The sequence below is a fragment of the Hippopotamus amphibius genome, chromosome 3 (genome assembly GCF_030028045.1).
Source record: "Hippopotamus amphibius kiboko isolate mHipAmp2 chromosome 3, mHipAmp2.hap2, whole genome shotgun sequence".
Classification (NCBI taxonomy): Eukaryota; Metazoa; Chordata; class Mammalia; order Artiodactyla; family Hippopotamidae; genus Hippopotamus; species Hippopotamus amphibius.
Genome location: NC_080188.1, coordinates 19,228,232 through 19,464,960, shown reverse-complemented (window position 1 = coordinate 19,464,960; position 236,729 = coordinate 19,228,232). Strand labels below are relative to the sequence as shown.

Genomic DNA, 236,729 nt, shown 5'->3' with positions numbered 1-236,729 from the left:
TTTTGTTAGCTGCAGTTACAATTTCCCCATTCTGCAATCACAACGTCCCTCACATTACTTCTAATAATAGTGTGCCCTTAAATTAGATGGGGATGGGGCTGGAGTGGGGAGGAAGAAATACTCTGGCAAAATTTTTCCACAACTATTGTTTTCCTTCAGTTCTATCCACGGAATTAAGAATACTGCATGCTAAAAATTTGAATCTTATCATGGAGGTCAAAGGGAGCCAGGCAAATATTTGGGGCAGTGTAATGACAATTAAATTTGTTTTAGAAACAGTATAAAAAAAAAAGAATACTGCATGCTTTTCTCCAAGGCTTATAATTAGGGGGAAATTAATTATTATTAGTTAGTTCTGTGTAAAACAAATCATATTCTTTTTTTAAATATTTATTTATTTATTAAATAGACTGAGCCGGATCTTACCTGTGGCATATGGGATCTTTAGTTGTGGTATGCGAACTCTTAGATGCGGCATGCATGCAGGATCTAGTTCCCCCACCAGGGATTGAACCTGGGCCCCCTGCATTGGGAGCACTGACTCTTACCCACTCGACCACCAGGAAAGTCCCACAGACCATATTCTTTACAACAAATCATCCACAGGAAATTTTCATTTGGTCTTAACTACCTCCATGGCCAGACAAGATGTCATCTTGGATCAAGATAAAGAAGAAATGGCAACACAACAAAGTTTATAATGGAATATGTCAATAATTATATTCTTTCATTAAACATGTATTAAGAGCCAATAATGTGGCAGTCAGTATGTGCCTAACATAATTGGAGGCTGCAAAGCATTATGTATCTGTGTGCCAAAGAAGAAAAGGAAACAGATTTTGGTGAATATATATTAGTTTCTGACGCAATGACTGGGATTATTATCCCCATATTCACAGGAAATAGAGGCACAGAGAGTAAGTAACTTTCCTAAGGTCATACCTAGAAATCGTGATATAATCATGATGCAATCACACTGAAACCCAAGCCTGTCTAGTTCATTAAACATTTATTGAGGCAGGCCCTGTTATGGGCATTGAGGCTGCAGCCATGGTCTTCCCTTGAAGAACTCCATCAACTTCTTGCCAGCTGACCAGTAAACCTACCTACATGGCCACTCATGCTTTCTGCCAGCCTTCTTCATTCCATGGAAACAGCATAGCTTCTCCTCCTAATAACTAAGACTACTTTCTCCCTGTGCTCTGGATCCCACCCCTCCTCTTTATTTGTTTCTTTGTTTTATAAATTTATTTATTTATTTTCGGCTGTGTTGGGTCTCTGTTGCTGCTCTCGGACTTTCTCTAGTTGTGGCGAGCAGGGGGCTACTCTCGTTGTGGTAAGCAGGCTTCTTCTCATTGTTGTGGCTTCTCTTGTTGCAGAGCACGGCGGGCTCTAGGTGCGTGGGCTTCAGTAGTCGTGGTACACAGGCTTTGTTGCTCCATGGCATGTGGGATCTTCCCAGCCCAGGGATCGAACCTGTGTCCCCTGCATCGGCAGGCAGATTCTTAACCACTGCGCCACCAGGGAAGTCCCGTTTGTTTGTCTATAATTTTTATTTATTTTTTTTTTCTTTTGGCCGAATTGCAAGGCTTGCAGGATCTTAGTTCCCAGGGATCGAACGTGAGCCCCCTGCAGTGGAAGCTCAGAATCCTAACCACTGGCCCAGGAGACATTTTTTGCTAATAATATATCTGATTAGGGACTTGTAGCTAGAATAAACAAAGAACGATTTCAACTCAATAATAAAAAGGCAACCCAATTTAAAAATGGGCAAAAGATCTGAGGAGACAGTTCTCCAAATAGCCAATAATCACATGAAAAGGTACTCAATAATATCAACTATCAGGGGAATTGTACTGGCCCTATGTTTCTGATGCTTTGACATTTGGGGGCCTTGATGACCCTGAAACACCCACCGCTCCCAGAGTTAGCCAGCTTTTATAGACAGTAAAATGACTTGCCTGCAGGCATGCCTTTCACATACAAACGAACCAGTCTACAGCCCACATCCTCAATCACATCCTTTATCAGAGTCTTACACTCCAGGCTACTGTTTCCCTATCCTAATCCCCCAGGGCCAGGTACCAGACAACTAGGCGCAGCCCCTTTGCCCCCGGGTTCATGGAAATTATTCAACCTAGCCAATCCTAAACCTGCTTACCCCACCTCACCTGTTCCTTACCACAGAAATCACAATAAAATTTCTTGCCCACATTTCCCTTCCCTCCTGACTGAACTTGGCGGCTCCCTCTGCCATGGCCTGGCGTGCCCCCTCCTCTTGGGATCTCTGAGCATAATAGCTATCTTTTCAATGGCAGTCTGGTCTGTTGACCTTGTCATAAGTGAATAATAAAAAGCCTACTTTTTTTTTTTTTGGCTGCACCTTGCAGCATGCAGGATCTTAGTTCCCCAACTAGGGATGGAACCCGTGCCCCCTGCAGTGGAAGCACAGAGTCTTAATCAGGGAACCTCCAGGGAAGTCCCGAAGTCTACATTTTAAAACAAAAATGCAAATTAAAAACAAAATGAAATGCCTTGTCACACCCACTAGGATGACTGCTGTCAAAAAGATGGACAACAGCATGTATTGGCAAAGATGTGAAGAAATTGGAACCCTCATACATTGCTAGTAGGAATGTAAAATGGTGCAGCTGAATGGAAAACAGCCTGGAAGTTCCTCAAAAATTTAAACATATAGTTATCACATGACCCAGAAACTCCACTCCTAGGTATATAGCCAAGAGAAATGAAAACATGTCCACAGAAAATCTTGTACATGAATGTTTACAGCAACATTATTCACAGTCGCCAAAAAGTAGAAACAGCCCAAATGTCTATCAGCTGATAGAAAAAATGTGTATATCCATGCAATGGAATGTTATTCATCCATAAAAAGGAATGAAGTATTGGGAGTTCCCTGGTTGCCTAGTGGTTAGGACTGGGTGCTTTCACTGTCATGTCTCAGGTTCAATCTCTGGTCAGGGAACTGAGATCCTGCAAGCTGCACAGTGTGAAAGAAAGAAAGAGAGGGGGAGAGAGAGAGCGTGAGAGAGAGAGAGAGAGAGAGAGAGAGAGAGAGAGAGAAAGAAAAAAAGAAAGAGAGAGAGAGAGGAAGGAAGGAAGGAAGGAAGGAAGGAAGGAAGGAAGAAGAGAGAGGAAGGAAGGAAGGAGGAGAAGGAAAAGAAATGATGTATTGATACATACTGCAACATAGATGAAACTTGAAAACATAAATTCAAGAAACCAGTCACAAAGTCCCAGAATAGCTAAACCTATAGAGAGAAAATTAGATTAGTGGTTACCTAGGGGCAGGGAAGATAAGGAATAACAACTAAGGATTTCTTTTTGGGGTAATGAAAATGTTCTAAAACTGACTGTAGAGATAAATGCACAATTATGTGAGTATACTAAAAGCCATTGAGTTGAACACTTTAAATGGGTGATTTGTATGGTTTATGAGTTATATTTCAATAAAGCTTTAAAAAAGAAAATTTGGGGGAATTCCCTGGCTGTCCAGTGGTTAAGGCTCCCTGCTTCCACTGCAGGGGGCATGGGTTTGATCCCTGGTTGGGGAACTAAGATCCTGCAAGCTGAGCAGCACTGCCAAAAAATAAAAAAATAAAAGTGAATTTAAATTTAAAAATAAATAAAAAAGAAAGCTTTTCAATGGCTTGCCACTGCCCTTAAGATAAAAACTAGATCACTAAGATTAATAGGGAAATAAGCAATCTGACTCGAGCTAATTTTTCCATTGTCATCAGTCACCAGTCCTCTCTTCATCAGTCATTACCCTCCTTTTTTACTCTAATTCTAGCCATGCTGAATTTTTTTTTTGTCTTTTCCTTGAATATGCTTGATGGTTTTAAAATATGTCTCCAAGATCTTTGACACTCTTCCTTTCAAAAAGTTGAAGCGTAATTCTCCTCCCCTTAAATATGGGATAGAGTTAGTGACTCATTTCTTTCTTTCTTTCTTTCTTTTTTTTTTTTTTTGATGACTTTTTTTTTTATTGTGATTAGGACCAAGGTAAAGGTTACAGAATATTTTGAACTTCTCCATTGGCACTATGGAAGGGAGCACTTGGGGGTTTTTATGGCTTGCCGAGATGTGAAAAAAGAGAGAGAGGAAGAGAGGCATGGCTTGAAGGTTATCTGTGGTCAAACATCAAAAATGGAGTTAGAAGCTTTATTACACTTGCCATATAACCCAGCAGTTCCACTCCTAGATATTTACCCAAGAGAAATGATAACATATTTCTACAAAAACCTGTATGCAAATGTTTATCACTCAAAACTATAAACAACCCCGAAAGTGCATCAACTGGTGAATCAGTAAACAAATTGTGGTACATGGATATAAATGGAATACTACTCTAGAACAAAAAGGAACAATTTATAGGTACATGCAACAGCATGAAGGACTCTCTAAGCACTGTGCTGACAAAAGCCAGATACAAATGGCTACATACTCGTGGTTACATTTATATGGCAATCTGAAGAGGACAAAACTATAAAGACAGAAATCAGACAAGTGGTTGCCGGGGGCTGGAGGTTGGTAGAGGGAACTGATTTCTCAATAAACTATACTTACGGAAAGTGAAATTTTTGGTATGAAAATTATACAACCATAAAATTGAGATAAAAATAAACCTTTAGGGGCTTCCCTGGTGGCGCAATGGTTAAGAATCTGCCTGCCAATGCAGGGGACACTGGTTCAATCCCTGGGATGGGAAGATCCCACATGCTGCAAAGCAACTAAGCCCATGAACCACAACTAATGAAGCCCACGCACCTAGAGCCCAGTGCTCTGAAACAAGAGAAGCCACCGCAATAAGAAGCCCACACTCTACAATGAAGAGTAGCCCCTGCTAACCGCAACTAGAGAAAGCCCGAGTGCAGCAACAAAGACCCAATACAGCCAATAAATTTTTAAAAAATTGTTTTTAATTTTTAACAATAAATAAATAAATAAATAAATAAACCTTTAGAAGATAGAGATAATATTTCTAGATAAGTAAACTGAGGCTAAAATAGTTAAATAATCCGCTAAAAACCACACAGGGGGAAAGCGGCAGAGGCAGGGCTTAAATCCACTGAACCCCATCTCAAGCTTTTTCATCATATTAATTTTTTTTTAACCTAATACAAGCACTTTTATGACCTTTTCTCATCAACAATGTAACATAAAGAGGATTTAGATTTGTATTGTGTCATTCCAAGGGGTCATATTAGGTCCATTAGGCCAACAGATAAAAGTTATTGCAAATCAGATTTTTAGCTCAACATTTAAAAAACAAAACAAACAAAAAACCTATTTGAACAATGAGGACTTCCTGAAAATGGGTTGCTTGTGGGGGCTTTTTTCTTTCTTTTCTTTTTTAATTGAGGTATAGTCGTTTTACAATATTGTGTTAGTTTCTACTGTACAGCAAAGTGGAGTTCCCTGTGCTGTACAGCAGGTTCTTATTAGTTGTCTATTTTTTTAAGCTCTTTATTGGAATATAATTGCTTTACACTCTTGTGCCAGTTTTTGAGGTACACCAAAGTGAATCAGCTGTATTTATACATATATCCCCATATCCCCTCCCTCCCTCGACTCCCTAGTTATCTGTTTTATACCTATTAGTGTATATATGTCAATCCCAATCTCTCAATTCATCCCCACCCCCACCACGTGCTTTCTCCTCCTAGTGACTCACTTCTAATGAATAGAATGTGGTAGAAGTGATGTTGCTTGACTTCTAAGACTAGGTCATTAGGCACTGTGGCCTCCTTGCTCTCTCTTGGCGAAGTTTCCATATTTCAAAGATACTCAAGCAGCCCTTGGGAGAGACTCATGTGGCAGGGAGCTGAGGCCTCCTACCAACAACCATGTGAGTGAGCCGTTTTGGAAGCAGATCCTCCAGTCAAACTTTATCAAGCATCCAGATGACTGCAGCCCCAGCCAATATCTTGGTGGTAACCTCATGAGAGACCCTGAGCCACAACTAACCAAGTAAGTCACTTCCAAATTCCTGATCACAAGGACTTCCCTGGTGGTCCAGTGGTTAAGAACCTGCTTGCCAATGCAAGGGACCCGGGTTTGAGCCGTGCTCCGGGATCACCGCAGAGCAACTAAGCCTGTGCACCACAACTACTTAACCTGTGCTCTAGAGCCCGTGTGCCACAACTACTGGAGCCCATGCTCTACAACAAGAGAAGCCATGGCAACGAACCATGCACCACAATGAAGAGTAGCTCCCACTTGCCGCAACTAGAGAAAGCCCACGTGCAGCAACAAAGACCCAACGCAGCCAATAAAGTAAATAAATAAATTTATATTAAAAAGGATACAGAAGCTTAATTCGTGCTAAAAAACCATTTTGGTCACAGTACAAACTGCCCCAAGTCCCTCGTTTCTGCTTCTTAACAGTTTCCAAAGTGACAATTCTTTCCTTTTTTCCAATCTATGTGGCACCTTGTACAACCCATAATTCCTGGTCCATCAAAAGGAAAGGGAACAGAATCATCTGATTCTGACCTCATACTATGTGTCTTTGTCAATACTTCCCTTGTGAAATTCATTGGGTTCAAAGCAAAATTCTAAGACAAAACTCATAGGCTGGCCTGCATCTAAGGACTTCACTTTAATATCTTTCAAATACTTCAGAACAGATTTATCATGTTCCTGAAACATATCACTGAGCAAGTCAACATTCTTAAAAAAACAGTCAACCAACTTTCAGGAATTCCCTTGGGGTCCTCTTTTTCTTTATCTTTTTTTCTCATCTTCAATCTTGGCCTTTTATTTCAGTTCCTCCAAACTTTCATCTTCCTCACCTGGTTTCCATTCACATTCTTCTTATGCAGGTTCATAAATGATCTCAAATCACTTATCAAACTGAGGCTGATAGAGAACTGCATACTTTCCTTCAAGATCACGAACTTCCTCATAGAATTTGGCTTCTATCTGTGCACATTTAACTTGAAGGATTTTCAGAGTATCGACTCCTCTTTCAACTACCCTAGGTAAGCTTTCAATGCATCCTGTTGGTGTTTCTGTCAGACCATCAGATCTTTCTGGAAGGGCTGCAAGAATCTGAGGATTTTGCAACATCTGAACAGTCAGCTGATGGGCTTTGATTTCTGTTTCTTCACCAGTTTCTTCTACTTCTTCAAAACCTTGATCAAGTTCAGACTGTTTTTTCTTGTCAATGTCTGCATTATTTTAAGAACTCCAAATATTGGTGGCTAGCACAGGGAGCCAGGTGGCCAGAGCTGTACAGGTTGTGACTTGGGGTGGCAGCTGGGGGTGGGGGGGAGGGGAGCAGAAGGCAGATAATGCTAAAAAAGTAAATATTTCTTTCTCTTTTTTAAGTATTTATTTATTTATTTGGTTGTGCTGGGTCTTAGTTGCAGCAGGTGGGCTCCTTAATTGTGGTATGCATATGGGATCTAGTTCCTTGACCAGGGATTGAACCCCGGGCCTCCGGGCCTCTGCACTGGGAGCGTGGAGTCTTAACCACTGCACTACCAGGGAAGTCCCAAATATTTGTTTCTTTTTTTTAAAATTATTTATTTATTTATTTTTGGCTTCATTGGGTCTTCATTACCGTGCTCGCGCTTTCTCTCTAGTTGTGGCAAGCAGGGGCTACTCTTCATTGCAGTGCATGGGCCCTAGAGCTCGCAGGCTTCAGTAGTTGTGGTTCATGGGCTTAGTTGCTCCATGGCATGTGGGATCTTCCTGGACCAGGGATTGAACCTGTGTCCCCTGCATTGGCAGGCGGATTCTTTTTTTTTTTTTTTTTTTAATTTTTTTTTTTTTAAATTAACATTTATTTATTTATTTATTGGCTGTGCTGGGTCTTCAATGCTGCACACGGGCTTTCTCTAGTTGCTGCGAGTGGGGGCTACTCTTCATTGTGGTGCGCAGGCTCCTCATTGTAGTGGCTTCTCTTGCTGTGGAGCACGGGCCCCAGGCGCGTGGGCTTCAACAGTTGCGGGACACGGGCTCAGCAGTTGTGGCTCACGGGCTCTAGAGCACAGGCTCAAAAGCTGTGGCGCATGGGCTCAGTTGCTCCGTTGCATGTGGAATCTTCCCAGGGCAGGGCTCGAACCTGTGTCCCCTGCATTGGCAGGCAGATTCTTTACCACTGCGCCACCTAGGAAGTCCGGCAGGCGGATTCTTAACCACTTCGCCATCAGGGAAGGCCTGCAAATATTTGTTTCTTAAGCCACTAAATTTGGGGGCTTGAAAAAGAGGTAACTAATACAGTTTGCTACCTGTCACCTCCAAGCCAAATATCTTAAGATGTTTACCTCATTAATCCCCAGTCATCCTTATCCTTTTCAGTTTCAAAATCATTTCTTCCATGCTTCTTTAACTACTGTTTAGGTCCCTCTGCTACTTGCTACCATAGCATATATCCATTAGTTGAATCATTGTACACCCCTATAGACTCTTAAGTTCAATGAGGTCCCATATAGGATCTGTCTTGTCAGCTTCGTGTCCCTAGCACCTGCCACAGTGCCTGACATATGTAAACTATAAATATCTGAGAAATGAATAGTTAAATGAATGAATGATTGAATGAGGAGATATAAGGAGATAATGTGAATGTAATGAGATAAAGAACCCATGAGTGGAGAGGCTGCTATGAGAGCACAGAGGAATGGCATTTAATTCAATCTGCGCCACTCCCTTACCGCGTGACTTTTTGGCAAGTTACTAATATCTCTCTCTCTCACTCTCTCAAAGGGACAGTTTCTTTATGCATAAAATTCGGATGAGAGTTCCTGCCTCATAGGGTGGTTGTATTCATAAGCTAATACCTAGTAGAAAAAATGATAATAACACCTGGGGATTTAGAGAAGAGCTCCGTGAGAAATGAGTGCTTGGGTAGAGTCTTCAAGTCTTAAAGTGTGTGTAAAAATTAGGAAAAGAGGTGGGGGTGGAGAGGTAGAGGGTAGTGGGGAGTCTACGCAGAGAGAAGAGCAGAAACAAAGTTTCAGAGGTTAGAGGTAGCAAAGTGCATGCAGAAAATTTCATGCAATTCAGCATCACTAGAGTATAAAGTACAGGGAAGGGAAGTGGCAGACTGTGAGTCTAGAGATAGGGAGGTAGGGATAATAACATGCAAAGCTGCATGTTGTATTACATTTTTGGAATTTATTCTGAAAAAAAATTAGGGAGTGAGTTGAATGGGAGTGAACTCACTGAACTCATTGAATAGGTGTGAGTTGGTCATATTTGCATTTTGAACATTATTCTGATTAACTTAAAAATCAGTAATCACACCCATTGAAATGGCTATAATAAAAATGATATTGGCAATAACAAGTATTGGCAAGGATGCAGAGAAATTGGAACCATCATACATTGCCATTGCAAATGTACAATAGTGCAGCTATTTGGAATTCCTACCTTCTGGTTTTTTGATAGTGGCCATCCTAACGGATGTGGGGTGATATCTCATTGCGGTTTTGATTTGTATTCTCCTGATGATTAGAGATGCTGAGAATCTTTTCATATGTGTGCTGCATATTTGTATATCACCTTTGAAGACATGTCTATTCAAATCCTTTGCCCATTTTTTTAAGCTCTTTATTGGAATATAATTGCTTTACACTCTTGTGCCAGATTTTGAGGTACACCAAACTGAATCATCTGTATTTATACGTATATCCTCATATCCCCTCCCTCCCGCAACTCCCTCCCCCCCTCCCTATCCTGGCCCTTTAAGTCATCACCCATCATGGAGTTTATCTCCCTAAGTTATGCAGCAACTTCCCACGAGCTTTCTATTTTACAGTTGGTAGTGTATATATGTCAATGCTACTCTCTCACTTCATCCCAGCTTCCCCTTCGCCCCTTCCCAACCCCATGTCCTCAAGTCCATTCTCTACATCTGCATCTTTATTCTTGCCCTGTCACTGGGTTCATCAGTACCATTTTTTTAGATTCCATATATATGAGTTAGCACACAGTATTTGTTTTTCTCTTTCTGGCTTACTTCGCTCTGTATGACAGTCTCTAGGTCTGTCCACCTCATTACAAATAACTCAATTTCATTCCTTTTTTATGGCTGAGTAATATTCCATTGTATATATGTGTCATATCTTCTTTATCCATTTATCTGTTGATGTTTTGCCCATTTTTTAATCGAGTTATTTGACTTTTTTTATTGTTGAGATGTATGAATTCTTTATATATTCTGGATATTAACTTCTTGTCAGATATATGACTTACAAATAGTATCTCCCATTTACAAGACTGTATTTTTACTCCACTGACTGTGTCCTTTGATGCACAAAAGTTTTAGTTTGAAGTAGTCCCATTTGTCTATTTTTGCTTTTGTTGCCTGTGCTTTTGATGTTATATCCAAGAGACCACTCATTGTCAAGTCCAATGTCATGAAAACTTGGACCCTTTCTTAAATCCCAAGAATGCTCTCCAGGGAATTCCCTGGTGGTCCAGTGGTTAGGACTCCACACTTTCACTGCAGTGGCCCAGGTTCAGTCTCTGGTCAGGGAAATAAGATCCTGCAAGCTATGTGGCATGGCCAAATAAAAAAAAAAGCTCTCCAGATCCACATTTTTCAATTTACCTGTACTAAAAGCCAAGTTTTTTCTTTCCAATCCATCACCAACTAATACTTCTGTAAAATACAATAAAAATTAATTACTAGAAAGTGAATTTTAAAAGAACAAAGAAATAATAAATGCAAGCTGACATTTTTATTATTAAATGCAACAAACATAAATTTTTCTGTCAAACTGCTATGAAAGTTTCTAAATGCTTGTTCTCAATTTCCATGACTACCTGGACACAGACAGGTAATACTAGTTCAAGAGCTAACTCTAGTCCATGGTGCACACTCTGAGACTTTGAGTAGCGCCCCTCCAGATCTTCCTCAAGGGTGTGATATGGCAAGTAGGGTGAGGTAACCACTGTGTCTCTATGTAGCCACGGTGACTCTATGGCTTATAGACAGAGCATCCCAAAATAAAGATTTCCTGTAAACACACAAGGACTAAGAATGCCTTCAACATGACTGCTCTTCACTGTGACAATACACAGTGGTCTAAAAGACTCCTCTACATCACCACAGTTAGTTAAAACAAGAACTCAAAAGAGGGGACTTCCCTGGCAGACCAGCAGTTGAGATTTTGACTTCCAATTCAGGGGGTGCGGGTTCCATCTCTGGTCAGGGAATTGGGATCCCATGTGCCTCACAGCCAAAAAAACAAAATATAAAACAGAAGCAATATTGTAACAAACTCAATAAAGACTTTTTTAAAATGGTCCACATCAAAAAAAAAAAAAAAAAAAACCTCAAAAGAATAAAAATAATATTCACTCTCACTGTGTCATAGTTCCCCATAGCAGCCCAAACACTTTCCTCCTCCATCCCCCACTTAGCCAACCCCAAATCCTGCAATTAGCAAGGCAGGATCATTTTCTGACACTGCCTGTACGTAAAAGTGGGTGTAGAAATACTTGAAGAATTTTTACTTCTTTTATTTTATCTTAAGATTTTTAGGAGAAAAATCGACACTGGAAGAATTTAGAGGAAATGCTTCTGATTCTGTTGATGTCATATCATTTTAATGAGAAAAGCTGTGGAACTCATTATGGCAGTGCCACACTGGTCCTTTTTGCAACATATATCAATAGAGCTCTGGTATCTCAAATATACTGGGAGAAAGTCACTTTGACCCAATTCTGTATTTCTAGAAAGAGACCAACTCTTGCTATGAACAGAGGAGAGGACTCAGGAATACCTACAACGTGCTCTTAAAAAGGCAAACTGGGACTTCCTTGGTGATGCAGTGGTTAGGAGTCCATCTGCCAGTGCAAGGGACATGAGTTCGAGCCCTGGACAAGGAGGATCCCACATGCCGTGGAGCAAATGAGCCTGTGCACCACAATTACTGAGCCTGTGCTCTAGAGCCCACGAGCCACAACTGCTGAAGCACGCAGGCTTAGAAACCCATGCTCCACAACAAGAGAGGCCACCACAATGAGAAGCCCGCACACCGCAACTGGAGAAGGCTCGTTCGCAGCAACGAAGACCCAATGCAGCCGATAAATAAATAAATATATTTTTTAAAAGGTTAAGTACAAAAAAAAGTTGTCTGAGGACTTCCCTGGTGGTGCAGTGGTTAAGAATTCACCTGCCAATGCAGGGCATACTGGTTCGGGCCCTGGTCAGGGAAGATCCCACATGCTAAATAGCAACTAAGTCCGTGCAACACAACTACTCAGCCTGCGCTCTGTAGCCCGTGAGCCACAACTGCTGAACCCATGTGCCACAACTACTGAAGCCCTGCACCTAGAGCCTGTGCTCCTCAGCAAGAGAAGCCACCGCAATGAGGAGCCCGCACACCACAATGAAGAGTAGCCCCCACTCACCGCAACTAGAGAAAGCCCGCACGCCAGCAGTAAAGACCCAACAGAGCCAATAAATAAAATAAATAAAAACAAATTTATAAAAAAATTGTCTGACAAATACTGTTTAAAAAAAAAAAAGGCAAACTGATAGGAAAGGTGACTGTGGAATTTGTCCTGAAGCTGAAAGTTTGCACAGCGAGTAGGCTACTTTTACTTAGATTGTACAAATAGTAGTGGCTTGTGGGGGTGAGGGTAGCTGATGAAGAATGTGATACCCCTCCAGGGGCAGGATTAAGGTGGAGCAAGTAAGTCACTCAACTAGGGGGTAAAATTTAAGGAATGCCCCAAAAGCTCAGTAATCAAGATAAATAATATTTAATACAATATTTTTTTAAATAAAATAAAAATTGGTGCAAACCCCCCCCATAAAAAAAAAAATCAAAATTTTAAAGAAAGGATCAGTATTTCTAATTTTCTCTTTTGTCTCAGGCTCCAGTACAGAAAGGCATATCACTGCTTGGCACTGCCACTGAACAAAGAATATGTGCAGAAAACTATTGGTTTTTGTTTTTTAGTTTATCTTCAACAAAGTCTGGATAGTCATGATCAAAGCAAATGCCTGGAAGTCACCTCCACAGTTCCCAGGATTAAGATGGCTGATCACTGACCTTTCTAACCTCTTCTCTTGAAAATCTCCTCCAGGGAATTCTCTGGCGGACCAGTGGTTAGGACTCCGTGCTTTCACTGCCAAGGGCCCGGGGTTCAGTCCTTGGTGGGGGAACTAAGATCCCCCAAGCCCCACGGTGTGGCCCCCCAAAAAAATCATAATGAGAAACAGAAACACAAAACCCATCTTCAATAAAACTGGGAAATAAACCGGTTTGCAAGGCAAAAATAGAAACACAGATGTAGAGAACAAACATATGGATACCAAGTGGGGAAAGCAGGGACGGTTGGGGGGGAATGAATTGGGAGATTGGCATACCAAATTGTACACTCTAAATATATGCAGTTTATTGTATGTTAACTGTATCTCAATAAAAGTTCTTAAAAATTTTTTTTAAATTTTTAAAAATTAAAAAATAAAACTAGGAAATATTTGTACCCCCAAACTCCAACATATGAAGACAAAAAGCAGGTGAAGGAATGGTTAGAACTTTGTTGGAGAATACCCTCAAGAAGCAAGACTAGCAAGAAAGGACTGAAGACTGTAGTAGCCTGGAAGGCAGCGTAGGAATAGGGCATTGAAAGTAACGGGCGAGGTCTGAAAAGACTGAAAAAGCAGTTATAGCTACCAGCCCCACTCGCATCAGTCAGGCAACCACCCCTCCCCCACTCCCACAGTACTTTATCTTGGGGGAGGCTTTCTGGGGAGCAGCAGGCAGGAAGACGGCAGGAGTGAGGATTTAAGGAAAACGAAAGTCTGCGTACTGCACTGATTCCTCAGTCCCCTTACCTCACGCTGTGCTACAGTGGCAACAGCCAAGCTTATCCTTCCCGGCAGATTAGAGGCTCTTTCTCTTGATAAACTAAACTGCTACAGAGAAAATACCTACACACACTGACATTTGGGGAACCACACCCACACCCACACCCACAAGCTGGCTGACTACCTCTTTAATCTAAAAATAAGCCCACAAGCTGACAAGACCTTCCCACTCACACAGAGCTTCCAATCAGCTTTGCAGCCATTCATTTGAAAATCTGGACAAACATCCAAGGACCACCAGATCTTTGAAGAAAATTTCCAACATTAAAGACAGAGATCAAAACAAATAAACCCGGAGGGGGAAAAGAAGAATTCAGAGAAAACAGATAATGCAGACAGTAAAAGAACATTTCAAAAAATAAATTAACATTCTCAGGGAGATAAGATTTTATATCCCTGAAATAAGACTGAAATTCTCTCAGGAAAGAAGGAAAGAAAAGGAGAAAGGGAAGGAAGTGAAAGGGAGGAGGAAGAAACATTAGAGAACAAAATGTGCTTTTGAACACTAAAAATGAGGGTGAACTAAAAAAGATAAGAAAATTAAAAGAATAAGCCAGGAAGTTCAACATCTAACTAAAAGAATTCCCAAAAGAAAGAACACGGAGAACAAAATTATCAACGAAATAGCACAAGAACACTTCCCAGAAATAAAGGCCAAGTATATTGAGTACACAAGTATGGAATCATTATGTTGTACACCTGATATAATTAATATAATGTTATGTGTCAATTACATCTCATATTTATTTTTAAAAAAGAGCATATTGAGTGCCCAATATAAGATTTTAAAATAGCAACTCAAAGACATATCAACTTGAAATTTCAGAATAACACAAGAGAGATGATTCTAGAAGCTTAGAAAGAAAGACCATATAGAAAAGATTGGGAGTTTAAAATAGTATTAAATTTCTCAACAACATTGGATGCTACAAGACAATGGATGATTGTCCTCAAAATTCAGAATTAGAAAATAATTTTTAACTTAGATATATTTAGATATGCATAGTATCAAAATGTTTATCTTCTTTCTACCCTTTGTCAGCTTTCTATTGGGGGATGCACTCCAGCAAAATAAGAGAGTAAACCAAGAAGGAGTAGGTCAGGACTTTCCTGGCTGCGCAGTGGTTAAGAATCTACCTGCCAAAGCAGGAGACACAGGTTTAGTCCCTGGTCCAGGAAGATCCCACATGCCGAGGAGCAACTAAGCCTGTTTGCCACAACTACTGAGCCTACACTCTAGAGCCCACGAGACACAACTACTGAAGCCCATGCACCTAGAGCCCATGCTCAGCAACAAGAGAAGCCACCACACTGAGCACCCCGTGCACCACAATGAAGAGTAGTCCCCGCTAACCACAACTAAAGAAAGAATGGGCGCAGCAATGAAGACCCAATGCAGCCAATAAATAAATTTATAAAGTAATAAAAAAAAAGAGGAAGAAGGAGTAGGTCATCAGATCCAGGACATTGGATAGTCCAAGGATGACTGCTGTGTGATAGGTCTAGAAGGAAATCAGTACAGATCTGAGTCTGAGGACAGACATCTCTAAGAGGGAGGTCTATGTGGGGAGGAAATGGCAATGAAAGTGTGAAAAATGGAATTTACAGGCATTTTACAGAGGGAGGAAGTGGGAGAAAGTTCTTTGAAACTAGTCAGAAGTTCAAAGAAAACTAAGAAGAAGAAAAAAACAGGGCAGGGTGGGGGCAGTTGATGTCATTATTATACACTTTTAGGTTAGGTAATAAACAGCATAAATATGCAAAACATATTTACATGCTAGTGATATTGAAAACTCTAGAAAATTAAGGAGGAATCCCATATTTTACTAAATGCAGAAAAACTTTTAGGCATAAAGATATGCTTTACAGTAATTAATTATAAAATAAAATATTGAAAGCAATCTAAATGTCCAACAAGTGGGGAGTGGTTAAATAAATTGTGACATATCAGTTGATGGAATTTAAATTAATAATATCACAGTCATTTCTGCACACCAAGGACTCATTATAGAACCTGCTGTGAGAGCAGCTTGTTAAATTGAAAGGTAGATTGAGAAGAGAATGAGAGTTGCTTGTATGTTACTGTTGTGGGAAACTAAAACTAAATGCCTGCAGAAAGATCACTCAATCAAGGAAATCCCCAAACAGGCAGCCACAGAGCCCCCATGTTGTCAATAGGAAGTAGGAAACAGAAGGTAGATGTTTTGGTAAACCTGTATCTGATGGCTTCGGGAAAGAAGACAGAAGGGTTAGTAATACCATGATCTCAAAGTGGTACCACCTGGAAAGAGATGGATGACAGGGGCAACGTCAACCTACCTCAAGAGTGACCTGATTGACTGTGCAGTAGGAAACCAGTGGGGAAAGATCTTGGATACAGTCAAGAACGGAAGACTCACATTCCCCTTTTCCTAGGACCAGATCCTCAGCCGATCAAAAAAGTCACCCTTCTACCCCAGCAACACCAGGCATGAAGTCCTGGCTGCTTCTGAACAGTGTCAGTGAAGCAAGGAGGCAGGGAGAACCTGCTGGTGACTCCAAGGCCTAGAGGCTCCAAAGTCATCTGCCAGAACCCTGAGCCTGAAGCAACAGGGCTGTTAGATGGCTTCAACAGAAGTGCCCTCTAGGGCTTGGAAAACTGATTAACTTTGGCTCTACATTACCCACCTCCAACCCCAACCCCAAAAACGAGACCAACAAAAACACACTCTGAGAAGTACAAGAGCCTATATTTACGTTTTCTTGTCTTAATTAAGACTATTTTGAAACAGAAACTTCAGCCAAAAAAGAAAATTCACTGTAAGGATACAGGGGAATCTCTTGAACCCATGGGTTTGAAACATAGCCAGGGAACTAAGAATGGAAAACTACCACGGACAGAATCAAATGCCCTCTTAGCCTCTGGTCTGTCCTCTGTCTGCTGTCTCCTACTCTCTCTACCTCTTGGTCCCTTTCTCCTTCCCTACCTTCCCCCATCTCTCCCTCTCCCTCCCTGTCTTTCTTCTCTCTATATCCCTTCCCCCCTTCCCCTCAAGGACTCTCCCTCTGTTCTCTCCTCTGGTGTCCCACCCACTGGTAAACCTTGGGACATAGTTTTGTCTCCTGCTCAGACTGCTTTTACTTAAGAGCAGTGTACCCCTTCCACACTTCCTCCCACATTTTACTGAATAAAATTCTCTGTGGTTAATAACATCAACTACTTTTTCAATATTTTGAACTCACTGGCTCCATTATCGTTCTCTGGCACCAGTCTGACAAAAATCCCAGCCCTCAATCAACCCAGTGGTTTGTATTATCCGTGTATGCACCTGTGCTGCTGTGAACACTTGGGAAAAAACATAATGTGCAGATGGGTATAATTGGCACCACAATGAATTCATGGTCTCCAGTCTCCACTGGGCTCTTATAACACTGTCCAGGAATTCTTTGGCTCCCCTATCCTGTTTACGCAACCATTCTTCATAGGTCTCCAATCCTACTGCCTCTCCCTCACTAGCACCAAATTTCCTTATCTCTTACTGTAGAAAGAAAAAGGCACTGGTAATTATAGTAGAAGATTATTAGAAATAATAATAGAAGAGAACTCTGTTAACTCTTATCAGCTAAGCATTCTTTGATCTTTTTTTCCTGTTAACAGGACAGGCATCTCTTCCCTTACCCGAAGCTAATCCCTTTACAGTGCTCCTTCAACCTCCTCAGGGATCTCACCCCACTGATTTTTTTCTCTCTTATGTATTACTTGCTGAAGACTCACCCTCAGCCCTTCCACCCCTCGTAGCTAACACCCTTTAAAATTTTTAATTTTAATTTTTTAAAAGTATGTTTTAAACACAAACTGTTGTAGACTGTGTGCTGGAGCATATTTTTATTTATTTATTTATTTTTTTGGGCACACGGGCTTAGTTGCTCCATGGCATGTGGGATCTTCCTGGAGCAGGGATTGAAGTCATGTTCTCTGCATTGGCAGGGGGATTCCCAACCACTGCGCCACCTAGGAAGCCCCCTGGAGGATATTGTGATGGACTAGACAGGTGTGATTCCTGTGAACTTTCCAGCCCAGAATTCAGACTTCAGTGTAAAGAATTACAATCTCATCTGTTACTTAACAGAAAGTATAGGGTGATGTAGAAATACATAGCAAAGAAATTTAACCTTATCTGGGAAGTCAGGTAAGACCTTCTCAAGAAATGTAAAATTTAGAGCTGCTACTTAAGGGATGTATAAAAAGAATTCAATAAGAAGGAAAAGGTTTACATTCTATGCAGTCCCAACCAAAATGCCATCAGAGATTTCCATGAAACTTGACAAACTCATTATAAAATTGATTTGGAAAAGAATAAGATTAAGAAGAGCCAAAACAACTTGAAGAGGAGTAAGATGGGGAAACTTGTCTTATCAAGACCTATTATAAAACTATAATAATTAAAATAGTATGATTTGGGTACAGAAATAACATTAGATCAATGAAACCCTCTCCATGCTTGTGCTTTCCTACTCATCCTCAAGACACAGCCTGACTACAACTGCTTCTAGAGAACCTCTGATTGCCTCTCCCTCAAAATCTTGTGGTGTATGCATAGCACTCTTACTTCTCCAATACAGAACTTAACACATTCCCCCTCATATCTTCCTCCCCACTATTAGGATGGAGACAGTTACTCTTTCACTGTCGACCCTCAACCTCCTGGAATTCCTTTAAGGGAACACTTAAAGCGCTACCTTAAAGTAGTATAAAGACAACACTATCCCCATCCTACCCCTGCCAATGTCTTCCTACAGTTGACTTCCCAGCCCTCATTTACTGAAGACGTTAACGCTTTCGACCACAGTCATTTTCTCCTAAAGCCAGCCAATTTTCTGAGTTTTAACATGTACAAAGACAATTCATCCAAAATTTGTCTTTGCAGTTTCCTGACATCCTCATCTTTGAACAGACTTCTTCACGCCACCTCAGTCTCTCACGCCGAGGATCATAAGTATACTGTCAAAATCATGAATTCAAACTTTCTGCTGCAGAAATAAATGAACATTACTGAAAGGAACACAAACAGAAGCTATTTAGTCAGAGCTTGCAATGGCAAAAGAGTTAGCCACCATCATTTGCTTTTGGCAAGCAGGAAAGCTTTTTTTTTTTTTTAATATTCTTTTCCATTATACTTTATTACAAGATATTGAATATATTTCCCCATGCTATATAGTAAGATCTAGTTGTTTATTCTATATATAGTAGTTTGTATCTGCTAATCCCAAACTCTTAATTTATCCTTACCCCCCTTCCCTTTTCCCTTTGGTAACCACAAGTTTGTTTTCTGTGTCTGGGCGTCTGTTTCTGTTTTGTAAATAAGGTTATTTGTATCAATTTTTACATTCTACATATGTGATATTATATGATATTTGCTTTCTCTAGCTGACTCACTTCACTTAGTATGATAATCTCTAGGTCCATCCATGTTGCTGCAAATGACATTATTTCATTCTTTTTTTTACAGCTAAGTAGTATTTCATTGTATATATGTACCACATTTCCTTTATCCATTCATCTGTCAATGGACATTTAGGTTGTTTCCATGTCTTGGCTACTGTAAATAATGATGCTATGAACATAAGGGTGCACCTATCTTTTTGAATTATAGTTTTTTTCAGATATATGCCCAGGGCTTCCTAGGTGGCGCAGTGGTTAAGAATCCACCTGCCAATGCAGGGGACACAAGTTCGATCCCTGCTCCAGGAAGATCCCACATGCCACGGAGCAACTAAGCCCATGTGCCAAAAAAAACCAAAACAAAATAGATATATGCCCAGGAGTGGGATTGCTGGATCATATGACAACTCTATTTTTAGTTTTTTGAGAAACTTTGTACTCTTCTCCACAGTGGCTGCACCAATTTACAATAATGTGGGAGGGTTCCCTTTTTTCCACACCCTCTCCAGCATTTATTTTATTTATTTTTAGAGTTTTTCTGTTTTTTGGGTTTGTTTGTTTTTTGGCTGAGTTGGGTTTTTGTTGCTGCATGAGGGTTTCCTCTAGTTGCAGCAAGCAGGGGTTACTCTGTTGCCATGTGCTGGCTTCTCATTGCAATAGCTTCTCTTGTTGTGGAGCACAGGCTCTAGGCGCGTGGGCTTCAGTCGTTGTGGCTTGCAGGCTCTAGAGTGCAGGCTCAGTAGTTGTGGTGCATGGGCTTAGTTGCTCCACAGCATGTGGGATCTTCCTGGGGCAGGGATCAAACCCATGTCCCCTGCATTGGCAGGTGGATTCTCAACCACTGCACCACCAGGGAAGCCCTGCATTTATTGTTTGTAGACTTTTTAATGATGGTCATTCTGACTCATGTGGGATGGTACCTCATTGTAGTTTTGATTTGCATTTCTCTAATAATTACCGATGTTGAGCATCAAGCAGGAAAGCTTTATAGTTAAAAAAAAAAAAGAGGTCTTCAGGCATGCTCTAATTGGTGGCTGTTGGCTTGGGGAAGTTGGAAGTGAGCTGACTAGAAATGAGGCATCTTATATGATTAGTTTAGGTAGCACATTTGGCTTTGCCTTGTTCTGAATTAGAAAAGATGGCTGAAAGGGGGACAGAGGGAGGTGATTGGGGAACTGGCCATCATTGACCAAGTCCTGATCATTTCACACCCATTGCCGCAGAGGTTGTGGTCAGTGTTCTGTTGTCATATATGGTTTGGCCATTGCCCATTTGTATATTCAGTTATTCGCTACTCATTATCCGTAATCTTCAAACTTTCCAGCTTACCTTGTTCAATTATTCGCACTTTGATGATTCTTACCTTTGACTAGTTGCCATCTCTCTTACTGGATTTTCAACTTCTCTCTAGTGGATAGTTTCCTTCAGTATTCAAATAAGTTGTAGTCTTTCTCAACATAAATCGCAAAAGCAAAGAAACAACAAAAACCCCATCTGGAATAATTGCTGCATTTCCCAAATCAAGTCTCATTTCTCTACTAAACTTTGCAAGCAAAGTTTTCAATTTTTCTATGCATGCTGTCTGTTGTGGATACGCCAAAAGCCCTATCCCCATCTCTTCTCTCTCCTTTCCCGGTGGCAGTCATTATTCTAAAATTGATGTGTATCATTATCATCCTTGCATGTATTTGAACTTTACCATTAGGTTTGACAATATAAAGTTTTAATATTTGATCTTTTTGAGCTATGAAATAAATAATTTTATTTCATTCAAGCTACTATAAATTTGTGTAGCCCTAAACAATATATACTATGGGTTTTTGTGTTAAAATTTTACATGAATATGTACATATATATGCATATATATGCATGCAACTTGCTTCTAATGCATTGTTTCTTTAACTTTTAATTTTGAAATAATTATGGAGTCACAGGAAATTGCAAAGATAGTACAGAGAGGTCCTGTGTACCCTTCATCCAGTTTCCCCCAACAGCTACATTTCACATAACTATAGCACAATATCAAAACCAGGAAAATGACATTGGTATAATGTGCTGTATAGTTCTGTGACATTTTACCACATGTGTAGATTTGTGTGACTATCACTGCAATTGACACACAGAACTATTCCATTACCGCAAAGGTTTCCCTTGTGCCACCCCTTTTTTTGTCACACATACACACCCTACAAACCCTGACAACCATTAATTTATTTTCCATCTCTATAATTTTGTCCTTTCTAGACGGCTGTATAAATGTAGTCATGCACTATGAATCCTTTTGAGGTTGGCTTTTTCACTCAGCATAATGCGCTTGAGATCCTTATAAGCTGTTACATGTATCAATATGTATCAATTTTATTGCCAAGTATTTCATGGTATGGATGTACCACAGTTTGTTTAACCATTCACCTATTGAGGGACATTTCACTGACTTCTACATTAAGGCTATTACAGATTAAACTGCTATGAACCTTCATGTGCAGTTTATATGTGGACATAAATTTTCATTTTCCTAGTATAAATGCCCAGATGTGCAAGTACTGGGTTGTGTGATTAATGTATGCTTTATTTTTTAAGGAACTGCCAAATTTGTTTCCAGTGTGGCTGTACCATTGTACTTTCCCACAAGCAGTGTATAAGAAATCTAGTTGCTCAGCATTCTCAACAGCATTTGCTATTGTCACTATTTTTTGTTTGTTTGATCTTTTCTAATAGGTGTGTAGTGATATCTTATTATGGCCTTAATTTGCATTTCACTAATGGCTAGTGAAATTAAACATCTCATTTGCATCAGTATACTATATCTTCTTTGGTGAAAAGTCTCATGTCTTTTACCAATTTTCTTTTTTTTTTTTTTAATATTTATTTTATTTATTTGGTTGTGCCAGGTCTTAGTGGTGTCATGTGGGCTCCTTAGTTGCTGCATGCATGTGGGAACAATTTTCTAATTGGATTATTTTTATTGTCAGGGTTCTTTGTGTATTCTAGATATGAGTCCTTTATCAGATATGTGGTTTGCAAATCAGAACAAAATTTTAAATTTTGACAAAATTCAATTTATCAAAAGATTTTAAATGGATTATGCTCTTGATGTCATATCTAACAATTATTCACCAAAGCAGCATAGGTTCCAAAAACTTTGTGTTTCATGTAGAAGTCTGTAGTTTTACATTTTACATCTAAGTCTGTGGTATGTTTTGAGTTAATTTTTACTTTTATCTGTATTGATACCCGTAGCATTAGTCCATTTATTTTGACTGCATTTTAGGATTCCATTGTATGACTAAGTCACAGGGCATCTGTCCTTTTTTTTTTTGTAATTAACAATGGTTTAATTTTATAAGATTACAAACTTGTTCTTATAAATATTTCACATGGAATAAATTGTCCAAACATATGCCCCAATTTTTGTTCAAAAAAATAACTTAAAATGTTTGTACGAAGAATATATATTTTAAGTGAATATTTAAGTAACTGAATGAATAAACATTTGAATGAAGCACATCAAGAATCAAAAATATTTGTGTCATTAATTCACTAATCACTCTTCTGGGACTCATTCTATATAAACAATACTGAATAAGGCAAAGCTTTATATATAACCATCTTTTTTATTTATTTATTTATTTTAATTTTTCTTTATTTTTTGGTTGCGTGAGCAATGCAGGGAGTGGGGGGCTACCCTTTGTTGTGGTGTGCAGGCTTCTCAGTGCAGTGGCACTCTTGTTGCGGAGCACGGGCTTGCGGCACGTGGGCTCTAGAGTGCAGGCTCAGTAGTTGTGGCACACGGGCTTTGTTGCTCCACGGCATGTGGGATCTTCCCAGACCAGGGCTCGAACCTGTGTCCCCTGCATTGGCAGGCAGATTCTTAACCACTGCGCCACCAGGGAAGTCCTATGACCATCTTTTTTAAAAAATAAACTTATTCATTTATTTATTTATTTGCTGTGTTGAGTCTTCGTTGCTGTGCACGGGCTTTTTTCTAGTTGTGACGAGCAGGGGGCTACTCTTCTTTGTGGTGCTCGGGCTTCTCATTGCTGTGGCTTCTCTTGTTACGAAGCATGGGCTCTAGGCACGTGGGCTTCAATAGTTGTGACCCGTGGGCTCAGTAATTGTGGCTCACAGGCTCTAGAGCACAGGTTCAGTAGTTGTGGTGCACGGACATTGTTGCTCTGTGGCATGTGGGATCTTCCCTGGCCAGGGATTGAACCTGTGTCCCCTGTGTTGGCAGGCGGACTCCTAACCACTGCACCACCAGGCAAGTCCCTATAACCATCTTTATTGCAATCTTATTTATAACAACAAAGTATACAGATGATCCAAATATCCAACAAAAGGGAACATAAAAGCATATTAAAATGAGGTAATTTCTTCCCAAATCTGATCATCAGAATCCCCTGAGCAACTTTTATAAAAATAGAGGTTTCTGGGTCTCACTCTGGATCTACCAAATTAAGCTCTCTTTGAGTGGACACAGGAAAAAAATATTCCTTGGATCCCTCTGATGATCAGCCAAGTTTCAGAACCACTGGGTTTAATGGGAAGAATAGATATTCTGAAGGAAGTCTAACCTTGCTGCTTATCAGCTCTGTAACCAAAGGCAAGTAAATTTTCAGACTTCCCTGAGGCTCAGTTTCCTCATCTGTAAAATACCAATCCCTGGGCTTGGTGAGGAATAAATAAAATTGGTGTCTGTAAAGTACTTGACAGATTATTAATTGCTATTATTGTTAAGGTACATTGACGCTATAGAATATTACACAGCTACTAAAATAATCTCTCTGAAAAAATTCTTGTTCTTCTATGTGTTAGTCAAAGTCCTGGAAGAAAGGACATGGTACACTGAAACTGGGTAATGTGAAGGGATTTAACGAAGGGGTTATTTATAAAAGTTTTAGGGAAACCAGTAAGGATTATTGCAGAGCATTGGGTCTATCAACAGCTGTTACCAGTCCTAGGCCTGAAGGGAAGGTCCCAGACAGGGTAGCTGTATGAGAGAGACAGCCTCTGATAGCAGAAGGAACCTTCCATAAAGGGACACAGCCAACCCATAGCAATCCCGCAGAAAGGGAGGGGAAAATAAATACTCTTAGGTGGTATTGGGTTAATCCATGCCGAAGAACCTGATAGAACCTATTGATGGAGTCCTTACTGGTCAACTTCTGGCAACACAAAGCATAATGGAGAAGGGAAGAGGAGTCGATGTGGACCAAAGCAGGATACGAATCATATACACAAGTATTTCAACTGTGTAAAAACATCCATAGCAATTAGATTGTAAGTAAATACATCAACATTTTAATATTGGTTTTTTGGGGGGAAGTGGGACAATAGATTACCTTTCCTGCTCTTTCTAATTGAATCTTCTAAAATTTCAACCATAAGGAGTAATGGTTAAGATCTATTGAGCACTTCCTGTTGTATATACTATATGTTTTAATACATTTCATCTTTGTAGCAACCCTGTAAAGTAGGTACTACTACTATCTCCATTTGACAGATGAAGAAATTTCAGCTAGAGAGGCTAAGTGATTTATGCAAAGTTACATAGCCACAGGAAGAAAACTATGGAGCCATGATTTAAATATAGGCATTCTCCTCTGGAGTCCATGCATTAAAAGCTCTGCTATGTTATATTCATAGTAGGTAACAAGAAAGACTTTAACAAAGGAAAAAAAATGAATAAGCTTGAATTTGTTTTGAAGAAAAACATTTTTACAGTCCATTTTCCTGGTATTCAATTAATATTAAATATACATATATACATAATATACATAATATTATGTATATTAAGCATAGTAATGTATAAAAATATTTATACCTTTGATTCACTAATCTCACTTCTTCTTCTTTAGTGATAAAATCCCTGATTTTCATCCTGGATGAGGCCACCCAGAATAAAGACTACATTTTCCAAATCCCCATGTAACTAGGTGTGGTCATGGCTAAACTCTGGGCAATGAAAAGTAACCAGAAGTTATGTGTGCAACATCCAGAAAGTGTCTTTGAAGGGAGAGGGTAAGCACTTCTCTAATTTATCCTTTCTGTTGGCTGGAATGAGGACATGATGACTGGCAGTTAAGCAACCATCCTGGATCATGAGGCAAAAACCTCATCTTAAGTCTAAGTAGCAAGATAAGAAGAATTTGTGAAGCCCTCACCAGCCATGGAATACTCACCTCCAGACTTTTTTTACATAAGAGAAAAATGAACTTCTCTTTTCTATAGGCCATTGTTTATTTGGATTTTCTGTCAGTCACAGCTGAACCTAATCCTAATTAATACTTTTACTGCCCTTCCTTTAATCTTCTTTCTGTACATTTGTTTCCATTCTTCCCTCTCATGTGCCAGACACATCTACTTTACTCTTCCTGTCCACCACTTTTCTTGTTCTTATTCCAACAAATGTTTATTGAGCAATACTATCTACTAGATTAGAGAAACAAAAATGTAGATGATTCTAACTCTACCACTTAGGCATTCACAGTCTAATTAGGGGCTACTTGTAAGCAGGTGCAATACAGTGCAAAAAATACCATAAGGAGGTATATACAAAAGACATGGAGAGAATTTTAAGACTCAACTCTTGTGTGAGCTTCCCTGTTTATCAGTAAATCTGTGTATCTTAAACAAGAATCTTTTATCTTTTCTTCCTTCTTTCTTTATGCCAACTGTCTTTCTCCTTCTCTAATATGTTAAATGTTACAGTGGTGACATAACAAGACTGTCATGAGATGGGTATTACTGGGCCCTTGGGCCTACTCTATTCCTTTCGGACCCAAAAATCTTAAAAAAGAGGTGAATGTGAAATTGATGTTTGTAGATGTCAAGAGGCCTTAAAATATTGCAGGATGATAGAAAACCTGCAAATGTGAAATGTTAAAATGTGGATCAATTGGTAGGTTTAAAATCTTCTATTTTTTTTAGAACTTTTATTGAGATATAATTGACATACAATAAACTGCATGTATTTAAAGTGTACAATTTGATATTTTTTTGCTTATTAGTAATATATATATGGCAATGTCAATCTCCCAATTCATCCCCCTCCACCAGCTTTTCCCACTTGGTGTCCATATGTTTGTTCTCTACATCTGTGTCTCTGTTTCTGCCTTGCAAACTGGTTGATCTGTACCATTTTTCTAGATTCCACATATATGCATTACTATACGATATTTGTTTTTCTCTTTCTGACTTACTTTACTCTGTATGACAGTCTCTAGGTCCATCCATGTCTCTACAAATGTCCCGATTTTGCTCCTTTCTACAGCAGAATCTTCCATTTTTTTAATTGTTTTTTGTCTGTGTGCCATGCATATGGCATTAGGTACTCAGGGGACTGAAAGATTAGATAGAACACTACCTGTGCTCTCATGGAGTGTATGTGCTTAATGGGTTACAGTAGACCATAGGCTAAGGACCAAAAGAGAGTTTAAAAATGCTCCTTGAACAGATGATGACACAATTAATTCTGGTTTTTGGAATTTTTACTTATATAATTATAAAAATTTTGAGATTTCTTAGTGTCTAGAGATAATAAGGGCATGTGCATTAAGATCTGCTGTGAAGTTTTAATTATTTTATTATGAAATATTACAGATATAAAGAAAGTTACAAATATAGAGAGCACCCCTGTCCCCCCTACTCAGCTTAAGAAATAAAATATTAAAACCCTCTGAGCACTCTTCCCTATTCTTAGTCCTTCTCACTCTACCAAAGGCAGCTTCTGTCCTGAAGTGAATGATTATCATTGCCATGTACCTCTTTATATTTTTATCACATGCATATACCTCTCTAAAGAATAATTGTCATTGTTTTAAGTTGTAAATGATTTATATAAATAATTTTCTTGTATTTTTCTACAACTTGATTTTTTGCTTATTACTATGTTTTTGAGATTTATTAAAAGTTAGTTGATGTAGCTATACTTCACTCCACTTACCTGTATTTTTTAAAATCCTAGTGTCCCCAAACTAAGTTATGGTGATAGAAATCAGAAGAATGGCTGCCTCTGATAGGCTGAAGAAGATTGGATTGGACACAAGAGAATATGAGGGTGATGGAAATGTCCTATATCTTGTTTCAGGTGGTAGTTACTGAGATTACATAGTTGTCACATTGATCGAACTGAACACTTTAATATCTGCGCGTTTCATTGTAAGCAAATTTTATCACCACAAAAAGATTAAAATCAATTGAGCAAAAACAATTTAAAAAAAACCTCTAGTTTCAGGGATTCTAATTCTGTAGGTCTGTAGTGGGGACAATCATCTGTATTTTCTTTATAAAGTTCTAGGTGTAATTCTGAGGGGCACCCCCAATTGCGGACAACTGCCATAGAATGACACAAGATTGGGGCAGGAATGAGGAAAAAAGAGTCAACCTGTCAAAGACCTAAACCTCTCATGGTATTTTTATGTCTTTCCTAGACCCCTTATAGTAAAGATGAAGTTGCACATTTTACAAGAGTAGAGGTAGCAGTGTTTGACTCCAGATCAAGCATTGATGTCTGCTAGGCCTGACTGCAATAAAGCTAATATGTTTACAACTTAGTAATGGACGCCTTAATTGGATTTAATTCTTTCTCACATATTGGTGGAGGCACAACCAGGAATATATCTATGTCTTGCACATCTAGGAGGTATGCCTCCCCAAACAACCTAGTGTCCCTCCCACCACTTTCTCCTTCTTTTATCTTTGTTCTCCTATATCTTCAGTTCTTTTCACAGTCACGTCAAGGAAAGGATCTCTCAGTTCACTCTCTGCATACAATTTGATTTTTAAAAAATCTAATTTAAAGACATTTTGAGAAGCTGTTGTGTGCAGAGCACCTTTTTAAAGATGATGGGCCTGTCTCCAATAAGTTCAGGGAGAGGTACCTGCCTAATGATGCCTATTGGAGGATTTTTTTACTTCAACCTAAGTTGGATGTACTCTCTTTCTGGAGAGGACCCTAGTGTGGCATTCCTTGCATGCATTTTGCCACAGTGTCCTGGCCAGAGGTCTTGTGCCTCCCACCTCTCATGTTCTCACTTCATTATTGAAAACCCTCGTCAAATTTCAGCTCTTGAATACTAGGTGAATGTGAAGATTCTCACTTTCCTCAAAAACAGCTGCCAAAGAATAATTGATTAAATTGGAGTCTATTTATATTTCTATTGTAGAAAACAACTTTTTTTCTCATTACGAAGCAAGGCATGCTTGGATCAATTAGGAATATATAATTGCCAGCAACACAACACAAATTTGGCTAACTTAATAAAAAAAGAATTTATCAGAAATGTATCAGAGTTGTTCACAGAATCAAAGGAAGAACTGAAGGCATGGGTATCTGAAAAGATAGCAGCAAGGGCAGCCCCCAGAACCTGGAACTAAAAGACCAATCTTTTCAGGGGTTGCCTTTCAACAAATATTCAGTGAACTCCAACTACATGCCTGGCACCACCCTGGGTCCGGTACAATCAAACACGATGTTTGTCCTTCAGGAGAGGAAAAGGAGGAGAGTCAAGCAAGGCTTTAACAAGAAGAGATGCTCGAAACAGGCCTTAAATTAGAGTTTGCTGGGTGGACGAGAGAGAAAACAGCATGTATAAATATGCAAAGATGCCAAAAATGATGGATGGGGGAGGGACAGTAGTTAGGGAGGCAGGGAAGGATACTGGAGGACTTTATGTCCAGTCCCCAAAACTGAAGGGGGATTCTGGGAGTGTGGAGGTTGGGGGCCAGGAGAAGGGAGAGGAACTCAGTCTTGATTATACCTGGACAGTGATGATTGATGGAAATGCCTCTATCTGAAGCTTCAGCTACACCAAAATCACATAAGAATGTAAATATAAAATCAAATAAAGTTGGCCTGAGGCTAGCTGGGTGATGAAATGATTACAAACAGGTCAAAAGACTCAGAAGTCTGATATAAATTTGGTGAACAAGAATCAAAGAATCAAAACACCTGGACAACAAGAATAAGAATGTTCTGGACTTCCCTGGTGGCACAGTGGTTAAGAACCTGCCTGCCAATGCAGGGGACACAGGTTTGATCCCTGGTCCGGGAAGATTCCACATGCCAAGGAGCAACTAAGCCTGTGAGCCACAATTACTGAGCCCACACACCACAACTACTGAAGCCCACGTGCTTAGAGCCAGTGCTCCACAGCAAGAGACGCCCCCACAAGGAGAAGTCTGAGCACTGCAATGAAGAGTAGCCCCTGCTCACCACAACTAGAGAAACCCCCCCGCATGCAGCAATGAAGATCCAATACAGCCAAATATATAAATAAATGTAAAAAACAAACAAAAAACAAAAAGAACAAGAATGTTCTGAGTGAACACCGGAGACAGGAGCTTAATGCTCACAGATATACTATGTGTGAGTGAGACGGCTCCATTTTAGAGCTAGGGATGTTGCAGACATCATTTATGTTATGAAACAGATTTAATCATAGGTGATTAGGAAGAAGAGAGGGGAAGCAGAGACACTCACCCTTATTCTGAGTATTTACTAATGCCAGGCGTTATGCTAGGAATTTGGCACACGTTATATAAGTCAATCTTTGAAATAATCTTATGAGACAGATACTATTATTTATGTCTCTTTTGTAGGGGAGGAAATGACAAGACAGAAATGCTAAGTAGCTAGTAAGCTGTGGAACCAGGGTTTGCTGGCTCTTTCTAAATTACCATGATGTGACTTTAGTCAGGAGAAGAACATAATCAGTTTGGAAATTTAGGAAGATTGGTCTGGTGAAGCATGGAAGGAATGCAGGAGAGTAAGAGTATGGCAGTGCCAAGGAGGTAAGCAGAGTGGTGTGAATGATGAGTGAAGGCAGGGAGACTAATTAGGAGACTATTGTGATGTTCTAGAAAAGAGATGTTTAGGATCTAAACCAGGGTGATTACAGAAGGGATTAAAAAATAGACTACAAGTTAGAAGAAGGAGAAAAAAAGGGAATAGCATTATCAAGATTTAGTGACCTCAATCCTGGCCCTGGGGACATGCCATGGAAGGGGGACTGGCTCTGTGCTCCGTTGTGTGTAAGGAACCAAGTGTTGAGAATCTGAGTCTGTGGAAATTTGGGCCAACTATTATGAGTGAAAGAGACGTGTCATTTTGTTGCCAACCTTCATACATACAGAGTTATACAGGAAATGCACACAGAGGTTGTGGAGATCAGCTACTGAGGTTGTGGATGGAGAACTAGGGGTGACATGTCCTTGGGCACAGGTCCAGATAAACACTATGCTGAGCCTCCAGTGTCTTCCTGCTTACCCAGGAAGAGGTTACAGAGGCAGTTACGGCCACCTTAGCAGATCCTCAGCTTCAAGAGTGGGTATGTGAACTTTAGCCCCCCAGTTTCCTCTGGAAATTCAGTGGTCAGGATCCCTTCATGGTTGACCAGGCAACCCATAAAGAGCAAACGCAACAGGCTCTCTGGTTTCTTTGAGGCCATTGTTCTCAGGCCTGAGTAAACCCCTGGGGATGTTGGATGTACAGTGAGTAAAGAAACTGTTGGAAGAAAATAAACTGTCTCTTAACCACAAAATGGAAGCTCCAGTACTTAATTAAAATACTGAAAAACACATGTGACCAGTGTAGTGGAACATCAAGAAAAGGTTATATTTTAGGCAGAGAGAACAGCATCCACAAAATTCAGGGTTCAGGATTCAGCATGCACTGACTTGAAACTAATTAAACTAATGATACCTTGCTACTTCCACAAGCAAGTTGCTCCTCCTCTTGTAGTGTTTATCCTAGTCAATGAATGAAGTGTAAAACTGGAGGAGTGATGACAGAAAAAAACTTAAAACCTTAAGAGGGGTTATCTTTTGAGGTCTTGTAAAACGTTAAAATGTCTTTGTTCACTGTCATCCATTGATTCTGGAAAATTCTGAGTCATTAGCTGTTCGAATATTCTATTTCATTCTATTCTCTGCTTCTGAACCACTGTTAGAAATAGATTAGCTCTTCTTGTTCTATTCGTTATGTCTCAACTTTTCATGTTTTTTATTTCTTTAGCTCTCCACACTATAGTCTATGTATTTTCCCTAGATCAATTTTCCAATTCCTTAACTTTCTCTTTAGCTGGTTTAATCAGCTGTTAGGCCTCTCCAGGATTTTTAAAATTTCAAAAACGACATTTTTCTTTTCTAGAAATTCTACTTGTGAACTTTCTTTCCCTTCTTCTTCTCCTTCTACTTCTCCTTCTTCTCCTCCTCCTCCTTCTTCTTCCATAAAAGGTTAAGTGTTATTTTCAAAGATTTTCGTCTTTTCCTGATAATGTCTTGTTTTTATTCTGATTTCAATTCCTTATTATATGCCTTTATTATTTTAATATATACTTAATTTATACTGTCTACTGAATGGCCTAGTTATCTGTGATCCTTGGGGATCTCATTTTGCTGCTTATTGTTTCTCTGTTTATCAGTGGAGGGTAGTAGTTTCCCTGTATGTTTCGAAATTTTTGTGTGGTAACCTCATGTTCAGTCGGGCCTTATCTCTGAGAACACTATGAAGCCTGAGTTAAGAGTATGTACCCCCAGAGAAGTTTTTGTGTTTTCTAGGAACCTACTAAGAGGAGGCCACTTTTTCTCCATCTGCTTTATTGAGGTATAATTTACCTACAATAAGATTCAGTAACGTAAAGTATATCACTCAATGAGTTTTGATAAGTGTAAACAGTCATGTAACAACCACCATAATTAAGGAATGGAATATTTCCATAACCTCAAAAAGTTCCTTTGTGCCTCCTTGCAATCAATCTTCTTCATCACCCCATGCCCCAGGAAACCACTGATTTGCTTTATGTTACTATACTTTTTGCTTCTTCTAGAATTTCATATAAATGGAATCATACAATATGTAGTCTTTTGTTCCTGATTGTTTCATTTAGCATAATCCTTTTTATGTTCTTCTATGTTGATAAGCGTATCCGTAACTTATTCATTTCATTGATATACCAAAATTAGTTTAACTCTTCACCAATTGATGAATATTTAGGTTCTTTCTGGTTTTTTACTATTATAGATAAAAACAGCTATGAAGATCTGTATATAAGTCTTTATGTAAACATATGTTGTCATTTCTCTTGGGTAGATACCTAGCAGTGGGATTCCCGAGTTGCATAATAGATGTGTGTTTATCTTTATAAGAAACTGCCACACTTTTCCAAAATGGCAATTTGGAAACTGCCAAGCTTTTCTGAAATGAACATTCTGCACACCCACCAGCAATATATGAGAGTTAATTTGGTCCACCTTCTTACTTACACTTGAAATTACCAACCTTCAATTTTAGCCATTCTAGTGTAATGGTATTTCATTGTTATTTTTATTTGCTTTTCTTTAATGACTAGTCATGTTAAGCATATTTTCATTTGCTTTTTGTTCACTCATATACCTTCTTTTGTTAACTGACAGTTCAAACCTTTTGTCTATCTTTTAAATCATACTTCTGTCTTCGTTTCATTGAGTTCTGATTTTTTAAAAAATATATTCTAAATACAAGTTCTCTACCAAATAAATTGTTTTCCAAATATTTTCTCTCAGTGTGGCTTGTCTTTCATTTTCTTAACAGTGTTTTTCAAAGAGCAATCTTTTTAATTTTTATTCATTTCAATTTTATAATTTTTTTTTTCTTTTAGAGGTTGTGCTTTTTGTGTCCTATGTAAGAAATCTTTTCCCAATCCAATTTTTCTTTTGCAAAAACTTAGATTTAGGTCTATGCTCCATTTAAAGTTAATTTTTTTGTTTGTTTTTTTGTGTTATAAAGTAAGGATGAAGCTTTATTTTTTGCTTATGGATACCCAACAGTTCCAACACCAATTGTTGAAAACACTGTCATTTTTTATTGAATAACCATGGAACATTGACCATATATGTATTGGTCTGTTCCTGAACTCCTGAGTCTGTCCTATTGTTCTGTACATCTATTCTTATGGCAACATCACACTCTCTTAATTACTGTAGCTTTATAGTAAATCTCAAAATCAGGTCTCATGAGTTCTTCCAACTTTGTTCTTTTACAAGATTGTTTTGGCTATTCTGGATCCTTTGCATTTCTATATAAATTGTAGAACTTTCTTATCAGTTGCTACAAAAAATCTGCTGAGATTTTGTTTGGTATAACATTTTGTTTGGTATAACTCTAGAGATCAATTTAGAGAGAATTAAATCTTAACAATGTTGCCTTTTCTAATTCATGAGCACAGCATATCTCTCTATTTACTTATATAATCTTCAACTTCTCTTAGAACAGTTTTATAGTTTTCAGTGTACAGATCTTGCACCTATTTTGTTAAATTTATCCCTGTTTCATGATTTTTTATTCCATTGTAAATGATATTTAAATTTTCTAATTTCCAATTGTTCATTCATAATTAGAAATACAACTGATTTTTGTGTATTAAACTGATATTCTGAAAGTCTGTTGAAATCACTTATAGAACTAGTACTTTTCTGTGCTAGAAAATTCCTTAGAATTTTCTGTATGGATGATTATGTCACAGATAACTTTTTATGTTAAATTCTAACTGGGAGTTCCCAGATGGACACTAAAACACTAGTGGTATACATTCAAACTTCAAATCTAAGTGAGGTCAGGTCAAGCTAGTAGCTATACATTCAAAAAAAAATACTTCCTTTTTACTTTCCAGATCCCAGGGCAAGAGAGAAAAGCTTTCTTATCCTTTTCCTATGCCAGAGGAGTTTTTCTTACTTTACCTGTCATTTAGAGTAGACTTCGGAAGTCTCAACTTTATTAATGGGACTTAATTTCAGCTCCCTACCTCATGAGATGTCAAATCCTTGTTTAAAACCTAAGCCCCATTGTTATCAAGATGGAAAAACCACCTCTAACCTTAGGATAGCGCTGAGAGCTTACTCACTTATGGCTCTCGTTTTACCTTTGTTTTTGGCTCCCAACTATCAGTTATCCATTGCTACATAACAAACAACACTAAAACTTAGTAGCTTCATACAGTAATGACTTATATCTCACACTTCTGTGAGTTGAATGAGGGACCCCCATGCTCATTTTTTTTTTTTTTTTTTGGCTGCTTTGGGTCTTCGTTGCTGCGCACAGGCTTTCTCTAGCTGCGGAGAGCGGCGGTTACTCTTTGTTGTGGTGCGTGGGCTTCTCATTGCAGTGACTTCTCTTGTTGTGGAGCATGGGCTCTAGGCCCTCGGGCTTCAGTAGTTGCTGCAAGCGGGCTCAGTAGTTGCAGCTCACAGGCTCTAGAGCACAAGCCCAGTAGCTGTGGCACATGGGCTTAGTTGCTCCACGGCATGTGGGGTCTTCCTGGACCAGGGCTCAAACCCATGTCCCCTGCATTGGCAGGCAGATTCTTAACCATTGTACCACTAGGGAAGTACCCCCCTTACTCATTTTGACTGGGGTCATTGACAAAGCTGCACTCAGCTGGAGGGTCCAAAATGGCCTCACTCATATGATTAACAGTCAGTGCTGGCTGTTGGGGGGATGCATCTCAATTTTTCTCTACATGACCTCTCATTCTCCATTAGGCTAGACCAACTTTTTTACATGGCCGTCTTGGGTCAGTGTTACAAATGTACAAAGTGCAAAACTGTAGGGTTTCTTTCTTTCTTTCTTTTTTAATAAATTTGTTTGTTTGTTTTTGGCTGCATTGGGTTTATTTTTGCTGTGAAAGGGGTTTCTCTAGTTGTGGTGAGCGAGGGCTACTCTTCGTTGCAGTGCGTATGCTTCTCATTGTGGTGGCTTCTCTTGTTGCGGAGCCCAGGATCTAGGCAGGCCGGCTTCAGTAGTTGTGGCTTTCAGGCTCTAGAGCTCAGGCTCAGTAGTTGTGGTGCACGGGCTTAGTTGCTCTGCAGCATGTGGGATCTTCCCAGACCAGGGCTTGAACCCATGTCCCCTGCATTGGCAGGCGGATTCTTAACCACTGCACCACCAGTGAAGTCCCTGTAAGGTTTCTTGAGACCTAGCCTTGGAAGTCGTATAACACATTTTCACTATATTCTATTCGTTATATGACATTATATATACAGAATTTGACCAATCTTTGTCCCTGGTTCCTGGGAGTGAGGTTGTAAATCCTTGGCACTTCCTAAGTATTAAGGATGTCTTTGTTATTCATGACCCCCCTTGGATACCACCTTAGTTTATGCTATGAGGTAAAAAGACTCAGGAGAGTGCTGGTCATCAGAAAGACCAACTATATGATTAAAAGGTTGGGGCTTTGAGCCAGCGCAGTCTCCAGCAAGAGGAGAGGAGCTGGACGTTGAGTTTAATCATGAGGCCAATGATTCTGTCCATCACGCCTACAAAATGAAACCCCAGTGAAAACTCTAGAAACCAAATCCCAGTTGATCGTCCTGGTTGGTGAATACATTAATGTGTCAAGAGGGTGATACACCCTGATTCTACAAGGAGAGGGCGTGGAAGTTCTGTTTTCAGAATCCTCCTAGACTTTGTCCTGTAGGTCTCTTCATTTGGCTGGTTCTGACTTGTATCCTGCATAACAAACTATTATTGTAAGTATAGTGCTTTCTTGAATTTTAAGAGTCATACTAATGAATTACCATATCTGAGGGGGTTCATGGGAACCCTCCATATTTGTAACGAGTTGGTCAGAAGTGCAGGTGGCTGGAGGACCCCACTTGTGGCTGGCATCTGAAGCCAAGAGCAGTCTCGTTGGAGATCATGACCTTTAACCTGTGGATTCTGAAAATAATGCCAAATAATTAGCATTAGAATTGAATTGTATTGAAGCACACCAGTTGGGGTCAGAATACAAGAGCAGTCCAGGTATAAAGGGTGAGGGACTAGACCATCTCTTGAACAAGCAGCAGCAAAGTTGCACTGCAAAGGGAAGTAAGTATTGGGATGAGAGGAATTTATGGCCATTAAACATCAGCTCGTTACTTAAAATAATGTTTTATTTTATTCAGCACTTCTAGGTGTTTTATAGGAATATTTTTCCAGTTATCAACTCACAATATTACCAAAGAAAGAATCTATCTTTATTAATTACTGTACGTGCTCAAGTGTGGTAGTTAGAGGCTAAAAAGGGCTGAAAGCAAGAATCCTGCCAGTAGCACAGAAAGATTCATTTGAGAGAAATCTAGAGAATAGTCAGAGAAGATAATGGGTTAATAAGTACTAGTTAAAAGTGTGTGAAAAGAATGAATTATATAGGAGGCTGGAATGAAGTGTTGACTTTGAGCTAAAAAAAAGAAAAAAGTATATAATGAAGAAATATAGCAAAAACAAAAAGAATGTAAAATATTAAAGAGCCATAGAAATACTCTCTGGAAAGAAAATTCTTGCAAGAAAGCTAAGTCTCGGGCTTCCCTGGTGGTGCAGTGGTTAAGAATCTGCCTGCCAGTGCAGGGGACATGGGTTTGAGCCCTGGGCCGGGAAGATCCCACATGCCATGGAGCAACTAAGCCCGTGCACCACAACTACTGAGCCTGAGCTCTAGAGCCTGAAAGCCACAACTACTGAAGCCTGCATGCCTAGAGCCCGTGCTCCGCAGCAAGAGAAGCCACGGCAGTGAGAAGCCCACACACCGCAGTGAAGAGTAGCCCCGCTCACCACAACTAGAGAAAGTCCACCTGCAGCAACAAAGACCCAACTCAGCCAATGAATAATAAATAAATAAATAAGTTTATATATATAAAAAAAAGCTAAGTCTCTATTCAGGGGGAAAAATGGTTCAAAATACTGTCTTTTTTACCTACAGAAATAAAAATTCACTGAAGACTTATATTCTTCATACCATCACATTTGTACAGTGTTGTTTTTCAGTTTAAAGTCATAGACACATGGTCAGTTACTTTACAACAGAGGAAGCAAGAATATGCAATGGAGAAAGCAGTCTCTTCAATGAGTGGTGCTGGGAAAACTGAACAGCTACATGTAAAAGAATGAGATTAGAGCATTTCCTCACACCATATACAAAAATAAACCTAAAATGGATTAAAGACCTAAATGTAAAACCTGAAACCATAAAACTCCTAGAGGAAAATACAGGCAGAATTTCTCTTTGGGAGAAAATATTTGCAAATGATATATCCAACAAGGGGTTAATATCCAAAATGTATAAACAGTTCATATAACTGAATATAAAAAAAATTTTTAAATGGGCAGAAGACCTGAATAGACATTTTTCAAAGAAGACATACAAATGGCTAACAGGCACATGAGAAGATGCTCAACTTTGCTAATTATTAAAGGAATGCAAATCAAAACAACCAGGTATCACCTCACACCTGTCAGAGTGGCTATCATCAAAATGTCTACAAATAATAAATGTTGGCAAGGATGTGGAGAAAAGGGAACCCTCCTACAATGTTGGTGGGAATGTAAATTGATGCAGCCACTATGGAAAACGGTACGGAGTCTCCTCATAAAACTAAAATAGAACTAGCATATGATCCAGCAATTCTACTCCTAGGTGTGTGTGTGTGTGTGTGTGTATATATACATATATGTATATATGTACATATACATATGGAAAAAAATATATATGGAGAAAAATGAAAATACTAATTTGAAAAGATAGATGCACCCCAATGTTCATAGCAGTGCTATTTGCAGTAGCCAAGATATGGAAGCAACCAAGTGTCCTTCAACAGACAAATGGATAAAAAAAAGATGTGCCTTATATATATAATGGAACATTAGCCATAAAAAAGAACGAAATTCTGCCACTGGCAGCAATGTGGATGGACCTAGAGAACATTACTCTTAGTGAAATAAGTCAGAGAAAAACAAATACTGTATGATGTCACTTATATGTGGAACCTAAAAAATAAAGCAAACAAATGTATATTGCAGAACAGAAACAGACTCAGAGACATAGAAAGCAAACTAGTGGTTACCAGTGGGAAGGGGAAAGGGGGAGGGGCATGATAGGGGCATGGGATTGAGAGAAACAAACTACTATGTATAAAATAGATAAGCAACAAGGATATATTGTATAGCACAGGGAATTATAGCCATTATCTTGTAATAACTTTATAATCTGTAAAAATACTGAATCATTATGCTGTATACCTGAAACTAATATATTGAAAATCGACAGTAATTCAATTTAAAAAAAATTAAATCACAGATACAGTGACTGAAATTGGAGTAATCAGACAGTGATAAACGTGGCAGTAGCAGTTGACTTCCCATAGCAGGCCTGACCCCAGGAGCTGTTTTTAGGCTGGGACTGCTTCTGTTTAATATGCAGATACACTAAAAGTACCATGGGGTTACACAGTAAAGCTAGAGTTACAGATCACTGCTATGGGGTCAGTCCTTTGGGGGAAGTAGGATTAAGACCATTTGGCAGGGAATAAAGAGTCATTTGAGTAGTTATGGATTCCTCTTTAGACTAGAGGGTATAGACAAGATTGGCTCTCCACCTTCAAGCATCAGCAAGAACCCTTTCCTACCTGAACATCCTCCATCTCAAAGTATGGTTCATGTATCAGATGTTGGTGATGTGGAACTCAGGCCAGGCTGCTGCTGTGTCCGTGTTGAATTACCTGACCTAGTTCTTTTCATCTAGATGCTAGAATACAGGTGCCTTACGAAGTCAACAGAAAGACCAGGTAGATATTGAACTGTTCTTTGCTCTTTTATTTAAACTTCTGTGCAACACAGAGCATATTCTTGCTTCTGCACTGCAGTGAGGTGGGAGAAACAGTGAAGTAAAAATCTCACATCTCTTATACAAGAATGCTCACAGCAGCTCTATTCATAATGGCCAAAACCTGGCAACAACCCAAACGTCCATCAGCAAGTGAATGGATAAATACATTGTGGTATATCCTTACAATGGAATAATGTTCAGCAACAAACACCTGCAGATACATGCAACAGCATGGATTAAATTCAAGTTAGAGAAGCCTTATACAAATATATAGATATACATATATACTCTAAATTTCACTTATATGATGTTTTAGAACAGGCAAAGTAGTCTGTTGGACTCATTTACAATGTTCCCACAGCTTATGACCAGCTAGCTACACTGTCATTCTTTTGTTTTGTTTTTTTAAATCAAAGAGTACCTTCCCACCTCAGAGCCCTTGGTTCTACTCTTTCCTCTGAGCAGGTTATTCTTCATTCCCCCTTTAATCTAGATACTCCTCTGGTTTGCATATTCTTTTTTTCCAATGAAACTTTCCCTAAAATTCAGACTTAGGTAATCTCTCAGAGCATCTTGCACTTCTTTTTTTTTTTTATCACATATATACTCATTATAAATAAATAATTATTGACATGATTACTTGCTAAGGGCTTGCCCCTCCTTAGACTATGAATATCTCAATGTCAGGGACTATTTACGTCTATTCACTGTTCTATTCTTAGCCAATAGCAGCATTCTTGAAAATGTAGAAGGCAAATAATAAATATTTGTAGATGAAATAGCTAAATTTTTAGGATCATTGTCAAATTCGGGAAGGCCCCTATCAAGTTTCTTTCATGTATGAGGTGCAAGATTACAAGGTATCTGAGGATGTCTTTATTCGGTGACAAAGCTTAAAAACTCTGCATTGTCAACATTCATTAAGAGTTTGCAAGGGGAGAATTCCTGGAAGCCATTCCTACGCTGAGACAACTGGCAATAACTTAACTATACATAAAAGTGATTGCAAATCACATAAATATATTTTGCTAAATCCAAATTATTTTTTTCGGGTTTTTGTTTGTTTGTTTTGGTCCTACCTCGCGACTTGGGGGATCTTAGTTCCCCAACCAGGGGTAGAACCTGGGCCCTGGGCAATGAAAGCATGGAGTCCTAACCACTGGACCAGCATTTCCATTGCTAAATCCAAATTAAATGTACCAAATTCAACTCCCCCCTGAGCTGGATCCCAAAAAATGCCTAAGGACACTCCAATGTCTCTCAAAATGAGAGAATTGCTAAGGAAGGGTAGTCACAACTGGATAGAAACTATAGTCTAAGTCTATTGTGGTTAAAAACTTTGCAAATTTTACAAACTCTTATGATTGTATGGCTCTGCTAAGGTCCTTCCCAGGGGGCTCTGAAACTTAAACTTCATTAGCTTCGTAGTAAATGCATCTCTGCCTACCTCTCTCGATCGTTGGTAGCATTAAAACAAGCTATTGGATGTGTAAGTACTTTTTAAACTATAAAGAACTACACAGAGATAAAATGATGGTGATGATGGGCTCCCAGCCTTGGTCCAAGCTTTGTCCACTATGTTTATGTCTGGAGATACCTAGTAACATGGTGGGAAGAGCTAAAAGAATCCTATTTGCCAGAAAGCAGAAAGAGTTCCTGGTGAGAAAATTTATCCTAAGAGAAGAGCCAGGGTTGATATTTTTGACTCAGTAACAAAGCCCTTGGTGCCTACAGTAAGAGGTGATTATTGTCTAGCCAAGCCCTCTTGTGTACCGTGTTTCATCCCTTTGTGGGAATCAATTGAGGGGGTGCATCGTGAATAAATACTAAAATATCTATTTCGTTGAAATAACCTTGTAAGTCATTGGACCAAGGAAATTTTGTTAGAGAACTTTCTAAAACTCCACTCCAGAACTTCTTAAAATTTCAAAAATCAGATCAATATCCTCAAATCTTAAACAGTTCACTTAGGCTTCCCTGGTGGTGCAGTGGTTAAGAATCCACCTGCCAATGTAGGGGGCATGGGTTCAATCCCTGAGCTGGGATGATCCCACATGCCACGGAGCAACTAAGCCTGTGAGCCACAACTACTGAGCCCACGTGACTAGAGCCCATGCTCTGCAAGAAGAGAAGCCACCGCAGTGAGAAGCCTAAACACTGCAAAAAGAGTAGGCCTCACTCGCCACAACCAGAGAAAGCCCGTGAGCAGCAACGAAGACCCAATGCAGCCAAAAAAAAAATTAATAAATTAAAAAAAAAAGAATGTAGCTATTTAAAATAAATAAATAAATAATAAATAAATAAATAAAACAGTTCACTTGACTGGATAATAATATACCCTTGATTCTGCCTATGCAGTTTCATGTTCAGATATAAAAAGAAGCTATTTATTTACATTTTTAAAATATTGTTATGTACCATTAAAGCAATGATACCTTTTTTTTTTTTTGGTCAGTGTGTAGCACTCTCCCATTTCTCCTGGGTCTTAAGTCAAGCCAATCCACTTCAGAGATGACATGGTTGGATAAATACTGGGAAAAGGAAGAAGAGAGAGGTAGATTTTATTTTATTTTATTTTTTGGCTGCATTTGGGTCTTCATTGCTGTGAGCAGGCTTTCTCTAGTTGTGGCAAGAAGGGGCTACTCTTCGTTGCAGTGCTCCGGCTTCTCACTGCAGTGGCTTCTCTTGCTGCGGAGCACAGGCTCTAGGCATGCAGGCTTCAGTAGTGGCAGCACGTGTGCTCAGTAGCTGTGGCTTGCGAACTCTAGAGCTCAGGCTCAGTAGTTGTGGCATGCGGGCTTAGTTGCTCCGAGGCACGTGGGATCTTCCTGGACCAGAGATGGAATCGTGTCCCTTGCATTGGCAGGCAGATTCTCAACCACTGCACCACCAGGGAAGTCCCAGATTCTATATTTTTAAAAATTTTAATAATATTGGAAAAATATAATTCTACTCCATTGTTGGCCCTACATTTCCCTAATTTCTCTATATGTGGGATGGTGTCAGAGATAATAGCAGTAGAAGTCTAATACTTTGTTGTGTCCCATGAAGTATCTCCTTCTCCTCCTCCTCTATTTATGTACATCACTTGACAAATGTACTGGTTCATTTCTGGTGAAAGAGCAGAACCATGTCTGGAATAGGGAAAGCAGCAGCGGCACAGCACAATATTAAACATCCACATTGTTAGTCAAGCATAGACACATAGTCCAGAATTTTTGATCAATTGAACCAATATTTATTGAGTGCCTGCAGGTGCCAGGCACTGTTCGAGGCATTTGTGATACACCATGAATAATAAAAACAAAGATCCCTGCCCTCACATGGCTTGTAATCTAGCAGAGTGTACACAATAGCACCTTGCTTCAAGTTAGGGTCAGATCTCCCCAGACTCACAACAGAGTAAGGGTTTGGAAAGGGTTTCTCTATTCTTTTCATTTCAGCTTCCCCAACCCTCACTGAACAGGGGTTCTTCCATCTAAGTCCATAGAGTCACCCTACCTGGCTATCCCCCTCTTTGCCAACAAAGGAAAAACATCCTCCCCTTTGGCCTTATCCTTTCTTTTCTTCTCCTTCCATGACACCTGTACCCTTTCCCCATGATCTTATGTCTTCTTCCCTACCTCTGGCATAGGCTGTGGGCCATTCAGTTATGTTCCACTTTAGATGAGACCTGAGGTATGTCAAATCCTATCAGTGGAGTGTATACAATCAGACTTTTCACGTTGCAAAGACTGAACTCCCTCATGTATTAATGCTCTGAAGGGGTCTCTGTCTCTTCCCCTGCATTCAGTAACATTGCCAAATTCTTCTTCTGTTCCCCATGGTATGTGCTCTGCCTCAGGAAGGGAACAGCATACAGGTAGGAAAAGAATGTCTGTCTTGTCATACTAACAGTGAGAGAATCAGGGATGCAGATCCAGGTACAGAAATGGAGTTTCTTGGAGATAATAGTTTTCTGGTTTATTATATGGAAAAAAGATGTGTTATAAATTATGAACTTATTAATATATATTAAATATTATTTATTAAAATGTGAAAAAAATTGATTTCTAAGATTAAAAAGTCAAAACTCTGAAAACTACATTTAAATAATTGATGCTAATGGAGACTTTTTTTTTTTACGAGTTGGTGGGTACATTGGGAACTTTGTGTGTGTATGTGTGTGTGTGTGTGTGTAAATATAAAGAACACTGCTTTGGTACTACTTTCAACAGGATAAACCTTTGGTGGAGATTTTTTGGAAGATGTCCTTGGTCTATGACCGCAAAATCTTTCCTTTCTTTGGAGATTGCTGTCTCCCAATTCATTAGTGGTGGCTCATCTAGAGATATGTTTTAGACATGACCCTGACCACCTGACCCCAGTTGATTAGACCAGTTATGGGCACTTGGAGAGACAAACCAGAAACAATAAATACAATAAGTAATAAATTATTTAGTATGCTAGATGACAAGTGCTATGGAGAAAAAAAAAGAATTAAATTTATTATGCTTAGCATTTGCAATTTGGACTAAGAAATTCCAGTTTAGTCTGGGCTGATCTAAGATGAAGGAGTTGTAAGCTTAGAAGATGGATGGTTCTCTTCCGTATGTCTTCCCTTCTGCATGTCACGTGAACTGAAAAGCAAAGAAAGGAGCCTCTTCAAAGAGCAAAGAATGAAGCAGGTATTCAGAGGGAAGTAGACAGCATCTTGATAACTTTTCAGTTCTTCCATTTCTTTCTTGAGATCTAGCTGTAGCTTTGCTCTTGGGGTCCCTGAGATAACATCATGTTTATCTATCTCTCTCTCTGCCTTAAGTTAGTTTCAGTTAGTTTCCTTTGTTCCTTGCAACCAAAGAGAACTAACTTACAGCAATAATGATAATATTAACAATGGTAGGACTTCCCTGGTGGTGCAGTGATTAAGAATCTGCATGCCAATGCAGGAGACATGGGTCTGATCCCTGGTCTGGGAATATCCCGCAAACCATGGAGCAACTAAGCCAAAGAGATACAACTACTGAGCCTACTCGCTGCCGCTGCTGAAGCCTGCACGCCTAGAGCTCATGCTCCACAGCAAGAGAAGCCACCTCAGTGAGAAGCCCCTGCACCGCAATGAAGAGCAGCCCCCGCTCACCACAGCTAGGGAAAGCCCTAGTGCAGCAAGGAAGATCCAACGCAGCCAAAAATAATGTAAAAAATAAGTTCTTTTTTAAAAATTAAAAAAAAAAACAATAGTAGCCAGCATTTATGAAGCACATACCATATGCCAGGCACTGTGCTAAGCACTTCAGGTACTTTATCTCATTAGATGTGGATTTTATCTGTTATGTTTTAAAAGTAAATTTATTTTCCAATTTTAAGCATTTTTAAATGTTTTTTTCCTGAATAAACTTTCAGAAATTTCAGCAAGTACATGAAACTATGAAGAAAGAAAAAGCCATATCCCATAATCCCACTAACAAGAGACAGCAATGGTTAATAATTTCTCCTTGCTTATACCTAAGAAAATTCTACATTCCCCACCACCTCCCCAATTTCATTGTCTTCTATCCAGACTTCTGCTTTCCAAATTAGTAAGTTAAGATAACACAAATGTATGACTCTGTAGTAATAACATAGTAATAACACAAGAAAACTTCAAATTGCCTGTTGAAGTCAGGGACATTACCTTTTCCACCTCTGCATTCTCAACATTTAGTACAGAACCTGCAGACAGTATGTGCTAAGTGGATCAAGTTATCAAAACGCAATCTGACAGAGATTTCTAACTGGCCTCCCCTGTTATATTCAAAACAAACAAAAAAACAAAACGAAAACCTCAATACCCACAGAGATGGAACTAACGTCCACAGAAAGTTCTAGTCTCATTACGTGTTTGGTTCAGTCAGTCTCTGATTCTACACTTACAATTTTGCAAATTCAAGTGGCTTTCAGATTGACAACCTTGAGGCACCTGGGCATGTTCAAACACCAACGATTCCCTTTATATTCACTATCCTGTGCTTCCTAAAGAATGAAAAGAAAACGGATATATTCTAGTAATATTTTCATTTGAGTGGAAAGGAGTTTTCTTATGAAGTTTCAATTTGTCAAAAATTCAATTAACAAGAAACATCCTATCTCCTGAAAATCATTATAAATCTGTTATGATTAGAAGGTGAAAGAACTCTTGTTAAATTTCCTGCAGGCTCACACGTTTAATTTTCTGTAGTCTCTGGACAAGTCTATGCATAATTGAACTCTGAAGAGTTTTTCCAAAATAGCATTTACCGATTCAGTTTCTGGAATTACTTGGAAAAATTCAGAAGGCAAAAGTTACACAAATTCTTGGCACATTCCTTGGACGAGTCAAATGGTGCTGGCTACCAGTTCTGACGTGGTTATATTTTCAGTTAAACCAGAAATTTGAAGTTCAGCTACTTATTCTTATAATCTGCCACAGTTACTATGGTAATGACATTTGATGATTGTAAATCATAGAAAATATTGCATTTATAAAAATTTTTAGTAAATAAAATGAACATGATGAAAATAATTAATTGGTTATTAAACAAGCAGATGTTGACTTTAATCCATTCACTTTTCTACAACCTCATTTATTACATTATATAGTCTCATTCCTACGCTGCTTTTAAAATTCCACTTTTGGACTTTTCCATATCAGCTGACAAACGAATACTTTGAGCCAAAGCTTGGTGGAGCTGTCTGCCAAGCAACAGTTCCATTTCTGTAGTTTCTCTTAGTTGTACAATTATTTAAATATTTGCTTCAATATTGTTCTTATTCCCTAAGAATGTGAAAAAATGGAAAAATGAAAATGCAGATTCCAGAGATAAATTGAGACTCACGAACTTAATGCAATTGAGAAAAATGTAGAAATCAGGTAGGCTGTCACTCACGGCTTTATAAATGTTCAATAGCCCTCTTTCAAAGAAAAACAAAAAAAAAAATTAGGTCCAAAAATAAGAGTGATGAAATTTGTCTCTCAGAAGGTAAAATGCTTTTGCTTCTTTACAGCTGCTAACTAATTCACTTTAAGACAAATTTTATGTATGGTTGGTGTATTAGTTTCCTAGAGCTGTTGTAAAAAAGTACCATGAACACAGTGGCTTACAACAACAGAAATTCATTCTTACTGTCCCGGAAATCAAGGTGTCAGCAGGGTAATACTCCCTCTGAAGGCTCAAGGGAAGAATCCTCTCTTGCCTCTCCTTAGTTCTGATGCTTGCTGGTAATCCTTGGCATTCCTTGGCTTGCAGCTGCCTCACTCAAATCTTTGCCTCTGTCATCCACTGGACTTCTTTCCTACATGTCTCTCCCCGCCCCCCCACACCTATTTTTTTGGCCACACTCTGGGACATAGGGATCTTAGCTCCTCAACCAGGGATCGAACCTGTCCCCCTGCAGTGGAAGCTTGGCATCTTAACCACTGGATCACCAGGGGAGTCCCTCTGCATATCTTCTTATAAGAACACCAGCCATGGCACTTTCTAGGTGGCTCAGTGGTTAAGAATCCACCTGCCAATGCAGGGGACACGGGTTCCATCCCCGCTCCAAGAAGATCCCACAAGCTGAGGAGTGACTAAGCCCTTGTGCCACAACTATTGAGCCCATGTGCTGCAACTACTGAAGCCCATGCACCTAGAGTGTGTGCTCCGCAACAAGAGAAGCCACTGCAATGAGGAGCCGGTGCACCACAGTGAAGAGTAGCCCCCTCTCAAGAACTAGAAAAAGCCAGTGTGCAGCAACGAAAACCGAATAAGTAAGTAAGTAAGTAAATAAATAAATAAAAACAAAAAAAACACCAGCCACCCTAATCCAGTATGACTTCATTTTAACTCATTACATCTGCAAAATCCCTACTTCCAAATAAGGCCACGATTTGAGGTTCCAAGTAGACATTAATTTGGAGGGCAATGTTAATTCTAAATTAGGTCATATTTGGTGGTTAAAGTTCAGAAATTTACTCAAATTAGTTTCAGTGAAAGGGATTTTACTGTAAGGAAACAATGCTTATGTGGAGTCCAAGAAAAAAGGAATAATCAGGAAAAAAATTAGGGCAGCTGAGCTTTCAATTGATATAATTCAGCTAAATTGTTTTACATTGATATAATTCAGCTAAAAGTTCCATCTGTTGCTGCCTTTTAGTTCACAGCAACTCTCATATTTTGTTTGGCTCAGCTCAGCCGGTGGACTGCATTTTCTTGGTTCAGGTGTCACTGTGTGTGTGTGTGTGTGTGTGTGTGTGTGTGTGTGTGTGTGTGTGTGTGTGTGTGTGTGTGTGTGTGTGAGAGAGAGAGAGTGAGAGAGAGAGAGGGAGGACAGAGAGAGAGAGAGAGTAAATCTATAGGGCTGGGACAGGAACAACTGTCTTAAAAAAGTTTGCAGGAGGGAAGGCAATGATTGTCCTCTCTAAAACATTTCCATAAATGAGTATCTTCTGCCTTTACTGTAATGAAGTATTTGCCATAAGTTTACTTTCTTATTTGTTTATGTATTCATGTATTTATGTATTAATTAATTAATTTATTTATTTATTTATTTATTTATTTTGGCTGATCCCGGTCTTAGTTGTGGCCTGTGGGATCTTCTTTGCGGCACGTGGGATCTTTTGTTGTGGGCGTGTGGGACCTTTAGTCGAGACACACAAGCTTCTTAGTTGGAGCATGCAGACTCTTAGTTGCAGCATGCATGTGGGGGTCTAGTTCCCCAACCAGGGATCAAACTTGGGCCCCCCGCATTGGGAGCTCAGAGTCTTATCCACTGGACCACCAGGGAAGTCCACTTTCTTATTTAGTTTGATCATATAAAACAATAGGAGGCTGGGACTTCCCTGGTGGCACAGTGGTTAAGAACCTGCCTGCCAATGTAGGGGACACGGGTTCAATCCCTGGTCTGGGATGATCCCACATGCTGCAGAGCAACTAAGCCTGTGTGCCACAACTACTGAGCCTGCATGCTGCAACTACTGAAGCCTGCGTGCCTAGGGCGCATGCTCCACGACAAGAGAAGCCACCACACTGAGAAGCCTGCACAACACAATGAAGAGTAGCCCCCACTCATCACAACAAGAGATAAAGCCCTCGTGCAGCAACAAAGACCCAATACAGCCCAATAAATAAATAAATAGAGACAAGATATTAAAAAGAATAAATAGGAGGCTGACATCCCAAGTTTCATAATAAAAATACACTTTAATGTGATTGTTGAAAGTTTAATTACTCTGATAATTCTTTTAGTTTTATGATCATTTATCATCCAAATACTAGCAATTTAAGGAAGGACTGCAAAGAGGCATTCATATAAAATATAACTCCAAATAATTTCTCATTTTACTACCACCATTAGAAAAAAATTATCATGGGGGCAGAAGTTCTTTGACATTAGGGGGATACACTTTTTTAAAATATTAAATTATCATATAAAATTTTTTTGAAATTTCTGTCCTTTTTTTTCTTCTAGACCTCAGGTGCCCTGAATTGGCTTAATCATAATCCTTGGGCTACAAACACATCCCTCGTTGATCCATGGATTGCTCACATTCATTCATCCATTCATTCACTTATCATATAAGGAACATATGTGAAGCCACCACTACACCCAAGAGTAAAGCTTTAACAAGAATATATTTACCTGTGTATTCATTCTCCCATGTTGTCCCCCTGTGTTCCCTGCTTTCTCTTGTACTCCAGGGGAACCAACATTCTGAAACTTGCTTTTGAACTTTATAAGTACGTTATCATAGTATGTCACTGAAATTTACTCATGTTGTTTATATTTGTAGTTTCTTTCATATTTGAAAACATTTAGTTTTAGTTTGCTGTCCTTGCTCGTTAAGTAATACTTAATTTTGTTAAAACAATTTTAAGAACGCTAATATAATTAATGATGCGGGTCAGCCTTCACTATTTATTTATTTATTCATTCATTCGTTTATTGGCTGTGTTGGGTCTTCGTTGCTGCACTCGGGCTTTCCCTAATTGCGGCGAGCAGGGGCTACTCTTCGTTGAGGTGAATGGGCTTCTCATTTCGGTGGCTTCTCTTACTGCCGAGCACAGGCTCTAGCCACGCGGGCTTCAGTAATTGTGGCTCATAGGCTCACAGCATAGGTTCAGTAGTTACGGAGCACGGGCTTAGCTGTTCCGCAGCATGTGAGATCTTCCCAGACCACGGATGGAACCCGTGTCTCCTGCATTGACAAGCGGATTCTTAACCACGGCGCCACCAGGGAAGTCCAGCCTTCACTCTAAATTGAAGAGAGATGTGCATGGAGTCTAAGATATTAAACAGGATTCAAATTAAATCTTTAAATTACCATAACAAACAAGTTAATCATTAACATCTTGGTCATACTAAGCCAAAATGATTCAGACTTCATATTGTTAGTCATCAGTCATCACTGAAATATGTCAAATTCATTTCATTCACTATAGATAGATATGTTATTATCCTATGCCTAGATATATTTAAATTTTAACCAAACTGTCAGTGATATCGGGAAAGACACTAAAATAAAGTACCTTTTTTTAAAATAAATTTATTTCATTCATTTTTTATTTTTGGCTGCGTTGGGTCTCCGTTGCTGTGCCCAGGCTTTCTCTAGTTGTGGCAAGCGGGGGCCGCTCTTTGTTGCAGTGAGTGAGCTTCTCATTGCTGTGGCTTCTCTTGTGGATCACGGGCTCTAGGTGCTCGGGCTTCAATAGTTGCGGCACTCAGGCTCAGTAGTTGTGGCTCGTGAGCTCCAGAGCACAGGCTCAGTATTTGTGGTGCACAGGCTTAGTTGCTCCTCGGCATGTGGGATCTTCCTGGCCCAGGGCTCGAACCTGTGTCCCCTGCATTGGCAGGCGGATTCCCAACCACTGCGCCACCAGGGAAGCCCCAAAAGTACCATTTTTTTAAGTTTCACACTAATTATGATGTATTGTTAAAATTTCTCTGTGACCAGGTACATGGAAGATTTTAATGTTTAATTTGTGAAATTACTCAGGATAAATTTAGCTAGTTACATTTTAAACTGAAAAGCAAATAAAGAATTTGGGGTAAATAGAAAACACATATTTTTAAAACAGCTTTAAATATCTTAAATATTTTTGCATTTTTATCTGTTTGGTTGTATTTTTACCTAGTTCACTTTCGTTATAAACATCTTTAGTCTCTTATTACCCCAGTTCATCCTTTGAAACTACCACTGTGTTCAACATCTGCAGCATTCAGTGTGAACAGTTTATCCTCTACCCTCATCTGTCAGTCACTCCTACCAACTCTGTACTCCAGAACTCCACTGTGCAATATAGTAGCCACTTAGCCACATATGGCTGCTTAGATTTTTTTAATTAAATTAAATTAAGGGACTTCCCTGGTGGCGCAGTGGTTAAGAATCCACCTGTCAATGCAGGGGACACGGGTTCAATCTCTAGTCCGGGAAGATCCTACATGCTGTGGAGCAACTAAGCCTGTGCCCCACAACTACTGTGCCCACATGCTGCAACTACTGAAGCCTGTGTGCCTAGAGCCCGTGCTCTGCAACAAGAGAAGCCACTGCACTGAGAAGCCCACACACCGCAACGAAGAGTAGCCCCCACTCGCCACAACTAGAGAAAGGCCGAGTGCAGCAATGAAGACCCAATGCAGCCAAAAAATAAATAAATAAAATTTAAACAATAAATTAAAAATTTAGTTCCTCCGTTGCAGTAGCCACCTTTCAGGTGTTTTATAGTCACATGTAGCTAGTAACTATGATATTGGAAAATGCAAGTGTAAAACATTTCCATTGTTGCAGTGACCGAGAGTTTGGATCTAGAATTTCTATCTAGGAAGAATTCATGGTTGGTGTATGATTGAAATAGGGGTTAGGGGTTTGTCCTGAAGCTGCACTAGATGCCATTTTGTACATAGATTGTATGCTTGTACATTTGTATATGGGAGAGGGGTTGATGGAAATTAGGTGGGCATAGAATAAGGCTCCCAAAGCCAAGCCACTCTTTTATGCAATTATTGTTCTAATCACACCAAAGCTTTCTCCTCAAAAAGAGATTGCACTTAATTGCCTTTTTTCACCTTGTGGTTGTCTCTATTAGCTACTGCTCTCCCCACAACTACTCACCACAATAACTCACCCGCCAACACCCAGCCTCAAATGCCCCTTCCTTAGGGAAGTTCCCATAGCACCTCTTTCCTAGGCTCCCAGGGAATATAATTTAAATCCCTATTATAGAATAAATCACAGCCTTGCCATGATTATGGTTTGTTGTATGTCTGTGATTCCTCCATTAGACTCTGATTCTGTCAAGAGCAGGGACTTTGTCTTCTTGTTTTCTAAATATTTCCCCAGTGCCTAGTATAATGCCTTACCCATTGCAGGAGCTCAGTACCTGTTCAATTAACTTTTACATAGCTTAGATTCTGAAAGACATTCTGACTTTAAGTCTGTTCCAAGCACAGTCCTCCCCATCCCAGTTAGTGGTAACTTCATCCTTCTAGTTACACAGTTCACAACCTTTGGAGACATCCTTGCTTTCTTGACTCCTCTCTTTTTCGTGTACCATTTTTCATCACTTTCACTGTTACTACCCAGTTCTTTTCACCATCTCTCCTTAGGATTTTTGCAATTGTCTTATACTTGGTTACCCTACTTCTACATTTGCATCTCTACATTATTTTCAACCCAGCAGCTAGAGTAATTCTTTCCTTTTATACATATTTAAAAATTATGTAGAGCTTAGTACGTACCAGTTACTATTCTAGGCACTTTATAAATGTTAACATTTATCCCTCATGATAACTCTCTGAAATAGAAACTATTATGCCTGTTTTACAGATGAGGAAAATGAGGCACAGAAAGATTAAGTAATTTGTCAAAGGTTGCTGAGCTCACAGAACATAAATCATATCATATCACTTCCCTTTTTAAAACACTCCCATCTCAGAGTACACGCCAAAGTCTTTCCAAAGGCCAAAGGCCGAAAAGGTTATATGTGGTCGGTATCCCCCCACCCCCTCCTCTACTTTATTTTCTCCCATAGCAATTCATTTATTTTTTTGTCTATCTCTCCCCAAAGCTCTACCACAATAGGCACAGATTTTTGTCCCCTTCCTCACTAGATTTTTTTTTCTCAGTGCCCAAATCAATGCCTTGTATAACAGCCCTCTTTAAATAATTGCTGCACAAATGAGTGTATCTCTTCTCATTTACCCTGAGTGGAAATGTTTTTTAAAAAAGGAAGTTAAAAACAGGAATTTCAGAAGTCCTGAATTTTAGGATTATATAAATTCAACATATTTACGTGTTAGAATCCTTAGGGCTTACTATCTTATGAGTGTTTATAAAATCAAGCAATATTAACAAAGTAATGAGTTGTATTAAATTAAAATTTATGGGTATATACAAAACTCCATTTAACAATGGGTAAATTCCTTAGAGCAAAAATGAAGACAAAAAGCATCACTCTTTACTTATTTAAATCGAACAGACTTAAAAATCATAAGTAGAAGAAGAGCCTAAAAAGAGGGTAGGTATTGGTCAATTTAACAGTTTGGATGAAGATCACCTTAAATGGATTCTGCCTGCTACTCTAAATGCCCCAGAACAAAGCTCTGACTTTCAGGCAGAGTTGTAGTAAATCAGCAACTGTGGGATGTCAGATCCCAAGATGACTGCTCCCTTGTGTGATATCTGAAAAACAATTCAGTGAGGGCAGCACCTATAATATTGTTAAGATCAAGCCAAGGATGTGGAAAAGGCCAATGGATAGCCATCAAAAATAATTTAAATAAATAATCGAATATCATTTTAAACTATGATAGTGGTCAGTTTCAAGAGCTGCATGCTATTTCATATTATTGTGTTCTTTTTTCAACTTCATTTTCGGAAATTATGTATGTGCTCCTGAGGTTCATTTGCTTCAGTTTTTTTTACCTTAAACTGCTCAAACACCACTGCACTGGGTTTTCCTTTGGATGAAAGAAAAAGTTAACACTTACAAAAAAATGAGTTATTTCATATTCACAAGAGCCATCTATCTAATTTGTACACATGCTTATTTCTGGAGTCCAGTCTCAGAGACCCTCATTCTCCAGGTTTGGGAGTGGAGCCCAGGAACCTACGTTTCAGACCATTCTTTGAGAACTACTCGACTCAACGCTAATTTCACATTTTGCAGCTTTCAAAGTATTAATTTTAGACATCTAAAGAGGGGAGGGCAAACACTGGTGGCTGTCAGAAGGAACAAGAATGAGCAGCCCACGTTGTGCCATGTTGCAAAACTTTTCCCTGGTCTGCAGATCTTCTGTCCCGGGGAGGGGGTGGGGATCAGTTCATTTTCACCGAGTAATTACCCGTTTTTCAACCATTTCCGTCCACGTCTCTCAGGATGAACCCCAAAAGTCATAAACGTATTTCCGCGGCATAAGATAATGCTCTGTTCGTCCCGCTTGTCCTCACAGGACCGCGGGGACCGGGTCGCTTCCCGCCAGCAGGGCTCCTCCTCTGCTAGTCTTTTGGGTCCAGTCCTCCCGGAGGCGCTCAGCACGGCAGGTCTTGGCGCCAACCGGGTGGCGGCGCTGTCTGCCCCGCGCGCCGCCGCCTCAGGCCCGGGGGAGGCGGAGGCACGGCCGGCGGAGGAAGGGGCGGGAGCGAGGCGCGCGCCCTGCTCTCGCGTGCTCTCGCACCGCTCGCGTGACCGGCCGGTGTGTGCGGGAGGCGCCGGCTGCGCTGGGCACGGAGGGTCGGGCGCGCGCCGCTGCGAGGGGCGTCCGGGTCCGGCTTGGCGGACCCGGCCGGCGCGAGGTGCTGGCGGGCGGGCCGCGGGGGTCCGGGGCGAACACACGCGCACACGCTCCCGGAGGATCCTTTTCCGAGGCTGCTCTTCCTCGGCCAGACGGAGAGCGGCAGTGTCTCCCCGCCCAGCGCTCACTCGCCCCGCGTCTCCCCCCGCGGCGACTGCTCCTCCTCGGCACCGCCAGCCCCAGCGCCGCTCCGGGGCGGGCGGCGGCGGCGGCGGCGGCGGCGGGACCCGCGGAGCCGCTTTGTGTGCAGCCCGGAGAGGGGCGGCGGCGCAACCACCTGACAGAGGCCCGGCTTTCGATGCACCTTCCGCCCGCATGAGGAGGAGGTAAAGGCGGCGGCGGCGGCTCGGCTCCCGCCCTCGGCTGGCGGAGGGAGGGGACGGAAGGGGAGACCGGAGCGGGGGGGGCGGGGGCGGGGGCGCGGGACCGAGGCCCCGCGGGGCTGCCTGGAGGTGCCGGTAAGGCCTCGGCGGCGCCGGAGGGCGCCGAGTGGCTGGGGGCGAGAGAAGCCGCCGGGGTGCCTCAGCCGAAGTTGAAGGAACAAAATGTGAAGTGCAGAGCCGCGTCAGCCGCTTCCTGGCTTGGGGTTTGGGGTGGAGGGCGGCTTGCTTTCTCCTCCCGCGGGGGTGGGGGAGCGGGACACGGGAGGGGCGGGAGCGTGTCGGGGACGCCGGGGGCCCAGGAGCTCTGCCCGGCAAGGGCGTTCGTTCCCGGGAGACGCCGCTGCGCGTGGGTCCGATTGAGTCCCTAGTTTTGCGGCCTAAACCGAGCCCTATAGGCCTCGCGTCTCCTTCCCCGGAGGGGACCAGCCGGGCGGGGACTCGAGGCTTCTCTCTGACCGAGCGGGGGCCTTGGGGGCCTCGCCGGGCTCTCGAGGCCGCCAAACTTCGGACCTCGATGGTTGGGGGGTGGATTTCATTGTGAAAGGAGGAATGGGAAACTCCTGGCGCTGCTCGGCGCTTCCCGCGGCCGCCAGTGCCAGAGAGCCCCGTGGGCCCCGGGTTGGAGGGGCCCGCGTGGGTGGGGGCGGCGCGGCGGCCGCCAGGGTCCAAGCCCCGGGAAGGAGCGGCCGGTGGGGCCGCCGCCGAGTCCCCGGCCTCCCGGGAGAAAGGGCCCTTTGCAGATTAGAGATTTTTGAAATGAAAAAAGAGGTTACAAAGTCGCCCCTTTCCCGCTGAACTTTTGTTTTCTGACCGATAGAGGCCGGTAGAGGACTGTGAAAGAAAAGTTGTCCCCCAGGATGGACTTCTCCACCGCGCAGCCCAAGCCTGCCACTGCCCTCTGTGGCGTCGTGAGTGCCGACGGGAAGATCGCTTACCCTCCGGGGGTAAAGGAGATCACCGACAAGATCACCACCGACGAAATGATCAAACGACTGAAGGTAAGCTTCTCGGGACAGAATGTTAACACGTCAGACGCTTGTGGTAGGAGGTGCTCTGTCCTGTGGTATTACAGCTCTGCTGGGCCTGGTCTTTTTAAGAGATTCACCTACCAGGGGTTTTTAAAAGATATTTTACGTCTTCTCTTTTACCCCCTAGGAAAGGTATTGTTCCATCGTAGCTATATCTTTGAATCGTAATTTCTGTTAGGGCATAACCGTTATGGGACATTGAAAGGGTGCGTGTGATCTTTTTTATCTTTTTTTTTTTTTAAGTATAAGAATTAGAGTATTTTTTAAGTTTTTTTTCTTCTAGAAATATTTATTACAGTACTATTCAGAGTAGCTTGCAGCCTTAAAGGTAGACAGTAATTTGCCTAGGAAGGGTTTCATCAACATCTGAGGAGACTGATATAAGCACAAAAGGCATTTTAAAAATTATGAAAATTTTCTAATATCCAGAAACTTAAATATGTATATAGTGTGGTTAAATTTTGACAGAAGATACTGACTTTTCAAGATTCAGGCTTAAAGTAAGGTGATGATTTATGTCCACATGTTCAAAGGGATTTTTTTTTTCGTTTACATATTTATTTGTTTATTTGGCTGTGCTGTCTCTTAGTTGAGGCATTTGGGATCTAGTTCCCTGACCAGGGATCAAATACGGCCCTCCTGCATTGGGTGCACAGAGTCTTAACCACTGGGCCACAAGGGAAGTCCCCAAAGGGATTTTAAGAGAGATTATGGCTTTATAATAAGGAGTCAGCTTATTTTTAAACATAGTGGTCCTGATGTTAAGGTTGTAAGTTTCAGCCTTAGGTCAGTTAATTTTTTGCTTTCTGTTGCATGGACCTTAGATTGTGGGCACAGCCTTACAAAGTAAGTGCTATTCTTGTTAAGGGATCAGCTTGTTGCAGTGGTTCTCAACCAGGGCATCTTTGACCCCCAGCAGACATTTGGCAATGCTGAGGACATTTTGGTTGTCATCATTGGGGCTGAATAGGAACAGGGCAAGACTGGTGACAGGAAGCCCAGCTAGGAAACTGTTAACAGTAGTCTAGGTCACAGGTGTTGAAATCGGGAAGTAGGACTATGATAGTGGGAGTAGAGAGATAGGTAACAATACAAGACACATTTCAGAGTTGGAATCAGTTAGAGTTGGTGGGAGGTAAGGGAAGAAACAGTGTTGACACCTTGCCAGTCCTAACCTTGGGCAACTTGGTGAAATGTATTTTAGGGAATAATCTTGCCCCTTTGCTTTTAGAACTTACTGTGCCTAGTAAATGTTTACAGTGTTGTGAGTAATTAATATTTAAAGTATTCCTGTAGTTTGTTTTTAAAAATCTTAATTGGATTCTGCAGTTTGTTGCCCCTTTGGAAGGAATAGGACACAAATGTCTTCCGTTAAAATAAATCTTGATACTGAAGACTGTACATGGAGCAGGATGCTTAACTGATGCTTCCTAAGGTTATATCATTATTGCTCTTAAGTATTTTGAGATGCTGAAACATGAATTATGAAATATAAAGCTGTTAAGAAAAAATTTATGGATCTTTTAATTTTTATTGTTTTCATATTAAGTATAGAAACATTGAGTTCTAGTGATGGATAATCTGGTTTAAAAAAGAAAAATTTTGACTATATATACACCTTCAATTTGAAAATAGATTAAACATCAGAGATATATTGACACCAAGTCTAGAATGAGCATACGGTTAGAATATTCATTTTATCATGGATTCTTTTGTAAGTTAAATTTGACATTGCATATTAACCAGTTTGAATGTCTTGTTGCTAAAATTTTGCTTTTCTCAAGAGTTCTTATAATTTTGTCTTCCTCCTGCCTTTCTAAGTCGATTTTGACTTTGTACTTTTTAGGGATCCATGTTTAGTTAAAGTATTACTGTCTCATTGCAAGTATAGGTTTCAAACAATATTTAACTGTATTTTTGATTATTTTCGTGTTACTTGTGGGTAAATATTATAAATTAAGTAGTTTATTATTATAACAACAGTGTTTAGATGCTGTATAAATACAGAGAGCTTAAAGGCAAGTAAAATCTTGGTCAGTGGAATTCACAGTTGTTTGGTCCATTTTCTTCAGTTTTCTAGGATGGAACAAGATTTTTACAGTGGAACCATACTTTGAGAGTTAGAAGGATTGTAAAAGAGATTCTGGAACTCCCTTTATTTCACAGGTAACAAAAGTTAGACCCAAAGTGGCCAAGTAACATTTACCAAGATCAGCCATAGGACAGGTTAGTGGCAGAACCAGGGCAATAGCACCATGTATCTTTTTATTCTTGTAGATGTTTTCTTACAAGGAATCTAAATGAAGTTGAACAAAAAAGTGATTTTTATTATGCAGTTGAAAACAGTAAAGTGAAAAGAGAAGGGAATCAATGAGAGTTCACTTGGTTTTTTGCAGGGAGATACAGGACAGCAAGTTTTTTTTTTAACATTAGAAACTATTGTGATGCTTTGAAGCTTATTTGAAAATAATTCTTAGAGTATGTCTTTGGAAGAACTAAGACATACTTTTGTATTTTAGAAGTTTTAACTTCTGTTTCCAAGGAAGTACTTTAAATATTTTTATGTCCAATCACACTGGCCTTCTGTCAGTTCCTTGAACATGCCATGTTCATTTCTGCCTAGACAGATTTTGAATTATGTAGCCCATATACATTCTCTTCCTCCCAGTTCATTAAGGGAAGTCTCTTAGATTCCCTGTTATATACTCTTTTAATTCCTCATATCACTTATTACAGATGTGATATTACATTTATGCATATGTTTATTTGGTTTGTCTCTGTAGCTTCTCTGTAAGCTTCATGAGTACAGGTACCACATCTGTTTGTTTACTTTTTTATCCTCCCAGTGCTAAGTTTAATACCTCACACATAGTTAAGTGCTCAACATATATTTGTTAAATGAGCGAATGAATACTTTGTGTTAATGTTGGCTTAGAGAAATATTTTTATTTTTGAAAATGAAGGATAATTTGAACATATTTTCAATTGCAACTAAGTACTTTATCTGAGATTGCATACTAGAGATGCTGACATAGATATTTAGAATTTTAGAACTAGAAGGTAGCTTAGAAGGTATTTGGTTCTAATTTTCTAGATGAAAAAACTGAGTCTGAGAGGTTGTGACCAACCCTAGTCACATAAAGCTGAACACCATCACTAATGGTTTTGTTAGATAAATTACAAATATATATTAATTGATAGGAATATTAAAAGCCATACAAAAGTTAGTTAGCTGTTTGGAAGGATATCAGACATTTTAATACCAGTGTTACATTAAGCATCAAGATCTATAGTTCATTAATATCATTCCTCCTATTTCATTAAGTATTCTGAAACTAATGCAACAGTCATGTCTGATAAGTTTTATAACACACTCAGGATACACCTATAAACAATGTTGTACAAAGTTCCATTAAGTGCTTCTGCCTACAGTTTGCTATATACACTCTCTGGTTGTGTATTACAAAGCTATGTGCCACACATTTTTTTTCTTCCTTTCTTACTAATTTGGAAGTGGGAAGGCCTTGATAAGCCTTGATACTTGATAAGTATTTTGGTTAGTTTGTTTTAAAGATTTATTTATTATTTTATTTATTTATTTTTGCTGCGTTGGGTCTTTGTTGCTTTGCACGGGCTTTCTCTACTTGTGGCAAGCGGGGGCTACTCTTCCGTTGCGGTACATGGACTTCTCAGCGTGGTGGCTTCTCTTGTTGCGGAGCACGGGCTCTAGGCATTCAGGCTTCAGTAGTTGCAGCATGCAGGCTCAGTAGTTGTGGCACACGGGCTTAGTTGCTCCGCAGCATGTGGGATCTTCCCAGACCAGGGCTCAAACCCATGTCCCCTGCATTGGCAGGTGGGTTCTTAACCACTGCGCCACCAGGGAAATCCCTAAGCCTTGGTTTTTAAAGGGAGAGTTTAGGATGAAGTTTGTTACTTACATCCATTTCTTATTACCTGCTCTCAGAGTTCAGTGCTTCAGACAGTTTTCTAGCCACAGCTCCCTACCCAAACCTGTCGTATTCATTCTGTCACAGAATCAAATCACGATACTTATTACCTTGGTGCTAAGAATTAGGAAAGATTAAATAATAGGGTTTTATTGTTCTGAAAATGTCCCCCACTTTTCTCCCACTAGGTGTTACTTCTGTGTTTTCTTTGTATTTTTCTGTAATCTTTCTCTTTCCGTCAGCCATTCATCCTCTTCCCCATGCTCTCACTTCTTTCTATAGTCTGGCCTGTTGGATAGTTAGTAGGAATTAGAATATGGCAAGCTTGATTTAGGAAGGACATCTCCCTTTTCTCATCAAACCTAGGTTGGAAGCGGGGAGGAATAGATTAGGTGCAGGAAGGCCATGAAGTCTTTCCTTTTCCTTCCTCTCAGGTGGACCTCAAAATACTTGATTTGTCATAATTATTTTCACTTGCATAAATGATTTTTATTTATCCCTAATTGCCACACAGTATGCTAATTTTACACATAATTCAGTATGTAATTTCAAGTCTGAATTTTGTTCATATATTTTATTTTAATATTTATATTAATGCAGAAGATTCTGTTAAATTAAGAAATTAAATGGAGAGACAAGATTTCTTAAAATAAAGTTCTAAGATATAACCAGTATACACGTGTAATGCTTCATGCAGCACAGCTTTTATTTTAAATTTATTTTATTTTCTTTTTATTTATTTTCATTGTCTGTGTTGGGTCTTCGTTGCTGCGCATGGGCTTTCTCTAGTTGTGGCGAGTGGGGGCTACTCTTTGTTGTGGTGCACGGGGTCCTCCTTGCCATGGCTTCTCTTGTTGCGGAGCGTGGGCTCTAGGCACGTGGGCTTCAGTAATTGCGGCACATGGGCTCAATAGTTGTGGCTCACGGGCTTAGTTGCTCTGCGACATGTGGGATCTTCCTGGAGCAGGGATTGAACCCGTGTCCCGTGCATTGGCAGGCGGATTCTTAACTGCTGCGCCACCGAGGAAGCCCACAGCTTTTATTTTAAACTTCTGTTTGTGTAGAGGAATTGTTCTGGTTGTCAGCTGCTGTGTAGCAAACTACCCCTAAACCTAGTAGTTTAAAACAGCAACTTTTAAAAAACTTATTGTGGTAAAATACATGTAACATAAAATTTACCATTTTAATCATTTTTAAGTGTACAGTTCAGTGCCGTGAGTACATTCACATTGCTGTGAAACCTCATCAACATCCGTCTCTAGAATTTTCCATCATCCTTAACTGAACTCTGTACCCATTAAACTATAACTCTATTCTCCCCTTCCCCCAGCCCAGGCAACCACATTTCTGCTTTCTGTCTCTGAATTTGACTACTCTAGGAGCTTCGTTTAAGTGGGATCATACAATATTGCTGCTTTTGAGACTGGCTTATTTCACTTGGCATAATGTCTTCAAGGTTTATCTGTATTGTAGTGTGTGTCAGAATTCACATATATAACATCTTTTGTTTAATCCTTTCATCCTTTGGTGGACATTTGGGTGGCTTCTACCTTTTCTCTACTGTCAGCAGCTTTTCTTACTATCTCACAGTTTTGTGGATTAGAAATTTGGGCAGGGCGTGGCTTGATTATTCTGCTCCACATTACATAGCAGGCTCACTCAAGTGGTATTCAGCTGGTGATTAGACTGGTTTAATATATACACATTGCCTTCTCTGAAATACTTGGTGCCTCCGTAGGAACAGCTGAAAGGCTGGACTCAACTGGGCCCTTTTTCCTGTCTATGATGTAGTGTTAAGGCTTTTCAGGGTTCCAAGACACTATGGAGGAAGTTGCTAATACTTGTAAAGACTTTATTCAGAATTGGCAGTGGCACTTCTACCTTACTCTACTGTTTAAAGTATTCATAGTCCAGGGCTTCCCTGGTGGCGCAGTGGTTAAGAATCCGCCTGCCAATGCGGGAGACATGGGTCTGGGAAAGATCCCACGTGCCACAGAGCTACTGAGCCCATGTGCCACAACTATAGAGCCTGCGCTCTAGAGCCCGAGAGCCACAACTGTTGAGACCATGTGCCACAACTACTGAAGCCCGAGCACCTAGAGCCTGTGCTCTGCAACAAGAGAAGCCACTGCAGTGAGAAGCCTGTGCACCACAACAAAGAGTAGCCGCTGCTCTCCGCAGCTAGAGAAAGCCTGTGTGCAGCAATGAAGACCCAACACAGCCAATAAATTAATTATAAAAAAAAGTTTAAAGTAGTCATCTCCCAGTTCACTTTCAAGGGGAGAAAAATCGACCCTATTATCTCAATGGAAGAAGTAGGAAAGAATTTTTAGCCGTCTTTAATCTACCACAGGAGCTCTCATGACAAGTCAAAGTGTACTACACTTTGTAGTTATATTTCATACATTTGAAAAACATTTAGTCTCAAAAACAACGGTATATATTTGCAGTCAATTTGCTAGACTTGTAAAATTTATTTTAAATACCCTAAGAAAAAGATTGTAGGAATTTTTTTATGTGCTAGTTCGGGAAAAATTGTGGGGGAGGCTCATTATTTGATTCGAGAACCTGTTTCTTATATTTTTTGAATGTTTACTAGGAAGTATCCCTCGCCGATCATAATGATGATCCCCCCTGCTCTTATTTTGTAAAAAAAAATCTATTTTAACTTCTTATTTTGAGACATTTTATCCCTCTAGAAAAGTTGGAAAAGTTGTACCTTCAACACTCATCCCTTCAGTTAGATTCACCAGTTATTAACATTTTGTCACTTTTGCTTGCTTAAATATTTTTCCAAATACATGCGCGCGTGCGCGCGCACACACACACACACACACACAGGAGACAGATGTAACACACTTTTTTGTTTGAGAGTTACTTGCATACATCATGACATCTCACCTCTGAATGCTTCAGCAGTCTTCTTAGAACAGGGATATTCTCCTACTTTGTAACAGTTATCACTGTCATACTCAAGGAATTAGACATTGATACAATGATATCTATTATACTATCCATAGTAAAATTTCCTCAGTTACCCTAAAAATGACTTTTTAAAAATTGAATTTTTCTTCCTCTATCCAAGTTCCAGTATAAGAGCATATGCATTTATCATGTCTCTTTTGTCTCCTTTAATCTAGAAAGTCCTCTCATTTGGGGCGGGGGGGGGCGGGGAGTGTTGTTCATGAAATTTTTTGGAGTGTTTGTCTTATAGGAGTTCACAATCTGTTTTGTCTCGTTTCCTCATGCTTAGATTCAAGTTGAACCTTTTTTGGCAAGTATACTACACAATTGTTGTTGTGTAGTTCCCTTTGCATCATATCAGAAGGCACATAATGTCATTATGTCCTGTTGATTATGCTAAGTTTGGTCACTTGTGTACAGTTGGCCACCTCTCTGCATTGTAAAGGTACTCCCCCCTCCTTGCAATTAATAAGTAATATTTAAGGTAATAAATAGTTTGTAAGAATAATTTGTTTTCCAGCAATTCTTACTCAACTGTTTTAGCATCCACTTTTTTAAAAAAATTTTATTTATTTATTTATTATTTTTGGGGGGGTACACCAAGTTCAATCAACTGTTTTTATACACATATCCCCATATTCCCTCCCTTCCTTGACTCCCCCCCACCCCGAGTCCCCCCCACCTTCCCCGCCCCAGTCCTCTAAGGCATCTTCCATCCTCGAGTTGGACTCCCTTGGTTATACAACAACTTCCCACTGACTATTTTACAGTTGGTAGTATATATATGTCTGTGCTACTCTCTTGCTTCGTCTCAGCTTCCCCTTCACCCCCCGCCCCCTCCCAAACCTCGAGTTCTCCGGTCCATTCTCTGTATCTGCTTCCTTGTTCTTGTCACTGAGTTCATCAGTACCATTTTTAGATTCCGTATATGTGAGTTAGCATACAATATTTGTCTTTCTCTTTCTGACTTACTTCACTCTGTATGACAGACTGTAGTTCTATCCACCTCATTACGTATAGCTCCATCTCATCCCTTTTTATAGCTGAGTAATATTCCATTGTATATATATAGCATCCACTTTGATGGTTATAAAATGTTGCCCTTTTTGATTCTATTATTCCTTTCATATGTATTAGCTCATATTCCTCTGCCCTTGCCCCCATTTAAAAAACAAAATCACTCATGGCTTCTTTATTTAATGCCTTATAATCCGTTACTGTCTTTATTTCTTTTGAGAGTCAGCTTGTCCCAGATGAGCAAGCTGGTTTTCATGTCCTTTTGAAATGTCTAGTGTCTTTTTGACATGTCTCTCTATGAATCTTTGAGCACTTCTTTGTTTTCTGGTACAAGATGTTCACCTTGCGCTTCCCTGCTCAGATTTGGATAGGTCATTTTTTCCAAAGAGCCCTATGTCCATTTTTGTGGAGAGTTGTGTTTATAAACCAAGACCTGGGCATGGGGATTGTGTTCACATTGCTGTTAGGATATAATTTTCCTCAGGTGCTTTCAGTTTGTAGAGCTATGATATATACATATATACTTTAAATCATGAGTTCATCTGCTACTTTCAGTTGAAATCCAGCACCAGAGTTTTTTCTAAACTTCCTCCATTCCATATTTGTATCATTCTTCTCTAACAGTGTAAACCCTGTTTTCTCTTAACTTTTATAAATTTATTTTTACTACCCTACTATAAGCACAAAAAAATTTAGAACTACTCTTCCAGTATCCCTTGCAAGATTTCTTTACAATTCTTTCATCAACTCATTAAGGTTGTTTAGAGAACCATGCTCGTTAGTTATGTGAATCTGAATTTTTTTGTCTGAGTGGTTATGTTATCAAGTTTTCTATACAATTGGTTTATTTCTTTGTGTGCAATTTTATGTGTATATATACACATACATACATACACTTCATTTCATTTCTACTGATGAGTATAATCCTTGCTTGATTTTTTTTTTATTATGGTAAAAAACGTAAAATCTACCATCTTAACCATTTTTAAATGTACATAGAACAGTAGTGTTAACTATATGTATATTGTCAATACAACAGATCTCTAGAACATTTTCCTCTTGTAAAACTGAAGCTCTATACCCACTGAACAACTCCCCTTTCCCTCATCCCCCTCAGCCCTTAGTAACCACTTTCTGTTTCTAAGAGTTTGACTACTTTAGATACCTCACATATAAATGTGGAATCATATGATATTTGGTTTTTTTGTGACTGGCTTGTTTCACTTAGCATGAAGTCTTCAAGATTTATCCATGTTGTAGCATATGACAGGATTTCCTTTTTTAAGGCTGTGTAGTATTCCATTGTATATATCTACCACATTTTCTTTATCCATTAATGGAAGTTTAAATTGCTTCCACCTTCCAGCTATCATGAATAATGCTTCAGTGAACATGGGTGTGCATATATCTCTTTGAGAGCCTGTTTTCAATTCTTTGGGGTATATATTGCTGGGGTTGCTTGGTCATATGATAGTTCTATTTAAACATTTTTAAAATATATCATGCACTCCCTTCTGGCTTGTAGAGTTTCTGCTGAGAAATCAGCTGTTAACCTGATGGGAGTTCCCTTGTATGTTATTTGTCATTTTTCCCTTGTTGCTTTTAATAACTTATCTGTCTTAAATTTTTGTCAATTTGACTACTATATTGTCTTGGCGTGTTTCTCCTTGGGTTTATCCTGCCTGGGACTCTCTGTGCCTCCTGGACTTGGGTAACTATTTCCTTTCCCATGTTAGGGAAGTTTTCAACTATAATCTCTTCCAGTATTTTCTCAGGTCCTTTCTCTCTCTCTTCTCCTTCTGGGACCCCTATAATGCGAATGTTGGTGTGTTTAATGTTGTCCCAGAGGTCTCTTAGGCTGTCTTCAGTTCTTTTCATTCTTTTTTCTTTATTCTTTTCTGCATCAGTGATTATTACCATTCTGTCTTCCAGCTCACTTATTCGCTCTTCTGCCTCAGTTAATCTGCTCTTGGTTCCTTCTAATGTATTTTTCATTTCAGTTATTGTGTTACATATCTCTGTTTGTTTGTTCTTTAATTCTTCTAGGTCTTTGGTAAACTTTTCTTGCACCTTTTCGATCTTTGCATCCAATCTTTTTTCAAAGTCCTGGATCATCTTCACCATCATTATTCTGAATTCTTTTTCTGGAAGAGTGCCTGTCTCCTCTTCATTTAGTTGTTCTTCTGGTGTTTTATCTTGTCCCTTCATCTGGTACAAAGTCTTTTGCCTTTTCATTTTCTGTGTCTTTCTGTGGCTGTGATTTTCAGTTCTGCAAGATGAAATACTGCTGATACTGCTTGATTCTGCTGTCTGCCCTCTTGCAGGAGGAAGCTGTCTAGGAGGCTTGTGGGTGCTTCCTGATGAGAGGGACTGATGGTGGGTTGGGCTGGGTGGGTGGAGCTCAGTGACACTTTAATCTGCTTGTCTGCCAATGGGTGGGACTGTGTTCCCACCCTGGTGGTCGTTTGGCCTGAGGTGACCCAGCACTGGAGCTTACAGGCTCTTTGGTGGAGCTAATGGTGGACTCTGGAAGGGCTCACACCAATGAGCACTTCTCAGAACCCCTGCCGCCAGTGCCGCTGTCTCCTCAGTGAGCCACAGCTGCCCCCCACCTCTGCAGGCAACCCTCCAACAGCAGCAGGTAGGTCTGCTTCAGTCTCCTATGGGGTCACTGCTCGTTCCCCCGGGCCCTGGTGAGCACACTTTTTTGTGTGCCCTCCAAGAGTGGAGTCTCCGTTTCCCCCAGTCCTGTGGAGGTCCTGCAGTCAAATCCCACTGGCTTTCAAAGTCTAATTCTCAGCAACCGGGGATTCCTCCTCCGGTTGCTGGACCCCCAGGTTAGGAAGCCTGATGTGGGGCTCAGAACCCTCAGGACTTCTGCAGTATAATTGTTCTCCAGCTTGTGAGTCACCCACCCAGCATTTACGGAATTTGATTTTAACGTGATTGCACCCCTCCTACTGTCTCATTGCGGCTTCTCCTTTGTCTCTGGATGTGGGGTAGTTTTTTTTGGTGAGTTCCAGTGTCTTTCTGTCAATGGTTGTTCAGCAGTTAGTTGTAATTCTGGTGCTCTTGCAAGAGGGAGTGAGCGCACGTCCTCCTACTCCGCCATCTTGATTCTCTCCCTCTATTTAAACATTTTTGAGGAGCCCCTTCATACTGTTTTCCATAGTGGCTGCTTCATTTTACATTCCCACCAGTAGTACCCAAGGATTTCAATTTCTCTACATCAGTGCTTATTTTCTGTGTTTTTGGTAGTGGCCATCCAAACAGGTATGAGGTAATGTCTCATTGTGGTTTTAATTTGTAGTTCCCTGATGATTGGTGATGTTCAGCATTTTTTCATACTTATTGGCCATTTGTGTATCTTATTTAGAAAAATGTCTATTCAAGTCCTTTGCCCATTTTTTAATCAGGTTATTTCTTTTATTGTTGTTCAGTTGTAGGAGTGTTTGCATTCAGTTTTAGAAATTACCTTGTTCATTCTTTTTATTTAATTTTACATGGTTCAAGTCAGAACTGTAGAAAAATTTATACTTCTCAGAAGTGTTACTCCCATCGTTATCCCTTCCACTTCATTTCCACACACCTCCCCTCCATGGATAATCATTTTCATTAGTTTCTGGTTTTTCCTTTCTGTGTTACTGCCCTTGTTCTCAAAAGATAGACTAATATATATACTCTGTTGTACTTTAGAACATCTTGGAAAGCAAACCATATCTGGAAGTCTTTTTAAATTCATTTTCATGGTGTTACAGTATTCTTTGTGTAGATGTGCCTTAGTTTATTCATCTAGTCTCTCATTGTTGATGTGAGCTTTCTTGTAATATTTTCCTATTGCAAGTAATGCTAAAGGAAATAGCCTTGTTACACATTGCTTTGAATTTGTGAAAGTGTATCTTTAGGGCAGATTCCCTAGGAGTAGAATTGTTGGGCCAAAGGTTACGTTTATGAGTGGTTTTTGTTAGAGGTGGTCAAATTCTCTTCCATGTGGGTTGTACCATTTTGTACTTTCACCAGCAAATGTAAGAGTGCCCAGCCTGTCAGTAATGTATTGTCAAGTAATGCCTACTTTAAAATTAGCAAATTGGCAAATTAACATCTTGCATAAAAAAGTGATTTTGTTGCCTCCTGGCAATGAGAAGTTCTTCCTGAGAATGATTAAATATAAGTGCTGCATTGAGGTTCAAAAGTATAAGAACCATATTTAGATTTCCTTAAAAACTCAAATTGAGTGACATTTTTAGTTTAAAGAAATGAGGGTGGGGTGGAGATGGAGACAAAATTTTAGTAACAAAGGTGATGTTGAAATCATCAAGCCTTGTTTAGGTCTTCATTCAAGACCTTGAGTTAAATAGAAATTAGGTAAAGGTTTATTGAAAATCATAAATAAAATAAATAACATTGGCATGTAGAATGCTGGTGCCATGATTCATTTTCCCAATATCAGAAATCTGTAGATGTCCAGGGGAAAAACTGATTTGTGCTCACTTTGCTCCTATTAGCTTCTATTTTCAGAGTTAATTATTTAAATACTGCTTTGGATGAGGTTGTTGGCATGTGGAAGTATGTCCAGTTGAATTCCCTGGTCAGAAAAGTAAAAATAAGTGGAGTTTATACATGATATAAAAGCCTAACAAGTTTTTATTTGCTGAAGACAACAAATTGAGGTTTCTAGATAATGGTTGCAATAGAAAACTAAACACAAACATAATGGAGAAGTTTACTAAATTTCTTTCCTTTGCTGTTGGCATTTGGTCTTTTTACATTAATATAGATCTTCCCAACTAGTACACTTATACACAGTTACAGATATGCCTAAATATAGAGTTCCTCAACCTTTGGAGATTACAAATATTACATCATTTTTTGTATATTATGTGATATTTTTAAAGTTGGGAACTGCCATAATATATGTGCTGTTTTTCATGTTATACTATGAAAGTATTATTAAGATCAAACACTTAAGACTTCCTACCAAAGTAGGGGCACTGTGATGAGTGCTAATGAAGCTAGCCTTTAAATAGCATGAGTCCATTAGGGGAAACTGGATTTATACTAGGAATAACACTGGAATGGGTTTCCGTTTACATGAAAGGATATTTGAAATTATCATATAACTTATAAGTTAAATGCCAGTTATGTGCTAGGATTGGATCTGTTTCTTGGATAAAGAGGTACTAAGAATTTTGGTGATCGAGAAGTTCCATGGAAAAGGTGACAGCTGGACTGGGATTTAACGGCTTAGACTCTGGTGAGCAAGTAGGTGGTAAAACATTTCAATCAGATGAATTGGGGACAAAGACTGAGAGGCAGAAGCATGCTTGGTGTGTTTGAAGAAAATGGGTAGAATAGTTTTGCTAGAGCTAAAGCATCCTAAAAGAGAGTAGTTGGGAGAAAAAGAGGAAGGTATTAATGAAATTGGTAAAATCCTTAAATGCCAAAGAGAGGAATTTGAACTTAAAAAAAAATAGAGGTGAAGAGTGATGTGTCTTCATTGTGGTTTTGCATGATTAGCAAAGCTAAGTGACTGAGGAGCTTTTTAAGCACATGAATACCACCCTTTCTTTGAGGCCAGTTTGTGGAGGTTTTTATCCTTGTGTCCAGACTAGATAGTATCTTCGGTTGAACAGTAATCCATTTCTAATTGATACTGTCTGAATGAATCTGTTAGTTGCTGAGAGTTTAGTGTGAAGGCTGTGGATGAGTAAAATTTTAAAAGAGTGATTAGTAGAATTTTATGTACTAGATTATTATAATATGAATTGGATTTTCATCACATACATTCAGTGCATGTTTTTCCAACATTTCCTGTAATTCTGTGGAAGGAATCAAATAAACTTTAATTGTAATTTGATGCCAAATTATTTTAATACTTGAAAATTAAGTTCAGTGGCAGTGTATAATTTCTTATAATTTCAGATGTTTGTTGAATTGAATAGCCTTCATCTAGCCACTGTAAAATTAGTATAGGTGAATTTCTCATCTGTAAAAAGAAAATCATTGAATAAAAGTGTTTAACTTAAGATTTATAAGAGTTAAGTCAGTATATATATAAGGAGACTGCTTTGTTTCTGGCAGAAGTTTAGAAATGATTTTCATCTTGAAGGATATACCTAAAGAGCTTTGAAGAAAGTGATAAAAACTATCAGGCAATAATAAAATGAAAATAGTTTTAGGTCTCTTGAAAGTAATGCTATATAATTTTGTCTACTGTCTTCAGTTCTCATCCTTTAATTGATACTTTATCAGTTTTTTTGGGTTATAATTGCACTGCTGCTGTCTCAATTGTTTTTTATATTGTTCTATACTTTTTTGTTTGTTCGATTGTTAATGCTTTCTTTTTAATGAACGTTATTTTTTTATAGCTGTTTTAGTTCACAGAAAAATTAAGTGGACAGTAAAGTTCCCAGCAACTCCCTGCCTCCCCTCCACCCCCACCTTCCCCTCATCACATTCAGCACCAGAGTAGTATGTGTGTTTCAATCGGTGGACCAACATCCACACATCATTATCACCCAAAATCCACGTTCCTGTTTTTTAAATAAAATTTAAATTATACTATGAATGTATTTTTATATTTTTCTGTAAACAATATAGCATGAGTATATCCATGTCATTAATTCTTTAAAACATGATATTCTTAAGAATTTATTTTTTAGAGCAGTTTTAGTTTCACAACAAAATTGAGAGGAAGGTACAGAGATTTCTCATATACCCCTTCCCTCACACAAGTATAGCACCCCCCCCACCCCCCAGTTATCAGTATCGCTGGTCGGAGTGATACATTTGTTACCAGCAGTGAACCTGCATTGGCATATCATAATGACCCTTTTTAAAGTCCATAATTTAAAGTAGGATTTACTCTTGATGTTGTGCATTCTGTGGGTTTGGACAAACGTGTAATGACATAAATTCATCTTTATAATAACATAGTTTCACTGCCGTAAAAATCCTCTGTGTTCTGCCTATTTATCCCTCCCACTTTCCTATATATATATTTTTAGCATGGAAAAATTCCAAATGTTTGTTGTTCGTGTTCAGGCATAACCCAGAGATGTTGTGGGTTTGGTTCCAGACCACCACAAGAAAGTGAATATCACAATAAAGCAGTCACACGAATTTTTTGGTTTCCCACTGCATATAATAGTTATGTTTACACTGTACTATAGCCTGTTGTGTGCAATACTGTAGCCTGTTGTGTGTTACTGTGTGCAGTAGTGTTATGTCTAAAAAGAAACAGTGTATTGATACATACCTTAATTAAAAAATACCTTATCGCTAAAAGATGCTAACCTTCATCTCAGCTTTCAGCAAGTCATGATCTTTTTGCTGGCGAAGGGTCTTGCCTTGATGTTTAGGGCTGCTGACTGATCAGGGTGGTGATTGCTAAAGGTTTGAGTGGCTGTGAAAATTTCTTAAAATAAGACAACAATGAAGTTTGCCACATCTATTGACTCTTCCTTTCATGAGTAATTTCTCTGTAGCATGCAAGGCCATTTGGTAGCATTTTACTCACAGTAGAACTTCTTTCAAAATTTTGAGTCAGTCCTCTCAAACCCTGCCAGTGCTTTATCAACTATTTATGTAATATTCTAAATCCTTTGTTGTCATTTCAACAAGCTTCACAGCATCTTTGCTAGTACACAAGGAGTAGATTCCATTTTAAGAAACCACTTTCTTTGGTCATCCATAAGAAGCAACTCCTCATCCTTTAAAGTTTTACCATGAGATTGCACAATTTAGTCACATATTCTAGTTCTCTTGCTGTTACTACCACATCTGCAGTTATTTCCTGCATTGAAGTTTTGAACCATTCAAAGTCATCCATGAGGGTTTGGAATCAACTTTTTCCAAACTCCTGTTAATGTTGATATTTTGAACTCTTCCCATGAATAACCAGTGTTCTTAACAGAATCCAAAATGATGAGTCTTTTCCAGAAGATTTTCAATCTACTATGCGCAGATCAATCAGAGAAATCATGGCAGCTATAGCCTATGAGATGTTAAGTCTTAAATAATAAGGCTTGAAAGTCAAAATTACTCTTTGATCTGTGGGCTTCAGAATGGATGTTGTGTTAGCAGGCATAAAAACAACATTAATTTCATTGTACATTTCCATTAGAGCTCTTTGGGTGACCAGGTGCATTGTTAATGAGCAACAATGTTTTGAAAGAAATTTTTTTTTCCTGAGCAGTAGGTCTGAACAGTGGGCTTAAAATAAGTAGTAAACCATGTTGTAAACAGATATGCTGCCATCTAGGCTTTGTTGTTGTATGTACAGAGCACAGACAGAGTAGATTTAACATACATCTCAAGGGCCCTAGGATTTTTGGAATAGTAAATGAGCATTGGCTTCAACTTAAAGTTTCTACCTGTTACTAGTCCCTAACAAGAGAATCAGCCTGTCTTTTGAAGCTTTGGAGCCAGGCATTGACTTCTCTCTAGCTATAAAAGTTCTAGATGGCGTCCTCCTCCAATTGAAAAATCTGTTGTTTAGTGTAGCCACTTTCATTAATTATCTTAGCTAGATCTTCTGGATAACTTGCTTCAGCTTCTAAGTCAGCACTTGCTGCTTCACCTTTCACTTTTACGTTGTGGAGATATCTTCTTTCCTTAAACCTCATCAACCAGCCTGTGCTAGTTTTAGACTTCTCTTCTGCAGCTTCCTCACCTCTCTCAGCCTTCATAGAATTGAATAGAATTAGAGCCTTGCTCTGGATTAAGCTTTGACTTAAGGAAATGTTGTAGGTGGTTTGACCTTCTATTTAGACCACTAAACTTTCTCCATGTCAGCAGTAAGACTGTCTTGCTTCCTTATTATTCATGTGTTCACTGGGGTAGCACTTTTAATTACCCTCAGGAACTTTTCCTTTACATTCACAACCTGGCTAGCTGGCGCAAGAGGCCTAGTTTATCATGGCCTATCTTTCCACATGTCTGCCTCACTAAGCTTCATCATTTCTAATTTTTGATTTAAAGTGAGAGATGTACAACTCCTCCTTTTACTTGAATGCTTAGAGGCCATTGTAGGATTATTAATTAGCCTAATTTCGATATTGTTGTGTCTCAGGGAATAGGGAAGTCCCAGGAAAGGGAGAGGTGGGGGGAACAGCTGGTGGGTGGAGTAGTCAGAACACACATTTATTCATTAGGTTTGCTGTTCTATGTAAATGCAGTTTGTGGCACCCCAAAACAGTTACGATAGCAACATACCATCGTAACAAATATAATAATAATGAAGCAGGTTGAAATACTAGAATTAACAAAATGTGACAGAGAGACATGAAGTGAGCAAATGCTGTTGGAAGAATGGCACCAATAGACTTGCTCAACACAGGGTGGCCACAAACCTTCAGTTTGTAAAAAACAAGTATCTGTGAAGCACAGTAAAATGAGGAATGCCTGTATTGTTTATGTTATTTATAGAAGTTAGGTTTATAGTCCTCTTAATAGTCCTAATTTTGACTTTTCTTGTTTGGCCAAAGTAGAGCTCTAGGTAGGAAATTTATTCATTTTAAGTGGATGCAGAAGATTTTTAATCTTGAAGATAATCAGCATGCTCTGACCTAGATTAGCAGTTCTCAGATTTTTAAAATTCTTAAATACCATCTGGTGTTTTTGTTAACAATCAGATATCTGGTAATTTCCCCCTCCCTCAAGCCAATTTAGTAATTTAGGGGTGTGCTCAATTTTCTGCATTTTTTTTCCTTGCATTTAAATAAGCCCTTCAGATGATCTTCATACAGAGAACGGGCACTGAGAATCCCAGAAAAATATTTTACTTTCCTTATTGCTAAGTTTCACGTGAAGTACTCTCAAAAACTTCACCTAAAAGTGATTTTTAAAATTAGTAATAGGATGTTTTAAAGTTTAAATTCTGCCCAGAAACAGCTTTATTCCGTAGTTATTTTAAACTTAGCTCTGTCCTAAAAACATTTGAATTTATTTGGAAAGCATGCATCTATGTATACCATGACCTTTGTGGCAGTCTATTATTTACAACTGTATCAGTCTTCATTTCTGTTGCAGAGTTTTACTCCTAGTTAGAAAACTGTAATTTAACAAAAGTAGTGTCTAAAGGTAATAGCTTACAAGCTTATTTATGGGGTTATTTACTTACGAAAGCAGATATTCTGAGTTCCAAATGAGGACTCATTCCATCCTAGTCTTCCTAATTTGAGCTGACTGCTACAAATATAGCATGTTGGAATTTTTTAAAAATTGAAGTTGAATTGGAAGTACTTATAAATTTTACTAACAAGAGTCTTACTTTCTCCGAAACAGAAGGGTCAGTAAACATGGATCTGTTCTGCATTTTCAGTACTGTGTGGCATTCCAAAGCTGATCATTTTTGCTTACTTATGTGCTGTGATTCCTGTAAGACTTCTGAATCGTTAAAAATGTAATGTTTATGTGGCTTTATTGCTTATGACTTCCCTTTAATTATTTGTATGTTGGCATGCTTGAAATATAATTAGACATTTCAAATATTAAATTGCCCTGTCTCCTAGTAATAGAGATTATTTTGTTCTCTAGCTGCCCTCAGAATTTCCCCTTTTTGACTACAATGTGTCTTTTGTGTTATTCTTTGCATTTATTTCATTTGTGGTTCTCCAGGTTTTTTGGATCTATAGTTATCTTTGATTATTACTGAAAAATACTCAACCATTATGTCTTTAAATACTTCTTTTCCATTTTTTCTCTCTTCTACTGTGCTTCTAGCCTGTTTGATAATGTTCAACAGTTTGATATAATTTTCATTTCTGTGCTGAAATTCCCTGTTGTTAATGCATGTTGTCCTTTCCTGCTGTATCTTTTAACATTAATTATAGTTAAAGTACCTGTCTGATAGCTTTAGCACTGGGTCATCTTCTGTTGACTTATTTATCTCTTGACAGTGGATCTTTTGCCTACCCAGTTCCTGTTTTTGGTTGAATGCTGGTCATTATGTGTAAAAAAAAAAAAACAGTCAAGAAATTAAGGAAACTCTCCTGTTTACCATTGCAACAAAAAAGAATAAAATACCTAGGAATAAACCTGCCTAAGGAGGCAAAAGACCTGTATGCAGAAAACTAGAAGACACTGATGAAAGAAATCAAAGACGATACAAACAGATGGAGGGAAATACCATGTTCTTGGATTGGAAGAATCAACATTGTGAAAATGACCGTACTACCCAAAACAATTTACAGATTCAACGCAATCCCTATCAAATTACCAACGGCATTTTTCACAGAACTAGAACAAGAAATCCTACAATTTGTATGGAAATGCAAAAGACCCCGAATAGCCAAAGCAATCTTGAGAAGGAAAGATGGAATTGGTGGAATTAGGCTTCCTGACTTCAGACTATACTACAAGGCCATGGTGATCAAGACAGTATGGTACTGGCACAAAAATAGAAAGGAAGATCAGTGGAACAGAATAGAGAACTCAGAGGTAAACCCAAGCATATATGGGCACCTTATCTTTGACAAAGGAGGCAAGAATATACAGTGGAGAAAAGACAGCCTCTTCAATAAGTGGTGCTAGGAAAATTGGACAGCAACATGTAAAAGAATGAAATTAGAACACTTCCTTAACACCATACACAAAAATAAACTCCAAATGGATTAAAGACCTACATGTAAGGCCAGACACTATAAAACTCCTAGAGGAAAACAGGCAGAACACTCTATGACATACATGAAAGCAAGATCCTTTTTGACCCACCTCCCAGAATAATGGAAATAAAATCCAGAATAAACAGATGGGACCTCATGAAACTTAAACGCTTTTGCACAGCAAAAGAAACCATAAACAAGATGAAAAGACAACCCTCAGAATGGGAGAAAATAATTGCCAACGAAGCAACGGACAAAGGATTAATCTCCAAAATATACAAGCAGCTCATGAAGCTTAATACCAAAAAACCAAATAACCCAATCCACAAATGGACGGAAGAGCTAAATAGACATTTCTCCAAAGAAGACATACAGATGGCCAACAAACACATGTAAAGATGCTCAACATCACTCATCATCAGAGAAATGCAAATCAAAACTACAATGAGGTATCACCTCACACCAATCAGAATGGCCATCATCACAAAATCTGGAAACAACAAATGTTGGAGAGGGTGTGGAGAAAAGGGAACTCTCCTGCACTGTTAGTGGGAATGTAAGTTGGTACAGCCACTATGGAAAACAGTTTGGAGGTTCCTTAAAAAACTACAAATAGAACTACCATATGATCCAGTAACCCCACTCCTGGGCATATACCCAGAGAAAACCATAATCCCAAAAGAAACGTGTACCATAATGTTTATTGCAGCAGTATTTACAATAGCCAGGACATGGAAGCAACCTAAATGCCCATCAACAAATGAATGGATAAAGAAGATGTGGCATGTATACACAATGGAATATTACTCAGCTATAAAAAGGAATGAAGATGGAGCTATATGTAGTGAGGTAGATAGACCTAGAGTCTGTCCTACAGAGTGAAATAAGAAAAAGACAAATATTGTATGCTAACTCACATATACGGAATCTAAAAATGGTACTGATGAACTCAGTGACAAGAACAAGGACGCAGATGCAGAGAATGGACTGGAGAACTCGAGGTTTGGGAGGGGGCGGGGGGTGAAGGGGAAGCTGAGACAAAGCGAGAGAGTAGCACAGACATATATATACTACCAACTGTAAAATAGATAGCCAGTGGGAAGTTGTTGTATAACCAAGGGAGTCCAACTCGAGGATGGAAGATGCCTTAGAGGACTGGGATGGGGAGGATGGGGGGGACTCGAAGGAGGGTGGGGGGAGTTGAGGGAGGGAGGAAATACAAGGATATGTGTATAAAAACAGATGATTGGATTTGGTGTACCCCCAAAAAAATAATAAATAAATTTAATAATAAAAAAAAAAGATGGCACTGTAGCAGGCTGCCTTATGTTCCCTTCCCCAGAGATAGATACCATTCTGATCTTTATCAACATACATTATTCTTGCCATCAAACTTCATATAAATGAAATCACGTAGTATGCACTCTTTTATGTCTGACTTTTTTCCTAAATATTATGTCTGAGATTTATCCATGTTGCTTTGGGTTGTAGTGATTCTTTTTCGTTGTATGAGTATAGCAAAATTTATTTATCCATACTTTTTTTTTGTTTTTTTCCCCAGATTTTTTTTAGAGTATAATTGCTTTGCAATGTTGTGCCTGTTTTCTGCTGTACAGCAAGGTGAATCAACTGTATTTATATTTATATCCCCATATCCCCTCCCTCTTAAGCCTCCCTACCACCCTCCCTATCCCACCCCTCTAGGTCATCAGCAAGCATTGGAGTTGACCTCCTTGTGCTATGCAGCGGCTTCCCACTAGCCATCTATTTTACATTTGTTAGCGTATATATGTCAGTGTTACTCTCTCACTTCATCCCAGCCTCCCCTTCCCCGCTGTGTCCTCAAGTCCCTTCTATACATCTGCGTCTTTATTCTTGTCCTGCCACTAGGTTCATCAATACCGTTTTTTGGGGGGGTTCCATACATATGTGTTAGCATATGGTGTTTGTTTTTCTCTTTCTGACATCGCTCTGTATGACAGACCCTAGGTCCATCCACCTCACTGCAAATAACTCAGTTTTGTTTCTTTTTAATCCATACTATTATTGATAGATATTTGGGTTAGCAGTTTTTTTGCTTTTATGAAAAACACTTCCATGAATAATGTACATGGTTTTTGGTAGTGGTAAGGACTCATTTATCTTGGGTATATACCTGGGATTGGTGAATTTTTTCCGTGAAGGACCAGATAGTAAATATTTTGGTTTGAGGGTTAAGAAAATACTGTATAAGTACCTACACAAAAAGAACTTTTCTTTTTTACAAAATTCAAAACATAACAGTGATTCTGTTTTTTTTATTTGGTTTTGTTTTTTTTTTTTGCTAATGAGAAGAATGGACTTCTTTGGGGGAGGAGGTGTGGAACTAACATTTTACTTAATTGGGGCTCACAGTTAGTGTTTTCTCTCACCAAAATTGATTTCAAATGTTTACCTATTAATGCTGATTTGTAATGACATGTATTTCATTTGAAATGTTTTTTCACACATTGATATTGATATCAGTTCATGAACATATGAGTTTTTTTAATATGAATTTGTGTATTTATTGGCTGTGTTGGGTCTTTGTTGCTGCACACGGGCTTTCTCTAGTTGCAGTGAGCAGGGGCTACTCTTCACTGTGCTGTGCGGGCTCCTCATTGTGGTCACTTCTCTTGTTGCAGAACACAGGCTCTAGGCACGTGGGCTTCAGTAGTTGCGGCACATGGGCTCAATAGTTGTGGCTCATGGCCTCTAGAGCGCAGGCTCAATAGTTGTGGCTCATGGGCTTAGTTGCTCTGTGGCATGTGGTATCTTCCTGGGGCAGGGATCGAACCCGTGTCCCCTGTATTGGCAGGTGAATTCTTAACCACTGCTCCACCTGGGACGTTCTTGAACATATGATTTTAATTAAGCATATTCATTGTTTGGAAGGCATTTATAGAATTATTTTATCTTTTTCTCTAGATAACTGCCTTTTAGCGTTTCATTACATTTGCATGTTAATAGCTTCCAGTGGAAGGGTTAGGTGGAAGTTCTTCAACTGCAGTTTGAAATGGACTTTGAAATGTGGAAATTTCCTGTGCATATGTGTTGAGGTCCTTAAAAATCCTGCTGGAATTGCAGTTTGAGCTTGGACATGGAAATCTCAGTTTTTGTTATTTTTAGCAGCACAGGAAGGAGCTTGACATTTCTTGTGATTCTGTGGATGTTAGTTGTTGAAATACGTTAAGTTTTCACACAGATGTGCTTAACAGCCTTTTGGTTACAGCTTGAATTCATTGAGAAGCAGCCCCACACATGTAGTAGCCAAAGCTGCTTTCTAAAGCCATTCAGTGTTTAAAAAATACTAACAACAAATACAGTCAATTAAGAGGTGTTGAGTGCTGAAAGAAGCCGAAGGCTCCTGGGGTGACATACGCAGGAATAGCAAAAAAAACAAGAAGGAAGTCTCTTTTTTACTTTTCCTGCCTTCTAATCACTCTGCTTCTTGTCAAAGAAGTCTAGGCAATGCATTTTCCAGAATCCCAGTCTCAATATCAGAGAACAGAGTATAGAGGAAGGTGGATTTGGAGTTGAGAGACACTGGGTAAATAATTAGCATACTATTATGATATGTGAACTTCCGTAGAACAAGAATAATTGTCTCATGTTTTCATCTAACAAGACACAGTTATCCTTCTTTTAAAAACGAGGATGTTCTCATCTCTTTCCAGATAGTCTCAATAGTTACAGTATCCAATCCCTAGGTGACAAATACCCAGTTCTGGGTGGTGTTATTGGTTTTTTAGTTAAAACACTACTCCATCTGAATAGTCTGACTTAAGGGTTGGCAAATTTAGATTTCATATTTTTACATATGTAAAGGGAAACAAAATTGAAATAACTTGGCTGTTAGTCCTAAAAATCTTCACATTCAGTTTGACCCTTCTAAATCTTATTTTTGACTAGATGTTGATGTTTGTGTTTTCCCATGCAGTGTAATTGTTGTCAGAAGTATTAGTGATACAGAATATCTTTTAAAAGTGCCCCAATGTTGTTTCTGAGATGTTCTTCGAAGTCATTAAACACTTAATGCTGCAGGATTTGGTGCTAGTACTTTTCTAGATCTTGTCAGGCGTTGTTAGCACAAGGTTTTCAAACTGAAGTTTGTACAGGTGCTAGCAACAGCACTTCTTACAGTTACTTCTGACTGTGACTTTTTGTAAGATCACTGATTTTAAGACACATCTGAGTATCAGACATGTTAAAATTTGGGTCTTAGATGAATAAATATGGTAATTTTAGTTTATCACAGATCCATGTATGCCAGATACTAGGCTGGGAACTTCATGTCTGTTATCTCTAAGTATCATAATCTTTTTAAGATTATGTTATTATCTTTGTTTTATAGGCAAAGAAAGACTTAAGTTATTTATTCAGGTCACATATCCATCGAGAGGCAGAACAGAATTCACACACATCCTCTGAATAAATCCAAAATTTAAATTTGTATTCTTTTTGTGCTCTAAGGAGGAGATCGGTTTCAGAGATTAGGGTAGAATGAGTGTGTATACTCATTAGTCCTTAGCATTGTTGTCCCAGTGGACTCAGCCAATAGAAACCACTCTGGATTGGAGATTGACAATCAAAAAATTGCCGAAATCTGGGGTGGGTGTAGGTGCGCTACTGTTAAAGTTGATTGAAATGGCCACACTTGGGTGTAGGCAGACAGGGAGGTAAGTAAGGCAGGAGGGGCCCATAAAGTTGAAGGTTTAGAATTCTTATTGAAGGCAACGAGTAGATTTAATGAGAATAAAAACTGAAGGAGTTAGGGTGTAGAATGTTCTAAAAAGGGATTCCTCCTCCCACCCCCATGGCATGTGGGAATTCTCCAACCAGGGATCAAACCTGTGTCCCCTACAGTGGAAGTACAGTCTTAACCACTGGACCACCAGGGAGGTCCCTAAAAAGGAAATTTTTAAAGAGGTAAAACAGTTTGTAATGAGGTTCAAGATGCAACGCAAGCAGGATGAAGATGAAAAACATTGATAAGTTAGTAAGAGATGCTTTTAGTAATTCTGAGACAACAGATATGAACTATTTGGGGCAAATTGGGGCATGTTGTCACTCTGAATAAGGAACTGTAATGCTGGGATATTAATTGGGTCTTTGATCTAGAGTGAATTGTAAATTTAAATTCTTAGTCTGGGAATTCTGAATTGAGAATCTGAAGATTTATGTCTAAATCCTGGATCATCTTCTTACCGACAATGTAACCTATGTAAAATCTTTGAAGCCTTTTCCTCTATTGAAAATAGACATATTTAGTCTCTATCCCTCCCTCCACCACAGTTATAGTTAAGGATTATATACTGCATACACTACAGGCTAATGTGTTCCCTCTTCCCGCCCCCGGCCTAAGCTTTAGTTTTGTGGTCTAACAATTCCCTGGGTCTTTTTCACTTTATAAAAGGAATGCATTTTGCCTTGGAGAAGATTGTCCTGTCTTTGAACCTTTGCATTCTCCCTTAGTTTCTCTGGGTGACTCTGTTTTGCTCCTCTCTGTTTGCTTAGAACTTATTGGAGGAAGAGAAATATATGCTATAAATGTCAGTTCCCATTGATTATACAGAAAAAGCCATGGATAGCTTAATTGGCTTACATGGTCTAGGGCAATTATGTGTCTTCCCTTTCAGTTATTCTCTTTCCTGATATTGGAAGGTGGCTTATGAATCACAGCTTTCTCAGTTGAACCTTTTTTCATTGCCTTAAAGGGGCCTTAACATTTAAAAGAATATTTTTTTGGAAAGATGTATGGATTTTCTCTCCAGTTCATTTTTATTCATCTGTATTTTCTTTTTAAAAAACTGTTTTGGGGCTTCCCTGGTAGCACAGTGGTTAAGAATCTGCCTGCCAATGGAGGGAACACGGGTTTGATCCCTGGTCCGGAAAGATCCCACATGCCGCGGAGCAACTAAGCCCGTGTGCCACAACTACTGAGCCTGCACTCTAGAGCCCGTGAGCCACAACTATTGAGCCCTTGTGCCACAACTACTGAAGCCCACGCACCTAGAGCCCATGCTCCACAACAAAAGAAGCCACTGCAGTAAGAAGCCCACGCATCGCAACAAAGAGTAGTCCCTGCTCCCCACAACTGGACCTAGAGACTGTCATACGGAGTGAAGTGAGTCAGAAGAGAAAAACAAATATCATATATTAACACATATATGCGTACTATAGAAAAATGGTACAAATCATCCGGTTTGCAAGGCAGAAATAGAGACACAGATGTAGAGAACAAACATATGGACACCAGGTGGGGAAAGCGGGGAGGGTTGGGGGGGAATGAATTGGGAGATTGGGATACCAAATTGTATACTCTAAATATATGCAGTTTATTGTCTGTTAACTGTATCTCACTAAAATTTCCAAAGAAAAAAAAAAGACTAAAAACTAACTAAATAAATAAAATTTAAAAGAAAAGTTTTTAAAAACAGTTTCATTGAGAGATAATTCATATACCATACAATTCACCTATTTAAAGTGTATAATCACTGGTTTTAGTATTGGATTGGCCAAAAAGTTCATTCGGGTTTTTCTGTGAGCTCTTTTGGCCAACCCAGTATGTTCACAGATATGTACAGCCTGTGCTGCATGGCTTTCAGGGATCTTAGTTCCCCAACGAGGGATTGAACCCACACCCTCGGCAGTGAAAGTGTGGAGTCCTAACCATTGGACCACCAGGGAATTCCCTAGAGCAATTGTATCTCCTCAGAAAGAAACCGCATGCCCTTTAGCTGTCACTCCCATATGCCCCTCCAGCCCTAAGCAATCACTTACTTTCTGTCTCTACATTTCCCTGACCTACACATATCATATAATTGGAATTATATAACATGTTGGTCTTTCATAACTGGTTTCTTTAACTTAGGATAATGGTTTCAAGTTTTATCCATTTTGTAGCATTAGTACTTCATTTCTTTTTATAGCCAAATAATATTCCATTGTATGGACATATGAAATTTTGCTTATCCATTCATCAGTTGATGGACATTGGGTTGATTCCACTTTTTGGCTGTTAGGAATAATGCTGCTATAAATATTCATGTACAAATTTTTGTGTAGACATTTTTACTTTTGCCTGCAAGAGTGGAATTGTTAGGTCATATGTAACTGATTTGAGGAACTGACTAACTTTTCCAAAGTGTTTGCACCAGTTTATATTCTCATCAGTAGTGTATGAAGGTTCTAGTTTCTCCACATCCTCATCAGCTTATAATTATCTGTGTAATTGACTTTTTGATTCTAGCCAGCCTATTGGATGTGTAGTGGTATCTTATTGTAGTTTTGAATTGCATTTTCCTGATAACTAATGATGTCAAAAATCTTTTCATGTGATTATTAGCCATTTGTGTATCTTTTTTGAAGAAATATCTATCCTTCTTCCATTTTTAAATTGGGTTATTTGTCTTTATTATTGAATTGTAAGAGTTTCTTATGTATATTCTGGATATGAGTTCCTTATCAGTTATATGATTTGCAAGAATTTAATTCTGTTCTGTGAGTTCTTTTCACTTTCTTGGTGCTGTCCTTTGAAGTACAAATGTTTTTTATCTTAATGAAGTCCAGTTTATCTATTCTGGTTTTTCTTTCTGTCACTTACTCTTTTGGTGTCATATCTAAGAAATCATTGCCTAAATTAAGCTCACAAAGATTTATGACTGTTTTCTTCTAAGAGTTTTATAGTGTTATCTCTTAAATTTAGGTCCTTAATCTGTTTTGGTCAAATTGTTCAAAAATTTAAATTGGTCAAAATTTGTTTTGTATATAGTTTGAGGTAAGGGTCCAAGTTCATTCTTTTGCATGTGGTTGTCCAGTTCTCCCAGCACCATTTATTGAAAAGACTATTCTTTCCCCATTGGATGACTTTGGCACCTTTGTTGAAAATTATTTGACCATTGCTGTATGGGTTTCTTTCTGGACTCTTAATTCTGTTCCACTGATTTGTAAGTCTGTTCTTGTGCCCAGTACCACACTCCCTCCCCCCCCCCAGATTTACTGAGATATAATTGACATACAGCGTTGTATAATATAGTTTGATATACCACATGACTTTACATATATTGTGAAATGGTTACCACTATAAGTTTAGTTAACATCCATCATCTTGTATAGATTTTTTAAATGCTTTTTTTCCTCGTGATGAGCACTTTGTTTCCCCCAGTCGTGTGGAAGTCCTGCAATCAAATCCTGCTGGCCTTCAAAGTCAGATTCCCTGGGGATTCCTAGTCTTGTTGTCAGACCCCTAGGCTGAGAAGCCTGATGTGGGGCTCAGAACCTTCACTCCAGTGGGAGAACTTCTGTGGTATAATTGTTCTCCAGTTTGGGGTCCCGTTCCCCCCCCCCCCGTGGGTATGGGATTTGATTATATCATGATTGTGCCCCTCCTACCGTCTCATTGCAGCTTCTCCTTTGTCTTTGGATGTGGGGTATCTTTTTTGGTGGGTTCCAGCATCTTCCTGTTGATGGTTGTTCATCAGTTAGTTGTGATTTTGGTGCTCTTGCAAGAGGAGGTAAGCGCACATCCTTCTGCTCTGCCATCCTCCACAGGGATCTATGATGAAAACTTTATATATTGTATTAATTACTGTTGCTTTGCAGTAAGTTTTGAAATTGGAAAATGTGAATCCTCCTACTTTGTTCTTTCTCAGGATTAACTATTCTACATGAAGCTTAGAATCAGCATGTCAGCTTCTACAAAGAAGTCGGCTTGGATTCTGATGAAGATTGCATTGAACCTATGTATTAGTTTGGGGACTACTGCCATGTTAACAATGCTGAGTCTTCCGATCCATGAACATGGGCTATTTCTTCATTTATTTAGATCTTCTTTAATTTCTTTCAATAGTGTTTGTAGCTTTCAGAGTATATGTGTTGCACTTCTTCTGTTAAATTTATTCCTAATATAATTTATTCTTTTAATGCTGTTATAAATGGAATTGTTTTCTTAATTTCATTTTCAGAATTTTCATTCGAAGTATTTAGAAATTTAATTGATTTTTGTATATTGATCTTATGCAATCTTGTTAAGCTTATTAGTTCTAATTGGTTTTAATGAATTCCTTAGGAGGAGTTTTTATGTGCAAAATCATGTAATCTGTTAATAGAGGTAACTTTACTTCTTTTCTAATATAGATGCCTTTCTTTTGTCCAACTGCCCTGGCTAGAACCTTCAGTCTAATGTTAAATAGGAGTGGTGAAAGTAGACATCCTCGTCTTGTTCCTAATCTTAAGCATCCAGTTTTCCACCTTGAAGTATGATATTGACTGTGAATTTTTCATGAATGCCCTTTATTTTGTTGAGGAATTTCCCTTCTATTCCTAGTTTTTTGAGTATTTTTATCATCCGAGTGTCAGATTTTGTGAAATGCTTTTTTGCATCTATTAAGCATCATGTGAGTGTTTTTTATTCTACTGATATGTATTATATTAATTGATTTTCAGATGTTAAACCAACACGGCATTCTTGGCGCAAATCTCACTTAGTTATAATAGAACTCTTTTTATCTGTTGAGGATTTGGTTTGCTAGTATGCTTTTGAAGATTTTTGCACCCATAGTCATAAGAGATACTGGTCTTTAGTTTTCTTGTGATATCTTTGTCTAGTTTTGGAATCAGGTTAATACTGACTTCATAAAATGAGTTGGAAGTATTTTACCATCTTTCATTTTTTGAAGATTTTTGGGGAAATTGGTATTCTCTAATTTTTTCCAGTAGAATTCAACAATAAAGCCATCTGGGCCTGGGCTTTTCTTTGTTTAGATTTTGAATGCTAATTGAGTCTCTTCCTTTGTTATAGGTTTATTCATATTTTCTATTTTTTTAATTGAAGTATAATTGATTTACAATATTGTGTAAGTTTCAGGTGTACAACATAGTGATTCACAAAATTTAAGGTTCTGTTTCTTAAGTCAGTTTCATTGGTTTGTGTCTTTCTGGAAGTTTATGCATTTCATCTAAGTTTTAAAATTTATTGGCATATAATTGTTCATAGAATTTCTTTATAATCCTTTTTGTTTCAATAAGAGCAGTAGTAATATCTCCTCTTTCATTTCTGAATCTAGTAATTTGAGCCTTCTTGCTTTTTTTCTTGGTCAGTCTAGCTAAAAGTTTGTCCATTTTGTTTCTTTTCAAAGAACTGGCTTTTGGTTTTTCCTTTCTCTAGCAGTCATCACATTCTTCTGGGCAGAAGTATTTTTGGGCAGCAGTATAGGGAGTCTTTACCCAATTCTGCTTCTCTGCCTCTATCTACTCTTTCCCACCGTACCCCTTTTCATCTTGCCTGTAGGGAATTTCCCTGTACTTACTGTTGCTTATTTTCTGGCTCTAACTGCTTGAGCTATAATTAATTCCATCAGTTTTTTGTTTTTTTTTTTTTCCGTCGGTTTTTTTTACCCATACACATACAGTTGTCTGTTTGAACCTCATTATTATTCCTTTCCTTCTTTTGTCCAAATCTTAATCCATTTAAGCTCAAGGAAGGCCAGCTGCTTTTCATTGTGGGGTTTTTTTGTTTTTTTTTTTTGGAGATTATATTCCATTATAGGTTATTAGAAGATATTGTATAATTCCCATGCTATACAGTAAATTGTCATTGCTATACAGTAAATTGTCGTTGCGTATATATTTTATGTATAGTAGTTTGTATCTATTAATCCCATACTCTTAATTTGTCCTTCCCCCACCTCCCCTTTAGTAAGCATAAATTTGTTTTCTATGCCTGAGTCTGTTTCTGTTTTATATATAGATTCATTTGTATTATTTTTAGATACCACATGTAAGTGACATCATATAGTGTTTGTCTTTCTCTGACTTATTTCACTAAGCATAATATTCTCTAGGTCCATCCGTGTTGCTATAAATGACAATATTTCATTCTTTTTTATGGCTAAATAATATTTCTCTCTGTGTGTGCGCATGCGCGCATGCACACATGCCATCTTCTTAAGCCAGTTGTCTGTTAATGGGCACTTGGGTTGTTTCCGTGTCCTGGCTATTGTAAAGAGTGCTGCTGTGAACATTGGGGTGCGTGTATCTTTTTGATGTTTTGAGTAAAAAGACCTTAAATGATGATTGGTCATTTTAAGAATAGGGCAAATGATCCACCTTTATCAAGGAAAAAGAAAGTTAGAAAATCTAAAGTTAAATTAATATATTAAAGGCATCTATTAAGCAGCCATGTGCTCCCATCTACATTCTCTACAATATTCACCTAACTACATTGTGAGAAAAGTAGGCTTTATGAGCTGGCCTGGGAACATACCACATATAGTAATTACAACACTATAACATTGTATAGTTTCTATAGTATAGTCTCTCTGTATGTATATATTTTTTGTCTCTAGTCATTTTGCATAATCATGTTATTATACTATACTGTATATAATGTATAGATTAAGAATGGTAAGAGGTAGGTAAGAGTGATTAATCACACTGTCTGGATTTGAGTTTCCAATGCCCTCGAGCAAATTACTTAGCTTCAGTTTCTCATCTTTTAAATGAGGATGTTAATAATGCCTCCCACAAGGAACCATTGTATTGTGTGTGTTAATAGTATATTTAAATTACTTGAAATGTGCCCAGCACATAGCAAAAATCAATAAATATTAGCTATTAGTACTATTACAAATAATTCGCCTATAAAAATATGCTTTTTGAATTGAGAATTTTCTCTGTTGTATGAAGATCAAACTGTAGAATCATTAATTGGTTTGCGCCATGTTGCCATCACTCATTTTGTCCTTCTACCGCACAAGTACTCAGAATTAGAGAACATCTATGATTACGTTAAAACCAGAAATCAAAACCTCTGAAGCCTCAGTGCAAGCGTCAGACTCTCAGTCTTTAAGGCTAATATTTTAGGACCTTATTAATTTCCCTTAAAGCTAAAAATAGCTCCCATGATGACTACCTCTGTTACAGTCAGTATCCAGGTTATTTTTAGAGCCCTAATATCCAGAGTATTTTTAGAACTCTAGTAGTAGGGGCTTATCTTGAAGGTGGAAATAAATGGAGTAAATTGTAATTCAGAAACTTTCAGGAATCTTTGTAAAGTGTAGTTTTGTAGCATATGCTTGTTAAATGGTTTTGAGCTGATGGAATGAGTCTTTAGAATATAATTTAGTTTAGCTTTCAGGAAGAGTATAGTGTAGTATCTATAACTTTTCTATACCGCACAATTTAGGTATGAAAAAATAATCTTGTCTCATTAAAGAATGCTGACCTTGACTAAATATGTGGTAACCAAACAAATTGTATCTTCAGGTAGGCTCTATTGGTTTATTAGAAAAATAGGTTATTGATTTTTGTTTTTCCATAGAGTAATTCCATTTGTTAAAATTGAAATAGCTATATTGATGCTCTGTTGTTTACTTGTTTGTGTGTTTTTTGGATTTGACACGAGAGAGATCATACAGTATTTGTCTTTCTCTGTCTGACTTATTTCACTTAGCTTAATGTCGCCTAAGTCCATCCATGTTGTTGCAAATGGCAGGATTTCATTCTTTTCTTATGGGTGAATAGTATTCCATTTACACACACACACACACACACACACACACACACACACAGAGTACACAATTTCATTATCCATTCATCCATCAATGGACATTTAGGTTGTTTCCACATCTTGGCTATTGTAAATAAAGTTGCAGTGAATATGGGGTGGGGGGGTGTATATATCTTTTCAAGTTAGTGTCTTTGTTTTCTTCAGATAAATACCCAGAAATGAAATTGCTGGATCATATGGTGGTTCTATGTTTAATTTTTTGTTTTATCTTAATATTAGCACTTAGTCTTAATATATATTGATTGCATAGCTATCGACAAGTCAGAATTTTAGGGAGATTTCTGTTCTCAGACTTGATCAACCACTGAAGTCTAGAGCATGTCAAAAAGTACACTAATAGGTTTCATTCCTTCAGAAAATATGCACTTATATCTTACTTTATAAGCAAATGTAGAAAATGTAGAGCCCTTAGGAGATCACAGTCTTTTTGAGGACACATGATTTTCATACTAATAACTGAAGCAAGGAGACACTATAAGAGAATTGCTTTGTAATTGGTACAGTGTTTTCAGTTCAAAGGAGTCAGTGGTCCTTTCGGACTAGGGTGATCAAGCAAGGCCTCAAGAAGAGGAAGTAGAATTTGGGCCAAAACTTCAAGAGCAGGTAAGATTTTAATATGAGTAGTGAGGGGTAGAAGCAATTCTATGACATATTCACATTTTCACCAAGTGTTGAGCTCTCTTTTCTATGCAGAGCTGTAAAGACACTCAGGATGCTTTTTGAAGATAATGAATAAACTTAGTTTGACTAGAGTGGAGAGTAGAAATCAAAATAACATATTTATATATAATAAATATATACATTTATATATAAATATATATACATGCCTACACATAAAGTAAGATAAAATTATAAGTTGATTATGATTTTTAAATGCCATAAGAGGTTAGTCAGTCAGAAAATGTTGTTTGAATTGGTAACATTAAAGTAGATGTTTTAAGAGTAACTTAGAAGCTCTGGGTTTGATTTTGAGACTGTAAACTCGGGTGTGATGTAATAAGGGCCTAAACTATGGAACGTAAGTTTTGTCCACTGTATTAATATGAAGGTAACTTACTTTTAAGATGAGTAGTCTAGGTACTTTTTAAGAATACTGAAGTTTTCTTAAAAGGTATTTACAATGTAGGTACAATGGAAAGACATACTGTTTGTTTTTTGGGTTTTTTTAGCATTAATAGAATCTTATTTCAAAATAAAATGAAGTGACTACTTTTTTTTATTTTTATTTATTTATTATTTTTGGGGGGGTACACCAAGTTCAATCATCTGTTTTTATACACATATCCCCGTATTCCCTCCCTCCCTCGACTCCCCCCCACCCTCCCTTGAGTCCCCCCGGCCCTCCCCGTCCCAGTCCTCTAAGGCATCTTCCATCCTCAAAGACATACTGTTAATGTGATCATTTAGTCACTAAGTCACTTGAACTTTGAGCTTTAGGCCCCAAATTTGCTCTGATGTGAGCACACTCCTAAAATGATAATAGAATGTGTATTAGATAGACTTATAATTTTTATAGTTGTGTTTTTTGTTTGTTTTTTGGGTTTATTTTTTGCCCATGCGCCTTGCAGAATCTTAGTTCCCCAACCAGGGATCGAACCCATACCCCCTGCGGCAGAAGCACGGAGTCCTAACCACCAGACCACCAGGGAATTCCCTAATTTTTGTAGTTCTAATGGCCTATATATTAATTGTGCCCCTGCCTTACCTGCTTCTCTCAGGTTTCACCTCAAATGTATGTTAGATAAAAGGATTTATGTTACAAATAATTATATGAAACCAAAACAGAGTGTATATTGGCAGATAGCTCAGTGCTTATTCTAATCTGGCAGTCCATGTGTGTACTTACAGAGTGAAGCACCATATTAATATAAAAACTATAAGGCTTATTTAATGCCAAAATTTGCATGTTTTCATGTGGATTTTTTATTGTTCTTGAAAGATTAGTGTATATGTAGAGGTTGTCTGAACTAGTTGGTTTATTCATAATTCAGCAATACTGAGCCCTGTGTACCAGGCATAGTTTTATAGATCCTGGTAGTGCATAAATGAATACATTTTATTGCCTTTGCAAAACTTAAGTCTAGTGCAGGAAGACAGAGAATAAGCAAGTAAAAGACAAGAAAAGTGTTGCTAATGTAAAAGCATGTGAGAATTAAAATCGTGTCCTGGAAACTCTTAGATTGGTAATCTTGAGACCTGGATTTAATTTTCAGTCCTAGACCTGCCATTAACTCATTGTGTTTCTTCAGTTTAACAATCCCTCTCCCCACGCCTTCTCTTATTTTTAAATGGAAAATTTGTGAAGTCTTTATATTATCTAAAGGATGATTAGGGAATTCCCTGGTGGTCCAGTGGTTAGGATTCTACGCTTCCACTGCAGGGGGCATGGTTTTGATCCCTGGACCACCAGGAAGTAAGATCCCACATCCTGCAGGCCAGATGCCCTGGCCCCCAAGGTGATTAGATAGCTACTTTAAAAGGAATCTAAGATTCTTATGGTATATGTAATTTTTTTTAACTTTTCCATTTTATATTATGAAACAACTTAAACAAAAACAAAAGTAAAGAAAAGAGAATAATGAACTGCTGAAGCAAATCTCAAATAACATTTCATTATTATTTCAGATCATATTCCTAAAAGATATGATACTGTATTTTTAAAAAATCATACTATGATTATCACACCTAAAAATTTAACTATTATAATTAAAATAGCTATTAACTGTTTTACTAAATGCATATTCATGTATTGTGGTAGATTTTGTGTGTTGCATATATTTATATATGAACATATAAAAAGTACATAAAATATGTAGAATTTAACAAGTAACTATAAAGTGAACATATGAATAAAGAAATAGAATATCAACACCTTCAGAATATCATCAGCATCCCCAAAAGTCCAGTGTGTACCTCCCAGTCATAAATTTCTTTTCATAACTACTGCTTAAATGCAGTCTCCTTGGTTTTCTCATAGTGTCACTGTCTGTACGAATCTCCAAAAATATAGTTCAGTTTTTTCTAGTTTTTGCTGTGAATTTTATATGAATGGAATCATATAGCATGGTTCCTCGTGTATGTGTCATTTTCAGTATTATGTTTGAGCTTCATCCATGTTGTTGTTTATATGTTTTTTAGTTATTTTCATTGCCGTATGCTAGGTACTCTATTGTACTACTTAACCAATGTTCTCTTGACATTGACTTCTAGTTTTTTGGCTTTTACAAATAACATTGCTATGAATATACTTGTATGCATGTTCTGTTGTACACGTACAGGCTGCTTTAGGGCATAGACATAGACAATAGTGAAATTGTTGGGTTATTGGGTATGCATATCTTCTGCTTAACTGAAAACACCCAAGTGGTTGTACCAATTTACATTCTAATTAACAGTGAGTGAGAGTTTTCATATTCTGTGTTGAATTTTTTAAAAGTTAATTTAATTTTTACCAGTGAGGGACTTTTAAAGATCTTTTACCTTACTGTTTTCCCCCAAGATAGTGACTTTTTTAGAAAAACAGCTGTTTGAGTTAATTACAATAGGTTGCACATATTTGAAGTATATACTATAATATATATCTAGTCTTTATTACCAGTTCTTAGTACAGAGCTTCAAAAACCCTTGCAGCTTCCTGAGCGATAGGAGTGTCTTTGTTATGATAATGAGGTGACTCTTGGCCCCCTTCCTGGATGGCTTCAGGAAGGGACTGGTCACCAAAATGTTGGAGAGTTGAATTTTTCAGCTATCTGGAGAGGGGGAGAGCCTAGTGATGTAGCTCAATCACATGATAATGATGTAATCAATTATTCCCACATAATGAAGCCCAGTACCTCTGGAAACCAGGAGGACTTCCTGGTTGGTGAACACATTGATGTGCCAGGAGGGTATTGTGAGATTCACCTGAAAAGAACATGGAAGTTCTTCACCCCTGCCTTCTCTCCCCAAGATCTTGACCTATGTGTCTCTTCTATTTAGCTGTTCCTGAGTTGTATCCTTTATAGTAAACCTATAATCGTAAGTATAGTGCTTTCAGTGAGTTCTGTGAGTCATTCTAGCAAATTATTGAACCTGAGGGTATTGTAGGAAGCCCTTAAGTCATAGCTGGCCTTGTCACAAATGCAGGCGGCCCCCAGAACTTGGATGTGGCATCTGAAGTGAGAGATTTTGTGAAGGACTTTTATGCTTAACTTGTGGGGTCTGTGCTAACTCCAGGTAGCTAGTGTTAGAACTGAATTGAAATGTAGTACACCCGGTTGATGTCAGAGGGTTGCTCTCAGGGCAAAACAATTTGACAAGTTTTGACATTACATATATGGCCTTGGAACCATCATCACAATCAAGAAAATGAATAGATGGATCTATCACCCCCATATATTTCCTTCTGTCCTTGTTAATCCACCCTGCTCCCCATTTGTGTCTGTCTTCTTTGGCCCTGAACACACTGGAAGCAAACTGTATTCCCAATGGAATACTTCTCAGCACTTAAAAGGAGTAAATTACTGATATGTACAATATGAATGGATCTCAGGTGCATTATGTTAAGTGATAGTAGCTAGATCCAAAGAGCAATGTGCTGTGTAATTCCATTTGTGTGATATTCTGGAATCACAGAATGTCACAAATCAGGGGTTGCCAGACGGCACAGATCAGGGGTTACCAAGGGCTAAGGAAGAAGTTGAGGGTTGACTTCAAAGGCACACAAAGGAACTTTTTAGGGCGATGGAAATAGTCTATGCCTTGATTACAATGTTGGTTACACAACTGTGTATTTGTCAGAATTCATAGAATGGGACACTAAAAAGTGAATTTTATGTAATTTTACCTCAATAAACCTGTCTTTTTTAGAAAAAAAAAAGGTAAGAGGATTGGAAGAATTTGCTAGGGCAAATCATATTTACAGTGGCAGTATTTTAAACAAAGTGGACTTTAGAACAAGGGATAGTGCCAAGAATAAGGGAAGATATTTCATAATGATAAAGGGATCACTGCAGTAAGAAAATACAATTGTATATACCTAATAACAACTTCCACATAGCTAAGAAATTAACACATCCACAAGTAAACATGGAAATTTCAACACTTCTCTTTCAGTAATTGATTAAACAAGTAGACAGAAATCAGTAGGGTCATAGAAGAGTTAATGTACCAATGCACTTGACCTAACTGACATTCCATTCAGTAACAGCAGAAATACACATTCTTTTCAAGTGCACATGAATCATTCACCAAGATAGCCCATGTAGTGGGCCATCAAGCAAATCTGAATATGTTTAATATGATTCATATTATATACAGGGGTAATGTGATCACAGGGAGTTAAATGAGAACAATACTAAAAGATGTCCAGAAAATACTCCAAATGTTTGGAAATTAAACAATATATTTCTAAGTAATACATGAAGAAAAGAGGGAATCTCAAGGAAAATTAGAAAATATTTTGAACTTCGTAGCAGTGCTTATTGAGAAATTTATTTTGATAAACTTTTAAATGTTTATATTAGAACAGACTTGAATCAGTGATAAGCTTCTACCCTGAAAGCCTAGAAAAAGAATAGCAGATTAAACCAAAAGAAAGTATTGGGTTTGCCAAAAAAGTTCATTTAGTTTTATCTGTAAGATGGCTCCAGTAGTGCTTAGTTTTCAACTTCATTCGAAATAATTTTGTTAGATTGTATTGTGACAGCTGTCATATCAGCATGCATTTTTAAAAAAGCTTATCAAAACTTACACAAAAACTTGGCATTTTTGTGTAGCCATTTTAATATTGAAGATGGAAGAAAAAAAGCAACATTTTCAGCATATTATGCTTTATTATTTCATGAAAGGTAAAAATGCAACTGAAATGCAAAAAATGATTTGTGTAGTGTATGGGGAAGGTGCTGTGACTGATCGAACGTGTCAAAAGTGGTTTGCAAAGTTTTGCCCTGGAGATTTCTCTCTGGATGATGCTCCAGGGTCGGGTAGACCAGTTGAAGTTGATAGCAATCAAATGGAAACTTTTTTAAAATTAGTTAATTAATTAATTAATTATTGGCTGCATTGGGTCTTCATTGCTGCATGCGGGCTTTCTCTAATTGCGATGAGCGGGGGCTAATTTTCGTTGCGGTGCATGGGCTTCTCAGTGTGGTGGCTTCTCTTGTTGCAGAGCATGGGCTCTAGGCACACGGGCTTCAATAGTTGTAGCACACGGGCTCAATAGTTTGTGGCTCGAAGGCTCTAGAGTGCAGGCTCTGTAGTTGTGGCACATGGGCGTAGTTGCTCCATGGTGGCATGTGGAATCTTCCCGGCCCAGGGGTTGAACCCATGTCCCCTGCCTTGGCAGGTGGATTCTTAACCACTTCACCACCAGGGAAGTCCAAATCGAGACATTAATTGAGAACAATTAACGTTATACCACACAGGAGATAGTCGACCTACTCAAAATACCCAAATTAAGCGTTGAAAATCATTTGCCCCAGCTTGGTTGTGTTAATTGCTTTAGTGTTTGGGTTCCATATATGTTAAGCGAAAAAAACCTCCTTGACCATATTTCCGCATGCAGTTCTCTACTTAAACATAATGAAAATGTTCCATTTTTAAAACAAACTGTGATGGGCGATGCAAAGTGGGTAGTGTACAATAATGTGGAACGGAAGAGATCATGGGGCAAGTGAAATGAACCACCACCAACCACACCAAAGGCTGGTCTTCATCCAGGGAAGGTGATGTTGTGTATATGGTGGGATTGGAAGGGAGTCCTCTATTATGAGCTCCTTCTGGAAAACCAAACGATTAATTCCAACAAGTACTGCTCCCAATTAGACCAGCTGTAAGCAGCACTCGACGAAAAGTGTCTGGAATTAGTGAACAGAAAACACATAATCTTCCGTCAGGATAATGCAAGACTGCTGTTTCTTTGATGACCAGGCAAAAATTGTTACAGCTTGGCTGGGAAGTTCTGATTCATCCACCATATTTACCAGACATTGCACCTTCAGATTTCCATTTATTTTGGTCTTTACAAAATTCTCTTAATGGAAAAAATTTCAATTCCCTGAAAGACTGTAAAAGGCACCTGGAACAGTTCTTTGCTCAAAAAGATAAAAAGTTCTGGGAAGATGAAATTATGAAGTTGCCTGGAAAATGGCAGAAGGCAGTGGAACAAAATGATGAATGCATTGTTCAATAAAGTTGTTGGGGAAAGTGGAAAATGTGTCTTTTATTTTTACTTTAAAAACAGAAGAAACTTTTTGGCCAACCCAATAGAAAGCAAGCCATAGTAAAGATAAGAATGGGAATCAGTGAAACGGAAAATGCACAAACAATGGAGAAAACTAAGAATGCCAAATGTGGTTCTTTGAAAAGATTTTATTAATTGACAGTCTTATTAATTGATAAAAGCACTTTTAGATCAGGTTTTTCAACCTTGGCTCTGTTGATTCTTTCAGCCTGATAATTATGAGGAGCTGTCCTATATGTTGTATCATGTTTAGCTACATACCTGGTCTCTACCCCCTAAAAGCCAATAGAACCCCTTTTCTCAGTTGTGACAACTAAAAATGTCTCCAAACATTGGCAGATATCCCCTGGAGATGGGTGGCAAATTAATTCCTCCTTGAGACCACTACATTAGAATAATCAAGAAAAAAAAAGAAGGGGGGGGGAGGTGAAAAAAAGAAAAAGTAAAAAAAAGAAGACAAAAATTAGCAACATCAATGAGAAAAGAGACAGTATAGCTTTTATAGACACTAAAAGGGTAATAAAGGCATATTATAAGCAAATTTATGCTAGTAAATTCAGTATCTTAAATGAAATAGATAAATTTATGCTAGTAAATTCAGTATCCTAAATGAAATAGATATATTTCTGGGAAAATGCAAATTACCAAAACTGACTTAAGATGAAATAGAAAGCCTAATAGCCTTATACTAATTTTAAATAGTATATATTGCAAGTTATAACTGGTCACGTCACTTTTGGCAGATATTGTGATTGATTATCACTCCTGCTCAAGGTCAAGAAATATTCACCTAGGAGCTGCTCTATGCTAGGCAAAGGGCTAGGCACTCAAAGTACAGATTTTTTTTTTTTTAATTTGTTTTATTTTGGCTGCACCCATAGCATGCCAGATCTTGGTTCCGACTAGGAATGGAACCTGCGCCCCTGCAGGGGGAAGTGCAGAGCCTTAGCCATCGGACCACCAGGGAAGTCCTGCCTTATACTAATTTTAGAAACTAGATTTGCAGCTAAAAACTTTCCCAAGATGACTTCATTGATGACCTCTATTAAACACACAGGAAAAAGCATAGTAGTCCTACACAAACTCAGCGAACAGGAAGAGTGAACACTTCCAGCTCTCTTTACATGGCCAATATTACCTTGATACCAAAACAAAACATATTACAAGAAAAGAAATCTACAGACCAAGAACCTAAATGAACAACAAAATATTAGCAGAGGAGATCTAGCCAGCCAAATAAAAACAAACCAAAAGTAGGAAAAACAAAATAAAAACAAAAAAAACCAAACAAAACCCATACATGCAAAACACGATGACCCCAAAGGACCACCATGTCAGGTTTATTCCAGGAGTGCAAATTTGGTTTAATATTTTTAAAGTAATCAATTTATTTCAACATATTTACACTGGTATAAATTGGGGAAAACATCCCAATATATGTAGAAAAAGTTTCTGAAAAAAAATTCAACACACTCTTCATAAAAACTAACAACACATTAGGAATAGAAGATAAAGCTTTCTAAACCTGATGAAAAGGCATCTACAGAAACCCATTAACTTAATACCTAATGGTGAAAGACTGAATGCTTTCTAAGATCTCAAAAGAGGCAAAAATGTCTGCTCTCATTTTTGTTCAATATTGTGGTTTTCCTAGTGCAATAAGGAAAAGAAATAAAAGGCATACAGATTAGAGAAGACAAAATAAAACTGTCCTTATTTGTTAGATATTGCATTTATAGCAAATCCTGAGAAATGCATAAACAAGCTACTAGAACCAGTAAAGCTGTGTAGCAATGTGAAAGGCTCAGTATGCAAAACTGACTGTGCATCTATATACTAGGAACTGACGGTTGGAAAAATGAAGTTTTTAAAATTCACAGTAGCATCCAAAAAGATAACGTAGTTGGAGTAACTAAATACACAAGATCGTTACATTGAGAACTACATAATAATGCTGGAAGAGATTTTCTTCCATTCAGCAAACTTTTATTAACTATATGCCAAGCCCAACTCTTTGTGTTGAAGATATAGAAATAAACAGGGTGCAGTCATAGCCCTAGCAGAGACAGTAAGTAAGACAGCAGAGAGCATAGTGAGATAAGCATTGTGATAGAAGTATACAGTGTGTGGCAACATAGAGAGTATCCTTCCAGAAGGATGCAGTGATTGTCCCAATATTCAGTCAGTCTGGAAGAGAAAAACCTAAATCAGTGGAGACACATACCATATTCGTGGATCAGAGAACTCAGTATTATTAAAATGTCAGTTCTCTTACCATTGTTTTACTTTGCGTATCCTTGGCCACCATTATGTTGACTATTTGGGTTTCTTTCAAAAAGTGCTTAGTCTAGCAAGTCATTTGTCCACTTTACCATTGGGTTTTCTTTTCCTTATTGAATTCTAGGAGTTCTTTATGTATACTAGATAGGTTCTTTGTTGGTTATGCATGTCACAAATTTCTGCTGTCATTAGTGGCATGTCTTAAAAACTCTAGTGATGTCTTTTGATGAATGCACATTAATTTTATGGAAAGAATCAATATATACCTAGTGCTTTTTGTGTCTTAATTTAAGAAATCCTTCCTACTCAAGATCATAAAGATACTCTCTTAATTTTTTAAAAGTTCCTTAGATGTTCCATTAGATGATTCAAATTTTGACTTTTATCTCACTGGGAATTTTTTTTCGTCGGTTGTAAAGTGGGTGGTCTTTACCATTACTCTTTGGCTTGGAAAATGTTAATGATATTTTTTGTAGTATGGTTTAAGAGTATATGCTATAAAAATCCTCATTAACATTTTGAAGGCTCGCTGGATTTTAATGATGTTCAGTTTATTGAATATTTTCTTCATAACTTTTTATACCTCGTTAAAACTAAGTAAAAAGAAATGGGGAAACACCTTTTCAGAATAATTTGTCTACATGAAAATATGCCTGTGCTGATATTTTTCCTTTGAAATATTTTTAACAATTTGCAAATTGTTGATTTGAGGACCGCACAGATGTGTTCTGCTTATCCCTCACAATGGTATGAACTTTTCAGTTGCCGAAATTCTCAAGTCAGATGATTTCACTTAAGATTTTATTGTGTCCTGATCAGCTGACTAGTTTTGCAATACTAGCTCTGCATTCGCACCTGGCAGCAATTAGCTGAAGCCAGCTCTGTCTTTGGATGGGGCATGTGCTCTCCATTTCTCCCAGGTGGTTATTTCCATGTCCCTCCCCTTGAGTTGTGACCCCTGCTATAGACCTGTGTTTAGAATATATTTACTTTAAAATTCTAAACAAATTTCTAGCAAACAGACATTATATATGATTGATTGTCTAGAATTGATCAAGTTTTTGCCAGAATGGTAGGGACATATGGGTATTATGTACATTAAAAATATACATAATATATATTATCAGAGTAGATGTTAAAAAGGCATTTCATGAATTTTTAAAATTTTTTATTGAAGTATAGTTGATTTACAGTGTTGTGTTAATTTCTGCTGTAGAGCAAAGTGATTCATTTATATATATTCTTTTTCGTATTCTTTTCTGTTATAGTTTATCACAGGATATTGAATATAGCTCCTTGTGCTTTACAGTAGAACCTTGTTGTTGATCCATTCTATATAAACCAGTTTACATCTGCTAATCCCAAACTTCCAGTCCTTCCCCTCCACCCCCGAGAGCTTCCTAGCTTTCATGAGGGGTAGCCTAGGGCAACGGTTTACAAATTTATTTTAGTCCTAGGATCTTTTACCACCCAAATACAGAAGGTTGATATATAAAGCTTACAAAAAGCCAGCTGGTCAAAGGAAAGCAACTAAGAGACCCTGAGCGTGTACCTGTCACCCCACTCCCTTTGGCTCCTTTCTGTTGTTGCCCCTACCAGGGCTACTAGCAACCTCAAAGTTGGAACACAATTGAAACAGCTGTTCTGGAAAATCTCCAAGTAGCTTAAGTCATGTTGGAAACTTGCAACCCAAACCTTTAAAAACAAAAGTTCATTTTACCTAATCAAATTGCCTCTTTATAATTGTGTAATATTTCAAACATTCATAGGGAATAATAGGACAAACATTTGTGTATCTACCACTCACCTTTATCAAATCTTAACATTTTGTTTTGCTGCTTTTTTTGTTTGTTTGTTTTGGGGGTTTCTTTTAGCAATTTTTTTTATTGGCATATAGTTAATTTACAATGTTGTGTTAGTTTCTACTGTATAGCAAAGTGCATCAGTTATACATATACATATATCCACTCTTTTTTAGATTCTGTTCTCATAAGTCATTACAGAGCATTGAGTAGAGTTCCCTGTGCTACACAGTAGGTCCTTATTAGTTACCTATTTTATATATAGTAGTATGTATATGTCAATCCCAATCTCCCAATTTATCCCTCCCCGCCTTTCTCCTCCTGGTAACCGTAAGATTGTTTTCTGCATCTGTGACTCTATTTCTGTTTTGTAAATAAGTTCATTTGTACCATTTTTTTAGATTCCACATGTAAGTGATATCATATGATATTTGTCTTTTTCCGACTGACTTCACTTGGTATGGCAGTCTCTTGGTCCATCTGTGTTGCTGCAAATGGCATTATTTCGTTCTTTTTTATGGCTGAGTAATGTTCCATTGTATAGATGTACCACATTTCTTTATCCATTCCTCTGTTGATGGACATTTAGGTTGCTTCCATGTCCTGGCTATTGTAAATAATGCTGCAATAAACAATGGGGTGCATGTATCTTTTTGAATTACAGTTTTCTCTGGGTCATGGATTTTAATGTTCTTTCAAAAAAAAAAAACGTTTGCATGCTTACTATGTGCCAGTCCTGTTCTAGTCATTGAATTTTTAACTGTCTTGTTAACAGGTAAAAGTTCTTTTCCTGACAAAAGTTAGGTGAAAGAAACAAACAACTTCTAAAACTGAAGAAACATTTTTCTCAGCTATATGTTAATGTTAAAATCAAGCGGAATAAACACAAATATGTCAAAACATGTTAAAAGGAATAAAGCTCTGGATGAAGTAATAATGTAATAACATCTGATCCTTGGGAATTCGCTACAATTCAGATCTTTCAAAAAGGAATGCAATATGTGTATAAAAACAGATGATTGAACCTGGTGTACCCCCCAAAAAATAAAAAAAAATTAAAAAAAAAAAAAAAGGAAAGCATCACACACATTGTCATAAAATATAGACAAGTATAATATAAATGGCTTAACCTGGGAAAAACAGCACAGATGTGGATGACTGTAAATTACTATGCCTTCTGCATTTCTTTTTTTTCTTAATTTTTTGATCCCTATATATTTTTAAATTATTTATTTATTTATTTTGGCTGCATTGGGTCTTTGTTGCTGCACGCCAGCTTTCTCTAGTTGCGGTGAACGGGGCCTACTCTTTGTTGCAGTGCGAGGGCTTCTCATTGCAGTGGCTTCTTGTTGCGGAGCATGGGCTCTAGGCGCGGGCTCCAGTAGTCGCAGCACGTGGGCTCAGTAGTTGTGACGCATGCGCTTAGTAGTTGTGACGCATGCGCTTAGTTGCTCCATGGTATGTGGGATCTTCCCAGACCAAGACTCAAACCCATGTCCCCTGTGTTGGCAGGCAGGTTCTTAACCACTGCACCACCAGGGAAGTCCCTGCCGTATGCATTTCTGATTTTAAAGGTTTTAAAATAGAATACTTTACAGATGTGATTTTATTTCCATATTGTTAATGTCTCTATATCAAGCTAATGATGCACAGATAAGTATGTTCTATTAAAATCAGGAAAAGAATAATACATCCTCCCCACCTCCAGTTAATATTTAACATTATTTGTTAATTTTTTTTTTTTAACACATCACTTGCACTTTATTTTTTATTTTTTTTATTTTTTTGGGGGTACACCAGGTTCAATCATCTGTTTTTATACACATATCCCCGTATTCCCTCCCTTCCTTGACTCCCCCCCCCCCCAGTCCCCCCCACCCTCCCCGCCCCAGTCCTCTAAGGCATCTTCCATCCTCGAGTTGGGCTCCCTTTGTTATACAACAACTTCCCACTGACTATTTTACAGTTGGTAGTATATATATGTCTGTGCTACTCTCTCGCTTCGTCTCAGTTTTGTTAATTTTTTTTGAAAAGACAAGTCTTATTTGGTGAGCTTTCATTTCAACTATTAATGTATGTATGTTTGTCCCATATCATATGGTAAATATAGTCTTTTTTAATTTTGACTTTTTCTTTTGATATAATTTCCGACTCGGAAAAGTTGCAAGAATAGTACAGAGAGCTCGTGTATTCTCCAGATGTTGACTGTTTGACTTTTACTGCTCCCTTCCTCCATCCCCACCTGCAAGCTCTGTATAAGCACAAAGTCATTTATAACAAAATCACCAAATTCAGTTCTTTAAGGCGCCATTCCTGATGTTTGTATTTAGGCTCATAAGGATTAGTGATTTACAGTCATCCTCATCTGTGTTGTTTTTTCCAGGTTCGGTCATTCATACTATACCTGTCTGTATTTTAGGACAGTGTATGTGATATGTTAAAATTGGATTATAATTAGAAAACCAGTCAATGGGAGTTACTCTAGTAACAGAATTAGGAGGAAAATACCACTTCAATAGATTCAGAAAAAAATATTTGAGAAAACCCAGCATTTATTCATGATAGAATGTCTTGTCAAAATAGAAATAGAAGTACAACTTAAGTATTTGACAGTGTTGACTGGTTTAAGTCTGATTTATTTAAAGAAGAACTTTGAGGCATGAGGAAATGATCATGATTGGATAAATGAATAAAAAATGACTGTATGGTGATTTGCATCTTTACAGAGAAAACAGACCAGCATAAAATACACAAAGATGTAAATAGCAGTTATCTTCAGGGGTTGAGAAATTATGGATTTTCTTAATATAGTTTTTTTGGTTTTTTTTTTTTTTTGCCCTTTAGAGTGATTCTAAAGTGTACATTTGTTAATTTTGTAACCATAAACAAGAACAGAGGTTATTTTATAATTAAGGCTTTTTTTTTTAAGATGGTGATTATTTCTTTTGTTCGTTTGTGTGGAGACTTTGCAGTCGTTCATTATAACCTGAAGATCAGAATTTGGCCCAAACTCCTACAAATAAGTATAGGATCAAAAATAGTTTCTTCTAAGTGATCACTATGCTTTCATTTAATAAACATTATGAATTAGTTATCCATTGGGTCTTATTTTTCACAGCATCTACGAAGAAGTTCAGAGCAGATTTAGGCTACCCATAGAAGGTAGCCTAAACTACCTTAGTAGGTAATCAAACCTTAGTAGGCTTTGATATTCTATGTTATTGTTCTTTTTATTGTTACAAGTCTCACTTCTGGCTCGATATTTATGCCTCTTCTTTTATTTTACTTTAGCACATACTTTTTTTTTTTTAAGCTCTTTATTGGACTATAATTGCTTTACACTCTTGTACCACTTTTTGAGGTACACCAAAGTGAATCAGCTATATTTATACATATATCCCCATATCCCCTCCCTCCCACGACTCCCTCCCACCCTCCCTGTCCTGGCCCTCTAAGGCATCACCTATCATTGAGTTGATCTCCCTTTGTTATACAGCAACTTCCCACTAGCTATCTATTTTACAGTTGGTAGTGTATATATGTCTGTGCTACTCTCTCACTTCATCCCAGCTTCCCCTTTGCCCCCCCACCCCCCACCCCAGTGTCCTCAAATCCATTCTCTGCATCTGCATCTTTATTCTTGCCCCATCACTGGGTTCATCAGTACCATTTTTTTAGATTCCATATATATGGGTTAGCATACAGTATTTGTTTTTCTCTTTCTGGCTTGCTTCACTCTGTATGACAGTCTCTAGGTCTGTCCACCTCATTACTTATAGCTCAGTTTCATTCCTTTTTATGGCTGAGTAATATTCCATTGTATATATGTGCCACATCTTCTTTATCCATTCATCTGTTGGTGGGCATTTAGGTTGCTTCCATATCCTGGCTATTGTAAATAGTGCTGCAGTGAACATTATGGGACATGTATCTTTTTGGATTATGGTTTTCTCAGGGTATATGCCCAGTAGTGGGATAACTGGGTCATATGGTAGTTCCATTTTTATATAACTAAGGCTTTTAATCAGAAGTACAACTACATAAGAATATTTAAACATGGCTTTATATTGTGAATTGCAAAACCCATTAAAGTGTGAAGTGAAGTAGTTTTAAGGAGCCTAAATCAAGGCAGCTTTGATAATAAAATATAAAAGAAACATAATTGATGATGTTGCAAAATATCAAATGATTTGCTTGTCCATATGAAGCCAATATTTTTTTTTTTTTCTTTTCTCTTTCTCTTTTCTTTTTTTTTTTTAATTTATTTTTGGCTCTGTTGGGCCTTAGTTTCGGCACTTGACTCTTCATTGCAGCACTCAGGCTGTGTAGTTTGTTGTACATGGGCTCTCTAGTTGAGGTGTGCAGGCTCAGTAGTTGCAGCACGCGAGGGCTTAGTTGCCCCGTGGCATGTGGGATCTTAGTTCCCTGACCAGGGATTGAATCCGCGTCCCCTGCATTGGAAGGCAGGTTCTTAACCACTGGACCACCAGGGAAGTCCCGAAGCCACAAACTTTTTACTTGGGCTGGATGTAATACTAATAACGAGAGTCTTCAGTTCTTCATAAATCTGGTACAATTGCAGATAATGTATCTATCAGTAGTCTAAAAGTTGGTATTTGTGCATGCTTATGATCTTTACTCAAATTCTTAAATGAAGATGTACAAAAATTGATTGTGAGTCCTCTGATAATAACTGATTGCTAGTTTGTGTTGTAATGGAGATGATTAAATATATATACTCTACTGGTTTCTAAATATCAAGAGTTGATTATATTCTTGTTTTATACATTTTTGCAGATGGTAGTAAAAACTTTTATGGATATGGATCAGGATTCAGAAGACGAAAAACAGCAGTATCTCCCACTAGCCTTGCATCTAGCATCTGAATTTTTTCTCAGGAATCCCAATAAAGATGTGCGTCTCCTTGTAGCATGCTGTTTGGCTGACATCTTTCGAATCTATGCCCCAGAAGCTCCATATACTTCCCACGATAAACTTAAGGTAAATACAGTCTTTACAAAATTTGTTTACTTTTATAGTTTAGCTTACTACCCTTAGGAACATAGGTTTCATTTTAATCATCTTGTGACTGTAAGAAGATTATATCATAAGTTCTAAAAATAATTATTCATTCAATTAATATTCATCGAGTACTCACCAAAATGATTGGTATTTTTATGAGGCATTGAAAGGTGCAGATCAAAACTAGTCCCTATCTGCTCATATCTAACCTTCAGGATAACCCATCTCAAAGCCCACATGGCCGAATTGAAGGGATGGTGGATGAATGACACTTCTTAAAACAACTATATAACAGAATTTGCACGTTCAGATGACTCTTTTCCCCTGCACATTGTTTTATATGCAAAACTGTATGCTCATCTTGATGGTCCTACCTTTGTTTGAAATGTTTGAGGAGCTCCTCTTTTGAGTTGATCTCTTGAGCTGATTTCATATTTTGAATACTTTTATACTTGGCAAATTTTAATCCTTTGGATTGTTTTCTTTTAAAATAGTCCTAAAATCAGTTTGTTTCATATTGATGCCATTCGGGGTTAAAACTTCTAAAGAAAGCTTGTTAAGAAATGGAGCACTATTGTTGTGAAAAGTACAACCCTTGGACCAGTCTATTATTGCTTTTTATTACACACAACTTTGTAGTCACACATCAAATTCAAAACTAGGTACTGAAAATTACTATTTACATGTAGGAAATTATAATGGAAGACTCATATCCAGGTACTTAGAGTGAAGATAATTGCCGTGATACAAGAGGAAGGCAGTGAATAAAGTGAAAGTTCTATATGAGAAGAAACGGTAGCAAGATATGATTCTCTCAGAATGAGAAAGCCTAAAGATTTGTGACAGTAATAATCTTTATTTTTGTTTCTGAAGGATGTAATTTTAAATGATTTGCTCTTTTCCAGATATTTTGAGTAATGGACGAGGCCAGTCCCAAGTCATTTGGAGAATTTTCTTTTATTGTTGTCTATAATGGAGAATACTTATACAGACTATTAGTTTATTGTGAAGATGATAAGTATTTGTGTCTAAATTAATATATTTTATTTTTTAAAACAGGACATATTTTTGTTTATTACCAGACAGTTAAAAGGTTTGGAGGATACAAAGAGCCCGCAGTTTAATAGATACTTTTATTTATTAGAGGTAAACAATTTTATTTAATAAATATCACGCTATTTCATGTTGTAGAAAATTCTTTATAGTAACTTAATAATGTAAAATGAATCTTTTGTTTGTTTCATACAAAGCCCACTTAAGAAAATGTCGTTTACAGTCTTTTATTTTTTTCTATTCCTCATATCCTGAAAAGATAAGGCATATTCCATTAGCAAAACTGTTATTTAAAACTTTATTTTTATATTTCTGTTTTTATTCTTTTTTAATCCCAAAAGAGATTAAGTTGAATTAATTTTCACTGTGCCTTGTATTTTGTATGTATATATGTCTTACCAGCCTGTGACAGTTTAGTATTTTTCAAATAGAGAAGGTTAATGCCAGCAGATACGTCTTTTTAAAGCAGAGTACATGACTACTTAAACTGTAATTTTGTATGTTGGGCTGTTATAAGCTTTCCTATAGATTTATAATTCTAAAATTTAAATTTTATTAATGAGCTTGCTTTTGTGTAACTGTTCTGTGTTCTATGTATAATTATTCTGTAAATAATTTTATTTATTTATTTATTTAAGAATTTAGCTTGGGTTAAATCATATAACATCTGCTTTGAATTGGAAGATTGCAATGAAATTTTTATTCAGCTCTTTAGGACTCTCTTCTCAGTGATCAAGTAAGTTATTTTTTAAACATTTTTGTTTGTCTCTTTTTTCTTGCTGTGTATAGTGAAGTATCATGTACTGTGCATTTACACTAAGGTCTTTTAGTTAAAAGGAAATGTTTTCCTTTTAAGAGTTAACATGAAGAGGAAAATAAAAATTCTGTTGTCTGAAAGCTACGTTTGTCCTTATACTACCGTTTTAAATTATGGTATCAATTGTATAGGTTGACTCTTGTAAAGCAAGTGGTATGAGACCTTACATTACATAATGAAGTACTAAATTATGAGGTGGAAGTTATAAGTATTGTAAGTACCATTAGTGAGTGCTGGGAGGCATAATAGCTCAGTCGTTAAGCACACTGACTTTGATATCGTCTCATTTTACAGCTAAAAAAAATCATAAGCATTGCTCTTTTCTTATAGAAATAGGGACATTCATATACAGAGAAGGAGTGTGGCAGCTTGCCCAGGAACAAACTGCTGAACAGGAGAGCCAAAAGTCTGATTTCAATCCAGTGTTTCATTCTGGTTTTTGTGTGTGTGTGTGTGTGTGTGTGTGTGTGTGTGTGTGTGTGTGTGTGTGTGTGTGTGTGTGTGTGTGTGTGTGTGTGTGTGTGTGTGTGTGTGTGTGTGTGTGTGTGTGTGTGTGTGTGTGTAGTAAACCAGGCATTGTTATGAGATGTGTTCTGTAGCATTACATTATATTCAGACATAATATATGTCAAATGTATTTTAAATTTTCTAGTAACCACATTAAGAAAGGTAAAAATAAACAAATGAAATTTATTTAAATAATTTCACTATATCCAAAAGCATTATTATTTCAACATGTGGTTCTATCCAGGCTTCATCTTCAATAGCCAAATGGTTCTTGGATAACAGCTTCTAGTATTGGACAGCACACTTCTAAGGTTTTCTGTAGATTTCTTATGAATATTATAACATGTTTTTCTTTTCCTTAGATAGAATGGTAGGAAGAAAATTTAACCTGAAATAAATGGTAGAGGACTGGACCAACCTGGTCTAGTGATAGACATTTATAAAAAGACTGCATGAGAAAAAGCTTCCTGTGGCAACTAACTGAAGGCCCTTAAATAAAAGATAAAATATATAAACTTTACCTTTGTGTTAGCTTTTGCTGCATAAGAAAATAACCCACAACTTGGTAGTTTAAAACAGATTCCATTTTATTCAGCTGGTGATTCTGCTTGGCAGTTCTTTTTGTCTGGGCTGGACTTCCTTCCTGTCGCTCTCTCATCACCCAGCAGGCTAGTCCAGGCCTCTTCATATGCTGACTGTGTTTCAAAAGTAGCAAAAAGGGCACACCCTACCACACAAGTACTTTATCTAATTGAAAGTATTCACAATGAAGTATCAGTAGATAAAGGACTTTCATTTTGAAAGAGGAGTTTATTGATTTGTATTTATTGACACATTTACCATATATCTGGTATTCTTCATTCCTTTGCATATGTGCAGATTTCCATCTGGTGTTATTTTACTTAGTGTGAAGGACTTCCTTTAACATCTCCTATAGTTCAGGTCTACTGCTGATGGAATTCTTTCAGTTTTTTTATGTCTGAAAAAGTCTTTATTCCACCTTCATTTTTTTTTTTTCCTTTTTATTTATTTATTTATTTTTTGGGGGGGGGGTACACCAGGTTCAATCAACTGTTTTTATACACATATCCCCATATTCCCTCCCTTCCTTGATGCCCCCACCTCGAGTTCCCCCCACCCTCCCTGCCCCAGTCCTCTAAGGCATCTTCCATCCTCGAGTTGGACTCCCTTTGTTATACAACAACTTCCCACTGACTATTTTACAGTTGGTAGTATATATATGTCTGTGCTACTCTCTCGCTTCTTCTCAGTTTCCCCTTCACCCCCCGCCCCCTCCCATACCTCGAGTTCTCCAGTCCATTCTCTGTATCTGCTTCCTTGTTCTTGTCACTGAGTTCATCAGTACCATTTTTAGATTCCGTATATGTGAGTTAGCATACAATATTTGTCCTTCTCTTTCTGACTTACTTCACTCTGTATGACAGATTGTAGTTCTATCCACCTCATTACATAGAGCTCCATCTCATCCCTTTTTATAGCTGAGTAATATTCCATTGTATATATATGCCACATCTTCTGTATCCATTCATTTGTTGATGGGCATTTAGGTTGCTTCCATGTCCTGGCTATTGTAAAGAGTGCTGCAATAAACATTATGGTACAAGTTTCTTTTGGGATTATGGTTTTCTTTGGGTATATGCCCAGGAGTGGGATTACTGGATCATATGGTAGTTCTATTTGTAGTTTTTTAAGGAACCTCCAAATTGTTTTCCATAGTGGCTGTACCAACTTACAGTCCCACCAACAGTGCAGGAGAGTTCCCTTTTCTCCACACCCTCTCCAACATTTGTGGTTTCCAGACTTTGTGATGATGGCCATTCTGATTGGTGTGAGGTGATACCTCATTGTGGCTTTGACTTGCATTTCTCTGATGATGAGTGATGTTGAGCATCTTTTCATGTGTTTGTTGGCCATCTGTATGTCTTCTTTGGAGAAATGTCTATTTAGGTCTTCTGCCCATTTGTGGATTGGGTTATTTGCTTTTTTGGTATGAAGCTGCATGAGCTGCTTGTATATTTTGGAGGTTAATCCTTTGTCTGTTGTTTCATAGGCAATTATTTTTTCCCATTCTGAGGGTTGCCTTTTAGTCTTGTTTATGGTTTCTTTTGCTGTGCAAAAGCTTTTAAGTTTCATGAGGTCCCATTCGTTTATTCTTGATTTTATTTCCATGATTCTAGGAGGTGGGTCAAAAAGGATGTTGCTTTGATGTATGTCAAAGAGTGTTCTGCCTATGTTTTCCTCTAGGAGTTTTATAGTGTCTGGCCTTACATGTAGGTCTTTAATCCATTTGGAGTTTATTTTTGTGTATGGTGTTAGGAAGTGTTCTCATTTCATTCTTTTACATGTTGCTGTCCAATTTTCCCAGCACCACTTATTGAAGAGGCTGTCTTTTTTCCATTGTATACTCGTGCCTCCTTTGTCAAAGATAAGGTGCCCATATGTGTTTGGGCTTACTTCTGAGTTCTCTATTCTATTCCATTGATCTTCCTTTCTGTTTTTGTGCCAGTACCATACTGTCTTGATCACTATGGCCTTGTAGTATAGTTTGAAGTCAGGAAGCCTGATTCCACCAACTCCATTTTTCCTTCTCAAGATTGCTTTGGCTATTCGGGGTCTTTTGCGTTTCCATACAAATCGTAAGATTTCTTGCTCTAGTTCTGTGAAAAATGCCATTGGTAATTTGATCGGGATTGCATTGAATCTGTAAATTGCTTTGGGTAGTGCAGTCATTTTCACGATGTTGATTCTTCCAATCCAGGAACATGGTATGTCCCTCCATCTGTTTGTGTCATCTTTGATTTCTTTCATCAATGTCTTAAAGTTTTCTGCATACAGATCTTTTGCCTCTTTAGGCTGGTTTATTCCTAGGTATTTTATTCTTTTTGTTGCAATGGTGAATGGGAGAGTTTCCTTCATTTCTCTTTCTGCTCTTCCGTTGTTAGTGTATAGGAATGCAAGAGATTTCTGTGCATTAATTTTGTATCCTGCTACTTTACTAAACTCATCAATGAGTGCTAGCAGTTTTCTGGTAGAGTCTTTAGGGTTTTCTATATATAATATCATGTCATCTGCAAAGAGTGACAATTTGACTTCTTCTTTACCAATTTGGATTCCTTTAATTTCTTTTTCTTCTCTGATTGCTGTGGCTAACACTTCCAAAACTATGTTGAATAACAGTGGTGAGAGTGGACACCCTTGTCTTGTTCCTGTTCTTAGAGGGAATTCTTCCAGTTTTTCTCCATTGAGAACAATGTTGGCTTTTGGTTTGTCATATATGGCTTTTATTATGTTGAGGTAATTTCCTTCTATGCCCATTTTCTGGAGAGCTTTTATCATAAATGGATGTTGAACTTTGTCAAAAGCTTTTTCTGCATCTATTGAAATGATCATATGGTTTTTATCCTTCAAGTTGTTGATATGATGTATCACGTTGATTGATTTGCGTATATTGAAGAATCCTTGCATCCCAGGGATAAACCCCACTTGATCGTGGTGTATGATTTTTTTAATGTGCTGTTGCAGTCTGTTAGCTAGTATTTTGTTGAGGATTTTTGCATCTATATTCATCAGTGATATTGGTCTGTAGTTTTCTTTTTTTGTGACATCTTTGCCTGGTTTTGGTATCAGGGTGATGGTAGCCTCGTAGAATGAGTTTGGGAGTGCTCCGCCTTCTGCAATATTTTGGAAGAGTTTGAGAAGGATAGGTGTTCACTCTTCTCGAAATGTTTGATAGAATTCGCCTGTGAATCGATCTGGTCCTGGGCTTTTGTGTGTTGGGAGATTTTTAATCACTGCCTCAATTTCCGTACTTGTGATTGGTCTGTTCATGGTTTCTATTTCTTCCTGGTTCAGTCTTGGAAGATTGTATTTTTCTAAGAATGTATCCATTTCTTCCAGGTTATCCAATTGATTGGCATAGAGTTGCTTGTAGTAGTCTCTCATGATGTTTTGTATTTCTGAGGTGTCCGTTGTGACTTCTCCTTTTTCATTTCTAATTCTGTTGATTTGCATCTTCTCCCTTTTTTTCTTGATGAGTCTGGCTAATGGTTTATCAATTTTTTTTATCTTCTCAAAGAACCAGCTTTTAGTTTCATTTATTTTTCTTATGGTTTCTTTCCTTTCTTTTTCATTTATTTCTGCTCTGATCTTTATGATTTCTTTCCTTCTGCTCACTTTGGGGTTTCTTTGTTCTTCTTTCTCTAGTTGTTTGAGGTGTAAGGTTAGGTTGTTTATTCGATCATTTTCTTGTTTCTTAAGGTAGGACTGTATTGCTATAAACTTCCCTCTTAGAACTGCTTTTGCTGCGTCCCATAGGTTTTGGATTGTTGTGTTTTCATTGTCATTTGTTTCTAGATATTTTTTGATTTCCTCTTTGATTTATGTAGTGATTCCTTGGTTGTTTAAGAGTGAATTGTTTAGCCTCCATGTGTTTGTATTTTTTGCAGTTTTTTTCCTGTAATTGATATCTAGTCTCATGGCGTTGTGGTCTGAGAAGATGCTTGATATGATTTCAGTTTTCTTGAATTTGCTGAGGTTTGATTTGTGACCCAAGATGTGATCTATCCTGGAAAATGTTCCGTGTGCACTTGAGAAGAAAGTGTAGTCTGTCGTTTTTGGATGGAATGTCCTATAAATATCAATGAAGTCGAGATGGTCTAATGTGTCATTTAAAGCTTGTGTGTCTTTATTTATTTTCTGTTTGGATGATCTGTCCATTGATGTAAGTGGGGTGTTCAAGTCTCCCACTATAATTGTGTTACTGTCGATGTCCCCTTTTATAGCTGTTAGCATTTGCCTTATGTATTGAGGTGCTCCTATATTGGGGGCATAGATATTTACCATTGTGATATGTTCTTCTTGGATGGATCCCTTGATCATTATGTAGTGCCCTTCCTTGTCTCTTTTAATAGTCTTTACTTTCAAGTCTAATTTGTCTGATATGACTATTGCTACTCCAGCTTTCTTTTGACTTCCATTTGCATGGAATATCTTTTTCCATCCCTTCACTTTCAGTCTATATGTATCCCTTTGTCTGAAGTGGGTTTCTTGTAGGCAACATATAGAAGGGTCTTGTTTTTGTATCCATTCAGCCAGTCTGTGTCTTTTGGTTGGAGCATTTAATCCATTGACATTTAAGGTGATTATTGACATGTGTGTTCCAATGACCATTTTCTTAATTGTTTTGGGTTTGTATTTGTAGGTGTTTTCCTTTTCTTGTGTGTCCTACTTAGAGAAGTTCCTTTAGCACTTGTTGTAAGGCTGGTTTGGTGGTGCTGAATTCTCTTCACTTTTGCTTGTCTGGAAAGCTTTTGATTTCTCCCTCAAATCTGAATGAGATTCTTGCTGGGTAGAGTATTCTTGGCTGTAGGTTTCTCTCTTTCAGGACTTTCAGGATATCCTGCCATTCCCTTCTGGCCTGCAGAGTTTCTGTAGAAAGGTCAGCTGTTATCCTGATGGGTTTTCCCTTATATGTTGTTTGTTGCTTTTCTCTTGCTGCTTTTAATATTTTTTCTTTGTGTTTAGTTGTCGTTAGTTTGATTAATATGTGTCTCGGTGTATTTCTCCTTGGGTTTATTCTGTATGGGACTCTCTGTGCTTCTTGGACTTGGTGAATTATTTCCTTTCCCATGTTGGGGAAGTTTTCCACTAGAACCTCTTCAAATGTTTTCTCAGACCCTTTCTTGTTTTCTTCTGCTGCTGGGATGCCTATAATTCGAATGTTGGTACGTTTAAGGTTATCACTGAGGTCTCTGAGGCTGTCTTCTAATCTTTTTATTTTTTTTTCTTTTTCCTGCTCTGTGGCGTTTATTTCTCCCATTCTATCTTCCAACTCACTTATTCGTTCTTCTGCCTCCGTCATTCTGCTGGTTATAGCATCTAGAGTATTTTTAATTTCAGTTATTTTGTTATCCATTGCTGTTTGTTTTTCTGAGTTCTTATGAACTGTTTCTTGTACTTTCTCTATTTTGTTATTGAGATTTTGTATCATTTTTACTATCATTACTCTAAATTCTTTTTCAGGCATTTTTCCTATTTCCTCCTCATTTATTTGGTCTTGTGGGTTTTTTTCCTGCTCCTTTGCCTGCATGGGGTTTCTTTGTTTCCTCATGGTTGTCCAAGCTTTTGGGGTTGCTTGTCCTGGTGATAGAGGTGTTTTTAGAAGACTGTCCAAGCCTCAGACTAATGTCCAAGTATTGGATTAAACGAATATTCAGTCTAGGAAACACATACATGTATAAGACACACAATTATTGAATCCGTTAGGACATAAGGCTCTAGAAAGACCTGACAGAACCCCAGTGTGCTATCAGATATTCAAAGAGAAACCCAGCAGAAATTGACAACTGAAACAGAACAAATCAGAGACAAAAGCAAAAGCAAACAAACAACAAATAACACCCTACACATACAAACATCAATCCAGGGAGATTTTGTAAGCTAGGATCAAATGTAGAAATGAGCTGGAGTACCACCAGAGAGAATGGAGATTCTCAGAATGTAATTAGACAACTGTACTAAGAACTAAGATAAAGACAAAAGCCTAATATTAATACCAAGGCAGTGCATCATCTGGAGAATAGAGCAAGGAGTCTGAGCAGACCGATAGTGTTGCTTATAAGTATGTTAAGATAAAATACACTTAAAATGGCTGGAAGAAAGGGGAACAGAAGAGTGTAATGTGGTTGGAAATATGCAAAGAAAAAGAAAGGAATAGAAGTGTATAAAAGAAAGGGACGAAAGGAAAGTATGCGAGATATTTTGTCCGTACTACCAAAAACTTAGCTAGATATAGAAGTACATAAAAAGGCAAAAAAAAAAAAAAAAAAGAATAAAAAATATCCTTAAAAAATTATGTTGTAAAACTTGTAGATCCCTTAGGGCTAAGATCATATTTAATAAATCAAAAAAAAAAAAAAAAAAGAGAGAGAGAAAGAAGAAAAGAAAAAAAATCCAGAACTGATCCCAGAATGGACCAGTTCAATAGGTATTGATACTACTATTTCTGTTTCCTTAGCATCTCAGCTGTAAGTGTCCTTCTCCTTGCCTTGGGTTTTTTTTTTTTTTTTTTTTTTTGCATTATTCTGTGACCAGCAGAGCTTCCTTTATTGTTTGTATGTAAGCCTCGGTGTGTGGGGAGGGAGAGGGTACAATAGTGGCTCCTTCTCCTGGGAATGAGTGAGCAGTGGCGCACTGTTGTTTCAGTCAGGCTTGGAGGTGCCTGTTGCAGAGGGCGCTGGTGGCTCAGGCGTACACACAAAGTCTTAGAGTTGGGCCTCTCTCGGGGTTTTTTCTTTTTGATGCTGGTTTTTTTTTTCTCTCAGCAGCCTCCCTGCTGCTGGCATTGCAAGGAGTTTTAGTCTAGCCCCGCCCGAGTGCCTGAGGGTGCTTGTTATCCCTGAGCGCCTTAGGTGGCCCGCGGGGCGTCTCTCCACTGCCTGTTGCAGAGGCGCCGAAAGAGAGGGAGAGGCTATGCGCGCGGCTCCTCCCCTCCGCTCGGGAGCCTGCAGCCTCCAGCCGCCATCATGGCCGGGCAGCTCTCAGGGACGGGCACTCCTCTCCGCGGACCTCCTCCCTCCTGTCCTCTCGGTCCGTCACCCTACCGGCAACAATGTTTCTCACCCTGAACCAGCTCTCCGGTTCCCACGCTCCCGCTCCCGGACCCTCGGTTCAGCCGCGGATTGATGTCTCGGTCCGGGAACGCTGAGCTGCGCTGCGGACCCTCCGTATGTTTCTCACTCCCTCCCGTCTGCCACAGCTCCTCCGCTTCACCCTCTTTGAGCCCTTGTAGATGCCTCCCTACCGGCTATGTCGGGCTCCCCGCAGCCCTTTCTGGTGTCCGAGGCCGTCTGCTGGTGTTCAGCTGGTTCTCTGTGGGAATGACTGCGTCCTTCCGTGCATTCCCAATGCATCTGTGGAGAGGGATGCACTCCACGTCTCTCTACTTCGCCGCCATCTTTTTCTCGATCTCCACCTTCATTTTTGAAAGTTATTTTCATGGTATGAATTCTAGGTTAATAGACTTCCTTTTTTTCTCCTCTTTTTTTTTTTTTTTTTTTTCCTCTTTCAGTACTTTTAAATATGTTCCTCCATGTTTTTCTGGCTTGCATTGTTTCTGATGATAAGTTTTTGTCATGTTAAATCTTTGTTCCTCTGTAAATAATGTATCTTCTTTTTCTCCACCCACTTAAGATTTTCTCTTTATTACTGGCTTTAAACAATTTGATTATGATGTTCCATAGTAGAGTTTTCTTCCTGTTTCTTGTGCTTGGAGCTCATAGAACTGCTTGGATATGTGGATTTATCCTTCTGATTACTAGATGGCCCGTGAGTTATAAAATTTTCCACTGTAGTTGGGACATGCTCATTGTTAAGACCTGAGTGAATTCCAGCAATTACTCCCTCTACTCCTTTCAGGTGGTACCTTCCCCAGACTCAAGAAATTTCCTCACTTATGTGTGCTAATCACTAAACACCTGAAGATTCAGAGGGTACCCTCTGCAAGTTTGCTCTCTGAGTAGCTCTCTCCCCTGTGGTTTTCTGCCCTGTGAAATATAGCCTTCCCAGACTCAGGAAAACCATTAGGCTCTGCTAGAATCTTCTCTTCCTACACTGAAGAGAAGATCCTAGCAGAATCTGCAAACTTTACCAAGTAGGAAAAGTAAGCTGGGAAAATTGTTACCTTCTTTCAGCAGCATGTGTATAATGTCTGATAATCTGAAAACTGTTACATCTATCATTTTGTCCAGTTTTTTAGTTGTTCAAGTAGGAGAGTAAATCCTATCCCTGTTATTGAATTTTGGCTGGAACTTGTGGAAATAATTTTTAAGTCTGTTTTTTGTTTCTCTTTCCTTCTCTCCCTTTCTATCAAGCTGTATACCCTCTTCATTTTTTTGCATCAAGCTGAATATCTCTGTTCTTTACTCCCTACCACACACACACATTCCACTATATAATTGATCTTGCACAGTCTTGGCCTTTAGTAAACAAGATATTTAAGAGAGGATATGCAAAAGGTGTACCTTTCTAAAAAGGGGTATCTTTAGAAAACTGTGTATCTAACGATGGGACAATTTTTCTACCAACTTTAAATTTTTTCATCTTTGATTTTTACCGCTAAGTGTCCAATAGGTATATTATACATTATTTCAAGCTGATTTTTTAAAAAAAGATTATAGGTAAGAGATATATAAATGATAATAAAATTTAGTTTAGTCTTAATTTAAACTTTCCTGTGTCTGTAGTAGTACAACTAAGCTATATCATTCTCTTGATTTGTCTTTGCATATGTATTCTGATAAATGTGAAAATGGACAGGTTAAGTCTTTAGTTAAGATGCAGTCGGGAGAGAAGCCTAGATGTTTTACTAATTTATAACAATCTTTTAGCCACTCTTTTTGGATAAGTTTGTATCCACAGTAGACATATTTATTGAGGAGGTCTGCATTGACTCTGCACTGGCTAAGGAAGCAGGACTGAAACTGATTCTTGGCTTTATACCTTGTTGATTTTTTCATTTGTTTATTTGAAATTCTTTGAGAGATAGCAAGATAACATTTTCAGAACCTTCTAGTCATAAGTTCTGGTAAACATTTTATAGCAGACTTTGGGTTTTCAGTATTGTTGAACTAAAACATCCAGTGGCAAAGATATGGAAGTGTTGGCTTAGGCTTTTTTGTGTGTGTTTATAGCTCTGTCTTATTTGAGTAAGTTATTAAGATCAAAAAGAATAAGAAGGATGAAAAACTGCCTACCTTAATTATCTTGTACATTTTTTTTTTGTTTCCTTGCTTAAAATTTTATCACCTTTTAAAATCCAGGGGCATGTAAGCAAAGATGTCCTTTCTTTGAAGTTGACATTTTTGTTTAGTTGAGTTTAACTCTTTGAATTCTAATTGTATAGGGGCTTAATTAAATTTAAAGGTTTTTGTTTTTGTAGAATACTTTACAGTGATGTATTAGTAATAATCAGTATTGGCTGTTGTAATAATCAGCAGAGGGAGAAAGTAAATAAAGAGCAGCCAAAGTTTCTTTGCCGTTACTGGCATGGTTCCCTCAAGTGAAAATCCTACCTTTGAGATAGTTGTTTTAAACTGGGAAGTTTAATTTTCTTTTGTAAGCCTAATTTTTTTTCCTTTTTTCCTCCTTATTTTGAAGCAATAGCCACAATAAGAAGGTACAGATGCACATGCTAGACTTGATGAGTTCTATCATCATGGAAGGTGATGGAGTTACTCAAGAATTATTGGACTCCATTCTTATTAACCTCATTCCTGCACATAAGGTCTGTATAGTATGAAAATATTAAAGGTTAATATTTAATGGTAGTACTACACATATAATTATACACACATAACTACACAGATAATTATTTTTCACCATTTGCAATCCTATGTCATTACTCCTATTAGCATTCTCCAGCCCCCAGTAAAATAGAGTAACACACATTAGTCTTATAGCTATTGTTGTCTTTAGAAGACATATTGATTACCATATTATATTGTGGAAGATTTTCATTTAGTTAAGCACTGCCTGTTCTCTGGAAAACTAAAAATGTTCCAGAATGATTGGCCACTCATATCTAATCTAGGAATTAAAAGGGATTGGAGTACTGTCTTGATTAGTTGTTTGTTTTGGAAAAGGCAATGTATTTATTCCTTTGTAACATAGATGTAGAGGGTAGGAATTTGTATTTCATCTCAGAACCCATGTCCTACATTTTTCTTAGGCACTTTCAGAAAAAGATTTGGGCAGAAATGGAAACTATATGGTTAATGTTAAGGGGAGAAGGACGATTCAGAGCTGTATATTCCTCTCCATTTCCTTTTCCTGTTTCTCTCTGCTAGCTCCCCCTAAGAAACTGAAGGACTTAGCTCCCTACGAGCTCCATCACTCGGATGGACTCGGGCCTACCCAACTGTTGATTCTTAACTCTCCAGCTCTTTTCTTCTAATTGTTCAGTGACCTATTATCAGATGTTAAATGAACATATATGCAATTATACTTATTCACAGTAAGATGCAATCAATTATAAGTTCTTCTCCTTACTTACTATATATTATTTGCATTTTTAAAAATTTACCTGAGCCTGTAATTGGTCAAAATTTTGAGAGTATGGCAAAGGGGGAGTTTATGTCAGGCAAAATAAGAAAGGAAAAACTTTATGAGGAATAGTGTATTTGGTGTTTATATTCTAGTTAGAGGGTATTTTTAATGAGTAGGAAATATACCTTTTTTAGAAAATAGAAAGGTTTGTGTCAAATGACATACAGAACTGTATGAGTTTAAGATATACAGCATAATGATTTGACTTACATTGTGAAATTATTTATTTCATTTAATTTAAACATGAAATATTTAGTGAACATTCATCATCTCATAGATATAAAATTAAAGAAATAGAAAACTTTTTTTTCTTGTGGATGAGATAAATCTCAGGATTTACTCTCTTAAGTTTCATATATAATGTACAGCAGTGTTAATTAGATTTATCATGTTGTACATTACGTCCCTAGTACTTGTTATCTCATAGCTGGAAGTACCTTTTGACTGCCTTCATCCAGTTCTGCCTCCCACCCCCCGTTTTAACTACAAATCTGATCTCTTTTTTTATGTTTGTTTTTGAAGTATAGTTGACCTACATACCACTACATTAATTCCTGTTACACAGTATTTCTATACATTTCAAAATGCTTGCCTAAATCTAATTATAATATATCAGTGTATAAAGATATTACAGTTATTGACTATATTCCCCATGCTGTACATTTCATATCTGTGACTCATTGATTTTTCAGGTGGAAGTTTATATTTCTTAATCTTCCTCACCTATTTGTTTCCTCCAAGATTGCCTTAATTTTGAGATAATCTTATTATCCTCTTGCCAGTGGAATAAAAACCTGCGGCAAGTGTCAGGAAGCTATGGCTTGTAGACCAAATCTGGCCCACTCCCTTATTTATGTAAATAAAGTTTTATTTGAACACATCCATGCTTATTTGTTTTCATTTTGTCTATGGTTGCTTTCCCGCTACAATAGCCAGAGTTGTGTAGTTGGAGCAGTGACCATACGGCTGGCTAATAAAGCCTAAAATATTTACCATCTGACTCTTTGCATAAAAAGTTTGCTGACTACTAACATAGAGTATAAATATTCTTGCCTTTTTGGGGATAGGTGCAAGATGATGGTGAATGAATCACAGTTTGGTCTAAAACTGCAAAGTGTAGACTTGTTAATAGGTACTCTCCAACACAAGAATTCCATTTTCAATAAGTTTTTAAAAATTAAATATATATCTTTTCTACAGGCTTCCTCAGACCCTTTAATTTGTTACCATGCATTGGGAATCTTGAGGAGTAAAGACAGTATTTAGCATTTCAGAAATATAATTGATTGAGAATTTTACTTGAAACACTTACCAGGTCTGCTCTTCCTGAGAACAGACATTGATTAGACAGTGAAATACTGAGGATAATGGGTTAGAAAGACGTGTGTATGTGTGTATTTGTTTAGGATACGTGGGTGTGATTGCCAATCAAATTGGTTAACAAACAAAACCAAAAAGGCTTAGGTCCATTTTCAGTTTAGTAAAACTAAACTTAATATAGGGCCGGGCTTTTGGCTAATTATCTAATATATTTTAATTTTTGATTCATGGTTGTGCTATTTGCAACTTCTGTGTTTATGACCGCTTGACTAGAGGATGTTGAGTAAAACCTTGAATGGGGTTCAGTTATATTTTTTGCTCCATATTTTGTAGACCTGAAGACTTTGGTGTTCTAATGGTGCTACCTAGATCATAAATTCACTAATTCATTTGTAACTTTGCATATTTTTATTTATGTTTCAGAACTTAAATAAACAGTCCTTTGACCTCGCAAAAGTCCTGTTGAAAAGGACAGTCCAGACTGTTGAGGCATGCATTGCCAATGTATGTATTTCTGCCTATGTTTTTTCCATAATTCTGTGGTTCTTAATCCATTGTACTAATTTCTTAGAGCCTTTCACATAAAGGCTTTTTTAGCCTGTAAACAGTTTCATCTATTTAGAAGAAATATATAGAAGAACTGATTATGTCTAAATGTAACCAAATGCAGCATAACTTTGTAAACTGTAGACATTATTTTTAAATGGCACAAGATGGAGGATGTTATTTTACGAAAATTTGTCTACAGTTCCCACCTTTCTACTGCCTCTGTGTTTATCTTTAGCTTTTTATCTCCTGGATATGCTGATCTCTTGCACTTTCTCCCTTCATCTTCACCTGTGGCTCTCTGTGTATATATTTTCTTCTTCACGTCCCTAGGCCATTCTTCTGAACCTTTTTGGTTTGCCTTCTTAAATAGTTGTTATAGAGTAATAAATTTTTTTAAATTTATTGAATAGAAGTTTTTCTTTTCCTTTCTTTAACTAAAAAATCAAAGTAACTTGGAAAAAAAATTATAATTCTACTACCTTAATGTAGCAATTTCATTATTGAACATTTGCTCAAACTCATACCTATTTTTTTCACATACTATATATATAACTTTGAATTGTCTTCATTTATATATATTTCCACATTTTGACATTATCTTTTTATGATGAGTGACTTTAAATGTTCCTTTGAATTCACATGTAATTTACCTAATCATTTTCCTCTTGTCTTGCATTTAGATTTTTTCAGTATTTTCCTTTAGTAACTATCTTTGTGAATGTATCATTTATCTATTGTAAATTATTTTCTATATATAAAAACCCAAGTAAGAGTTTATTAAATAGTATGAATTATTAATATTATTTGTTACTAAATAAATACTTAAACATGGTAAAAAAAAAAAAAAGGTTCTCTTAAGTAGTACAAAAGAGTATACAGTGAAAATTGTCTCTTTTCAACCCCAAATACCCTATTCTTAATTCTCAGAAATAGCTATCACCAATAGATTTTCATACATCCTTTCAGAATTAGTGCTCTGTGCTTATTTGTGTATATATATACTTTTTTATTTTGTTAAAACTATTTTTCTTATTCTTTTCAAGGTCTGTGTAATAAATATTAATATTTTCTAACTCAATGTTATGTTGATTTTCAAAAGAAAAATATCATTTGATGATACTACCAACAACATATGCTCAAATCAGTTCCTTACAACTGCCTCTGTAGCATTTTTACACAAGTTTATGTGTGTTGGTAAAGAGTGGAGGTATCTTTTAATTTGTGGTTTAATATTATATTCTCTGTTTCTTCTTCCTAGAATTCTTTTAAATTATCAGCCTTTGTATCATCACATTTTTCTTCTCTTTGTCCTCTGATTTAAAATGTTTTTGGCTTTCTGGGTGTTTAAAAAAAACAAACAGCTCATCCTCCACCTTTAATTATTCTTTTTTTTGGGGGGGGGGTTCTTTATACATCTTTATTGAAGTATAATTGCTTTACAGTGCTGTGTTTGTTTCTGCTGACAACAAAGTGAATCAGCTGTATGTATACATATATTCCCATATCCCCTCCCTTTTGAATCTCCTCCCCGTCCCACCCCTCTAGGTCATCACACAGCACCAAACTGACCTTGTGTTATACAGCAGCGTCCCACTAGCTATTTTACATTTGGTAGTGTATATATTGTCAGTGCTAGTCTCAGAGAGGCTTTTTATTTTTTATTCTTTTTATTCTTTATTACTTTATTTTTTATTTTTTATTCTTTTATTATAAACTAATTGAGAAAATACTCAGACTTAAATAAAAATCCAAAACATTGAGAACTTTAAAAATTTTTCTCTGCTATAAGAAAATTTTTCTCTAATGAATTACATAAACTATCTAAATTGTTTTGTTTTAATGAAAGATTCCTAGAATTGTCATCCTAATTTGAAAAAAAGCTAACAACTCAATTACTTTTTATCTCTTTCATGTAACATTCATAATTTGATGATATTTAGATGTTTATTTCTTCTGGTTTGGTAGCCTTTCTTATCATATATATTAGTAATTTAAACATCTGTTCTTTTTCATCCCCTTCACTTGTATATGGAATGCCTAATAGTTTTAACACATTTATAAAAAGTCTATTCAAGTTTTTAATTGAAATGGATATTTTATTTTTGTTTTTATCTCCTGTAGTTTTTCAATCAAGTCCTGGTGCTGGGAAGATCATCAGTAAGTGATTTGTCAGAGCATGTATTTGATCTGATTCAGGAACTTTTTGCTATAGATCCTCATTTATTACTATCTGTCATGCCGCAGCTTGAATTCAAACTGAAGGTAGGACTGACTATAATTTCTAAGCCCTTTAACATTTAAGAGAAAAATATTTATCATATTGTTTTTCTCTAACTATAAAAGAATAAAATGTGAGTTCAGTTTTTCTTCTTATATTTAGTTAAGGTATGCATTCTTTTAACTTTAATTTATATCGGAGTATAATTGATTAATGTTGTGACAGTTTCAGGTTTACAGCAAAGTGATTCAGTTATGCATATACATGTATCTATTCTTTTTCAAATTCTTTTCTCATTTAGCTTGTTATATAATATTGAGCAGAGTTCCCTCTGCTATTTTTTTTATCCTTTGTTTTTTTATCATTCAAGTAAAACAGTCTCTCATCTCAGTGAAAGAATTTACATTGCAGAATTATAGCTTACATAGTTGTTAAATGTCTAGTAAATACAGTGACACAAATAACAAATATGAAAAACGGTATTACCCCAGAAACTTATAATACATGTTGTTATTAAATGGTATTTATTATGTTATTATATATATCTTTTAGAACATCAGAAGATTTCAAACTGAGTGCTCAAAGGATCTTGATTTTAACTATATGACCCTTTCAAAGTATAGATCAGGGAGAAAATTTTTACTGTTGTGACTTGGGAGTGTATCTGTTTGTTGTTGTTTTGTTGGGTTTTTTTTAAATAACCTCAAAACAAGGAATTCATAACTCTTCAAAAAATATAAAAAACTTGACACTCAATCCTGTATCCCAGTTAAACTTTAGAAAATAACACCTGACATTTGCTTAATATTCTGGAATGTTTGCAAGGTTTTTTAGTAACCAATATTTTATTTGATCTTTAAATCAGACTATGGTATAATTAGGACCACATTACAGTTTTGATTTTTGAGATGAAAAACTTAAGATGAATTATTTTACACAGTTAAAACATAATTTGAGATTAGAACTTTGATTTCAGTCTCTTAAAACAGGTATAGATAATTAAGAATTGTCCATGTTGTCTTTATGACAAGCATTTGTTGTTTATGGTATAAAAGAAAAGACATCTCACTAGGTTTCTAAGAAACTCTGTTGTGTGGAAAATGTTATATAGAGAACAAGGTTTTGTTTGTTTTGTTTTTTAATATTGAGTATTTCAATAACAGGCTATGGGTGGTTCCCTAACAAATTATTTCTAGGTATAAGACATTAAAATATTTTCTCCCAGTCTATATATAGAGCCTGAATATGAAAGTCAGGCCCCTTTAATCCTTAAACAAGGCAGTCATAATAGATGGTAGGAAGGAATTAGGAAATGGACTTTACAATTTACATATGTAGACTTAATGTAAACAGAAGGAAGTTAAGCTACATTGGTTGTTCATACCCTCTTCTGTAGATTCATTTCCCTATAGCAAAGGTTGCTAAGAGCTAAATCTGGCCCGAAAAGAAAGGTTTTATTTGATAAATTTTATTCTAAAATCTCACATAAAGAATTTTCTCTTTTTAAAAAGTTGCTAACATTGAATGAATGAGTAAATTTTAAAATCAGATTTTGTTTAAAAATCCAGATTATGTGTTTTCTTCTTTAAAGAAAATCAGATGATTTGGCAACCTTGGGCCCTTATTTTTACATGACACAGGATGGCTGGAACTGAGTAATATAATAGTACCTTAAATGGGTTATGAGCTTTTCATTTTACCAGTCATCCTTAATTACTCCTTTATTTGTACCTTCTCTTCTTCACTGATACAGTTTGATATTTTTATGGGTGTACTTTATTATTATTATTTTTAAGGACTTCTATTGAGATATAATTGACATACAATAAACTGAATATATTTAAAGTGTACAATTCGATATTTTTTTTCTTATTAGTAATGTATATATGGCAATCCCAATCTCCCAATTCATCTCACCCCAAACCACCTCACCACCCCCCCCGCCCCCGATGCCGCTTTCCCACCTTGGTGTCCATGTTTGTTCTCTACGTCTGTGTCTCTATTTCTGCCTTGCAAACCAGTTGATCTGTACCATTTTTCTATAGTCCACATATATGCGTTAATATATGATATTTGTTTTTCTCTTTCTGACTTACTTCACTCTGTGTGACAGTCTCTAGGTCCATCCATGTCTGCAAATGTCCCAATTTTGTTCCTTTTTATGGCTGAGTAATATTCCATTATATATATGTGCCACATCTTCTTTATCCGTTCATCTGTTGATGGACATTTAGGTTGCTTCCATGACCTGGGTATTGTAAATAGTGCTACAGTGAACATTGGGGTGCATATGTCTTTTTGAATTACAGTTTCCTCTAGTTTTTTAAGGAACCTCCATACCGTTCTACATAGTGGCTGTATCAATTTACATTCCCATCAGCAGGGCTAGAGGGTTCCCTTTTCTCCACACGCTCTCCAGCATTTATTGTTTCTAGATTTTCTGATGATGCCCATTCTAACCTGTGTGAAGTGATACCTCATTGTAGTTTTGATATGCATTTCTCTAATGATTAGTGATGTCGAGCATCTTTTCATGTGTTTGTTGGCCATCTGTATATCTTCTTTGGAGAAGTGTCTGTTTGGGTCTTCTGCCCATTTTTGGATGGGGTTGTTTGTTTTTTTGATATTGAGCTGCATGAGCTGCTTATATATTTTGGAGATTAATCTTTTGTCAGTTGATTCATTGGCAAATATTTTCTCCCACACCGAAGGTTGTCTTTTTGTCATATTTATGGTTTCCTTTGCTGTGCAAAAGCTTTTAAGTTTCATTAAGTTCCACTTGTTTATTTTTGTTTTTATTTCCATTACCCTAGGAGGTGGCTCAAAAAACATCTTTCTGTGATTTATGTCAAAGAGTGTTCTTCCTGTGTTTTCCTCAAAGAGTTTCATAGTGTCTGGCCTTACATTTAGGTCTTTAATCCATTTTGAGTTTATTTTTATGTATGGTGTTAGGGAGTGTTCTAATTTCATTGTTTTACGAGTGGCTGTCCAGTTTTCCCAGCACCACTTATGGATATAGTATATCCTTGCTTCCTTCGTCACAGGTTAGTTGATCGTAGTTTATCTCTGGGCTTTCTATCCTGTTTCATTCATATATATTTCTGTTTTTGTGCCAGTACCATATTGTTTTGATTACTGTAGCTTTGTAGTATAGTCTGAAGTCAGGGAGTCTGATTCCTCCAGCTCTGTTTTTTTCCCTCAAGATAACTTTGGCTGTTCGGGGTCTTTTGTGTCTCCATTACAAATTTTAGGATTTTTTTGTTCTAGTTCTATTAAAATGCCATTGGTAATTTGATAGGGATTGCACTGAATCTGTAGATTGCTTTGGGTAGTATAGACATTTTCACAGTGTTGATTCTTCAAGTCCAGGAACGTGGTATATCTCTCCATGTGTTTGTGTCGTCTTTGATTTCTCCCATCAGTGTCTTATAGTTTTCTGAGTACAGGTCTTTTACCTCCTTAGTTAGGCTTATTCTTAGGTATTTTATTCTTTTTGTTGCAATGGTGAATGTGATTGTTTCCTTAATTTCTCTTTATGATTTTTTGTTGTTAGTATATAGGAATGCAAGAGATTTCTGTGTGTTAATTTTTTATCCTGCAACTTACCAAATTCCTTGATTAGCTCAAATAGTTTTCTGGTGGCATCTTTAGGATTTTCTGTGTATAGTATCATGTCATCTGCGAACGGTGACAGTTTTACTTCTTCTTTTCCAGTTTGGATTCCTTTTATTCCTTTTCCTTCTCTGATTGCAGTGGCAAGGACTTCTGAAACTATACTGAATAGTAGTGACAAGAGTGGACATCCTTGTCTTGTTCCTGATCTTAGAGGGAATGCTTTCAGTTTTTCACCATTGAGAATGATATTTGCTGTGGGTTTGTCATATATGGCCTTTATTGTGTTGAGGTAGGTTCCCTCTATGCCCACTTTCTGGAGAGTTTTTATCATAAATGGGTGTTGAATTTTGTCGAAAGCTTTTTCTGCATCTAGTGAGATGATCATATGGTTTTTATCCTTCAGTTTGTTAATACGGTGTATCACATTGATTGATTTGTATATATCAAAGAATCCTTGCAACCCTGGGATAAATCCCACTTGATCATGATGTATGATCCTTGTAATATGTCATTGGATTCTGTTTGCTAGTATTTTGTTGAGGATTTTTGCATCTAAATTCACCGGTGATATTGGTCTGTGATTTTCCGATTTTGTAGTATCTTTGTCTGGTTGTGGTATCAGGGTGATCGTGGCCTCATAGAATGAGTTTGGGAGTGTTCCTTCCTCTGCAGTTTTTTGGAAGAGTTTGAGAAGGATGGATGTTAGCTCTTCTCTAAATGTTTGATAGAAGCCATCCCGGTCCTGGACTTTTGTTTGTTGAAAAATTTTAATCACAGTTTCAATTTCATTACTTGTGATTGTTCTGTTCATATTTTCTATTTCTTCCCAATTCAGTCTTGGAAAGTTATACTTTTCTAAGAATTTGTCCGCTTCTTCCAGGTTGTCCATTTTATTAGCATATAGTTGCTTGTAGTAGTCTCTTATGATGCTTTTTATTTCTGTGGTGTCCATTGTAATTTCTCCTGTTTCATTACTAATTTTATTGATTTGAGTTCTCTCCCTCTTTTTCCTGATGAGTCTGGCTGAAGGTTTATCAATTTTGTTTATCTTCTCAAAAACCAGCTTTTAGCTTTATTGATCTTTGCTATTGTTTTCTTTATTTCTGTGTAATTTACTTCTGCTCTAATCTTTATGATTTCTTTCTTTCTAACGTTGGGTTTTGTTTGTTCTTTCTCTAGTTTCTTTAGGTGTAAAGTTAGATTATTTATTTGGGGTTTTTCTTGTTTCTTGAGGTAGGATTGTATTGCTATAAGTTTCCCTCTTAGAACTGCTTTTACTGCATCCCATAGGTTTTGCATTGTTGTGTTTTCATTGTCATTTGTCTCTAGGTATTTTTTTGATTTCCTCTTTGATTTCTTCAGTGATCTGTGGTTATTCGGTAGTGTATTGTTTAGCCTCTATGTGTTTGTTTTTTACAGTTTTTTTCCTGTAATTGATTTCTAATCTCATAGTGTTGTGGTCAGAAATGATGCTTGATACGATTTCAGTTTTCTTAAATTTACCAAGGCTTGATTTGTGACCCAAGATGGGATGTATCCTGGCGATTGTTCCATGTGCACTTGAGAAGAAAGTGTAATTTGCTGTTTTCAGGTGGAATGTCCTGTAAATATCAATTAAATCTATCTGGTATGTTGTGTCATTTAAAGCTTGTGTTTCCTTATTAATTTTCTGTCTGGATGATCTGTCCATTGGTGTAAGTAGGGTATTAAAGTCCCCCAGTATTATTGTGTTAACTGTCAATTTCCTCTTTTATAGTTAGCATTTGCTGTATGTATTGAGGTGCTTCTTATATTGGGTGCTTATATATTTATAATTGTTATATCTTCTTCTTGGATTGATCCCTTGATCATTATGTAGGGCCCTTTCTTGTCTCTTGCAACATTCTTTATTTTAAAGTCTGTTTTATCTAGTATGAATATTGCTACTCCAGCTTTCTTTTGATTTCCATTTGCATGGAATATCTTTTTTCCAATCCCCTCACTTTCAGTCTGTATGTGTCCCTAGGTCTGAAATGGGTCTCTTGTAGACAGCATATATATGGGTCTTGTTTTTGTATCCATTCAGCCAGCCTGTGTCTTTTGGTTGGAGCACTGAGTCCATTTACATTCAAGGTAATTATCACTATGTATATTCCTATTACCATTTTCTTAATTGTTTTGGGTTTGTTTTTGTAGGTCCTTTTCTTCTCTTGTGTTTCCCACTTAGAGAAGTTTCTTTAGCATTTGTTGTAGGGCTGGTTTGGTCGTGCTGAATTCTTTTAGCTTTTGTTTATCTGTAAAAATTTTGATTTCTCTGTCTAATCTGAATGAGATTCTTGCTGGGTAGAGTATTCTTGGTTGTAGGTTCTTCCCTTTCATCACTTTCAATATATCATGCCACTCCCTTCTGGCTTGCACAATTTCTGCTGGGAAATCAGCTGTTAACCTTATGGGAGTTCCCTTGTAAGTTATTTGTCATTTTTCCCTTGTTGCTTTTTTTTTCCCCTTGTTGCTTTTAATAATTTTTCTTTGTCTTTAATTTTTGTCAGTTTGCTTACTATGTGTCTTGGCGTGTTTCTCCTTGGGTTTATCCTGCCTGGAACTCTCTGCGCTTCCTGGATTTGGGTAGCTATTTCCTTTCCCATGTTAGGGAAGTTTTCTACTATAATTTCTTCAAATGTTTTCTCAGGTCCTTTCTCTCTTCTCCTTCTGAGACCCCTATAATGCAAATATTGATGCATTTAATGTTGTCCCAGAGGTGTCAGGCTGTGTTTTCATTCTTTTTTCTTCTTTTCCTTGGCAGTGATTTCCACCATTCTGTCTTCCAGGTTACTTATCTGTTCGTTTACCTCAGTTTTTCTGCTGTTGTTTCCTTCTAGTGTATTTTTCATTTCAGTTATTGTATTGCTTATTTCTGTTTGTTTGTTCTTTAATTCTTCTAGGTCTGTTAAACTTTTCTTAAATCTTTTCTATCTTTGCATCCAGCCTTTTTTCGAAGTCCTGGATCATCTTCACTATCATTATTATGAATTCTTTTTCTGGAAGGTTGCCTATCTCCATTTAGTTGTTTTTCTGGGGTTTTTATCTTGTTCTTTCACCTGGTACAAAGTCCTCAGCCTTTTCATTTTCTGTATCTTTCTGTGGCTGTGGTTTTCATTCTGCAAGCTGTAGGATTATAGTTCTTCTTGCTACTGCTCTCTGCCCTCTGGTGGATGAGGCTATCTGAGAGGCTTGTGCAAGCTTCCTGATGGGAAGGACTGGTGGTGGGTAGAGCTGGGTGTTGCTCTGATGGGCAGGGCTCAGTAAAATCTGTTTGTCTGCTGATGGGTGGGGCTGAGTTCCTACCCTGTTGGTTGTTTGGCCTGAGGCGACCCAGCACTGGAGGGTCCTGGCTCTTTGGTGGCATTAATGGTGGGCTGCGAGAGGGCTTATGCCAGTGAGCACTACCCAGAACTCCCACTGCTAGCATCCCCATCCCCACATTGAGCCACAGCTGCCCCCTTCTTCTCGTTGCGATGGCTTCTCCTGTTGCAGTATACTGGCTCTAGGTATGCGGGCTTCAGTAGTTGTGGCACGGGGGCTCAGTAGTTTTGGTACGGAGGCTTAGTTGCTCCACAGCATGTGAGTTCTTCCTGAATCAGGGCTCGAACCCATGGCCCCTGCATTGGCAGGCAGATTCTTTTTTTTTTTGCTTAAAAAAACTCCCGTTTTTTAATAAAAGAAATGCATGCTTAAACTGAACACAAAACACAAAAACTAATTTTATAATAACAAATTAGTATTCTGTGTTAGCCCTTTTTTGCCTATGAGACATTTTTAAAATTAATCTATATATAGCAGCATTCCCCAGCCTTTTTCACGCCAGGGACCTGTTTCATGGAAGACAATTTTTCCACGGACAGGAGTGCAGGGGGGTGGAGGGGGTGGGAGGTTTAGGCAGTAATGGGAGTGATGGGGAGCGGCAGGTGAAGCCTTGCTTACTTGCCTGGTGCTCACCTCCTGCCGTGCTGGCAGGCACATTCTTAACTACTGCGCCACCATGGAAGTCCCTTATCTTATGTTTTAAGGGGTACTCTGGAGTCATGCTACTTAGCAGCCTTGGCTATACTTGTCAGAAAATTTTCCACATTTTACATTCAAGACTTTTTTCGTGTTAGGCAGAGATAGATAGACATTTACATTTATTCCCCAATTTAAAACATTGTAAAACAGTCATAATTGCTTTATTTTGGTTGGAGAAAAATTGTTACAGAAAATTGTTCTGAATCAATTACTTTGTAATTAGAAACAGTAACAGAGTTGGTTACCTTTTCCAACTAAGGTTGAGGAAAAATAAAAACTGCGTGGCAATTTGAATTTCTTTTGGAGAGTCACTGGTAAATTATTAATGCAAAATTTCTAATTTTACCCATTTTAATTAGGATTATATACATTTATGTATTCAAACAATGTATTAGGTAATATCTCAGTGAGATAATTTTCACTTTGGGATAGATTACTAATACAGTTGCACATGAGAGACACCAAATGATTTTTGCACCAGAAAAAAATTACCAACACTGTCATCATATTCCAGCCTCACTCAAGGAACGTATTTTAAAATAAAAAAAAGGCAATGGGAGCAATTTTCATTTAGTTTTATTTCAGTATTTAAATTACATAGATGTGAAATATCACATTTGAAATAATCGCTCAGCTACTAAAGTAGTCACCTTCAAGTAAAATAAAATTTCCAGTTTTTCTGATGTTTGACATTTAAGGAATGGATAGATGTTTCTTTAAAAATAAATAAATCAGACTTCCCTGGTGGCTTAGTAATTAAGAACCCGCCTGCCAATGCAGGGGACACTAGTCCAGGAAGATCCCACATTCCACAGAGCAGCTAAGCCGTTGCACCACAACTGCTGAGCCTGTGCTCTAGAGCCTACGTGCTGCAGCTACTGAACCTGCATGCTGCAGTTAGTGAAGCCTGTGCACCTGGAGCCTGTGTCTGCAGCGAGAAAAGTCATGGCTCTGAGAAGCCCGTGCAACGCAATGAAGAGTAGCCCCCACTCGCCACAGCTAGAGAAAGCCCGTGTGCAGCAATGACGACCTAATGCAGCCCAACAAAGAAAGCAAAACAAAAAAATAGATGTTGGCTACTCAGTTGGACTTACCAAAAGGCAGCACTAATCTGCATGGTAGTCACATTGCTTGAGGAAAAACTTTGTCAGAGAAAATCATTCTTATAGTTATAAGTGTTAAAGCTTGAATTTTCATTTTTATCTCTGTTTGATAAGTGTACCTATTTTAACCACAAAACCCCTATCCCTGAGAGTTAAGACATTCTTAAGGAAAAGATGGTATCCTGTAGTCTTTATTTTTCTTTTTTCACTTAAACTATCTTTTCCCATAAATATTTTTTAATTGACTCTCTGGTATTACCTTAGACACACATAATATTTGAACACTTTAAAAATTAGCAATTGCTTTTTGTTACTGTCTTTACTTTCCTAGTGAATATGTGACTTTTAAAATGTTTCGTGTACCATATGATTTCAGAATAACTCAATTTATATTAAGATGTGACATCGTGAGCTTCCTAGGTGCGCAGTGGTTGAGAATCTGCCTGCCAATGCAGGGGACACAGGTTCGATCCCTGCTCCAGGAAGATCCCACATGCCTTGGAGCAGCTAAGCCCGTGTGCCACAACTATTGAGCCTGTGCTTTAGAGCCCATGAGCCACAACTTTTGAGCCCATGTGCTGCAATTACTGACGCCCACGTGCCTAGAGCCCGTGCTCCACAACAAAAGAAGCCACGGCAATGAGGAGGCTGTGCACCACAACGAAGAGTAGCCCCCACTCACCGCAACTAAAAAACGAAAGCCTGCACACAGCAGAAAAAGACCCAACACAGCCAATAAAATTAATTAATTAATTAGTTCTAAAAAAAAAGTGACATCACTAGTGAAAACTAGAACACTTTTTATAGTGTATATTGATTCAGGATAAGAAAATAGGCCCCTATCAAAAAACGACTTTTTAAGTTTTGCTTTTTTGTAGTGTTCTGTTCACCTGACCTTTTAGATCCTCTTATGATTCATGGTGTTCTATTACAGTGAGTTATCCTGAATCATGACATTCTTCAGTATCATGTGCTCCAGTCAGTAGGGGATCCTTGATTAAAACTTCACATATCAAAACCCTAATTGATATGGGTTTATGTTAGAAATCAAATTGTAGGATTAGGACAGGAATTATATGTAGCTCTTCCCTTCACAGAATTTTTTCTAGGACTCTTAGGGAGTGTTAGAACTGAATGATTATCTTCATATTTCTACAGCATCTGTACAGATTGCAAACAAGCAGTGAAGTAGGCATAAATTAATAAGTTGGGAGGGTATAAAATAAGAGCAAAGAACCTGATGATCTGACATGGAATTAAGTCAACTTCTGCATAGTAAATGAGAGAATATATTTTAAAGTTCTCATCATTATAAGCAGAAATAATGAAATTGTAGCTTCTCAGGAATGTTTCATGTTATTTTTTTATAATCTGATTAATAAACCTCAGGCTTCATTCATTTTCTTTTTTCCTTAGAGCAATGATGGAGAAGAGCGATTAGCTGTTGTTCGACTTTTAGCTAAATTGTTTGGTTCTAAAGATTCTGATTTGGCGACACAGAATCGTCCTCTGTGGCAGTGTTTTCTTGGACGGTAAGAGAACATACAGTTCTGTGGATTCTAACTTTTATATTTTAGAGGCTAGTGAATGTGGTGCATTTGATTAAAACCACATATATCAAAACTTTCGTATGTGTTTGTTTCTTTAGTACCTGTGTTGCTGTCTTTCTTGAAGAATAAATTGTAAGACAAATTTTTTATGAAGAAGCCTTTGTCTTATTTACCCACGTAACAAGTTTTAATCTTTTGTGTGTGTGCTAAAACAATACCATTAGAATAAATAGTTCACCTCTGAGAATGTTCAGAGTCTTAAAATTTTTAAATAAATCATGAAACTGAAGACATCATGGTCCAATCCATGCCAGTGTATACTGTCTGTATTTTTTTCTAGAAGTTTTCTAGGTGTTAAACTTCTAGAAAAAAACATAGGCAGTACACACTTACCGGTTTTAGTAGTATGCTTTTGGATGTCTCCCCTCAGGCAAGGGAAATGAAAGCAAGAATAAACACATGGTTCTACATCAAACTAAAAAACTTGCACAGTGAAGAAAACTATCAGCAAAATAAAAAGGCCACCTACTGAATGGAAAGAGATATTTGCAAATGATATATGTGATAAAAGGTTAATATCTAAAGTATACGAAGAACTCATATAAGTCAACCTGATTTTAAAATGGGCAGAGGATCTGAATACACATTTTTCCAAAGAAGACATACAGATGTCAATAGACACTTGAGAAGATGCTCAACATCACTAATCATCAGGGAAATGCAAATCAAAACCACAATGAGGTATCACCTCACACATGTCAGAAAGGCTATTTGTTATCAAAAAGACAGCAAATAACAAGTGTTGGCAAGGATGTGGAGTAAAGGGAACCATTGTGCACTGTTGGTGGCAATGTAAATTGGTGCATCCGCTAAATGAAACAGTATAGAGTTTCCTCAGACATTAAAAAATAGAACTGTTGGGAATTCCCTGCCGGTCGGTTGGTTAGGGCCCCATGCTCTCATTGCTGAGGGCCCAGGTTCAGTCCCTGGTTGGGGAACTAAAATCCTACAAAGCTGCACTATGTGGCCCAAAAAAATAAAATAAAAAATAGAACTATTATGTGATCTAGCAGTTCCACTCCTGGGTATTTATCTGAAGAAAACAAAAACACTAATCAGAAAAGATATATGCACTAGCTCTATGTTCATTGTGGCATTATTTATAATAGCCAAGATATGGAAGCAAACCAAGTACCCAATCAATAAATGAATGGATAAAGATGAATGTGGTATATACATATACAGTGGAATGTTACTCAGCCGTAAAAAAAGAATGAAGTCTTGCCATTTGGGACATGAGCAGACCTAAAGGGTATTATGCTAAGTGCACTAAGTCAAACAGAGAAAGACAAATACTGTATGATTTCACTTATATATGGGATCTAAGAAAATAAATGACCAAAGATAACAAAACAGAAACAGAGTCATAGATATGGAGAACAAAACAGGTGGTTACCAGAGGGGAGGGGGTTGAGAAGAGGAAAGAAATGACTACGGATGATTAATAAATGAAAGATAAGTAAATAAAATCACATTATTTATAATTAATAAATGTTTTTAAATTGCCCAATAAAGTTAAAATTTGAAAGTTGCTCAGCTTGTCTTTATTATATGCAGTTCTGAATCTACATACTGAGTTTCATATTTATTAAATTCTTACAATATGTTAGACCTAAAAGAGCAGTTACAAGTTGGTCCTAGCCATATGAAACTTTTTCTATGAGGCAATATGACACATGTATTTTATGTACTTATCTTTGAATTTCTGGGTCTGCCTCTTATATATGATTTGCTTTCTACCTCACATTCCTCTGGTATTTTCTGTCTTCTGTAAACTTTTTTCAAATAGATTATGTGCATTTTGAAGATTTATTTTTTGTTTGTTTTGTACAAAGCATAATTTTAAGCTCCAATTTTTGGCTCTCCAGTGTAGGTTGTTTCGGTTGGGGCATGTGTTTATACTGTTTTTTGTTTTAGCATGGTGAAAAAATCCTGTTGTAAAAAATATTTTTGTGAAATTATGTATCTTTTTACTTTATATTCTTCCTTCAGAACAAGTTAACTGTCATTTTAATAACATTTTCTAATTAGTAACTGTTGTTTATAGGTATTTACATATTGTTGATATACTTTATTTGAAAATAGTTATTTTGCCTTACAAGTAATATTTAGCAATCTTTTTCTGTGTAGATTTAATGATATTCACGTTCCTGTGAGATTAGAAAGTGTGAAATTTGCGAGTCACTGTTTAATGAATCACCCAGATTTAGCAAAGGATCTCACAGGTAAGGTAGCTGGTTTATTGAAATACGAGAGTAATCACACAAATACCTTTTAGTTGTGCGCTTTGACTTTAACTTCGGTTTCTGAATGGGTTTCACTCTGGTACTATTTCAGGTCTCTAGCAGTCATGGACTAGTAAGGGATTTCATGTTTATACAATAAAATTACATTTGAAATCTCCACATTGAAATCCTTTGGAATTTTTTGGAAATCATAGTTTGAGGGAGTAGACTCTTCCTTATGACTCCGGGTTTATATGTTTTTCGATGTGATAATTAAATATAGAAACATATCTAAGTAGGAAAGTGATTTCTTCTGAAGTAGACTAGAATTTCTCATTCTTCACTTGAATTAGAGCATTTAAACTTACTTATTTGGTTGTAACAAATAAATAGCTGCTATCAAAATACTGTTTACCAAAAAAGAAGAAATAACTTTGTATCATAATTATTTAGGATTTTTTTAGAGGTCATAGAATGTTGTTTTATATTGTGTAGTGTGCAGGTATATACCTGTCAGCTAACTTGCTATAAGCATTTTTACTGTATTTCTTTTAAGTCTTTTAATATATATCATTAACTTAAATTTTAAACTGTATACATCAGGTGCTGATTTAATTTCAGGTGCTGATTTGACTTTTCCAGAATAGTTGATTTAAAATATATTATTTATTAAGATGTGACTTTACAATAATAGTGTGGTATAGTTTATTTTGTTATTATGTAGTGTATTACCAGCTCAAAAATTAAGTAATTTTAATTTAAGCTATATTTTATAATCGTTGTTCCAGTATGGACATAAACTTAAAAAAGAAATTGATTTTTTTTTGTCATTCTGACCATAATAAATATTATAGCTAACGTTTAGTTTAATTTTTTCCATTTCAGAATATTTGAAAGTTAGATCACACGATCCAGAAGAAGCTATTCGTCATGATGTCATTGTTACTATAATAACAGCTGCCAAAAGAGACCTTGCCTTAGTAAATGATCAGCTACTTGGCTTTGTGAGAGAAAGAACACTGGACAAACGGGTAAAATCTGAGGAATTTTATTCTTTTATAATTTACTGTGTTTACATTGTTAGCAAAATACAATAGAAATTATTTTCTGTTATATTTAAAGTTTTTCTTTGTGAAAGTCAGACTAATGAAATACCAGATAAAAAGCTAATAATTTGTATGTTTCCTACATATCTTTTAATTATCTTTACAAATGAATGCATTGGATTCTACAGCTTTTCAGATCTTAGGCGTGGGTTTTTTAGCTTACCTTTACAAAAAGAATAGCTAAATTAAAGTTTTATTTTACCTTTTCACTTACTTGATGAGTTTCAGAAGAATAGTGATTGATCATCAGCATTTATTGCTTTTATAGTTAGCATTTTCAGGAGTAACTGTCTTAGAATATCATACTTCCTATGAAAGTGTTGTTTCCATATTGCTGTGCTAGGCTAAGGGCTGAAGTGATGTTTAGTTATTACTCTTTTTGTGTAATTTCCTCCACGTGGGTGCAGGGTTGATAAAGAAAAGTAGTACTAAGAACAGTAGTAGTGGTTGCTAAGAAATAGTGTCAACCGCAGGTAAGAGACACACAGGCAAGGCAGGCTGATTAAATGTGTTACTTATTAACGTCTTTAACAAAGGTTGCCTTTGCAGTGTGCTATTTTATTTGAAGCGCAGTTGAAAATCTGCTACCCTCCTGAAACCAATGTAATTTAGCTATAATTTCAGGGTAGAAAAGCAGTATCTTGCTATAGAAATATAGCAAGATGCATTCTTTAAGTTCTTTTGAAATAGTCATGGGAGACAGATATATAAAGTAGATATCATTTAACCTGTTCAGCTGTGTCAGTAATTCTAACTCTGAAGAGTCTGTCATTGTCTCTCCTCCCCGCCCCCCACCCCAACCCCTAGGCTTTCATTTAAATGAAGTGACACTCCCTACTGGTTAGTTGTTAACTCACCCCCCCACACCAGATTTCAGGTCTTGCCATTTGTGTTACTTCCTTCTTTCAGAAACATTTCACTCCTATTTCTGTCAGTGTTTGTTTATAGTCTCAGAAAGAGCTGAATAAATGATTCTTGTTACTGAGACTGTATGATATGGTCTAATAACACCTACTGGACATTTTAGGAGCTGGATTTTGGTGTGGTGAATTAAATGACCTTCAGGAAATAGTCTTTCTGAATTTTGTTTTCTCTTGTATAAAATGTGGGGACAGGACTTAAAGCTTTGATTTCACTGCTTACATTCTTTGGTTTCATGTTAGAAATGTCAAAAGGCATCTGTTACCTGTTATATGGGAGTAGAATTTCATTTCATCTACGAAATAGCCTAAAATTGAGAAAATTATCTCAAAAAATTATAAGAAAGTATTAACTTAAATAAACCAAAGATTAGTATACTCTGATTTGTTATTGAGACAAATAACTTATTATTGTTATATCATGCTAGTCATTCTAACTCTAGGTTTTTATAGTCTCCTTTTCTGTCCACCCTCCTCTCACCACCTTTCTTTCCTCCTCACAAACCATTCCAATCTCTTTAAGTCCCAAAGAATCTTTCATGGACTAGGATGTGACTAAGTAAATAATTTGCCCTTTTAATCTACAAAGTAAGGAGATTCACTTAAGGTGGTCACTAAGATGTTTACCAGCTTTGTAATTCCAAGATCTTGATACTAAAGTTTGCTCTTCTTATTGAGTTAATATCAAAAGGGATGTAACTAGGATAAAACATTCCAGATGATAGGGCTTTTGTTTGCAGAGTGAATTATACACTTTCTCTTTTATTTTTTTTAATCACTTCTAAAACTTGGCCAACTTTTTTTTAGACAGAATCTAATGAAATCCTCTGTAAGATTTACTAATGCTTGGCTTTGAGGGAAATAAAAGCCAAGTAAGTAAGTGATTTAGCAATATTTCCACTGGATAATTTCAGAAAGTAGTCTGATTTCTAAATAGAAACATAATCAAAATTGTTGGTTAAGTGATTTGTCTGCCTTTTATGATAATAAACATTGTGCTAGTCTATGTACACATAAATCTGATTGTGCAGCCCAGTGAAGAAATGGTAATTTTTGCAGATTAGTATACTAACGTTTGGTTTCTGGCTCATCCAATAAACTTTATACTTTCTAGTGGCGAGTAAGAAAAGAAGCTATGATGGGTTTGGCTCAGCTTTATAAGAAATACTGTCTTCACGGGGAAGCAGGAAAGGAAGCTGCAGAGAAAGTCAGCTGGATAAAGGACAAACTTTTGCATATATATTATCAGAATAGCATTGATGACAAGTGAGTAATATGTTGGTAAAATGGTTGAGTATGAAAGCGCTTTTAATTTTTTTATATAATTTCTATTTAATTTTTCATAATAATTAGTTTCTAAGTTTAGAAATCACTTTCTACATATTTAGACAGACCATGTTTATTTATTTATTTTAATTGATTAATTACTTTGGCTGTGTCTGTGGCACATAGGATTGTTTGTTGCAGCATGCGGGCTTCTCTCTAGTTGTGACACATGGCCTTTAGTTGCCCTGAGGTATGTGGGATCTTTAGTTCCCCAACCAGGGATTGAACCCGTGTCCCCTGTATTGAAAGGCAGGTTTTTAATCACTGGACCCACAGGGAAGTCCAATGGACATACCATGTTTAAATAAGACTCTAGGGACTTCCCTGGTGGCGCAGTGGTTAAGAATGCGCCTGCCAACGCAGGGGACATGGGTTCAGTCCCTGGTCTGAGAAGATCCCACATGCTGCGGAGCGACTAAGCCCATGCGCTTGGAGCCCATGCTCCACAACAAGAGAAGCCACTGCAATGAGAAGCCCGCGAACCGCAACAAGGAGTAGCCCCCACCCGCCACAACTAGAGAAAGCCTGTGCGCAGCAGCAAAGACCCAACGCAGCCAATAAATTTATTTATTTACAAATAATAATAATAATAATGACTGTAGCCACAATTTTAAGTTAGTATAATAGTGAAATAGGCATGACATTTGGACTCAGACCAGAGACCAAATGTTCATTCTGCCCCTTGTTAGATCTGTGCCCTCGCACAGCTTATTTAACTTCTGTGCACTTGATTTTATCTAAAAAGGTGTAATAATAAAGCCTTCCTTACAGGATTGTCTTGTGGATTAAATAAAATAATGAATGTAATGCCCCCCTAGCCCACTGCCTGGCAATGTAGCACTGTTTAATAACTGCTAATAGAGGTATTACTGTATTTTTTTTTAATTGAGGTATAATTGACATACAGCATTATATTAATTTCAGATTTATAACATAATGATCCTGTGTTTGTACATTTTGCCAAATGATCACCACGATAAGTCTGTTTAACATCCATCCCCATACATAGAAAATTAGAATTAGAAAATTCTTTTCTTGGGCTTCCCTGTTTGTGCAGTGGTTAAGAATCCAGCTGCCATTGCAGAGAACATGGGTTCGAGCCCTGGTCCGGGAAGATCCCACAGGCCACAGAGCAACCAAGCCCGTGCACCACAGCTATTGAGCCTGCACTCTAGAGCCCATGAGCCAAAACTCTTAAGCCCGTGTGCCACAACTAAAGCCCGCACACCTAGAGACCGTGTTCTGCAACAAGAGAAGCCACTGCAGTGAGAAGCCTGCGCACCACAATGAAGAGCAGCCCCCGCTCACCACAACTAGAGAAAGCCCACATGCAGCAGCAATGAAAACCCAACACAGCTGAATAAATAAATAAATAAATTTATTTACTTAAAAAAAGAAGATTCTTTTCTTGAGAGCTTATGTTGTTTTCCTTTTCTGAATGTTACTTACAAGTCTCTCTTGGATTATAGTAATGATTTCTGGTTTTTGCAAAATACTTTGCAATATTTTATTGAATTAGACTGACTACTTTGACATCATTGATTATGTATTTCATTGACTTATGAAGAACCCTTATTTTTTTTTTTTAACCCTTATATTTTCTTTTTCCATTGATGTTTAATAATAATTACAAGCTATGCAAGAAGGGTATTTTAATATTGGTGAGGGATTTAAAGCATGTGGAATGTGGAAAGGAGGCAGATGTGTGTAAGAAAAGCTAAGTTTTCAGGAAGATGAAGGAAGATCCTTCTGATTTTACTAAATGACAACATGGGAAAGGAGCCAAACTGTAATCAAAGGAAATTAATTTTTTTTTTGAGAATTAGTTATTCTTAAGGTCATAGCTTTATGTGTAACGTTAAGTAATGTGCTATAGCTCCAGACTGATGAAGAAGAACAGGTAGAACAGCATAGCACCTTGTGCTTAGGAATAATACATAACCCTCTTAGAACAAATGTTTCATACTGACAAAATGTAAAGCCACAAATAGCAACCGTAGCTCTAAATTTTAAAATAACCATACTTGTAAGGAAAAGCATTGATCACATGCTAATTTTTTACCATTGTATTTGCACACATGGATGTCACGATTGATTGGTATGGTATCTTTGCATGAGGTAGTAAAAATATAAAATGGCTATGGCTTCTAAAAAGTAGAATAATTTTGTTACTTGGGTTTTTTTGTTCTCTTCATAGACTGTTGGTAGAGAAAATCTTTGCTCAGTATCTTGTCCCCCACAACCTGGAAACAGAAGAGAGAATGAAATGTTTGTATTATTTATATGCTAGTTTGGATCCAAATGCTGTCAAGTAAGTTATTTTTTAAATGACTGGAATATTTCTTGAGGATTTTTTAAAATTACTTCATCTTATCTAATTAATTATTGTTGATAGGGTTGTTGCTTCTTCTAGTTGAATCAAGAACCTCAGATAAATATTTAGAGAGAACACTTTTATAAGTTCAGTTAAGTTAAAAGCAAAAATGTTTCTATATGCATAGGCACGTTTGGCAGTTGAGCCAGTAATATGGTTTCAGGGATTCAGAGAAGTCCCCATGTCAAAATTATCTTTTGTTCACCTGTTAACTGGGATCTAAATCATGCTTTTAAAGCTTTACCGTACTAAGCCTAAGAACTGAGAACTGGTTTTTTGTCAGGAGAGCATGTCCAAATCACTTCTGTGTAAAATAACCATATGATTTTGTCAAAACTAAGATATTTTTAAATTGAAGGGAGGCACTGTTAATAATTTTGTTAAGACAACTGGCATAAACTTTAACTATCCCAGGCCACTTAGGATGTGTGGACACTCCACTTTAATAAAGCTTTTAAAAAACTAAATAACTCCTATCATTGAGAATTCTGATTCTTCTGAATAAGAACCTCAGCTATTACATTTACATGTATATGTTGCCTTTAATTTCATATAATTTCAAATTTATAGAAAAGTAGTGAGAATAATATAAAGCTTTGTGATAGCCCCTTTAGTCAGATTCATAATTTTTTTTATCATTGGCTTTACCATTTGCACATACTTTATATACATATTTTCTTCTGATCTATTGATAGTAATTTGCACACATTGGATCCCTTTACCCCTAATACTTCAGTGTGTATTCCCTGAGAACAGGGATACTCTTTTATATAACTAGAATGCCGTTATGAAAATCAGGAGATTTAACATTGACAAAATATTATTGTCTAATCCAATGTGTATTCAAATTTCTTCAGTTGTCCAAATAGTGTCCTTTATGGATGTTTTTTTCCCTTTCTAGGATTGCACATTGCATGCTTAATTATCATGTCTCTAGTCTTTTTTTAATTTGGAACCATTCCTCAGTCTGTCTCTGTCTTTTATGACTGACATTTTTCAGAAGAATATTGCGTAGGCCAGTTGTTTTGTAGAACGTTCTCTCAGTTTGGGTTCATCCACTGTTTCCTCATCATTGGATTGAGATTATGCATTTTCAGCAGAAAGTCCACAGAGTAACATATCCTTGGTGCATCCTATTAGAAGGCATTAGCCATCATTTTAAAAAGGATTTGCAAGTAGTTCATAATGTTCACTGTAGGTAGTAAACCTCTGGCCTAAGGTCTTGGTCTCTGTATTTCAAAGTATTTGGCAAAGAGTACTCAGAGATAGACTAATTTCCCAGAGGTCTTTTGGGCACCTGAAATTACGGAGTGGGTTTGTGAGAGAAGAAAATCTGCTTTCATGGAGAGAAGAGTCTGGAATAAAGAAACTCAATTTAAATTTAGCATTTTGAATCCACATCATTTCTAAGAAATTCATTTTTTGCAATAGTCTACACTACTTCATGCATCCTGCGTTAGCCTGGCATAAAAAGGCCTTCATGATCTGATCCTTTTCTCTAGTATGTCCCAGCTTCCTTATGTTTCCCCCACTCACATTCCGTGCTCCAAGCCTATAAATTTTTTTCACTTTCCTGTATGTGCCACGCACTTTGATGACATTTTATCGCTCTTTGTAGCAGAACATTCTGGCTACCTCTGCTTAGAATGTCTCAGTTCCTTCAGTTTACCTGCCAAGATTCTTTTCATCCTTACTGACTTCTCAAATATCTACTCTCATAAGAAGCCTTATATTTACTATTTTAAACTGAACTATGTTAATCCTAATAAGTTAATTTTCTGGTGCTTAAAATTTTAGGTTGATGTAGAAGAATGTTGTAAGAAAAGTAGTCAGGTTGAATAGTTACCAGTATTGTTATATTATGTTTTTTTTAATATATTTATAACTTTATTTACAGAGCTCTCAATGAAATGTGGAAATGTCAGAACATGCTTAGAAGTCATGTACGAGAACTATTGGATTTGCACAAGCAGCCTACAGTAGGTTCATGATTTTTTAAATTCATAGTTTTAGTCATTAATTTTTCTAGTTATATATAATGAAACAAGCAGAAAGTATTTCAAGTGTTTTTTCCCAAAATGTCAGTTAAACAATATCTGTGGTTATCCAAGCTAAATTTGCATTTCACATGAATATAACAAAATCTTATTTTCCATCATGAGCAAAGAAATGGTGTTTTTCAGCATATCAAGTATTTAGACACTAAGAAGTTATAGTTTATCAATTTTCAGATCATTGGAATTAAACCTTAATATAAAATTATATTCAAAATCATACTTTTTTTTTGCTTTGTGATTTTTGGTCCTTCATTGTAGAGTCAGTATCAAACCAGTTATCAATCCTTTGAATATGCCAAAGTCAAATTAACAAAGAAATTCTGCCTGACATTTTCTGGAGGGGGCAGAAAAGAAACTTGAATAATCTCTTAATATAATTCTAAACATGTTTGCTAGAATATATGTTCTTAGCCAGGGAACCATACACAGAGTCCCCTCAGTGGCCCAAGCAAGGGTTGTCAAACTTTTTTTTGTAAATGACTAGATAGTAAAAAATCCAGGCTTTGCCAGCCATACAGTCTCTGGTGAACTGTTTAACTTTACCTTTGTGATACAGAAACAGAGATAGTACATAAATGAATGGGCATAACTGTGATCCAACAAAACTGTAACAAAAGCAGATGGTTCATGGGACCATACAGATTCAGTGATAAAACAATACTTTTGTTGTAGAGGAAAGGGCAGTAGGAGGGGAGGTGACATATTAAGTAATGGGATACAAAATAGTTAACAGAACTCTATTCAGAAAGAAAATTTGTCTACTCTCCACATTTTTGGTTAATTTTCTTTGATGTATGGTTTCACAGTAATTTTGATATAGTAATTGTTTTCATTATCTTCGGTTCAATCTTCTGGCAACATAATTTCCCTATGAAAGTTATATACTCTTTTAAAATTTTTAAAATAACTTTCTACTGGCATCTCCTTTCCTTCTATTTGTGCTAACTTAATAATTGTTGCTATTCCATAGTTCTTTGTTATCAACATAGGGTATAAATATGGTAAGCCATTTTCTAGTGGGTATATTGTGATGGATTTTTTTTCAACTTAAAAAAATGTATAATACTGAGTATAAGCTTTCTTACCGAAATTTGCTAGCACATATGACAGCTTTTGTTTTTGTTTTAAATTTTAGTCTGAGGCTAACTGTTCTGCCATGTTTGGAAAACTGATGACCATAGCAAGTGAGTATGTTTATTCACTCCACAGATATATAGTAGATAACAAATAACTTACCCAGCGGGACTATCTTCAATTTAATACTAAGAAAAAATAATCCTTTTCTTAATAATTTTATTTCTAAGAGCCAGATTGCCTGATTATCTTTTGATGGCTCAGTATGATTTTTTAAGACAGCTTGCTTTTAGTTTAGTAGTTTTTCTTTTGTGATACTGATTCTGTTTTAATTTTATAGAGAATTTGCCTGACCCTGGGAAAGCGCAAGATTTTGTGAAGAAATTTAACCAAGTTCTCGGTGATGATGAAAAACTGCGGTCTCAGTTGGAGTTGTTAATCAGCCCAACTTGTTCATGCAAACAGGCAGATGTCTGTGTGGTTAGTAAATTATACTTTTATAGTTGTTCTCCTAGCTTTGCTTATAGAAACTTACATTTCATTAAAGCCTTACATAGATTATTTTATTTATGTGGGTTTAACAATATTGTTAGCTCTGAATTACCTAGGAGTATATCTGTGGTCATCTTAGTTCTCTTTACTTACCACCCGGCAGCCAAATTCTAAGAAAACCACTAGAGAACTAAGCCAGGGAGATTGGTCCTAGGAGTTGGGCAAGATAAAATGCTTTGTATTTAGTAGACATTCACTAGGTAAATAAGAATTTTCTAAATGTGTGTGTGTGTGTGTATTTTCTTCTCCCATGTATTAGCAGGGAAAACCCCTTGTAGATAAATCAGCAGTAGTTACATTGCCGTATACACATTTATAGATAAGGTAATTCCTATTTATCCTTCATTCTATTCTTAGACTCTATTTTATAGAAAACCAATTGTTGACAATATCAGGAAGGAAAAACTCATCCATTCATTTATTTAGCATTTTATGAGACGGTTTCTGTTTAATTTCATCTTTACAATTTACTGCCAGTATGACCATTAGTAAATCCATACATGTTAGCAACCTCACAGGGTTATTAAGAGGAGATATAGATACATGGCTCTAGACTGCCCTTTAGGATTTAAATGAATTGTATTTCTGTAGTATTACACATATATGACAAACACTGTACTTGGGACCAGGCTTACAGAGATAAATAAAAAAAAGAAAATCATTTCAGTTATTTATGTTTAACTTTGTTGTAGAAAGATGATTATTTAAATATGTGATAAGGGATAAGGACTATAATAGATATATATACAGAGTCATCTGGGAGCATGGAGTATGTATTTTTTTCAGTCTAATAAGGATATAGGGTCTCTAAGTGGATCTTAAAAGAGCAGTAATTAGGAAGAGGTGGGAGGAAGCCAGTTTAGGGAAGAAAGAGCCAGGTATTCTGGGCCTAGGGATGTAGATGTTCCAAGTACCCAGACTACCTCTGTCTTTGCACTTCTGAACAGGATGGTTTGCTGAGAACATTTAAAGGTTTCATTTACTCCTTCACTATTTAGAATTCCAGTTCCAGAATACTGTATCCTCTCGAGCATCTACTAATATAATTGGATCATAGAATGAAATAGCTTGAAAAAAGTGTAGAGATAATTGGTTTAACCACTCCATTTTACAGATAAGGATTGAATTTTAAAGAAGTGAAGTTTCTCATCCAGTGTTTCACAGCTGGTTATAGTGGCTGAGCTGCAGGTAGAGAGTCCAGATCTCATAGACCTTCGATGGTGTTCTTTCTTTACATTTTATCATTGTTTGCAAGAACCAGTACAAACCGAGTACTGCTTAAGATATATGGACCTTAAGAGTGAACAGTCAAGTGGAATTTTTTGATCTGAGAAAAATAGGACTTGAGCTTGAGTATGAAAAATGGTACTAACATGAATTCCTACTGTCTGTCGGACAGAAATATCTAAGAGTTTCCAAATCCAAAAAATACATGCAAAACAGATGTTGTAAGGAAAACATCTCAGGATGAATCAATTGTAGGAAGCAGGAAAGTGGAGATGAGGACTGCACTTGCACTGAAAAGAGTGTGGTAATGACACCTTTTTGGAGGAGAGGTTGTTCTGAGGATATTTAAGTAAAGGCCACAAATGACTAGTAGAACTCTATTCTAGAGGAAAAAAATTTCTATTCTTCATATATTTTTAGTTCATTTTCTCTGGTAAATGGTTTCACAGTAATTTCTCTCTTAGCTTACATTAGCATTGTGTATTGTGAGCACATTATTTAACTTAATCTGTGTGTCCTCATATGTAAATAGGATTTATAATACCTTTTATTTTTTCATTTTTATTTTTTAAGAACTTTTATTGAGATACAGTTAACAGACAATAAACAACATATATTTAGAGTGTACAATTTGGTATCCCAGTCTCCCAATTTATTCCCCTCCAACCCTCCCCACTTTCCCCACTTAGTGTCCATGTGTTTATTCTCTACATCTGTGTTTCTATTTCTGCCTTGCATTTCCTCTTTCATAGTTGTTAGCATTTGCCTTATGTGTTGAGGTGTTCCTATATTGGGTGCATATATATTTATAATTGTTATTTCCTCTTCTTGGATGGATCCCTTGATCGTTATATAATGCCCTTTCTTGTCTCTTGTAACATTTTTTATTTTAAAGTCTATTTGATCTGATATGAGTATTGCTACTCCAGCTTTCTTTTGATTTCCATTTGCATGGAGTATCTTTTTCCATCCCCTCACTTTCAGTCTGTCTGTGTCCCTAGGTCTGAAGTGGGTCTCTTGGAGACAGCATATATATGGGTCTTGTTTTTGTATCCATTCAGCCAGTCTGTGTCTTTTGGTTGGTGCATTTAGTCCATTTACATTCAAGGCAATTATCAATATGTATGTTCCTATTACCATTTTCTTAATTGTTTTGTTGTTGTTTCTGTAGGTCCTTTTCTTCTCTTATGTTTCCCGCTTAGAGAAGTTCCTTTAGCATTTGTTGTAGGGCTGGTTTGGTGGTGCTGAATTCTCTTAGCTGTTGCTTGTCTGTAAAGCTTTTGATTTCTCCGTTTTCTCTGTCGAATTTGAATGAGATCCTTGCTGGGTAGAGTATTCTTGGTTGTAGGTTCTTCCCTTTCATCACTTTAAATATATCATGCCACTCCCTTCTGGCTTGCAGAGTTTCTGCTGAGAAATCAGCTGTTATCCTTATGGGAGTTCCCTTGTATGTTATTTGTCATTTTTCCCCTGTTGCTTTTAATAACATTTCTCTGTCTTTAATTTTTGTCAGTTTGACTACTGTATGTCTTGGCATGTTTCTCCTTGGGTTTATCCTGCCTGGGACTCTCTGTGCTTCTTGGACTTGGGTAGCTATTTCCCATGTTAGGGAAGTTTTCAACTATAATCTCTTCCAATATTTTCTTGGGTCCTTTGTCTCTCTCGTCTCCTTCTGGGACCCCTATGATGCGAATGTTGATGCGTTTAACATTGTCCCAGAGGTCTCTTAGGCTGTCTTCAGTTCTTTTCATTCTTTTCTTCTTATTCTTTTCCGCTTCAGTGATTGTCACCATTCTGTCTTCCAGGTCACTTATCCTTTTTTCTGCCTCCATTAATCTGCTATTGGTTCCTTCTAGTGTATTTTTCATTTCAGTTATTGTGTTGTATATCTCTGTTTGTTTGCTCTTTAATTCTTTTAGGTCTTCGGTAAACTTTTCGATCTTTGCATCCAGTCTTTTTTCAAAGTCCTGGATCATCTTCACTATCATTATTCTGAATTCTTTTTCTGTAAGGGTGCCTATCTCCTCTTCATTGAGTTGTTTCTTTGGGTTTTTATCCTGTCCCTTCATCTGGTACAAAGTCCTCTGCTTTTTCATTTTCTCTGTCTTTCTGTGGCTGTGGTTTTCAGTTCCACAAGATGAAATACTGCTGATACTGCGTGATACTGCTGTCTGCCCCCTTGTGAAGGAAGCTATCTCTGTAATACCCTTTAAATGCTCAGGAAAACAGCCACTGTTAGAATAGTTTTGCTGTTTTCCAGAACATCTGTATCATTTTGTTCTTCTTCCCAAAGGCTGTTGTTATTAGCTATACATATCCTTTAATGTCCACATTCTTTTTTTCCTTGGTAGCAGAGTTAATAGGAGTGGGGATCTGATTTTTCTCCCCTTTTGTCTCAATTCTATTCCAAAAAAATTTTAGCAAAAGTTCTTTGATCAAGGAATGTGAATAGACACATACTGTGGGTTAATACGAATATACATGTTGGTATAGTGAGAGGGTGAGCAATGGTATTGAAATATGTGCTATATAGATTTGCTTACTCTTTGGACTTCAGGTTTTGAGTTTCCACACCTTGGTTCTAGAGAAGGACCACTTAATTTGCCATAGCTTCAGCTCTGCTTGCAATTTTATCCTCTAGCATCTTCCTATGACCATGGTTTCCAGATTTTAAGGTTTTTCAGGAAGATTGCTAATTCAGCATTTGCGATAGTCCTAGGTTTGAATTTCAGCATTTACTACCAATTTGACCTTTAATGAGTTGCTCAGTATTTCTGAGCTTCATATTCTTCACCTATAAATATTATCAACCTTATTGGATTGTTAAACGAATAAGATAAAGTTAAAATTTATGTACAGCTAATAGAGTACCCCCTGCACTGCCCTATAAGATGTAAATAAGTAGTAATTCTTAGGGTGTTACATATGCATGACAAATACAAGGAATTATTAAAATACATCAAAAAAATAAAAATAAAATAAAATACATCAAGTGGGGTCCTGAATCTCCCATCTTTTAGCAAAATCTCAAAGCAATTCTGATGAGTAGTTAACCTACTACACTTTAAAGAAAACCTTCATTATGGGATTATCTAGATATGCATTGTGTCTTCAGAAGTCCAAATTTTATTTTGTCCTTTAATCAAGCCTATACCATTCACTACATAATTCACTACGTTAAGTTAGTAAGTTGTATTATACATGCTCTCTCACCGAAGTTGTTGTTAAGGTGACAGAGGCAGGCAAATGTTTCAACAGAGAATACAATGTGTTAAATATTCTGATAGAATCATGCACTTTGGTAACACAAAGGAACAGCAGCCATACCAGGCAAAGGTGAACATGGGAATAGCATGTTCTAGAATAAGTGATTCCTGAATTGAATCTTAAAGGATAAGTAGGAATTAGACCACTATGTGAAGAATGACTGCTGTATTTCTAGTTTGGGTGACTGTGTATCAGAGGAGATATTTTAGGGATAGGAGATGATAATGATCTATATGTAGCCTCCAGCAGTTATATTTAGAAATCTGAGATTCAGACCTTGTTAGTATATATTAGCATAGTTATATCTCCTGGAGGAGGTCCAGAAGAAAAAAACAGAAGGGGAGAGAGAGATGCTAACTTATGCTATTTAGTAACAGTCATAGAATGTTTCCTATTTTCTCTAGTTTAATAAGAGTGATATACAGGTGTGATATTGTGATTTTTAATGAGAAATTTATATTTGGTGTTTGTCCGTATTGCTGGCACAGAGCTCCTAAAACCCTTGAAATTACCTGCGATGAAAGCAACAAAGGTGTCATTTGTTACGTTATTGAGGTAACTTGGAACTCACCTAAGGGTGGGGGCTGGTTGCCATCAGAGCAACCATGTGATTAGAGGGTTGGACCTTTTCAGAGGGGAGAGGGGCTGGAGATAGACTTCAGTCACCAGTGGCCAGTGATTTATTTAATCAGTCATGCCTATGTAGTGAAGCCTCCATAAAACCCCAAAATGACATGATTCATAGAGCTTCTGGTTTGGTGAACGTGGAGATTGAGAGAGAGTAGCAAGCTCATAGAGGACATGGAAGCTCTGAGTCCTTTCCCAGTACCTTGTCCTTTGCATGTCTTCCATCTGGCTGTTCCTAAGTTACATACTTTTATAGTAAACCATTGATGTGATAATAGTAAGAAAATGTTTCTCTGAGTTCTTGAGACAGTCTTGCAAATTAATTGAGCCCAAGAAGGGAACCTTGTGGGAACAAGGTTGTGGAAACCTCTGTTTTACAATCATTTTGTCAGAAGTACAGGAAAACCTGCGCTTGCAACTGGCATCTGAAGTGGGAGAGTTGGGTGGGTGGCGGGGGTAGGGATTAAATTTTAGGATGTTCTGCTGGTATACAGAGAATTGCTTGTTTATAAGTGGGGGGAGGGGGACACCTCTCCCCCCACCCCCACCCCAGTGTTGGAATTGGGTCCAGGAATCCAAAAGAGCAGGTCACTAACATGAAAGTTAAACTTTTGGAAATTATTTCTTACAAGAGATGTTTTATCTAGTTTACTGATTCCAGCTGCAAAAAAAATATTGCTAATACTAAATCCTTTCAGGAATCTTTAATTTTATGTATTTATTTATTTATTTAGCTGCACCACTGGTATGCAGGATCTTCGTTGCCATATGCAGGATCTTCATTGCAGCATGTGGATCTTTTGTTTTTAGCTGCGGCATGCAGGATCTCTTAGGTGCGGCAAGCGGAATCTAGTTCCCTGGCCAGGGATCGAGCCTGGGCCCCCTGCATTGGGAGTGCACAGAGTCTTAACCACTGGACCACCAGGAAAGTTCCTCAGGAATCATTTTGATTAGCTAGGAAAGCAATAAAGTATACAAGAGGGAATTCTGTGTATGTGAAAGAATACTTTTTTTTTAAACAAATAGATATTTTTTATTGTCAAAAAGAGAAAGCAAAAATGTATGAAAAAGGGGATATATAGATGCAGCATTTTTTAAAGCTTTAAAAAATTTTTTGTAATAAGATTAATAAATTATAAATTGCCTGAGAATAGGGGCTATTTCTTTATTTCTTTGATATACCTTAGTGCTTAAATATTCTAAACAACTTATGTAACTATGTTAACTAGTAAATACATATTAGTATTGATAGTAATATCAGCCTGCAGTGATAGCATAGATTTGATCAGAAATTTCTGAAGCATTGTCAGGAATACAGAAAGAATTATTTCCTTACTCTTTCTACTGTCATATCCTAAAAGGATTACGTATGGTTACTTTTCAAAAGTAGTTTGCAGCTACTTTTCAGTTGTAAAATGTCTTTGTTTGATGTTTCTGTTTGTGTATTGGAAGTATGTACGGGTACCCTTTTTTTTCTTGAGTATGTAAAGAAGTCAAGGAAACTGTATTTGTTGCTGCTTACTTGCCACATGCTAATTTGGCTTGTTGCTCATCCCCAGTATCGCTTATGATTATGACGTGTATGCTATTTTAAAATAATTGTTATGAGAGATTACCTAAATATTATACACATAAAATATGGTTTGAAGAATTATTTAAATGTAAGATTGTTATATGGAAATACAGAAATGTCAGATTTTTAAAACTGTGCCTAATATTATTGTTTACATACATTGGTATATTTTATATTGCTTAAATGTGATTGATTCTTTTTCCTGTTAGCATTTCCTTTATTTTTCTTATGCTTATATGTAGTACCATAACTCTTTCCTAATGCCTAATTTTTCCATTTTTTAGTACTGACTGTATAGTTTGCCTAGCAATTATTTTCCAATGGCATATTTGTTCCAGTGGCATAGACAATCACTGACTTTATCTTATGTAAAAGCAAATACATTTTATACAGAGTGGGGGGAAATCCCCTCTTTGGGAGACTTGCACAAAATAATTTTGATTTCAAAAGATAGTACAGAATTTAAGTTGATTTTAAATGTGTATCTGTGTTTTAGAGCAAACTATATAAGGCCTAAGCTCTGACTAAAATATTTTTATTTTCTCAAATGCTGAAATTTTGCTCAATTAATTACAGCTTACAAAATAAATCAAGCATCTCCTAGTGACTAATAAATTTTCTTCAGAATCTCAGTCCTTTTGGATTTACACTCTAATAACAAATATGGGTAGTATCTAATTTAATATGACTTTTATAATTAATTTATGTCAAGATGTCACTGAAGCTACAATAGAAATTTTTTTCCTTTCTCTTTTATCTCCTTGGACAAATATCCTTAAAAACTTTTTTACGAAAAAATTAGTAGAGTGACTATCATTTGTGATAGATTTATGGTTTGGAAAGCACTTTTTAAAAATAATTTATTATTTTTGGCTGCATTGAGTCTTCGTTGCTACACGCAGGCTTTTTCTAGTTGTGGCGAGTGGGGGCTAATCTTCATTGAGGGCTTTAGTAGTTGTGGCTCGAGGACTCTAGAGCACAGGCTCAGTAGTTGTGGCGCATGGGCTTAGTTGCTCCAAGGCATGTGGGATCTTCCCAGACCAGGGATCGAACCCATGTTCCCTGCATTGGTAGGCAGATTCTTTTTTTTTTTTCTCTCTTTCGATCTTTATTGGAGTATAATAGCTTTACACTGTTTTGCCAGTTTCTGCTGTACAGCAAAGCAAATCAGCTGTATTTATACATGTATCCCCATATCCCCTCCCTGTCCCACCCCTCTAGGTCATCACCAACCATCGAGTTGATCTCCCTGTGTTACGCAGTTGCTTCTCATTAGCTATTTTACATTTGGTAGTGTGTAAATGTCAGTACTACTCTTTCACTTTGTCCCAGATTCTCCTCCCCCAGCTCCCGTGTCCTCAAGTCTGTTCTCTACGTCTGCATCTTTATTCTTCCTCTGCCACTGAGTTCATCAGTACCATTCTTTTAGATTCCATATATATGTATTAGCATACAGTATTTATTTTTATATTTCTGACTTCACGCTGTATGACAGACTCTAGGTCCATCCACCTCATTACAGATAACTCAATTTCATTTCTTTTTATGGCTGAGTAATATTCCATTGTATATATGTGCCACATCTTTATGCATTCCTCTGTCAGTGGACATTTAGGTTGCTTCCATGTCCTGGCTATTGTAAAGAATGCTGCAATGAACTTTGTGGTACGTGTATCTTTTTGAATTATGGTTTTATCCGAGTATATGCCCAGTAGTGGGATTGCTGGGTCATATGGTAGTTCTATTTTTAGTTTTTTGAGGAACCTCCATACTGTTTTCCATGGTGGCTGTATTAATTTACAGTCCCACCAGCAATGCAGCATGGTTCTCTTTTCTCCACAGCGTCTCCAGCATTTATTGTTCCCAGATTTCTTGATGATGGCCAGTCTGACTGGTGTGAGGTATATACCTCATTGTGGTTTTGATTTGCATCTCTAATGATTAGTGATGTCGAGCATCTTTTCATGTGTTTGTTGGGCATCTGTATGTCTTCTTTGGAGAAATGTCTGTTTAGGTCTTCTGTCCATTTTTGGATGGGGTTGTTTGTTTTTTATGATATTGAGCTGCATGAGCTGCTTATATATTTTGGAGATTAATCTTTTATCAGTTGATTCATTGGCAAATATTTTCTCCCACTCTGAAGGTTGTCTTTTTGTCATATTTATGGTTTCCTTTGCTATGCAAAGTCTTTTAAGTTTCATTAGGTCCCATTTGTTTATTTTTGTTTTTATTTCCTTTGCTCTAGGAGGTAGGTCAAAAAAGATCTTGCTGTCATTTATGTCATAGAGTGTTCTGCCTATGTTTTCCTCTAAAAGTTTTATAGTGTCAGGCCTTATTACATTTAGGTCTTTGATCCATTTTGAGTTTATTTTTGTGTATGGTGTTAGGGAATGTTCTAACTTCATTCTTTCATAAGTGGCTGTCCAGTTTTCCCAGCACCATTTATTGAAGAGGCTGTCTCGTCTCCATTGTATATTCTTGCCTCTTTTGCTGAAGAGAAGGTGAGGTAGGCGGATTCTTAACCACTGCACCACCAGGGAAGTCCCCTTGGAAAGCACTTTTAATGTGCTTTATCTTCTCAGCTAACATTTACACTTATTCATCAGGGATAGTCAATTAAAAGCCTTGTTATTATAACGTAAATTTCTTTCCCCAGTGCCTAGGACATTGTAAATTTAACCTTGTCTTTGGAGGAGTCAGTCTCTATAATCATTAAGTCCTTATATTTTTTGGAAACTTTCAGCAGTAGTATCTTTTCTTTGTAGGAACTCTTTGATATAATGCCACCATCTTTGAACTCAGCTATGTTCTTCCAGAACTGGAAAACTTTATACACTTATGAGTCTTCCCCTCTTCAAAAAAAAAAACTGTTGACCGAAATAAAAGTATTTTTTCAAACTATGAAATAAACCAAAGAAACATACCCATGAAAGTACAAGTTGTTTTAATTTTTTCAGAAGTAGAACATTAAAAGATTGTTTACAAGGTATTAATTTCATGGGCAAAATATGAGACAAAAGGCATAAATTGTACCATGTCATGCCCTTTCTTTTCTCTGCAGTCCAGATTTTCTAGTGATTGCCTAATGAGTATATCATTTTAGTCACAGTATAAAGCAGAAAAAGGGCTTTTTAACGTCTAATGGTTTTGAATCTTCAAATGCTTTTGATGCATATGATCATTTTTATTTTGAAAAACACGAAAGAGGATGATACTTACGGTAAAATTCTTTTCCTTTCTATAGAGAGAAATAGCCCGGAAACTTGCAAATCCTAAGCAGCCAACAAATCCTTTTCTAGAGATGGTCAAATTTCTCTTGGAAAGAATTGCACCTGTGCACATTGATTCAGAAGCCATCAGGTAAGCTAGGATATATATTCACTCATAACTAGAATATAATCTGAAACTACAGTGTTGTAAGTTTAAATTCTGGGTCCCCAAGGAGACCTGAAAAAATTCCCTCGTACACCTTTTTAATGGCAGAAGCATATATCATTCAAGTTGAAAGAAAGACCAAAGATCATTTTCTGATCTTTGGTTTGCTTCACTACTTTTAATTTTTTTAAGAGTTCTTGTGTTTATTTTTAGCTCATGTGTGCTTATTAAAGAAAACCTAGAATACAAGAATAAAGAAGGGAGAAAATTTTAAATCTATAGGCTCTCTTGAGCCTTTGAGTTTTCTTAACCATTTTCATGGCCACATAATGTTCTTTAAGTATATATTATATCACTTTTCACTTGAGATATGTGAAAAACAGAATAATATTTTGAAAAGAGCACAAGATTGCCATTAGAGAAATCTGCTTTCAAAACACGTGTCTTTTACTTACCAGCTTTTTGGCTTTAATTTATCTGAGTTTCTAATTTATTTTTAACTGTAATATGGGTATAACATCTCTGTGTTAGATGAATGTGAAAATGAGTGATAATACGTAAAAAGGAAGCAGACTAGCATAATAGACGTTAAAAGCTATTGTTTTTATTTAACTGTTCCCATAATTTCATACATTTCACTTGTTTCTAATGATTTTCTATTGTAAACTTCTGAGGATACTTTTCCCTTGCACTAATCATTTTCCAATAGATTACCTATATATTTTTTCATGTTGGGTAACTAAATAGCATTTATTGATTCTCTTTTCTTTGGATTAGGAGACCTGGTTCGAGCTATTAGTGATTTTATCTTATGTGAATCATTTATTTGGTTGTATTGAAATTCCAGTTGTATTAGTTTGCTAGGGCTGCCATAACAAAATACCACAGTCTGTTTATTTTCTGTTATAACAGAAATTTATTTTCTCGCATTCTGGAGGCTAGCAGTCCAAGATCAAGGTATCAGCAAGTTTGATTTCTTCTGAAGGCTCTCCCCATGGCATGCTGATAGCCTCCTCTTTGCTTTCCTCACATGTCTGTGTCCTAACCTCCTCTTCACATAAGGACACCAGTCATTTGGGATTATGACCCACTCATCTGACCTCAGTTTACCTTATGTATCTCTTTAAAGGCTCTATTTCCAAGTACAGTCACATTCTAAGGTGTACTGGAGGTTAGGTCTTCAACATAATGAATTTGGGGGTACACAGTTCAGCTCATAATGGTGATGTTTGTGGGTTGGTTTTTTTTGTTTGTGTTTTAACTTTGATTTCCTTATTTGCAAATAAGAAAGCTAAGGTTCTGAGAGAGACCAGGTGGTTTTTAACAGCTAGGTAATAGCAAAAACCATAACTTAAACCGAGATTTATTATTTTTGATACGAGTGTCCTTTGCTCTATACTGTTTGGTTTTAATGGGGTAAATCAAGGAAATTGGTAGGTACTCTTTCCTTTGCATATTGATTTTGAAAGAGATATATAACGGCATTAGGAAACCTTTGCTGTTTGTCTCCATGTGGCCTCACAGAATTTTTTTAGTAAATTATAATAAGCTAGTGTTTGATCTCTAGTCTTAAAAGACCAAAAACTCATCTTTACTGTAGCATCATGATTGTTTGGGTTCAGAAAAGCCACCTTGTGGTTACGATTTCTAAGAAACTAATTTTATGCAAAATTCCAATTTATTAATTTTATTGAGAAATATATGTCATTTTAGATTCCTTCCATGTAACCAAATTTTCATGGACTATAAATTGCAATGAAGGTTTTATTTATTCACTGAACATATATTTAGTGGAGTGATTTGTAAAGTACATTGGGCAACTGGGGAAGGAGAGTTACCTAGCCTGAATTGTGTGATTTGGCGTTGTTATTAGGAAAGATTCCTGAAATAGATGGCATATAATATGGGTAGTGAGTGATCACTAGGAATTACAGAGATCAGCCAGGTGAAGATCTCAGGGAAAGAGCAGACCAGACCACTAGCCCTGTGGCATTGAGTAGGTTATTTAAATTACTGTGAGCTTTAATTTCCTATCTTTAAGTTAAAAACAATAATAATTACCTCTCAGTAGTAGTTGAGAGGCTTAAGTAACATATTGGTATGTAGAACACTTAACATAATGCCTCACACACAGTAAGTGCTGAATGAATGCTAATAGCTATTCTAGGAAGAAAAATAGCAGATAGAAAAGAACAAAGGCAAAAGCAATCAAGAAGTATTTAGAAAACTGTATATACTTCAGCCATAATGAAGAATTTGGGAAGGAAGGATTGGGAATAGTAGAAAATCATTCTAAATATAATTTTTAAAAAATTGCTTATTGATTTTAGTTTATTTCCCCCAGACTTATGTACATACAAATACACATATGCATGCTACGGTTAGTTCTTGGTCTGTAGATAGTGGTTGAAAATGAAGTAGTGATTGTAGTAATGATTGAAACCTGGGGGGAGGGTAAAATTTAAAAGAAAAACGTTGAGGACTGAATCCTGAGGAAAATTAACAATTAAGAGGCTGACAGAAGAAAAGGAATTTATTACATTAAAAAATGATTTTAAGGAGGCATGGTCAAACGAGGACAGGGGTCAGATGCTGCCCAGAGTAAAATAGGTACTAAAAAGTATCCATTGAATTTAGAAAATAGAAAAACACTACAATGCCTGAAATAGTTTCTTTGGGTTAGCAAGGACAAATCCAGATTACCATGGATTGAGAAGGGCATAGGATAGTCCTTCCATACCACATCATGGTACACAAAGAAAATTATAGTATTTGAGCAGAGAAAACTGCTGAAGTCTAGAGGTGAGTGGCCTAGCTCAGCAGGACCCTACTAGATCCCACCTGGCCATCTTGAGGTCTGAGAAGATCAAAGGGATATACCTTGTTACTCCTCTAAACTGCTATAGGAGATAAACTGGAATGTAGGGACAGCTAGTATAGACAGTTTAGCTATAAAAAGTAAAGGAAAAAGATGAGATGATAGAGAGTAAGCTTGAAGAAGGGTCTTTTCTTGTTTTTAATGAAGGGGTTTTGAATAAATACCTTTAAAAGGTACTAAAAGAAAAGAAGAGAGGTTAAAGATGGGGTAAGGCAAATAGAACTATGATAGAGCACCATCCCTAAAGAAATGGAACAGGAAGAAGAAAATCTTCCCCTATGGCATTAAAAAATGATAGATACAAATTAGAGGAGGTTAGAAAACAGAATATGGAAAATTACAGTTTTCACTCAAAACCTCCATTGTTCTCCATTACATTAAAAGTAAGGTAAGTCTGCTCAGTGGAAGGATTTAAAATGTAGACCTGAGTTAGAATGGTAAAGATTTGTAACAGTTGTTACACAGGATAGGAGAGAAAGGGACACATGGAAGATTTCCAAAGCAGTTTTGAACATGTATTTGGATTGGTGATATCTTTTGCTTCATCATACCCTGTGAAGTATATGGAGTGTATATTATTTATGTAATTTAGAAATGAGGAAAAATACTTTCATAAGAGGAGGGGCTATAGTTCTGGCTTCAAGATTTGGGTCTGTCTCGTGTAGCTTTTTGACTCATAATGATGATCCCACCCATGCTGTAAAGATAGCAGAGATTATGCCTGTCTTGTTCTACACTGTATTTCTAGAATAGACCCTAAGACTTCACACAAAATAGTCAGTAAATACTTATTAAATAAATGTGTGCATGGACTCTGAGTGGTCAGATACATTTATAAATTTTATCAAACACATTTGTAATCTTGTTAATAAATTCATGCGTTTTATGGAATTTCCTTCTAATAGAAAGCTTAATGCAGAATATTTTCCGCAAATTGGAACTAATTTTTTTAAAAATATATAGTCAGAGGTAACAATTCTAGAACAAAATATAGGGTGAGCAAGATTTTAGATGGGACGTAAAGAGTACAAACAGTGAGGGACTTCCATGGTGGCACTGTGGTTAAGGCTCCCTGCTCCCAATGCAGGGGGCCCGGGTTTGATCCCTGGTCAGGGAACTAGATCCCACGTGCATGCTGCAACTAAGAGTTTGCATGCCACAACTAAGGAGCCTGGAAGCTGCAACTAAGGAGCCTGCCTGCAGCAACCTAGACCCTCTGCAACCAAATAAATAATTTTTTTTTTTGAAAAGAGTACAAACAGTGAGAGAAAAATTATTTTTTTCCTCTCTGCAAAGCATCATTAAGAAAAAGAAAAGTCAAGCCGTGGACAGGGAGAAAATACTTGCAAAGCATATATCTGATAAAGAATTACATCCAGAATATAAAAAGAATTACTACTCAGTAAGACAAAGGAACCAGTTTTTTTAAAAATATTTATTTATTTATTTTATTTTGGCTATGTTGGGTCTTTGTTGCCATGTGCAGGCTTTTTCTAGTTGTGACGAGCAGGAGCTACTCTTCGATGCAGTGCGCAGGCTTCTCAATGTGGTGGCTTCTCTTGTTGCAGAGCACAGTCTGTAGAACGCAGGCTCACTAGTTGTGATGCACGAGCTTAGTTGCTCCATGGCATGTGGGATCTTCCCAGACCAGGGATCAAACCCGTGTCCCCTGCATTGGCAGGCAGATTCTTAACCACTGTGCCACCAGGAAAGTCCCAAACCAATTTTAAAATTGACAAAAAATTTGAACAGATACTTTGACAGATAAAATATACAAATAGTAAATAAGCACAAGAAAAGACAATCAACGTTATTATTCATTGGGGAAATGCAAGTTCAGATTACAGTGAGAAATACCACTACACATGCACTAGAATGGCTGAAATTAAAGATACTGACTATACAAAATGTTGGTGAGGATGTAGACTTGGTGATATTGAAAGCAGTTTGTTGCAACATTAAATGTACATACAACATAATCTTACAACTCAGGAATCCCAATACTTGACATTTGCCTATAAGAAAAGAAAACATCATTAAAGAAAAAAAAAAGAAAATGTACTTCCCATAAAGACTGCTTTTAGCAGTCTTAAAAGCAGACTTAACTGCTTTTAGCAGCTTTACTTATGTCTTTAAGTGAAAATACCCAGAATTGCATCAATTGGTAATTGGATAAACATAACTGTGGTATAGCCATACAGCAAAATACTTCTCAGCAATAGAGAAACGAACCACTGATTTCTTTTTTTTTTAAGGTTATTAAAATGTTTTATTTGTATAAAGAATATGTAGCACACATTTTAGAAATAGTAACAAAATATACAGTACTCTTTATGGTCAATTCCATTTAGCCAATTCATTCCCACACGATGCTTTCATTGATTTTTGATTTTTGAGGGCCACTTATATCAGTAATCAACCTTAGGTTACAAATGGTAATTAGGTGTAGTTTTTTTTTTTTTTTTAAATACATCTTTATTGGAGTATAATTGCTTTACAATTTTGTGTTAGTTTCTGCCGTACAACAAAGAGAATCAGGCTATATGTATACATAAATCCCCATATCCCCTCCCTCTTGAGCCTCCCTCCCACCCTCCCTGTCCCACCCCTCTAGGTTGTCACAGAGCACCAAGCTGATCTCCCTGTGCTATGCCGCAGCTTCCCATTAGCTATTTGTTGTTCATTTGGTAGTATATATATGTCAGTGCTACTCTCTCACAGCTTCCCAGCCTCCCCTTCCCCCTACTGTGTCCTCAAGTCCATTCTCTATGTTTGCATCTTTATTCCTGCCCTGCCACTAGGTTCATCAGTACCAACTTTCTAGATTCCATATATATGCATTAGCATACAGTGTTTGTTTTTATCTTTCTGACTTATTTCACTCTGTATGACAGACTCTAGGTCCATCTACCTCACTACAAGTAACTCAGTTTCATTCCTTCTTATGGCTGAGTAATACTCCATTGTATATATGTGCTGCATCTTCTTTATCCAGTCATCTGTTGAGGGACATTTAGGTTGCTTCTATGTCCTGGCTATTGTAAATAGTGCTGCAGTGAACATTGTGGTACATGTTTTTTTTGTTGTTGAATTATGGTTTTCTCAGGGTATATGCCCAGTAGTGGGATTGCTGGGTCATATGGTAGTTCTATTTTTAGTTTTTTGAGGAACCTCCATACTGTTCTCCATAGTGGCTGTATCAATTTACATTCCCACCAACAGTGCAGGAGGGTTCCCTTTTCTCCACATCTTTTCCAGCATTTATTGTTTCTAGATTTTTTGATGGTGGCCATTCTGACTGGTGTGAGGTGATACCTTGTTGTGGCTTTGATTTTCATTTCTCTGATGATTAGTGATGTTGAGCATCTTTTCATATGTTAGTTAACAATCTGTATGTCTTCTTTGGAGAAATGTCTGTTTAGGTCTTCCGCCCATTTGTGGATTGAATTGTTGGTTTTTTTGATATTAAGCTGCATGAGCTGCTTGTATATTTTGGAGATTAATCCTTTGCCAGTTGCTTCGTTTGCAAATATTTTTCTCCATTCTGATGGTTGTCTTTTCATCTTGTTTATGGTTTCCTTTGCTGTGCAAAAGCTGTTAAGCTTCATTACATCCCATTTGTTTATTTTTGTTTTCATTACTCTAGGAGATATGTCAAAAAGGATCTTGCTGTGATTTATGTTATAGAGTCGAACCAGTGATTTCTATGCAGTAACATGGAGGAGTCTCAAAAGCATTATATCACATAAAAGTTGTCAGACACATAATATGTAAAATATATAAAATTTTAGAAAAGGTAAAATTATAGTGTCAGAAAGCAGATCAGTTATTGCCTGGGTAGGAAAAGGGAATTGACCACAGAAGAGGCATAAGGCAGGTTTTTGTGGAGATGGCAATGTTTTATGTGTATATCTCCACAATGATTCACCACTGGACAACCCACTAGATGGCTGTGATCAAATGGATGAGTTGGTGAGGATGTAGAAAAATTCGAACCTTCATGTATTGCTAGTGGGAATGTATGTAAAGTGGCGGAGCTGCTTTTGAAAACAGTTTGACAGTTCCTCCAAAAGTTAAGCATAGAGTTACCATATGACCTTGCAGTTCCACTCCTAAATATGTGCCCATACAAAATCTGTATATAAGTGTTTATAGTAATATTATTCATAATAGCCAAAAAGTAGAATGTCCAAAATGGACCATCAGCTGATGAATGGATAAAGAAAATGTCTTATGTACATGCATTATTCAGAATTAAAATGAAGTACTGATACATACTACAAGGAGGAACCTGAAGAACAGTGTGCTAAGTGAAGGGAGTCACTCACAGAGACCACATATTACATGGTTCCATTTATATGAAATATTCAGAATAGGCAAATGTAGCAACAGAAAGTAGATTCGTGGATGCCTAGGGCTGAAGGAGATGGAGGTGAATAAGGTGTGACTCTTAATGGGAAAGGGGTTTGTTTTGGGGCAGGGTGAAAACTGAATTTGTTGACTATCTGCCTGTACTAGGCCATTTGCTGTAATAATTTAATGTCCTCAAAATAAGGTAGTATTTTCTTCAGTTTACTGGTGAAGAAATGAAGTCTCAAAAACAAAGATCATGTTTGTTTTTACTTAAAATAGTACCATGTTGACCAGGTAATATTCCATTTTGTGGTGGTTAGGTATATTTGAAAAACTAATTCAATAATGTTGGACATTTAAATAATTTTTATTTTATGAATGTGAATATATTTAGCGTGATGCTTTATAAATTTTTTTTGCTATAAATCTCTAGGAATAGAATTACTGATTCAGTAAGTTAATTATAAGTGATTAATTTAACACCTTTGTCCGTGTGTGTTTGCTGTACGTTTTTTTGCTTTGAGTAAATTGTCATTTGTCCATTTAGCAACTGCCATCTTAACTGTTTTTCTTAAAATTGCAAATGATTATATATGGGTATGAATATTACATTGATTATACTTATAAAAATATATTTCCAGTACGTGTCATTTAATTTTAGTTTTGTTGTTTTTCAGTAGAATTACTATTATGATACATGGGTGGGGAGGATAAACTAAAAATAAGCTTAGTTGTCATATAGAAAGCAAAGTTTCAAAAGTCACAAAAATAACGTTTTTTTCCAGAAAACATTTGAATTTGATGTTTAGACTCTGTGTGTGTGCTACAATATAATTAGGATGCAGTTACTGATCTAGTAGTGTTACTAATTTAGATTTTCTTATTTAATAGTGCACTGGTAAAACTGATGAATAAATCAATAGAGGGGACAGCAGATGATGAAGAGGAGGGTGTAAGTCCAGATACAGCTATTCGTTCAGGACTTGAACTTCTTAAGGTATTTTTGAAACAGTTTGTCTTTTCTGCAGTCATAATTTGAACCCCCTTAAGGATATGTAAGAGTCAGGCTTTATTTCATTGGAAACTATTCAAAAGATTAAAATTTGTAATGGAAATCATATTTTATAAAAATAGGTATACATTCTAATAATGCAATTATTTTACATTATAAAATAATAATTTGGGGAGTTTTGCTGTTTTGTTCATCATTTGCATACCTGCTGTGCTTGTAACAGTATGTGCTAAATGGTCTAGCCTTACCTTTCAGATAACCTGCATCTGGGGTAGTAGGACTGTTCACAAGAATTACTGTTAGACATCATCTACCTGATGAGGATTTTTTTAAAAAACAATTGGTGAACATAATAGATGCCAAAGAATTCAGAGAATTGAACAATTAGTAAGAGACATGATTTAATCTAGGGGGAACACAGCAGCATCAAAGAGAATTATTTTTGGCATGTTTTAGGGATTGTTGTGAGTATAGCCTGACTAGCTAAAAGTATTGCTTTGGGGAGTAATGGAAGACAAGCTTGGTTCCAGATTGTGGAGTGCCATTGTGCAGAAAGGTACCATCAAGGGCATTTAACCTCCTTTTTAACATGATGCAGCACTTCATAGAGCTTTTATTAGATAGAGTAAAGAGGAGAAGAGGACTTCCTAGGTGGCACAGTGGTTAAGAATCCGCCTGCCAGCGCAGAGGACATGGGTTCGATCGCTGCTCCAGGAAGATTCCACATGCCGCAGAGCAGCTAAACCTGTGCACCACAACTACTGAGCCTGTGCTCTAGAGCCCATGAGCCACAACTATTGATCCCATGTGCCACAGCTATGGAAGCCCATGCGTCTAGAGCCCGTGCTCTGCAACAAGAGAAACCACAGCAATGAGGAGCCCATGCACCACAGTGAAGAGTAGCCCCCACTCACCGCACTCACAAACCAATGCAATGGACATTAGACAGACAAGAGAGTGATGAGATTGTACTGGAATGGTCTTAAATATCTTTTTTTCTTTTTGGCCTCACTGTGCGGCTTGTGAGATTTGTTTCCCGAACAGGAATTGAACCTGGGCCCTTGGCAGTGAGAGCATGGAGTCCTAACCACTGGACTGCCAGGGAATTCCCTTAAATATTTCATGGAAAGAATTGATGTGATTTTTCATGAGAAAGACTGTGTTTTTAGTAACGGGGTAATATGTTTAAATAGTTTTAAGAGTAAAATCATCTTTAAGGCAAACATTTTGAATAGGTTGTTTGATTCAACTTTTCAAATTTAAATCTCCATTTTTCTATGAATAATTAAAACCTCATAACTAAATATTACCACCGTAAACCCTACCAAATGAGACACTCTCTCCACATTATAACACATTAAAAAATGTTTATTTAATAAGTTAATGAGAGCTTACATACTCCATTCCACCCTCCTCCTTGCTTTTCTGTTTTGAGCCCTTATTCTCTATATTATGCTAACTAAATTGTTTCTACTTCATGCAAGGTAAACTTTGTAGACATGTTAACTCTAACTTGCTATAAATTCCTTAAGGATATCCTGGAACATATGTCTTAATAAATGAAGGGAACAAATATTTATGTTTGTAATCGTAATTAAAAGTTCCCAATAATGGCTTTGTTGTTTGTTGTTAACAATGAGTGAACTTTTTGTGATGGATTTCATTTAAATTATTTCCTTATAGAGTATCTTTTTGCCAGTGAAATGAAGCTCAGTGTTAGCATTTTGTTCACATCACAATATCACTCCATGAAAAAGGAGCCACATTTTCCACATTCCCAGTATCAGAATAGACTAAGAGGTGGAAAAGAAATAGAGCAAGTGCTGTATATCAGGAATCATTAGCCACAACTCACCTCAAGGGAGACTGCAAGATATAATCTTAATTGTATTGCTGGCATATGCAGCCCATAATTTAAAATTTTATTTGTAGTAGAAAACAGTTCTCTTTTTTTAATGGATTAAAACCATTGTCTGCACTTATAAAGTTATATCTGTTCCTCTAGGTTCTGTCTTTCACACATCCTACCTCGTTCCACTCTGCAGAGACGTATGAGTCCCTGTTACAGTGCCTCAGAATGGAAGATGACAAGGTAGCAGAAGCTGCTATACAAATTTTTAGAAATACAGGCCACAAAATAGAAACAGACCTACCCCAGATACGATCGTGAGTATGTTTTTTCTCATGGTAAACACAAAAGTTTTCCAGGTGTCGGAGTCATAGGGTCATTGTTTCCCTTTTCCTTAGGAAGATAGGAGAGAGGAAAGACAACTTTTATTTAGAAGCTGCTTTTCTGTATCCTTTGTTTTCATCTTTACTCTGCCTCTCACACCTCCTCTACCATTAGAGTATGGGCAGAGGAACATCCTGAAACTTTATTTAAACAAAATGATTTTAAAATATTAATAATCAAAAGTTACCACAGAATTTAGAACTTAGGATAATGTATCTTCCTAATTTATCTTTTTCTTTCCAACTCCAAATTCAGAGCTACTATACCTTCATATCCCACCCAAGAATTGGATAATCAAGTAGTGTACTTAATAAAATGTTTATTAGTTGCCTAGTTGTTGGCCATGATGCTTTTGTCTCTCCCTGTAGATTACCTCCCCTCTCCTCATAAGAATGAAGTACATTTTGGTATTTTTTTACTTTGGCATCTTAAAGAACTTGCCTTAGGATCAAAATTGTGCTGAGAGTTTATATTTAGACATAAGATGTGGGAGATGTCTTTTGGAGGAAGAACACATTGCTGCTAGCTATTATAATCGGATGTTCAAGGTATATATGTGTAAATAGTTTGGGGTAAATCCAAATCAAACCCATTTTTCCTCATGGGGTAATAATAGGACGAGAGGACTCATGACTCCTAAAGTTTTTGTTGAATTTGTCAGCTAAAAGTTTAATTTGAGACGTAACTCAACATTTATTGTACAGTCTCTTCATTGTCAGTACTGTACTGGCTAATATAAAAGATTACCACTGTTCAGTCCCTGCTCTCAAGGAGTTTATAGTCTAGAAATGACTTTTGTACATTATAGAAAAAAATCATTGACACAGTAGGATAAAGTTATTTGTGAGTTTTTCAAGGTGGGAAAACCTATACATTTTTTAAGGTAAAGGATTTATTCTTAAAGGAATTCCATCCCAGAGGAAGCAGTGGAAGAGTTAACTTTGGACACAAGGAATAAAACCTCTTGTTCTTAAGACTAATGGGGAAGGAAGGAGGGAATCACTGAAAAAACAGAGAAGCACAACACTGCAGACCTCAGTAATGCCTAGTGGCATCACTGGATTATAGCACACTAGAAAAACAAGGAGAAAGGTTAAACTTGACCTATGCATCATCCTTTCATTAGACTAAGAAGAATTGATAATACCTTTAACAACAATTTGATCAACACTATATCTTCTTTTGTTACTAACTGGTGTTATTTACAAGAACTGTTACCCTGGTAAATGAATTTGAAAGAAAGACTTAAACAGTGCTTAGTCAGGGAAGCTATTTGGGCATGGAAATCCTTCTCATAATTCTAAACTGCAGAGAGAGAAATGTGGCATATTTGTAAATATCAGATGAGACTTATACTGACCAGCATACGTTCCAGTTTTTTGTTGAGGTGTATGACCTGGGGTCTGGGGTGTTGCTCTTAATATCTAGCCTCCCATTATTATAAGAGGACCCTTTGTCACCATTGCATTTGATATCATTAACCTTATAATCTGTGAAGTAGTATTATTGCATTAAATGTATGAAAAGTATTTTTCCTTAAATATTTGTTTTGTCTTACGGATTTTCTTCTGATTTAAAAAATACTTATAAGTTCATTGTATAAAGCTGAAACTTTAGAAAATATAAAGGAAAAGAGTCACTGTTAATGTTTTGATGTATTTTTTTTATGAATGTTTTGTCTTATCTGTTTGATATGCACACCAGTTTTAAGGCATTGGCTGTAATATGTATTTCCATATTCTCCTGTAGAAAGATTGTTTAACTTTAATCTTCAGTGTCAGTATGGCAGTTACGTGCATGGATTTGGAAAAGAAATGTTTATCTTTAAATCTCAATTCCACCATTTATCTCTGTCACCTTAAGACAGCCACATTGGGCTTCCTAGGTGGCGCAGTGGTTGAGAATCCACCTGCCAGTGCAGGGGACACAGGTTCGATCCCTGCTCCAGGAAGATCCCACATGCCACGGAGCAACTAAGCGTGTGCGTCACAACTACTGAGCCTGCACTCTAGAGCCCGTGGGCCACAACTATTGAACCCATGTGCTGCAACTACTGAAGCCCACGCGCCTAGAGCCCGTGCTCCACAACAAGAGAAGCCACGGCAACGAGGAGCCCGTGCACCACAACGAAGAGTAGCCCCCACTCACCGCAACTAAAGAAAGCCTACACACAGCAAAAAAAAAAAAAAAAGACCCAACACAGCCAATAAAATAAATAAATAAATAAATTTATTTTTAAAAAAAGATGGTCACATAAATAATATGTGCTTTAGTTTTCTCATCTGCTTAATGATCATAATAATAACCCTTTTTGGGTGATTGTGAGGATCGATTTAATTAATCCATGTTTTTTTAAAAAAAAACGCTTAGAACAGTGCTTGGCACAAGTACTCAATAATTGTTAGATGTTTTTATTACTTTTCTACCTATGTATTGTCTGTGTCCTTGCATCCTCTCTTTCACTGGTATGTTCATTTCTGTCTTTTAATGAAACTTGGCCTTTTGCTGCTTTTTTTTCCCCCATGGCTGCTTTAAAATAACTGAAGGGGATTGTGAAAGAGAAGTAGGAAATTTAGGCATATTTTCTTAGAAGATAAATATAAAAAATGTGTCATGGGGCAACTTTAGATTATAAAATAAGGCTGGCTTGTTTATTTCTCTGTATTCATAAGGTGGGTTTAAAATGAAAATTGTCCTCTGGAGGAGTGCACCCCGCCCCACCCTTTTTTTTTTTTTTTTTTTTTTTTTTTTTGAGGCATTGTATTTCTTGGATTATACTTGGGGACAGGAAAGGAGATTTAAATCTTTCTACAGATCAGGTAATTTAGAAGAGAGGCTTTCTACCAGCATAGATCCAAATAGGTACTGAAGGTGAAATAGGAGACAACCAGGAGAACTACTTGTGGTTTATGGGCTTTTCTTTTTTTTTAACTATGATCATTACTTTTTGCAGGACCTTAATTCCCATCTTACATCAGAAAGCAAAGAGAGGTACTCCACACCAAGCAAAACAGGCCGTTCACTGTATACATGCCATATTCACAAATAAAGAAGTCCAGCTTGCACAGATTTTTGAGGTATATATGATTACATAGAATGTGTTTTTGTTGATTTTTATTTTTCTGCTCTGTGGTTTGATGAAGATAGAAAGTTGTTTTTTAGCTATTTAGTCCCACTCTAGAATGTAAATTCCATGGGAGCAGGGACTCTGTTTTATTCAGCACTTTAGACATTCCCAGCCTTTAGATCAGACTATATAATCAAATACTACATATTGAAGGATATTTTGTCTGTTTTGTGTTACAGCATTTTACTTAATTTTAGTTTTATTGGCTCAGTGGTCCATTTAGCTTGAGAAACTATTAGTAGATGACTTTGAACCACCCCGTTTAAAATTTCTGACAACCCTACTTGAAAATAACTTCTGTTTGCCTTTCCTTATGTATGATTCTTTGCCTGATTCCACTACTAGAAAGGTATTCCTATCATCATAAATTGGATACAATATGAATGGAACCCATTGAACTCTTATTTTTTATGATTCACAGTCATTTAAAATGTTCCCACAGGATAAGAAATCCACCAACATAACAAAAGTATTGCACATGACTTGAAAATAATGCCAATTTGACCATGCAGGAATTTTCTTGCTTTTACTTCTACCTTATATGTGGGCTTTACTTTTTTCTTCTTTTTTTACATTCTTTCAGTCTTACTAAATTTTAGTAGGTGAAATAAGAACAAATGTCTAATATGATGAAAGTTTGATCACCTCATTAGAACAGATATTGGGGGGGCATGATGAATTCAAGAGAACTCAGGAACATTTGCTGTTCTGTACAATATTTAGATATTTATGAAACAAAGTAGTAATTTTGACTGTTTTATTTTTATAGCCGCTCAGTAGGAGTCTGAATGCTGATGTACCAGAACAACTTATAACTCCATTAGTTTCATTGGGCCACATTTCTATGTTAGCACCAGATCAATTTGCTTCCCCAATGAAATCTGTAGTAGCAAATTTTATTGTGAAAGACCTGCTAATGAATGACAGGGTAAGTTTCTCATTTAATTAAATTTAGAATCATAAGATTAACACTGTTTACACCTTTATTTGTCGTGGAAACAACACTTCTGCTTCTCTCTATGTGTGACTCTCTTTTAAATTATTATATGTTTTACCTCCTTATTTACTTAAATTTCCAAATGACATCCTGCTGTGTAGCTATTACTAGAACTTTAAGAAGGGAAAAAATGAGAACATGGGATAGATGAATCATGAAGTAAAAAATATAAGTCAAACACTGTTATCCTAACGTTTGAAGGACAGTTAACTAGAGTACTAGAATTTTGTTTTATCAAATATTGTTTACAATATAAATGAAATTGTATTTGACTAGCTTTTTGAATATAATTACATTGCACTTTTGGCACTAGATTTATATATTCTATTTTAGTTACTGAAGTGGGTTGTGAGTGTGTGCATGTGTGCAAGCACACACTGATTTATTAGCTTTGGGTTGGAGCTTAGGGATGTATAGTTTGAAAAGGCTCCCCAAGTATTTCTGAAACACACATCTGATTAAGAATCACTGCTTTACCAAATGGATCTAAAGTAAAAGAGTTATTGAATGAAGACACAAATCAGTCTTACCTGCTGGATCATTGTGGATGTCTTTCAGTGCAGTACTAACTTATCCAGTTTATCTAGTCCTTCTAAATTGTCCTTTAGCCTTTGACCTCTCAGTATTCGAACTTAAAAAAAAACTTGCCAGTGCATTCCTTCCTCTTTTCCCTCCCTCCATTTGGATGTGATAGATAGGGATGCAAGAGCATGGCCAAAGCCTCGTTTCCTGCTCCACACATTCACGCTGTTCTTTGCACTGCTGATAGATGTGGCTGGCAACATATGTGAAATTCGACAGTTCTTAGATGATAGCTTGATTGTTGGTAAATTCTCTTTTAAGATGGTTCTCTTTTTTTTTTTTTCTGTGTAGTAAAATATACCTAGTATAAACTTTGCTATTTTATCCCTTTTAAGTGTACAGTTCATTTACATTATACACACCCGCATTCTTGTTGTTATGTGTTTTTTGTTTTATTAAAAAAACAAGTTTAATAACGTGTGTACTTCCTGTATACACGGGATAACCCAGGAAAGCCGAGTAACTCTCCACAGAGGCCCAAGCCACCACCTAAAATATACACCCACATTGTTGTGTAACCATTGCCACTCTCTATTTCCAGAACTTTCTCATCTCAGAGAGAAACTCTGTATCCATTAACCAGTAACTCCCCATTGCCTTCTCCCTCCCCGCCCTGCCCCCCTGCCTCTAGTAACCTCTGTTCTACTTTTCTGCTTTATGAATTTGCCTATTCTAGATACCTCTTATCATATAGTATTTATCCTTTTGTGTCTAGCTTATTTCTGTTAGTGTAATGGTTTCAAGATTTATCTGTGTTGTAGTATGTATCAGTTCATTTTATGCCAGAATAATATTCCATTGTATGTGTATCTTACATTTTATCATCTGTTGATGGACATTTGGGTTTTTTCCACCTTTTGATTGTTGTGAATAATGCGATATGAAGATTTGAGTCCCTGTTTTCAGATCTTCAGGGTATATACCTAGGCATGGAATTGCTGAGTCACATGGTCATTCTATGCTAAACTTTTGAGGGACTGCCAAACATTTTTCCACAGTGGCTGTACCATTTTACAGCAGCCATGCACAAGACTTCCAGTTTCTCCACATCTTGGCCAACACTTATTCTTTCCTGGTGTTTTTGATAATAGTCATCCTAGTAGGTGCAAAGTTGTATCTTGTGATTTTGTTTCCGTAATAACTAATGATGTTTTCTTTTTTCATGTGTCTATTGGCTATTCTTCAGATATTGAGTCTTTTGCCCACTTTTAATAGAATTGTTTGTTGTTGTGGAGTTGTAAAAATTCTTTATATATTCTGAATATTAGACCTTTGTCAAGTATTTGTCAAATCCAAGATTATGAAGATTTTCCCCTGTACCTCTTTCTGGGAGTTTTTTAGTTTTAGTTCTTAAGTAAAGATCTTTGATCCATTTTTTTGAGTTAATTTTTATATATGATATAAGGTTATGGTCCAGCTTCATTCCTTTGCTTGTGGCTGTATCTGGTTTTTCCAGCACCATTTGTTGAGGAAACTGTTCTTTTCCCAATAATTGGTCTTAGCACTCTTGTTAAAAATCATTTGACCTTATATGTGAGGTTTTCTGGGTTCTCTATTTCATTCCATCGGTCTATATGTCTATACTTATGTCAGTACCAGCCACACTGTCTTGAATTACCATAGATTTGTAGTTAAGTTTCAAAATCAGGAAGTTTGAGCCCTCCAACTTTGTCCTTCTTTTCCAGTCCCTCCTTGCTGACTTTCCTATGGGTTTCCTAGAGCACTGCATTGTTCAGCATGAAAAACTTAATGAGCAAAATTTAAAATATGTTTTTCTGAACTTAAATTTATTCAATTGTCTGTAGTCAACAGGTGAGAAGAATGGAAAATTATGGTCTCCAGATGAAGAGGTTTCCCCTGAAGTACTAGCAAAGGTAAATTTGTGTAGGTCTTAATAACTTTTATATTGAAATAATAAACATTTATAGATACCCTTTTTTAAAAAAAAACCTAACAATAAGCATTTTAAATGAGATGCTTTATTTTTATTTAATTTAATTTTTAACAAAACTAAAATGTTTTATTAAATAATTGAAAGAACAGTAATGATGTTTGTTCAAAGATTTTAAATATAGTCATGTACAGTTGAACTAGACATATTGTTTACTGTGGGTAATAGTATGACAATAGAATGGATGCAGAGACTTTGCAAGAAATCAGAGATATGTGTAGCATATGTTCTGTAGACCTTCCTGCCTTGCTAAGATAATTTCAGTGAGGCTGTTTTACACAGAGATTGTAGAATATTGATGCTCAAGTACCTCAGGTCTAGCCTCATCACCACTGTCTGTCTACAGGCATATGAATATTAACTTGACAAAACAGATGGTTGTCATCATATTGGTAACTTTTGATCGATGTAAAGTGTCTCTCAGTGAAGCTAATTTTTCAAGTGGTAGCCTTGGGGTTTAAAACAAGACTTCATCATCATCTTACTTGATTGAGAACCTTGAATAGCTTCATGGTCATCATTTATTCCATCATTTCCTTTCTCCAGGTTGTCAGTAGAGTAAATAATACCTACATCCTCTAACTAGTTATTGCATGTATTTCATAACAATCATGAGTATAAGCCTCCAAGCAATTATGACTACAAATAATTATGAAATCTCCTAGGTTTTTAATTAAAATAGTTTTTTAGTACTACAAAAAATATTAAAGTCTATCTAAATAGTTATTTTTGACCACTATAATCAGTATAGTTTAAATAGTTATTTTTAAATGATTGAAAACCAAGTGTCCAGGTGTGAAAAGTCTGAATCCAGGAGCCAGACTTTGGGCAAGTTACCTATCATAGTAATGTGTCTAAGTTGCCTTATTTATCAGAAATAAGAATACCTCCCTCATAGAGTTGTTTAGGAGATTAATTAAATAAAGTATTACATGCATAACTCTGGGAAAGTACCTGGCATAGATTAAACAGAAGTATTAGTTCTCATTGTTATTATCCTACAGACCTGTTTAATAAAATGTCTGCCAGCAACTAAGTAATCTCACTAATCTAATTAACATAATTAATCACCCCTATAAGTAGAATTTTAAGTTGCTTTCTTTTTTTAGCATGTTAATATTTTATAGGTACAGGCAATTAAACTGCTGGTAAGGTGGCTCCTGGGTATGAAAAACAACCAGTCTAAATCTGCCAATTCAACTCTTCGGTTATTATCAGCGATGTTGGTTAGTGAGGGTGACCTGACAGAGCAAAAGAGGATCAGGTGAGATTTTTCTTCCTTTCCAGTGTTTTTTAGCTCGAGATGTTGATAGAGCTTACATAGGAATTACTTACTTACTTAATATGGGCTGTTTTAATTGCACCGTGTGCTTCATGTTTAAATTTTACGTACTTACTTGAGGTTTATATCTCAATAATGATGGTGTATTTTTCTTCATTCCTAAAGACTGACCTTTTTCCAGTAAATTTTTAGTCATAATCACTGTAACAGTGTTACAGTTAGCTTCAGCATTTGAATCAGCTAAACAAATATTTGTTGAATTACTACTCTTTGCGAAACACTACAAAAAGCATTGCAGCAAAAACAGATAAAATTCAGTTCCTTCCTTAAGGAATATACCCTAATATAGTGATTGAACAAGTGGAGTGTCTTGGTGCCACAAAAAGAATAAAAATTTCAGCGTAGGTTCAGAGAAGGAAGAGTTGCTGTCTCCTGGTGGTTTGCAGAAGACTATACAAGGTTCTGCAAATGCCAAAAGAAATTTGTTTCCATTTCTACACATGTTCACTCTTCAAATCTATGAGATCACTCTTTCTTCTTTCTCTTCCTTTTAAGATGAAGATAAAAGCCAAATTTTTTATTTACTAGAGTCCAGGTGAACTGAAAAATTCTACTTGTGATGCATTCTTACTTTAAAATCTGTGTTAGAGGATAGATTTAACTATTCATTTATGCTTTCAGTATTTATTGCACACTATCATGCCAGTTACTGCCAGGCCTTTTAAAGATACAATAATCTCTCCCTCTAAGGAATTTGCATTCTAGTGGAAGAGGTAGGCAATGCACAATTACAGTAGAGATGCTGAATGCTTTGATAAACTGAAGAAAACAATCAAAAATTATTTTTATTTTAGAATAAGCCAAGGGTAGCTTTTTTTGAACAGATTGAAGAGTAGGGTAATGAGAAGTTTTAAATTTGGGGAAACTATGTACAGTGTATTGCAAAGGCTTAATAATGAGCTCTTACAAATCAGTGATAAATAGGCAGGAGTCCCAATAAAGTCGAAGATTATATATTACCAGTTTACCTTTAAAAAAATGTTTGACATCACTAAATACAATAAACACAGTTTTAATTTAAGTGAAACCGCTGGTCTATCAAATCAGCAAAAAGAAGTTTTTTTAGCAGTCATCGTTCCACGGGATCAGGGAAATGGTTCCCTTGTTACTCCTGTGAATATAAATGAGCACAGTCTTGGCAGGACACTTTGGCATTTTGTTTCTAAGTCCTTATAAAAGAATCATACAAAAATATACATACCAAACATGTTCTTTCCAGCATTTTTTATCATCACAAAAGATAGGGGAATGGTTAACTGTGGAACACACATATTATGAAATACTAGGCAGATCTTAATTAGATGTTATGTATCCCATAGTTCAGCTTGGGCTCTGGAATCAGAAACTTAACTCTACGCTCCATTTACCAGCTGTGTGAACTTGAATAAATCACTTTTCTAAGCCTCAGTTTCCTCATCTTACAGAGTTAAGTACACAAATAGTAGCATTAATTTTTTAAATTCCTGAATCATTTGCCTCAGAAGCCATTTGAGGGTCCCTCCTTGTTACCAGTGCTCACTTTGATGGTCATGTGGTCCAAGAGTGTCACATTTTCTCCTCTTGTATGTTAAATAATAGTCCCGTGTGGATTCAGGACAGCTTTCCACATTTCCTAAAGTCTTTAAAATATCAAAGCTATGTTATGTTCCTTACAGCAGTTGAAGTAAGACGACTGTCCTTTCACCACATCCTTGTCACGTTTTACCATTTAGTTAATAAATGTTGACTGGGTGGGGGTGGGAGTGCCTGGACCTCCTAGGTTCCCTTGGAAAACTTCCTGTTGCAAAGGAAGGTCTGCCTCAGAAACTAGTTCTGTTATGTCTGTGCAAATACATGTATGCATTTAAAAATTGCAGGAAAAATGCAGTAGATTTTAAATATAAGTGATTTTTAATTTTTCAGTCTTTTTAAATATCAGGTTTTCTATGGTGAATGTGAATGCCTCTTAAAATGAGGAATACAGTTCCTAATGTAAATGGTTCTTGCTGGCTTTGCACTTAGTGCTGTTGTGAGCGTAAGCAGAGTTGCTTAGCTGTGGTGGAGGATCTAAGCTAGAGTGTAACTAAAAATGAAGGCAGACATAAAAAAAAAAGAAGAAGTTTTACCATTTGCAACAACATAGATGGACCTGGAGAGTATCACACTTAGTGAAACAAGTCAGACAGAGAAAGACAATACTGTATGTTATCACTTATATGTAGAATCTAAAAAATAAAACAAACTAGTGAGTATAACAAAGAGACAGGCTCACAGATGTAGAGAACAAACTAGTGGTTACCACTGGGGAGGTGGGAGGGGCAAGATAAGGGTGGGGGATTAAATGGTATAAACGACTATGTATAAAATAAGCTATAAGGATATGTTGTACAACATGGGAATGTTGCCAAGATTTTATAATCAATATAAATGGAGTATAATCTATAAAAATCACTGTGTTGTACATCTGAAATTAATATAATATTATAAATGAGTTATACCTGAATAAAAGAAGTAAATAAAAAATTTTAAATGAAGGCAGATTATATATATATATATATTTTTTTTGGTAATTACCTATCCAGGCTATATTTTCAGGGCTTCCAGGCAAAGAAATGACTGGTTGAAGTTTTGTGCCCATCTGATTGTGATGGGAGGGTTGTATTTGAAGTTCTGCTGAGTGAAGGCAGATAAATTTAATACCAGATAGTCACAATGATTTGAGCATTCTTCACAATGATTTGACTCAAAGTAACTTTCCCATATTTGTACATTGTCATTTTAAGCATAAATTACGCTAAAGACCTTAACAGTCAAAAAGGGATCGAAGCATTTTATGAATGATAATGATTATAGGAAATGTTTATTTCTTTTTTGTTTGTTTATAGTAAATCTGATATGTCTCGCTTGCGATTAGCTGCTGGTAGTGCCATAATGAAGCTTGCTCAGGAACCTTGTTACCATGAAATTATAACCCCAGAACAGTTTCAGCTCTGTGCACTTGTTATTAATGTAAGTAACAATCTTATTTTTGTCATTTACTTGGCCTTCAAAGTTATATTCATTTACTTTCTATAGATTACAGATCCATTTGCTGTATGGATGTGTGTGCAAAAGGGATTGCTGTTATTAGTATTCTAACCAGTTAACTCCCCCAAATTGTTATTTACTCCCTCAGTATAATTATCTTTTATTTTTAATGAAGACATTAAAAATGCTTAAACTGTCCTTTTGTAAATGTTTGCCAATTTTTGAAAACTAACCTAGTGGTTTTTGTCATCATTTTAAAAGTGCTAATATTTTTGTTTAAGTATTTTTGAAAACTAACCTAGTGGTTTTTGTCAGCATTTTAAAAGTGCTAATATTTTTGTTTAAGTATTTTTGGTTTTGTGCTGCTGTAGGATGAGTGCTATCAAGTAAGGCAGATATTTGCTCAGAAGCTACATAAGGCACTTGTGAAGTTACTGCTCCCATTGGAGTATATGGCGATCTTTGCCTTGTGTGCCAAAGACCCTGTGAAGGAGAGAAGAGCACATGCACGACAGTGTTTACTAAAAAATATCAGTATACGCAGGGAGTACATTAAACAGAACCCCATGGCTACTGGTAAGTAATTTTCAGAGTGCTCAGTGTGCAAAATATATCTTGTCAATGTATCAATGTGTGGAGGGTTTTATTTCATATATTTCTATCTTAGTTTATAATAAGACTGGGGCGTTCATAGAATGCTGTCATTGTAGTTAAGATGTAAGTAAAATATAAAATCCTGGTTTCTGAGTCATATTTATAATGCCTAAAACTGGAGGAATTGCATTTTTTCTTATGGGATCAGCAGTGTGGCTTGATTTGAACACATTGCTCTGATGTCGGAGAGTAAAGAATTATTTTCCTAGCTTTGCCAGGGACTCAGTCTTAAATTATCCTTTGTGTGATCTTAAATTATCCTCTGTCTTTAGTAGCTCTCAAAATTGAAAAAAGTATTTCAGTATCATCTAGATATCATGTTGCCCCTAATTTAGAAATAACTGAGGGAAAAAATGTTAACTAAAGTGGTTAGAACATAAAATTAGTGAGGGGTTTTTATAAAAACTTATTACTGTTGTTAATAATACTGTTTTCACTTTAGAGAAATTATTATCACTGCTGCCTGAGTATGTAGTTCCATATATGATTCACCTGCTAGCCCATGATCCAGATTTTACAAAATCACAAGATGTTGATCAGCTTCGTGATATTAAGGAGTAAGTTATATTGATTTTTAAGAATTCTAAAAATCATTTTTACTTTCTAAAAGTTGCTAGATTTTTTCCTGTTACTTTTCCCATTAGAATAAAAAACCTTTTTATGGTTTTATTCTTTTACTGTAAATTATAAGTTTCATCTTACAAAATCGTTCCCATCTAATAAGTTCTATTTGGTTGTTTTGTTTCCTGTTTGTCTGCAGTTAGCTTTAGCTGAGTCTTTGAAATAAGTTGATTTGTTTTTATGTTATTTTTATTGTTTGTATTAAGATGGGCTTCAGTTACCTCAGATTGATAATTTAGAAAGCCATGTGGTGAAAATTTTTCTCCTTAAAATTGCACTTTACTTTCAACCTCAAAAGATAATGCTTCAAAAATATGCACATACATATGAGATACTCTGTGGCAGGACTATGTTAATAAAAAATTAGATTTGTTACACCAATCACAGAGAGATTTGTCTCTAGTGGAAAGACAGGCAGGTAAACAATTGCAAAACATTTGTTTAAGAAATGTTTTTATGTAAAGTAGAACTTTGTATATGATGCAGGGTGAGTGAACCAGCACAGGGTAGCCTAGGATTATCTACATATGACCTCCAAGAAACTTGAAAGCAATGTTTATTTTCCCATTGCTATGCTTTTGCTTTGCACTTTTACATTGGTTCCTTCAGCTTGTATTTAAAGTATGATGATTTTTCTATGTGGGACATGAAGCCTTATTCCTTTTTTTGTTTGTTTATTTATTGGCTGTGTTGGGTCTTCGTTGCTGCACGGGCTTTCTCTAGTTGCAGAGACTGGGGGCTGCTCTTCATTGCAGTGCTCGGGCTTCTCTTTGCAGTGGCTTCTCTTGTTGCAGAGCATGGGCTCTAGGCACGAGGGCTTCAGTAATTGTGGCACATGGGCTCAGTAGTTGTGTCACATGGGCTTAGTTGCTCTGAGGCATGTAGGATCCTCCTGGACCAGGGCTCAAACTCGTGTGCCCTGCATTGGCAGGAGGATTCTCAACCACTGTGCCATCAGAGAAGTCCCTAAAGCCTTATTCCTAATTTTATTTCAGGTTGTAATCAACATTTATCTCTGCCTCCTGTAGCTCTTTCAGGAGGCAGAGGTTCTAATCGCAATTAAAGTGAAAACTTTCCTACTCTGGGCTTCTGTGGTTCAGTTGCCTTATCATAAAAAGCCAGATATAAAATAGATAATTCTTAAAATGTCTTCCAATTCTAATTTCTGTTTATTTTATAAATATTTATATTTTATTTGCAAATCCTTTTTTTTTTTTTTTAAGTAATTTTTATTTTGGAATTTCCCAGAAAGCACTTTCATAAAGTGAAAGAGTGATGTATGATGTATGTATTTGCCTAGAACACAAGGTCTATGTTAAGGAATGCTTTTAGCCCAGTTTCTTTTGCAAGGCAGTCATGTGGAAAAGGGATTAGACTTGAGAGAGGCAGCAATGATGTGGGAAGAGTACTGAAGTCATTAGAGTTAGAATTGAAATCGCTGGCACATACTTTTTGGTTCTATCTAGCATACAGTGCTTTTGAGTATCCTAAACATTTCATTTTAAGTTACTGTGTAATTTGAAGTGTTCACTTTTTTTTTCTATTTAAGGTGTATAGTTTAAGGTATACAGTTAGATTATTCATTGAGATGTTGTTTTTTAATGTAGGGTATTATCAGCTGTAACTTTCCCTTTTAGCACTACCAGTGCTAAATCCTGTAAGTATGGTATGTTGTGTTTTTGTTTTATTTGTCTTAAGGTATTTTATAATTTCCCTTGTGATTTCTTCTTTGACCCATTGGTTGTTTAAGAGTGTGTTATTTGGGAATTCCCTGGTGGTCCAGTGGTTAGGAATCTGGGCTTTCACTAGCAATGGCCCAGCTTCAGTCCCTGGTCAGGGAACTAAGATGTCACAAGCCACATGGGAAAATAAAAAAAGAATGTGTGGTTTAATTTGCATATATATGTTAGTTTTCCAGTTTTCCCTATTTTCCTTCTGTTATTGACTTTAGTTTTATGCCATTCTGGTCAGAAAAGATGCTTTTTATTAAGACTTGTTTTGTGGCCTAATGTATGGTCTATTCTGGAGAGTATTCCATGTTCACTTGAGAAAAATGCATATTCTGCTATTGTTAGTGTTCCATATGTGTCTGATATCTGATTGGTTTATAGTGTTGCTCAAGTTCTCTATTTTCTTTTTGGTCTCCTATCTTTTTTTTTTTTTTTTTTATCCATTATTGAAAATAGCATACTGAAATCTCTCATTATTGTGCAACATGTATTTCTCCTTTCAGTTCTATCAATTTTTGCTTCATAGATTTGGGGGCTTTGTTGTTATGTTCGTATGTATTTATAATAATCATGTATCTTCTTACTGGTTTTACTTTGATCAATATAGCCCTTCTGTGTCTTTTGCAATCCATTTTGTCTAATTATAAAATAGCCACCAGCTCTCTTAGTTATTATTTGTATGAAATATATTTTTTTCATCCTTTTACTTTCAAATAGTTTGTTCTTATAGCTAAAGTGAGTTTCTCAATCCCATTCACCACTGCAACAAAAAGAATAAAATACCTAGGAATGAACCTAACCAAGGAGGTAAAAGACCTGTACTCTGAAAACTATAAGACACTAATAAAAGAAATCAAAGACGACACAAACAGATGGAGGGACATACCATGTTCTTGGATTGGAAGAATCAACATTGTGAAAATGACTATACTACCGAAAGCAATTTACAGATTCAATGCAATCCCGATCAAATTACCAATGGCATCTTTCACAGAACTAGAGCAAGAAATTTTACGACTTGTATGGAAATGCAAAAGACCGGGAACAACCAAAGCAATCTTGAGAAGAAAACACAGGGTTGGTGGAATCAGGCTTCCTGACTTCAGGCTATACTACAAGGCTACAGTGATCAGGACAGTATAGTACTGGCACAAACACAGAAATATAGATCAATGGAACAGGACAGAAAGCCCAGAGATACACTATGGTCAACTAATCTATGACAAAGGAGCCAAGGATATACAATGGAGAAAAGGCAGCCTCTTCAATAAGTGCTGCTGGGAAAACTGGACAGCTACATGTAAAAGAATGAAATTAGAACACTCTTTAACACCATACACAAAAATAAACTCCAAATGGATTAAAGACCTAAATGTAAGGCCAGACACTATAAAACTCCTAGAGGAAAACATAGGAAGAACACTCTTCCACCCCTTAGAGTCATGGAAATAAAAACAAAAATAAATAAGTGGGACCTAAGGAAACTTCAGAGCTTCTGCACAGCAAAGGAAACTACAAGCGAGAGGAAAAGACAGCCTCAGAATGGGAGAAAATATTTGCAAATGAATCAACAGACAAAGAATTAATCTCAAATATATAAAGTTTATCCAGCTCACTATCAAAAAAACAACCCAATCAAAAAATGGGCAGAAAACCTAAATAGGCATTTCTCCAAAGATGACATACGGATGGCCAAGAGGGACATGAAAAGCTGCTCAACATCACCAATTATTAGAGAAGTGCACATCAAAACTACAGTGAGGTATCACCTCACACCAGTTAGAATGGGCATCATCAGAAAATCGACAAACAGTAAATGCTGGAGAGGGTGTGGAGAAAAGAGAATGCTCTTGCACTGCTGGTGGCAATGTAAATTGATACAGCCACTATGGAGAACAGTATGGAGGTTCCTTGCAAAACTAAAAATAGAATTACCATATGACCCAGCAATCCCACTGCTGGGCATATACCCAGAGAACACCATAATTCAAAAAGACACATGCACTCCAGTGTTCACTGCAGCACTATTTACAATAGCCAGGACCTGGAAGCAACCTAAGTGTCCACCCACAGATGAATGGATAAAGAAGATGTGGTACATATATATACAATGGAATATTACTCAGCTGTAAAAAGCAATGAAACTGGGACATTTGTAGAGACATGGATGGCCCTAGAGACTGTCATACAGAGTGAAGTGAGTCAGAAAGAGAAAAGCAAATATCATATATTAACACATATATGCGGAATACAGAAAAATGGTACAAATCAACTGGTTTGCAAGGCAGAAATAGAGACACAGATGTAGAGAACAAACATATGGACACCAAGTGGGGAAAGCGGGGCGGGTTGGGGGTCTCTAGGTCCATCCATGTCTCTACAAATGTCCCAGTTTCATTGCTTTTTACAGCTGAGTAATATTCCATTGTATACATGTACCACATCTTCTTTATCCATTCATCTGTGGATGGACATTTAGGTTGCTTCCAGGTCCTGCCTATTGTAAATAGTGCTGTAATGAACATTGGAGTGCATGTGTCTTTTTTTTCTTTTTTTCCTACTTATTTTATTTTTATTTTTTAAACTCTTTTCTTGGAATATATTTGGTGTACACTCTTGTACCCGTCTCTGAGGTACACCAAAGTGAATCAGCTGCATCTACACACATATCTCCATATCCCCTCCCTCCTGCGACTCCCTCCCACTCTCCCGTCCTGGCCCTCCAAGGCATCTCCCATGAAGTTGATCTCCTTTTGTTATACAGCAACTTCCCACTAGCTGTCTTATTTTACAGCTGGTAGTGTAAATATGTCTATGCTACTCTCTCACCTCGTCCCTACTTCCCCTTTGCCCCTCACCCCAGCCCCGTGTCCTCAAGTCCATTCTCTACTTCTGTATCTCCACTCTTGCCTGTCACTGGTTTCATCAGTACCATTTCTTCAGATTCCATATATATGTTAACATACAGTATTTGTTTTTCTCTTTCTGGCTTACTTCACTCTGTGTGACAGACTCTAGGTCTATCCACCTCATGACATATAGTTCAATTTCATTCCTTTTTATGGCTGAGTAATATTCCATTGTATATATGTGCCACATCTTCTTTATCCATTCATCTCTTGATGGACATTTAGGTTGCTTCCATGTCCTGGCTATTGTAAATAGTGCTGCAGTGAACATTATGGTACTCATTTCTTTTTGGATCGTGGTTTTCTCTGGGTATATGTCCAGTAGTGGGATTACTGGATCATATGGTAGTTCTATTTTTAGATTTTTAAGGAACCTCCAAACTGATTTCCATAGTGGCTGTACCACCTTACAATCCCACCAACAGTGCAGGAGAGTTCCCTTTTCTCCACACCTTCTCCAACATTTATTGTCTCTAGATTTTGTGATGATGGCCATTCTGACCAGTGTGAGGTGATACCTCATTGTGGCTTTGACCTGCATTTCTCTAATAATTAGTGATGTTGAGCATCTTTTCCTGTGTTTGTTGGCCTTCTGTATGTCTTCTTTGGAGAAATGTCTATTTAGGTCTTCTGCCCATTTGTGGATTGGGTTATTTGCTTTTTTGGTATTAAGCTGTATGAACTGCTTGTATATTTTGGAGATTAATCCTTTGTCCGTTGGTTCGTTGGCAAGTATTTTCTCCCATTCTGAGGGCTGTCTTCTTGTCTTGTGTATGGATTCTTTCGCTGTGCAAAAGCTTTTAAGTTTCATTAGGTCCCATTTGTTTATTCTTGATTTTATTTCCATGATTCTAGGAGGTGGGTCAAAAAGGATCTTGCTTTGATATATGTCATAGAATGTTCTGCCTATGTTTACCTCTAGGAGTTTTATAGTGTCTGGCCTTACATGTAGGTCTTTAATCCATTTTGAGTTTATTTTTGTGTATGGTGTTAGGAAGTGTTCTAATTTCATTCTTTTACATGTTGCTGTCCAATTTTCCCAGCAGCACTTATTGAAGAGGCTGTCTTTTTTCCATTGTATATTCTTGCCTCCTTTGTCAAAGATAAGCTGCCCATATGTGCTTGGATTTATCTCTGAGTTCTCTATTCTGTTCCATTGATCTTTCTTTCTGTTTTTGTGCCAGTACCATACTGTCTTGATCACTGTGGCCTTATAGTATAGTTTGAAGTCAGGAAGCCTAATTCCACCAACTCCATCTTCCCTTCTCAAGATTGCTTTGGCTATTTGGGGTCTTCTGCGTTTCCATGCAAATCGTAAGATTTCTTGTTCTAGTTCTCTGGAAAATGCTGTTGGTAATTTGATCAGGATTGCGTTGAATCTGTAAATTGCTTTGGGTAAGATAGTCATTTTCACAATGTTGATTCTTCCAGTCCAAGAACATGGTATGTCCCTCCATCTGTTTGTATCGTCTTTGATTTCTTTCATCAGTGTCTTATAGTTTTCTGCATACAGCTCTTTTGCCTCCTTAGGCAGATTTTTTTTTTTTAATAAATTTATTTATTTATTTATTGGCTGCATTGGGTCTCTGCTGCTGCACATCGGTTCTCTCTAGTTGCAGAGAGTGGGGGCTACTCTTCATTGTGGTGTGAGGGCTCCTCATTGCGGTGGCTTCTCTCTTTGGTTGCAGAGCACAGGCACACAGGCTCTAGGGGTGTGGGCTTCAGTAGTTGCAGCACACAGGCTCAATAGTTGTGGCTAATGGGCTCTAGAGCGTAGGCTCAACTGTTGTGGCGCATGGGCTCAGCTGTTCTGCAGCATGTGGGATCTTCCTGAAGCAGGGATTGAACCTGTGTCCCCTGCATTGACAGGCAGATTCTTAACCACTGCGCCACCTAGGAAGTCCTCCTTAGGCAGATTTATTCCTAGGTATTTTATTCTTTTTGTTGCAATGGTAAATGGAAGAATTTCCTTAATTTTTCTTTCTGATCTTGCATTGTTAGTGTATAGGAATGCAAGAGATTTCTGCACATTAATTTTGTATCTTGCTACTTTACTAAATTCATCGATTAGTGCTAGCAGTTTTCTGGTAGAGTCTTTAGGGTTTTCTATGTATAATATCATGTCATCTGCAAAGAGTGACAATTTTACTTCTTCTTTTCCAATCTGGATTCCTTTTATTTCATTTTCTTCTCTGATTCCTGTGGCTAACACTTCCAAAACTATGTTGAATAATAATGGTGAGAGTGGACACCCCTCTCTTGTTCCTGACCTTAGAGGGAATGCTTTGTTTTTCACCATTTAGGACGATGTTGGCTCTTGGTTTGTCATATATGGCTTTTATTATGTTGCGGTAATTTCATTCTATGCCCATTTTCTGGAGAGTTTTTATCATAAATGGATGTTGAATTTTGTCAAAAGCTCTTTCTGCATCTATTGAGATTATCGTATGGTTTTTATCTTTCAGTTTGTTAATATGGTGTATCACATTGATTGATTTGCGTATATTGAAGAATCCTTGCATTCCAGGAATAAACCCCACTTGATCATGGTGTATGATCATTTTAATGTGCTGTTGGATTCTGTTAACTAGTATTTTGTTGAGAATTTTTGCATCTACATTCATTAGGGATTTTGGCCTGTAATTTTCTTTTTTTGTGACACATCTTTGCCTGGTTTTGGTATCAGGGTGATGGTGGCCTCGTAGAATGAGCTTGGGAGTGTTCCTCCTTCTGCTATAATTTGGAAGAGTTTGAGAAGGATAGGTGTTAACTCTTCTCTAAATGTTTGATAGAATTCGCCTGTGAAGCCATCTGGCCCTGGGCTTTTGTTTGTTGGGAGATTTTTAATCACAGTTTCAATTTCCGTACTTGTGACTGGTCTGTTCATGTTTTCTATTTCTTCCTGGTTCAGTTTTGGAAGATTGTACTTTTCTAAGAATTTGTCCATTTCTTCCAGGTTATCCAATTTATTGGCATACAGTTGCTTGTAGTAGTCTCTCATGATCTTTCGTGTTTCTGCAGTGTCCTTTGTTACTTCTCCTTTTTCATTTCTAATTCTGTTGATTTGCATCTTCTCCCTTTTTTTCCTGATAAGTTTGGCTAATAGTTTATCAATTTTGTTTATCTTCTCAAAGAACCAGCTTTTGGTTTCATTGATCTTTGCTATTGTTTCCTTCATTTCTTTTTCATTTATTTCTGATCTGATCTTTATGATTTCTTTCCTTCTGCTCACTTTGGGGTTTTTTTGTTCTTCTTTCTCTAGTTGTTTTAGGTGTAAGGTTAGGTTGTTTATTTGATATTTTTCTTGTTTCTTCAGGTAGGACTGTATTGCTATAAACTTCCCTCTTAGGACTGCTTTTGCTGCATCCCATAAGTTTTGGGTCATTGTGTTTTCATTGTCATTTGTTTCTAGATATTTTTTGACTTCCTGCTTGATTTCTTTAGTGATTTCTTGGTTGTTTAATAGCGTATTGTTTAGTCTCCATGTGGTTGTTTTTTTTACTGATTTTTTTCCTGTAATTGGTATCTAGTCTCATGGTATTGTGGTCAGAGAAAATGCTTGATATGATTTCAATTTTTTTGAATTCACCGAGGCTTGATTTGTGACCCAAGATGTGATCTATCCTGGAGAATGTTTGTGTGCACTTGAGAAGAAAGTGTATTCTGTCGTTTTTTGGATGGAATGTCCTATAAATATCAATTAAGTCAAGATGGTCTAATGTGTCATTTAAAGCCTGTGTGTCCTTATTTATTTTCTGTTTGGATGATCTGTCCATTGTTGTAAGTGGGGTGTTAAAGTCTCCTACTGTTATTGTGTTACTGTTGATGTCTCCTTTTATGGCTGTTAGCATTTGCCTTATGTATTGAGGTGCTCCTATGTTGGGTGCATAGATATTTACAATTGTTATATCTTCTTCTTGGATGGATCCCTTGATCATTATGTAGTGTCCTTCCTTGTCTCTTGTAATAGTCTTTATTTTAAAGTCTAATTTGTCTGATGCTTCCTGATGGTAGGGAGTGATGGTGGGTTGGACTGGGTGGGCGGAGCTCAGTAAAACTTTAATCTGATTTGGTGGGCGGAGCTCAGTGAAACTTTAATCTGCTTGCCTGACAGTGGGTGGGGCTGTGTTCCCACCTTGCTGGTTGTTTGGCCTGAGGCGACCCAGCACTGGAGCTTATAGGCTCTTTGGTGGGACTCATGGCGGACTCTGGGAGGGCTCACGCCAATGGGCACTCCCCAGAATCTCTGCTGCCAGTGTCCCTGTCTCCTCAGTGAGCCACAGCTGCCCCCCACCTCCGCAGGCAACCCTCCAACACCAGCAGGTAGGTCTGGTTCAGTCTCCTATGGGGTCACTGCTCCTTCCCCCTGGGTTTCTGGTGAGCACACTGTTTTGTGTGCCCTCCAAGAGTGGAGTCTCTGTTTCCCCCAGTCCTGTGGAGGTCCTGCAGTCAAATCCCACTGGCTTTCAAAGTCTGATACTCTGGGGATTCTTTCTCCCGTTGCTGGACCCCCAGGTTAGGAAGTTTTACGTGGTGCTCAGAACCCTCACTTTAGTGGGTGGACTTGTGCGGTATAACTGTTCTCCAGCTTGTGAGTCACCCACCCAGCATTTATGGGATTTGATTTTAAGGCGATTGCACCCCTCCTACCGTTTCATTGCTGCTTCTCCTTTGTCTCTGGATGTGGGGTGTTTTTTTTGGTGAGTTCCAGTGTCTTTCTGTCAATGATTGTTCAGCGGTTAGGTGTAATTCCAGTGCTCTTGCAAGAGAGAGTGAGCACACGTCCTGCTACTCCGCCATCTTGATTCTCTCTGCATTTGCCTTTTAAACCATATACTTAAAAAGGAGTTACACATCAGAGGTTCAGTAATGGTGGCTTTATATTTTACCTATGTGGTTACCTTTTACCAGTGTTCTTTATTTCTTATGGCTTTGAGTTATTGTCTAGTGTTCTTTCACTTCACCCTGAAGGACTGAGTTTAGTATTTCTTATAAGACAGGGCTACTAAAAACAAACTCCATTAATCTATTTCTCCCTTACAGTAATTTCTTAAAACATTTACATATACTGTAGCCAAAGAAGTATACATAGGTTATCATCAAATGATTCTTCTCTCCTGTTGATGGAGTAAAACAGTATGTCCATGGTGGCTGCCTGAGAATCATCATGGGAACTTAATAGTAGGCTTTGATCCTAGACTTGTCAATGTAAGTTCTCCAAGTGACTCTAATGTTCATCCTGATTTGGGATTCATTTTTACTTAGAAATTCAGGGGTCATCTTCAGGCACTTTATGTATTAAATGAATATAAAGTAACAACTGGAAAATAGCAAAAATGGTTTAAGATGCACACCAGCCTCATAGCACGTGAAGTTCAGAGTTATGTCACAGTAGAATTACATTACAGATCCTAGATCTTCTGCATAGCTTGCAGATAGTCAAAATGGTAAGAATCTGCTCTGTGCTGATTTGCTCATCATTGCTGGATATTCATACATGTTATATCTTCTAAATGTTTATTAAATACCTATAGAATAAATCTTTTATATGCCTCATGAAACAGCCAGGCTTTCTCATATTAAGCTGTATGTTCATATTTGTTATTTGTGATGTGATATTCTATTTGAATTGAATGTTATTAAGGAATATATCTGTTAATCATTAGCATTTTCTCTGTATTGTACTCTTATTATATTCACACAACAGAACTTCCCAGTAAACTAATCTATTAAGCAAAAGCACCTACAATTAGTCTCTTTAGTAAGTGAATATGTTTATCATTTAGGTGCCTATGGTTCATGCTTGAAGTTTTAATGACAAAGAATGAAAATAATAGCCATGCCTTTATGAAAAAGATGGCTGAGAACATCAAGCTAACAAAAGATGCCCAGTCTCCAGATGAATCCAAGACAAATGAAGTAAGATACATATTAGGCCAGTGGGTATTAAGATATTACAGGAAAAAATATTATGACCCTTGTCCCACTTGTTTTTCCTATTATAAAATAGATTACAGAATGTTTATAAAAAATATAGTCAGTTTTTGCTTTATTTCATTAAATTGAATTCTACTATTTGAAGAAAGTTTATTACTCTGAAAGATATTAAAACTGCTACAGATGCACGGGAATGTCAGAATTAGAGACAAGGAAATATTCTTTTTGTATGTTTCCTCTAGTTCAGTTTGTTTTTAATACATACTTTGCATTTAAATTAAGATGAAGGGGTATTTGTTGTTGTTGTTTACTAGGAGGCTATATAAGAAGAAATGCCAAATACAAATGCAGAATGTTCAAGGAATAAATAATAACCCCATATTATTTTTTTGATTCCATTTTATATATTGGGTAGAATTGGTATTTGTGATTATTTTGCACTGTTGAAAGTTATATGTGACTTTTTTTTTTCCTCCCTAGAAACTTTATACAGTGTGTGATGTGGCCCTGTGTGTTATAAACAGTAAAAGTGCTTTGTGCAATGCAGATTCACCAAAGGATCCAGTCCTTCCAATGAAATTTTTTACACAACCTGAAAAGGTAATTTTCTTCCCTTCATTTTTCTACCATACTAAACTGATTTAAATTTGTTACTGTCAACCCTAGTGGCAAATATTGGACTATCTTGACTACAGAGTAAAAAAATACCTCTGTGAGTTTATCAAGAAATGGGAGATTGTCTTCCAAAGCCTGAAAAATATCATTCTCACCTTACAGAGTAGAGAATACAATTCAAGCTTGGTGGTCGTGTTCCTATGTGAGCTATTCCTTCTGGATATTTCTAATATGTAAGAGGAATTTTCAAATTTCTTAAACTGTTTTCATCTCATCTTATTAAAACACTGTTAGTATTTTTTCAGGCAAGAAGTAAACAAAATGTTTGGTAGAATGTAAATACATATACAGCTATATCTGAAATAAAATGTTAGAATGAATGGAATTGGTTTTTGGCAATTAACAGACCTGGATTCAAATCAACCACTTCTAATTTGAGGGACTTTACACAGGTTAACTCTTCTAAGCCTCAATGTCTTCATCTTTAAAATGCAGATGATAATATGTGTGAACAGTTACTAATATACCTAGGTTTCTAAGTCTGTCACAAAGTAAGCATTTAATAAATGGTATTATTAGTAATACATAGTACATTTATTCTGCTGTCAACAAATGAAGTTTTCCATGTAAGTAAATTTTTCAGCTAACTAAAGCTCTTTAAGTTTTTCCAGCTAATTTGGATTAAAAAACTTTTTTTTAAAAGAATGCCTTTTGGGACTTCCCTGGTGGCACAATGGTTAAGAATCCGCCTGCCAATGCAGGGGACACAGGTTCGAGCCCTGGTGCAGGAAGATCCCACATGCCGCGGAGCAACTAAGCCCGCGAGCCACAACTATTGAAGCCTGCATGTACGTGCCTAGAGCCCGCAACAAGAGAAGCCACCACAGTGAGAAGCCTGTGCACCGCAATCAAGAGTAGCCTCCACTTGCCACAACTAGAGAAAGCCTGCATGCAGCAATGAAGACCCAATGCAGCCAAAAAAATAATGAATAAAATAAAGTTCTCTTTAAAAAGAAAAAAAAAAGAATGCTTTTATTTATTACCCACTTTAAGGTGGTATTTTAAAGTTTAACTTTCCTGTTCTTTGTTTAAAAAATTATCCTAAATATTTTTAATTGGAAAAAATATGGCATTTTAAAATTTCAACTAAAATTTTCACAGTAAATTCTGAGTACTAAAATTTAGTACTCAGAATTTACTGTGCCTGGTTTTGATAGGAATAATATGCATTGCAAAGTTATTTGCCTTCTAATTGAGTTTACTCGTCTTTATAAATACTCCTAAGTGAGCTCTTGAATTTGAATTTACTGTATTGTTGACCCACGACTATCCATGACTGGAATAGTACCCATATAGAATCTTCATACAATAGTAGTCCCATCATTAAGAATTTAAATTTCTGTTTGTCACTACACCTTATTCTAATTGTTTTTTGTTTTGATATGAAACTTAGAATGTTTTTATCCTTCTTAATAATTTAGGGTTTTTTCTGTTTTCAATAAGCAGCTTTCCTCATTTCCTTTTCTAATATGTTCCATTTAATATGGTATAAATTCAAACACAAGAAAACTAGGCATATTAAGATAGTGAGCTTAGCGATGCTATAGTATATCTTCATGTAACATTTATTTTAGCTACATAAAAGCCTTTGTGGGAAAGAAAAAGAAAAGAAGGATACAGCCTTGCCTAGAGCACATACTCTTTATAGGCACATTTAAGCCCTCTGTTCTTTCCTATGAGACTAGTGTGAAGGTAAATTTAATAAAAGAAAAAATATTTTTTAAGTGTGATTACTTAAAAATTAATGAACTTCCAGATGGTAATAAGTCATTTTGCTTGTGACACCATTGTGGTTTACTTGTGTGTTGTTCCCAAGATAATTAACAGGCACCATAGGATCAAACTGAACTCTTTTTAAGTTTTATGTAAATATAACTTTCAAGAAAGTATCATCAAAGTCCACATTTGGTTTAATGCATTTATTAACTGGTTAATATCACTGCTGTCAAAGAACATTATAACTGACTTAATGAGATTTTGATGGTGTATTTACCTTTATGATTTGGACAGTCTACTTATGATCCTAAGAAACAAAATGTTTTTAATTAAAGTAACAGATTTTTTTTTCAATAAGGATAATTTTCTTGAAATCCTGTGTGGGGTTCTTTTAGTGATTATTAAGTGCCTACTATATTTCGGATGGTTTGGGAGCCCCAAAGAAGTAAATTTTAGGGACTTCTCTAGCATGCTTAAGACTCCATGCTTCTACTGCAGGGGGCATGGTTTTGATCCCTGGTCAGGGAAATAAGATCCTGCATGCTGCACAGGGGAAAAAGAAAGTAAATTTTATAATAGAGTGGAGGAGTGCATAGTTTTGAATAAACTGGAGACTGTTTGCCCTAAACCATATGAAAAAATAGAAGTGTGTTTTTATTTAAAGTGTGTTTTAAGGGAATTCCCTGGTCCTCCAGTGGTTAGGACTCCGTGCCTTCACTGCCAATGGCCTAGATTCGATTCCTGGTCAGGGAACTAGGATCCTACAAGCCGCATGGTGCTGCCAGAAAAAAAAGTAAAAAGTGATTTAAGTAATTTATCTGACATTTGACTAAGTCTTGTGTGTCACTGATTTAATTTTAAAACTAGACTAATGGTGTGATTCACGAAATAGGCATTGATTATTTGATGATTTGATATGTTTCTTAGCACAAATGAAATTGTTATTGTAAGGCATAATGCCTGAAAAGTCTTGTATGGACAATAAAAATATGTATGTTTACTGATTTTTTTTTTTTTTTTGATAGGACTTCTGTAATGACAAGAGTTATATTTCAGAAGAGACAAGAGTACTTCTGTTAACAGGAAAGGTATTATGTACTAGATAATCGGGGGATCTTTATCACGTGTACCTGTTACTTCTGCTAGTCTAAGGCTAGAAATAACCTTTAAATGTCCCTCAGATTTTATAGTTCCTGATTCTTAGAGATTGTTCTCTCAGGCTTTTTTCTGCCATGAACCACTTTTGAATTACAACCATGTGTTCTCATCAGTACTGATAGGCTTCAAGTTATTTAGAATTCATGAAGCAGATTTCCCTGAAAAATGGTATAATAAACTTAGATGTGTAAAATAAAATAATTTTAATGTATTAAGAAGTTAGATAATTTATATCCTATAAAGTAATAGGACATCTGAAAGAGCAAAGGGAAATTTAATATTTGATAAACAGTATCTATTACTATATACACTCAGTAGTTTATCTGTAAGACATTGTGTCTTTATTATATATTTCATTGTGTTTTAGGGGCACCTTTTATTTTGATCGAGCAGTGAAGAATAATTAAATATTGCATAGTTATTTTTAAGTAGAGGTAATGCTTTTGACTTGTTAATTATGTTCAGACATAGTTTTACAGAATTATCATTTCTAATAAATTTAGGATTTAACTTCGAAAGTAACAATAATTCCTGGGCTTACATGAAACAATATCTCTTACATGTGTCTAAATTTGTATATCTTCCTTTCAGTAAGGTATAAAATAACGTGTGTATATATAATTTTTAGCCAAAACCTGCTGGAGTACTAGGTGCAGTAAACAAGCCTTTATCAGCAACGGGAAGGAAACCATATGTTAGAAGCACTGGAGCTGAGACTGGAAGCAATATTAATGTAAATTCAGAGCTGAACCCTTCCACCGGAAACCGATCAAGGCAATTTTTTTCTCCAGTTGTTTTTGTTACTGTCACTCACTGCTTTGTTCATCTTTTAGTTTCTTTTCTTAAAGCACTGTATCACAAAAATGGACATTAGGAAACATCTTAGTGAAAAACAGTAGTGCTGAATTTTAGTATAATTAATGATGGAAATTGGGAGTGTACTACACATTTTGAAACTATTTAGCATTCCAAATGTGTAGAAAAGGTAAATGGAAAAAAAAATAAGAATTTGTCATATAGTAAAACTGATTTACATGAAAGTGTGTGTATATGTGTAAATTTTAACACTTAGGAGAACTGAAAATATAACTTTAAATAAATTTAATTTATATACTTTTTAATTTTTAACTCAAGAAAATTAGCATAGTATAGCATGAGTAAAGGTAACATGAGTAAAGGTAACATTGTTAATAACATTTTCCACTTATTAAAGATTCCATGTTTGGGACTTTCCTAGTGGTCCAGTGGCTGAGACTCCCATGTTCCCAATGCAGGGGGCCTGGGTTTGATCCCTGGTCAGGAAACTAGATCCCACATGCTTGCCACAGCTAAGAGTTCGCATGCCACAACTGAAAGATCCCTCATGCCTCAACAGAGATCCTGCACGGGACAACGAAGATCCCACATGCTGCAACTAAGACCCAACCCAGGCAAATAAATATTTAAAAAAGAAAAGATTCCACATTTAACATGTCAATTGTTTACTGTCTTAGCTACTGCATAAAATTTTCCACCTGACCCTACTCTTATCAGCACTAAATATTAATAAGGATTTTGTTCCAATTCATGAAATTTTAAGAATAAATTCAACTGGTGGTGTTTTAAACACATTTTTAGCAGTAGAACCCCAAAATATAAAAAAAATTAACGTGGAACATCAGTGGTTTTACATAGATGGTGGGGGTCAAACATCTCCCCTGTGGCCTCTTCTTGCAGCCCCCTCCCTTGTAGAGCATTAAGAACTCTGACTGAAAAAACTATACTCTCATCTGTTGTAGTTTTGCTTTGTTTTAGGGTTTTCCACCCCCAACAGATAGGCTTATAGAATAGTTGTGTTGTTTGTTTCTTGACAACTAATCTTTCTATCAGGTGGTTTTAGGCAGTCATTTCTGTCTTACATTAGTAAGGTAAAATGGAAATCAGTAACTTTATATAATAGAGCAATAGTCTGTAACCACAGAAGACCTTAGTCTTGTTAACGTTACTTCACTTGGCCAGGCTTCTAAACCAGCCTAAGCCTCTTGTTTCCGTATTGGTGTAGTGAGAGAGTAAACTTCCTATTCACGTGGTGAAATAAAGCTGCTTTGGTTTATTTCTTTTCAACAGGGAACAGAGTTCAGAGGCAGCAGAAACTGGAGTTAGTGAAAATGAAGAGAACCCTGTGAGAATTATTTCTGTCACACCTGTAAAGAATATTGACCCAGTAAAGAATAAGGTAAATTTTGAAATTTAACAAGTGGGTTTCTCCCATGGAGATTCTTATTATAAATTCATGATGGGGTAAGAAACCCACAGTCAACACATGAATATATATTACATACTGTACCTCTGCATATACCACTCCTGCTCTACTGTGCTTCCACTCTACAGAAATGATTCAGTGTTCACTTTCTTCATTTACCAGAGTTTGTGTGGTCACCCATAATGGTATCCTCCCACACTAGTTCTCCCAGTACCTTGAAAGAATAGGAACTGAGGGGTTTTGAGATCTTGTTTTCAAAACTTTATCAATTCCTGCCAGGGGTCAACACTCTGTTTCTGTTGTTGTTGTTTAAACTTACGAGCTAACCTTTTAAAGTATGTTTGAGTTTTTATTTAACAGCTGCATTCTTTGATGATAGATCTTTTAACTATGGCTCCCACTATTCTTCACAGTTTTTTGGCAAGATAACATTGGTAGGAGGATAACTTTCCTCAGTAGGAATGGTATAAGAATACTATTATTTCTTTTTCCATAGAATCATGTTCTTGACATACTTTTTTTTACCCTCCATATTTTTGTGATATTTATCAAATGTTTTAGGAGTTACCATCAGGTACATAAAAGGTAGGACTATCCAGTTATTCCACAGTAGCTGAACTTTTCCTATCCAAACTCATTATCTGAACTCAGGCTGAATAGGTTAAGGATACATTTTTTAGGTCAGTCTCTCACTATCCATACTCTTGCTGTTTGCTGTTTGAACTTCATTATGTCAGTAGATTCAGGTAATAGGGAACCTCTCACTTTCAAAACTCTTAGAATTCAAAAACCAATAGATTTGGATATTGTGGGATCCTTCTATAGAATTAAACATTCAACATAAACATGCTTAGATGCAGAAATGCATATTGCCACAGATACTTAGTTAAACATGCTTATAATATGTATTAAGAGGTGGTACAGGGATACAAATGTTTATCTAATACAAACAGCTATCTATAACCCTTCCAGCCTCTGCTATAAAATTGTATAGAAGATAAATTGGACATTTAAGTTCAGTTTCTGAGGGGCCAAAATATTACTTTGATCTGTAGTTGTTCCAAACACTATTTTAATTTTTTCATACTTCCAAAGAATGTTTTAACAGATTCACTGTTGCCCAAAGAGACAGGGGTTGTGTTTTGGCAAAAGCCTGATAGCTTCCCAGTCAGATTTCCCATAAGTTAATACGATCATTTCTTTGCAGGATCTGGTTCTCAGTCTTGCAGACTCAAAACACTGTCTTGTTAGTGTACTAAAAGCAGATAAAGATGTAAGACAGTGTTTCTTGCTAACAAATTTCTCAAAGAGATTGATGCATAAACCAACTTATCAGTTATGTGTATAAAAATTAGCCAGCAAACTGTATATGCATGTTTACAATCAGAATTTTCTCCTATTATTTACTTTGTGAGGGAAATCAAATTGTAATATGAAGAATGAATAAGGGAGGTGGTTAAAGGAAGAAATAACACATTAACATTCTGTAGATGCAGGCAGGCAATACTACCAAGTGTTGCCACTTATACTCTTCTTTTTCTTCATGCCAATAGCTAACAACTGATTTCCTCTATATTTGGCTTTTGCGTGAGTTCTTTATACACATACACATACATAATGTTCATAAATGTGTTAAGTATGATCATGTGCATGACTTTTAAGTCTTTTTTCCCCTTTTAAACAGCCTTATCTGTGTGTTCAATTTTTTCTCTACAGTGTTATCATTTTCATGTATGTATACACATAAGTACTTCCTTTCCCCCTTGCTTGTCACTACAAACAATGTTGCATTAAATTTACTGGTGATTTTATTTCTAGGGGCTAAGTTCCAGTAGTGGGATTGCTGGGTCAAAGAGTAAATATACTAGAGATTCTAGATATTTCCATATTGTTTTCTTTGAAAATTAGAACACTTGACATTTCTACCAGCAGGGTACTTTTTTTCTCTGCATACCCACAAACAACAGGTTTTTTAGTTCTTTTGAATTTTTTCAGTTTAGTATCAAAGTATCAAAACTAATGCCCCACTATTGTTTTAATTTCCTAACTCAACATCTGATACTATAGTAGTTTTATTAACATTCTTGCTCCCTAGGCACCAAATATAGCAGCCAATGTGATCTTTTAAAAATATAATTTGGATTATGTTTGTCCTCTAAAGTCCATCAATGACTTTTATTAGCACTTAGAAAAAAGTCAGATATCTTAAACGTCCCATAGGCATTCATGATCTAGCCCATGTCTGCTTTTCCTACCTTATACCAGTCTCACATCACTTGAAGTTCCTTAAATCTTCCAAGCTCTTTCCTTCTTCAGGCACTTTATGCTGCCTCTTCCATCTGTCTAAAATACTTCACTTTTCATGTGATAAGTCTTGCTTTGATATTGTTTAATTAATATTCCCCAGAAGAACCAGTGACATGTTTCCTCTGATTTTTATTTCTGAATGCCCTTTTCTGTAATTTCTTAGCACATAAGGTAACTGTATTTAAATGTTTGTTTACTCTTTAAAAAATTAGTCACCTACTTATGCTAATCTGTTTGAGGATAGGAACAGTATCAGTTTTGTTCCCGAACCTATACCCAGCAGCCACTTCCCCTAATAGGCATTCAGTTGAATGAATGGTTTCTACTTCAGGTTTAGCCACACTTAGTCATTTTTATTGACCCTTCTTATTTTGCCCAGCAATCACCATCTTTCTCTAGGGTAACTTTGTATATCTCTTCTATTTTGTATTGTTTTGACAGTTTAAATCCTGTGGACCACCTTACTCTTGTTCTTTCATGATGATTTTTGTAACACTGTGATCCCCATTCTCCACATCCCAAGAGGGCTAAAAGTAGTTGTCATTCTCATTAGCTCATCGTCCTGGAAGGATGGATTTAAGTCTAGTTGCCATGTTTAAGGCTCTGATACTGTCTCTTAAGATAGGGTTTCCTTTCATGGTAATCCTCAACATGAAACAGTGATTTGTGGATTTTCTAACTTAAGATACTACCTTCATGAGTTTTCATTTAGGTAAATTTTCTTGAAACATGAAAGATTTATATGTGTTTCCCTGGTCATTCTGATAACATTTTAGGGAGAAATGAAAATTAATTGAAAAGATAAAGTCTAATTTTTTGTATGATGATAGTGTTCCTTTGTTTTCCTTGAATCAATTAAAATTATTAAATTGATTCCTAAATATCATACATATAAAGGTCACTTTCATTCTGAAAACTATTATTCCTCCTAATGTCCATTATGTCTGTTATATTAAAGTGGAATTTTATCACTTTGAACACTTAAGATGACAATATGTAATATATATGCCAAACAAGAAAGGAAAAAAGAGAATGTCCAGAAAAAAGTAAAGGTTAATGATTGATAAAGTAGAAAAAAACAAACGTTAGAATGAATGAGTGGAGTAAGATATTAAAGAACTTTGTGTCACAGAACTACAAAGATTATAGTTAGATGTATCATAGAGAAAGAAAATAACATTGAATTATGAAAACATCCTCCCCTCTTTTGACATTAAGAGCATACCACCAATGAAAAGGACTTTTTCATTTAAAATGGGTGTGAAAGCAAAACTAAGTAGATTTTCTCTAATATAACCACCTGTGCACTTTAATAAGCATTTATTGAGTACATTACATATGCCAAGCACTATGGTAGGCACCATGTTCAGTCCTTACCCTTAAGGAGTTTACATTCCTTATGGGATGTAAGCAGTTAATTAGAACCCCTGGAATCCCAATTCCTTTAAAATACTTTCAAAATGCCTCTTTCTAGTACTGATCAGTGATATTTAAGGAATTTATGTTCATAGAATTGTTTTCTGCTCTTTCAGGAGATTAATTCTGATCAGGCTGCCCAGGGCAACATCAGCAGTGACCGAGGAAAGAAAAGAACAGTAACAGCAGCTGGTGCAGAGAATATCCAACAAAAAACAGATGAGAAAGTAGATGAATCAGGACCACCTGCCCCTTCAAAACCCAGGAGAGGACGTCGACCCAAGTCTGAATCTCAGGGCAATGCAACCAAAAACGATGATGTAAATAAACCTCTTAGCAAGGGAAGAAAGAGAGCCGCAGTCAGTCAGGAAAGCCCTGGAGGTTTGGAAGCAGGTAATGCCAAAGCACCCAAACTGCAAGACGTAGCCAAAAAGGCAGCACCAGCAGAAAGACAAATTGACTTACAAAGGTAACGTACACCCATTCTTTCTGAACTTTGAATTTAGACATTTTGTTTTATTCCTAGTTGCCAGTCACCCCCCAAACACCCAGGCATTTGGGAGTGAAAACTGCCCCTGGTTTTCCTGAGTAAGTTCTGGTAGCATTTGTTTTTATCTCATAACCTTCAGGACAATAGTTTGAAAAGAGATCTCCTTTATTTCTTTGGTTAATTTTTAATTAGGATATGGTTTTTGATATTTCTGTTTATTAGCGAGGATAACATTATCTCCCTTAGATAGTTACACCAGGTTTACTAAATATGAAGGGCTACCTTTTTTATATAAAGCTCACAGAATGGAGTAGATAGATAGTAGATAGTCATGACATGTGAACAAATATATCCTGCTCTTTAATTCCACTTGTTACAGTAAATCTTAAGTCAACAACTTACATCTCCCCACCCTCCCCAATGGGAATAACCTCACAGCTGCTCATCCTTGATCATGTTTGAGTTGGAATTTCAGATTTTCCACATTGTAACAGAGGTGCCCCAATTGGAGATCTAGAAGTTGGCTCTTTCCATACTTGGCCTACAATAAGAACTTAGCCCTACCCGCCTTCTTTTTCCTTGTATACCTGTACCAGGTTCATCCCATCCCCCCCCCCCCCTCCCCCACGAATTAGATTGTAAGATTCTGAGTTCCTTCTAGGAAAGAACCAGCTCTGATCATGTCAGGACACCCTCACCATCCTGCTTCAGTATTTTTATAAAGTACAGTGTTGCTAAGGCATATGTGTTTGTAAGTACAGTTTTTAAAATTACCATTTATGAAATTCTGAAGTTTGGGGCTATTAAATTTTCTTATATTTCAAGTGTCTCTTAGTACCTTTTTCAGCATCTCATGGCAGCTGATCCAGGCCCAAACCTGACTAAGTAATGGGTATTTCTTCTGCTTAGTCACTTCTAGTTTTATGGACTAAAAGTATAGTAAGGAAAGACAATATTGGGGGCAAATTTATTATTTTTCTCCTCAAACCTGAATCTTTGACCTGGAACAACATATTTAAGCTTGGGCTTCTTTTCTTCATCATTAAGACAGTATGATGCCTTCCTCAAAGGGTTGTTCTGAGAACTTAATGGACCACTGAATATAAAGCACTTAACAACACGCCTTGTACAGAATAAATGCTCAGTAATTATTTTAACCATTGTTTTGAATTCTAGTTGCTTTACCCCGTAACATATTTTTAGTTATACAAAAGCTGAACAAATTTCGTTGGAGGTTGCCAGAATTCTCTAAAGGGTTTCTAGAATTCTGGCTGTTGCTCACCCACATGAAATAGTACTGATCATCACACCCAGGCCACCTGAGCCACCTGAGCTGTCTTTTTGCCATCCAACCAGAATATCCAGGCACTTAACTTGAACCCTGAAAACATTTTCAGTAGCAACCAGCCTTGTCTCTGAAGTTGAGCACTGTAAATCACACTGCTCTGCTTTTAGTTACACCATATGCCCCCAAAGCATTAAACCAACAAAAATGGTTTGCGTGCTAGAGACTGGTCTTGATTAAAAATGGCCTTGGGCCTTCTTAAAAATCTTAAAACATCTCTTTTAAGAGTGAAAAGACACCTTAGAAGTCTTAAGTATGGCAGTTAGTAGATCAGTTGGGCAATGTGTTATCCAAAATGCAGAATTCTTTGTTTCATACTCTCATTGAAGTTAGTTAAATTAGGTGTTCATGATATCACTATACTTCAGTAGAATAGATCAAAGATTTTGGGCACATATTTCAGAAACTTCTGACTGAAATATTTGTGGCTAACAAAACACAGAAATACATTCTGACACTTTCTCCCAAGCCTCCTTTTGTCTTTTGCATTCTTCCCGGAATCTAATATACAACTGCCCTTAAATTGTAGCATTATGACTTCAGCTTGGAAACCTAACCTACTCCAGAAACTCTGTATTACTCGTGATACGCTCTTGCAGAGAACGCAGTGCATTACAGGCACACGGGTACTGCCCCTTACACTTCTCACTTGTTCTTCTAACACACACGGCCGGATTAGACTGCCAGCATTGCGCTGCATGCTGGCAATACAGAAGTATCCAAGATGGATAGATTCTTGCCCTCAAAGAATATACTTCCCCAGCTTGTCCATTCCAGAAGAGAGCAGAAAACTTTCACTTTAACAAGTCCACTGATTGATAGAAGTATAGGAATTATTTTATTACTGCGTAAAACAGTGAAATTCTGACTCCTGCTACAATATGGATGAACCTTAAGAACATTATGCTAAGTGAGATAAGCCAGACCCGAAAGGATTAATACTATATGATTCCACTTCTATGAGATACTAGAGTAGTCAAATAAATTTGTAGAGACAGAACAAGGTGGTTGTCAGGGAGAGCAGGAAGAGGGAATAGGCGTTACTATTTAATGGGTACAGAGTTTCTGTTTGGGAAGATGAAAACATTCTAGGGATGAATACAGTGATTGTACAACAGTGTAAATGTAGTTAATGCCACTGAACTGTGTACACAGCAGTGATTAAAGTGGTAAATTTTATGTTACATATATTTTATTTCACTTAAAAAATTTGCTACATAAGACTAATAATAGTTAACACTAACATAGTGCTTATTAAGAGCCAGGATCAATTCTAAGCTCTTTGTTAGTCTATTAAATGCTTAAAACATCTCTACATGGGTAAGTACTAGCATTATCCCCAGTTTATAAAGAGAAGGAAACCCAGGAATAGAGTCCCTGTAGCTTTTGGTCCCTTTGCTTATATATATAGCGAAGGCAGCATTAAAACCAGGCAGTTGTCACTCTGGAGTCCATACTATATTGTACTTTTTAGGTAAAATTAAGTCTTATTTCTACAGGTACTATACATGCACACAAAACTAGTTTAACAGAGGATGCTTTGAAAATATTTACTTCCATAATTTAAACAGCTAATGTAGTTTATATATGTGATAGTTTCCATAGAGTGGAAAATCTTTGCTTAGTTAATTACTTATAATTATTACATAAGAAGCTAGTGTATTTAAAATAATCATAGGTTAAACCAAACAACTATAGTCATCTTTGTAACCTATTTCAGATTTCACACAAACAAAAGCCCCTACATTTTAGCTTCAGAGAGGGAAGAAACCAAGAGAAAAATGAGATGTTCTTGAAAGTGGCAAACTTAAATGAAGCACCTAATGCTTGTAAGAACATTGAAAGACCACAGTGAATGTTGGGTAGAATAATATATAGAGTATTTGGCATGGTGCTTGGCTTATCTCTTGGTAGAAATAATAGTGATAATAGGGAAAGGTTGTTGAACATACATTTTCCTTGACAACAATCATTATGAAGCAAGTGCAACCCTGTGTTAGAGATAAGGAGGTTGGATATGAAAAAATTACTTTCTCAGGCCACCTGGCGGGTGGGATGCAGAGCAGGGTTTTGAATCCCGGCCGCATCCCTTATTGATCACCTTACTGTACTGCTGACAGTGGCAGCTGTGGTTATGTTTCTCCTCTAAACTATGAACATTCACAACTCTCTTATTTGTTTTTCCTGTTAATGTGTAAAAGGAGATGTTTTAATGTGTAGTAACCACCAAGCAATGGAATAGACAAGACACACTAAAACAAAAGTTCCTTGTTTGTGACTCAGCTGTTACTCTAACTGTCCTTCAACTTGAGGAGAAAACGTTGAATGGTCAAAATCCTGAAGGTGCCAGCTTTATTTTTATTTCATGGGAAACTATATAGCTTTCACCTTCCTACAAGATTCGTAACATACTTTTCATTAACTGAAGGTATTACCTGTGATTGATTAAACATCTCACCTGTATTTTCCTGAGATCTGGTGAGGATCAGATACAGATTAAAGCCATAGAATTGAACGGTTCTGAATACAGAGCTAATATAACAACTTGAATCATCCTGTTATCACTACACTTTCAACCATCTAATTAGTAAAAGAAGAAATAGGGTTGCCAAAGCTGAGAGCTATCAAGCACTGCATTTCTGAGTAAGGATGAACTCAGAATGGTAGCATCAGCTCACTTACTGCCCTGGCAACTTGATGCGCAGCATAGGGTCCTTGCAGTGTGGAACCAGATGTGGATTTGGATCGCTGCACTAAAGAAGTTTACCCCCGGATTTTAGGCTTGAATGCAAGCCATTGAGAACTAAGGCCCAGCACCCTTGTGCTTCTCTGTGGCCCTGCTTTCTAACTCCAGACGTTACTTCATCAGTCTTTACCTTGCATTATTATTCTTCACACATTTTACTTGCTTAATTTCTCACTTCCCTGGTGGTCAATTCCTGCTCTGGTCAAAAATGTCTCTACATAAACATCTGAAAAGAGCCTTTCCTTACCTTACCCTACCTTCTTTACTTCATGTGCTCCTTTGTAGATCTGTCTGAATACAAGATCTCCTCAAGTCAGTCAGTCAGTCTACACTGTATACTAGCACCACCTCCAGAAAACTTTCCCAGTTTTATTGCTTGGTATTAATACTCTTATCACATATTGTATGATTATTTAAACTTTATTGTTAAATAATTAATGAAAACCATTTTTCAGGCCCTAGTATACTCCAGCCACAGTCTAGATGCTTTATGTTTGTAACCTCATTAATCCTTAAGCCCTATAAAGTAGGACCCTTGATAATGGTAGCCTCTACAAGTCACTTAAATGCCACAGCAGTCACTTATAATGTGTAGCAAGTGCACACCCCTCTAGAATTCCTCTTACTAGGTCTTCTCACTGACATTAGGTAAATAATATTTTAGTATGATTCCCACTTATATAATTTATTAATTCAAGGATAGATATGTCCTTCCACCAAAACACAGAAACTATGTACAGAAATTTACTGGCATAGATTTTACTTAATCTCGGAGTTTATAGGTTTTAACTTGTAAACTTAACTGTAGGATTTTTAGATCCCTTTGGATTTTTGCAGTAAATGTATTCCATCAGCTGTTTTGTGCATGTGTTCCAATAAGTGTTCCTGTTTATGTTTTGGGCTGCATTTGGAATTGTTGCTTCTTCTGAGAAAATTCCTTGGATTTACCCTGTAAATTTATAATAGCCATTTGTATTCCAAACATTTTTCATTGAAAATGTGTTCTTATAGGTCTGTTGATTCTTGAGTATGTTTTATTTATCTTTGAGGCCAAATTCTTCATGAAAAAGAAAATATCAATAAATACCTGTGGGGAGACAGTCCTTAAACTTGGGACTTATGGGGAAACTGAATTTAAGGAAATTATCTATAGGATAACAGACTATAGTTTTCCCATCTTTGGATTAATATGTTTTGCTTAGTATGCTTAGTATTGGAGTGTTAAGCCTCTTGGAATTTCTGTTTTTTTAAGCAAAGAATTTCCTGATTTCCTGTGCTCGTTTAGAGGATGTTTCCTCACATCACATGGGTTTATATCCTAAAATTAAAGTGTCTCCTAAGTGTGTTTCCTCATGTATTAAACAACTGTACATTAGTTTAATATGAATATTCTTCAGTTAACAAGTGAATTTTTATCAAAATAATATGAAATTTTTCAGAAGCCAAGTGCTCGGAAGTGATGGCGATTCACTTTGGGACATAGAATCAAGTCCAGGAAATTCTTCCAGTGATCTGGATCGTTTAAAAGTCTGTGAGAGCAGCCAGGAAGATACTGAGGACTCAGAGCTAGTAAAGGGAAGCTTCCTGAAGGTGCAGCAGGCAGTTTGTAGAGGATTCTTTGATATCATATTATTAAATTTTATCGATTATAACATTAATACTCTCTGTAAGAATCTTAATCACAGCTTTTTTTGGTTAGCATTGTTTTCTTTATAAAAGGTGTATGTTATGTTGGGGGTTGGAAATATAAGTAAACAACCCCCTTATCTTTCTCTCCCAAGTTTGGACTTTTTGAAAAGGAGACACAATCTGTGATATGGCTGATTTAAAATGGGGGGGGGGGGGCGGGGGGAGTAATGTGGAATGACAGGGAGTTCCCTGGTGGCTTAGTGGTTAGGATTCCAGGTTTTCACTGCCCTGGCTCGAGTTCAACTGAAATCCCACAAACCCCCACCCCCACCCCAAAAACGTGGAATGACATAAGCCAGGTAACTACTGATGCCTTGCCCCTAAATTGAACCTCCTCATGCAGACCAGACCACACCTTTTAGAGGCAAAGGAGAACAAATCTAGATGAGATCAAAACCCAGTATGCTCAGTTTTTTCTTTCCCCCATCCCCTCATCCATTAGATGGGTACCTCCTTCTTCCAGAGAGGAGTAGGTGACGGGAGAAGAGAAAAAGACCCTATCCTACTACAAGCTTCCAGAGGTCATAATTTTCCCTCGCTATTAGGGAAATAGGATCAGTGGGGGAGTCCTCTTAACAGAATTAAGCTAAATTTTCCTCCTTTTTTAGTACACTAAAGAACGGAACTTATTTTGCTGCTTTTAAATTCATAGTGTCTAGTAATTTTTCTACTGTATAATTTTTAAAGTTGATTAAAAATTAGTTACTTCAAATAGCTTTTAATGTTTTATTGTAGTAATCAGCAAATAGGGCATTGGGTAGCAATGATTAAATCAAGTAAAGTGTCACATGAAAAAATATTTTCAGATTTTCGATAATAACTGTAGAAATGAAATAATCTGTGTATGGTTTGTTTTCCTGTTTATATATCTTTTCTAATATTGCTTTCTTCTACTCCTATCCCCAAGGTAAAAAGAAAATTCATTTGCAAAGGGAGAAAATGAAGGCCAAACAGAAGCAGGCTCTAGCTTCTGCAAAAACTTCGATTCAGAATGACCCTGAACAGAAAATGAAGTTAACTTCAGAACACACTTTCTGCCTTGAAAACTGAAAAAAGCTATTACTTCCTTTTTTCACGTGACCACAGTCCTTTGATGGAAATGTACAGCAGAAACTCTTGAGAGAGAGGCTAAAAGCAACTCTATTCTACCCTCCCCCCAGACTTTTCTTATGAAAAGTCAATAATTAAGCAAATTGCTTAACACTTGGTTCCAGTTCCTGCATATCTGGAGTTTAACGGCATAGTACACCATTAATTTCCATGCTGCAGTCTTTAAAGAAAGTAACAGGATGTCCTTACACTGACAATGAAAATTCATCAATTTTAGAGCCAGGAATTTCCCATGTTACACAAGAGAAAAATAGAAGTCTACTGAATTAATTTTTTTAGAAGAAAAGAGATCAGATTAAATATTTCTTTGTTTTTCCTTTTGGAAACTTTTATGTATAATTCTTTCTGCCTGTCTACTTTTCTGCAAAATGAGATGTACAGATTTCAGTTCCCTGCTATGAAAAGTGATGTGGTGGCAATTTTATAAATGTTGCTTTCTGATTTTTATCAGAGTGAGAAAATAATTAAAATTATTATTGATTTCATATCACTTCATATTTTGATTTCCCCTCCATTTTAGTTTAATATAATTTGCAATAAATGTACATATTGTTGTTTGTTTCGTAAAGCATATCACTTTAAAGTGGTTTTTACTCCTGTGATTATGTTGGAATATTTGGAATTTTAAAGGAGTAAAGACTGTCCAGCATTTGGTTTTTATAATGTTTGTCACCAGATTTTTATTATTGATGTAAAAAAAAGTCAATTTTTTAAAATAGTTGGACTTTGGCAGCTTTGTAAGGAAAGTGGGAGGTGTTTAGGATTGCTATCAATTTTCAGCATTGTGCTGTTGAGAAATAAGTGCTTTGCTTTCATCTGCCAGTCTGGGCTCCGTTTTAATGTTTATTTTAGAAGACAACTGTTGCATCAATATATTGTTTCTTGGCATTGTTCAGCGTAGGTTATGTGTGCACTTTTTGTGTACACGTATTCATATTTAAGTTTTTTGCATAAAATAAATGCTTCTAGATGTCATATGGTAGTCTTTTTTAATCTTTTTATCACATTGTTTTCTTGTGAAATTTTTTATGTGAAAGGGCTAAAGTCATAAATTAACAAAGAACATGATTACAGTCAACTCTCCATTATCTATATAAAATAGTGACTATGCCTCAGGTTTTGGATTTTGCAGTACTCATAAAATTAAAATAACAAAGGCATACCGCAAGAGCTAATTCAGAAGGAACTTGAGATTGGTCCTTTCTCACTCCCAGAGTTTTTCACCTGCCCCCATTCTCCACTTTAAGCCCTTGCCCCAAAGCCCTATCTGAATGTGCTCAGTGTCCTTGTATACACCTGGTGTAGGTTCGAGGACATAAATGTGTGATAACTTGGTCTTGACAGGCTGTAGTCTATATAAGATGTAAAACAGTGAACGTGAGCTGTGTCAAAGAAAAAAAGGATGATGATGTTAAATGTGAAATTTTCTGGTAGTCAATGTCACTTACGTTCTCATAGGTAATTAAGAGTTGGCTGTATACCGACTGAGTGAAAGATGGGTAATATTTTTAAATATGCATATAACAAACACATTTAGCTAGTGGATGATGGCTAGGGAACAATGGATACCAGTGATAGAAAATAATATCTTTTGAAAGGGCAGAAAAAGCTCTACTCTTCCTTATTGCCTCTTCATAACCCTTTAGAAGGAAGGTACAAAATATTGCCTCCAACATGCTGAAAAAGAATATCTATGCATAAGCATCAGAAAAGTCCCTCAAGCAATCAGTGGGCATGTTCTATTTAGATTTTGAAGTTCTCTTAGCATCAGACAACTTGATTCTTAAGGCCACCAATTTGCCACCAATGAAAAGCACACTGATGGGGCCTTCTATCTTTCATCTCCTAATTACTCAGCATCATAGGTGACTAGATTACCTAGTGTGAAGTCACATTTAACATAATGTAGCAGACCATTCCCATCAGTTATGGCTGCTATGATTTTTGCCAGAGAGGATTGAGCTAAAAGGATCTGGTCCACATACATATGTAAATGGCCCACCCCTGATTTTTTAATATGAAGCAAGTGTCTGGCACTAAGGGATGGGAAGGTAGGATGATAGATTGAGCTGATGGGGAGGGACTTCTTTAAGGGAAACGTCATTTTTCCTTTAAAAAAGGAAAAAGTAAAAGTCCCTTAGGATTTTGGTATTCACATCTCAGAGAAATAAAACACAAAGTGCAGACTTATATTTGAGAATAATGTTAACCCTTTGTGTCTAGTTTGAAGCTTCTTGTATTTGTCTAAAACTACAAGCCAGAATTTTGTATCTCCTTTGATAAAAAGTGTGTATAATGTAAAGTAGTTTTGCATATTCTTGTGCTGCACATGGGCTGAATTTTTAAAAAAAAATTTTTAAAGACTTGAAGAGAACCTTGTAATTTGTGTAAATGACAAGTGTAAAATCCTACCATAAAATGCTAAAAATATGCATTGTTTCAAATAAAACCAAGAAATGCAGCATCATATAGTAGTGTGGAACCCTGAATGTTCATGTACCCCCTTGGTATGTCACAAGCTGATAAAAATGTCTTTGAATGTTTTCTGTTTAGATTCTGGAGTTTGCACATCCTCCATAAAGAATCAAATGCTACCTTCAAACTTTCTGACTACATACTCTGATCTGGTTTACAGTGACTGAGGGAGAACATAATAATAGATGATAAATTCTTGTGGATATTTGGGAAATTTTTAGAAATTGTCTTTTGAGAACTTAAAAGTGGCCTTCCATTTATACTATCCATTGATATATCTATTTATCGCAAATTCTGGACATGCACATTTAGTTCAAAAACTAGTTCACAGAGAACAAGCATATGACATACATTCATGTGGAATAAGAGGTGAACAGAATGAGAAGAGAAGCTATCATGACTGGTTCTGTATTTCAGCATCAGTGGGATTATCATTCCACGCTTGGATACTTTTAGTCACATGAATAACTCAGTAGAAACCACTGGTGACCAACAAGTCTCCAGCAGTCTGACAAGCAACTTTGCAGCCTATTTAAATAATAATGATGGCTTTGCCTCCAATAAGTTAAAAGTTTGCTGCAAGCCAGCAACAGTGGACATCAATGGAAATGAGCCTGTAAACCATAGCTCCAATTTTTCATTCCCATTTAACAGTAATAATAACCTTCATTTATTTTATCTTGTGTACAGGAACATGTACAAAGTACCATTTCTAAGGAACATGGGCCAGGCTGGTGATAAGGACTTCAATTTGGGGGTATTTCTCAAATAATGCTTTTTTAGTCAATGCTGATTCCAACTTAAAGCACTTTCCTCCCCTTCATTCTCTACTTTCTCTAGTGAAGACCATGCATCCTTTTAAGAAACAGCACTGTAGCCTTTCTTCCAGAAGAAGCTTGAAAAGCAATCAGCTGGAGATCAGTTATACACAGGAGTGCTGTAGTGCAAGGTCCAGATCTGTGGAAGCCAGTAAGAAAATGTAAGGGTTGGAGGTAACCATCCTGTACAGACTGGGCTCGTTGGCAGGGGCTGGCTATAAAAACACTAAGATTGGTACCTTAGAAGGACTAGCAGTGTAAAGCAAACCGCACAACACAGGCATATATAGCTGTTCAGGGTGATAACATTGCCTGGACCTCATAGATGCTGTAGAAGCAGAAAATCCTTACCTTTTCTAGAGAAGTGCAATTCTGAGAACTGTTCTGCGCATGTAGGTCCCTAAAGTGATTGGGCTGAGCAAGCCACCTGCCTCCAGATTAGCTGGACCTGATGCAGAAGTCAGCTCCCCAGACTGAGGGCCCCCTGGAAGGAGGTGACCATAAGGGTGGGTTGGGGACAGGTCAGAAGATGGCTCTTTCAGCAGCATGAACACCACTTGAGCACTTCCTTTGTGCAAAACATTGCTCTATTCACAGACTCTGGAACACCTGGTCCCAACCCCCAAACACTGGTTGTCCACCATCCTGAGTGCACCCCCATCTCAAGCACAAATTTCGGGGTGTCAGTAATTCCTGTGGCTTCTTTGGACAAACTAGGGATTTCATGAGCTTCTCCAACAAGCAAATTTTGATGGGGACCCAGGCAGCAACCCTTCAAAGAACTGTTTTATTCTTAGCCTTTATGAGAGAAGGTCACCCAGGTGGCCAACCCCAAAAAACTCCTGAAACCCTTTCCTTCCCAGGAAGGTCTTGGCAGTTTTGCCATCTGGTTTCACCTGGACCATGGTGGAGTGTACCCTCCAAGAGAAAGGTCAGCTGCAGAGACAAAAGAGCAACCTGCCCCTTTGCCACCCACCTCAAGTTAAGAGCTGAAAGGCAGAAAGCTGGTGCCCTTAAAACTACCTTACTTGTGACCACTTTACAAGCAGGCTCTTTGAAATGCTGTACATAGAATCAGCTCTGGAGTCCAAGGTCTCTGCAGCCACTGACCATTTGGAAGCTTGGCCTGCCCAGGGAAGCTTATAATTATGAACAGTAGGACCTGCCTCTTTCTAGAAGTCTGTTACATCATTTGCAGTTTCCTGCTAATTCCACCTTTTCATCACAGTGGTAATATAAATGGCAATGAAGTGTTTGTTGTCCAAAGGCCTGATCTTCATTTATGCATGATTTCTCTCTAATAAATCTGGTGTTGTATTTTGAAGGTCAGAGCTACTGAAATTTTGCAGTTCCTACGGAAGGATAAAGGAAATTACAAATATTCCACAACAACTAAATGGAAAAAAGAAGAAAGCCACACAGCAATCAGACAAGAAAAACCCATAAAAGGTATTCAGATTAGTAGGGAAGAGGTAAAATTGTCATTCTATGCAGATGACATACCATATATAGAAAACCCTAAAGACTCCACACAAAAACTACTAGAACAGATCAACAAATCCAGCAAGGTAACAGGATACAAGATTAACATACAGAAATCAGTTGCATTTCTTTACACTAACAAATATCAGAAAGGGAATGTAAATAAACAATCCCTCTTTAAATTGCGTCAAAAAAAAAAAATACTTCGGGATAAATCTCACCAAGAAGGTGAAAGACATAAGCTGAGAACTACAAAGCATTAATAAAGGGAACTGAAGATGACTGAAAGAAATGAAAAGATATCCCACACTCCTGGATTGGAAGAATTAATACTGCTAAAATGGCCATACCACCCAAAGCAATCTACAGATTTAATGGGATTCTTATCAAATTACCCATGACATTTTTCACAGAACTGGAAAAAATAATCCTAAAATTTACATGGAACCATAAATGACCCATAATGGCCAAAGCAATCCTGAGGGAAAACAACAAAGCAGGAGGCATAACCCTCCCAGACTTTAGACAATATTACAAAGCTACAGTAATCAAAACAGCACGGTATTGAAACAAAAACAGACATATGGATCAATGGAACTAAACAGAGAGCCCAGAATAAATCCACACACCTGTGGTCAATTAATCTTCGACAAAGGAGACAAGAATATACAATGGAGAAAAGACAGTCTCTTCAGCAAGCGGTGTTGGGAAAGTTGGACAGCTGCGTGCAAATCAATGAAGCTAGAACACACCCCCACACCATACACAAAAATAAACTCAAAATGGCTCAAAGACTTAAATATAAGACATGACACCATAAAACTCCTACAAGAGAACACAGGCAAAACATTCTCTGACATAAATCATACCAATGTTTTCTTAAGTCAGTCTGCCAAGGCAATAGAAATAAAAGCAAAAATAAATATATGGGACCTAATCAAACTTATAACCTTTTGTACAGCAAAGGAAACTGTGAACAAAATGAAAAGACAACCTATGGACTGGGAGAAAATATTTGTAAATGATGCGACCGACAAGGGCTTAATTTCCAAACTATACAAACAGTTCACACAGCCCAATAACAAAAAACAACCCAAAAGAAAAATGGGCAGAAGACCTAAATAGACATTTCTCCAAAGAAGACATACAGATGGCCAACAGGGACATGAAAAGATGCTTAATATCACTAATTATTAGAGAAATGCAAATCAAAACTACAATGAGGTATCACCTCACACCACTCAGAATGACCATCATTAAAAAGTCTAGAAATAATAAATGCTGGGGGCTTCCCTGGTGGCAGAGTAGTTAAGAATCTGCCTGCCAATGCAGGGGACACAGGTTCAAGCCCTGGTTCCAGGAAGATCCCACATGCCACAGAGCAACTAAGCCCGTGAGCCACAACTACTGAGCCCACGTGCTGCAACTACTGAAGCCCACCCACCTAGAGCCTGTGCTCTAACAAGAGAAGCCACTGCAATAAAAAGCCCACGCACAGCAACAAAGACCTGATGCAGCCAATAAATAAAAATAATTTTAAAAATCTACAAATAATAAATGCTGGAGAGGGTGTGGAGAAAATGGAACCCTCCTACACAGTTGGTGGGAATGTAAATTGGTGCAGCCACTATGGAAAACAATGCAGTGGTTCCTTAAAAAAACTAAAAATAGAGTTACCATATGATCCAGCAATCCCACTCCTATATATCAGGGCATATATCAGGAAAAAACTCAAATTCAAATTCAAAAAGATACATGCAATGCACCCCTATGTTCACAGCAGCACTATATTTACAATAGCCAAGACCTGGAAACAACCGAAATGTCCATCAACGGATGGATGGATAAAGAAGATGTAACACACACACACACACACACACACAATGGGATATTAGCCATAAAAAATAAAAGAACGAAATAATGCCATTTGCAGCAACATGAATGGACCTAGAGAATACCATACTATTCAAAGTAAATCATATAGAGAAAGAGAAATACCATATGATATCACTTACATGTGGAATCTAAATTATGACACAAATGAACATATCTGTGATACAGAAACAGACCCACAAATATAGAGAACAGACTTGTGGTTGCCAAGGCTGGGGGAGCGGGGAAGGATTGGGAGTCTGGAATTAGCAGATACAACCTATTATATACATAATGGATAAACAACAAGGTCCTACTGTATAACACGGAAATATATTCAATATCCTGCGATAAACCATAATGAAAAAAATATATATACATGTATGTATAACTGAATCACTTTGCTGTACAGCTAAAATTAACAGAACATTGTAAATCAACTATACTTCAATAAAATTTTTAAAAAAAGAAGAAGAAAGCCATTGTGTAAACCCATGGCCTTCACTGCCATTTGGCTTTGGGAAGAACAGGGTTGTGAAAGTGGGAAGGAGCAGATTAGAAAGATTTCTGGCTGCGTTCACCTTCATTTTAATATCCCTGCTCATAATTAATGGTTTTTAACAATAATAGTTGAGCAGAGAAGCCCAGAAAGGGCTGGCATTGCAACAATAGATTTTCTTCTCTTTAGAAAAGCTGAATCATGAGAGCACAAATCTATCAGATGCAAAAAAAACTTTTGCTCTGTAAATTCAGGCAGGAACACTTGAAGGCTTGGGTTGAGTATCTCACAGTGGTGATCAAGTGGCAGGAACCAGGAGAAGATGGAAATGTGCCTTAAAATTATTGCAAAGTCCAGCAGGCCTGGGAGACCTTACCACCTCTCCTGGATACTCAGAAGGGCAAGTGCCTCAAGAGAAGCCCGACTGGGGAAGGGACCCCACACTGTAGGATGTGAACCTGGCACACAGGCCTTCATTCGGGTTAGAACAGGATGATGAGGTGGAGACCAGAATATTTTCCTACTTAGGAATTTAAATTAAGAGTTGCTTCCTTGGACTTCATAAAGCTCAGTGCCACTGAGATGCTTTTTATTTTTTGTATTCCATAGAGCACCTTCCTTTCATGGTGCAAGATTCAATCGTTCTCCTTGGAAACTGGCCACTTAGTACCTTTCCTGCCCTAACCATCAGATGAGAGTGTGCTGGTCCTTGATTGCCTAGTCTATCCTGGCTCTGTGTTTTTTTTTTTTTTTTTTTTTTGGCACACGGGCTTAGTTGCTCCGCGGCATGTGGGATCTTCCTGGAGCTGGGATCGAACCCGTGACTTCTGCATTGGCAGGCGGATTCTTAACCACTGCGCCACCTAGGAAGCCCCTGGCTCTGTTTTAAACATAAAGAAAGTGAGACACAGAAGAGGCTGTTTGTTCTGCCTAAGCTCTAGTCCCCCAATCATACCCAAAGTTAATAAAAATTACTAAATAATCAAAAGCTTGGCACTTTACATATACTGGCACATTTAACCCTCACAATAATTTCATAAGAGAACTACTATGTTCACTCCATTTACACATGCCATTGAAGCTCAGAGATGTGTTTAAAACAATAAGCCCAATTCTCAGCAAGAATGGAGAAGTTTAAACCCAGATAGTCTGACTGCACAACTCAGTACTTCCTGCTTAAACTTTTCCACCAGGTTTCTGAGAAGCCCACAACCTGTCTGGAACTTGACGGTGAGTGAAATACGAAAGTAGAAAGAGAAGAATAATGAATACAAGATGGTGGGCAGAAGTTGGGATGATACCACCTATTGCTTCCTGTTGCCTCCATGTATGCATTCAGCACACAGTATCCTAAGGAAATCAAGGTAAAATTAAAACAAGAATCCATCAATTGCTGAAGGCATGAACAAAATGTGAAACGTATATATCAAATATATAAACAAAATATGTATAAACAGTAGAATACTACTTAGCAATAAAAAGGAAGGAAATACTGATCATGCTACAACATAGATGAGGCTCAGAAACATTCTGCTAAGTGAACGAGGACAGGGCTTCCCTGGTGGTGCAGTGGTGAAGAGTCTGCCTGCCAATGCAGGGGACACGGATTCGAACCCTGGTCCGGGAAGATCCCACATGCCTCGAAGCAACTAAGCCGGTGTGCCACAATTACTGAGCCTGCACTCCAGAGCCTGCGAGCCACGACCTCTGAAGCCCGTGCGCCTAGAGCCCATGCTCCAAAACGAGAAGCCACTGCAGTAAGAAGCCTGCACACCGCAACGAAAACTAGACCCTGCCCTCCACAACTACAGAAAGCTCGCGTGCGGCAACGAACACCCAACGCAGCCAATAAATTAAATAAATAAAAATTTTTAAAAATAAGAAAGAGGCCAGACACAAAGAAGTATATGTTGCGTGCTTACATTTATATGAACTACCCAGAGAAGGCAAATGTATAGAGACAGAAAGTAGATTAGTGATTGCCTGGGACTAGGGTTGAGAGCAACAATGAACTGTAAACTGGCTCATCTTATTGCAGTGATGGAAATGTTCTAAAACTGGATCACAGTGATGGTTACAGAGCTCAGTAAATTTACTGAAAATCACTGAATTATATATTTTAAGGGGGGTGTATTTTATGATATACATAAGTTGTACCTTAAAGTTTAAGATAAATGAGACATCATCTCAAAAAAGTTTTAACTATACAAAACAAAGCAACATCTACTTAAGCACCAGATTGTTAAATCCACATTATGTCAAAAGCACCATTATTAACAATAATTGAGTTTATAGGCACACTACCTTCCCATCAGTGAGCTCCACTTCTCAGACGGTTACCTGCTGGGGTTAGTCTTGTTCTCAGCTAGGAGGGTCTGGAAACAGTTTTTTCCATGGGACTGCCCTTATTAACCAAAGACATGAAAGACTGTGTAAACCAGAGGCCAGCATGTTCACAATGACTGACCAGTTCCTCTTCTCTGCCTGGGAAGTCTCTGTGGGAAGCTGAGTTGAATGAGGTCTGGGAAGTGTAGATTCTACAGGAAGGGTTGGCTGGGTCATCTTCACGATCAGCCTTTATTAGCTGCAATGCCTACAGAACCCATCTCTATTCCGATATACCTGGCACTGTGAGATCTCAGAAATCTCATAGGACCTTTCACAACCCAGGTTTCTCACATGTAAAACAGTAACTGCTTCAGTCATGAGGGTAAAACATGGAAAACACCTCACAGAATGCCTGGCCATAGTGAGTGCTCACCCACTCATCTGTTGTCACTATTCAAGCAGACCGGCAGCCCCAACTGCCACCAGAACATCCTCAGGCAGCGACTGAAGACACCCAAATACTTCCTTCTTGTTTGCTGCATCCGTCTTCTAGGTTCTGGGCCAACCACCCCACTTCTGTTAATTAATCTTTCTCGAGCCAAGTAGAAAGTTTCCACTCCCTCACATTCCCATATATATAGTTCAACCCCAAAGAGGCCGCATTTGTAAGTAAAACTTTATCATCATTTTTCAGACAGCCAGTATTACTGAACACCCTTTTTGGATTTGGGGACCCACCCCCACCACAACGGACACATCATGAGGCAGAGCCCATTTCCCTCTGTAGAAGATGAAAACACTAACATTACTTTCCCAGCCTCCCTTGCACCAAGGGCTTGACCTGGATGATGTCAACCAAACACCTACACCTACTTTGAGAGGTGGACTGTGACACTACAGAATGGGGACCACTCCATCCTGGAAGTGAGGGGGCAGCAGTGTCCAACATCCAGAATTGGTGGTATCAGTGCTCTAGGCTGGCTGGGGGTGCCCCAACATTGGCAGTGGAGGCTGTATCTTCACAGGACCAGTTCTATGATATTATTTTTGGCACTGATTCTGGCAATGCGAGTGTCCTTATGAGAAACCAGAGAACTTGTACACTTTCTCTCCACTCACTGAGGAAAGGCCACATGAGGACAGAGCAAGAAGGTGGCCATCTACAATCCAGGAAGTGGCCTCACGAGAAAATGGGTCAGTTGGCAGAAAAACATTTAAGGGATGGGGCTTCCTCCATGATCCTGACCCTCTCGCAGTAGTAGGAGACTCTACTGGCCTGGTTCCAGGATGGTTTGCTTGTTCTTCCCCGTGGGACAGGGATTTTTTTCTTTTTCTTTCTCCGGCCTCATTTGATCTTTGCCTGTACTCTGGGGTGAAATGTTGCTCTCCTTCTCAAGCAGATACTGCTTTTGTTACTTAGCAGACATGAGTTCAGACAGGGCTTGGTTTCTTTTCCATAGGAGGAGCCTGCACTATGGTGGTGCAGGCCCCCCCGAGGCCTGCACTACCAAGAAAGTCTTCTCTCTGGTCTCCACGGGTACCCAGTGTTCCTTGTGAGTGCCAATGGAGGACCACACAGAAGTGCCTACATGTAGACATAACTCCCCTTGTGTCTCAGGCATCTTTCTTTAGATGTCAGGACATTGGGTTACTTCAGATCAGTTCAAGAAAAATTATGACTTTGTGGATTACCTGCCTTTTCTCGTTAGGGTGGGAACCACCCTCTTCTCAGTTTCCTACATTCTAGGCAGAAGGCAGAAGCCCGAAGCCCCTAGATTTAAAACGATCAGATAAAGAAACTGAACTTCAATTACTGCAAATTTGCCATTCTACATGACAACTTGGAGTTTTTGTGTTTGAATTTTTTTTCTATTGAAGTCACCAGCATCAATCCTGAAAAGCAAAAACATTGACAATACTGCAATATCTGGAATACTTTCTGATATGGGACTTTATGAATTTCTGACACACTTATCCTTATGTTTAAGACTTTTCCTATAATTTGTTATCTGTTGCTTCATGCAATACTTTTCAAAATTAAAACAAAAAGTCTTCTTCACTCAACTATGAGTAAGGATAAATGACACATCTGCGTATAATCTATTTTGAACATTAATACAGAAAGATCAATTTTGACAATATTAATACATTTGGAAAAGACAAAAATAAAAATTGCAATATTCGCCGCACTTCAGACTAATATGTAGCTTTTTCCTTTTTCTCAAAAAAATATTAATGTAAATTTAAACTATTAACCTATTACTTTTCCTTTTTACTCTAAAATTTTAAATGATTATATATATATATATATATATATATATATGAAGTTCAATAAAAGAAAATTTTCACTGTTTTATTATTATTTCATTGATAACTGGAAATAATTTTGTGGAACAAACGGTGTTAAAAAATGATCCACTACAGGTGTTGAATAGGCTGGGTATGTAACTGATAGAAAAATGTTACAGTAGTGATTGGAATGACTGATCTATATTATTGAATAGGTAAATGAGTTACTGTTCCACAGCTGTGGCAGGGAGGGATATGGGAGGAATCTGAGGAGACTAATATCCTAATGAAAAAAACTCAGTCGAAGAAGCACTAGCGAAATGCAAGGTGGATCTGGAATAGATATAAGGAAATCATAATGGTGATATCTGTCAACTACTGCCTCATGACCAGCTGCAGATCTAAGGATTGCAGCAATGAACTCTAGTCTCTTCCTATATGATTTATATAACATATTTACATATTTCAGTAATCTATATAAAATTTTAAATAATATATATATATTTTAAAATCTATTTTCCACTCTTTTCTTCCTCACTGTTTTATATACAGGATGTTTTGCAGTTAACTTTTCAATTTAGTCCACAGGTTACATAGTATCTAGACAGGAGCAGAGTTAAGAAGAGAAACAGATGTTACCCAGAAATTCAAAATGCAGAACTGGACACAGCACACTGATAGTACTTTGATTTGGCGCCACTGAGAGGCATAAGCACTTTGGGATGTATAACAATTTCACGCTTACATAGTTATTCTCCTTGTCCTTTGCTCTTGACTCTATTCTCTTCTCCTTGACCCTAATACAATTATTTTACCATTAATTTATTCTACTTGCTTTTAAAACTTGCCTCAAATCTTTTTGATACCGTCAAGGTATAAGTGAAAGGAAATATAGGAAAGAGGTAGAGTAGAAACAGACCTTTAAAAGAAATATATAAGGTCCTTATAAACAAGCAATTTTACACTCAATTCACTTTCTCTTTTTTTCCAAATCTTTTCTTAGAATAGCACTTCACCTGACTTTCATAGAGGCCTAGAATCTGATAACTAAGGCCTAGACTTACCCAAGTCCTGTAGGGCTTTTGAGTTCAGACATCTTAAATTTTGTTCGGCTATTTAGATGCCTTTTATTTCCAGAATTTTGTCCACAAACATAAACTGCCTGTACATCTTTGGCATGGCTCATAAATGGCACCTTTGGGACCATTTCCACAAATAAAAATGGTTCATAATAATAATAATTTCCAGAAAATGGCTGCCCCAAGGAAGTCTGCATGGAGCAGCTAGTGAGGGCTGGGTAACAAGCTTCTGCGGGAAAGGGGAAGGGGGTTGTAGGAAACGCCATCGCCAGGACCATCGCCACCCCCCCTTCCCCCCGCAAGCCGCACAGTTTCAGTATACTGCTAATGATTTTCAAGAATGCCTGCCTACGCAATGGTTAAGAATCCACCTGCCAATGCAGGGGACATGGGTTCGAGCCCTGGTCTGGGAAGATCCTACATGCCTTGGAGCAACTAAGCCCATATGCCACAACTACTGAACCCACATACCACAATTACTGAAGTCTATGCACCCTAGAGCCTGAGTGCCACAACTACGGAGCCCATGTGCTGCAACTACTGGAGCCCATGTGCTGCAACTGCTGAAGCCCATGTGCTGCAACTACTGAAGCCCATGCGCCTAGAGCCTGTGTTCCACAAGAGGAGCCACCGCACTGAGAAGTCCACACACTGCAACGAAGAGTAGCCCCTACTTGCCATAACTAGAGAAAGCCTACATGCAGCAACGAACACCCAATGCAGCCAAAAAAACTAATTAAAAAAAAAAAAGAATTTCCATCTGAAGACATTACTGAGCACCAGTACTCTGCCAGTCTCTGTGGTAGGGTTAAAGGTAAAAAAGACATGACTCTAAACGTTAAGGAGAAAAAGACTGAGATGAAAACAAATTTGTGCTAATACAGTGTGGTATGTGCTATAATAAAAGTTTACACAAAGAAGTATAAGAGTCCAGAAAAAATTTACTGTGTCTGAATGAAAGGGAGTTCAGAGAGATGTAAGAGGGAAAGTTTCAGAAAAGTGACAGTTAAAAAGGGATTTAATCAGTAGGGAGACAGGATATTTCAGACTGGGTTGGAATATGTAAAGAACATGGATTTGGAGGTAGTCTTAATTCTAGCTACAGGATTCATTAACAATGTATACAAGACCCTTAGACAAGTCACATCACAACTTGAGCTTCTCACCAGTAAACAAAACGGATTGCCTGAAAGATCTCTATGACACTCCCTACTTCTTACAAGGTATATTTACAGCAATCTGCACTCTAGAGAATAAATTCTTCAAAGTAGTAACAATACATTATACAGCATTTTATATCCTTTTTTAAAAATATTTATTTATTTATTTATTGGCTGTGTTGGGTCTTCATTGCTGCACACAGGCTTTCTTTAGTTGCGGTGAGTGGGGGCTACTTTTCCTTGTGGTGCTCAGGCTCCTCACTGCCGTGGCTTCTCTTGCTGCAGAGCACGGGCTGTAGGCATGTGGGCTTCAGTAGTTGCAGCTCAACAGTTGTGGCTCACGGGCTCTAGAGTGCAGGCTCAATAGTTGTGGCACACGGGCTTAGTTGCTCCGAGGCACATGGTATCTTCCTGGTGCAGGGATGGAACCCATGTCCCCTGCATTGGCAGGCGGATTCTTAACCACTGCACCACCTAGGAAGTCCTTATATCCTTTTAACTGTATTTCTTGATTATAGAAGCCACACATGTTCTGTATCCCACTCTTCCCACCAAAAGATAGTATTTTTCACCTCCCCAACATCTTCAATTTCTCTTTCCTTACTGGCATTTCTCCTTTTGTCAAAAAAAAAATTGTCTGTGCACAAGTTTATCACACCTTAGAAAGAAAGCAAACGTTCAACCTGACTCTACTTAGTAATTACTTTAAACAGCCGAATTTCTGAAAGACGTTTTAGCTCACCACTGTAACTTCTAGACTAGTTGTTTATCCTATCATGTGATCAAAACTGCTCAGAGATTGGAAGAAAACTAACAAAATGCCAAAAATATTGTCCATATGAAATGACCAGCTCCAATCTGCTCTATTTTCCTGATGCCTTTAATGTTGCTGATGGTACCTCCTTAGTCCTATTTCCTCTGCTCCTCTTGATATTTATTTCTTCAGTACACACATAACTCAATTCACTTGACACTCACGGAGCGCCCATTTTATGTCATGAGAGGAATAAGATTGTGTTTAAGGAGTTTACAATTTAAAAAAAAAAAAAAAAGGAGTTTACAGGGAGTTTCCTGGCGGTCCAGTGGCTAGGACTCAGTGCATTCACTGCTGTGGCCCCAGGGTCAATCCCTGGTCAGGGAAATAAGATTCCACAAGCCATGCAATGCAGTCAAAAAAAAAAAAAGAGTTTACAATCAACCGGGTAAACAACTAACAAGGATATAAGGTAGAATGTACTTAAGTACTGGAACACTTACGGAGTCCTATGGGAGATCTGAGGTGGTAGCATTTAGGCGTGGACTTGAAGGATAAGATTTCAGTTTATGGAAAAGGAAGAGAATCGTATCCAAAAGAAGAAACAGTAATTTTAAATGCACAGAGGCAGAAAGTACAATGTGTATGTACTTAGAGAAACATTAATAAAGGGTGAAAATGGAAGCTCTTTTAATAGAGACATATTTTTATGGAAAGAATAAATAAATTGTAGTTAAAGAAACAAAAGGCTTACAGTGAAAATAACAGTCTTTTGCCCACCATTTTTCAGTCTCTGGTCCTACTCTTTAAAGATAAGCTTTCTCAGCAATTTCTTCAGATATTTGCCATCATATTTTAAAATAATGTACTTTGAATACTATTTCTTAGTTTATAAATTCTGCATAGATCTACAATCTGCTCTGAGATGAAAATCTGACATTCTAAGAGCCACCTGCCTCATCGTGTAATTCAGATTTATCTATATTTGGTTAAATCAATTATCAGTATTTATTGCTTTGCAAATGTCAATCATGAAGTACCAAGTTGTGTAGTTTAATGGCTATTTTGGAGTTCCAACCTGAATAAGGCAGTTCTTATCAGTGTTAACTTTGAGCAAGTTATTTAATCTTTCTGCCATTTCCTTATGTGTAAAATGAGCACAGGATCTACAGGGTTGTTTTAAAATCAGATTAAATGAATTAATATATGTAAAAGTACATAGAACAATTACTGGTACTTAGTATATAGCCAAAAAATGTCAGCTATTCCTATTACTGTGGGTTTTGTACTAGCATTTACACTTGTCTTTCCCTTGTGCATTTCTAGTTGCTCCATCCATGTGAGACATGAACTGTACAGCATCAAGGGCCCCATTCACATGAGAAGAATAAATGAGGTTATGCAATAAGGCAATCTGTCTCCATATCTAATATTTTATCAAGTCCTTTTTTTCTAAGAATCCTCCCTCTCAAAGCCTTCTGTCCTGCTCTAATAAAGTGTTTCTTTTTTGTGTTGTCATCATGGGTCTTTCCTGTATTATTCCTCTGGATTAGATCCACTGTTTCTTTGACCCCAAGTATCTTTATTTCTTGATATACTACAATTTGCTAGAGCCTATCTACAAGTAACTTCTTAAGATGGTGTGTATAAGTAAAATTTCTGAATCTTTGAATGTTAAAAAAAAAGTTTTATTCCATCCTAAGAAATGACTAACAACTGAATGAAAATTTAGATGGAATATAATTTTTATTAGCAGTTAAAAACTCTTTCACTGTCTCCTAGAATACAGTGTAGTTTTAAAGAAATCTGATGCTACTGATCCTCTTTTCTTTGAAGGGGCTTTTGGTATCCTTTCTTCTGACCACTGCTCTAAAATTTGACAAAGACGTGTCTTTTTTTGATTGATACACTGAGTTGGTGGGTCTTTCAATCTGAAAATTTGTGTCCTTTAGCTCTGCATTTTTCTTGTACTATTTCTTTGGTAACCCTTCATTTCTCTATTCTCTCTTGGTGGAGTTTATTCTGTTTTCTTTCTGGGATCAGTTGTTGAACTTTCAGGTGTGGTCCATTTCTCATATTCTTGCTTCTTTTTTCTTTCCTTTTTTCTTTTAAAAAGAGTTTTATTCAGATCTTGCTTCTATTTTCTATCTGCCTTTTGGTTTTGGTTTTGTTTTTCCCACTGAGACATTCTCTATTACATTTCTATTCATTCATTCATTCAGTCAACAAGTATTTACTGATGACTGAACTACTGTATTCTTCTATGTCCCAGGCAATGTTCTGGTAATTGGAGCTAAAGCAATGAGTAAGATAATCCCAAACCTCATGTTGGACAAAATTGAAAAGTGGGTTAATAGGAAGTGCCACAAAGTACCATAAAGAAAAATAAGCACCAGGAGGAGAGGTGAATGGAAGTGAAAGCTGTTTTAGTTTGGAAGGTCAGGGAAGGCCTGACATTAGAACAGCAACATAAATGAAGTGATTAAGCAAGATGTGAGGATCTGCGGGAAAAGCATTCCACGGAGAGAGAACAGGCTATACAAAAGAGCTGAGGCTGCAAGAAGCCTGGTGTGTTTGACAAACACCAAGAGGCTAGTACATCTAGTGTAGAGTGAGCAAGGGAGAGAAAGGGATAAAGCTGGAGGAATAGTCAGAAGCAGAGGGGGTGGTAAGGTCACATAGAGTCACATTATGAACATGGTAAAGAACATGGATTTTATTCTAAATTAAGCCATTTTGAGCAAGTAAGTACTACTTTAAAAAATAACATTTTGGCTGCTGTGTAGTTAACGGAATGTAGGAGTTCAACAATGGAAGTAGGGACACCTATAAGTTTAACAGTTGAAGCAAATGTGATAGTGGCTTGGTTAGGGAAGTAGCACACAGCAGCAAGTGGAAATCAGAACCAGAATATATTTAACATTTGAGCTAATAAGAGTTGCTAATGAACATGGGCCATTAGGGAGAGAAAGGAATGAAGGATGATTTGGGATGTTTTTGCCTGAGCAACTGGATAAATGATGTACCATTCAACCGCCTAAGGAAAGATGAAGGAAGCAGCAGATTTGGGTAATAATGGAGAGGGAATAGGAGTTGGTTAGGTTAGGTGTGGTGTGGTGTGGTTTTTTGGCTGTACTACACAGCTTGTAGGATCTTAGTTCCCTGACCAGGGATTGAACCCATGCCCCTGCAGCGGAAGTGCGGAGTCCTAACTACTGGGCCACCAGGAAAGTCCCAGAATTCTGTTTTTTAAACATAAGTTTGAAATGTCCCACATAATGGTTAAGAGCATGGAGGTGAGCTGCATGCATGGGTTCAATTCCTAGACTGACTGTAGGTACAGAGCCTACAAAGGTTTCCTCTTTAAGATGGAGATATACAGTAAGTCCCCTACATACGAATGAGTCCTGTTCTAAGAGCACATTCGTAAGTCCAAAAAAGTTAGCCTAGGTATCCAACTAACACAGTCGGCTATATAGTACTGTACTGTAATAGGTTTATAATACTTTTCACACAAATAATACATAAAAAACCACAAAAAATAAACATTTTTAATTTTATAGTACAGTACCTTGAAAAGTGCAGTAGTATCAGCTACATCATGCTGCTTTTACCCTTGCTTCCGGACATTCTGGGCTTGAAATAAAGATGCTGTACTACTATACTCTATACAGTACTGTAAAGTACACAAAAGCACAACCAACTGCAGAAGATGCACGCACATACCAATGGACACCAGACGTGTGAATTAACAAGACTGGACATGAGAATGCATGTCTGCATCTTTGAAAGTTCACAGCTTGAAGGTTTGTATGTGGGGGACTTGCTGTAATACCAAGTTATTTGTTAAAGTAAGAAAAAAAAATTAACAACGCAGGAGAAAGATGGGAGTAAAGTCCTTAAATAGCTGAAAGGGAAGACAGAGTATATAACACCAGATTCAGGTAGGAAGATACATTTGATAATGAAAAGATGTAGTGCCTCTATCTCTCAATAATCTAAAAAATTAGTTTATTAGTTGTGAGGGATTAGAAGCTGTTGGAGATTCGATGCAAGTTAAGCTGTGCAATAGTCACCTCAGAGAGTGGAAGATTGAAATGAGCAGAGAGATATAAGATTTTAGCTAAGTGCTAAAGGCCCACTTCAAAATAGGGACTCTCCTGGTGGCACAGTGGATAAGAAAGACTCCACCCTTCCAATGCAGGGGGCCCAGGTTCGATGCCTGGTCAGGGAACTAGATCCCACGTGCATGCTGCAACTAAGAGTTTGCATGTCACAACTAAGGAGCCCGCCTGCCACAACTAAGACCCGGTGCAACCAAATTGAAAAACAAAACAAACAAATAAAACTGTGGTTACCAATTCACAATAACTGCACAACTGCTTTTCTCCAGGTAAAAACAGCTATGCAGGTATATATAGAAGCTGACTAGGCAGTGATGAGATATTGCAAGGAAGGTCGGGAAGCAACGATAAGGGGCCATAGTGACAGCCCAGGGAATCTAAACTGGGTAAAGAAGGAGGTGAATAACGAGCGTATCTGTCTCACCTCCAGGAATGTGGGGTGTGGGATTAAAAATAGTTACTGCGGACTTCCCTTGAGGCATAGTGGTTAAGACTCTGTGCTCCTAATGCAGGTGGCCCAAGTTCGATCCCTGGTCAGGGAACTAGATCCCACATGCACGGCACAACTAAGAGTTCGAATGCCACAACTAAGACCCAACACAACCAAAAACAAAGAAAAACAAGTTGCCGAAGGGAATTCCCTGGCGGTTCAGTGGTAAAAACTCATTTTCACTGCTGGGGGCGCAGGTTCAATCCCTGGTGGGGGAACTAGGATCTCACATGCCCACAGTGCAGTGGAAAAAAAAAAAGTTACTGAAGATTTTATTCTTTTAATTATTTTTATAATTTAAAAAAATTTTAATGGTTTATTTACTTTGGTTGCATTGGGTCCTCGTTACTGCACGTGGTCTTTCTCTAGTTGCAGCAAGCGGGTGCTACCCTTTGTTGTGGTGTGAGGGCTTCTCAGTGTGGTAGCTTCTCTTGTTGCAGAACACAGGCTCTAGGCACACAGGCTTCGGTAGTTGCGGCACGTGGGCTCAGTAGTTGTAGCTCACAGGCTCTAGAGCGCAGGCTCAGTAGTTGTGGTACATGGGCTTAGTTGCTCCGTGGCATGTGGGAGGCCTGGGATTTGAACCCGTATCCCCTGTATTGGCAGGCAGATTCTTAACCACTGTGCCATCAGGGAAGTCCCTTACTGAAGATTTTAAATCAACCATATAAATTATCACTTTAGATGTAAATGGTCTAAACACACCAATTAAAAGACAGATTGTCAGAGTGGACTAAAAAGCAAGATCCAACTATATATATGCTAGTGATAAGAAATCTACTTTAAAGACATATATATGTAAGAGTATGGAGAAAGATATATGCAAACACTAGCCACTGGAGTGTTTATATTAATTTCAGATAAAGTAGACTTCAAAACTAGGAATACTATCAGAAATAAAGAGGGACACTGGAAAATAACAGATGTCAATTCCCCAAGATCGAACAACACTAAATGTGTATGCACCTAAAAGACGTGAGCTTCAAAATACATGAGGCAAGGGGACTCCTGGTGGCGCAGTGGTTAAGAATCAGCCTGACAAAGCAGGGGACACAGGGTCGAGCCCTTGTCCAGGAAGATCCCAAATGCTGCAGAGCAACTAAGCCCATGTGCCACAACTACTGAGCCTGCGCTCTAGAGCCTGTGAGCCACAGCTATTGAGCCTGTGTGCCAACTACTGAGCCTGTGTGCCAACTACTGAAGCCCGTGAGCTTAGAGCCTGTGTTCCACAACAAGAGAAGCCACCACAATGAGAAGCCCACGCACTGCAACGAAGAATAGCCACCACTCGCCTAAGCTAGAGAAAGCCCACGTGCAGCAACAAAGACAGGAAAGAAAGGAAGGAAGGAAGGAAGGAAGAAAAACACAAAAGGCAAAAATAATAGATGTGAAAAGAAAAACATATAAATCCATCAACGTAGTTGAAGTCTCCAAATACAAACAGGGAGGAAATTAATAAGGACACAGATGACCTGAGCAACACTATCAACCAACTTGATCGACATTCAGAATATTCCACCCAACAATGTCAGGTTCTGCTTCTTTCCAAGTACACATGTAATACTCACCAAAATAGATCATACGTTCCATACCACACAGCAAATCTTTATAAATGTAAAATAATAAAAATCTGAAAAAATATACTATCAGATCCTAATAGAATTAAATTAGAAATCAATAACAGAAATATCTGGGAAACCCCCAAATATCTGGAATTAAACCATATAGTATCTAGGCAGCACTTCGATCAAAGAGGAAGTCTCAAGAGAATTTAAAAAATAATTTAGTCTGAAAAAAATGAAAATATAACAGTAAGATTTGTGAGATACATCTAAAGTAGTACTTTATTTTTTTCTAATATAAGCATTAAGTGCTTATATTAGGAAAAAAAGAAAGCTCTAAAATCAGGAACTTAAGATTCTACCTTAAGAAAAAAGAGCAAACTAGGGACTTCCCTGGTCCAGTGGGTAAGACTCCACACTCCCAATGCAGAGGCCCTGAGTTTGATCCCTGGTCAGGGAACATTCTGCAACTAAGAGCCCACACGCCACAACTAAGGAGCCTGCATGCTGCAACTAAGAAGTCTGCATGCTGCAACTAAGAGCCAGCACAGCCAAAATAAATAAATAAATAATTTAAAAAAAAAAGCAAACTAAACCTAAAGCAAACAGAAAGAACAATAAAGATTAAAGAAGGGACTTCCCTGGTGGCCCAGTGGTTGAGAATCTGCCTTCTAATGCAGGGGACACAGGTTCGATCCCTGGTTGGAGAAGTAGCATCCCACATGCCACAGGGCAACCAAGCCCTCACACCAAAACTAAGAGTCCGCTTGCCGCAACTACAGAGCCTGCACACCACAACTGTGGAGCCCATGTATTCTGGAGCCACAACCACAGAGCCCTCGCACTCTGGAGCCCAAGCCGCAACTAGACAGAAGGCCATGCACCGCAATGAAGAGCCCTTGTGCAGCAACGGAAGATCCCATGTGATGCAACTAAGACCCAATGCAGCCAAAAATAAATATTTTTTTAAAAGATTAAAGGAAAATTAATGGAAGTGAAAACAAAAAACAGTAGAAATATTTAAGGAAAAATAATACTGTTACATAATGTCTTCAAGAAAATGGAAGAGGAAAAGAGGCCTCATTTTATGAGGCCACCATTAGTAAAACCAAAGATATCAAGAAAACTACAGACCAATATCCCTTATGATCATAGCTGCGAAAATTCTCAACAAAATATTAGCAAATTGAATCCAGCATCATATAAAAAGGATAATACATCATGACCAAGTGGAGTTCATTCCAAGAACGTAAAGCTCGTTCAACATTTGAAAATCACCATTTAAACAGACTAAGAAAAGCCACATGATTATCTCAATAAATGTAGAAAAAGCATATGACAAAATTCAACATCCATTAAGCTTATAAATAGAAGGAAATTTCCCTAACTTAAGAACATCTATTTAAAAAAACCATAGCTAACATAATTAATGGTTAGAGGTTAAATGCTTTCCCCCTAAGATTGGGAACAATTCAAGGATGTCCTCTGTTACCACTCATGGAAGGGAGGGAGGGAGGGAGGGAGGGAGGGAGGGAGGGAGGGAGGAAGGAAGGAAGGAAGGAAGGAAGGAAGGAAGGAAGGGAAGGAAGGAGGGAAGGAAGGAGGGAAGGCAGGCAGTCAGGAAAGAAGGCAGGAAGGTAGGAAGGCAGGAAGGAAGGAAGGAAGGAAGGAAGGAAGGAGGGAAGGAGGGAAGGAGGGAGGGAAGGCAGGCAGTCAGGAAGGAAGGAAGGAAGGAAGGGAAGGAAGGAAGGAAGGAAGGAAGGAAAGAAGAGGTTGAAAATGAACTAAAACTCTCTATTCACAGATTACATGATTGTCAACATGAAGTTTAGCCACCAACTGAGGAGACAGGGAAACAGTGGCCTCAAGGAGTAGACAAGCTTCAACTTTGTTTATAACAATTCTATCAATTAGGGAATGGTGGAAGGAGGTGGAGAAAGGGTCAGTTAATAAGACTGAGGTTAGGAAATAGTTTCTTAGGGTTAAAACTCTGCACGTTATCAAATAACCTTTGAGTTTTGAACAGGATGAGTAAGACAAATCAGATGGAAAGCACAATGGGATTAGTATGGAAGAAGCTCTAGAAGTTGGATAGTTAGTTATGATTACAGCTTCCTTCTTGGGATGGGTTCCTTAGGCAGTCTGTGGTGATAAACTGTGTAACAGATCATGGAGATCTAATATTAAAAGGAATGCTTTGGGTCTCCCTTAAATCCCGTTAGGACAGGAGTAAATTTGAAGGAGATTTTGTAACTTCATGAATTTTTTAACTTCATGATCATTTTAACTTTTTAAAAGCTCTTATTTCTTAAAGACCCTTTTCTCACAGCATCTTGTTAGTGTTGTATGGGTGCAAAGAAGTCTTCAATGTCAATTAACTAGACTTTTGTCTTAACTACTCTACTGTTCCCTACAGTATTTCCTTCAGTTTTGGTTTTTTTTTTCCATCTTGGTTTCTTCCATGTTGAAGACACTTCCTAAAATTTTTATCTTAGTTTTCAGCATATGGTTAAGAGTAATTCACTGAAAGACTGATTAAAGGGTACTGTGACTATAGTTTATTGGCTACCACCGGATCATCTATCAGTTCCTTTCTTTCATTTTATTAATCTTCCCCCAGACTATTTCATCCTTCAAGTCCTCTATGTACTGAAACGGCTGCTCAAAGCTGCTGCACAGCTGGCATTCTGGATTTCTCTTCATTCATCCTAGAAATAACCAGCTCTGGTGTTGTCTGTTGTCTTTCTTTTGCATGGCTTACTCCTCCATTTTGGTGGAGTAGATCATTCAGGTACTTACCAGGAAAGGGAAAATGGAAGACAAAAAATTCTTGACACCTTGAATGCATGAAAGTATCTTTATTCTACACTGACACCTCAACCAGGATAGAACTCTGAGAGATAATTTTCACTCAAAACACATAAGTCATTGCTTCCCATACCACTGCTGAGAAACTTGATGCCATTCTTCTTCCCAATTCATTTTAGGGTCCCACTCTCCATATTCCCATTTTTTTGGACTTTCTCCTTTCTCCTAATGTTCTAAAACAAAATATGCCTTATTATGGGTCTTTCCCCATTCGCTGCATTCATTGTGCTGGGTGCTTTCAAAGTGAAGAGTGTCAAGAATTCTTGATTATTTTGATACTTTGCTTTATTCCTTTTTCTTTAAGAAATTCCTGTTAGATGTTGGACCTTCTGGAATGGTCCTCTTTAAAAAAAAAAAAAATCCATCTTTTTGTATTTTTTAATCTTTCATATACTCCTTCAACTTTAAATGTTTGATTAATTTTTAATTTACAAAATCTATTTTTTAAAGCATTCTGTAGTTTTTTCATGGATACAACTTCTTATCTTTAAAAACAGATCCTTTTTCAGGTTTTCTTCTTTCTGTATTGATCCTGTTTTGATCTCGGTTATTAGCGCTGGATCAATCTTCAAAAATCTGGTGATTTTGAAATTCAGTTGGTGGGGACTCAACTTTCTCACTGGAAAATCTTCAAATGCCTGACTATCTTTCAAGGTATTTTATCTAGGATCACTGAGTTTCTATAGGAAAGAATTTTCCCTCCTTTTTCCCTGAGACTTAACTGTCACCATTCTAGAAACTAGGAATATGCCATCCAAGTATACAGAATTTTAACTTCATTTTCAATCTATGACTGATACCTCTGTCTGAAGACTAGTTTCAAACTCACAAGACAGCAACTTTCTATCTACCTAACTGGGTAGAAAGGAACAGACTTTCAATCAACCCTACTTCCAGCTCAAAATCTCATCCCCACATTCAGCAGCACCTTTTCTTTCTCCCATTTCTAGGTTATTCTGAGTCTTAAGGAGCAAATCAGCTTGCTTCTAAAAAAGCATTCCTTCTATAGTCAGTTAGGTTTGAACTTCCTCTACCATACCAAATCAGTTTCTACTCTTCAGTCTGTTTTCCATCTTCCATTCTGTGGCCCTACAGATTTATACCTTTAGAAATATGTTATTTCAGTGTAGTTTTAAGAGGCAGCTAGTATTAAAGTATTAGTGGTACCCATTATGTTGTTTTTTGTTTGTATTTAATACTTATCTATTTATTTTGGTTGCGCCGGGTCTTAGCTGCAGCACGTATGTGGGATCTAGTTCTTCAACCAGCGATCAAAACCAGGCCCCTGCATTGGGAGCGAGTAATCTTACACACTGCGCCACCAGTAAAGTCCAGGCAGCGTAATTTGTAATAGAGAAAAATAAGGAACCATCCACACATCTAATAGGGTAACTGATATGTAAAATATGGTAGCCCTAATAAATGACCTATTTTTTTAAAAAAATTTTATTTTATCTTGGCTGCGCTGTGTGGCTTGTGGGATTAGTTCCCTGACCAGGGATTGAACTCAGGCCCCAGCAGTGAAAGCCCCGAGTCCGAATCACTGGACCACCAGGGAATTCCCAAGAGTTTTTAAAGAACAGTGATTATCAGTTTTAAAAAGCCAAATACTGACAATTATATAGTATTAACTTAATTGTGTAAAAACAGCATAGCAAGGAGAGAATACTCCAAAATACTTAACTCTAGGATGTAAGGTTAAAAGGTTTTTTTTTTTTTAAATAAATTATTTATTTATTTATTTATTGGCTGCATTGGGTCTTCATTGCTGCGTGCAGGCTTTCTCTAATTGTGCAGGCTTTCTCTAATTGCAGTGAGCAGGGGCTACTCTTTGTCGCAGTGCGAGGGCTTCTCACTGCGGTGGCTTCTCTTGTTGAGGAGCACAGGATCTAGGCTCTTGGGCTTCAGTACTTTTAGCATGCGGGCTCAATAGTTGCAGCTCGCGGGCTCTACAGCACAGGTTCAGAAGTTGTGGCACACGGGCTTAGCTGCTCCGAGGCATGTGGGATCTTTCCAGACCAGGGATCAAACCCGCATCCCCTGCACTGGAGGGCAGATTCTTAACCACTGCACCACCAGGCAAGTCCCTGGTTAAAAGTTTTTTGAGTCTAAGGTTCCTGAAATTAGTACATTTTTACCACTAAAACTGCTTTTAAAAACAAAAGTAAAGCAAGAAATATAGTGGATAGAAAACCCAAGTTCTGACAATGTCTTGTTATCTCTGGACAAGTCAGGGCCTCACTTGTTCTAACTGTAATCTGAAGTGAAGGGCTGTAGGATTTTCAGACCAAATTTATTATTTTTTTTTATAGATTTTTTTCCTTTAAGCTCTTTATTGGAATATACTTGCTTTACACTCTTGTACCAGCTTATGAGGTACACCAAAGTGAATCAGCTGCACTTATACACATACCCCCATATCCCCTCCACTCCCGTGACACCCCCTCCCCCCCGCCCCCGTCCCAGCCCTCCAAGGCATCACCCATCATCAAGTTGATCTCCCTTTGTTATACTGGACCAAATTTAGTATTATGATGAAGGCCAGGTCCAAACTGTGAGACTTAATGAATAAAGAAAAGATGCAAGCTATTCAGGATGCAGAATTTTGCAAATGTGACAGGAAGTGGATAAGAAATGTAAACAAAAGCATGAATAGTTTAATGAAAAGAGGTACGGAGGAAAACTGCTAGATGTCAAAAAAAAAAAAAAAAAATCTAAGAAAGACCTGTAGAAAGTAATAAATGGTATAAGGACATGACCGTGAGAAGAGAAGCTTACTTAAAGGCCCAGTGAAGAGAATATCAATCTACTGAACTGAGCTGAAAGGGTTGAGGCTAAGAATATAGGGCAACTTGAACAAATTAAAAGGATTACCATTTAAGGCCAAAGTCTTGACTACACTCCCTACAGGTATGTCTTCCTACACAGGCACTCTTTTCCCTTCCTACCTTCCCTTGCTAGGGAGGGAGGCTGTGATCAAGGGTCAGAACCTTCATCTTCTCTTACATCTTGCCTTTTCTTTCTTCCTTTTGTAATCTCTCCCCCTCTTCATCTTTTAATTACTACCCCAATATAGGTATCACAATCTCCTTTCAGTTTACTTTGAATCTTACCTCTACCTCAATTCCAAAGCAATTTCTTTCAGTGAGTAAATGCCCCTTACCTGTACATTCCCTACCCCAGTCACACTACTTTCTTGATGCTTTTGTGCATGCAACAGCCCTCTCTCAACCTAAATTCCATTACTAAGTGAAGATAAAGGTTAGGGATAAAAACAGGAAGTGAAGAGATACTACATATAATTGACAGAAGAGAAATGTAATTAACTTACTGTTACAAACAAAGCCTGGAGTTACTGAAAGAGGAATAAGCATACTGCTTAGTGACCTGAAGGTAATCCAAAAACAAAAATCAGAGATATTTAGAAGCTACTGTCTCTATGGATTAGTAGTAGAGGTAGTAAGAGGATCATACATTTCCCACTGTGGACTCTTCGCTACTAATTTTTAACAATACACGTTTAGTATTTGGAAAATTTTTTTAATGAAGAAGATCAACCATGCCAATAATCACCTCAGCAGGCTATTATCCTGAATTTGTTTCCTTATTAAAATTTTGCCTTTTGTTTTACCTCCATGTCATGACATCTTAAGGTTAACTGAAGAGGAACTAACTCTTCTCATAATATACACAGAAGTATGACATTATGAAATTAAGATCTAAAGTAGCTGTAATGAAATAAAATGATTTTTAAGAGCCAATTAGATTTTTGCAGTTTAAAAGATCATTTTCTACGGGTTCCATAAGCCAAGAACAATGTTATTTATTCTTCAGAAAAAAGTATGTTTGGTGCATGTAAAGCAACTTCAGTAGAAGTCATGAAACTCTACAGTTGAACTTAGTTCATCACATTCTATTCAACTCATACCATGAGGACTGCTTTGGATATACTTTCCTTGGAATGAAGACCTCTCACCTGAACTGGTTTTCCTTTTCATGCTTGCAAATGATCCCTCCACATTTCCTATTTTTAAGGAAAACAAAAATAGCATTTTAGGTCTCAAACAGCTACCAGGTTTAGTAGGCACATATAAATAACCATACTAAGGGATCTTCCCCAAAAATAACCTGTGACTCTCAGTGTCTGACTTATTTTAATGGATCTATTTTTTTTAAAAAAGAGACCAGAAGGTCTCCTTTTCCTTAAAATTCTGTAATTCTATGAATATGGTTAGGAGATACCACTGGAACGTCATTAATCCTGTTCCTAAATATTGAGGAAATGAGGTCATTCATCTACCAATACAAGTAATAATGAATGCATACAGCAAAGGAATATATATTTTTCACATTAAAAGTGAAGAGGTGAGGAATAAATACAGTAACTAGAAAGCCAAATGCTAGCTATGTAGGAAAAGACACTATTTGTTGCTCTTTAAAAATTAACTATATTCTGTACATGTAGAAAAGCTTTTATGCTGTAATGGGGAAACAAAGTACTAGGTATATTAACTCAGTATGAAATACTTTTTGGGTTTCTGAAATTTTGCCCAGTTTTATATAGTGTTTGCCTTGTTTTATCTGTGTATCTTGAAAAAAAGCTCTACAAGTATCAAGTATCGTAAACTGAATATTTAAAACATTGGCCTTCTTGACTTTGGTCAACATCCTATTAAAAAGTAACTTACAATAGAAGTTAAGTAGATTTATAAAGTTGTGCTTTAATATACTTTTACCGAAATTAAATAAGGGGAAATGAATATTACAACATGAATACTTGAACAGATAGTATGTTACTATAGGACATAACTCTAAAAACTGTAATTAAGAGAATTCATGTTAATTCTTTCTTTGATGAATGAAACATTAACACGTACCAAGTGTTTGCTATCCTTTAAATCTGAGCATCCTGTGCTAGGGATTAGCATGAGAGCTCTCTTGAATCCATTTGTTATCCTTGCTTTTTAATATGTAAAGATACAGCTAGCTCCATGAAAAGAGCCCTTCATACTGGTATTTCAGTGAGAAGCAATTCCATCTCCAGGTGACAGTAACTCATAGCCTACTGAAAGCTGGTAATAAATGCCCTAGAAACACAATCAGTTTGCCAAGTGAAATAATTAATACAAATCCTAACCAACACAGCCTCTTCTAATTATCAGTATCAACAGAGGCAGGAGTAATTCAAGAAAAGTATAACGCAGAACTTTCTGCAGCAATTCAGAGTGCTTACCACTATAATACGCATCCTTTACAGAAAGATTTGTGTGCTTATATGAAAAGAAAATAAACATTACTTTCAGTATCAACTACCTCTGAATTACTCTAAATTTTTAGAATCTAGCCAAATAATGTTATATTTTCAAATAAATAACTTTAATTAAATTTCAACCCATTTTAAAATTCAAAGCACTAACAGAATTTATTGCATTTATCAACATATACTCACTACTGTAAAACCTGCCTAGTAGAAATATATACCTGGTTCTTTTTCTTGTTTAAAGCAAGTTGGAGGCCTGTCTATTGATGAGCACCCAGAAAGAAGATATAAACCATTTTCAGGGGAAAAATACACATGCATTTATTTTTAAGAATTCCCAGTAAGGGGGGAAAAAAAATTCAACATCTTTAAAAATGTGTTTATTTTTTAAAAAATCAGTTGTGTACAAAAGTGTTTCGTAGTTTTTAATTCTCAAGACAAATACCCAATCCTCCACCCTCGGCCCACCCTGCTTCAATGGTCTTTCTGGTAACCCACCCATTTTCCCCTTACAGGAAGTTAACGGCTCAGAATAGATCCTCCTATAGAATTTATCACTAACAGATTGTTTAGAATAGAGATCTAGAGAAACTAACAAGCAAGATTCTTTCTCAGTGAGGTTAATGAGAATCCCTATAATGGCAGTAGACTTCCAGCAAACACCACAACAAAGCACCATCAATTGCTGAAAGCTAAAAAATAGATATTATTTTCAATAGTATTTCATTTTCTATCGGAAAAGTCTTTAAATTACATTAAATAAGTCTCTTTCCCCCCAAAGAAATAGTCTAGCTTTTATTATGATGCCTGTAAAAAGTAGGTAACAGCAAGCACACAAAGATCATTTAACAGCACAGTGCAAATGATTTGAATCCACTCACACCCTAGGACCAAACCGATAAACTGTGCCACACCTGATTATATATAGCAGCATTGAATATATACACACACATATATATATATATATATATTCAATGCTTGGTTGAAATAACCAAGCAAAAGGTGACACATTCACAACTTACATTTAGGTGATGATCACAGGTTTATGAGGGTATATCAGTCTGACTGAGCGGTAACAGAATAAATGGGACAAGTGAGATACTGACATTTCCCTACCCCTATGCCACAAGATTTTTGATCCATAATGCAACAGTGCAAATAGAACATGTGACACAATATGTAGACATGGCAGAAAAGTCACACTTGAAGAAAAGGCTATTTATCAGTAAATACTTTAAGTTACCTTCTTCCCCAGTGATAGCAAATAACTGATGTTAAGCATTTATTTTTAACTGGTACTAAAAGAATGGAAATGCAAATTCTGAAAATCAATGGTCTGAACCCTAGAATTGAAATTTCTTGAACTAGAAAAGTGATTAATACATCATTTTGTAAAAATCCATGAAATAAAGTTAACTGTAAACAGCTTCCTTTTCCTATCCAAACACTATTTCCATCTATGTACAAGAGTATGCCTGGCTCCAACTCTTTCATGTCCAAAGCCATCTCTAAAACACCCCCCGCACCCCCCAAAAAAGGCTTCTGTTTCCTATGTTGTTAACAAGGACCGTGGAAACATTATTATATCCCTATTGCAGAGTTTTGAAAGCTCAAATCAGGCATACACTTAGAGCCAAGAACTGCTTTTCACATTGATAAACTTATTAAGCAGCAGTAACATGATAGGCTGCATTCTATACTACATAAATAGGCAATATCCACTTCATCTGCCAATTCTTACACTTTAAAATTATTTTGCATAGCAATCACAAATGTGAAATACTTTCAAAAAAAAGAAAAAATATCAGCCTTTCATTTCATAGATAACTCTCCTCAAAAGCAAAATGGTCAGAATACAAACACACATATATATACTTGAATGTGTTATGTGTTTAAGCAAATCATAGTCACAACTCCAAACATTTGGGGGAGCCAACACAGAGCATTTAATTTAGTACCAAGTTCCTCAAATATTTATATACCTCTTACCATATACTTATTTGGGTCACAAATTGCTATTCATTCATGCAATCATCTCTATTGAAATACTATGTAACTATTTCTTTTAAAAGCCAGGCACATACTCAGGAAAGAGACCTGATTACAATAAAAGCCTACTGGAGTATCAGTGACCTGTAGCAAATCTGTCTGCACTAAATGGGATAAAACTATTTATATTTTTTACCATAATTTTTGAGGCCTTTACAACTGACAAATCACAAATCATTGAGAATTATAAAAATAATTTCCACCAGGGTACCTTTTCCCTAGACCTGCACTTTTAGTGTTTTCCAAACATATATAAGACCACAGAAAAAAGCAATTACCTTTATTTCTATGTTTGGGGAAATAAATCTACCTGTAGAAAAATAGGAAAAAAACAAAAAAGACAAAAACAAACAAAACAACAGAAGGCGACAGTGGGAAGTGTACCAGAAAAGAGATTATCACATTAAATGTAAATGAGGTAAACTTCTGAAATGAAAAATCCATTATGGAGAACTTCTCATACCAAATATTGTACTTTTCAATTTCCTGGGCACTGGGGATATTGAACTGCAGTTAGATGAGTAAACCCTAAGGGGCTAACGTGCATAAAAGTCATAGGCAAAGTATAGCTGCCGCCAAGAGCAAAGTATATAATGCTTGACCCTTAGTAACTTCTGAGTTCTCTCTCTCATTTGTCAAACCACAGGACAACTAAATATACCCTGATAATACAGGCAAAGAGTAAACTGGGTAGAGGTGTTTAATATTTAAAATAATCCAAATATTACTAATATTACCAAGCCACCCTCCACTAAAAAAAAAAAAATTAATTCTAACCAACAATGGAACAAAACTGTCCACATTTTCACACAATTTCAATCTTACTTCAAAAATATAAAGAAAAGTACATGGTTTTAGCTTTTTAAAATAAATAAAGAAAAATCTTGTTTCCTTTGGCATCTTTAGAAAGTAACTAAACTACAACAAAAGGAGGTGATTGTATAAAGAAATTTATACTTCAGCAAACATATAGGGGAAAAAAAACAACAACGTGTGTTTAGTATGGAATAAAATCAACTACAAGAGTTTACTACTGATTAGGAAAGCCTAACAAGTTTTTGGAAGAACCTCCACATCTTAACATTACAATATATTTAATAATGGTTCTTTTATTGCTTCTAAGATTACTGAGAAGTCAAATGAAACTATGCTGAATTTATGGTTCAAAACTATTTTCCAAACACTTAACCATTATAATTTAGGATAAATAACACTTGAAGAAAGCAAACCTTTTATAATATGACTTTCAATATACAGCCTTACTTTAATTAATTCTGATTCCATTACATTTTTGTTATTTTTGCATTGGTCCTGAATATTTAGTAAGAACTGTGTTTCTATGTATAGAACAGCCTACACAAATCCATTTCACCCTTCAAAAAATGGTCACACTAGTGTTTGAGCTTGCAAAACTAATAACTTTCAAACTTTTGAACTTAGAATGAAATGTAAGTTTAATATGTATAGAAAGTCTGACTATGTACAAGAGAAGGTAAAGTTTTCAATTTTCATATTATCAGAAACATCATAAAGAAAGCTAGATTTTTAACACACTTCTATTCCTATGTGCATTTGAAGTATGTACAGTAAAACACCAACACAGCTTTCATGTGTCAATAGGGGGAAATGCAAGCAAGAGTGACTTTTAAAGTATCCGTTAAAGCAATCTCTTATAAAGCCAAAATTAGGCTTAAAAACTACAAACAGTTAATTTCATCCTTTCAAGTTCTCAAAGAAAAATTTCATCAGCTTAAAAATAGAAAGATGTTAAATTCACTGAAAAATTAAGCTGGGTTCTTTCATTAAATCTGGGAATACTGCAATACCAAGTATTTACTGTTTTTGCAAGAGAAAGAAAATTGGCAGCTCCATTTTTACATTATTACTTACTTATATAGGAAAGTTCTAAGAGTGAAGAATTGTGACAAAACATTCCAAATGGACGACCTAAAAATGGTGCAAGGGATACTGTCCCTCAGCACATTTCCCCACCAAATATAGAGAAATTTACTCTTAGACAATTAGCTGTGTGTGGTGGTAAGAGGGGAAAAACAGATAAGGTGTCCCAGTCTGTTGACAAGGACAAAAAGGCTCTGAATAGGTCACCATCTTCAATTCTGAATAAATCTCTATTTAAGAATTCTCAAATGCTTAAAATGGTGGTCTTTTCAGCTACCCATCCTAAGAAGTCAAGTACAAGCAT

General features: G+C 37.2%; 1 protein-coding gene and 1 pseudogene across 3 annotated transcripts; one reads left to right on the top strand and one right to left on the bottom strand.

The window, feature by feature from the left end:
- Positions 1 to 6,348: 6,348 nt before the first annotated feature.
- Positions 6,349 to 7,138, bottom strand: LOC130848411 (nucleosome assembly protein 1-like 1; annotated as a pseudogene).
- A 46,468-nt stretch (positions 7,139 to 53,606) lies between these two features.
- Positions 53,607 to 205,882, top strand: PDS5A (PDS5 cohesin associated factor A). 3 transcript variants are annotated; one of them, XM_057725933.1, is made up of 33 exons: positions 53,607 to 53,997; positions 54,872 to 55,052; positions 103,307 to 103,510; positions 104,591 to 104,677; positions 105,223 to 105,320; positions 116,085 to 116,211; positions 118,776 to 118,856; positions 121,023 to 121,163; positions 131,295 to 131,410; positions 133,619 to 133,713; positions 134,599 to 134,744; positions 136,854 to 137,005; positions 139,263 to 139,376; positions 141,337 to 141,418; positions 142,632 to 142,680; positions 142,911 to 143,050; positions 153,061 to 153,176; positions 161,314 to 161,419; positions 163,440 to 163,600; positions 166,621 to 166,744; positions 167,564 to 167,722; positions 170,179 to 170,247; positions 171,452 to 171,588; positions 174,531 to 174,654; positions 175,044 to 175,248; positions 175,769 to 175,883; positions 186,373 to 186,505; positions 187,004 to 187,123; positions 189,940 to 190,002; positions 190,701 to 190,846; positions 192,179 to 192,287; positions 196,154 to 196,506; positions 202,058 to 203,172. In XM_057725933.1, the coding sequence occupies exons 2-33, from the start codon at positions 54,912 to 54,914 to the stop codon at positions 202,332 to 202,334; spliced, it is 4,290 nt and encodes a 1,429-aa protein (XP_057581916.1). In that variant the 5' UTR covers positions 53,607 to 53,997; positions 54,872 to 54,911; the 3' UTR covers positions 202,335 to 203,172. The 3 variants fall into 3 exon arrangements, with proteins under 3 accessions (XP_057581916.1, XP_057581919.1, XP_057581918.1); XM_057725936.1 differs by lacking the exon at positions 202,058 to 203,172 and adding an exon at positions 203,215 to 205,882 and having other exon boundaries at positions 53,610 to 53,997; XM_057725935.1 differs by lacking the exon at positions 53,607 to 53,997 and adding an exon at positions 54,093 to 54,218.
- The last annotated feature ends 30,847 nt before the right edge of the window (positions 205,883 to 236,729 follow it).

What these genes read in the sequence shown, in the direction of transcription:
- PDS5A (XM_057725933.1), top strand. Translation starts at nt 54,912, where the DNA reads ATGGACTTCTCCACCGCGCAGCCCAAGCCTGCCACTGCCCTCTGTGGC. An exon ending in GATACTTTTATTTATTAGAG is followed by an intron (nt 104,678 to 105,222) that starts GTAAACAATTTT and finishes TATTTATTTAAG; the next exon opens with AATTTAGCTTGGGTTAAATC. An exon ending in ACAGAGCAAAAGAGGATCAG is followed by an intron (nt 171,589 to 174,530) that starts GTGAGATTTTTC and finishes GTTTGTTTATAG; the next exon opens with TAAATCTGATATGTCTCGCT.